At 40.1% G+C, this 253,756-nt stretch overlaps 6 protein-coding genes across 9 annotated transcripts; all 6 read left to right on the top strand.

Annotated features, from left to right (window-relative positions):
- The first annotated feature begins 9,832 nt into the window (after positions 1-9,832).
- LOC136717051 (DNA excision repair protein ERCC-6-like) lies at positions 9,833-16,249 on the top strand. Its single transcript, XM_066694522.1, has 3 exons — positions 9,833-9,901; positions 11,449-11,508; positions 11,857-16,249. Exon 3 carries the CDS (start codon positions 11,887-11,889, stop codon positions 15,817-15,819), a length of 3,933 nt encoding a protein of 1,310 aa, XP_066550619.1. The 5' UTR covers positions 9,833-9,901; positions 11,449-11,508; positions 11,857-11,886; the 3' UTR covers positions 15,820-16,249.
- Positions 16,250-34,592: 18,343 nt separating this feature from the next.
- LOC136717392 (DNA excision repair protein ERCC-6-like) lies at positions 34,593-36,634 on the top strand. Its single transcript, XM_066695009.1, has 2 exons — positions 34,593-36,497; positions 36,599-36,634. Exons 1-2 carry the CDS (start codon positions 34,626-34,628, stop codon positions 36,632-36,634), a joined length of 1,908 nt encoding a protein of 635 aa, XP_066551106.1. The 5' UTR covers positions 34,593-34,625.
- A 2,236-nt stretch (positions 36,635-38,870) lies between these two features.
- Positions 38,871-61,909, top strand: dcaf5 (ddb1 and cul4 associated factor 5). The gene is made up of 9 exons (XM_066694263.1): positions 38,871-39,292; positions 41,781-41,924; positions 42,202-42,238; positions 43,109-43,248; positions 48,685-48,814; positions 50,347-50,560; positions 54,479-54,545; positions 56,031-56,158; positions 59,612-61,909. The coding sequence occupies exons 1-9, from the start codon at positions 39,085-39,087 to the stop codon at positions 61,142-61,144; spliced, it is 2,601 nt and encodes an 866-aa protein (XP_066550360.1). The 5' UTR covers positions 38,871-39,084; the 3' UTR covers positions 61,145-61,909.
- A 7,924-nt stretch (positions 61,910-69,833) lies between these two features.
- actn1 (actinin, alpha 1) lies at positions 69,834-115,113 on the top strand. 4 transcript variants are annotated; one of them, XM_066694709.1, is made up of 21 exons: positions 69,834-70,169; positions 92,441-92,555; positions 93,897-94,016; positions 96,803-96,889; positions 97,615-97,702; positions 99,283-99,361; positions 100,263-100,344; positions 103,003-103,088; positions 106,399-106,491; positions 107,034-107,264; positions 107,350-107,497; positions 107,716-107,866; positions 108,056-108,164; positions 108,405-108,545; positions 109,067-109,249; positions 109,355-109,489; positions 109,759-109,938; positions 110,183-110,329; positions 112,601-112,666; positions 113,800-113,958; positions 114,628-115,113. In XM_066694709.1, exons 1-21 carry the CDS (start codon positions 70,065-70,067, stop codon positions 114,784-114,786), a joined length of 2,664 nt encoding a protein of 887 aa, XP_066550806.1. In that variant the 5' UTR covers positions 69,834-70,064; the 3' UTR covers positions 114,787-115,113. The 4 variants fall into 4 exon arrangements, with proteins under 4 accessions (XP_066550806.1, XP_066550804.1, XP_066550805.1 ...); XM_066694707.1 differs by lacking the exon at positions 112,601-112,666 and adding an exon at positions 112,088-112,168 and having other exon boundaries at positions 69,835-70,169; XM_066694708.1 differs by lacking the exon at positions 103,003-103,088 and adding an exon at positions 100,840-100,925 and having other exon boundaries at positions 69,836-70,169.
- Positions 115,114-119,945: 4,832 nt separating this feature from the next.
- cox16 (cytochrome c oxidase assembly factor COX16) lies at positions 119,946-132,782 on the top strand. Its single transcript, XM_066694548.1, has 4 exons — positions 119,946-120,115; positions 121,109-121,186; positions 130,545-130,613; positions 132,416-132,782. Exons 1-4 carry the CDS (start codon positions 120,053-120,055, stop codon positions 132,539-132,541), a joined length of 336 nt encoding a protein of 111 aa, XP_066550645.1. The 5' UTR covers positions 119,946-120,052; the 3' UTR covers positions 132,542-132,782.
- Positions 132,783-150,230: 17,448 nt separating this feature from the next.
- slc8a3 (solute carrier family 8 member 3) lies at positions 150,231-246,067 on the top strand. The gene is made up of 8 exons (XM_066694192.1): positions 150,231-151,055; positions 168,963-170,820; positions 217,574-217,680; positions 232,891-232,908; positions 238,492-238,616; positions 239,348-239,447; positions 241,007-241,279; positions 241,761-246,067. The coding sequence occupies exons 2-8, from the start codon at positions 169,052-169,054 to the stop codon at positions 242,135-242,137; spliced, it is 2,769 nt and encodes a 922-aa protein (XP_066550289.1). The 5' UTR covers positions 150,231-151,055; positions 168,963-169,051; the 3' UTR covers positions 242,138-246,067.
- Positions 246,068-253,756: the final 7,689 nt, after the last annotated feature.

The raw sequence follows: 253,756 nt of genomic DNA, 5'->3' as shown, positions 1-253,756 counted from the left end.
GTTTATTCCTGTTAAATATGACATTTACAAAAAACGAGTATGAATTTAAGAAATATTAAATGTTTATAATTTTTAGGATATAATTCCTGTTTCATAAAGGAAATTTAACTTTTTGCTTTAAGCTTAATTACTTATTTCTACAGAATTTCCACCTATTTTGCCATTTAGGTTACTAATGCAATCATTTATTTGGACTGAAATACATTTATTTACTTCATGCAAACTTAATGTAAGTGTTTCCTAAAGATTATATAGATACCCTCGCCCTTACTGTGCTGGATAACATTAACACTGAACTGAGCACTGAATAATGGGTACTGGAGAGGACAGGACCACTTCCTGTGAATATCTCTTCTGGGCACTGAGCTACAACTGTACTTTAATAAACAACAAATATTATTAACAGTCTGCCTCCAAACATTTTGAAATAATCATCCTATATGAATAGGCTGAAAAAGACATGCATTTACTGCATGAAAAAAATGCACCAAAATGTAATCACCCTGTTATCTGCCATACGGTTATGGAAGCTTGAAATCTGAACATTGAAGGATGATATTTAAACTTCTTTGACCCAGTTCACACTTATTAGTTTCTGTTTTAACTTTATCTTCATCCACATTGTAAACAGCGCTTTACTTTCTGCATCGTCCTAGTTTTTACCTCCAACGCTGGCATTTGTGATTGTACTGCTCAGCTCAGTATAACTGCATTTCGGATTGGATAGTAAACAGCTGGTCTCGTATTAAAATGCACCGATTTGAATGGAAACCTGCTTCGGTTAAATTTAAATCGTTTTAATGCAAAATTCTGATAATTAATAAAGTTATTGTCCCGTTCACAATTTCACAATGCAATTTCCACGTGTAAAATGCATACTGTTAAATTTCAGACTTCAATCATACTTAGTACAAGAACAAACAATAGCAAGTTTACCAGCTATACAGTTTTATTTTAAATCGACTCATTACTTAGCCTAGACTTTTATAATGTATATAAAGATGTGAGTTAGCGAAATGTAACAGTACATTTAAAGCTATAGATCGATATGAATGTGGCACATCCATGTTTTCTCTCCTATATACACACATACCCACAAACACACACACACACACACAAACATATATATATATATATATATATACATATATATATATATATATCACCATCAGCCTATATCGATGGATGTTTCTACTTGCTTCGATCTACAGCTTTTCTTTTCCATGTCATGCCTTCAAAGTGTATGATTTAATCTTCCCATCTTCTATGTAGTCATCTTCTAGGTCTTTTTTCTTCTCTTGGGACCCATTAAATAACTTCCTTTGTCCATCCTCGATCTGTTCTTCTTGCAATATATCCGGCCCATTGCCATTTTTACATTTTCACTTCAATGATTTCACACATTTTGGTTTGGTTTGACAGTGCTATCTGTGTGTACAGCCTGACTTTAGTGACTTATTAATGACACCTAGTGGTCCCTAATACAAACATATTCTTATATCAATATATATAAGATTTATGTAAGATAAGATTTATATATGTTATTATTATTTCCTTAGCAGACACCCTTATCCAAATCGACAATTGTTACAATATATCAAATTCTGGATGAGATATATTGTAACAATAGTAAGATGCCCTGAATAAGAAATACAAATATATATACAGTACTATGCAAAAGTCTTAGGCAACCTGAGAACATTACATTTAAAGCTATTGGGCAGTACATGTTTATTTGCTGTAAAAATGCAGCATTCTAACATTAGAATAAGTACAAATAAACATTAATACAATAAAAAGTAAGAAGAGTTTCTTGTGTTTTCCAAAAGGTAATTGATATCTTGTGAGATGGCAAGAAGAAAACACCTGATTCAGCTTAATGAGGTGGAATTTAACAAATACATAGAATGGCTAGAGTGCCTCGAGGAGAGCTTTGGAAACCAATCTTGTGTTCTTCTAGCCATCTCACAAGATATCAATTGATTTGGAAAAGGCTAAGCTAACACAGTTTGACAAACATAAAATCATTGTTTTGTATCAACAAGGCAACTCTCAACAAGAAATTGTCCGTCTAACCAAATGTTCAAGACCGAAAACAAGATGGATGAACAGAAATCCAGTAGGGTGCTTGTTCAGCATCTGACAGAGTCATCGGGAACCAAAGTACATGCTTTGACCATGAAAAGAAGTCCTACAAGAAATGGTCTTGTAGGGCGTGTTGCAGCTAAGAAACCATTCTTGCAGAAAGGCAACAAGCAGAAGAAATTGCAGAACACAGAAGACCATAAAGATGGAGTGAGAACCAGTGGCACAAAGTCTTATGGAGTAATGAGTCTAACTTTGATATTTTGGTTCACAAAAGATGCCAGTATGTCAGAAGAAGAGTTGGCAAGAAATACACTGATGGCTGTCTGCAGACTTCTATGAAGCACAGTGGTGCCCAGAGGTGGAAAGAGTACTGAAAAATCCTACTCAAGTAGAAGTACTGTTACTTTGATAACATTTTACTCTTGTAGAAGTAAAAGTACTGGTATAAAAAACTACTCAAGTAAAAGTAAAAAGTAGGTCATTTGAAAAGTACAAGTTGGAGTACAAGTTACATAGTTACTTTTAACAAAGCCTTGTCACATGATCTCCAAGCAAACCCTAACACTATATACAACGATCAGCCATAACATTATGACCACTGACAGGTGAAGTGAATAACACTGATGATCTCGTTATCTTGGCACCTGTCAGTGGGTGGGATATATTAGCAAGTGAACATTTTGTCCTCAAAGTTGATGTGTTAGAAGCAGGAAAAATGGGCAAGCGTAAGGATCTGAGCGACTTTGACAAGGACCAAATTGTGATGGCTAGACGACTGGGTCAGAGCATCTCCAAAACTGCAGCTCTTGTGGGGTGTTCCCGGTCTGCAGTGGTCAGTACCTATCAAAAGTGGTCCAAGGAAGGACAAGCGGTGAACCGGCGACAGGGTCATGGGTGGCCAAGGCTCACTGATGTGCATCGCAGTGCATCGCAGTTTGTTGCGTATGGGGCTGCGTAGCCGCAGACCAGTCAGGGTGCCCATGCTGACCCCTGTCCACTGCCGAAAGCGCCTACAATGGGCACGTGAGCATCAGAACTGGACCACCGAACAATGGAAGAAGGTGGCCTGGTCTGATGAATCACGTTTTCTTTTACATCACGTGGATGGCTGGGTGCGTGTGTGTCGCTTACCTGGAGAACACATGGCACCAGGATGTACTATGGGAAGAAGGCAAGCTGGCGGAGGCAGTGTGATGCCATTCATGTGGATGTTACTTTGATACGTGCCACCTACCTAAGCATTGTTGCAGACCATGAACACCCTTTCATGGAAACGGTATTCCCTGATGGCATTGGCCTCTTTCAGCAGGATAATGCACCCTGCCACAAAGCAAAAATGGTTCAGGAATGGTTTGAGGAACACAACAACGAGTTCAAATTTGGCCTTCAAATTCCCCAATCCAATTCTCAATCCAATCGAGCATCTGTGGGATGTGCTGGACAAACAAGTCCGATCCATGGAGGCTCCACCTCGCAATTTACAGGACTTAAAGGATCTGCTGCTAGCGTCTTGGTGCCAGATACCACAGCACACCTTCAGAGGTCTAGTGGAGTCCATGCCTCGACGGGTCAGGGCTGTTTTGGCGGCAAAAGGGGGACCTACACAATATTAGGCAGGCGGTCATAATGTTATGGCTGAATATATATATATACTGTCATCAGTGTTGGGAGGGTTACTTTAAAAAAATATTCCATTACAGAATACTGATTACCTTGTTTTGAAAATAATCTGTAACCTAATCCGAGTCAATAACGTAATCAGAATACTTTTAGATTACTTTTGGAATTATTTTCTTTATTAAAAAACAAGTTCAAGAAGTGAAACAAAATGAACCACACATCCTAATATGGATGACGGATTGAAATTGTTTATTTGTATTCACAGTTCAAACAATTAAAATGGTAATTAAGATTTGCGTCAGTTTAATTATCTTGCATATTTATACTTTGCATTTTGTAGTAGTGTATGATTTTTTAAGCCAGTGAAACTGTACAATTACAGACAATCTGCGGCAACGGACGTCAGTTTTGTAATGAGAAGGCACATTACCATAAGACATTTCTACATGGACAATTAATAACCGGATCAAAATATAATGTGTGGGGGCACAATATTCCCCCTTTTGCCATTCAAAAACTGTGAGAGCGAGGGACCGCATTTTACCCCCCCACCCTTCTATTTTTGCCTCTTTCGGGGGTCCAAGTCTTAATTAGGGGGGTCCAACCCGCCCAATCCCCCCGTAATCCTGAGTGAAAGTCGCCCTGGACACGGGCGTCTGCTAATAAATACATAAATAAATAATAATATAGTGACACCTATTTTCTTTCAAACTTAAATAGGTACCTTGTCTGTAAATTGTAAGTACGTTTAATGCTTATAAAGACTAGTTTATTTTGTTCTGTCTGTGAAGATACACGGATCAAGCAACTTGCTATAATAAAGGGGATTTAAACGCCATGTATTGTTACCCATGTTATTGTTATCGCCGGTTTCAATTCACCAGCACCGAAAATATCGATATCTTTAAACAATTGTAAATCACCCTTCCTAAAGTGTCGGCACAGAAATATGAATAATACAAAATATGAATACTCAATTAACAGCAATTTCAGGGTCTCAGCTGCTATTCCTTCAGCTCACCACCAGAGGTCTCTCTCTCCCGAGTATTGATCCCTGTGCTTCTTTCTCTCAGTTCCCGGATCAATCAGCCCCATTACATTCCTTCTATTCACTTGCACGTGTTCCGTCTTTCCCCTCTCTGCATGGGTCTTTCATCCTTTACCCAGTCATCCCTTTCTCCCTAAACACAGTACTCCTGAAACATTGCTGAGCATTCTTCCTTGTTTACCTGCCGTGTTGAGACTCCTGTTTTCCTGTCCCAGTTTAACCTGTTTGCCTGATCGAGCGACCCTGACCTGTTCCTGGTTTCCCTTCTGGATTTCCCCTCTTGGATTGTGTGCCTTTCTGCTTTGCTACTAAAGAGCCTGCACTTGGATCTATACACCTTGCCTTTGAGAAATGTTATAGAAATAAAGAAGGCATTATGATAATTAACTGGTTTACTCTTTTTATTTGCTTTGCATACTTCAGAAAATTATATTGCTAATCCACTTCTTCATAGTAATTGACATTCAATAAGTAATTTCTATTTTATTCCCTTTTAATATTAAAGCAATAGGTTGTATGAAATCGGATATGAAGTATTGTACATTGTGTGTGTGTGTGTGTGTGTGTGTGAGAGAGAGAGAAAACAATCCTATTATGTCTTTAGTGTGTTTTCAGTACTCCATGCCTGTCATTCCATGTAAATCAGCTGTCATTACATTTTTAATTGTTATATGAGGTTATTTTAAAGAAAGTGTATTCAGGATTTTAGGATTCCTGTGTGGGATTTGTAGATATACACCGTCCTGCGGTTTTCCCCACTGTAGTCTACGGGCATTCCCCGTTTTCAATGGGCATTCTCTTTCTTCTTTCGTTTCAGTCTGTCCCTTTATTTTACAGAAACATCTCTTTACAAACAGCAATTTGGTATTAATTACAGGTTTGTAACGTGTGATATCGTCTGATATTTCGTCAGCATTGCTGAATGATGTCTTCATTGTGATTGTGTGAACGTTCACGGTGTCAGAGATCAGTGCTAATCTGAAAATGGATATATTGTGTTTTGATATAAATCAGGAATGTCAAATGTCGCGTTTTGGGAGATTACAAGACATAACTTGTTTTAGATTAAATTGTGCATACTATGTGAAAAGGGTGCTCTCTATGAGTGCCCTCTAGAACCTGCATTGTGTGTGGAATTGGCTTCATTATCATGTTTTGCCACGAAGCTCTTCACATGTTTGCTCACTAAGGGCTGTAACGATTCCACACATTTTCCATTCGGTTCAGTTTTTGATTGTAGTTGTTATTTTTCTTCACACACTTGTATCCAAATTAATAACCCTTTTTTACAAAAATCGAACAATTATTTGAACACTGTGCCAGCCAGGAAATCAACAATAACAGTAAATGAACAGTAAGGGCTTATGAAACACACTTGAATGGACTGTAAGTAGTTGTAGATTTGCATGAACACTATTCTGGAGTTTCATGATTGAATAAGGATCGTCAGAAACTCTGAGCCGATCAGGACAGGCAGCTGCCATTATTCACATGTGTATCAAAACGTGCACATATGCATACAAAATACGTGCAAATATGAATAAAACAAACTTTACACAGTAAATTATATAAATCGGTATACACATATCTTAGAAGACATATACAAGTATGAAACAAAGAACTAGTTATACAATTAGCATGAAACTGAAATATTACTATGCAACGTGAAAGCGCTTTGAAATGGCTCCGTCTCTTACAGCTGTACATCTGTGCAGTAAACACGCTTTTCAACACTAAGTGCCCTATAATATAAAATAATTAGCATCAAACAGGTGACTGATCAAACAGTGATCCAGATACCTGGTTTTGCAACGAGATCAAAAGATAGAAATCACTGAGCCGCTATAGCAGGTGCAAATCTGCTAATACAATAAATAATGACAATAATATATGAATATATTTTACTTGCAGAAAATCAAGTTTCAGGAATCAACATGATTATAACTCTTTCTCAATTACATGTTTTATTACAAAGCCCAGATTGTCAGCTATATTGTATTCAGTATATCCTACTGCATGAAGTGCAGGTAGTGAAAGAGTTTCTTATTACATTTCAGGAGTTCACATAGAATATTTAGGGACATAGAAGAAAGGATAAGCGGGAGGAATTCACACGCCGAGATATTTACTGTATGCTGTCGATTTGTTTTCTTCTGATACTTGAATTAATATTGGTTTGGCGAAGCCAAATCAATCAATCAATTAATAATGACGACCCCATCTTTAAATTCGATGGTAGGAATGAAACGCTCGTTTCGATCGATCTTCGATTTCGATTAAAAAATGTTCACCCTACTGACTAATACTGGAGACTAGATAGCTAGTTAACTTCCCTCACTGCTGCTGGACTGGAGGACTGACTTAAACCTTTCATTGTCTGACCGGCCGTACCGTCACACACACACTGTGATTGGCTGCTGAGTGCTGTGGGCGGGACGCTGTGCATTAGAATGTATTGCTCTGCATTTATTGGTCTGTCATCCACATTCTTTTTCCCATGACAGCCTACAAAATGTGTACTCTGTAACGAATGCCTTTTTAAAAGTAGCGAAGTACAATACGTCACTCAAAACAAACTTAAGTAAAAGTAAAATTACCAAAAATACTCAAAAAGTACAAGTACACGATACAGCTTCTCAATTACAGGAACGAGAGCAGTTGTAATTCGTTACTTTCCACCCCTGGCGGTGGCTCTGTCATGGTCTGGGGGAGCATTTCGGCCAATGGTGTAGGGCAGTGATTCCCAACCTGTGGGCCGCGACCCACTAGTGGGCCGTAGAGGTATTGCAGGTAGGCCGCATAAATATTTTTAAATGCTTTTAAAATAGGAATACATTTTTTGTTTAAAAATTATAGTAATTACGCCTGTCTTGGAAGGTTTGAAGGTTCGTTCGTTCTCCAGACCTTCGGAGGTTTTGAAGGTTTGTCCCGTGACAATCACATCATTTTTTTTTTCTCTTGTTGATAGAAATTGGCTGTATTCGAAACCGCATACCACCCATACTACACGTACATTACTGAAATGTTGGTATGTAGTATGGGTAGTATGCGGTTTCAAATACAGCCATTGACTTCAGATGTCACTCGTAGTCTATCTACATTAAAACATTTGATTTGTATAATCCCCATTACTTAAATAAAAGTTGTGGAATATAACAAAGTTAAAAACCGTTGTGTCAGCAGGTATTGGACCAGATTAAATTTAAACAATGTATTTTGAAAATGTATGATTACACTGATAATTTAACTTTTTTTCTTCTGAAAGAGTACTATCCCCCATCTATCAGCATGCATGTGGACCACTCTGTTATTCTGCATTATTTCACGAATAGGAGTTGTTAGCTCCGTCGAGAGGCACCTCTTGACAATCTGGGTGGCCTTGGTTCGTTTGCAGGTGAAGGCAGTGGCAGATTTCGAGTCAGGAAACATTTTCCTGACTAAATCAGTGAAATGGTCAGCGGTGGTTGATGGCAAATTATGATCTGCCAAAAACTTGCAAAAAAGTACCTCGGCCTCTGTCACACATCAGTCGAAATTCGTCGTCTTGTTTTGCTGTCCAAATTGCTGATCGATGGGTATATGCTGCTTCGATTTTTGCACTGCACGCTTGTGTTTTTCCGTTTGAAAATGTCTCACAACGTCGAATCGGCCAGATGCTGAAACTTTCACAGACTTCCTACATGCTTTACAATTAGCGAATTTTCTTCCTTCTTCTGAACTAGTGATCATCTTCTGGAACTCCTTGTCAGTCTCCCATTCAGGTTGGTAATGACCAAAGTAGATTTTGGGCTTTTTTGCTGGAAGTTTCAATGCCATTTTCACTTCTAGTTTTCTCTACTGAATCTGTGAAATGAAAAGGTTGATCCACACTGAGGATATGCGCATGCGTGCAGCCCTCTACTTCCGCCCGATCAGTTACCGCGAGATTCATTTTCTGCCAGTTTGTTCTCAAACGAACCATTGCGATGTATTTATTTTTAATTTACTTTTTTTTTAACGTAAGACCTTTGGCATACGCCATGAGACTTGAAAATCGGCGAAATTCCGTAATAATTACGCATAAAACTTAAAACTTGACAGGTATGTGGAAGGTTAACATATTTCATGCAACTTAAATCAATAGCCTGCCTATATTTAAACCATGTGCTTGTAAAAATAAATTAAAACATGATTACTGTTCGATATAACACATTGTAAACTACAAGGGGATGTTTTATTTTGTTTATATGGATTAATTGTAAAAAAAAAAGGATTTCATTCAATTCTATACACTTACTAGCTAATGTGACATCATTGACAAATTATGCAAATGTGTTGAATGTATTTAAATTTATTTAAAAATGAGTTTTTGAATGGATTTTGTGGGTAGTGGGCCTCAAAGATTTATGATGTTGATCAAGTGGGCCTTGGAATGGAAAAGGTTGGGAAGCCCTGGTGTAGGGGATCTGATCAAAATCGATGTCATGCTGTACCCTCAGGAAAACGACTGATTGGTAAAAACGTCTTTCAGCCATAATGACCTCAAACACTCAGCATAAACGATTAAGACCAAACAAATAAAGCAACCCAAGAAAAAACAAAATTACATTTAATGCATTCATATGAAGCCATGTAATTACATTTCAAATAAGAAAGTTACCGTAAGACAGACAACCAACATGTTTAGGCCAAACAGACTGGGAAACTCCCTTGAGTCTTGTCTAACAGTTGCGGTTTATGAAGTTTATTGTTACATTCATTTTATATCCCTGGTTTCAATTCACACCTTAACAGGAAACAGTGCAGCAGAATTCATTACATTGTTTTTGAAAATGTCTACTGCTTTGAATCAGAAAACAAGCAGCATTTAGCTACAAAAACAAAACAAACAAGATATTTGCTATAATATAGACAAATTCAGTGTCTCAGATGTTTTAAGCTATACAGCATGTCCGGAGAAATCCCTAAATTGCCCACACCCAAGTATTCTGTTTACTTTCTCAATATTAAAAAAAAAGCTGCATTTTTCAAAGTGATGTTTCATCCAATCAGCTGCATAAGATGCTTCAAACACCACCTACTGATGCGCTGGCACTAATCATTTCCGGGGAAATGAGTTTGGCAGTTAACTTTTATCAGATGTGTGCTGTGTCTTTCTAAAAGCAAGTAAGTGAATGTTCTTTTTGCTACTGCTGTTTTCACTGTAAGTACCAATGATACATAGAGTAGTAAATTTAATTATTATATATTGTTTCTATATCTTCATACCTGCATCAGGTTTATCAAGTGATGCCAAGATCTAAATGACAAGATAATTTTCAAAATTGAAGATTTGAAGACGTTTCTTAAACTTTATTCTGCTGCATTGTTCACATGCAGAGATTCAGTTGATACATTAGTGAAATTATAATTTTTAAATATTTTTAAAAGCCAGCATGTCCTTAAAACAAGAAGCAAACCACAAGGGACATGCAGAAAACTGCAGTTCATGCAGGATACATGAATTTGCATTAAATCTTTGTAATATTTTAGATTGAATGACTGATAAATTGTTTTCTGTTACATTAATGAGACGCAGTTCTTTTGCTCATTTTGAGAATGCACTGGGAATATAAACCTTATTGATCCTTATAATTGATTGTTCTACTCTGATACTTTTTAAAAAAAATTGTTATATGAATGTGGATCTGATTTAACTGTTTCCAAGTTTAATTTTGATCTTAATGTTATTTATGAAGCTTGTTTGTTTGACTATATTTGTATGATTTCTAACTGTTAACTATATTAGGGTGAACTACACTAATGATGGGACTATTTATATGTAATTTTTTGGTTTTCAATGAAATGATTTAAGTGATATATGAATTAAGAAGTGTATATGATCTTAAAGGGGAACTCCACCGAAAATCCACAATTTCTCAGGCTATTCTATAAGTAGAAACATTCTGAGTTACATGTCCAGCTCATTCTATGTACCAGAAATCAGATATCAGAAAAATATGAAAAACATGGTGGGGCTAACTCTGGAGCTGCTTTGGTGGAAGTCAATGGGGGAAATAAAAAACAGAAAATTGTATGTATGTTCAATTGCCCCATCACCCTATATTCCCGAAAGATCAGTCTGTTTGTAGTCATAAAAAGTTTATTCCACCACCCAGAACTGTCGCTATTATTTTACATGATTATTTTATGATTAAAGTATTAAGAAATGTAACATTCTTTGTTGTGTAAATGTAAATCTTGAAAAACACCCTACTGTGTGTGTTCTGTTTTAATGCAGCTAAAATCTGCAATGCTGTATGTTAGGTTTATGTATCTAATGTCTTGGAAATCTACGGATGCTTGTATTCATAATGTTGACATATAATGAATACAGTAGTGTGCATGCATGCTGTTTTGGGGTTTGTCCATATTACATTTGATTGCTCACAATGTGTACAATACTGCTTTGCATGTCTAAATGGGGGTTTGTGTATTCAGTTTCAGTGAGTGAACAGAGCTTTGGTATGTGTTTCAGTTGAGACCTTTGATGACTGCCTGCAGGTTTGTGTGGAAAGATCTCTCCTCTGTTTCAGTTTGCAGAAAGTGTACTCTTTCCTCCCAGAACACAATTATGGTTACAAAATGCTTCTATCAAAATGGATAGTCATTCAACATGGTTTTTAAGATAGATGTTTCACATGGGCATTAACAAGATTTTATTTTACCCACAGCTCTACTGCCTTGAAGCCTGATCACCCCGGATTTTCAAAAATTAAGCAAAGCTGGCCCAGGTTAGAACTGGAGACATCACAGAATGCTAATTGGCTAACTGCTGTTCTTACTGATCTTTAAATATGATCCTTTTCTATATTGTGTGGTGGTATACCTCAGCCTGCTATATCAGTACAGTTAATGTTAGAAAAATGGCCTTTACTGGAACAATTTTCTACCTGGATATAAGATTCAAGCTTTAGGTCCAAAGATATATATGTACCCTTTCCCAGAGAAGGAGAAAATATTTTTCTGACCCTCATCTGAACACCTTTGAACGACAGGCCTAGATGTGTAAAGTGATTTTCATAGCCTTGCTTCATATGTTTAAGGGGGGGAAATAAATTGAGATCTCTTTTTTTAATTAGGTCCAAAACCTTGTCAGTGACATACTAAGCATGGAGAAGAGACAGAGGAAGAAGCAGCAGAAGGAGGAGGAAGGAGACGAGTTTGTGGATGTCCTCAACAGCGGCTTTTTACTTTACAAACCACTGTATGACCAGCTGTACAAGCACCAGAAAGAAGGCCTGGTCTTCCTGTACAAAGCATATGAAAGTAAGAGGAATGGTGTGATTTTAGCTGATGACATGGGTTTGGGAAAAACCATCCAGATTGTAACGTTTCTGTCTGGAATGCTGGATACATACAAAATCAGATCGGTTCTGCTCGTGATGCCCAATGGCCTGATGGATAACTGGGTCAAGGAGCTGAGGAAATGGACACCACACATGAATGTTGAGGTCTATCATTCAAGTGAAAAAAATCGAGAGGAGAAACTGCAGATGGTTCAGAAAAATGGAGATGTACTCATTACATCATACAGAATGCTCCTCCACAATGCAAGCAAGTTCTCCACTTCTAAAAAGAAGACGTTCACCTGGGATTGTGTGATCTTTGATGAAGTTCACTGTATCAAAAACAGGTCTTCCAAGTGCTTCAAAGCTGCATATTCAATCCCTGCTAAGACACGATTTCTCCTGACCGGTACACCTCTGCAGAACAACCTGGAAGAGATGTGGTCTTTGTACCACCTGGCCTGCCAGGGAAGGCTCCTTGGGACGTACCCGACTTTTAAAAAGCTGTATGAGGTACCAATAGTGAGAGGAAGAGAGAAAGATGCTAGTACCACGGAGAGAGCACTCGGCCAGAAAATATCAGAGAATTTAAATGAAATGTTAAAACCTTACTACCTCAGGAGGACAAAAGAAGATCTTCAGAGAAAAGCACAAGAACCAGATAAAGAGAATCAACATCCATTGGATACTGTTAAGATGCCCAAATTCACTAGGAAAAATGATTTTGTGGTCTGGATTCCAATTAGCCCCTTACAGGAATATATATATAAAAAATTACTTTCTACAAGAACTTCAAGAGACCATATTGACCATATTGATGTTATTGATGTCAACACTTTGAAGAAGATCTGTGATCACCCAAGATTGCTGTCTGCCACAGAATGCAGTGATCTGGAGTTGGAGGATGATAGGAAAAAGGATATTGCAAAGTTTATGCACAGTAGAAAGAGATGCATTTCCCAGCTGTCGAGTGAAAGTCTCATGGAAGAATCAGGAAAACTGGCATTCCTTGTACCTTTACTTGAAAGACTCAGGGAAGAGGGTAATCGCACACTGGTTTTCTCCCGGTCTCTGAAGATGCTGGACATCATTGATTACATTTTGGATGAAAGAGGATTTAAGACAATCCGTATAGATGGGTCAATAAATGCTGTTGACGCACGCCACAGACTGGTCACTTTATTTCAGACAAAGAAGGACTATTCTGTCTTCTTGCTTACCTCTCAGGTAGGAGGAGTCGGCTTGAATTTAACAGCTGCCAATCGAGTAGTCATTGTCAACCCATCCTGGAATCCTGCCAGTGATGATCAGGCTGTAGATAGGGTCGACAGGATTGGGCAAGAGAAAGATGTGGTGATCTACAGGCTGATCACTTGCGGGACAGTTGAAGAAAAAATATACCGCCGTCAGGTTTTCAAAAACTCACTGATCAAACAGATAATAGGTGATGATAAGAACCCAATTCGATATTTCAGTAACCAAGAACTAAAAGAGCTGTTTACATTGGAGAGCACACAATCATCTTCCACACAACTTCAGTTGCAGACCCTGCACTGTCATCAACGAGAAACATACAAAGCCCTAGACGACAATCTTGCATACCTGCACACCCTGAAAATCTTTGGGATTTCAGACCACAATCTCCTATTCTCAACAGCTTTGGAGGAAGACCTTGAGAAGGCATCAGCACGCAGCAGAATACATCTACAGGTCCAAAAAGCCCAGCAGAAAATAGAAGCAGAATCCCACTCCGACAAAATTACATCAGTTAGTTCTTATGGTTGGGAAGTAGGTAATAAGAAATCTAAAGAAAAAAAGAAACCTCACCAGCAAATATCAACACAGAAGTTGTTTGTTTCTGCTGATATTATTCAAAGAAGACAGAAAAATCACAGAAAAAGGCAATATTTGTATGACTCCAGACACAGTAGTTCATTTCTCACAAACGAAACGGCCTCTTGGATTGATGATAAGCCTCAGATGAATTCAGTAGTTTCAGTACTGGACACTAGTGGTGCAGAGTGGAGTGAGGAAGAAGGACACTCCCTGGACAAGACTGAATCTGAAGTCTGCAAACTGACCACCAAATTCTTTGCCACTGACAAAAATGATGATTCTAATTTGTTTCCTGAACGCACATTGACTAGAAATGGGTCAAGGGAAGCTGGAGTTAAAGAAAGAGACAGTGAATCAATTGAAGATAGTAAATCAGTTCATTTCAGAAAGCCAGGCTCTGATTTAACAGAGTTATATTCTCCCATTCCAAAATCCAGGTGGTCTGACTCTGAGCATAGTGTGGAAGACTCCTCTGAAATAAATATTCCAGAAAGCAGTTCTGCTGAGCCTGCAATCCACAGTGTAATCACAGTATCTGATGATTCTGTGTTATCTGATGGATCTATACATCAAGAACCACTCCGGCTGCCGGTGCTGTGCGATTATTCTCTGACTCCGGGTTGTATATCTATTTTGGAAAGTGAAAAAGAATCCTCTGTTGTTTGGACAAAGCCCACTTTCTCTTATCCCAACTACAGGATTAATGGAAGGAAAGAGAGAACCATTGATCTAATGACTGACTTGGACGTTGCAGGTGATACCATTAAGTCAATCCAGGGGTCTTTCACAAAACCGGGCTTTGGTTTCATCATGTCATCAACGCCGGTTCCACAATCAAAGTGGGAAGCCAGTGAGCACAGAGTAGGTAACTGTACTGGAGTTGAAAGAAACAGATTGGAAACTTTAGAGCAAAATAACAACAAAGCAGGACTTAATGACAATTCCAAGATGGCTGCCGGGTTAGGGTGCACGGTGCGGCCACCAGTACTTTGTGACTACTCTCTGACTCCTGGCTCTCTTTCCATGGCCCTCATGGAAAGGGACCAAAAACTGACTTCTGATGAGACAAAAGTTGCTTCCTCTCACACACTCTACAGGATCGATGCAAGAAACAGTGTCTCTGCAAACAATCTCACTACAGCGGACGGATCCAAGCTGACTGATTGTACAAAAACACAGGCACCGCTATGGTTACCCACTCTGTGTGATTACTCGCTGACCCCGAGTTCCACTCCAGTAATGGAAGCATCAAGATGTGGTAGCTTTGATGTATCGCTGGATAACCAAGGGGCAAATGCACAGCACAGTCTGATGGACATAGAATCAAATCCTCACTTCTACATTGCCAACCCAGAAATGGAGTTTAACAGCAATGTATCCAAAACATCAGACATCGTAGAAACCCAACTAAACAAGTCTTCCGATTACTCCAGTTTCTTGGGTGAGGATTTATCTTTTCAGCCAGTCAGTAAAGGGATACAAGAAGGGGATGTGAGTACATGGGAACAGGATGACAAGGATTGGAATGAGAGTTTGTGTAATCCCTGCCAAAACATTCAAAGTCCGCACGGAGCTGATGTATCAAAGCAAGGCCATGCAAGCCAGTCATTTGCAGTCTCTACAGGCAGCAGGCCTCTGGTATTCGAAAGTGCCACAGTTATCAGCAAGGAGTGGACACACGAAGACGAACAAAACGATGGCAAAGAGTCTCCTCCGAAAGCAGTAGAATCAACAGAAAGAACACATGATGCTAACATGACCGGCTGCAGGATCTCAGAGGATCTGAAACTTACACAGAAGGTTGAAGCTCTATTTAGGCAAGCAGAAGAACTGCAAAAGGCAGACATTCTGAATGACGTTCTCACCTTGCTCAAACAGGCTCTACATATCAAACCTGGAAGCGACCCTAGGCTGACATGAGGGAAAATACAAAAACAAACAGAATGCAAAGACAATATTGATCTGTGTATTTTATTTCGTGGCAAATGCTTTGTCTAATATCTTGCAGAATGATTCTATCTAAAGTAAAAACACTTTGATTAAATCACTGTCCTATTCAGATTTTTTTTATTTTTTAAAGCTTTAAGACTGAAAAACTAAGAGAGACATCGGTATTGACTAAATTAACCCAGACCATATCTTCTGACTTTCAATACCTTGCTCTTTGTCTGTTTGTTGCTTTATTTCTTTTTCTTTCTTTCTTTCTTCCACTTTAGATTTAGTCTCCTTTGTTTCTGGTTCATTATCATATCAAGAAGCAAACTCTTAATCTTTGTGTCCCTTGCTGGAATTAAAAAGTACACGGAATAAGGGCATTTATAGGCTTTAATAAAAAAATATATTTAATATATTTTCAGTTGGGTTGGTTCTTTCCTGCTGCCTTTTCATATTTTTTGAAAGTTTAGATCCCACCTGCCACAGGCTACATCATCCTACTCAGCTTTGGCAAAAAGTTTATTAAAAGTTTGGGGGAAATACAGTTATATATTGTGAGGAGTGAACATCCAAACTGCATGTAAATACAGATATATTATATACAAAAAGGCTGAAAAAGACACATTTAGTACATGAAAAAAGTAGAACAAAATGTAATCACCCTGTTATCTGCCATACAGTTATGGAAGCTGAAATTTGAATATTGAAGGATGATCTTTAAACTTTCTAGTCACAAGTTTGCATGCGGCACATCCATATTTTCTCTCCTATATACATACATACGTATACATACACGCACGCACATGCACACGCACATGCACACGCACACACACACACACACACACACACACACACATACACACATATACAGACGGGTGTCAAATTAAAGGAAAAACTGAGCGATGACCTTAATCCTATAGTGAAACATTTCTATCCTGATGGGAGTGGTCTCTTCCAGGATGACAATGCCCCATCCACAGGGCACAAGGGGTCACTGAATGGTTTGATGAGTATGAAAATGATGTGAATCATGTGCTATGGGCTTCGCAGTCACCAAGAGCACTGAAGCTGTTCTGGTGGCTCGTGGTGCCCAACACCTTACTCAGACACTTGATGTTGGTTTTTTCCTTTCATTTCCCATTCAATTTCCTTTGTTCATCTTTGATCTGTTCTTCTTGCAATGTGTCTGGCCCATTGCCGTTTTAACATTTTCAATGATTTGATTTTGATCTCAAATCCATTCATTTATTTTCCTATATCTTCTTGTTATTCCAAGCAGACATCCCATACTCCTTTGTGTCATCCACAGTTTCTGAAGACTTTTTGCATTAAGTGACCAGGTTTTACATCCATAAGTCAGCACTGGTAGTTTGCAGTGATCAAATACTTTTCTCTTGACAAATGTTCAAATGTCTTTCAATGCTATTTGTGCATACAGCCTAACTATAAATGATTTATGAATGACACCTAGTGGTCCCTAATACAAACATATTATTCCGTTTACTTTCACCAATATTAAAAAAAAAGCTGCATTTTTCAAAGTGATGTTTCATCCAATCAGCTGCATAAGATGCTTCAAACACCACCTACTGATGCGCTGGCACTAATCATTTCTGGGGAAATGAGTTTGGGTGTCAACTACTATAAGATGTGTGCTGGGACTTTCCAACAGCAAGGACGTGGATGTGCTTTCTGCTATTGCTGTTTTCACTGTAAGTACCATTGATGCCAAGATCTAAATGACAACATGATTTAAAAAAATGAAGATTACAAGACGTTTCTTTAACCTTATGCTGCTGCAATGTTTACATACAGAGATTCAGTTGATACATTAGTGAAATTATGATTGTTTAAATATTTTTAAAAGCCAGCATGTCCTTAAAAAAATAAGCAAACCACAGCTACAGGAACTGCACACATGCAGGGATTCCCCTTTGGAGAATTTTGACCCAATGATGCATGCATAAATGGAAAATTTATATGCAATTGGGATTGCATTTTACAATTGCATTAGCATTCAAATAAAGTCCACTATCTGCTTCCATATGGGAATGGTTCTATGGCTGCGATATGTTTGGTATTATTTTATTTTGGTTCTACATACTAACACTACCATTCAAATATTGGGTGAGAAAACAGAGGTTTAACAAAGTCTTAGCACCATGTATGACTGAACTGTGATTAAAGTATGTGCCAGAGGTGGAAAGAGTACTGAAAAGTACTTGGGAGTACAAGTTACATAGTTACTTTTAACAAAGCATTGTCACATGATCTCCAACCAAACACTAACACTATATATATGTATATATATTTGTTTTCCTCAATCAGAGTGCAGAGATGTGTAACAATAAAATAATGGTTCTATTGATTTAAAAGTTTGTGTTATTATTATTTCTTAATGGCTGTAGCTGATATAAATTCAAATAAAATCACCATACCAACTTACCTAGAACACAAAGAAATGTTGATATAACTTTATTGTTAGTTTATTGTGGGGAACATCACTGGTCAGGACAGGCGACCATATTTGATACAGACTAAAATGAATGACAAAACGGAATGCCCATTGACTACAATGGGGAAAACAGAAGTACGGTCTATATCTCCAAATCCCACACAGGAATCCTAAAATCCTATATATATATATTCTGTCATCTACATCTACATTTATGTACTGTGACGTCCTCTAGGACCAAAGGAAAGGATCCAAGTGCAGGCTTTTAGAGTTGAAGCAGATAATCCAATAAGGGCAAAACGAGAGAGCATAAACAGGGACAGTCCAGGTCAAACGATCAAGCGAACAGGCTAGTAGGGAGATCCGAAAGGGGTAAACGAGAGAAGGAAGCAAGAGGTCAAAAATACACAGGAAGGCAATCAAGAAACAAGGCTTAGAAATTATCCAGGAGAGAATGCAAGACTTCGCGATGAATCTAGGAAACAGAGGGGTTTAAGTACTGTGAAGGAGAGAGGGATTGAACAAGGTGAATGAAGGATTGACCGATGATAGGAGAGGAGGACAGAATAGGTGCACCTGGTAGGGAAGAATGTGGAAAGACTGGTTTGACTGGATAAAGGAAAGGAGAAGCACTAAACTAGTATTTGGGAGAGGGAGACCTCTGGTGGTGAACTAAGGTAGAAACAGGGGAGACCGTGACATGTACACTGCAAGTTCAACCTTATCTGAAAAAATAAACTGTGTAAATGGGCAACTATGTAAAATAATGTGATATCTTTAAACAATTGTAAATCACCCTTAATAAAGTGTCTGCATAGAAATATAATAATAATAATAATAATAATAATAATAATAAAAAATATTAATAAGCAATTAACAGCAATAAAGACATCAACATTATGATAATTAACCGGTTAACTCTTTTTATTTGCTTTGCATACTTTATTTAATTGTTAATCCACTTCTTCATAGTAATTGACATTCAATAAGTAATTTCTATTTTATTCCCTTTTAATATTAAAGCAATAGGTTTTATGAAATTGGATATGAAGTATTGTAAATTATTCTGCAGTAGATAAGGTTTGGTTCTGTGTTGTCAGTGCAGGAAGTGGTATAATCAGACACGGATTTACACACGGGCTTACTGGGCACCAGACCAGCAGGGGGCCCTCGACCCTGGCATATTTTTATATGTGTATTTTTTTTTCATATAAAAAATATAATTATTTTGTCAGTAACAGAGCATTGTTTAATACTGTGTCATAATTTTATTATCTTTGCAGTTGTGAAGTTGGATTAATTTCGAAAAAATTAAAAATAATTTAAAATAGCAATGTTGTGCTGTGAAGAGGGACATCTATAGGCGAGCAAAAATCATTGAGTAGGCTAATAGCTAGTAATTCATGACTCTTGCGAAGACAGTTGGGTTACTACAAACAAAAATGAGTTCAAAACCACAACCAAGTTGAGCAATGAAAAGAAAATTAAAAAAAGATAAAGAAGCAAGAAAAGCTGGATTGGTACAAAAGCTATCAACAATCTCCAGCTTTTTTTAAATCAGTGCAAACACTGATAACAATGTGCCCATTGTAGCACGTGATAGCAACTGTGATAGCAGCAATACTGAGCCAGACTGTGATTACCAAAGCCGGATGGCGACACCATGTCAGGTTACGCAATTAGATCACAGTCAGAAAGATGAATAAGACCACTTGTTTTGGGAAAAAAAACAGTGACCCAGCATTGTGGGGAGAAAGGGAATGTGATCAAACGATTCATAGCTTTCGAGCCCATTTCAAGTCACACAGGTGAGAGTTTGTGTGATCACATCATTAAAATGGTAAACGATCCTGGCTTGGACATATTAAACTGTAGAGGCCATTCGTATGATAATGTGAGCAATATGTCGGGCAGATACAATGGACTGCAGGATCACTTAAAACGCATAAATCCATTGATCCATTATGTACCGTGTGCTGCTCACTCATTGAATTTAGTAGGTGTAAACAGCATACACAGCAGTAGCCCAGAGGTCGGAAAGTACTTTAATCTGTTATAGTCACTGTGTTCATTTTGTTCTGCATCTACTCGCCGATGGGGAACAGTATTCAAAAATACAAACTTAACACTCAAGCATTTGTCCAATACTCGGTGGAGCTGTAGGGCTGAGTCAGCCAAAGCTCTTTGCAAAAATTACAGTAATATAAGAGAGGCCTTAAACAGTATAGCTGCAGATGAGTCCAAAAAATGAGAAGCATGCAACAATGCATCGGGACTGTGTGCAATGATGGACAAACTAGAAAGTGCATTTATGACGCAGTTCTGGAATACTATACTCGAAAGATTCCACTCAACCAGTTTATGTCTACAAAAAAGTGATATGGACCTTCTGACTGCTGTGCGGCTGCTTGAATCATTACGTGAGTTTGTATCAGCACAGCAAGAACTGTTTAACCACTATGAGAGGGGCGCCAGTTGTGTGCCAGGTGTATGTCAGTCCTATAAGGATGAAGTCCAATGAATCAAGAAAATAAAAACTTTTGTGGATGAGACCACAGATGGTGATGCAGGTGTTAGTGGAAGGCGTACATTTCAAGTGGACAGATTTAATGTTACTATTGATAATCTTGTCAACTGCCTTGATCACAGACTGGATGCCTATAAACACACGAATAGTCTTTTTGGTGTTCTATTCATGCCAGACTTGGAGTCAGACAGCAAGATTATTACAGGAGGCCATCAGCTTTCCTCTGCTTACCTTGATGATTTGAACAGCTGTCTCGCTGATGAGCTGATTCAGTTCAGATCTTTCATTTCAATGGAGCTGGATAGATCACCATCAAAGATGCCCAAAACAATGATGGATTATGGACTGCCATCGGTTTTCACCAACGTGTATCTTGCCCTTAGGCTTTTCCTTTGATTATGATATTGCTGCTTGTTTATCCACATGACACTGCTTAGATGTTGATAGATATTGGTGAGATATAAATGAGGCAATTTAGGGTGTGAAAAAGAATATTGTGTGCATTCTCCCCACTTATTATTGTCATTGTAAATCCTGTATGATGGGGCATACAAGTGCAACACTGCTGTGGACAAATGTGGTGCCAGGGGGCCTTTAGGACATCTGTGCCCAGGGCACATCAACATCTAAATCCGTCCCTGGGTATCATGGGCTTGCCTTTCAACAAACCATACAACGCCCAAAGTATTTCATTTGTGAGACCTGCTTGTAAATCAGTGTGTGTGTATGTGAGAGAGAGCGAGAGAGCGAGAGAGAGAGAGAAAGAGAGAGAGCGAGAGAGAAAACAATCCTATTATGTCTTTAGTGTGTTTTCAGTACTCCATGCCTGTCATTCCATGTAAATCAGCTGTCATTACACTTTTAATTGTTATATGAGGTTATTTTAAATGTCGCGTTTTGGGAGATTACAAGTCATAACTTGTTTTAGATTAAATTGTGCATACTATGTGAAAAGGGTGCTCTCTATGAGTGCCCTCTAGAACCTGCATTGTGTGTGGAATTGGCTTCATTATCATGTTTTGCCACGAAGCTCTTCACATGTTTGCTCACTAAGGGCTGTAACGATTCCACACATTTTCCATTCGGTTCAGTTTTTGATTGTAGTTGTTATTTTTCTTCACACACTTGTATCCAAATTAATAACCCTTTTTTACAAAAATCGAACAATTATTTGAACACTGTGCCAGCCAGGAAATCAACAATAACAGTAAATGAACAGTAAGGGCTTATGAAACACACTTGAATGGACTGTAAGTAGTTGTAGATTTGCATGAACACTATTCTGGAGTTTCATGATTGAATAAGGATCGTCAGAAACTCTGAGCCGATCAGGACAGGCAGCTGCCATTATTCACATGTGTATCAAAACGTGCACATATGCATACAAAATACGTGCAAATATGAATAAAACAAACTTTACACAGTAAATTATATAAATCGGTATACACATATCTTAGAAGACATATACAAGTATGAAACAAAGAACTAGTTATACAATTAGCATGAAACTGAAATATTACTATGCAACGTGAAAGCGCTTTGAAATGGCTCAGTCTCTTACAGCTGTACATCTGTGCAGTAAACACGCTTTTCAACACTAAGTGCCCTATAATATAAAATAATTAGCATCAAACAGGTGACTGATCAAACAGTGATCCAGATACCTGGTTTTGCAACGAGATCAAAAGATAGAAATCACTGAGCCGCTATAGCAGGTGCAAATCTGCTCATACAATAAATAATGACAATAATATATGAATATATTTTACTTGCAGAAAATCAAGTTTCAGGAATCAACATGATTATAACACTTTCTCAATTACATGTTTTTATTACAACCCCACAGATTGTCGGCTATATTGTATTCAGTATCCTACTGCATGAACTGCAGGCCCCGCGGCTGGAGAATAAAGTGACATAGAAGAAGGGGTAAGCAGGAGAAATGCACACACGCAGAGATATTGTCACAGCTACCATCTAGCACTTCCACTTTCCCCCACTAGATGTCGCCATCACCCTGCCTTATCAGTCACTTCTCCCAGCTCTTCAATCATTCAATCAACATTTCTGGAACCCTTGTGCACTCCTTGTTAGTGTCTTGTTCCCTGGATTCCTTGCCTGACCTACTGACTACGACTTTAGACTTTCCCCATTGCTCTTGTGAAAGAGGGTAAGGACCTCGTTAGCATGTAGGTGCAGGTAAACCAGTTTGTAAGGTAAAGTAAACAGGTGCCTGAGGACAGGAGTCATGTTCAGATGACTGGACGTGAGAAACAATATTCCACAACTGGATGTTTATTAATTCTCCTTGCAAATTCCTGTTAATTGCCTTTGTTAATTGCTCATTTTAATTGCCCGTGTTAACTGACCGTGGTCTGTACATAAACAGAAATATATATTTTTACAGTAAGATCTGCATCAGTAATATGTTTACATACACAGAGGAAACAGCATTAACTTAGTTAATAACTAACTGCAGAGCTACATTCACTATAAACATGAAAGATACAGTTAAATGTTGATCTTAGTATTATATAAATCATCCTGAATAAATCATAAACAGAATTGGAAACTTACATCTCCGCATTGACGCACGGATGGTGTAGAAAAATGGCAAGGAAAGGAGAGGAGGTTTGTTGTTTACAAGTGTGCAGGAGAAAAATGGCTACCTAAGGAAATTTCTAGAAATGGCATGAACTAAACGTGAACACTAGAGGGCGACACCACAAGCTAAACGGACTTTCTGATGGCTGTGTTTGCCTGATTGCCCGATCCTTGCCTGTGAACCCGATCACGTCTTTGCCTTGCCCTTGATTTGTCCTGTTCTGCTGGTACCCGACCCACGCCTGTCTGCCCTCCTCTACCAGCACCGCAATTGGGTCCCCTGTTCCCGTGCCCCGCGGTACGTTACAGATATTTACTGTCAAAAGTAAAATTACCAAATTTGAAAAACACTCAAAAAGTACAAGTATCTAATGGCTTGGAAATCTACTGATGCTTGAAATCATAATGTTGACTTATTAATACAGTAGTGTGCATGCATGCTGTTTTGGGTTTTGTCCATATTACATTTGATTGCTCACAATGTGTACAATACTGCTTTGCATGCTCCTTCTCATCCCTGGCCCCTAAATGGTGGAACGACCTGCCCACCGAAGTCAAAACAGCAGAGTCCTTGACCTCCTTCCGGCACTTACTCAAGACGCATCTTTTCCAACAGTACTTGTAATATTAGTCCTTTATCCCTGCTAGATAGCACTTCACAGTTTTATTATGCTTCTTGTGTTTTTGATTTGTCTTCCTCCTTGCTCCCTTTCCCGTAGCCCTTGTCTGTGACCCTACATCTTGACAGCACTTAGCTTTTACCGTCCAGGATGTAGGACCTCACTTACTGTACTTGCCTGTTTAAATTGTAAATTGGAATTTGTAAAATGTATTATTTTGAATTGCTATGTTTTTGTTTAATTGAATTTGTAATGATTGATGCCTTTTACCTAACTGTATTTTTGCACTTTGTTTTACACTTATGTTGTAAGTCACCCTGGATAAGGGCGTCTGCCAAGAAATTAAAATAATAATAATAATAAATGGGGGTTTGTGTATTCAGTTTCAGTGAGTGAACAGAGCTTTGGTATGTGTTTCAGTTGAGACCTTTGACTGCCTGCAGGTTTGTGTGGAAAGATCTCCTTTTTCAGTTTGCAGAAAGTGCATGCTTTCCTCCCATTGGTTTAACAGAACAAAATTATGGTTAAAAAATACTTCTATCAAAACGGATAGTCATTCAACGTGGTTTTTAAGACCGACTGCCTTGAAGCCTGATCACCCCAGATTTTCAAAAATTAAGCAAAGCTGGCCCAGGTTAGTACTGGAGACCTTACAGAATGCTAGTTGGCTAATTGCTGTTCTTACTGATTGTATCTTTAAATATGATCCTTTTCTATATTGTGTGGTTGTACACCTCAGCCTCCTATATCAGTACAGTTAATGTTAGAAAAATGGCCTTTACTGGAAAAATCTTCTACCTGGATATAAGATCAGACAAACAGGTTTTAGGTCCAAAGGTATATATGTACCCTTTCCCATAGGAGAAAATATTTTTCTGACCCTCATCTGAACACCTTTGAACGACAGGCCTAGATGTGTAAAGTGATTTTCATAGCCTTGCTTCATATGTTTATGGGGGGAATAAATAGAGATCTTTTTTTTTTAAATTAGGTCCAAAACCTTGTCAGTGACATACTAAGCATGAAAAGAGCCAGAGAAAGAAGCAGCAGAAGGAGGAGAAAGGAGACGAGTTTGTGGATGTGCTCAACAGCGCCTTTTTACTTCAAAAACCACTGTATGACCAGCTGTACGAGCACCAGAAAGAATGCCTGGTCTTCCTGTACAAGGCATATGAAAGTAAGAGGAATGGTGTGATTTTAGCTGATTTAGGAAAAACCATCCAGATTGTAACGTTTCTGTCTGGAATGCTGGATACATACAAAATCAGATGCATTCTGCTTGTGATGCCCAATGGCCTGATGGATAACTGGGTCTTTTTTATATTAATTAAATGATGAGAAGATCAAATACACAGATCTGAATGCAATGCACTTCATAATACATACAAATTTAAATAAAATATTAAACATTTTAGAAATGCAAATCAAAGATTTTTTTTCCCTTTAATGTCTAATTTACAATCAAACCATAACACTATGATTTGTTATTGGTTTTGTTTATTGATTACTCAGGGAAAAAACAATTAAATACTGTTGTGTAAAATAATGACATGTTTTGAAATATAATAACCTGACAGTTTAACTTCCAAAAACCCCTATTTTTCATAAACAAAGTTTTTTTCTAAATATAAAAATAAAAAACTTTCCCCAGCGAGAGTTGGGGAAAACCAGTTAAACATATATAAATAAGACAGATTACAGGTTTATCAAACATACTGAGCCAGGAACATACTCAGCAGCAGCGAAGTACGGATTAGAGGAAAACTACAGACTGGAGAAGAGTTGGGTACAATCACTGAAGATACTGTAAGTACAAATTGAATGATAGGATGTATATTTATTTGTGTTCTTAAAGTCTTCCTAAATGTGTATTATTCTGTGGAGAGACAAATCTGAATAGTTTTGTAAAATAAGACACTGCACAATTAATATCTATGTAAAACATAAAATAAGCAAATTTAGGGAGTAAATCAATTCTTGTAAGTTATTTTTGTGATTAATAGTTTTTTTATACATTTGTTTTTATTGACACAATTATGACACAACATACATAAATAATCCAGCATGCAAGATATCATAATTCTGATTTTTGTTTGAAGTATATTCCTTGCACTTCCAAAACTCAAGCAGGGAATATTCAATTAGGCTTATTATTATTAGTAGTAGTAGTATTATTTATTTCTTAGCAGACACCCTTGTACAGGGCGACTTACTCTATATAAGACCAATACAAAGTGCAATAATACAGTACATTCAAGGCATAATGCAAGTTACCAATTCCAATTTACACAGGTGTATATGAGATATACAGTAATCAATATATAAGTCTTACATCCTAGATTGTAAAAGCTGATAAGTGCAGACAAGATATTAAGTCAAAGTTAAGGGAAAGGGGCATTGGGGAACTCAAACTAAGCAATATGAGTACTAGTAATACAAAATGCTGTGTATGTGCAATTTTATAGGAGAATAAATGACTAAATTACTAAATTGAAAAGATGAATCTTGAGTGTTCGCCGAAAGGAGGTCAGGGACTGTTTTGACTTCAGCGGGAAGGTTGTTCCACCATTTAGAGGCGAGGGATGAGAAGGAGCGGCTCTAGAGGAAGGGGAGTGGAGAGGAGGCAGAGTTAGTCTTCTGGCACTGGAGGACCGAAGTGGTCTGGAGGGGATATATGGGGAGATGAGGGTCTGAAAGTAGCTTGGTGCAGTGTGGTCGAGACAATGGTAGGTGAGGGTCAGTGTCTTGAACTGAATGCGTGCCGGTATCGGGAGCCAGTGGAGGGAGCGGACCAGTGGAGTAGCGTGTGCGAATCGTGGCAGAGAGAATACCCAATTATTGTATCAGATTCTATAGTTTCAGCCATGAGGTTACTTCATTCATTATGTGGAATAAAAAATGGTGACCATACCTCAATATATTTTTCTTGTTTATTTTGTAATGTAGTTTCTCCATAGAGAGCAGATTTCCAGCATTTTGTTATGCATTTTCTAGCTTCCGCCAATCAGTACCCAATCAATGTATTCGTGCCTATGTCAAAGGTATTATGAGGGTAAAGCATGAGGATTCTTCATGGACTCCTCACTCTCCCCATCCAAACAATGTGGGGAAGCAATAAAAAAGGGAAACAAAATGATAGGGTATATTGTCAAAAGTGTAGAATTTAGGGCAGTGATGTTCAGACTGTACAATGCACTAGTTAGAGCTCATCTGGATACTGTGGACAATTCTGGGCTCCACACTTCAAGAAAGATATCGCTGCTCTAGAGGCAGTTCAGAGGAGAGCAACCAGACTTATTCCAGGTCTGAAGGGAATGTCCTACTGAGAGACTGAGGGAACTGAACCTTTTCACCCTGGAACGGAGGAGACTACGTGGGGACTTGATTCAAGTCTACAAAATCATGAAAGGCATCGACCACATCAAACCAGAGGAGCTTTTCCAGATCAGCAGGGACACACGCACACGAGGACACAAATGGAAATTGGTCTTCAAGACATTCTAGATGGAAAACAGGAGACACTTCTTCACACAGAGAGTTGTCACAATCTGGAACAAACCATTAAATAACTGTGGTCAGGTGGGCACACTGTGTCATATGTTGTGGTCATGTGATATCATACAATTGAATCTGAAAATTTGGGAACCTTTAAAAATAGACTAGATAGGATCCTTGGATCACTTATCTACTAATGCACACCAAACAGGGTCGAACGGCCTCCTGTTGTTTGTCAACTTTCATATGTTCTTTATTCCAAGAAGAAAATGTAGGGGATCTAGAGGAATAGTAATTTGTGTGACATTCTGTATTATTTGTTGGGTTTGAGTCAAGAATGTCTATCTTTTGGAAGTCCCACAGCATATGACACAGTGTGCCCACCTGACCACATTGTCCCCAACATATTTCTTTATTCATTTTATTAAGTTTGTAAGGAGTGAGAAAAAAACCAATGAATTAATTTAAACTGAAACTGTCTAGTTCTATTACATCATCAATAAGAGTCCTGAGATCTCTCATTTTTTGTATTAACTCATTCTTAGTCATAAATACCTAATCTATAAATATGCAAAACAATTGCTTTAACAATGTTAAATTCTGTCTGGATTTCCTTGAATGATTTTTGGGTTGGACCTCTAAATAACTGAGAAATTTTCCAGATCCCTTTATCTTCCCATTCTTTAAATTACTGATATATTAAGGCTGGGAGAAGGTCTGGAAATTAGGTGACTGTCTGGAGAGACCCCCACAGAATTTATGCTGATGCTCAACACCTTGCCCAATTCCACGTGTATGCATTATAATGGGGTTATCTTTAAAGCTGTCAAATAATTGTGGATGGTGTATAAATAGTAAGTCATTTAATGGTATTGATTTACAAAACTATTATTCAATTTATAGTCATAGGGAATCCACGGGTTGTCTAATCCAGGCAGCCATATAGTAGAGCTCTGTAAAGTTTTAAATTAGGGAATCCAAGTCCTCCACATTCCTATGCAAGTTTTTTTGTTTTGCAAGACAAATCTGGATATTTTTTGATCAAGCTGAGCTAGGATTTTAACTGGGATTTTAACTGGAAGCATGGTGTGGAAGGATGTTCATTTTCACTGCAGTCATACGACCAGCTAATGAGAGAGTCAATGGCATCCGTCATTCAAAGTCTTCATGAATTGTACTTATTATTGCTGGAAAGTTAGCTGTATACAACTGCTGTTTTTTGTTCCATTACTTAATTCAACACTTCATTTAAGTAATTTGATTACATTTGACTCTTTAAATCGTGTAACTGATAAAAAGTTGGCTCCCAAATCATTTCCTTATACAATGTTATACTTAACTTAAAACCCCTACAGTTAAAAATTAATTAAAAGGCTCTGATTTAGGAAATGATTAGATCAATTTAGGGTTCAACAATTAAGTAACTGAGAGCTTGGTTGGAACAAAAACCAGCAGGGTAGGGGGTCCTCCAGGACAGGTTTGAGAACCACTGGTCTAGTTTAATAAGTTTTGGTTAGGTTTTTTGAATCACAGTTGATTAAGGAAATTGGTCTATAAGATGATCAGTTCAGCACATTTTTGCCATTTTTTTTATTTTTATGAATGAATAGTGGACGATACTAAAGTCGCTCATTTAAATAACTAGAGTCAATGTCAGTGACTTTTACCTTACATTCATTAGGGAATGTTGTAAAGACTATTCAGGTGTTTGGGGAATAACCTGGCCTGTAATGTTTTGAAGGGCAGTGGAAATTGCTTTTGTAGTGACTCGCTTAACTTTACGTTTTTACGTTTTTGCTCCATTGCCGGCTCTTAACAATCAGCCAATCAGAGCGCCGAGCTGCCGCGCCTGGAGATCATACACGTCCTGAGTTTGACAATAAGTTCACCCTGGGGTTTATGTGTAGGTTGGTGCTGGAAAAGTTATAGTTTAGGTCTACAAAACCGAGAGTAATTGTTTATTATGTATATGATTGTGTGTGTGCAGCAAAATGTAAGTAGACACGTTTGTTCAAGTTTGGTGTAAGTTATTTGCGCTATATATTGAGAATAGCGATGCTAGTCTGTTAGCCAGCGGAGTCATTATCTACATGCGGTCGTAATGCGAACTGCGTTGATTTAAAATATATTATTTATTACAGTTATCTATTGTTTCCATGTTTATTGAATTGAAGACAGTGTATTATCGATATGTATAACGGTTATAAGTTTATAAGATTTAAGATTATGCAAGGTGTCTAATATAGTTTTTTTGTGCAATACTTATTTATAATTCGTTTTATGTTACTTGTTTCTTTAATACTGTTTTTCTTTTGTTTATTTTTTGTTTCTAAAATAAAGAAAGTCTCAAAGACATAAAGCTATGCAGTTTCTGTGTGAGTGTATGAACACAATGATCGGTGGTGGAATTGGCTGCGATGAAAGAGCACCAGCTAAATCTTGCCTAGGGCACCAAATTGGTCAGGGCCGGCCATGTTCCAAGTATCTGGGATACTGTTAGACTCCGTAGTGTAATCTATAGCTCCTTTCAATAATGGGATTATTTCTTGGCTAAAGGTTTTATAAAACTCACTAGGAAATCTGTCCGGACTTGGAAAACTACCGTTTTTCAAATTTGTGATGGTATTTTGTATTTCTTGTTCTGTTACTGTTGGGAGCTCGATTTGATCTAAAAACCAGTTTGGTGAAGTAGTTTTCTTGGGTTTCTCATACATCTTTTCATAAAATTCAGCAAAGTATCTATTTATCTCTTGTGGGTTTGAGGTGATTACACCCTTGGAATTTTTAAATTTAAAATCTGCATTGTTCTACTTCATAAGAACATAAGAAAGTGTAACAACGAGAGGAGGCCACTCGACCCATTGTGCTCATTTGGTGTCCATTAGTAACTAAGTGATCCAAGGATCCTATCCAGTCTGACTTTAAATGTTCCCAAATTTTCAGCTTCAACCACATTGCTAGGTAGTTTGTTCCAGATTGTGACAACTCTCTGTGTGAAGAAGTGTCTCCTGTTTTCCATCTTGAATGCCTTGAAGACCAATTTCCATTTGTGTCCTCGTGTGCGTGTGTCCCTGCTGATCTGGAAAAGCTCCTCTGGTTTGATGTGGTCGATGCCTTTCATTATTCTGAAGACTTGAATCAAGTCCCCACGTGGTCTCCTCTGTTCCAGGGTGAAAAGGTTCAGTTCCCCAGTCTCTCAGTAGGACATTCCCTTCAAACCTTTTTTTATTGCTTCCCCACATTGTTTGGATGGAGAAAGTGAGGAGTCCACATAGACTCCTAGATCTATCTCATGTGTTACTTCATCTAGTTCTATTCCTCCAATAGTGTAATTATAGTGGACATTTTTGTTACCTGCATGTAATACCTTGCACTTGTCCACACTGAATTTCATCTGCCAGGTGTCGTCCCACAGCTGAATATGACCTAATTCCCTTTGAATAGCCTGTGCTGCCGAGATTGTATCTGCTGAGCCACCTATTTTAGTATCATCTGCAAATTTGACAGGTTTGCTGACTATCCCAGAGTCCAGATCATTAGAAAAAGCACAGGCATTAGTACTGATCCCTGTGGACCTCCACTAACAACCTCACTCCAGTTAGAAGCAACTCCTCTAATCGACACCTTCTGTTTCCTATACATCAACCAGTTCATAATCCATCTACTTACATTATCCTGAATGCCTACAGATTCTAATTTGAGGATCAGTCTTTGGTGTGGTACCTTATCAAAAGCTTTTTGAAAATTTAAGTATATCATCTCATATGCTTTCACGTGATCTACAGCTGCAGTTGCATTTTCAAAAAACTCTAATAGATTAGTGAGACATGATCTACCTCGTCTAAACCCATGTTGACTATCTCCAAGAATATGGTTTTCATTAAGATGCTATTTTCTGTCTAATCATTTTTTCCAGCATTTTACAGGTGATGCAGGTGAGACTGATTGGTCTCAGCCTGTCTCCCTGGCCTGGCACGTGGTACTGGAGGTATTTCAGAGAAAACTACCGTGGAGGTTCTGCTCTTTAGTTTCTTTCCTAACTCTTTAAATTTGTCTTGCAGCACCTCTGCCCTTCCTTTTCCTATGTCATTGGTTCCAATGTGGACCATGACCTGTGGATTCCCCCCCGGCTTTGGCCAGTAGTCCGTCTACTAGTTTAGGGAGATCTGCAACCTGAGGACCAGGCAGGCAAGATACCAATCGGGTCTCCTTATCACTAGAACACACTGTGTGATCTATGCCTCTAAGAATTGAGTCTCCTACTATTACTACCTCCCTGTTCTGGGGGGAAGTGGGCACCGTGGTGCTCTGGTGCTCAACTGCCCTCCCATCACCCTTGGAGCTGTCATGGTCCAGCAGTTGGAACCCGTTGGGCAATTCTAGCTCTTGGTATGTCTCTAAGGGTTGTGTGCGCCCTTTTCTGCGGTTACGACCTACTGTAACCCAGCAGTACTAAGGTGTCAACTCTCCTAGGTTTTGGTGTGCACACCATCTCTCTCAAGAGCTGATTGACCAATTCTAACATATCACTAATACAGTTCAGTTCAGCAAGCTGAGCCTCAAGATCACAGACTTTGATCTGTAGGATTTCAACATGCCGACAACGTTCACAGATTAAATCTTCTTGGATGTGTTCATCCAGGAAGGCAATCATTCTGCAAACCTGACACTGTAGTGGCCACATGTTTCTAAATTTGTTTCTCTGCAGCAGCTTAAACACCTTTGTGATGAGCTTCTTGCCACCAATTGACACCTCTCTGATTCATTTCACCTCCAATTTCCTAAACTAGGTAACCTTTCCTTCAATCTTGTTACTCTAACCAACACAGCAACTGGACTGGATTCACTTCAATTAAGGCAAAACTAAAAACAAGATTAGAAATGCTAAGACTGTGTCGCAGTAGAAATCCAACAAAAAAGCTTTCTCTCTCTCACCTGTCCTGTGTCTGACTTTAGGGTTACTCCTAAATAGTTATATTCCCAAATCATTGTGAAGCTTGCCAAATACAACCTGATCATGGCTCATAAGCCGAGTGAAAAGCCTTTTAACGAGCTGACTCAGGCCCTATCAGAGCATTACAAGCCAAAACCGCTTATAATAGCGGAGCGTTTCAGATTTCAGAAGATACATCAAAAAGATGGATAAACTGTATCTGATTATGTGGTAGCCTTAAAACAACTATCAACACACTGTGAGTTTGGCACCTTTTTAGAGCAAGCGCTCCAAGACAGATTTGTCAGTGGCTTACCTGCTGTAGCGATGCATAGAAAATTAATGTCAGAAAAAAACATGACATTTAAAACTGCTTGCGAGACGGTGCTTGCTATGGAGATGGCTTCTATGAATACGCTTGATTTATCACGAAAGATCAAAATTGGGGTTTCAAGGGCAGCTTTTCCGAAGAGGGAGACAGAGGCAAAACGTGGGGGAGCTGCTTTCAAAGGGTCGGCACAGAAAGAGTATAGAGGCCAGAAGCAGCAAATCAGCAGTGCTACCGATGCGGGTATTGAGAGTTGTGTGTTCTTTTCAAGCATGTTATGTTCAGTTGATGAATGGCGACTATACAATAAAGCCTTGTATCCATTTGAGTAAGTTTGTTCAGCTGGATTATTAATATTCCTATTGAATATATTATAGTACCGTGTCTTTCCCGTCTGCATCTTCTGCTTTTCTATGGACCTGGTTGTCAAGATCCTTAATTCGATCATGAATAATTGTATTTTGTATTGTATTAGGTAACTGACGGATTTGTCGTGCATGATGAATTTTTCGTTGAAACCTGAAAAGTCTGTGTTCCATCTTATTTTTCATTTTTTGCCTGTGTGCTCTTATCTTGATTTCATTTATTGAGCTTTCAATTTTATCAAATGAGGCCGATTATTTCTTGCTGCATTGTTTTTAGTTCAGTAAAAGACCAGTGCATTCTCCTCTCTTGATTGTGACGAGCTGCTAAGGTGGAGGCTTCATGGTGAGGGCGACTGGCCCCTGCTCAAACTTTCACACCTGGAGGGCGAGTTTTGTGTCGAATGCATTTTCTCTTTCGTGGGTTTGTTCTTATTCATTTTGTTTTCGACAATTACATTGTGAGAGACTAACTGCAAAATAATTACTTGTGAAAAAGCAGGAATTTGTTAAATCTTAGCAGGAGCTCACTGAGTTTGTTCCCCTCTCCTAGTACTGCCCACCGGTAGTCTAATAGTTTTTTTTTTTACATGGATGTTCATGAAAAGTATAAGCTTTTGTGGGTGGAAAATTTCTCTTAAGCTTATCCAGGGTTATTGTCTTGGATAATTAAATTCTGATCAATGACCATAGACATTTTGATCAACTTCTCAGATTAAATAGTTTAATGAATGAAAATAGAACAAGCTGTATATTTTAGTTTTAGTTTAGGTTTATTCTTCATTTTTTTCAGGCAGGTTCATATCATTTACAACACTATAAGAGATAACCGATATTCATAAAGAGATTTACACAAATTAATTATTAACAATCCTTTTTTCAAAAGGGATACAATTTAATGGATGCTGTATCATCTTATGTTTCTTCATTCATTTTATACTTTACAGTACATAGAGAATATTCTTCAGAAGAAAACAATACTAATACAAAATTGTGGAAAATTATTTGTGAATACGGGCCAATACCATTTCCTTGCAAACCTGTAATAGAGTACAGGTAAAATGATAATCACTTTTAGGAACATTGAAATTGTCGTTCAGCCATAGACGGAGAGCAGACTTAAAGTATTCATACACAGTATATTAATTTGTTTTGCGAGTTTCACAAACACTTGTTTGACGTTTGATGGGAGAGTCAAGACTAGAAAACTGTCACCCAGGAAAGGGATTGTTCTAGTACAATCAGATAAACATGTTCCCAGAACATGGCTAAATAATGGTATTGTGGTACTCTTCAACATATCAGGAGATTCTAACCTGAACAACAGGGGAAGCAATTAAAATATATGTTCATAGCCTTGTTTCATGTATGTATTTTTTATTTATTTTAGGTCCAGAACCTTGTCAGGGACACATGGAGAACAGACAGAGGGAGGAGCAGTTTGGGAAGGAGGAAGGAGACAAGTTTATGGATGTCCTCAACAGTGGCTTTTTACCAACGTATGATCAACTGTATGAGCACCAGAAAGAGGGTATTGTCTTTCTCTATGAAGCATATCAAAGTGAGAAAAATGGTGTGATTCTAGGAGACGAGATGGGCTTGGGAAAAACCATCCAGATCATAGTGTTTTTAGGAGGAATGCTGGATATGGGCAAAATAAAGTCAGTTCTGCTTGTCTTGCCCAAAAGTCTCCTGCAGAACTGGATTGAGGAGCTGAAGAAATGGACACCTTTGATACAATTAAGTGAATTTGATGTAAAAAACAGAGATACGGTGAAAAACATTCAGCAGAAAGGAGGTGTGCTCCTCATCACATACAAAAACCTAATTAAAGGTCAGAAAATACTCTCCAGTTACAAAGAGAAGCATTTCACCTGGGATTGTGTGATCTTTGATGAAGCTCACTTTATCAGAAACCGCTCTTCCAAGTGCTTTAAAGCTGCATGTTTAATCCCTGCAAAGATCCGATTGCTCCTCTCTGGCATTCCCGTGCACAAAAACCTGCAAGAGATGTGGTCTTTGTTCCACCTGGCCTGTCAGGGAGGCCTCCTTGGGACATACGCCACATTTAAAAAGCAGTTTGAGCAGCCAATACTAAAGGGAATGGAGAAGACTTCCAGTGGCAAACACAAAGCACTAGGCCTGAAAAGGGCAGAAATGTTAATGAAAGTAATAGAGCCATACTACTTCAGGAGGACAAAAGAAGAGATTCAGAGAAAATGGCAAGTGTCTGACCAAGAGAGTTATCCCCTACTGGATGCTGTTAAGATGGCCCACTTTACAAGGAAAAATGATTATGTCGTATGGGTTTATCTCAGCCCTATCCAGGAAACATTGTATAAGACATTACTTTCTATGAGAACTTTGAGAGACAGCCTTGACTCAAACTATAACGATCTCATCACGTTGAAGAAGATCTGTGATCACCCAAGATTGCTATCTCACACAGAATGCAGGGATCTGGAATGGGAGGATGATGGGGAACTGGATCTTTCAGCATTACAAGTCACACTGGAAATTAGAGAGAGACTCTTTCCCCAGTTGTCGAGTGAAAGTCTCCTGGAAGAATCAGGAAAACTAGCGTTCCTTGTACCTTTACTTGAAAGACTCAGGGACGAGGGAAATCGCACACTTGTTTTCTCTCGGTCTCTGAAGATGCTGGACATCATTGAGTACATTTTGAAGGAAAGAGGATTCAATATTTTGCGCTTAGATGGGACGAATTGTAAAACCTACAAAATTCAGGAACGGGTCACTTTATTCCAGACAAAGAAGGACTGTTCTGTCTTCTTGCTTACCTGTCAGGTAGGAGGAGTCGGCTTGAATTTAACAGCTGCCAATAGGGTAGTCATTGTAGACCCATCCTGGAATCCTGCCACAGATGACCAGGCAGTAGCCAGGGTCGACAGGATTGGGCAAGAGAAAGACATGGTGATCTACAGGCTGATCACTTGTGGGACAGTTGAAGAAAAAATATACCGCTGGCAGGTTTTCAAAAACACTCTGATCAAACAGACAACAGGCGATGATACAAATCCCATTAGGTATTTTAGCAATCAAGAAATTTATGAGTTGTTTACATTGGAGAACACACAATCATCTTCCACACAACTCCAGCTGCAGAACTTCCACCATCATCGAAGAGTGATAGACAAAGCCCTAGATGACCATCTTGCATACTTGTACTCCCTGAAAATGTTTGGGATTTCAGAGCATGATCTCATCAACTCAACAGCTTTGGACAGAGACTTTGCAAAAGACACACCATGCAACAGAATTCACCTTCAGGTACAAAAAAACGAGCAGAGAATACAAGCAGAATCCCACATGGGATTCAAAGTAGGTCATAAAGAATCGAAAGAAAAAAGGAGACCTCACCAGAGAACACCAGGTCTGCCACAAAAATATAAAAGAGTTGTCTCTTCTGATGTTTGTCACAGAAGACAGAAAAAACGGAAGAGGAGGCAATTTTATGACTTCAGTGACAGCAGTTCAAATTCCACAGACAATGAGGTCTCCTGGCACACTCATAAGCCTCAAAAACATTTTGATGTTGGAGTACCAGACAGCAGTGGTTTAGAGAGTGAGGAAGAACTGCACTCACCTGACAAGCCCAATTTTAGTACTGGCCACAAATGGAACACCAAATTCTCTGCCAAAGACCAAAATGATACTTCTTTTCCTCTGTTTGCTGAATGTAACTTGTTTGGAAATGGGCCAAACATAGCCAAAAAGAGCAAGAGAAGGAGAAGTTTGGCAGATCCAATAAGTTATATTAAATCAATGCACATGTCTTACAGTAAGACAGCACCTACTTTCATTTTATTGTCAACTCCACATCTAAAGTGGGATAGCAGAGAGGATAACGAAAAAGACTTGGCTGGAACTGATAAAAACATACTAGAAAGCAATTCAGTTGCACCTCATATCCAGAATGAGATCACGGCAGAAATTAATGATGCTTCCATGCCATCTGCTGGTTCAGGACATCAGATACCATTACAGTTACCTGTACTGTGCGCATACTCCGATATTTCGTCAGATTCATCAGATTCCTCGTCACCTCTGACAGATGGTGACAAAATGTGGTCCTCTGTTGGACTGAAAGTCACATTTCCTCACCAGAACTCAAACGATGGAGTGCAAGCAGAAATGATTGCGTCTTCATGTGCTGATAAATCATTTTTGCCAGAAAACGTTATTGAAAACAATGAGGAGTCACTGGCAGTCTCTGGAAAATTTAATGTTTCTGGAAGACTGGATGTGAGGCTAAAGGAAGTGCAACAGTTTAATATTTCTGGCAATGTTACCATGAATGAAGATAAAGGACACACTACCTTCATCCCTCCAGCAGCTGAATTGTCAGACGATGTTTTCATTAAAATATTACAAGACCTTGTGCCAGACACAGATCATGGGTTTAGTTCTTTTGATGACTTGATTTGCAATCTAAGCACATTATTGCCTACCTCTGAAAATCAGCAAAACGACTCCTCAAATAACTTAAGTGGCAGTGCGTCTGTTCCCTCAGAGTCAATCGGGGAGGAGGCCCAGAAGAGCAGTGAGTGCCAGGCCGATGAAGATTGCAATGAGAGTAGTTCTCATTTGTCCCACACTTTCCAATGCCCAGGGCAAGGTGATGTATTACAGGGAACTGTTTATGCAGGCATTGGGTCTATGGCCTTTGAAAGTCCCACCGTCAGTAACAAAAGTTGGATAGCTGTAGAAGACAATGGACAAAAAACAGAGAACAGTGATGACAAAGAAGAACCTTTTATAATTTCACCTCGGCAAACTGCAGATGACACTGCAACGACAAAGGCTGCTAACAATCATAATAATAAAACCCCATTTACAAGAAGCCTGATAGGTCATGACTTCCCTGGCCAAAGGCAGAAGAAGAGGTCTTCTAATCAGATATCTGACAGGCGGAGTGTGGGTTCTCAAAACGAGGAGCAGAAAGCTCTACGGAGGCAAATAGAAAAACTGGAAAAGGAAGGGAAGTTGTATGAAGTTGTCAAGCTTTTAAAGAAGGCCATAAACATTTAGCGTGATACTGAGACTAACTTAACAATTAAAAAACATTAGCACTGACAATTATTTCATATAATGTATTCTCTTTAAGTTGGAAAAAAGCTATTTTAAAATGACTTCACATGCTGTTGGTTTTCTGTATTTTTGATTGTATGCACTTGTATTCTGATTGTAACACTTTTTGTATGATTTATATCATTGGGTTATATCATTTAATTAAACACTAGATATTTAAGTCTTTGTTTATCTCAAGTTGTCTGTTTGTTGCCACGCCGAATGAACTGGAAGAACCTTCATCTCAAGAAATAATCCAATTTTATCTTTGCAGTTGTACATTAAGACATAAAATATATGACTGGCCAATATTTGTAAAGAATCTGACTGGAAAAGGGGGTATTATCCATGCAAACACATATTTTGTGAGCAGCCCAGGGAACCCAAAAGGCCAGGATACCAAAGCTGGATACATAATACATACATGCAGACATTTCATATAAATACTGCTTGTGGTGTAACAATAAAATACACAAATATCATGCAGTGTGAGCAAACGAGTTAAACAGACAATACAGTAAAATGAAAAAAAAAAAATTGTACCTCATGTAAATGTCTATCATAAGGTGGGGTGCTGTCGGGAGAGGTAGAAAAGTTGAGCTTCACGGATGTCAATGACTGCACCCCGGTCAGCTGTGATGATGATGTCGGCGGAGGAGGGGGCTGGGGAGCAGGAAGCGCTTCGTGTGTGTGAACTGCAAACACCCAGCGCACAGGGAGACTCTCCGTACCATGATGTAGCCGCAAATAAACCCACAACGCAATCTGACATCTTTCATGTTTGGACAGACCGCCGTCAGACATTGCGGGTGCGTGTAGTTCCCGGAGACAAGGCAGAATGAAGGAGCTGAAGGGCTGCGGGATGCGCTCGTCGGTGGGCTTCTTGTCCCGGAGGAAGATCAGCGGGCACCCCCTGATGAAGGACGAATTTCAGCGGCGACGGCTGGCAGGCTGCACAAGCCTTTATAAGAAAGATCTGCTGGGACATTTTGGATGTGTCAATGCAATAGAGTTTTCTAACAATGGAGGGGAATGGCTAGTGTCCGGTATGTTGACATGTCTTCCGTTTCCCCCCTGTCTATGATTATCGTCGTTATTATTATTATTATTAGTAGTAGTAGTAGTATTACTATTATTATGATGGTGGTGCATTTAGCTTTGCAGAGTAGATACTAGACATCGTTATTTTTCAGGTTGCAACATTATAAATGCATGCAACAGTGTACATGTTTTGCACAGGATTGACGATACATTTGTGAGAATAATTTACCGTCTGCACTGTACATGATACAGGCCGTCTGTATGTTCACTGTTCTAACACCACCACCACCAAACACATCATACAAATGTCAGTGTGATCAGAGATTAGTCGTCACTATAGGATTTCCTTCAGTGGATTTAAATCCGAATTATGAAGTTTTCCTGCGGGGCTGTTAATTGAATAATGATGTAATGGCATAAACTGCGTCAAAATGTGATCAACTATAATTATATAATGCACACACACAGATAAGCGTACAGTTGCTGTGTGGTATAGGTTGTCAAAAGTAGCTCCTCCGCTTGAGAAAGTTTAATTCAAACTATGGCAATAGTGCTCAAAAATATGAGAGTGAAAAGTAGCTGCATACTAGGGAAATGCATTTTAAAAATGTTGCTGTGCCTGGTGTATTGAATACGTAAAACAACAACGACGAAGGTTAACATGATCTTGTCTACCCTTAAACGTATCGGAGCTCCACACATGAATGTATTTTAAAACACTGCGTAATATAAAATGCATGCTCCTGGGTATGTTGAACTCAAGGGTGCAAATGTTTGCTCTCTCGGGGAAAGATCCGGATTCATTAGTTTTCTTATTTGGTGTGCAAAAAAACACCCTACTTAGTTGGAGTTGTTGTTTGTGTATTGGATTAACTACTGTACGCATTTCCGTCCCACAACTTGGAGCCCGTTTCAGCGGACAAGTGCTGAAGTTGAACTGCAGGCTTCACAACATCGATAAAGGCCCCACTCCGGCAGGTCAGGGGGAATGATCGAGTGCCTATTTAATGATGACAGACGAAAGAAGTTGGATTAAAGCCATCGCCGATTGAAATCAATACTCGTTGTATTAGAAAACAAAAATATTCGTGTGTTTGTTTGTTTTTTATTGTGACTTGTGATTTATAAAATTAAATGTACACCATTCCTGATTCTTATTAATTCATATTATTCGTCTATTATTATTACTACTATTATTATTATTTTAACCGCTAACCTTTTGAGTCTTGCTTGAGCCCGTGGGCTATCCCGCCTCGAACTTCCTGCTTACGTCATCGGTACCTAGGATTTAGATTCGCTGCATTTGATTGATTTCTTTCAGTAATCGTGATGGGTTAGTGACTGACTTATCATGGATTTCTGAAGATGAGCTTATTAGAAAAGTACCACAGCTGGCCCTCGCGTTATTTAGTCACATTTAAAACTTGCTTTTGTATTTCTTTAAAGTTTGTGCTCAGAGTTAAAACGTGTGAGCAAAGTGAGCCCATTGTTTAATCCTAATGCATTTCCTTCATGCATTTGCTTTGCAGGGGTCTTCGCACGTCGCAGCAGTGTTGTTATGTTTCAGAAGCTGCACAACAAATATTTTAACGTTTTGGGATTAATCAACAGGTTTCAAGTAAATTAACATCTTAAAATAAATGTTTTATTGTGAAGTTATCGATCTTATAGTCTTAACAACCTTGCACCCCTGCTCATATATATAAAAATTAACATTTAAATAGCGCAAGCATGCACACAGATCCCTGAACTCGTGATTTCATTTACTATACACACACACACACACACATTATACCATCTGGCATAACCTCACACATGGTGTTTGGTTTAGAATTCGTTAATCTATCCTATTTACACGATAGGTTCCATTTAAAGAAGGTCCTGTTAAAATTTATGTTGAAGTGATCTTTAAACAGAAACCCCCCCTTTCACACTGTTTAATTAAGTTGCTTCTTGTTTAACCATTGGACCACCTACCTCATTCAGATAACAAGCATCTGGAATTTGCCCCTGATTTCCAAATGCAAATGTATTGTGGGACTTGGGAACTGCAATTAAAATTAATTACACATCCATGATACAAGACAAAACTGAAACAAACCAACACACACATCCTCTTTTACACTTTCCTGCTATTTTTTTCCATCTGTTCATTTTTTCAAAGCAGTGTCCCCCAGAATTATGTCTGTTCCTAAAGTCCGCTTTTAGATTGATCAGTTATTTGTCGTGCTTGGTTATCATCACCGAGATGAACAAGGATTAACTGGCTTTACTAAAAAGTTAATCCACCACAGATTGTCACTTTCTTCAGTGTGGTACAGGCCTTTGGTTTGGAATGTAATTGCAATTAGATGCTATTTGAGAGCTACTTGTTCAAATTATTCAATCTGGTGAAATGTTTTTAGAAACTTGCGGGTATTTATATCTGGGTATTTCTGCTCTTATAATACATGTCAGTGAGCCGGGGGCTGACCTTTGTCTGAACCCTTACAGGAGGGGACGATCGGAGGGTGCTGCTGTGGCACATGGAGAAGGCCATCCATGCACGCGCTAAGCCAGTCAAGCTGAAGGGGGAACACCTTTCCAACATCTTCTGTCTGGCTTTTGACAGCACCAACAAACGTGTCTTCTCTGGAGGTAACCAGAAACTCCATGTGATTGTTATTCAGTGGCCTATGGCAGGAATTTACTAAAAGGCCCTGACACAAATACACCATTCTGCTACCCAATAACCCCCCTGAACTAACTTTCATAGTAAAGGGCATTATTGCCCTTCTGGAAAGCCCATGGACATGGTTTTGTTGTTAAGGGGGCTTTCAGATAGATTCCTATTTGGATTATGTAACCATTTTTGCAGTTTGTGTAAGACCATTGTTGTTGGTACTTCTGATTTATAGATTTGTTTTTTCTTCAGGCAATGATGAGCAAGTTATCCTACATGATGTGGAGAGGTAAGTGCGTCTTTATTTGTTGAGTATATTTAGGAATACATCAGTCTTGGTGTCATTATATACTGTGCCTATAGGAAGAATTCACCCCCCTTGGACTTTACAACATGACATTTTGATGCATTTAGATGTTTCCCCCTTGTTGATTTACACAACTTACTCTAAACGGGGAGGTGAAAAAACAAACAAAACAAAAATCTGAAAAGTCTTAATTGGATACATATTCACCCCCTTTGCTATGACACTCCTAGTAAGATCACGTGCAACCAATTGCCTTCAGAATTCTAACAATAAGTGGAATGGAGTCCATCTATATGCAGTATGAAATCAATATAAAGTAAAATTTAATATGAAAATATTTCAAGTGTTCAGGATGTAAAGAATTTCAAATAATTATTGCTACTCGGAAAGTACAGTCTGTTTTCAGCACAAGGCTACATTAGGCTACATCTTTTCAAACAGTAACTTTGTTAAGCTTCACACCCTGTTTCATTTCATCCACAAATATCTCAAAAACACTACTTTTCCCCTGTATTGTGTTATATGTGACGCTCTCACTTTAACCTTTTGTTACCACAACCATTCTTTTCTGTAGTACACACCTACCCATCACTGTGACAGTTTTAAATAATGTGGCATGGTTTTTAAAGCATAATAAACTCTTTCAAATGTGTTGAAGCCAACCTGCATCAGATACCCAGCAGTGTCCCCCACCTGGGATTGAACCCACAACCCCCTGTTCAGGAGTCCAGAGCCCTAAAAACTTCTGCACACTGCTGTTAGGATTAAGTATCATGTAATGTCAGTGAGTCACGTCTGTACAAGATCAGCTTGCCCCCTCTCTCTTAATGTCGGCATTGTCTTCTTCCTAAGGGGGGAAACGCTGAACGTCTTCCTGCATGACGATGCGGTGTATGGTCTGTCTGTCAGCCCGGTCAACGACAACGTGTTTGCCAGCTCCTCGGATGACGGGCGTGTCCTCATCTGGGACATCCGTGAGCCGCCCCATGGAGGTACGCTACAACCATCTTCCGTGTACAACTCCTGTAGGCCGACTACTCCCAGCTTTGCAGAAGCTTAGTCAGGGCTCTTCAACATTTTTTTTTTTTAGTTAAGAGTAGGGGGGCCAGTAACATTTGATTTTTAGATTATTATTTTTTTGCAACATGATAGGTATTATGTGAAGTAATGTTAGTATATTTTAATAAGTTCACCATAAGAATAGTACTTGTTGTATCATCAAAAGACCACACAGACAAGTACAATTATCTTACTAGTGTTAAGCACTTATATTGCTCATATGGCATTTTGATTTTAAAGCTAGTATTTTTAAATTAATGCAAAATGTAAGAATAAAGCACAAACAAAAAAAACTAAGAAAATAGATACTGTCCATACAGTACAATTTTAATTTGAATACCTGATGTACTGCAGGTATACAATCAGAGCAAATTAATGAAAAGACATTCAGTACAATAACTATGATTGTGCATCTTTCTGATTCCAACTCGCTTTAATGGGAAAAAATTCTATTATTTCCCTGGGCCACATGATTCCATATGTATTGATCAGGCATGATGTGCTAGCAAGTCTTTTTCTATGAGATATCTACACAGTCACTGCGCCGTACCCGGTAGGACATAAGCTGCTACGGCCAGTGTCACTATGCTGTTTTTAGCCATCGTGTCAGTGTGCAACTGTTCAACAATATAAAATGAAACATGCCACATTTTCAAAGATTTTACTGAGGTAGTTCATTATAAGAAAATTGGTCAATTTAAATGCATTAATTAGGCTCTAATGTATGGATTTCAAGTGTTGAGGGAGTGTGCGATTGGCTGCCGACTGCAGGAATGTCCACCAGAAATAAGCTTTGTGTTTGTATGGAAAATTTCTAGGATATTTCATTTTAACACTTTACATGTTGCGTTTACATTTGTGTTCAGTATATATAATTATTATTAATACAACACTTTTTTTTTAATTAGCCACTACTTGCCTGAAATAACCCCCTGTCAAAACCTTTTTTTTTTTTTTTGGATGACTGTCAGCAGGCCACTTTGCTGTCCCTTGCAGCCTGAAGGTGCACAGGCTATAGTCTGTAGTATTTCAGCTACTGGATGTCTCTTGTTGATAGGTCTTGTTCATGATTGAAAATTGTTTGCAATGGCAAGTATTATAACAAGCATTTCTCCATCTGACTTCTTTATTAACGTGATACCTGGGAAACCAGGAAACTGAATTGCTTAGCATCAAACCAGCCCATATTAAGGTTAGATAATGCAGAGGTTAGATCAAGCAGACATTTAAATTACGTTCAGACCCTGCTTAGAGCTACCCCATATTCTGCTGATTCGCTATGGATAGATAGTTGGCTTGGATAGAGGGGGGGGGGGAGTTCTTGCCAATTAATGTTTGTGTGGCTACATCTGATTTAGTTCAATTTATTCAATGTTGATACATCATGTTAAGTTGCATTGTATGAATTCCAATGCTACGTGGGTGGCTGTAGCGGTCCACATTAAAACATATTACAGAGACGTGATGTGTACTGTTCAATATTGTAGGTGCAAAAAAACGCAGTTAATGTTCAAGAAAGAAATGTTTTTACTGACTGTACTGCAGGTTTATAAGTTATGTTTTTAATTATATTTTTAAATACTTCGCATTTACCGATACTATAGCCCTCATTCACATGAAAGAAATAATGCTGTCAGGAACGCATCTCCATTACAACGGTTTTAATGTCCCCTTTTAGCACTGATTCAGTTCGCACTCTTCCTCAGCGTCAACTGTAGTCTGAGTGTACTGTTGAGGAAAGGAAATGGAAAAAATGAAAAGTATTCAGATTGTGTGGTGTGATTAAGTTCTTATGAAATTGAGGTTGAGTATTTTGGATAAGATTTGCACCTCTGCGAGCTGCCATGTTTTTGCCGTTCATCCACAGACTTACATTTAAGAGAGAGAGAGAGATCTTTGATCACATGCCAACACATTCTACTTGCTGTCCTTGGCCAGTTTTATTTCTGTATTATATTGAAATGCGGAACTGCATAATCAAAAATAATAGTTTTAAACAACTGGCCATTGGGATTGTTAAGCAAGCATCCTGACAGGTTTACGGAACTAATAACTTTGTCAGGAGAGCTTTATAAACGAGAATAGGTTCATTTGTCTATTTATAATGCTGTTAATCTGACTACTTTCTCACCTGACCTTTTCGTCAATTTGCAAGGCCTGTTCCCTGTCACAATGCGTTCTACTTAAGGTTCTCCACTACAATGAAATTCGCTCGGGCTGTCCAGAAGATGGAAATGAATCAGCACTGTCAAAAGCTTAGTTAAGTCTCTAAAGCAGCTTCCTCAAGCTTAGTTTTCATGAAATGTTTTTTTTTTTTTTAAGCATAATATTTTTTGTATTACATAAAACACCATTAATAATTCTGTATAATAAATGGAGTCCAGATTGGATGCCAGAAGGAATGCATTTTTTCTAACCCATATAACCAATTGTTGTTGTTATAATGCCTGCTTATTAACATTGATGTCTAGTGAAGCATGGCCTGACAAGTTGTCATTTCTTTAGCACAGCTGTGTCTACTATTTTAATAGAGGTCTGGTTGGCCTGCTCCTGGAAAGGAACTAGACAATGCAGTCGTGCTTGTATCTACTTCGAAAGTCAGGATTAATACCTGGACCATAGACTGATTTATTCATCTTCGGCTTGTTACTTGTTTTACATATTGAATCATCGAGTAAATTAAGAAGACAGTTAATTTTGTAATGTGTAGTATGAGCTTCCACAGGCCAGATTGAGTCTCATCTGCTTACATCAGAGCACACAGATGGTTTTTTTAGTTGAGAGTGTAGGTCTGTACACATTGGGTTTTTATGCCTTGTATAGCACATATGTTACCAATAGTATTCTGAAATGTAAATCTGGTCCGGATTTAATCTAAACTAAATCGCCAATCCCAAATACAAGATGGCTGCTTTCCACTGGGCAGATGCAAGAACCCTCTGGCACTCAGAAATTCTGCATGAAGTGATTATTGGGGAATTTGTTATTGGCGAGGTGGGAGGAAGCTTGAGTTTAAATTGGGTCTTTGTCAGTATAATGCACAGTATATTGTTAGATTGTTTTAGTCTTATACAAATTAACAAAGTCTCCACATGGATATTTGATATCAGTCAGATTGTCATTTGATACATTTATAAGCTGTTGTTGTTGTGTGGACTTTGTGCAAGATTGTAAATGCAAGATTGGGCAGGATGTGGATTAAGGTTGGCAGTGCTCCGGTTTTGCTGGATACGGCTCTGGAGTGGCTCCAGAGGTTCAGCTCCAGCTCCAGGCCAGCTCCAGGCCAGCTCCAGAGCGGCTCTGGTGCAGCTCCACACTGCTGCTCCAGCTCTGTTTGCTTTTAACTAGCTCTTGCTGTGGAGCCACAAAAAACAGTGCAAACTATGATGCAATCATTATTCATTTCCTTTTTTACTTCTTTAATGTAAATAACTGTTTAACAAAACCAAAATATGAATAACATACATCTGTTTAACCATTCAAACATGTAGAAAATTGTAAAGATGTCTGTGGCAATTAGGGTTGCCAGCCGGCCAGTATTTTAGTGGACTGTCCGGTATTTGTACACTACATGGCCTACAGTATGTGGACACCCCTTCTAATTAGTGTAAAAGGCATGTGGGAGACTCTAAGACCAAGTAGAGGAAGATTCTATGGTCTGATGAGACCAAAATAGAGCTTTCTGGCCTCAACGCTACCGTACATCATCCTGAGAACACCATTCCTACTGTGAAGCATGGTGGTGGCAGCATTACGCAAACTGGATGCAGCAAAGTACAAAGAAATCCTGTAAGAAAACCTGCTGAAGTCTGCAAGAGACCTGGGTCTTGGGAGAAGATTAATCTTCCAGCAGGGCAATGACCCCAAACATACAGCCAAAGCCACACTGGAGTGGCTTAAAAATAAAAAGGTCAATGTCCTGGAGTGGCCCAGTCAAAGCCCGGACCTCAATCCAGTTGAGAATATGTGGAAAGAGTTGAACATTGCTGTTCACTAAAGGTCCCCATCCAAGTTGATGCAGCTTGAGCAATTTTGCAAAGATGAATGGGCAAACACTGCTGTGTCCAGATGTGCAAAGCTGGTAGAGACTTATACACATAGACTCATGGCTGTAATTGCTGCCAAAGTTGCCTCTAACAAATATTGTTGCAGGGGGCATGACTCCAGCATGTGACCTTAACTCCCTTGGACAAACTAGTCAGGACATTTCAGATAACGGACAACTGGTTAATTTAGACAGATGAAGAATTTGGTTGGAATAAAATAATTTGGAAATACTTAAAATGTATGAGTTAAAATTGACTTTACTTCTTTTGCAAGTGGTTTATGAGAGATGTGCCCTGAGATTATAGAATCACTTCTAGAAAGTGAGAGGTGTGAGAAAGTAAAGGTGTCATAAAATTACAATTTATACATTATTTTTGTATTATGTACTAATAGCTGGAGTGAGAACTGATCTTATTTTATAACCCCCATCAAAAAACAATACCTATGAAGTTACATATTTTGTTAATTCAAGAAAACTGGACTTAATATCTGGGTGAGTTTAATGAAGGGGGGAAGAGTGGAGCAGCTCCATGACCTCAGCTCCGGCTCCAGCAATGCCAGCTCCAGCTCCACTCTGGCTCCAGAACACAACTAACAAAAACTGTCCAGCTTCGCTCCAGCTCCGGGCTCCGGAGCCGATGCACGGCCAACCCTAATGTGGATCTTCAGTGACCAGTAGTAGCAGGTGTACCATATTTGTGGGACATGAGGCACAGTAGATTGGCAAGCCCTCCAAGTCTATACATCTCTGTGGATTTGCTGAATGCCTTTATGATTAGTGTTAGTTAGTGGGTTAGATGTAAGAGTCATAAGAACACATTTAAGGCTGCATGTGAGAGAGTTGGCAGTGAGTGTTGGCATCAATGACATGGCTGGATAACTTCTTCCACATTCCCACAATGCTTTGTGTAAAGAAGTGCCCACTGCTTTCAGTCTTAAAAGCATTTTCCCTATTCATGTATGTATGTAATGGTATGTATGTATGTATTTATTTGGAGACACCTTCACCAAACAGCTTTCTCAAAAAACATGGCAAAGTGCAGTAAAAACAATCAGTGCAAAATACAATTGCACAGATCATAGTACATATGAGCTAACAAGTACAAACATAAGAGTTCTCACCCTGGTATGTGCCAAGGGCAGGGGTAGGCATAAAAGTTCTAAACAACATAAGTAATCAGGAGCATGAGGTAGCATTGCTGTCCAGAGATTAGGCAGGCACAGGTACAGGCTGAACTAATGTGTCTACCAGACGTCAGAAGGTGGCCAGGGACAGTGCAGTCCTCTTTAAAGTCCATTTTCTTGCTTGCTTTGTGTTCCAGAGCCCTTCTGTCTGGCGAACTACCCGTCAGCCTTTCACAGTGTGATGTTCAATCCTGCCGAGCCCCGCCTGCTGGCCACTGCCAACTCCAAGGAGGGAGTGGGATTATGGGATATCCGCAAGCCACGCAGGTAACTAAAATCGCCACCCCTGGCTCACTGGAAAACTCCTAAAGAGCTCGTTTGAGGGAAACACATTACCACAAATTATGGTTGTATTCGTCTTTGTGTTGCTATAGTAAAGAAGCATAAGATTGATACCACTCTTCCCTATCAATTCTATCATATAAGCAACTTTTAAAACTTTTAAAACTTTTTAAAAGCTATAGCTGCAGGAAAAAAGTGTCCTTTCCAACAACAGAGGAAATTAATAAACCGTGAACATTGTTTGTGCAGCAATCTGTTTGGGAAAAAAATAAGAGCAAATTAGCAATCTGCTGCTATCACTTTGATCCCAGTGCCATTCAACATTTGCATCAGTATAATTCCACTCCCCCACACGGGTTTGTATGAATACTAGGCTAATGCACAGTAATGTATGCAAGTGTGCGATTTTCAGAAAAGTTAAATAGTAACTTATTTTGTGTGATGGGTTGTTTAAAAAGAAATGCTGTTCCAACACTCCAGCCTTGAATTGACTGCACCAACTACAAGAAAAACATATGATCATAATTATTGCTTGTTGATATTATTGCTTTATCATGTTTTGTCCAAACTGAAATGAAAACATACACTTTTGTAGGTACCCAAACAGAACAAAAGCATACAACAAACAATTACCTAGTTTAAAAAAAAAGTGATGTTATTGTTTATATGTTTAATTTCTGCATTTAAAGAACATCAACAAAAAGATATGGCGTGAACACGGTGTATGTAAAAACACCAACATAAAATATAAACCCGAAAACAAGCAAAACAGGAATGCAATACCCGTTTTATAGTTTACAGTAAAAATGTTAAAGGAGACCCCAATCAGCAAGGAACTCTCTAAAATGCTCTTGTGACACACAGATTGCTTTCAAAATCAGCTTTATTTTTAAGAATGCGTATACATATAATCGGATTTATTCTGAATTCGGTTTATTTTACAGTGCGCTACATTACACTTGCATTCATTGCAACAAGAAAAGTGCCCGACTCCATGCACCGACAGCTGATTTCACAGTAAAAAGAAACTGATTTCAGAAGTTTCCAAAATACAGTTGTTCAGGACTGTGTATATGTAAGGAAAACAGAACTACAAAACACTTCAGTGCAAAGTATGCAGAGCAGTTGGATTGTATCTGTGGCTGATTTGGCCCCTGTAGTCTGTGCTTTCTGTCTGTCTTCCACTAGAGGGAGCCAAATCATTGCATTAAGACATCAATCCAAACATGCAAGCAACTCCTTCACTTATGACATAATTGGTTCCTGGAGAGACGTCATAAGTTGAGCCATTGCAAGTCGAACCCTTATTTCTCAGTCATTTTCTAAATTACAGTTCTGTTCTGGGAAACTACGGAAATGGATGAAAACTAAATGAAACCGTAGTATATGCCTGTCCGATAAACTGTACTCGGTCAAGTAAGATGGATGCAGTCTGCCTGCGTCCCAGTGGCTTCCTGTTATGAGCACGGAGGCTGCATCTGTCGAAGCTGCCAGTGATGTCTTCTCTCTCTCTCCAGCTCCCTGCTACGCTATGGAGGGAACCTGCCTCTGCAGAGCGCCATGAGCGTCCGCTTCAACAGCACGGGCACCCAGCTGCTGGCCCTGCGCCGCCGCCTGCCCCCGGTCCTGTACGAGCTGCATTCGCGCCTGCCCAGCTTCCAGTTTGACAACCAGGGCTACTTCAACTCCTGCACCATGAAGAGCTGCTGCTTCGCTGGGGACAGGGACCAGGTGAGGAAGAAAGCCAGGGTAGAGTGGCAGAAATGTCCCAGAAACGAGAGAAATATCAAATCTGTCATGAGGTATAGCTTAGGCTTGGAAGAGAGTGGGAGATCTGGACAAGGCTTGGTAGCTGTACTCCTGAGAAAAATAAAATGGCAGCAACAAATCTTTACTAAGTTTGCTGGAGGTGCTGAAAGCTGGTAATAGTCGGTGCAGTCCTGACGTTTCTAGGTAGCAGCTGAACCCCTGGGGGGCGAGGGATAACACGGAGAGCGCACAGGAGGGAGGGAGGGGAATGCAGAGCTAATAAACGCCTGATCCAAAATCCAGGCTTAAAACACGCATGTTGGCTCGGCTCCCAGGTAGTTTGAGTGTTTGATCTGCCGTAATACGAAATGTGCTCTGAATTTGGTAACCTCGTCTTAGGCAATTTTAGAGGAAATCTATAAAACTTGTGAAACGCTACTGTTACCTGGCGAGGTAAAAAGTGTTGGATTCCAAACAATGTCGGTGATCTCAGAAGGGATTCAGATGGATTGCTAGAATAAGCACGAATGGGAAAATCAAAGCAGTAATGACAGTCTAGGGAAAGTATATCTTGTGTCTGCAAAAGCTGAATCAGCTTGGTTCTGCAGAGGGAGAATAATTGAATAATACAGAAATGCAGATGGGCATAAAAACTGGTCCACAAGGGGTCAGCATTCCATAAATGAAAACTTAATTTTTACTTTTCCATCTATTTGTGAAAGTCAGTAACCCTGGGATTTGATTTTTGAAATACATTTGATTCAATTCCTAGAAACAAATCTACATGAAATCCCATTAAATTCTCTCTTTGCACGTGCTTGTTTTCCAACAGTTGAATAGTGTTTCCATACATCTAAGTAATTCTCTTCAAATGCTGAAATGTTTTCCCTAACAAAGTCCAAATGGTTCTTAATGAATCGTTGTTACATACAAGGCTGTGCAGTTTCCACACACATAAGTATGCGCACTTATAGGTTATACACACGGGGTCGGGTCTCTCGCAATCTTGGCAGTCCGGTGGGTTAAACCCCCTCTCTCTCATAGAGCTCTTCAGACATTACATCACTCGGAAGCCATGCTTGTTGATATTAGGGCCCTGTTTCAGTGTCTCAGGAATGCGCTGCACTTTTCCCTCTCTCGTGTCTGAAAGCACACCGGCGCTTGGATTTTTCCAGCGAGTGTAAACCATTAAAGTCTTCCACTGGGGTGAGCCAGGGGAAGGAGGGCTAAAGGGTTGGGGGTGGGGGTGGGGGTGGGGGTGGGGGGGGTGGCTGCATTCCTCGCTGACAGTAGATTGCTTTCTTTGTCCATAACAAGCATGGGTTGCTTTAGCTTCTTCTGTATTCGCTGTGCTGGGGGAAATTAATGTGTGATTGGTGCAGACAGGAGCAGTGCCCAGAATGACTGTCTAGCTGAGAGAGAAATGAAGTTTGATGGGCATATACAGCCACAATGTCCTGTTTTGGTTAGCATGAATTGCTGTATTTGTTGTAACCCACATAAGAAGAAGAAAATGGGAAAATGTTTTACATGAATAACTCCTATTGTACAATCTATTGAGCGTTTGTCCTCAGGTATACGAACTATATATGCAGATAAACCATAGTCTTTAATACAATGTTTGTAACCTGTCATTTGAGAATTCCACTGATCTTCGTTAGAATAATACAATTAAAGCCTGGGGTGAGTTTTTATAAGCTTTTTACAATTTCTGTCTACCTTAAAGCATACTTTTCACTATTTTCCCCTCTCTCTGTATTACCAAAAGTACTGGGAACAACACTCAAAGTACGAAAAACAGCTGTTCACAATTAATTTAATAGGATGTATGCCCTTAATGACTATGCAAGGCTTCTGATAGGCGGCCGGCAACATTTTGTTTTGTGGCATCTTCCTGATTTACCATTTACAGCTCGTCCCAGTGTTGTGCGATTGGGACTAAGGTCATGACTGTGGGTAGACCATAAAAATAAATAAGTAAATTACCACCGAGTTACATTCCCAGCTCAATTATCAGTTATCGTCCTGGATGATGTTTGGGCCCAAACCATGAATTTCCATCGATGTTGTAGGATGGAAACTGCAACCCAGCATCAGTAACTCTTGTTGTGGTACAGACGGCTACCTGTGAGACTGAGCGGCCCATGTGGCTGACATCACAGCTGCACAATGAGCACTGATGGGGGATTTGCATCCCAAAGGAATCTTTCAACTTTCCATGGCTTTCGAAGCATCTGCACCATGCCTCCCGGCTTCTGTCAGTGGAGGGAAGCTTAACAATCAAGCTGCTTGTTTAAAGGTGGAATTAAAACCTTTGCATGGCCTATTAAAAGCAGCGCTCACCGCCTCGCACTTTAAATAGTCGGCTGTCAGCTATTCATTGTTAATGACTGGCTGCAGAAAAGCAAATAACTGTGTGTATTTTTAAGGTCCCATTTGAAACAAAACCCTCGACTGTTGAGGTCCCACAGGACTTCTGTAGGAGCCACTAACCACTAAATAAAAAAGGGGGTGGGGGGGTTATTGCTTCCAGCAGCTAGTAATGCCGTTATGGCAGTAAGACTGGCTAACAGCAAAGGCCTTGTAGTTGAGTTCTTTAAAAAAAAAAAAAAAAAAAAAAAAACACTCTCTTTCACTCTCATGTTTTCTGTGAGTGTAGTGATGTCGTTGTTATAGGCCCTGCCGAGCGAATCGCAGCAGAGGACTGCTTTTACCAGCAAATTTAAAGCCCTTCATTTACAATCTCGGTAATCCATTTGCAGCTAGCAATAGTCTCCATGAGGACCTGTCCTTTCCCTGGCTTCTACCTCATGAGATAAATTAAGAGTGAGATTGTAAAACCTCCAGTTTTCGTTGCAGAAAAGAAAAAATATATATATACTAGGAGAGGGCCTCGGCTTTAAGAGTGAGCAGGGTGAAAATATGGGGATGAATATTCCTTCAAAATCAGACTGAGGTGTTGGCATTGAACTCGCTCTGGACCTTGTATCTTGTCTGATTTAGGTGTAGTCTTACATTTTTAGGAAAGAAGTTGTAATTCCAAGCAAAATGTTAAATTCCTGTGGCGTATAGTAAGTTTCACTAGGAATGCCAAAAGTAGATTTTTAACTTTTTTTTAGTACTTTTAGTTTTTTTAACAGATTGCAAGATCTTAAGTTTTAATATGACCTTGTAAAACCACAGTAAACGTGTTGTAGGCCAGCATTAGAGCTATATTTTGTTCTATTAAGACCATATACTAGTTTTTGTCACTGTTTTTTCTAATTTGTGTATTTCCAGAAACCTATATTGTCAACCGTGGTCGACAGGGTTAATACGCACTGTATTAAGACTGTAGCCATAAATGATCAAATGTAGCATTTATGCGTAAACAAATGTCTTACCAACATCATTTTTGTTTATTTTTGTTGTTGTTTTTAATTGTCTTTTCTGTTGCCCTTCCAGCAAGTCCTCCCCGAAGTTTAATAAAGTAGCAAGTAGTCATAAAAGTTTTATAGCTTTAGTAAAATATTCATTTCATTTATATGTAGACTGTAGGGGGCAGGGCTTCCCTCGGCTCTATGTAATACTCTGCAGAAATGTTTTGCTTCTTTTATATCATATTATTATCTGCTTCTGTAATTTTGCCTGGAGAGGAGGCAACCATTAGGCCAAAGCCGTAGTTAAGAAGTGCCACAGAAGTTTTTCTCCTATTACAGTCTGTCATTCTAGAGGAGTTTTTGTTTGTCTCTGCTCTGTGTGAAATGGTTTACTATTTCTTGTATTATTATGTTGAGCTTTTGTGTTTGTTTTACCATGTGAAAGTGCTCTGTGTCAGCCTTTGTGGAGGGCACTATGCTAAACAAGTATGGATTGATTCTATGTTTCTCACAAAATGTGAACTTTATTATTATTTTACAGTACATCCTGTCAGGCTCAGATGACTTCAACCTGTATATGTGGAGGATCCCGAAGGACCCTGAAGCAGGTGGGTGAGATTGACAGTACAGTGGCTATAAAATCAAATCTAAAAATAGAATTTGAAGACTGTAAATTATGTGGATCATTTATTCTCCAATCATCTTGTAACAATGTATATAATATATAGAATTTATTTTATGAATAGTAAGAAGAGTAATACATTAAGCAAATTATCCCCCAGGAATACACACATGATTTTAAGTAGCCTTTTATTTGTAAGAAAAAAAATTCTCTGAGAAAGCCCATAAGGATCATTTGCACAATAAAAGTTTATGTAGGGTGTACACAGTGCTGGAATTGTTTTCTCATTTCTAGCCCTGTTAAAGTCTCGATTTGATGGAATGCACTTCTCCATTTTTATTTTTTATTTTTATCACAAGCTTACAATGACAGCTATGCTCTCATATTTTCATTGTTGGAAAAAGAGAAGCTGGCAAAATAAATCCCTTTGATGAGCAATCAAGGGCAGAACTTTGCTTGCCTGTGTTATTTTCGCTTATTTTGGTAGCCAAATGTTGAAGCACGACGTCACTGTGTAAAAATTCAAAGGTTCTCACCAGGCTATTGGTGCCAAGTGGATGGGGGGGGAACTTAACTCCAATTCTGTTGACTTAGAGCATTCTTCATCCATTCTTAGCTGTATTTTAGTATTAAAAATCCTAATTGTTAGAATTAGGTTTCTGATTGTGCTGCAAAACGCATGTTATGGCTTCTGGAAAGATGCCAGAAGCTTTCTTAAGACCAAATACAGCCAAACAATTGACCTATAACTGTCATAATCTGAACCAGTTTCCTGTTTCTGCAACTATATTATAATCCTCTTCAATGCTCTTCTGGATTTCCTACCTAGATCATGACATTATAGATCTTTACAAGTCATGATGTAGATGTCAATAACAAGGTAGACTTTTTAATGAATTCTGCCATTAGCATCTTGTGTTTTATAATGATTGTATGCAATCTCATTAGACTGAATAGGAAGACTCCTTACAGCTAAGGTTTGCTCATTTGCTTGCTAGACTCCTAGTCTATCATTTCCTGAATTATTCACAGCATGGCTGGGTAGTTTGTTCAGTATTCTCACAAACCCCAGTGTAATCTTTTCTTGCTTCTGAAATCAGCTTGCAGTTTACCATTTATTCCGCTTTTTCATATGTTCCTCATCCAAATGTTCTGTGCTTCTAAAGTCTGTTCATATTTTTTGTGAAAGTACTGCCAGTAATATTCAGGAGATTAGTATTGGTGCAAGTAGACCTTGGCTGTGTTTGTGTCTGGTGTGCAGATGGTAAATTGCCCGGTCATAAAATTGAGGCCTGTACACATCTTAAAGAGCAGCGTCACCATGTTGTAATCATATTTTATCTTGTAGGCTTTGATGGGTTGATGAGCCTATTTATCAATCAGGTTTTAATTGTTATGTACGCCTGACTGGAAATTACCTTATGTTGTGATCTGCAGCTGTGACCTCCTAACGTTGCGTTCGGTTCCACAGGAGGTCCAGGCCGAGTGGTCAATGGTGCTTTCATGGTGCTGAAGGGCCATCGCTCTATCGTCAATCAGGTCCGCTTCAATCCCTACACCTACATGATCTGCTCCTCGGGGGTGGAAAAGGTCATCAAGGTAAGCTGTCCCAGTCTCTGTTGCTGGACTGTAGTTCAAATCCTTCCTTGCTGGCTGTTACAGTTGTCGGGGTGTGGTCTGTAACTCAGTGGTTGTCAGGCTCCACTGCAGAGCTGTCTTCTGCACTAATATTCAGTCTAATTGGAAACTTTAGTGTGAATGCTTTTGGGGTCCTGATTGTAAATTGGGTTTTTGTTCTTGCGACAGCTTGCTGCCTTGCAGGGTTTCACAATGTCATTGTCCTCTGTGTTGTTTCCTTCTCTGAGGAAAACCATTAACCCCATGAACGTCACACACTTTGGTCTGTTGTGGTGCAAGAATGGTGTATGTTGATACTCATGTGTTTTTTTCCTGGCTTTTGCGGATTGATTTTATTTGGCATATGCATCAGTTAGTTTTAAAACAGTTTGTGCATAATCTCCTATAGTGTTTATTCCTGTTAAACAGCCACAGACAACCGCCATCTGTTACTGATTAATGTATGACCGCAGTATAATGAATGGAAAAGTGCTGCGTATTTTATTATATCATGAATGGTCAAACTCGGACAAACACTGCCACATTAAATATAATAATCCGGGTAGAAAATCTGGGTGGTAAAACAGTTTAACTTTCTCACGTATGCTAATATTAATCAATAACAGATTCAATTAGAAGAATATTATATGTTAGTGCTTAGCCACATTTTATTATGTTAAGTCATGCCATTGGACCCTTTAATCATCATTAGAGAATTGTGAACACCCTATTGTGAGTCCAGAACTGGATCTGAGTAAATGAAATGTACTTAATGTGCTGAATTTTTAGTGTTTAGAACAGGAGCCCCTTTTGGGTTTAATAAAACCAATTTCACAAGGTTTCTTAGTTCTTAAGGATGATTAGTTGAGACCTATAAAACCATCTGGATTGTGGTCCTACAGGACTGTGGTGCACCCATATATTACAATATAAGAACAATATTAGTTTTTGATGTAGGATAAGTTAGGTATAATGAAAGTCCCTCACATCTGTTGCAATGCAGCAGCTCTTGGACATATGTGGAGCCTTCATGCTTGTGAAATTTGACATTCTGCCCAGTGGGATTCGTCCCAGGTGGAATCACCTTTTTAGACTCAGTCAGAAATAGTGCTGTTTTGACACTTCTCCAAGATTTTTCAGTTCTGCTGTTTAGATCGAATAGGCACAGAAAATAATGGGAGGCAGGGCGAAGTAGGTCTAAGTATGTTTAAATCAAACCTGCACTTTCATGGATTCAACCTCATTTGCCCCACCCTTGTATGTACATCCTCCTCTAAGCCTTACTGCACAGCTGGTCAAAATAGGGTGTGGTTCATGCAGGTGTTACAAAGAGCGACGATGCCAGAACATTGTTGCATTCCAGTCATTAGCACTGCCCCAGGCTTATCTGTACTGTAAAGGTAAGTGTCTGCATTGCCTGTGCTTGTCTGTGTAGTAGGAATCCTTCTCTTCCATTGCTGTGCTCAGGAGGGATAGAGAACATTGGTAGATTGTAGCAAAAAAAAAAGCAAATTTCGATTTGTTGGAGATCTTATGGCTCTCCATTGTACACAGCTTACTGTGTTGATAACTCAGTAGTGAAGCACTCTCTTGTGCATCTTCACAATCAACCTGTGTTTATTGTTACCACTGTTACCATGACTGTCTGTGGAATCCTCCCCAACCCCCGTTCAACACAAAATGCATGGCCCCCCCACAGAAACATAACTTATGCCACTGAATGTCTCTATGGTAATACAATCACCGGTGTCTCTTGTCCACCCAGGAGCGAAGAGTTGGTTTAAATCCAAAACCAGGCCATTTACATGTTTACATAGGAAGGATTACAGACACCATTACTAAAGTGTTATTGTTGCTGTTGTTGTTTTACAGGTGGAGGTTAAAGAGCATTTTTAGGGCAAGAAATTAAGTAATCAAAAGCAGTTAGGCCTTATTAAATGTAATGGTTGATTGAATTCTGATTCCCAGAGAAAGAAAATATATATAAAAATAATGAGCATTGCATAAAAACATGAAGAAACAGCTGCACTATTTCTCCCCTATCATTTTTAAAGTAAAAATATAGTTTGTTGTTGTATAAATATATTTTTGTTAGAATTGATGTCAAACTGTTTTTATTAGTAAATTGATTTTACAACCCCTAGAATGCTAGAATAAAACAACATGAAGAACGTCTCTCATCTCAATCTTGTTTTTAAATGTATAAAGACAAACAAGGCCTGTTACCCAGAATAGCATTTTCTAGTGTGTGTGAACCATTTTTTAACTTTATTATATGTGGCATTCCTAGCGTTCTCCTGTCAGTCAACCAGTCAATTAAGCCATTTGCTACAGTCACAGGAACACCACAGACTCCTAACAGCTCTATCAAGTTCAGGTTCTCTGCTGGTGCCTGTCCTTCTGTAAGACATCCTGATATACAGTGGATATCCATGAAAAACAATTTTAAACCTCACTACCCTAAATTTTAAAGTTTTTTTTTTTTTTAAGTAGACAAGTTAACCACCAAAAGATTAATTTGAGAGCTATGGATGCACTGAAAGTTTTCACAGTCCCTTTGAAATTGTCAGTTCCTGTTATCGCACTTGCAAGTCTTATCGTGCATTTCATGGCTTCTTTTATCAGTGCAAGACTAGACTTGAGTTGTTCCAGTTCTCCCTTTTTGATTTCTTTTTTTTTTTTTGTCTGCTAGATGTGGGAGAAGTGAAATGGGTTAAAACAGGTGAGGGCCTGGGGGGCAGTATGATACAATGCTGAAAGCTGCATGTCTGGGACAGATTCTGTCATGGTGATTTACAGTGAAAGAGACTGGGAGGTAGACCTGCAAGAGCTGACGAATGAGTAGGTGAAGTGTTATATAAGGAGGTAGGGCCGAGGAACTCGATATGGAGGAGTGAAATTATGGAGACTAGGAGGTATTCGGTTGAGTATGCCAGGCTGTGTGGCAGGGAGATGGGAGAGGGATTGTTTTTTAATGGGCACAGTGGTCAGAGGTCTGATGAGAAGTTTTACTGTGAAGTATTGAAAACTCCTCACATTACCAGAACATGTTAAGCTGTTATAACGTGTATGTTGACTTGTGGGAATGCTCCACAAAGATTCGTTTAGACCACCGGGGTATCCAGGCCAAACCACAACTTTGTATTGGATTTAATTCTAACCAAAATGTTCAACATTTGGATTCATTGATTGACCCCTCTTCAAATTCAGCTCTCAAGGGACAGTTTTCCGGTCTAAATACTTTACACACTACACTTTACTACACTTTAATGAGCTAATTGATCAAATCATTCCTTGAACGGAACCACTGTAACCCCTATAGGTGATGATTGCAACGATCTATCGGAGCTGCTGGGTTGTGGCCCATCAGGGGCCCATCATGCTGCTGTAGAATGTGACTGTCTGATTGTGCCTCCTTCTTTCTCTGATCCCCAGGTGTGGAGCCCATACAAGCAGCCTAACAGCATCGGGGACCTGGAGGGGCGGGTGGAGGACAAATCCCGCAGCCTGTACACCCACGAGGAATACATCAGCCTGGTGCTCAACAGCGGCAGCGGCCTCTCACACGACTACGTCAGCCAGTCCATCCAGGAGGACCCGCGCATGATGGCCTTCTTTGACTCCCTGGTGCGGCGGGAGATCGAGGGCTGGAGCTCGGACTCGGACAGCGACCTAAGCGAGGGCACCATCCTGCAGCTGCACGCCCGAGGCCGGGGGGGGACCGGACGGGTGGTCAGGGAGACGACCGGTGCTCCCCCTGCCGCCGCTGCCGCCCGCCAGAGCGACTCCGAGCACTCCTCCTCCTCCTCCCTGGCCGCCCCCGACGGCGCGAGCTCCCCCTGTCCCTTGGAGGAGTTCGCCGTGTCCACGCAACAGCGATCGCACACCTACCAGGCCGTCCGCCTCCTGGACCTCGTCAACGACTCCTCCGACTCGAGTGGGCTCTGGTCGGACCCTATACCCCGGCCACGTTCCCCCAGCCCCAGGGAGAATTCCAGCATCTCCAGCCCCACCTCCTCGCCAGCAGCCACCAGCAGCACCAGCAGCACCAGCAGTACCAGCAGCAGTAGCAGTAGCAGCGAAGGTGAAGAGGAAGACCAAGAGGAGCAGAGGAGGTCCAGCACACGACTGAGGAACGCCTCCAGGAGACGCCGCATGAGGCTCCACCATCGAGTGGCTGAGCGGCCCAAGTCAGCCATCGCTCTTTATTCTGGTCTGGACTCCTGTAGTTACCCCAAGATCACTGTGGAGGACCCCTCCTCCTCCTCCAGCGAGGAAGCACAGAATTCGGGGAAAAGCAGGGCCCGTGGGAGCCCAGACCAAGACAGACTTGTGTTTCAGTCAGATACCCCGCCCAGAACGAGCCCCACTGTCTCTGTGGAAAGTCGTTCAGGCGAAAGGGAGTCAGAAGGCGAGAGTGGAAGGCCTTCGCGGGAGAATCTGTCCGGAATTCCGCAGGGAAATTCGGATCCTCCATTCTCTACTGGTAAAGGTCTCTCCGAGGGCCACTCGCCTAACGGGAACGAGTCGCAGAAGGGCAAAGGGAGAGACTTGCGAGGAGAGGGAGGTAGTGGGCCCAGAGAGGTGCAAAGTCCCAGGGTTTCCTGCGATGTTGTCCCACCTCCCATCCCTCCCTTGGAGCAGCGCTGCACGTCCCAGTCTTCAGAGAGCAGCTGTGGCTCCCCCATTCAGCATAGCCTGGGCATCAATGGACAACATGCAGCAGAAGGGAAAAGCAAGGATTGGTCCTGTGGCTCTCAGTCCTCAACAGCCGAATCCGAGATCCCCAGCCACCCTGAGCCCGATGCAGAATCTGTGGACTCCAAAAACCTGGCAGAGAGGTGCTCCAAGAGACCTCGGGCTCCTAGGATGGGACCCAGTATGACAGCCGGGCTCAAACGGACTCGAGCTGAGCCAGAGGAGGCCGACTCCCAGAGCTCCCCCTCAGAAAAGAAGTTCAAAACATGATAATACAGTTTCCTAGGCAGGAGGTGAAAAGACGTGCAGTTAGTGATTCCTAGGGCTTTTTGCAATTTGTTTTTTGTAAGGAAATAGACTGTCGGCACCCTCATCCAGTCCCTTAAAATTAGGAGAAGTCCTGACAAATACAACTATCCCAGCCTAACCTGCAACTCGTCTGCTCCTTTAACCAGCATGGGAGGTCTGCAGGTCATTGATTATAGCTTTGATATTTCTGTTGAATTTTAATGTCAGAGAAGAGGATGGGACCAGACATCATCATCATAATAATAATAATAATAATAAAAATAAGTAAATAAATAATAGTGCATTTGCTAATTGTTCACTTTTCAGTTCATACCAGGTGATTATTTTTATGTTAAACAAAGCAAACACTAAAACAACTGAGTAGAGCAAGGCCATCCCTTTCTGGATAAACTTTTTCAGTCCTTTTTTGATTCATGCTTTGATTCATGCGGTGATGGACAGATGGAGAGATATTAATGAAAGAAGGTATTCAGAGGACTGAGCGATGGTGTGGCAAGCCTATAATATTCTGAGCTCCAGCATCAAAATAAACCTCTCCTCTAGGCCTGCTGTTATGTTCCCGTTGTACAGAATTTGTTCCAAGATTGTGCATTAAAGTTATATTTCAGTGTTCATCTGTTTTCCTGGTATTTTGCTGTTTTCTCAACACAGACATTACAAGGGTCTGATCTGTTTGGAGATTGGTGGGACAATGACCTTGGTGTCAATAAAAGCCTGGAAATCTGACTCGTGCCGCTGAATTACTTATTACAATTTCCTTTTCCTATTAAGAATCTGTTCCATTTAATATAATCTAGCATGCATCTTTAAGTTATTGTCAGAAGCCACATTCTACTACAAATAAGTTAAAAGGTTTGCAATTTGTGATTCACAGATGAGTCAAAAGTTTTGATTCGGCCTAGGCTTGAATGCCGCTTCTGTCGGTTTGTGAATGGCATTCACCACATGCACCGAACTCTTCTTGATATATGCATGGCACTGGTTTGCAAAGATGAAAGAGAAGTGGTGAAAAGAGTACTATTGCAAAAATGCAAAAAGGAACTGAAGCTCCAGCGCCTTTGTAATACCTAGTTCTCATTTCTCTGAGAGAACTTACAGGAATTTCCACCCTTCAATGACTTGTCCCCTTCTTGTCCCAGAAACAAAACAACAGTCTCATGATGACTCACTCTGAAGTGCATCACACTCTTGGACTTATACAATAAGTGCTTTAGCCTCTCCAGTTTGGTACCAGTTTAGAATGTATTTGACCTTCCAAAGCAGTGACTGGTTCAGCCCGTTCACACTGGTTGAGGACAAACATTTGCACTCCCAGACCACACGATAACATTATGTATTGTATATGGCTAGTTTAAGTTCAAGTTCAAGTTCAAGATCAAACTGTGAATTTCGCTCCCAATCTGATCGGCAGAAATGTTTTGTACATTTGTTTGCAAAGGTCAGTCGCGCAGATCGAAAGTATCTTAAACATTTAGACCAGCCCAAATTGCTGGCTGAATATCCGCATGGTAAAAGTTGATCTGATGGTTATTGTCATAAACTGTGCTCTGAAGGAAAGGGAAGGGAAGGAAGGGTGTCCTGTGACATCTGTAAGCAGACAATTTTATGATCGGTTTGCATTCACTTTGCTAATGACTGAGCAAACATTGTTCTCCCTTTTATTCAGCAATATTTGACTTGAGAAATAGGTTTTCCACACTGCTTTTCCTAGCAATCGCAATCTGCATTTCCTTTGAGTAAATTAGAACCTCTCATTGCAGATTTTGTTTGGCAGATTCAAGTTTTAGTAATCATGATATTTCTAAACATTATTATTATTATTATTATTATTATTATTATTATTACAGTAAACAAATATTGAATAAAAGCATGTCCGTCCATCCCCCCAGAAACATAAATAGTGAACACAAGTAAGAAAGAGGAATAGGGAAACAACTGCTGTGTCAGTGTTGTGAAAAATAAGAGTTACAAAAGAGCATGGTTTGCGTTCATACAACACATTTTCTCAAGCTGTACACTCCTTCTTAATATTTGTAGCTAAAGCTGTTCTTTTTTTCTTATCTCCTGTCCCCACTTCTTGAAAAAGTGCTTATAACCTCAAGAGTAAAGTAACCACAACAGCCTTAAATGGATAGTAGTTGTTCCCCTAAAAAGACAAGTCTGCCCAAGAACCGACAGTATCTTAAACATTTAGATTCATATTTTTAAATCCTTGGGCCGGACTGTTCACCAACCGCTATGACCACCACGGGGGCTGGGTCGAGCAGAGAGTTTCTTTGCTAATTGTGCTTACGGTGGCTGATATGTCACCTTGGACAGCTAGAGCTTCTGTCTGGAGGAAATGATTACAGCACATTACCGGAGGGGCTGAATCTAAAGAGGTGACGTCAGAGGTCAGAGGACTTCCGCGCCAGTGCCAAGAACTCTCAGTGCAGGCATTCCCACAGCAAAAATCTTAAGTAACTTCCGCAATAATATTACTATAAATAATAAATGACATAGGATTTATGTTCCCATTGCTTGAGTTGGTTGGGTGCTGGAAAATGCAGGGCCTAAATTTAAATTCTCCCTTTTTCTTAAACACGCACACATTAAAAACGTACTGGCTAGTATATTAAGAGGAATCTTCTCATGTATGTATTGTATTATATAATATATATATATATATATATATATACACACACACACACACAAACATATACATCATATAGTCTACATTTTAGCTTGAATGAACCTTTGAGACACGGCAACAATTCCTCTTATTATTCAGCTTTTCACAACGCTGTTGCTGAAACTGACTAAATATCACCAGCCTCCCTGATTTTTATTGGTTTAATTCAGCTATTTATAAAGAGTACTTAAAGCTTTAGTTGTTATCACTAGTAACGCACATGACTGTGTTAGATAAGGATTGCAGGTGGCATTAAATACAGAATCACCAATAAGAAAAAACACACAAAAGGAAAACCCCTGACAGTAAGCTGGAATCTGTCATATGTAGTAAAATGACTACTACAATCCCCCCCTTAACTTTACTAAAGAGCATGGATCATTCTGTTGACTTCACTGGTATCTGTTTTCCATTGAGATATTCTCTTTGACAAAGTTCAGGAGGGAAAAAGATTACATCGGCATGGCGCACATAGATAAGTTTAGCCTTAGAAGGAATAAAACCTTGAAATGTAGCAAACTATGTTCTAGCAATAATATACGAGGAATGCCTTGTGTTGGAGCTCATAAATGTCTTCCTCTCAACCAGGATATTAGACGGTTGAGTTTCATTCTCACTTTCCAGAAAGGTTACGTCAGTGTGACTTAGAGCTTTGTTTGCATCTGATGAGAAGAGGTGATAGCCTTCTATTTAAATGCTTTTAAATATAACCTTATGGCATATCAGTAACAAAAATGATGACACTTAGGCACTTTTTTTTTTTTTTTTCCACCAATCTGAACTTTCAACTTATCAGCTCTGTTACCTGTAGCTAGAGTGAGAACAAGTAAACAATGGCTATATTGGTTAACCTGCCTTTAAACCACAGATGCAAATAGACTACAGACAAGATAGCATTCATGTTGTACTCTGTGAACCAAACCTGTGACTGTTGACTCACAGTCCGCTCACAGAGAGAGCGCTGCGTGTGATGCGATCGGTGTGAGAGAAGTGGTGATGAAGTCATGAAGGGCTGATGAGTGGGCAGGCTACGTTCTGTTCTTTTTGCTCCGACTTGTATGCGTCGGCAAAATTGGCGATAAAATATCTGGAGGGAGATCTGTGGTTTTCATGCAGCAGCTAAAACAGCCAGCTAGCCACATTCTGCCTCTTGTCTCCAAAACTCCTGACACAACACAGACCCAAGAGCTCAAAAAGAAGCTTGTTATATGGAACTTACAGCACATGAACATTGCAGGTTTTGTTGTGTTGTGTGGTAAGACTTGACAGAAAAAGTTCTAAAAGTGGAGGAAAAGTGTAGAAACCAGCAATGCACCCATCTTTTTTAATTTTGTTATGCTTTAAGACTTGTTCCAGTGCAATGAACTAATAACAATCAGAATAATAAGAAACGGAAACACTGTAACAATGTCACATTACAAACTAGTGCTTTCCAGAAACTTGCTCCATTAAAGCAAAGTAGGTGATTGGTATGGTGATTAATGTTGTGGCAGAAGATCAATATAGTTGGACGCAAAGGGTGAAAAACTTTTTCTGCTTTGGGGAACCAGTTGATGCAAATGCACACTGCTGATTCAAGTCAACTTCAGTATGGCTAATGATGAGCTCATGTTGGCAGACTTACCTGAAGTGGAGAGATCCAGATGTTCCAAGCATTATTCTTCTGAAACAGATCAAACCAGGAGGCAGTGCCCCATGACTACGTCACAAGAGGACAGTTCATTTTGTTCGGCTTTGCTTCAGCCAGTGATGGCTGTCTTTCTTACAATGGAGCCACAGTGTAAAAGGCGGCATTCCTATCCATCACAATCTCCCGGATTGCTTCATGGATGCATCATGAAAGCCTCAATGTTGGTCAGATTATTCTCACATCACATGATCCCTTTAGTTCCCTCTAAGCAGGCTATTGCATTCTGTCCTGATTGTCTAAGAATGCTGATGTGGCCCCAGACAAACTGAATAAACAGGAATATCCAGTCATAGGCAGCACTTCTAAACGGATATCTTCAGCTGAAGCTTAGGTGTCCATGATTAAAGGATTTATTACCTCACAGTGTATTACCCTGACCAGGTTCCTCTGCCTCATTGTGCTCCATCCTTTGGCTCAGGTGTAATACCAAAGGCATTCTACATTCTCCCTTAGGACATTAAATAGATGTTTATGTAAATAAATATAAAACTGTTTGCTGACTTTTATTTTCTTGCACTTTCTCTGTCTCCCCGTTAATCTCAAAAGCATTAGCATTTGTCTTTTCTTTTTGCATTTGCATTTTTGTATTTTCCTTAGTTTTTTTCTGTTCAGGCTTCATGTTTCATTATTTGCTCATAACGGTCTTGTGACCCATAGAATGCAATAGCTGACAAAAAAGAAGGAGATCAAATTATATCAAAAGAATATTTGATGAAACAATTCAAATCTTAAATATCTATCTATCTATCTATCTATATATATATATTAGAACTGAAATACTTGTTTTCAATCTGTGTTTTATTCATAAATTACAGCTTCCATTAATAATGATATACTAGATTAATTGAGCCCTCAACACTAACATATATACCAATATGCATTTATGAACTATTTTTGAATGGAAACGTTTTTGTTTTTTTAGGAAATTATATATAAGGAAGACCAGAAATATTTTCAAATGTTTAAAAGTAACATTCTATCTGGGGAATATCAGATAAATTAAGTGTTAAATTCCTCACCTGGCCTCCTGAATTAATGTCCAAAAGTGTGTAATAAGCCTCCAGGGGAAATCCTTTGTTTCATTTCTCTTAAAATCAAGGCCTGTCTCTTTAAGCAGACATTTCTCTGTGACTTGGCAGACTTTTCTCCCTAATCTGTGACATCACTTTCCCAAACATGAGCCCTTTGGAAGTTTCTCCATATAAGGAAGAGAGTGAATGTTTCACCTTTTTCCTCGGTTGGTGAGGCTGGGCTGACTCCCGGGCTCTCAATGAACGCGGCCTTACCTTACAAGGCAGGGAGACCTGGCCCACCGAACACATGTTTATATTCCAGATCTCATTCCAGCTGCCGTTTGCACACACCACATACTTTGGAAAGTAAATTGAGAGAGAGAAAAGGAGCATAGGAGGGGAGGGGAGAGGAGAATGCTACAGGGACTCTTAATATCAGTGTCAGGGGAATAAGTTCCACCTGAATCAAAATACAATAAAACATAAAAAAAAAAAAACCGCAACAAATAAGCAAAGTAGGAAAACACGTCTATTTCAGTTTCTTGCAGTGCAGCTAGATGGAGGTATTTATATTAACTTTTTATTTTAATTGCCCCTTATAAATAGAACACAAAAAGTACCATTTCATTTGAATGCTGGCCTATTTTCAGGTAGACTGTGCTACTTTCAATGAATGAAGCACAACAGCTGAGAAAAGCTGTGAAAGCTGTTCCATCCCAAACTATTATGAAAAGAATAGTCACTGAGTGTATTGTGTATTGCTGCTTCTTAATATTTACACCGTTTTCTGAAGTCCCCAACCAATTCTTGGAAATAACCGGAGGCCAGAATGAAATAATTTATATAGGAAATCACAGGAAGTGAAAATAATATTAAGCCAGTGGTATGCTAATATTTTAAGTAATTACTGAATTATTTTTTAAATACATGATTTATTTTTATAGTTCAATTTATTCACGTGTTCAATATATACTTCAGGTGGGATGACTTGCTGCTGTTTTGAATGCAAATCATACGGTGACCCATCATTATAATACAATACACAATTCTGCATTGTGAATTCTGGAAAATTACCAAGCAACAGACCTATATATATATATATATATATATATATATATATATACATACAATGTAGTTGCATACATACATATCATATATTCCAATTAATTCAGTACCATTATGATGGGAATTGTTTTCAAATATGATGAACATGCCATTTTAGCTGAGACAGACCCAGTTTTGAAAGTCTACTGATTTGGATTCTATGCATCAACATCCTTGGATATGAAACCTTGCAAATTGAACATGAATATGCCTGCATTTCAAGGATCAGTGTACCTGGTGATGTCAGGGCCAGAGGGCAATACTGGCAAGTGCATTAGGCTAATAATAATTATAATTTAGCAGACATTTAGCATGTTCCTGCATTTGAATGCTAAATGAAGACCAGCATACTTTAAATGCGCATTGCAATTTAATACATGGTTACAGTTTGATCATGTGTGACTGCAGCTCAATGCATGATCTTGCAGACGACCTAATCTCAATATTAAATACTTCATCGCCCTAACAATTTAAAATATGTGTCAAGTGGAAAACAAAACCTAAAACTCAAAGCAAAAACGTTAACATTTCGTCTGTAGTAAATATATAAATACACCATTACATACATTCAGAAAATAAGGCAACTGCAGTGAGTGTCTAAGCACAGCTTCTGCAGCGACTAATTTAAAATTGCTCGTAAAATTATTGTTTCAGGCACAGCTGTTGCTAGGATACCACTCGGGTAAAAGCATCCACCCCCCACCCAAAAAAGGAGGGAGGCATCGTGCACAATAAATCAGCAGAGATATAAACAGGCACACCGAATACATGCATCGTCTTTATGTAACAGTTCAAACAAAAAAGGGGAAAATGTCTTAGTGGATAGGTCATGAAATGCAAATTAACAATCAGTACAGAAATGTGTATTTTCATCACAACTTGCACGTCCAAGCTAAAGATAAAGATGCCTGCCCATAATGCCTAAGTGTACACATGCATATGAATCAGCGTATATAAACAATAAAAAGTTATCTTTGACTTCATGACCTCATTACCATAAATCCAAATGAACTGACGCTGATGTTAAGGCTTTACCACATTCCATTCGATGACGTCACAACCAAAGGCTATTCAAATGAAGCAATGCAGAGATGATACTAATACTAGGCTATTGCTGCAACTGCTAACAGCGATAACGCCTCATAGAACGCATAAATAAAACAATACGACTCTCGATCATGTGCTCAATACTATTCACTTCATACCCGGACTCAACTACAGTTGACACATTACCACAAACCCATGACCACGCTATTGCAAGACTCGACAGTACCATTGCTGATGATGCGCAATATATACCGGGCAGAACAATCCCTGCACTAGTGCGGTGTCCCTGACTGCAGCAGCCTGCCCTCACTAAAGTAAGTAAATGCTTCCCCCAGAACACGCATATAATAGAGTCTAAATGTCATATAAACATATACGTCTCTTAGCCTCTCCTGTCCGTCAGATCCTTCAACACTTTCCAAAGTTGGGTCCATTCCGTTTACTTTTAAAATAAAATGACATCATTCGACAAATAGGCTGCTTCTATTCAGCCTTAGTGACGCATGCAGAATAATATATATATATATATATATATATATATATATATATATATATATATATATATATATATATATATATATATATGCAATGCAAACACATTTACAAAGATGGGAGCAATTATTACTCCCCAGATCCGAATGGCACATTCGAAAGGATGCACTGAACACATGCGTCACACTGGCAGAGGACACCCCGGGAGGCACACGTAGCCCAAATGGATGTTTTTGGTTTTCCTATCCCTCTCTATGATTTGTATAGCAGTTTGATTTACATTGGTCAGCGATTGCCTCGACAAGACCGACACGTTGATAAATATCCGCTCGCATACAACCGTGCAAGGCCAGCGAAGCTACAATACCGAACCACCCCCCCACATGGCACTTCATGTGGGGGTGTATGTGTGCGCTAACGACCGAGAGAGGGGTAGTTGGTGGGCGGTGTCACATGGCCAGTGTCAGTCAACCTATATTTAAGCTCCGGCAAGAAAGACAGCTAATCTGGCCAATCACGCCAGAGTTGAGGTGATGGGCGGTCCTAAAACCCGGCTGTGGACCAATCGCAGAGCACGAACGGAAAGAGGGTTATTCATTTTTTTTTTTCTTTTAAGCAAAGTTTTGGTGTGTGTGTGTATGTGTGTGCTGCACAGGAGGGAACTGCCTATTTTCTCCACTCGAGTTCGCCCCACTGCTAAAAAGGCAAGGCAAGGCAAGGAGCCTGGGCGAGAGGCAGGGACTGGAGAGAGAGAGAGAGAAGCAAGAGGGACCCGATCACTTCATCCAGCCTGAGTTCGTCTAGGAAACATCCATCGAAGCAGCCTTTGCATCGTAGAGGTAACGGGAATAACGAGAGATCAACATGGATCATTATGATGGAGAAGAAGGTATCGATTACATGCAGCAGGAGGACGACTGGGACAGGGACATGCTTTTGGACCCTGCGTGGGAAAAACAGCAGAGAAAGGTAAAGCGATCCGCCCCGTCCTTTGATGCCTCGTTGTGACCGGGGAAGGTGCTGCCGAGGTGGGGGTGGATTATCTGCTGTGTAGCGCAGACGTCGCCTCCGCTCTTCTGGCAATCAATGCTACAGGAAATTGAGACTTTCTCTTTCCGTTGAGCACATTGTTGCAGAATAGACGTTTTGGGGATGATCGGTATACGTTTACATACGTTTGCTGGTATGTAACATTGAGTAGCTTTCCTTTAGAGCAACTCAGCAGTTACTAAAAGCCGACGCTGTAGTAGCAAGGATGCACGGTTCGAAAACAGAATAGAAGTGCAAAAACACCTCTGGGGGTTTGCAACGCAACAGATGTCATTTACAAAAGGATACCTCTGACAAACAGCAACCGCAGACGTCCTGTTATAATAATACCCCCCGCCCCCGAAACTTTACCGTCACGTCGCTATTCGTAACGGCAAGTCGAGTTATTTTCTTGAAATGAGACGCTATTCTTCCCTTCTTTGATGATCAAAGCTGTTGTATTATTGCTCCGGGAAAGAAGAGTTGAGCTGCGGTGACACTGTCTTCACAAGTGAAAGAGGGGTGTTGGCCCTTTAAGCTGCTTTTAGTCCAGGTACTAGTGTGTCTAAAAAAAAAGTGAAGTCTGGTGGTCGCGTTTAGTTGCGCAGATCTGCGCAATCCCGCCGATCCCATTGGTGGAGCCGCGCAGAACTGCGGAGATCTGCGCAACACGACCGAGACCAGGGTTCCAATGCAAGAACACACACAAAAGTGGAGTTCACACAAAAAGATTCAACTTGAAGTGCCCAGAGAGAAATTAATGTCATATATGTTGGCATTTTAACTTGATCAATGGAGCTGTCAGTTTTTTTTTATTTTAATTTCTTTTGTATTGGGTGCCTGAGGCTACACATTCTTATTTCCCCCCCCCCCCCCCACTAAACTTTTTCCTTATTTATTGACGTCTAGATTCACTGGTGAAGGAATGTAGCAGTTGGGTGACATGTTTGTCCTCTCGCTCTCTTTCTCCCACACTTTCCTCTAGTTTCAAAAAAGAGAAAAAGGGAGGGATTCTTTTCCTCCTGGAATCTGAATAAGCGGTGTGGTTTGGGTTGGGCATGCCTTAGAGTAGACAAGCTTGCCCAAAAATGGTAATAAAAGGCCCCTCACACTGATGTAGCAAAAACTTTTTTTTTTTTTCCCTTCCCCTGAAAGCTTTTTCTCTTAATTTTGAGAATGATGTCATTTGTTAGGGAGCTACCGGACAGAGTGAAGGATGTGGTGCCCAGGTAGTTGGGGTCAGAGTTCAAGAATGAGATGTGAATGCCCAAATCCTGGAGCGTGTGTTGGGCGTGTATATAACCCTACAGATGTAACAGTGTTTCTCATACTGTAGCCCATATAAAGATGTGACACTGTAAACCTTTAGTAAGACGCACAGACGTCAAGTTTAAAAGTACAGGATAGTACAGATTCCTGACGAAAAGGGAAAGTGATGCTGACTATTGCAGAGAACAGCAAATGTATATAGACCTACAGTATAAATGTGAGTTGGAAAACTTTACCATTCCAGTAACAACAGTTTTAGGTTTTGGTTTTCAAAAGATCCCTGCTCGGTAAGATACAGATGTATAGGTTTGAAGGGACACTAGAGAGACGCGTGGAGCTTCGCACTGAGGAGAGAGATCGGGGGACGGGAGCTGTCATAGTTTTTGCAAGTCAGTGTTGACAGTTTGATGAGGCCACAGGTTAGGAACGGAAGTCTATTAACAGAGGGAGCAGAGGAGGAGAATCTCCAGATACAGAAAGTTAGAACCTAGGAGTGGTGGTTGTCTGTAAAGAGAGAGGTATAGCACGGTTGAGTGCTGTGGGGGAGAGGTAGTCTGGCCCCACCATTCAGGATCTAGGTGTGGGGACTGTTTTGAATCCCGTCTCCCCAAACAAACAAACAAACCCTGAACAGCCTGCTTTGAAAACTCCTTTCTTAAAATGTCTTTCAGGGGTTAAAGTTGAAAAGCAATTTTAAAACCCCCTGCAGTGTAGGAGTGGTTTTCAGGGAGCTTCTGAAACGACTCTCCTGAAGCAGCGCGCTAGGCCCGTCTCCAAGTGTAAAGCAGTGTTTTCACATCCCCGCTTTGCTCACAAAGACCTTTTGTGCCTCAGTACCATTTAACCGCATACACTAATCAATTCTACTTGACTTATGGTCTCCCAAGTTTGTATAACAAATTGTGGGAGCAGCCCAGACTTTCTTGACGAGCTCTCGCCGCGTCCTTTTGAGCCTCCGACACAAATTAACCTCCTTGTTCAACCTTTGTTTTGAAATACATGTGCAGATTAGCCTACGGTTTGTGAAACAGGGAAAAGGCTGTGTGATTTGTGAGATACCAATCCGAGGAAGTGACAAAATAAAATGAGAAAAAGCAAGCCAAATAGGGAAAAGCAAGCTCATCAAAAACTTAATTCGCTTACTCTGATCCCTGCTTCCTCAAAAAGCAAGATTACAAATGTTTGGATGTAGTGTGTTAAAACTTTACAAACATGCATATAATTTAATATGGGGGAAGGTGAATATCTTGAAATGTATTTATTTATGGAGTTAAAGATGCAATGAAGGCTAGAATAGCTTGAACCAAATGCATTATCTCTCTTTTAACCATATTTGAACACTATGTCATGAGGTGATGGTTTGACACAAAGTATTTCAGTTCTGCAATAAACAATTACAGCTGTGTTTTACAGACCTGCTTTCCTCATACTTTTCGTGAAATATGCAATTTGTGCATGTCGTGTTGCTCATACAGACATTATGCGGTGCGGTTACAGGTTACAGACAATCTGGCCCGGTTCTAGACTCTCGTTTGAAGATGACTTCAGTTCAGATGCTTGAGGTCATTTGAAATCCTGACAAGTAAAGAGAGTGAGAGTGAGTCAAACCCCAAATTATTGCTTCAGAACTCTGCAGAGACACCAGGATCAGAGGAAATGAATGAATATGAATTTAAAAAAAAAAAGGAGCGGGACTGAGGATAGGAAGCACTTATTGAAAGGAAGAGTTTTGGGATTAAGGAAAACAATTACCCAACTATGCTGGATATGCTAGGATCCATGTCCTGATGAGATTTGAGGGCCAACTGGCAGTCAGGACCGCAAGATGGACAGAACAGCTTCTTATTTGATACTCTCCTTGGGCATGCAGGCATGCGTTCTCTATCCAGAATGCTCATGTGTTTTAAAAGAAAATACAGCTTTTTTTTAGTATCTTTAAAATTCCCCCAAATGTAATTGTTTTCTAGAAATGCCCACATCTGATGTACACTGCATCACTTTGCTCTGTTTGTCACGTCCTGTGTGTCATGTCATGTCATTGTGTGTGTGTGTGTGTGTGTTTGCGCTGTGTGGCTCGGCCTTGTGGGATACTTCGTCTAGTGTTTCACCTTCTCGGTCCATTCTGCTAAATAGATGGAAAAAATGGTAACAATCCTATATTACAAGCACTATTGAGTCCATACACTCAATATTCGTGCCTTGACTTGATCCCCCTAAAAAAGAGAAAAGAAATATGCAACTGATAGAATGCAGAAGAGCTTCCCCCCCATTTAAAAGGATCATCCTATCTCTGTTCTTTCCCATTTAACCTGTGCAGTCTCGCTTCTTTTCTTCTTTTGGATTTCCTGGCACAATAAACTCCCAGGCTTTCTGTCTGAAAATGCATCTTCTCCTGATAAACAACCTTAAAGTTCTCCAACGGAGGACAGTTCTACAAAGGAGCTGATCACATCTGCTTTTTGTTCATTTGCTTCATCTTGCATATCTTGCATTCTTATCAGGTGTGCTTGTCGGGAATGTGGAAGTTGACAGCAAGTCTAAACCTGCCCTTCAGAGCAGTGAATTGGCTAATTCCCTGCACAGCCTTATTAGGTATCCCAGTCCTGCTGCCCCCCACTTCCTTCCCAGAATTCCCTGCAAGCATACTACAGGCAGGAGAGTTGGCATTCATTGATTGATTCCATAAAGTCCAATTCTTGATGAGATGAGTATTCGCCTGTGTTTTCTCAAGATACCTGTCCTCCAAATTGAGAGCACAATCTAATTTTTTTTCTTCTCTAATTTGGTTCAGTCAATTCCAGATACGTAATAAATGTATAAACTGTTGTAAAGAAGCAGCATATTAACCCTAGGGTGTCCTGTACCAAAAAGAAAGTTACCTCATCTTAAAAACTTAATATACCTTCGAGTCTGGTTCCTTCGTTAGAATTAAAATCAAATAAAAATACTTGGAATAGGAGATCTGAGCACCTGTTTTAGTCCTTGGGCCTGTGTTAAGTGCTGGAGTGAGAGATTTTGTCAGTGGGACTGCCATAGAAAGCCTGGGATTTTTAAATGAATGTAACAAATGTAACAATGTAACAAACTATTGACCAGCAGATTGTGCTGGGATCCTGGGATGTGTGTGGTCAGTTAAAATGTCTGTGCTCCTGTTCACCACTGGTACGCCCCACTGATGTCATGTATTCTGTGGTTGAGTTGTAAAAAGAGAAGTTCCTATAAAAACAAACTTCCTGTATGATGTTATATTGCCTTATAAGTCATATTCGTGCTCCACCATTATTTTAAATTATTATTTTAAAATGTACAGCTTGTGCCATCTGGATATTTCAATGAACGCAAAAGTAAACCCAGTGAAAAATACTGAGTCGGCTTCTGTTTTAAAAGAAGAGGCTTTGAGCGGCTCTCCTGAAGATGGGGGTTGTCTTTTGGGGGGTTGTAAATCCTGAGGCGACCGGCTGGTGGATCCGCTGCACGCTTCACGGCCGGCTGCTCCTGCCTCCTTCCAGCTGATCGATGGGGTCAGACAGCACATTCCCTGGCAGCCCTCCGCACATTTCTCCAATATTAACGATACCGTAGCGCTGATTTATTTGGGCTGACCCCCGGGGGGTAACTAGAAGTGCTTTGTCTCTCCCTTTGACTACCTTAAACATTTTATGCGTCTGGTCTCTTGTATGATTACCCACACCCGGCAAACCAAGAGAATGCAAGAGTATGTCTGATCTAATGCTGACCTCTCGCTGTTTGCAACGAAACTATTACCCCCCTTTTTTCCTCTTCTCTCCACGCTCGGTGAAGTTGCATGCTATAATCAAACTCATGCTTAAATGGTATCGTCTGCCGCTTTTTTTTTTTTTTAAACTGTCTCGATTATTTCCTGGTTTACTTGTGAAAGTAGACAAAGCTTCAAAGTGTTCCTACTGAAGCCCTCCTCTGGTATTTGGTCTTCGGATTTAAGTCGTACTACAAACAACATGAACTTCTTGTTTAACTTGTTTCATTAGGGAACTTGGTTCTATCCCTGTGAGATGCCTTCTCTACTGAGGGGGAACCATACAGGGAAGATAATCTAGAAACCGCCTTTACAAAAGATTGTTGTATTTATCTCGTCTCTCACTTGTAGACCATTTTTCAGAGAGCTTAAACATGGGTGTTTCATAGTGGAGTAAAATACGATATTATATTATAGGACAATATTTTTAAGTGGCACTACTTAATTCATGGAATGAAAACCTGGAGGCACCGTAGCCCTCCAGGACCAGAGAGCTACACCCCTTGCTTTAGTGTCTCCTCAGACTTTTCCCACCTGGGTCTGTTCTTGTTGCTTGTCTCTGAACTTCCTGGACATGGTCTGCTGTGGTGCTGTCCTGTCTGCCTCTTCTGTTCTTTTCTTCCTGAACGCACAACCTGGTCTCGCGGCTCTTTGGGAGTTTTAAGTCTGACATTCTCGTCTCGAGTTGAGTTTCAGCGGTTTGTTTCGCCGCCCTGCCGTGCTCCTGACCCGCAGGAAGTTTCTCATCTACTTATCCATGGCGATTTCCCTGTTTTGGACGACCTCTTCTAAGCTGTTTGTCTGGTTAAGTGGTTAGAACGCCAAACATTTGCTTTATTTTGAGGAAGTGGATGTTGGTGGGTCATTAGGGGAATTAACATGAACACAAATGTGGCTCAAAAACTGGTCTAAAGGCTCCATTCAGAGACCACTTGGCTTGCTGCTTCGATAGGTAGCAAAATGAACAAATACCCAGATAACAAATCTTAATATCACTGTAAGCCTGCACTCTGCAGACCAAGAACTGCTAGCAGTCTTTGTGTTTGATGTGGAGAAGCTGCATATTTATTTCTGAAATACTTTTTTTTGATGCAGCTTGTTCTAGAATAGCAGCAGCAATTCCCTAGCAGTTAAAGGTGTGGATGTATAGCACCTCAGGGTTTTCATCTCACATGTTTTTGCCTTGTTTTAAGAGTGCAATTTCATTCTGAAGATGGTCCTACACATTCAAGAAAAAAATCAAAGATTCAAGAAGCTTGTTCCCCCAATAATAAAAAAAAGTCTTTCATGATATATATATATAATATTTTTTTTTTTTTTTTTTTTTTTTTTCACCAATATCCAGGACCCAGAAGATATTTGTTCTGATTTCAATATCAACAGGATTTTGCTTTCTCGCCAGATTCCTTAAAAATAAAAATAAATTCCTGGCTAAGCCAATTGAGTGTCAAATACAGCAGAAAGAAATGCCAAAAACTTTCAACAAGGTAGAATTTCTCCTTTTTTTGTTAACATGAACATAGCTCTTTTTTTATGTGCAAAAAACCCCGACATAGATTCCTAAAATAAAAACATGGCTTCAATAATGTATTTATTATGTCCAAAGAATATATTCCTTTGGCTTCTTTGCCATGTGCTTATCTTTTAACCTTTCTGTTGTATCTTTGATGCAAAGTTGCACAAATTGCTGTTGTGCATTTGAAACCGAGAATAACTGTCTGCAGAGGAACATAACGTGTGACGACCCAGTTTTGCAGGAAAGCCAGGTGTTTTCTGAGTCCTCGGAGTGCAATTTAAAGAAGCAGACCTTTTCAGCAGCTCTACTCGACTAATTCTGGGAAGGTTGGGAGATTGCATTTTAATTGAGGGAGGAGCTCATGTACTGAATCCCCTTATTCACTCCTCGTATATATGGGTTTACCATATGGTACAATCTAATTCCCTCGACAATACAAGACTTGGACATGTTTGTAACGTTTAATTGTGTTAAACCTTTGCTAAACCAATGTTGTTAATTACTGTCAGGCAGTATAACTAAGTAATCATCTGCTATTAAATAGTGCTGTGTCCTGTATTTTAATCATTATTTTAATATCTGCACAGACTCTCCAATCAGGTAAGGGATATTAATTTGCTGTAATCACAGTCTTATCAACATTTTTGGGTCCGGATAAAAGTCCTTGCCATTACTTTAATATAATTGTTTAATATGGGTGATGTAAAATATGGGGAACTGGGGAAAATAATAGTAAGATGCCCTTTAGTTACTTTCAAAATGATTGTTAGGCTATATCTTGCTGTTGTCTGATACAAATCTACATAGGATTGACATGTTAACTATGGTTTAACACTCCATTTATGAGGTAATTTCTCAATTATAGTAGAACCATCAAAAGCTGTTGCTGGTTGCATAAAACACTGTATTTCATTAGTTCACTTTCAAATTATTATTGAGAAATGTGTTTTGGTATAAAACATAAGATCACAGAGGTCCTCATTGTGAAAAGGCTCAGGTTGAGGTTGAGACGTGTCCTTTAAATGACATTTTGAAGGAAGTGAGCTTCCTACACCCACATCTCTGTGGTCACAGACAGGCTGCAGTCACTGCTGACTGAATATGACTTGTGTCTGTGGGAGGTGGCAGAGTATTACGCATTTTCCATTTTTCAAAAACTGTTCTCATTTTCAAGAAAGGATAGTGGTTTAAAATGCAGGCTAGATGTGGGACCTGGAGATCATGTTGAGGAGATCATGGTCCATCTACTGGGATCTGGGGAAGTGATGGGATAGGTTTGGTTGGAGTGTTTTGTAGAGTCTTTGTTCACTTGCTCATCCAGCAGTCAGTGGTTCAATCCCAAGTAGGGGACACTGCTGTTGTATCCTTGAACAGGTGCTTTACCTAGATTGCTGTTTTGTAAACAGGTAATTGTATGTAAAAATAATGTGATATAGGCTACTGTAACAATTGCAAGTCGTCATGGATAAGGGCGTCTGCTAAGAAATATAATAATAATTGTGCACTCTACAATACTCAAAGTCAATTATTATACTTGCTACTACTCTTGTACTTTTCTAGTCTGGAATCCAAATCAAACAAAAACACTCATTCCAATTATAACTTGTGCCCAGACATGTACGCTGTACAACACTTTGACTGCAAACAGTCGTAACCACTGCTTAAATGCCTAACATTTTAAGGAAGGGTGAATCTAATGAGTGATTTTTGGAGGTGTTAATTGTACATTGGCACAATCCTGTTACAGGAAAAGCAGGAAATTACATTAACAGGATGAGGTAGGTAGAAAAACATGGTTGCTCAAGCTTGTGGGTCTTGTGGACGCATTCAAAAGGAGGAAAGTTCCAATATCGTAAAATGAAATGGCATTTTTGTAGGTAGGCCTAGTCCAAGCCCCTGCATTGGTTCTGCAGAGTATTAGTAGTACAGGCAGCTTAATAGCTTTAAATAGACGTGACCTAAAAGACATGTTCATGAATAATAATTCTGCTTGAAATAAAAAATATATAATTAGATCCTGCGTCTCTCCAGGATTACTGAGTTTAATGGCACAATTTGTCTGTAAATCTATCTCCAATCCAACTCACTCAATTAGGCTTCAAACTCCATTGGTCTTAAATATGCTAAACGGCCTGTGTAGGCTGTGCTGTGGTGTGCTGTGCTGTGCTGTCGCTCTACCTTTCACGTTCACTGTGTGCTGGGAGGAACGAGCAATGAAATTCAGTCTAACAGCAGCTTGTGAGAAATGTGAACAGTGGAAAGCAAGCCGTTCTCTCTCCGCAAACTGGTGGGTGGGTGGTGAAGGATTTGACGAAGAGGCAGGTTTTGCAGATTAGAACAGAATTGTGATGCAAGAGCTGAAATATTTCAAGGATTCTTGTGAGAACTGCTCTGCCAAGAGATATTTTAATTGAATTCTCAGGGGATGATTTTGCACCATTCTGAAAAAAATCTAATATGTGTCAAATGAGCTCTGCAGAGGGTACTTTTGTGGTGGTGTTCATGGAAAAGGGACCAATTAACGAAGGCCTAGTTTTTAGGCCTTGGATTGTGTTAAAGAGGAAAATAAATAGTGTCAAAATTTTGTCTGACTCCAGCCAACATTATTGCATAAAGCCAACAATCCAAAACAATGGAATCCAAATTAGGAATTGGAAAGCTATATTATACTCTGTGACTCTTTTGAGAATTACTTTCAGATTTTTATTTGCCATATTCCAAAAACAGAATTCCAAAAACAAAGCTAGAAAGTGTTATGTTAGGTCTGAGAAATTCTGTGAGTGTGAAGGTGTCAGTGCAAGATCCTTCTTCTCCGCAATCAGAGCGGGTCCCGCAGGCTTTTTCAAGACTGCTTAGAGCAGGGGTTTCACACTGTTTTAGGAGGCCGTTGTTTTTTGGTTTTTATTCCAACTGGATTTCTCAATTAGATATTTGTATAACCACGGTTGAGTGGGTTACAGTTCTGTTGAAGTATGATTACTACTAGTACTACTTCTAAATGTCTAACATCAATTTCAGTCTCTTCTGAATTAGAAATATAACCCAATTAATCCACTAAACCAATACATTAACTGGGATTTTGATTCGAACAAAAATTAAGGACTTGCAGGACTTGCCGCTGGGTCAGTGTTTTGGTTTTAACAGGTCCCTGGTTCAGATTATCTTCCATAAAGTTGGGGAAAGGATTGAACAAATCATGGAAACCCCCCCACCAACCCCCAGATGTATATTAAAGTATCAACCTTAAATCCTTTCATTTGAAATAGCTGCTAAATCCTTGCTCTTATCTTTTTGTACGATCTTAGCAGGATTTAATATTCACCAGCACCAATGACATCCCATTCAGGGTTCCTCATCATGTCATTCTATTGTAACGTTTTCCTTCCTCATTGTGATCGGATCAGTAGCGGGAATTTGTCCATCAGTTTCACAGAATTGCATTGTTTTCTGTTAAGTGTCTTATCTGTCTCCAGTTTCTGGTGACCGTGGTTATTTGTAAACAACAGGGGTCATTTTGCAAACCTTTTTTTTTTTTTTTTTTTTTTTTTTTTGGCCCTACTGTCTTGTTTCAGGGCATACGGAGAGGGGTTGGGTTGGGGGTTGAGACATCAGGAAGGGGAGGGAGGGTTCGTTGGAAGGCCTGAAACGGTTTTGAAGAGGTGGGGCTGGAAGACTTTTTGATTTTGTCAGAAGTTCGACTTTTCTTTGGACACAGCATGGTGCAATTACTCTCTGGCACCCGGTCAGTAATAGGCCTGGCTCTTGAGTTGTTGTCAGTGGCATTTTTGCAGAGTGCAGCGGTCTGCTGGGGATCTGTATGTTTGCTGTTTTCTTGTTTTCCATTTCTTTTCTTTTTTTCTTGAATTGAAGAGTGCTTGGTTGAGCTGTAAAGTGTTGGCGTGCTTCCTGGAGGCAGAGAAGTGCCCTGGCACTGTGCTTCATGAGGGAATCCACCCTGGGAGGCTGCACAGCTTGGAAGCTAGAGCTGAGGGCCCAGCTTGGTACCTGGCTGTAGGGTCACTGACTGGAGGGGAGAGGATGGGTGCTGGGGTGGATTGATTAGATTACTCCCTCTTGTATGTATGATTTTCTAGTGGCAGATCAGGATCTTGCCCCTTGGTGAAATGATAGCCAACTTTGTTATTATTTTGTATCAATATAAAACTGCAGTGAGTCAGGACAAAGTAGGCTATATCCTGCATGTGGCGACAGCAGCAGACCGACAGACTGCTTAAAAGGATAATTTGATGACCCAGATTGGGGAGACAGAGTTGTGGGCCTATTCCAATTATACAATCAAGCACCTATTGTGATTTGCGGTGTGAAATTTCACGGTTGATTAGAACCAATAAATTGGGCGCGTACGAGCTAAAATGTCACACAACGCCTTTCTGTTCTGTGCCAGTTCCTCTGGCTTCTTTCCTCTGAATGCCAGCCTACAGCTTTGTATTTTTTATTTTTTTTATCAGTTTTAGCAATGTATCAGTTCTCGCGCCCAATAAAGGTGGTGCACATTTTTTGCATAATTCGAAATCCTGTTTTCTAAACACTGAAATGTAATCATACCTTACAGATCCCTTTTTTTTTTACAAGGAATAAAAGCTCAAACTTAATATAAATGCCTGAAAGGATGGTCCCCAAGGATTAAGAAACAATCCGGAAGTGCCTTTTTCGTTGGAAGTTACCTTCTTGTATCTAGCTGGACTGATGTCTGTAGCTACTTCTAAATAGCAATTTTGTTGCAACTGTGGCTTCTACCCTTGGGAGCAACTATATCTTAGTTTGGTGCTAATACTGCTCCCTCCAGCCTATTGTTATCAAAAGCAGACCCTAAGAGTGAAAATTCGCAAGCATTCAGTAGCCTTGCTTTGCTAAGCGCTGTAACACAATCGTCCCAAGTGGAGTACAGTGGTGTTTGGCAGTATTAATCACTGTTATTACAATACTGTATTGTATTCTGGTTACAATTATTCCACAGAGCTGGAAATCCATCGGAGGACTGTGTCAGGTGCCGCTGCAGTTACGTGGCGAGGGCTGTGTGACGAGATGCAGCAGCTCTGTGCCAAGAGTCGGGCAACCTTTACAGTACACACAACAGGATGCCACACAGAAGTGGAAGGTGTAGGAATCTGGCCTTGGAGGCCAAAAAACATGGTCTTTCTTGTTCTGGATAACTTTCAGTACCATCAGAAGTCTTAAAAATGATCCAAAATGAAAATTAATCGACAAAGTGGCCTGTGGGCATATTTCTAGGTCTTTATTTCCTATGATTGAATATTATAATTCTGTAAATAGGACCAGAACATTTCCACTCAATGTTTATTGACAGATTTTGCATTATTTTATTGTCTTTTGTTCAGCTCTGCTAAGTTCGACATGTCAACAAGCAGGCACATGACCTAGGAGTGGTTTGTTTTGCAACATCTCTGTGGCTTTTACTGGCCAGTGCCACCAAGACCGGCTTTGGGCCGTTCTACTCCAAAGCCATTTGCTGCTGTTTAGATAAAAGTTCACATTGTATGCCTGCCTCTTTGAGCTTCTCTGAGCTCATTCTTGTACAAACATTGAATTCTTCAGTTGCTGTGAAGGTCATGAGGACATGATGGCATGCGTTTTTGATATTTGACACCAGGCTGAGGTAATCCAGTTACTATTACCTCACAAGTCAAAAACTTGCACTCAGCTGGTCTCCCATATCCTGCACGGGGATGAGGACACTTTTTATTTTTGGTTAACAGTGAAATTCAACAGTAGAACATTATTTCCAACTCCCCTTTGTGCTGAGCGATGGATAAAGCAACAAAGAACATCAGAGACTTAATGTATGAGGGTGTGCTAGCCTTAATGGCATAATGTAGTCATCTGAAAAGTACCTTTACTGATCAGCCGTTCATCTTGTGAGCCACTTGCCCCTTATTCACATAAATAAATCTCCAGACCTGAAACCATTTCTAGTTTGTTTCCAGGTGTTACTTCTGTGTTTGGATCACAGTGTTTTTTCTTTTGAACTAGATTAGAGACCCATACATCCTGAGATGGTGTTAGTTGCATTTTACAGTTTCCCCCCCTTAATTTCTGTCATCTACTTAACTTGAAACATAAGTGTCCCAACTGTAGTCAACTCAGCACTTGGTTTACTCTGTTTTAGCCAGATCTCCCATCTATATTTAGATCCATCCAAGCCTCTTGTGTTCTTTCTCCCCCTCCCTTGTACTTTGCTGAATGAGGTGAGACTATAAAAGCACTCTAGGCTTTTTACCTGTGCCAGCTGTTGGTAAGTACCGCCCACTACGAACAGCCATTTACACTATCATGCATCTCATAGTTTGCATTCGCCCAAAAGATGGTGACATTTGGCTTGCTGCGCAGGTGACAAAATGTCTGCTGCACTTTCAAGGTATTGAGCTCAGATTGTTTAGGACATTTCTGGAAGAAGATGGTATTATCTAGAGGGGGCTGTTTTCTGAGGGCTGTGATTGGTTAATATCATATAAGGTGCAATTGACAGAATTCTGTACAGGAGATTGAAAAATAAATGCTTACTCCACAAACCTGTTAGAACAGCATTTCCCAACAAGAGACTGCTATTCTTTCCCCTGGGATAGAATTAAAGTTTCAGATAATCATTTGCAGACATCCAGTTAGTGGTTTCATGCTTGCTGTGGCTTTCTTATGTCTCTGTTGTTACACTGTTAGGACTTCAGACCTGGTGGATTTGGTATTGGTGGGTGAACATGAAAAGGACTTGACAGACCTACTGTTGAAACAAGAAAAGCATAAATACTACAACGAATGCTTCCTTTCTCAAGAAACATGCAAACACAAAAACCACCACAACAAAAAGACAGTGACCAACCAATTGAAAACGATGACAGGTCTGTGTTTATACAGAGAGTACATGTTTAATTTTGAAATGTATTTCATCAGTTATTAAGTCTTTGAGCTTCAGCACTTCGAGCTTTGGCCCCATGGGGGTTCTGTGTCCCTGTGCTGCTGTGTGTGTGCTGCGTTTGCAGCAGGCACGAAACGACGCACTGCAACACGGCTCCAGTTGGGAAGCTCAAGCTTTTGTAGTTGCTGTGGCAACTGCTTTGGAGCAATGCAGCATTTAGGCCTACACACTAGAGAGACGGAGAGAGAGAGAGAAAACACTTAGTAGGCCATTAAACAAGTACACAATGTAAGACGTGTCAATAAGATGCAGCAGCAGACTAACATTGATAAACAATGTCCCAGCTCTTTATGCATGTGTTTCTGTGTATATAGTATATCTAAAGCCCTGCTTACCTACATGTCTATTTTCATAAGATCACAGATGTGGTTTCATAGAGTACCTCAAGTGCACTGCAAATAAATGGTTCTATGGAGGGTGATCAATGCCAAAATGAAGATGAACATGAAGATGATTATGAGCACTGGATAGGACAATAAGCGCACTGGCTACCGCCCACTAGCTCTGATTGATAGAGTTCAATGTTTTGTCACATTGAACAAAAAATTCAAATACAAGAGACGCTACGAAATGTAGAAGCACACTGAGAAATGTGAATAGCAAACGGGAAATAAATATATACATGTTGAAACTAATGAATGTATAAATACATGTTGAAATAAACAAACACTAAATAAATAGATATATACCTAAAAAACATCATCCATACATCATAATTCGGACCCAAAAAATACCAGTGATGATGATGAGGATGAAGATGCCGACTGTCCGCTTTTACAATGTTGCCACAGAAAGTGGTCGGAAGTCAGATGCAGAGCGATGGCGGACAGACGTGTTTCAATGGAAGTTAAAACTTAATAGTTTCCATATTGTATTTTGTTAGATTTTATTCGGGAAAATGTACAGAGACGCATCTAATCACTCGCACGGTATCTATAGATAAAGGGAGGTGTTAAATTAAGTGCTACAATGTACTCTATTGCATTCATTTTAGGCTTTATACAATGTATTGTGGAACACATATACAGATAAGAAGGCTATATTCATAATGTAATGACTATGGTGGTCTGGCCGCAGCGGGGACTCGAACGAGGCGCCAGAGTGCTGCACTATGTAGTGGTTAAGGCGTCCAACTTTGAGACTGGTATTTTTTGGGTCCGAATTATAATGTATGGATGATGTTTTTTAGGTATATATATTTTAAAAAACTTGTATTTAATTTCATGGAGTTACACGGATTCAGAGTATGGAGGACTATCCAAACTGAAATTAAAAATAAATACACGATTAAACATGGACATTTAGTTCTATCTATTTATTCATCTATTTATTTGTTTGTTTATTTCACCATACATTTCGTAGCGTCTCTTGTATTTCTTTTTTTTTTTCAATGTGACAAAACATTGAACTCTGTCAATCAGAGCTAGTGGGCAGTAGTAGTGTGCTTATTGTCCTATCCAGTGCTCATAATCATCTTCATAATCATCTTCATGTTGATCTTCATCTTCATAGTCATCTTCATAGTCATCTTCATGTCTATAATCATGTTCATGTTCATCTTCATAATCACGTTCATCTTAATTTTGGCACTGATCACCCTCCATATGGTTCTGTTGGAGACCTTAGTTAAGATGGTAGTCTGGTAAACATTTTTTAACCGACTCGTGACTGATGAGAACGCCTGTGAGAAGGGACTCTGCACGGGTTTAGTGGGATCCAGGATTATTTTTTTTGTCCCTTGTGTAAATTGAATGGCACCACGGAAAAGTTCGATATGACCGCAGTACTGCCCGGTCTATATTAGTTCCCAGTTTGAGCTTAAAGTTAGGTGTAGCACCTCACCTTTCAGTGAAGTGTTAGTCAAACTGCCTCTTTATAATTTGGAAAAAATACTATCATGATTGAAATTGAAGTATAAAATCCTGTGGTAGCTTAAGAAAAAAAAAAAGGAAGGGTGTAATCAGGTTTCTACCTGTTAGAAGAAGGCATAACCAAAAAACTTTTAAACTACACCCCTGTCTCATTTAAGAATGTAGCAGCCAGAGGGCCTCTGATTTGGAGTGGAACAGCTGGCCACATGTGTACAGCAGCGCATAACTGTCACATGGCCTACTGCCTGTCTGGGAGGGGGGCAGTGAAACTCGATAGGCCTTTAGCTTTAAAGTGGCCGCATCTGAATCAAGATAACATAGATTCTGTGGGAATTGTTTCAGTGAAGTCCTGACTTTTTTTTTTTTTTTTTTTAACTCTTTTACTTAAGCCAACAAATGTGCGAAAGTCTGGAGAGACAGAAAGAAAATATCAGCTATATGTGTGGAGGGTGAGCATTCTTGACTATTACGCAATTACATCAGCAGTGTTATTTGGAAGGGGTTTTGTTTGCAAGCAAAGTGTTTGAATTAAAGGGAAACCTAGAGTCCCTTTTTGAGGCACTTTTTATTTTTAGTTATAGGGGTGAGGGGGGGGTGGATTTTGAGGATTTAAAAAATGGTGGATTAAATAGCTTTCAAAATAGTAATAGATTATGTTAATTTGTGATTTTTGGTTTCAGAATAATTAGTAAATTACATCATAAAATAATCACAATTTAATCGTTTATTCCTTTTTTTTTTTTTACTTTTTAAGGCCTGTGTCTTATTGTAAACCATATTCCATATTCCCACTTCTTTAGCTCGAACCACTTGGCCAGTTTGCCTCTCAGTCCATTACTGTTAGCCACCAGGCCACACTGCCTTCTATACGTCTTATATTTAACCCACTCTCCCAGCCTCAGAGTCTTTCAAATCTTGGCATAAGGCATCTTTATGATTCAGAACAAAATGTGAGGTTAGTGTGTCTTTATATCAGTCTGTTCCCTGCCAATTTCTGTCTACCCACATACTTTCCGTTGTGAAAAGGAATTTGGAATAAAGGGTTGAAAATCTCTGTCTGCCATATGAGGGAAGCTTGCTTACAGCAGCGCTCAGGCTTTGGTGTAGCAGCAAACTTAGGTGCATTCTTCTGTCTGTAGGCCACAACTGAGGCGGCCTACTAGAGCACAAAAATAATCCAGAGACACAAAACCAAAGCAGTAAAGAATAATAGGTTCTTGCACCCTTCTGTCTTTGCAATGCAGATTACCTTAATTATCATGGAAATTCTTAGAAAATGTGGATGTATGCTTGCTATATCCAGAACAAATCCTCTAAAATCCTGCAATTTCTCAGTTTGGCGAGGGACTACTTTGTCAGATAACTGAATTTGAACTGGTGAAGACATGTATGTGAGAGCAAGTACCTGTGAATTCCAAAAAAGCCTTTGTACAAATTTTTGCGAAAGCTTTATAGTCCTGAAAAATATATTGAAGCCGTGGAATGTTGTGTAACACCATAAGTGAAGTTAGAAGGGAGTGCAGCTTTGTCTTGGACTGCATGAGACTTGCTAATGTTCAGACAGATTTACTTGGCACAGAGAAGAGAGTTTTTCACTTCTTTGCAAAGACTCTTGATGGATGACACTGGACAACTGCACAGTCTTTATAGCTGTGATCTTTTTGGCTTGGAATTTATCATATGGATCAGGATGCTCTCTAAATTATGATGGGTAAAAAAAACCCCATCATGATTAGTGTATTAATGAATTAACTTCATTTGATGAATTCATTCATTTGGCTGTGACCTTTATCTAAATCAGTTTGCCAGGGCTAACGAAAAAGCCCAACCTGGATTATAAATGCAGAGAAAACCAGTAAAAAGTGTGACACATTGGACATCATGCAAACCATTCAATACATGAGCAAAATTCCGTTCAAATTGAAGTTTAGGTCATTGGTAATCATTGCACCAAATTTTTGGTGGGAGTGATAATCCACACAGTACAGTTTAGGAGAGCTTTGTTCATTCACACCCCAACCCTCTCCGAATGCCGACTCTGCTTCTAATCCCTCATGCGCACAATGAAGTGGGTTCCCACTACTTCCTTTCGTGATTATATGCATAGAACAGAAAAGGCCCTGTAGTGTCATTATGTGCTTCTTGACCCTTGTAAACCAATGGTGCAACATCTCGTCCCATTCAGTGCCAGTAAAGCCATCATCGGAATAGTGATGAAACACTATAAGGAGAGGGCTTCAGAGATTTTGTAATACAAGTTTGCTTAATTTCAAATTCAAAAGGATGTCTTGTTAAAAAAGAAGAAGAAGAAGAAGAAGAAGTAGAAAGGAAACCTATTTAAACTTCAGTTTAAATAAAATAACAGAAGCATTTAATGGTCTGGATTTACAATGTGTTTTTCTTTTCTTGCTGAAGCTCAATGGGTTTCTACAGTTCCTTCCAGTCTTAATGTTTTCCACTGCTCTTGACATTTATGTTTCCTTTGTGGCACTGAAGGAGACAGACAGTTGTTTAAGGTACAGGTTAAGTTTTTAAACAAGATTAGTTTAGTCATCTCAGTTGAGCTCCCTGTAGAAGGTATGCCCCATGGCAAAGTGAACTCCCAGTGGTGTGTTCATATGTGGCTAGGGTTCAAAGGCTATAGGTCATTCAGAATGGAGGGCAATCTACTGAGGCTTAAGAGTAATGCAACATGGAACTTGGCAGCCCAAGGACCACTAAACATGCACTAAATTATATGAACAAAGATATGAAAATCTGTAAAGGGTAACGTTTCCAGAAGACAGTTGGTTTCCTTAAAGCAGTGATGTTTTTTATGTATTTATTATAAGCTTTCAAGGATATTTCTTGACTGCTGGATTATTGTATAAGAAAGATGATCATTTATATGTATACATTTTAAATATTTCACTTAAAAAAAAACTAACAAAAAAAACTGCTGTCTGGCCTCAGCTTTCCAAAGCTGGAATTCAGCTCGAAAAATTGGCTTGAGTGCTGAAAGCTGTTTTCCTGTGTCAGATACTGTGCCAATAACTGGGAGCCCTCCTCCCTGTGTGTGTGAGGTGGGGGTTGTCCGTGTTCTTGGAAGCGGGACGATTTGAGTGAAAGGATTGTACAAATATGGGGCTGGCTGTGAAGCAGGAAATGTTTTGCGAGCCGGGCTGATAGCAGAAAGTGAACAGGCCGGACAGGCGGGGATCTGGGAGGGTCGATAGGAGGGGAGAGGGGGAAGGGGGGAGGTGGGGGGTTACTGGCAGGCTTCTGAAGGAAAGCAACCATTATTAGTTTCCGATAGATATTTCCAGAGGTTGGTAGCTTAATGACACAACTGTTCGTATATGCTGTAAAAGTCAGTTGCTCCTTTCATTTTCTTCTACCTCTGTGTTGGAAGTTAAAACTGGCAAAATGGAAGTATTCTGGATGGCTTCCAGCGCAGATTGTGTCTCCAAATTTATGGTGCACTTGACCGCAGTGTATACAGTTTAGGATGGAAGAGCCTGCAAAAAAAATTAATGGGGGGAGATATTTATGACCTAGAAATTATTTTTCTCTTTTGCAGTATGTCCTACAATCGTCACTGCTGGAGAAATGTACTGGAATTGAAACATTGCACTAATGTTGAAGTAATCTAAACATGCATCTTGCCTTCTGGTATTCTGTTTAGGTTCCCCTGCCGTTTAACTAAACTAAAACCTGAAGATTTAATGAGGGAGGAAGGTAAATGTCATACGTGTTCTTGGGACTGATAAACTGCGGTTCCTTTGCTGTATGTGGGCACATTAAAATAAGCCGGCCTATGAGCACGCTCTTTGTGGATGACTCACTTTGAGTTCGACCATTTCACCCAAATGAAGGACCCCAAAGCATTTCAGCAAGCTTGGGAGTAGACTAATGCGAGAGCAGCAATCTTGACAGTTAAACAATAGAACGGGAGGGGACACCGATTTTTAAAAGTGAGAGATATTTTAGGGTTGGCTGCATTATTTCCTTCCATTTACTGTATTTGGCATTTTTTTCTTTTTTATATAGAATATCATGAGACCATGAATGTCCGTAATTAAAGGACACCTAATTTGAACTTCTCCTCCCAAATTAAATAGTCCGTTTCGAGTCAACACAAATCGGGCAACTCCGCTGTCTCAGAGCTGAATGAAAATCCGAACATAAAGTAATGTTCTAAAGACCAACATTGTGTATTTTTACTTTTTGTGACACCCCAGCAGACAAATGTGCTTTTTCCCCGCCATATCTGAGGAACTAATCTGAGATGAGGCGTTTTCCAACCATACATCATGTGGCATTGGACCCCGGGGATGGTGTGAATACATGCTTGCTCGAGTTGAAACTGAACAAACTATTGAGTGCTATATACTGTGCGCCCTGTTACAGGACTGAGACGATGGCCTGATTTGTCGGGTGATGATGATAACACTGCAGCCGCTCCGGCTTACTCACACCAACTTCTAGAGTACTGGACTACTCCTATTCAGACTCCTACACAACACAAATCGTATAAATGAATCCAAATATGTATAAATATAGGCCCTGTGGTTATAGTGCCATGGGATAGGTTCTCATTAGATCTCTGACGAATATGCAAACATACAGTGCTACATCTGATTAGGAAATCCTTAAGTGCCTAGGGTGTTTTCAGTCCTTCCAACAAGCTTTGCATTGTAGCTTCAACATGCTTTTACTATGCCCTCTCTAGTTTGTGATGTTATGGATCGTACACTTTTGACTTGACATGACCATATAATGTTCTGCTGGAGCCCCACCCGTCACTTTATCCTCCACTGGAAGATAAATATAAGAAAGGAACACAATCCATTGTTTCATATTATGCTTAAAATGATTGTGGGATCATACAATCGTAATATCGTTGCCAGTATCATTTCCTTACATTCAGTCTCTGATGAACCTCTTTTTTTTTTTTTTTTCCGGGAACAGGCAGTTGCCATGGCAAAGTACAACCTAAGCAGAAACTGAAAACAGAATGTCTTGTACATCGCACAATAGGATGCGAAATGAGGCAATTATGTGCAAGGGAAACTCAGGTGATGGGTAAACTAATCCATCCTGGGTGGGTCTGAGGCTGCTATCGATCCCATTTTTGAGTGCTTGCTTTTGTCTTGTACAAATCATGTGACGACTTCAGCCTGTCATTGCACCCCCAGCCCCTTTCACTTGCCCCTCTGCATGTAAGAGCCGCTGTGAGATGAATTCACACGGCTGGTCTGTGCGTTTTCTCACCTGAAACAACAGTGGAGAGACCCAGTAAGAGGAAGTGCAGTTGGCTTTTCTTGGTTGGTGTGATTATGCAGCCTTTCAGTGACTGTGCTGCTGTCCTATCCGAGTTCTCTGTTTGTTTTGCCTTTTTTGGGCCTGGCCGTGTTAGGCCATTCGCTTCGCATGTGACTGGAACTACTCTGCCGTCATTCAAAACCACAGGCTGTATATCTCTCTGCTGCCCAGTGTTCGCAACAATTGTACGTAGCACATCTGACCTTCATATTTTAAAACACCTCCCTTTAAGGTGAAAAGCGCCTGACTCTTGTAGTATAATGCTGTCAATGAATTGGCAGATGCACCAAATGTGCAAGAATGAATTTACTATGGACTTGATAGTTTTACCACTACAACCCCCTCTAAAAACTGTTAAATTGGTTAACCATTTAAGTCTCCTCTTTTTATCCATTAGCTCATCAATTGATTTAAAATGTATTATTCAGGATTACAGAGTCCAGCAATCCGAATTGAATTCCTTCCCGGTCTAATTCAAACCATCGGACTACAGAGTACTTTAATGTGGTTCTGGGGCGCATGGAAACAAACTGGGCCCATTTTTAGATGGCCCACAACTTACACTTGGTGGTAAATGGAAAAGAGACGTCAGCTTCAGATTGTGGGCAACTGCTTCAAGATCTCTAAAATGGCTTTTTAGTGGTGCGTGATAAACCTATTTCATATGGCAGCTCCTGTTTAACTTCAGAAGACTGAGCACAGCTGTTTACCATCAGCAGCCATTAGCATGCCAATAATGCTTTGGAATCCCCTGCACGCAGTGGCCCATTGAAGCTTTGTGTGTGGACACCATTGATGATCGTACTCCAGAATGTTTTCTCTTTGGCGAGAACAACCTTCTGGCATGTTCCACCACCATCATGCCACACCAGCTGGATTCTCATTCCCATACTGGACTTCTCGGTGACGTAAAGCACTCCTAAAATGGCAGAAAATTCAACAAAACTTTGAGTCACATTGAGCGGTTCCTTTCACTGATCTGCTCTGTCCATTAAGTGCGGCATGTCGTTTTTGCTGCATGAAGTGCTCAGAGCTGTTCTTCTAATGTCTGCTCAGCCTTAAAACATTGCGTAACCCACCATTTCTTCAGACTAAGTCTGGCCGTGTTTTGTAAACATAAGGACTTCCTGTACCTAAGCTGATAAAGTTGGTTCTTACTTGCTCTGTTATTAAAAGCAACCTTGTGGAGAGCTAGTTTTAAAAATGGGAATCAAATGACTCACGTTTTGTGCAATCGTCATTATTTGTTCTCAGCGAAACATCGATATGATCAGAATCAATGTTATAAAAAAGAAAACTAAACAAATCCGAAGAAAGGACACAAGGTTTTACTCTGTACTTTCTGTACAGCAAGTGCCTCAGATTTGCTTTAAAAAAAAAAAAAAAACGACATCCTACAATGATGAAAAGCAATACATTTTTGAGATTCAGTGGCCAAACGCTTGCCTTTTGGCCACGGAATCTTCAAAATGTCATTTATTGCTTTTATATATGTGCTCTTCAATGTTCTCTCTCACTTTGTAGACGTTCACGGCTTGGTGCAACTCTCACCTGCGGAAGGCTGGGACACAGATTGAGAACATCGAGGAGGACTTTCGGGACGGACTCAAGCTGATGCTGTTGTTAGAGGTCATTTCAGGTAACCCCTTTCCCTCCACTTTACATTTTTCTACATTACTATCTTTTCAGGGGTGATGGCCATGCAAATTTATTTTCTGTTGTCCACCTTAATGAGCTACACGGTCTCCAAGGTTTAAAAAAAGTTACTGGAAATGAACTCCCTGAGTGTTCATGACACTGTGTCAAAATGAAAGATGTGCAGAAAGATGCTGTGCTTTCCCACGTTATGTATTAGTAAGGGAACAAGTCATAAGCACCTTGGCTGAAGTGTTGATGCATCTGAAATCCTTTTTTGAGAACCTCACAGTGCTGTTGCTGTCAGTCGTTTATTTCTCCTTTTTTTGTTGTTTTTTTAAAGACAAATTGAAAAAAACAAACACATGTGTGGTCTATATTTTCTATGATAATTCAAGCAATTCATAAATAAACTATCTTGCTATATTTGGCATCAGTGTTTCTGGGAAGCAGAACATGAATATGTAGTAAATGCAGCATTAGGACATGTACTTTATATGAGCTGTTGCCAAAGTATAAGTTTAAAAGGAGACTATTGAGCTGGTAGCCTGCTTCAAGGTAATGGTTAAGAGTGAATCAGCAGTTATATTTATATTTAAAAAATACATGCAATGGAGAATCCTTGGGATATATTTGAATGTCAATATTCATTACGATCACCTGCTTACCTCTCTGCACTGACTGCATGAATCTTTAATGACCAAATTGATCGCTTTCCCTCTGAAACCATCTAGGCATTGACTTCAGAGTGAGTCAGTGACCCTGCGGTGACTACGATAGAGAAATCATAGGCATATGAAGTCATTATTTTCCATGTGCAATTGGCCAATCCATCTATTTTAAATCTGTAATATAGTAGCAACGAGGCTGAATTTCCTGTAGGTGATTGCTGACCGGTTTTGGAGAGCAACAGCACTGCAGTTTTGCTTTGCTTGCCTTATAGGTATCTTTAAGCATTTAATGACTAATGACTTAGATGCAATCTACTTCGACCGTAAACCAAATAATTCATTCGGTTAAGTCATAAAGAGCTTAAGACTGGACAAGAAACACAAGACTGATACACTCCAGGTGCAGGGTTTAGCCATCACTACTAAGCCCCATACTGTCATGAGTTCCTGGTTATTTTCTAGCACTGTTCTGGAAATATGCTAGAGACTTTGCCGCTGTCCAAAAACCCTCCAAAGAGGACTTCATAGAAATGCTAGTGTCTGCTTCAGAATATCACTGCACCTCATGCGTCACCGCAGACACCGCAGGATGTGCTTAGTTGATCTGCTGTTTTCAAACTCGTTTTCAAACAAATACGTTTTTCTGAGCTTGTTCGTTTGTGTTTTCGGTGCAGGTGAGCGTCTGGCTAAACCTGAACGAGGCAAGATGCGAGTTCACAAGATTTCCAATGTTAATAAAGCTCTGGACTTCATCGCCAGTAAAGGGGTTAAACTGGTGTCCATTGGAGCTGAAGGTAGGTGTATTTACCTTTGACCTTTTTCTTGTTTTATGATAAAGGTTTAGTTTTATCCACTTTTTAGACCAGTTTTTAAATGTTTTCTCATTGCTGTTGAGTGCAGTTTTTTTTGACCACCCTTCTTCTGCTCTGGAAACAGATTTGCTCGAAATTGCTCTGTTTAAGTAACCATACGATGATTCTCGCCTTGACTAACGAAGCAATAATAAAACTCTGTTTCTGTTTCCTTTTAAGTTGACAATCAAATTGACAAGGTATAAAAACCCATTAAAGTCAGTTCCAACACCCCCACCCCCACCCCCCCGTCCACTCTTTTCATCCCACACCATTGTACGTTATTTCAATGTTGTTGGTTTTTGTTTCCCATGCCATTCTAACTGCTCATTTCATTCAGCTCAGTAGTATGACACAGTCTGCATTCCATTCACATTCCGTGTTGTGAACGTGTGCATTTTTGTCAGGAGTCTTTCGCTGAATGAGCAAACATGTAGGATTTATGTTTGGGAGTCAACTCATGTACTTAACAGTGAAATGTTTGGACTGCTTCATCTTGCTTAAGTTATGACTCTGTAGATCTCTTTTGAACTGTTCTGTGAGGATCCATCTATACACCTCAGCTTCTGAAAGAGTGTCAATTGCAATGCCTGAGTATTTACCCTCTGTATGTTTGACAATGGTTACTGCCATGCAACTCTTGCAGACTATGGGTATAATGAAACTCTTGAGCATAACATAGCATAGCATAGCATAGCATAGCATTAACTCTTGAAGAGTTAATCAGGATTGGGTCCATGTGCCCAGACTTGGTAATTAACTGTTTAGGGATCTGACTGAGGAGTGGAGTGGGGGCTGACGTGAAGGGGTTAATCTGTCTGTCAGGGACTCACTTAGCCAGGCCAGGCTTTGCGGGTTAATCCACACAGGGGCTGGAATAAAGAGGGACTAAGCCACGACTGCATTCCAGACAGATTAGCAGATCTGAACACCCCTGCCTGAATATGTAGCTCGGCTCCACACACACTGGTGTGCGAGAAAAAGAGAGAGAGAGAGAGAGAGAGAGAGAGAGAGAGAGAGAGAGAGAGAGAGAGAGGGAAGGGATAGAGAAGATGGTCCAAAGTGGGATTTACACGGATTTGCTTGCTCCAAAGTTGATTGATCCATTTCTTCCTAATCTTATTAGGGTTTTCATGTTGTTGTTGTTGTTGTTGTTGTTGTTGTTGTTGTTGTTTTTGCTGCTGTTGTAGTTGTTTTCTTTCAAGATTTATAGCAGTAGTTTGTCTTTGCATCATGATTAATGGTTGATAACCATTAATAACAAACTACCAATAATCTTCAGTCCTCTCCCCCGCTCCCTTCCTGACTCATTGCCTACTTGTGACTACTTGCACCTTCCCCCTACTCTGCCATCACCCTCTCATCTCCCAGCATGAATACAAACTCGCCTCTTCAGGATGCACATGTAGATCCTACAATCGGTTGTACCCCCCCCCGCCCAACTGCTGTTACACTCCCATGTATTGTATTTCAGCATTGTTTCCTGAACTGAATTGAAATCACTTTTACATTTTAGAAGCCTTGAAATTCTTATTTCTTATCCCTTCTATTTATCATGCTTTACGTTGCATCTCGTGTAAGTGCCCTTGGATAAGTCATCAGCCTGGTAAATAATAATAAATGGGGAAAAAAAGCCAGTATATCAGTGTTCTGAGGTTGATTTAAAAAAAAAAATACCTAAAAAATCACCCAGTTCTCTTCGGTGTCACAACAATTAAAACCTTATCGCAGCTGAAGGTTCATGAAACCAGACAATGTTGTGCCTGTAGATGTGGAAGGTAAGGGATTGTAACAAAAAATGAGAGCATTACCTGCATTGCGTTGGTTTCTTTTTCATTGTCTTTCAAAGAAACAGTCAAACAGGAAAGCACTCTGAATTAGCACCCCGTCTTTAAACAAAATGCGAGGTCAGTCATGGAGCCCTAATAAGATTAGGGCTAAGAAATGAATAATTAATTTAGGGGCAAATACTTTAATCCTGAATGTAAAGCACTTATAGAGATCTGAGTGGCGGCGGTGCAGGGTCTGCGTAAGTCCCTAGGAAAGGTCAGCGCAAGCCTTTTAGTGTCTCAAAGTTGTGGTTAGTGCTGGGCTGCAGGATGCAAAGCAGCTCAATACTAGAGAGCTGGCCTGCGGATGCGTTTCATAAGGTCCGTATCAGATTCCTGACCTGCAGTGTGTTCAGTAGTTCCTTTAGGACCTGCACAGTGATGGGACAGTTTTGTGTCCAGAGTTGTGTCCTTGACCTGTATTTTCTGATTACCTATACTCCACTTTATACTTTAGAGAAATTCCAGCTCGGTCAGAAATGTTTAAGAGCATACCATCACTTGGTAAACGATTGAATAGTTTGGAGAAATAGCACCCTCAGCCCCAAGCTTTGCCAAGCACTTCTCCAACTCAGTGAGTTCAAACTGAGCAAAACCCTTTACCGGAGAAAAAAACAACCCAATAATAAACTTTGGCAGAGTCTAGCTGGACAATCTAACTTCTTAATGTGGCACAGTTATTACACCATTTCTGAACTTCAACAGGGGGATGTTCCTTGTTATGGCTGGTTTGCAGGGCCTGTTAATCAATCATGTTTTGACTGGGAACATGTAGAGCAGAAAAAGCTTTGTAGGTCATCATATTCCTATATTCTAAATTCCACCCTGTGTTTGAAAAAGAAATGGCATGGCTCTAATACAGTGTTGTGGTGAAATTTAAACGTTTTTTCCTCCCCACAGAGATTGTGGACGGCAATGCTAAGATGACCCTGGGAATGATCTGGACTATCATCCTCCGCTTTGCCATTCAGGACATCTCTGTGGAAGGTAGACCCTCTCTCTGCACGCTGGACGCTTCACCTAAGGGGCCATGCAAGCCTCGTATAATGACATTGTGGAGCACTGGGGATGTAACCGGATCGATGCCATTGAACCATGAGTTCTATATGAATTCCCTGAACCATGCATCTGACTCGCACTGTAAAGAGCGCATCACATTAATTGGCGTTTTAAAACCCATAGCCTCACACTGGACCAATAAAGTAGACGTTGCTCAACTAGCTGGAATAATTACATTCAATTAAACATGAATACAAGTCAATGTAATAATTGTAGTAAAATCTGTGTGTAATACAATAATCTTGTTAGCCACCATGTGCAGTTAGCTTGTAATACAATTATTTGAATGTCCTGAAGCTTAGAACCCTTTCTGATTTGAGAGCCAACACAGACAAAGGTTATTATCGGTGTACTAGAGAAGTGTGAAGAATTTGCATTTGTATTTCCTATTAGTGTGATTTGTACTTTTAGTTTTTGGCATACTAGTTGACATTTTAAACCTATTTTGCAACTGTAACAACACTGTGTGGCCTAATATATATTTTTTGTTTTGTCAAGATAACACTCTCCAAACAACATGGTTTATTGATTTGCTAGGTTTAATGAAGTATAATAATGATACATTTTTGAGTGCAAGGGGGGGTATGTGTGCTAAGTCATTTTAGGAGTTTTTTTCCGTATCCGATTGTCTGTATGTTTTGCCTTCGGCACAGAAACCTCTGCCAAGGAGGGCCTGCTGTTGTGGTGCCAAAGAAAGACAGCTCCCTACAAGAATGTCAACATCCAGAACTTTCACATCAGGTAGGATCAGCTTAGTGTGATTTATTGTGTTGGGAATGGGGAGCCGGAGCAGGAGACCATATTGGAAATGAAAGGTCTGAGACAAACAGGTTTTTTCCCCACACCAGTATGCTTTAGTGGGGGAAAAAAAACACATTATGATGTCTTTTTGTAAGACTTCATGGCTTGAAGTTCTAACAGCCAGACAAATGTGAAGGGCTGCATATTCCTTTCTGTGTTTTCCTCATCTGTTGCAGGAATTGCAGCTTACTTATCCTCAGAGCCATTTAACAAAATGGCAGTTCAGGTGATCAATGCATCTTTCAAGTTCATATAGAGAGATGTTACGTTTTCAGTTTGATGGAAGCCATATCAGCTTTGCAAAAAAAAAAAAAAAGCATCTGTCACATTGTGTTTTTTTTATATTGCTTAAAGCTTAAATAAGGACAATCACACTAGGAATTTGTTTTAAATATGCCTTTCATAGAAAAGAGAGGTACATGTAGTACAAGATTCTTCCATCTTCTGCTGCCCATAAGAATGGGCCTCTCAACTGACTGGTGCACTTGGAAGGAAGACAATACTTTCCTTATCTGTGTCACAATCACTGCACATATTGTAGCAGTGGCTTATTTAACATTGCCACCATTGTTTTTCATTAACACAACTCCGCTCATCAGACTGAACGCTTTGATTCACTGAAGACGTCAATCTGGGGGGCATATGAACACAGGTGACCTTCAGCCCACATAAAGGAATGTGGGTCTCCTTTATATCTGGGGTACGTGCTTCTCTCTCGCAAGACAAAGTGGAGAGAGAAAAAAAAAATAGCATAAGGAAGTGGAATAGTGTGTGGGGGAGGGGCTGTTTTTTCAGTAAGTCCCAACATCACGGCTGAGAGAGGGTCTTTTGGTACAAGCCCAGAATAGGTTGTTTATAGTGCTTTGCTTTGGACACCCAAAAGATTAGCGTATTTCTGAAGCTTTGGGCAAATGCTTCAAATGCAGAATATGTTGTGTGTCATGGACAAACTAAGACACAGGTGAAATTTCATTTGAATCCTGTGCTGTTTAGGCCCGTCGTCGCGTGACCAAATATTTTGCTAATACCACTCAAACCTCTACCTCGCAGCCCAATTGGCAAACTTCAGATATCTGTGAATTGCATGGGGTTTCAGTGTGTACGCATAGGATTACACATTAGTTAGTGTAAAACAGTCCTCTTTTATAATCTCGAGTTTCTCATTGGTGCTTGTGTAGTTAAGCATAAATGTAGTCTGACCTTTACTTTCCACAAGTCTATGGCTTTTTCCTCAGCTGCTTCAAAGGTCATGCAGGTGTTGTAGTACAAAGGGGTAAATATTCCAAATGTGTGTGCTTTGTGTAAGAATGGAGGTTAAAATATGCTGGATGTCTTGAAATTTCCAAGATACAGAGCTGTAAAGACAGTGCCTGACAATGGAACATAAGGCCACTAAGACCAAGTTTTGCAGCAGTATATGCAAGTGATTGGGTGCCTGTTAAGGTAGGTCTCTGCTGTGCCCCCCCCTCCTTCCTGTCACCAAAGTTCATCACTCTCTTTATCTCTCTTTCCCCACACAGCTGGAAAGATGGTCTGGGCTTCTGTGCACTCATTCATAGGCATCGCCCTGAACTTATCGACTACGGGAAACTGCGCAAGGTGAGTGAAACAATCTGCGAATGAACAAGTTTAAACCGCTGTCCTGAAAATGGCCAAATTACACAATGGCATTTCCAGGAGAAGGCTGTGGACAAAATAATTGAAACATTCTAGTTCCCATATATGACAGATTGACCGGGCACTTTAGAACCACTTGGGACCCCTCGGATTCTTTTTGTTGCTCCCCCATCTCCCAGCAGTCTTCGGCTGCTCTTCTTGCTGAGCCGAGCTGGGAAAAGCTGAATCACAGCTGCGATGGGGTTTAGTTAATCAGACGGCACCACTAAGCTCCAGACCCTTCGTGGTATCGCCTAATGCACACCCACACCCACCCACACTGAGGAGTCTGTGCTCTCCGTCTGCAGCACAGGCCCACAGTGCGGTAGATCCATTTCCTGTCAGCTGGGGTGGGAGGCATTTCTGAGACTCTCTCGTTAGCACAGTTCTATCAAGACAGTCGTATCTCTGTGCCCTGAGGAGACTAGCGTTCCTGGTAGAACCCAGCACTTCATTACACAAGTGCTCCAGGGGAAAAGGGCTGAAAAAAAGAAATCTCTGTATACACGGGAAGGAAGCTTTGCACAAGATACCAGTCTTAGGCAAGAGCTGTGTCACCCGAGTGACAGAAGGTGCTAGATGGTCTTCCTAATTTCTGTGCATTTGGTAAATGAGTATTTGAAATGCAACAGCACTCCTGACCCTTTTACGGTGGGGAAAAATGTTTGGTGTAAAGAAACGCTGAAGCCCAGATTCTCCCAAGTGTCCAAGGGCATCTCAACAGGCTGTTCGTAATGAATGCTGTTGAACAGCAAGCTTACTGAGAACAACCCACCAAGTAAAAAAACACTGAATCTACTCTGCACGTTGTACATTGTACTGACTCTCATTGACTCTTACACAGGACGATCCAATGACCAACCTGAACACAGCCTTCGATGTGGCCGAGAAGTACCTTGACATTCCCAAGATGTTGGATGCTGAGGGTAAGAGCCAGGGAGTGGTGGGTGTTGAGTGGTGCATGTTTAAGTGAGGTGCATCAGCAACAAAGGAAGGAATGCTCCATTAAGTATTATTCTCCCTCTTGCCAATACAGTTCTACCATTCCCTGAGGGTGTCTAGCCAAATTCACTTTAAGACACTTAGTGCAGCCTGATATTATGATTGTGTTGTACCTAATGGCTCATCTTCCAGTATCTTTAAAATTTCAGGCAACGGTCAGAGATGTATATTAAGTCAAGTTCACTTCTTAAGACCAGATCAGCAAAACGTATGATACACCCAATTTCTCTGCACTAAGACGGATGGGACAACATGATCTTGTAGCAGAGTTTATTTTGAGGCATCGCTGAAGATTTCTTCCAGAAGTAGCCCTTCAAAGGCTGCTCTTGCCTGAAGGGTTTATGTCTTTGCAATTTAACATGCTCACCCCCCCTCCGACCACACCCCTTCCCTGCCCTTTCCCTCCTCTCTCTCTGCAGACATCGTTGGCACAGCCCGCCCAGATGAGAAGGCCATCATGACCTACGTCTCTAGCTTCTACCACGCCTTCTCGGGCGCCCAGAAGGTATCCCAGGATGCACCTCTCCAACCCCAACAGTCCCCTTTTTTTGCCTCTGTCTCTAAACTGTCTGGTTTTTCCCTCCAGTTCACAGCTCCTCCCCTTGGGAACACTCTCTGCTTCTGTCAGCATGGGCCTCTCCACCAACTTGCATGATGGGAATAATTTAATCTCACACCAAGTGGGATAAGCAGTCTCCATTTTGCCACCCACTCCCTGTTTTATGCATGGTGGGCTGAACGACCGCCCCTGTGATCTAATCTTAACCGTTTTAACAGGTTCCTTTGGAAAAAGGGCATACCTTTGACTGGAAGTGGTTCAAACCACCATATCAGCGTTTAAGCCAGCGTTGTTAGACTTGAATGTGGGCATCTGAGTGGGTGACTCAGGCCCTCAAAATTCACTTTCTGCACTTGGATTTTGCTGTTCTTTCTTTTAGAGTATAGTGAAAGGGAATATTAAATGGGAATCCTTTATCTCTGTTAAAGGCTGTTATATAGATGCATCTTAAGTGCATTCCAAAACACAGACATCCCATTATTTCACATGCTTCAGTCTGAATCACTTGTCGCAACAAACCCAGTAATTAATATAGAAGATTTATCGGGATATTGGCCTGATGAAAAAAAAATGTATCAAAATGTACGCTGGAGTTAGAGAGGATTATTCATGAGCAGCAGTTACATTTTTTTTATATGTAGCCATCTCTGTTATATCTCTTAATGTGTAATTGAGCCATTATACAGGGGGTTATGCCTGGAAATGATAGGCAGAGGTTTAAGGACAGTGCCAGTTTAAAAAAAGCTTACCTGCCAGTAGAAGTGATTTGTCATTTCAAAAGCCAAGGTTATCAGGCACCGTCAGGGAACGTGCTGAAAGAATTGCTGATTGGCAGTGCTTACATAAGGATGACATTTCATCAGCACAAAGAAAAAACGAAGTCTATGAGTTGAGAAAAGCATTGAAAAGGTACTGTTAATACTCCTTTTTTCAAATTAGAAAATTACTGATTTTGGAAATACTGCTGCTTTTGTCTTTTATTGTTACTGGCTCCATAACAACATATTTCAATAAAAGAGCTAGCAATACTGGTCTAGCCTCAGTGGGACATGGAAATTAGATTTTTAGATTTGCAAAACAAGTTGATACTCTCCAAGATCTGACATCACATTCAAATTTCCATGAGAGCCTACACAAGTCTGATGCTATGAAACATTAAAGACACTGCCAACCCACAGCGTGTCTTTCCTAAGATCTTGAGGCTGATAGCAGCCCTAGAATTACACTAAACATTTAGGAATGAGCAGCTGCCTGAATTGTGTCTGGTGTACAGATTAATTTATATCAGAACATCGACTTCAGATGCATACAACCCCGTCAATTTCAATATTTGGATCTGCGTTTGTGTTTCTATAGTAACATGCTTGTTTTGTTTTTTTAGCTTGTGGGCAAAAAGCATTAATAAGACTTCTGATTAAGTGGCTTTTCCAATCCTGCACTAAGTTTGGTGCAATGTTTCAAAAATAATTTTCAGAATAGACCTTGTTGAAAAGGATTCATGTAATTGAGAATGTTGAGCTCAATGGAAATGGTTTGAAATTAGCATTTCCTTTTCCCCTTTTCCTCTTCTGGTCGGTAAATTAATTGTTTCTGAATTTACCACTCTTTTTGTGTGTGGAACTTGAAACTGGCGACTCCCATGTGTATTTTGGTCTTTAGGGAAGAACCAGGAGGGACTCCTTTGCAGAAATGAACGCAGTTAAAAGTAATCCGCTACGATCCCCAGAATCCCTTGGCTAGAAAACTCTGACATGATGCAAAACCACTGATGCAAAATTAACCCTTCAAAGAGCACAACCAAAAAAGCCAAGCTCCAGTCCAACCCAGCCCAGCCCTTTCAAACTGGAGACTGCTTTGCCTTCTGCTCCTTCCCTGGTTTTGTGGTCATTTGCTGTCTTTCTCTTTGCACTCTTTTACTCTGCGCGTTTTTCTCTCTCTCTCTCTCTCTCTCTCTCTCTCTCTCTCTCTCTCTCTCTCTCTCTCTCTCTCTCTCGCTATCTCTCTCCCTCTCTTTCCTGCGCAGATATCATTAGCACGCTGAGGCCAGACGAGAAAGCCATCATGACCTATGTGTCGTGTTACTACCACGCATTCTCAGGCAAACAGAAGGTGAGCGCTTTGCACACCTCCTTGTGGCAGCCGCTCCCATTTCTCTGTAGCAGTGGGTGACTGAAAAGAGGCATTACAAACAGTTTTGGGGAGTAAAGGGGGTTTCCAGAGGTCCTCAATATAGTTGGACACAAACTTTCCCTGTGACATATAGTTGTGGGAAATGAATGAGGAATGTTTGTTTCTTTAAGAGCATATCTCGCCATGGTTGCACTCAACCAAACCCTTTCAAAGACACTCCAGAACATAATATTGGCGACCCCTTTGCTGAAATAACATCTGTTTGAAGGAGAATTTACTGGTAGTCCTTTAACACTGAGCTTAGATGTTTTATGAACAGGCTGCGTTAATTGGTAACAGTGCCGATTCCCTTCTTGCAACGGAAAAGGGTGGAAAACAACTGGGGAGTAATAATAGTCCATTCTGAAACTAAGCCATTTGTGTATACTAAACACATGTGAATTGAATTCAGTCCCAATAAATAAAATAAATTCACAGTAGTTACCAGTGTCATTCACATGGGTTTTAAATGCTTTTTAGATGTATATTGCAAAGCAAGAATTTCCTTCTTGCTGGCCTGCTCGAAGGATTGCAAAACGAGTCGATTCTTTCCAGATGTTCATAGCATGTAAAAAGCTAACGGGGGGGGAAAAACAGGATGAAGTCCGACTAAAACTCTGTGTTTCAAGATGAACGTCCAAACAAGGAGTAAACCCAAGTGACTTGTAGCTAAGCCTATAAACAGTTAAGTCTATCCTTTAAGCAGTATATATTCAGAGTATGCTGCAAAGTATTCTATAAAGACCTTATGTTAAAATAAATAATAATCTGTGATAATCATAAAACTATGGTTAAAATGCATTTTGTTTTAGCAGCAGGCTAGATGCTGTCATGGAACAAAAACCAGATTGAGAAATCGAGAATTGTGACTGTCAATGATCGTAGCATAAAGGCAGAAAATATTATATCCATGGTGTCATTATTTTGTGCCTACAGGCAGTGAATTTTGCATTACATCCGCCCCACTTCGTATAAGCGGGAACCTCTACCATGGCTGCGCAGCTCCCCAAATTTCACGCACTCTGCACTTCATACCACATCTGCATGTAGCGTGTTCTTGTCAGACTAGACTAAAGACTTCTGTGAAATTGCCCCTGAAAATGCAACAGCCCATCTGTCAGGGGGAGGGAACTTTCATTTCACACTGGCACACCGCATATGAGCTTTTTTGGTCATCTTGGCAATAGTGAACTGGCGAAATGTAAATTATGTAAATCAAATGGGGAGATGTTGCAAAGACTGCCAGGATGTAGACAGAGGTGAACACCCTGTGCTCTGTTTTTTTTCTTGGAAGATGGCAGGCTTTCTTTGGATTGTAGAAACTTAATAATTCACATCTCTCCCTTTCCCTGGGCATTGATCTGGAGCATGGACTCTGCAGAGGCCTAATGAAGCCAGAAATGCCACTTTGTGCATTACAGCGCTTGATGCTAGTCGATATATTAATAGTCCGAACCATCTTTGGAACTGAGATGCTCTACAGCTGGATTGATTGTGGGGGGAATCCATTCAGTAGCAGCGTTACGAGTAACGTTATTCAACACCGACTCCGAAGAAAGCATGACAAATCTATAAATTAAAGTGCTTTCCTCTTTCCACACGAAGCGAACTGGCTGAGTTTAATCCGAAAACATGTTAATATGTTATCATCCCAGACATCCAATCGTATTTAAGAGCTTTGCAATCTTCAGAGGGGTTTCCAAGGTGGTGGAGGGGGGCTTGTTCGTACTACTAATAAACAACCCAACATATTTTCATGAGCACACACAGAATATATTTCCTCTCTAGGCCTCGTCGCCTTTTATGGCAGCACAGTCTGTTCAGTCTGAAGTCTCGCTCTGGCTCTTTGGCTTTAAGATGTCATAAATCTCACCAAGTGTCACGCAATGCTTAACAAATGATTCGTTCTACATTTGGAAATATCCTTCTATCTGTTTAGTCATTTCACATCTGGGTTTTCACATCCCCTCCCATATTGAAGTGGTAATTTTTGCTTGTAAGATGCCAAAAAAGCAAAACCCATTGACTAGTAACATTCTGCGTGTTTTTTTTAATTAACGATATTTGTTCTGTGATAACGAAACATTTTGGCAGATTCAAAAATACACACAAATAAAACCCGGCTGCGGTACAGAAGTGGATAATAGTGGTCAATATTAAGTCAATTGTATCTGAAATGCATTTAGAGCTTGTATAAGTTCAATGGTGCAGTAGAAGCTAACCGACTATAAAAAGGCAAATACGTTGTTGCGCTCAATTGTTGAGAGCTTTATCTTGTGCACAAAACAGAGGGGAAACATTGACATAAAAACTGTAGCAATTGTCTACACACTATTAATTTACACCTTACTTTTGCCTAAGAAGTCTGGCCCAGATTTATTTTAGTTTTTCCTTCTTCCTATCAATATTCATCTTATCTCTCTGTTACTGCTATGTCTGTTATTGTTTATATGAATGTTTGTTTATGACCGGATATTAACATCTTGTATTTATTTATGTATGTATTTATTCCTGTGAGAGAAAATGTACATATGCTTTGAGCCTGACAAATCTTTGATCACACCAGAACAGTCCACTAATCAGCAGCTTACTATTGATTCTTACATGGATATAAAAAATATCAATACTTCAGAACAGTCCCAAAGGGAAAGCAGCACTGGTACGAAAATTGAATTGAATCCATTGTAGATTTTGAATAATAAGCAATAATATATATATATATATGTCCCTGAGTGATACTGTCCTTAGAGTCCTTTTGGAAATTTTTAATTCGCCCAAATCATACAGTTGAAAGAAGTGGAGTAAGTAAAAAAGTTCTAGACACATGGATGGTTGCATGTAACAAACAACTTTGGCATCAATAACCAAATAGTTTCCTAATGCTGAAGGTAATAGGAAAGTGCCCCATATCAAATATACCCCTAGGGACAGGTGAATAAGAACCTTGTCCTCAATAACATCTATAAAAACATGCAAACCATCTGCCTCTGATACCGGGACATTTCTTATTCATGAAAGGAGAACTGAATCGGGCAGTTTTTGGTGCATCAGCCAGCTGTTCCCGGCAGTTTGTGTCCGCTCAGCTCATTGCAGCTCTTGGCAGAAAAGACTCGAAGCAAGCAAACAAACAAAAAAGTGTCAGGCTATTGGGACTTGGTGTAACGAGCTACAATAAGTTGCATAATGCTTTGTCATGGTGATGTAGTGATGCTGTCACCAGTCTTCTTAACCTCTGCGTGTACCTCCTCAGGCCGAGACGGCAGCCAATCGAATCTGCAAGGTGCTGGCGGTCAACCAGGAGAATGAACAGCTGATGGAAGACTACGAGAAGCTGGCCAGTGATGTGAGTTGACAGCTTCTACCTGCCACCGCTCTGTGTTCCTTTTTGTGACTGTCCGTATCTCCCATGTCCCAGACTGGATCTCCGTAATCACTTGATTCCTCTTGCCACCAATGGTAAAATTTGCATCTGCAAGCACCCCATTTAATTCCCATGAGCCTTCAGAGCCACATACGTGTCTCAGACTGTAACTAATGGTGAGAGGGCAACTTGCATTCTTTGCTCCTCTTAATGGCAAAAATGCAAATTACTCTGAAAGTGAGTTATCCAAAGGAAAAAAAAGGAAAATCATATCAAAAAAGGCCTATATCTGTGAAGAACAACCGGCAGTTGTGTAGGCTGATGTTGGTAGCAGTCCCAGCATTCCCAGTGTTGCATACAAGTATGGGGGTGCTTGCTGTCCCCATTTCCTGTACTGTTCTCTAGTCCTTTGGTCCTGTATGTCTCCTTTTGAATGGTCTCCCACACACCTCTCTTTCTCTCCCTCTCTGCTCAAACTGTCCCGTTCATCTCCATCACGCTCGTTGTGTCTTGGCTCCTCTTAGCTGTTGGAATGGATCAGACGTACTATCCCCTGGCTGGAGAACAGAGCCCCAGAGAACACCATGCATGCCATGCAGCAGAAACTGGAGGACTTCCGGGATTATCGAAGGCTCCACAAGCCCCCCAAAGTGCAGGAGAAGTGCCAGCTGGAGATCAACTTCAACACCCTGCAGACCAAGCTGCGCCTAAGCAACCGCCCCGCCTTCATGCCTTCCGAGGGCCGGATGGTCTCTGTAAGTGTGGCCTCTTCCGTATTCTTAAAGGCAGCATTACTGTCGAACCTCTGTGCGCTAACGCCCCCTCGGTTACCCCTGACAGGACATAGCCAACGCCTGGGGAGGGCTGGAACAGGCTGAGAAGGGCTATGAGGAGTGGCTACTCAACGAAATCAGGCGACTGGAGAGGCTTGATCACTTGGCAGAAAAATTCAGGCAGAAAGCTGCCATCCACGAGGCCTGGACAGAAGGTCTGTTAGCATGTGCTTGTGGACATGTACTTAAGTTCTAAAGTGTGATGTAAATCTTCAATGTCAATCTTGTTGGTGACATTTACATCCCACTAAGAGTTATAGGAAGGTTTCCAGAACGTACTTGCTTGTGCAGACTACGTTGGTTTGCCTTGTGTTGTGTAGTTATGGATGTCCCCTGACCCCTAAATGACTGTGTTCCCTGGCTCCCCCTGCAGGTAAGGAGGAAATGCTGCAGCAGAAGGACTTTGAGACCGCCTCCCTGTCCGAGATCAAAGCTCTGCTGAAGAAACACGAGGCCTTCGAAAGTGACCTGGCTGCTCACCAAGACAGAGTGGAGCAAATAGCGGCCATTGCACAGGAGCTCAAGTAAGCAATTCCAGTTAATTTGGTTAATGTATAGTCAATACTACCCTGCTGGGTTTCCTATCCAGGCTCATAACAGTGTGGTATTGAGGGGTTATAGGTTTCACAGTATTTCTCTGTAAAGATGTAAATAAACCCTTTTTTATTATTATTATTAGTTAATGTCTTATACTTTTGTGTTCCTGTGTGCAGTGAGCTGGACTATTATGACTCTCCCAGTGTCAATGCCCGATGCCAGCGCATATGTGATCAGTGGGACTCCCTTGGCGCTCTGACTCAGAAGCGCAGTGAAGCTCTACAGGTGAGGCCTTTCACAGCAATTAATGATTTGGGATGGCCTCCTAAAAACATAGTTCCAGTACAAGAAGGGGCTCAACAGATTGTGCAGTTTATTGACTCCCATCACTGTTTGGAAGAGTTGACACTGGAGGGGAGTGTAGCACATCCTTCTCTGCTATTTGTGACACTTATTGAGCTATAGCTTGATCCTGAAGTGACTGAAAAGCCAGAACTGGCCTTCTGACCGGTTTCTCCTTGGCAGAGAACTGAGAAACTGCTAGAGACCATTGACCAGCTGTACCTGGAGTTTGCCAAAAGGGCGGCGCCTTTCAACAACTGGATGGAGGGGGCCATGGAAGACCTGCAGGACACATTTATTGTCCACACCATTGAGGAGATCCAGGTGAGGTGGACAGGGGGAAAGCACTTTGTAGAGGGACTGGGCAGAGAATTAGCCAGAAGAGGTTGTTGAGAGGATACAAAACAGTGCAGCAGGGAGATATTGGGTTGTCCTTGGCCTGGATTCTAAGCCAACAGAGTCATTCACAAATTGTTGGTGAAGGTGATGAATTTATGTTAACCTGTTGTTCTTTGGATATTCCTAGAAGGCATTTTGTTTGAAGCATTCAGGGGGGTGAATATGTATTTTATACCAATTCTGTTGTTTGGAAGCATCTCGCAAAACCTGAAGGAAAGGACAATCTACACACAGTTCACTGGCGACAGAATGAGGCCAGTCTAGGAACCAGATGGCTTATACACCTGAATAAATAGCAATTTGCACCTACTGTGTAGTCCTATGACCCTTTGCAGTCGGTAGCTGAAGTAGTTTTAAGGCCAGAGGTGGTAGATTAGTCCTGTTGTTCAGCGGTGGTGGCCGGATTGGTGTGCAGCATTCTCACCAGTGTTGCGAATGGTTTTCAGGGACTCAGCACGGCTCACGAGCAGTTCAAAGCTACGCTGCCTGAGGCGGACAAGGAACGTCAGGCCATCTTGGGCATCCACAACGAGGTCAGCAAGATTGTCCAGACCTACCACGTCAACATGGCTGGCACCAACCCCTACACCACCATCAACCCCCAGGAAATCAACGCCAAGTGGGACAAGGTACCACAGGGCCCATGATCTGCCCGAGGCCTACTTGTTTTGCTGGGTGTGTTTGCGCCACAGGCCAAAACTACAGGATCTCACTCCGTTTTGTGTCACTGACAGGTCAGACAGCTGGTTCCTCAGAGGGACCAGGCCCTTATTGAGGAACACGCCCGGCAGCAGAACAACGAGCGCTTGCGAAAACAGTTCGCTAACCAGGCCAATGTCATCGGGCCATGGATCCAGACCAAGATGGAGGTAAGTCTGTGTGGCGGCACTGATTTAGAAAGCAAGCTATAGGAGCCAGGCCAGTAGAGTGAACAGATTGAAAGATGGTACTCCCACTCCCTGAGCTCCTCAGGTTCAGCGACTCGAGTAAATGGTAACTTCATCCTGCCAAGTGAATCTGTTTATTATTTAAAATGCTTTTCATCTTGAGTATGGGAACTGATATATCTACTGATAAAATATATCATGGGATAATCTGCTCACAATCTTATCTGCCCGTGCTCTCGTTCTCTGTGCAGGAGATTGGGCGCATTTCCATTGAGATGCATGGCACACTGGAGGACCAGCTGAGCCACCTGCGCCAGTATGAGAAGAGCATCGTCAACTACAAGCCAAAGATAGACCAGCTGGAGGGAGACCACCAGCTCATTCAGGAAGCCCTCATTTTCGACAACAAGCACACCAATTACACCATGGAGGTAACTGACGCACCTTCAATGTCAATGCCAAGTCTATACTGAGCTCTGTAACTATGCATTCAACATGCAGTGGACATCAGTGTGCAGTCACACAGTCATACATGCATTGCAGTAAGACCTATTCACCATTTTGTCCTTTTTATGACTATATACCACTGATGGGGTAAGACAGTAGTGATTCATACTTAAAACTGGAGAATAAAAACACACCACCTTTTTTCTGTTTTTTTTTCCGTCTAAACAGCACATCCGTGTTGGCTGGGAGCAGCTCCTCACCACCATCGCTCGCACCATCAATGAGATTGAGAACCAGATCCTGACGCGCGACGCCAAAGGCATCAGCCAGGACCAGATGAACGAGTTCAGGGCCTCCTTCAACCATTTCGACAGGGTCAGTCGAGGGGGTGGGAAGGGAGAAGAAGGGTTGGGGGGGCCGAGGTCTCTCTACAGAGGAGCAAGTGTGTGTACGTGTGCACACATCCTACCTCTGCCTTCCTTTAAAGAGTTGAAAACCATCCACTTAGAAAATAGTTCAACTCCTTAATGCACATCTACCAACTCTGAATAGTTGATTCATTCAAGTACAGTGGTGGTACTTGTTAATCTTCTAACTATGCAGCCCAAGTATGGAAGACATTTGCTGTGGTCATCTTTATATAGTTTTCTTGTTTTGGTCTTTGATCAGCAACAAAAGTGTCCATTGTTTCTTCCATTATTCTAGCATAAGCCTAGTACAAAAGGCATGGAATTGAAACCTAGTTATCCATGTGGTATAAATACAGTATCTTTTTTTGGGGGGGTCACAATTACTTAACGACTGATTCTCAGCTGTCTTTTGTTACCGTCGGGGGTTTCTGCCTCTAGCTGTCAAAAAGCAGGAAACCAAATGAGAATCTCTGTCTTACAAATACGACGTGCAAATCGAGTCATTTTAAGTCACAGTTCCACCCGGAATAAAATGTGCATCCAAGGGAGCCAACCTACCAGCTAGTGGTGTTACAAAGAAGCCTTTTAGATTCACATTTTAATAAGGGTTTTACAGTTCTTAGATGTGATGGTACTTTCTGCATATTTAGACAACGTCAGTATGAAGAGAAGACTGACCAAATATTGGTGAGTGGATATGGACATCGCATAGGTTTTTGGTTGTGCAGTTGTTTAGAACTATAATGAGTGATCTGTAGACCTATCTTACTGGAGGCGTCTATTTGACTGTATGTTTTGAGTCCAGCATATGTTTCTAATTGAATGAGTCTTAAGTACCAGGTTTATCATAATGCATCTGTACACAAGGACAGTGGGATTTAATCATATTAAGCTTCAATAAAGAGTGTCGCTTCATTCAGTGGATTTTGCTGGGGCAGAATAAAAATTCCAGGAAAAGGTTCATTTTTATACATTAATTTGGTTAACGAATTACAATACTCATAGATGTTTGAAGCCCACTGCGAAGTGTACAGATGCCATGAGTTTGTACAGGTGCCATGAGTTTGTAGAGTGATACTAATACAACCATTCACTGTTCAAGGGAAACCTCAGGATTCTATCCAGTGCACTTGGTATTAAGTACAGTCAATTTAGTGTTAAGTACAGTCAGTATTGCTTGATTTTCCAACTAGAAGGCACCTTTCCCTGGCATGCTTTCTAAATATACTTTAAGCCATTAGTGAATTTAAATGTATCAGCCTAAATGCAAGTATAACAGGAGCATAATTAACTTCAGTTTCAGGGCCTGTTTGTTAAGTGTTCTTGTCTCAGAAAGCAAGCTAGCCCGACGGTGTCCGTTTCTACTACACTGGTCAGAGCCGGAGGTTTCCCTTTGCTGTGGACTCAGTGATGTTGGAGACGTTAACAACCTCACACACAACGGTCTCGTCTGCCCGCCACTGCATTAATGCATTTTCGTGTGATGGAGGCGAGCCCTCCTTTTTAAACCTGCTAGGAATGTCCACTGCAAGGTCTAACTGTTGTGCACTTTGTTTTGTTGTCTCTGTCTCTCGTGCATGCCCCCCCCCCATCGCCCTTCTTTCCTTCAATCTGCATGACGCACCCCCAACCCCCACCCCACCCCAAACCTCACCATCCCCCTGGTCTGCATGCCGTGTGACTCGACACCCCACCACCCGCTGCCGATGCTCCGGCCGCCCAGGACCACTCCGGGACGCTGGGCGCGGAGGAGTTCAAGGCCTGCCTGATCAGCCTGGGCTTTGATATCGCCAACGACGCACAGGTACTCCACTGCTCCCTCTTGTGGGCGCCCGGGTTAACTACATCTGTTTTGTTTTGCTTTTTTTTTTTCTCTCTCTCCATCTACCCCTTCGTGTTTACCCCCTCCATAATGTCTTCATCATCCACCAAATCTTCATTTTTCTTGCTGCTCTGCTTATTTCCTCAACCTCCCTCCTCTCTCTCTCTCTCTCTCTCTCTCAATAAATAAACTCTTCATTCTGTTCTATCACTTCATTGGCATCACCCTCTATCCTGCTTGATTCCCCCTCTACACCACTTTTGATCCCCTCATTCTATCAAATTCTTCCAACCCTTTTTTTCTTCACCTTCTGCTCTTTAATGGATTCATCCTCTATTCCACCTCGCACCCCTACCCTTTAAACCTCTTGTCTGTGGTTTGTCTTACCACCCCCCCCCCCCCCAACCTCTATAGAAGAGAACTGGGATTATGGATGCCGAAGATTTCCGAACCTGCCTCATCTCAATGGGTTACAACCTGGTAAAGTTGCCCCCTTCTACCAAACTCCTTTTTCTCCTTCTTCGCTAAAGCAAAGTGAAGAGGTGAGGTAAAAATAAATAAAAACGTTTGAACTCTTTGCTCACTGGTGTGGTTCAGTGACGTGCTGAATACTGAGAGAACTGAGCTATAGATCAGGAGGAGAATGCACCCTGCTCCAATTTCAGGCTGCTATACCAAGTGCTCTCCTCTCTACTCCTGTGAGGGGCAAACTGTCGAAGGAAGACGTGACAAAAAAGCAGATGTTATTCTAAAAAGCATTCTTCAGCAATTCAACTTCAAAAGCAACTGCCTACTCTAAAACTCGCTTTCGAATGAGGCATACATCCGGTCCATGCATTTTCTTTCTACTTAATGTGCATTTGCGAGGTTTACTTTTAGTAAATGCATACACGGAAAATGTAACGAAAGGTTTCAGTTTAATTCTAATGGTATTTAATGAAATCATAGAGTATTCAGTCCACATCAGTCGAGTTCTCAGACAGTCATTTAATGATGTCTTCGGGCAGTAATGTCTGATTTGTTATCTAAGCTGTCAGTATTGCCATGTCTCACAGTTTATAGCTGAGTGAATAAGACATTCAGAATATGTAAGCTCTTCAAAATAAATTGCAGAACACGGCGCAGATCTTTGAAACAAAACACTGAGCTACCTTTACCGCCTCTTTCATCTCAACTTAATTCACAGACTGCAATTTCTGTCTGATGGTTTCTGGTGTATTATTTGAAGACATTCATAACAGGCTCACAGTTTCACTATAGACAATTGCAATATTTACTGACAAAGTCAATACAGAACAGGACATTTCGTGGGCCTGCCAGCAGACTTGATTGCTATGAACATTTAACGTTGCAGGTCTGGTATGCAGCTATCAATACTTGGCAGAAAACTGCAGCTGAGAAGTAACAAAAGTCTGGACTTTGGTCTTCTCCAAAACTCAGAACAAGAGCTCTCAACCAACATGTTTATGCTGGTTCTCTATAGAATTTTGTGAATGTGATTTTACAGCCTGGAATGCATGGGGCAATGTATTGTGGGAGTTTACAGCTCCCAGCCGTGGTGAGATGATCCCCCAGAGGAGGGCCGGGCTAAGAGGACTGTTGTTCTTTTGCAGGGGGAGGCTGAGTTTTCCCGTATCATGAGCATCGTGGACCCCAACCGACTTGGGCTGGTCACCTTCCAGGCTTTCATAGACTTCATGTCCCGGGAGACGGCCGACACGGATACCGCGGACCAGGTCATGGCCTCCTTCAAGGTGCTGGCTGGAGACAAGGTATGTGAAGGAGCCTGCTGCCCCAGGAGGAAGTGTCTTCTGTCAGGCAGGAGGGGGAGGGAATTGGCAGGTGCAGTGCAGATCTGAAATTTGCCCCCATCTTGGCCTCTGCCCGGCAAGTAGGCCACATTCTGTGTTTAAATTGCAGCCCGTTTGAAAACACGGCCCAGGCTGGCGTAAACTAAGGGTCCCGATCTCGTTAAAGTTAGGCCAGTCATGTGATGCAGTAAAAACAGGGAGAGGCGTGAAGGGAGAGAATTGTCTGTAAGCTTCTCTGAAAGGTCTTTTCTTTGAAATCACTCAAGCCTTGCAGAAGGTGTAAATATTTCTGTTGAAAGTTGGAGTTTGCGTGAGTTGGCCTCAAGACTGCCCTCTCCAGCATTTCCAGCAATTGTTTTAAGTCCCCGATTCATGCTGTGTTTATCCTATGGATATATTAAAAAGTACAAAGATCAACTGTAGGTAATGTTTTAACTTGCGTGTTTTACTTTAACTAATGTAACTAATGAAAGTGTTCTCAAAGATCAAAGCCTAGCAGATTTGTATTACTCATTACATTTTATTATAATTTGTTCCTTTCACTCGTTAAGATCTCAGGAGGACTAACAACTGATCAGAACTGGTCCACTGGCTGCCAATGTGAACCTTGCTTTCAACCTTGTGTTGCAGAACTATATCCTGGCAGACGAGCTGCGACGGGAGCTGCCCCCCGACCAGGCAGAGTACTGCATCGCCCGCATGGCCCCCTATACAGGGCCTGACGCTGTCCCGGGTGCGCTCGATTACATGTCCTTTTCCACCGCGCTCTATGGCGAAAGTGACCTTTGAACCTTCCTCCAGAGCCAGGCGGCATTTTTTTTTTTTTTTTTTTTGTATGCAGCCAGCCTCTTTTTACCCCCAACCCTCCCTCTCCCTTTCACCTCTCCTGCTTTCCCTCCCTTCCCCTCTCCCCTGTCTGTCTACGTTGTACTGGCTTACCACACAGCAGTTCTCCATTTACAGGGGGAAAGAGGGTTGTATTTTTTTTTTTTTTTTGATGGTTTTTTCTTCATAAAAAAAAAAAGAAATAAAATTAACATATTTTATTATACAGAACAAAAAGGTATTTTTCTCCACCTGATTTAAACAAAAGAAAAAATAAAGAAAAAAATTGCACCCACTGGTGTGTTTTTTCCCCGCCCACTGTTCCTCCATTTCTACCAATCAAAACTGTGTACAGGAGGGGCTAAAATGCAAATCCAACAACTTAGCACTATTTTTCCGTTCAGTGGGAACTAACGGGTGCACATATTACCAATTTAAGAACATTAATCTATACATACATGTATACATATACTTTCAAAATGGTGTTTCATCATTCAATTCAATTCAATTCTGGTTGAACTGAAGAAAGATTGCCTTCTTTTCAAGGCAGTACCAGTGTCTGAAATTCCCAAGAGTTGTAGGTCTTTCTCAGCCTTACAGTTATAAGTCAAGCCTGTAATGGATACTGCAAAACCCCATGTAAAACGGTGAACGTATAAAGAAACCGAATACCCAGCATGGGAATGGAGTATTAAGTTATAATTTGTAAAATACATTGGACCTCAACACTATCACAGTTTTTGATACTAAACTTATAGTGCCTTGCAATGTAATCTGGTACACACCATGACACTCCAGTCTAAATGAATGTTACTCAAATAGAGCCACAATACAGTGCCAAACCAATTTTGTTTGCACGATTTAAAAGCTTGTATAGAGCTACTGCTAATTAGTGGCTTACAGCTTCATTAAAAATGAGCAGCATACTGGAACGTGTTATTGACTTATGTTAAAAAAACATATAATTCACAAGTGACACCACAACTGTTATTCTATATATTGGCTTGTCACCTCAGTGAAGAGGAAAGATATTTTAAAGGGGGACTAATGCTAAAATATGCACAAGGGGCAAATATATGGAAGAAGTTGAGAGAAATAAAACTAGCCTTGCAGAACAGATTCATCTTAAAGGGAAGCCAATTTGAATACAAATGAGCAGTGCCCACAGCAGTTTAACCAATCCATTATAAATGTTATCAGACTTGAGTGTGATTTATCTTTTGTACGAAAAGGACCAAGCGTAAAAAAAAAAAAAAGTGTAATTAGGGCTTTTTAATATTGGTGTTTATTTATTCCTGGTTTATTCCCTCATAGGCCTAATCAAATGTACCTAAACTGTCTGATTAAAAATGAAAACCTAATTTACAATGAAAGCTGCTCTTTGGCTTTTCAGTTGTTTGTCTTGAGTCTCTGTGCACACTGTGGATTCATGCAAAGTAAGGAAAACAGAACCAGGTTAATGTCTTAATTGAAATGCCTTGTATACTGCAAGTTTCTCTAATAACGGTGCTTATTGGTAAGGCTGTTGGATTGCTTTTGGAGTTGATCTCATCTTCAAGCAGTTCACACACTGAAAACTCGTAAGCCTCAAGTATAAACTGCACTTTTGAAAACTTTTGGAAATCTTCAAAGATGGAGGCACTTATGGTAGAGTTGATTGGTTAAGAAGACGTTCATATTGATTCAACTACATGGAAGAAGAAAATAAAAATAAAATGTACTGCACAACCATAATACAATTTTACCCTTTTGTTCAAGAAACTGCCAAACACAATATTGTTTTCCTGGGATGAATTCAAAGAAGATAGACCACAATAATGCCAGGACTGAAAGGTATACATAGAAAGAACAAACAGAAACACCATTTGCCACCCTGAATAAGATCTGTAATTACATAGATACAGAGATTCTATTGTGAATGTGAGTGTGTATATCTGCCCTGGGTGTAATCATTCAATGCTCCTATTGACTGTGCTGTACCTTTGGTAAACCAGTGCCATGAAAAACAAAGAGGGTATATGTTCCACTTACTTTTTAATAAAGGAGTCAATAGATAAACAGGGTTAACTGTTATAGGACCAAATATAAAAAAGAGAAAAATGAACAAGTTGTAACTTGATTGCTCACTGTAGTGAATATAGCCAAATTACTGAACTAGTAAGGAGGAGCTAACTTATACAGCCCAAAGTGTGTCAATTATTATTTGGCCTTTGTTGTGCAAATGTGACTTTACAGTGCAAAGCTTAACTAACATGGACATGAATGCTGATGGTTAATGACTTTGTTCATGGTCTCTGAACACCCTAACCTTTTTCTAGTTAATTTAAGCACGGACAGACATGGTTATATGTCCAAAGCAGAAATATATGCAAATGTATATATGCATGAGAATGTGCAGCGACAGTTTGTATTTGTATACAAACCTGATGAGAATTGTTGTTTTCATCTGTGTGTAAATTCATCTGAAGGTTTAAATCAATACTTCCCATCATTTATTTTTCATTTTCTCACACAGCCATCATGTTACTAGGAAACGGAATACCTTCTACTCTGTAATAATGTTTCCAGTTGAGCGGGCGGAATGTGTGGGTGGGTTGTGTGGGTGGGTTTTGTTTGACTTGCTTCTTACAAAGTCTTCAATAAGGAATCGAAATAAAACCAAATACAAAAAAAGAAGGCAAAACAGCTCGATATTAATATGACTGTTAAAACGAGACCTGCCCGTCATGGAATGAGTAGTGATGGAGCTGAAATAATTGGGCCTGCAGTTCGATTAAATGCCAATCTTTGAACCTCCGCTCTGCTTATCAAACACAATATTCCTTCTAACATGTAGATGTCATTTGGTGTGATCAAATCTGAGGTTAAAAGAAAAACGTTTCACCCCCTCAAGGCAGTATAACGTTTATATATGCCTTGGATCTAAACTTTCTGAAGAACATTTTCCATTCCATCCTTTTTACCTTAAAAATTTGAAATAAAACAGTAAAACATATGATAGAGGCATATGAAATACCCAGGAGAACATTATTATTATTATTTTATTATTATTATTTATTTCTTAGCAGACACCCTTGTCCAGGGTGACTTACAAAACACAAGAGCAATACTAATTGCAATAATACAGTGCAATTCAAGGCATAATACATTTTACCAATTCCAATTTACACAAGTGTATATGAGATATACAGTAAACAATATATAAGGTCTTACATCCTAGATTGTAAAAGCTGATAAGTGCAGACAACATTTTAAGTCAAAGTTAAGAGCTAAGGGAAAGGGAACATAGGGGTAATCAAAATAAGCAATACCAGTGCTAGTAAAGCATGGCAAGTAGTAAGACAAAACGTATAAGTGCTATCTTACAAGAGAGTAATGGTAAGCATGGTAAGCATAATAATGAAATTTCTTAATATAGTGGCTTTTACACCGCATTGACTTTTGTCAAAAAACTACTTCACGAAAATGAAACACATTCTCATGTATACACTGCCCTCTACTTTCAGGAAACCAACTTGTAAAACCATTAGTGGTCACAGACACAAATAAATACATAGTTGTGTTGATTTATCTTTGAAATATTTCCTTGGTTAACCACAAATTTATTTTTAAATGTATTAAAAGAAAGCAGTTTAATGCTCATAGAGTGAATATACTTTTAATACAGCCAATACTGATTGCTAATTAAGCCCCAGGGTCCCTGTACTGTTAACACATGCCCTAAGACTCCTGTATTTATTTACGTGTTAATAAAGGTCTTATATCCCATGTATTGCTTGAGAGCAGCATTATTTTTATTGGTTGCTGTCCAGATGATGAGATGTACAAGAGCACATACATTAATTGATCTAGTTCAACACAAAAGTGAGAGTTGACCTTCTACTGCACAAGAGAAAGGTGCTTGATTATAAGACTATATACAGTATAAACATGGGAAATGTTACAGAGGAAGCTTCATAACTCATCTGGCTTGTTTAGTTTCTAGTATCAGTCCCAAAATATCATACACTCAATTATTGAAGGATCATTTTGCTTCAGCTTGGTAAAGAAATTACCATTTTCAAAGCTATATGCAACAATTCTTAATTTGCACTTTTGGCCTCGGGTTCTGGTTTCATTGATTAAACTGAAGGAGTTATTTGGGTTGATCTTGTCTACCTTTCAAGATTTTGAGTATAGTACGTGGAATAAATCCCCTGATAATCTCCTCTGGCCGAGACTAAAGTTATGATAGGGTTGTTGTTCTTCATAATTAGACAGCCATTGGCACTAACACTGATGTATTCCTGAAGGGCTGGTGTTATTAAATACTTAACAATCATAAAATCAATCTCCCTGCAACCAGCTCCTGCAAACTCCTTAATTTAATTTTACCAGCTTGTAAGATTTGCTACTTTTGTGCAGGCTCCAGACCAGTACTTCATTGGTTCAATGATCATCCCTTCATCTCACTTTTTGACATTTTAGTCAGTTGTATTATTGCAGTGGTGTCACGTTTATCAGTGCCCAAATACAAATCCCATGTTTGATTCCTTGCACAAGTAAATAAACACAACAGTGCTCAAGTCATCTTGCTAATGTATGTAGGCTGCAAAAACCAACCAACCAACCAACCAAACAAACAAACAAACAAACAAACAAACAAAACAAGGGGCAGTCTTTCTTTAAAGCTTCCTTGGTTCCTCTTAAAATGTATCTAACCACTTTACTTGATCAAAATGTTTCAGTCAGGTTAACCAGTTTCTTTTGGTGTGTTATTTTATGCTTATTTGTTCTTTGCCACTCGGATATATCCTACACACAAGAAAAGGGACATGTTCAGTAAGATATGAATATGAGGAGGAGATGGGGATATACACAATTACATACATACTTACAAAATAAATGCAGCCAGGTTTTCAAGCTTATTCTTGCTGTTGTTGTGTTCTCAAGCCTCGCAAAACCATTTGGATACTTAGTAAAAGAAACAAATGCTGGGGGTATCATTTGAACAAACTGAGTGAAGGAGCAGGGAGCCTATCATTGTCTATTTTATTTGTGGTAAATTATATTGAACAGTTGGAAACCGGAACCCTTCTTTCTTATTATGTTGAATTCTACGGTAGCAAATGAAAGTGCACCACGTCATTTCCCGGAAGCAGGAAGTAGGTTTTGTATACACATTTAACTCAGTGATTTAGGAAGACGATCAGATGGGACTGTTTTGAAAATACCCCGCTATCGGACAATCATGTGGAGCAAATTTCGAGTCCTGCAAAAAAATAAAACGGCAAGATATGGGATCCCAATGTTGGTGAGTTATGAAAAGACACTGAGGACTTGATGCCCATGTGTTTTCAATCTTCTGACCTTCCACTCCGAGATCATAATGTATACTACAGTACATAACAATACAGCTCTCTGTGGACGTGTATTATCTGCGTATTATATGAAGGAAATGTTTAATTGCATTTATTTGATAGAAGATTATTTGTAAACGGTAAACCTGTGCAGTAACCTTCCCATGTAGATTCCCAGGCCAGGTTGAATCATAGCCTGAATGCATGCCCCTAGCTATATGTATTGACGGTAACTTGCCAGATACGTTCCCTTGCCAAGTAATGTCTCCTGGCAATAATAACCGCAGCACCAATATGTTGCATGCAAAAACTACCTATACATAAAGTGTATATCCATATATATATATATATATATATATATATACTATATATATATATATATATATATATACATTCATTCTACCAACCAAAACCACATTGCACTTTTAAAACACTATACCCCAGTAGAGTCTGTTTGGCTGTTACTTAGTATTACCAGCTATCTTCCTATTGCCTACATATTCACGATGTGCAAAATATGATTTCCACCATAAATATTTGCGTTCCTTATGATAATTTTGAACAATGTAATGCTTTATTGTTGCTCCTGTGTATTAAGAGCATTTTCCAAAGTTTTCTAAAGCTATCCTTTAGAAATTGATTATGTAATCCCTTATGAAAGTATACTACTGTACAGTTATTGGGGAGTTTTCCATTGTTTGTTTTTACCATGTTTTACTTAGCTGTCATATGTACTGTGTTTACCATGATATACAAGTCCGCTTTTTAAAAGATATTCAATAAACTTTACAAGTGTAAAATCTTAAAGTCTAGTAAATCCAGATCATATTTACCAATCAACCTATGCCTAGCTTTGAATGTAAATCGATTAATCTTGACATACTTTTCTACTCAAGTTTTCACCTTTTTGAAATGAGTCAAGCGACTGTTTATTTGCTTGTTTCCAGCTTTTGATTGTTGGAGGCTCTTTCGGGTTGCGGGAGTTCACACAGATCCGCTATGATGCCCAAAAAATCCAAAGAAAGGTAATTTTTTTGACAGCGTGGCAGAAATGCTGATGAAACCAAACGTCTAGGCTACTCTCAACACCAACCAGATGTTGCCTTGCTTTGATCCTAGTGCTTCTGTTGTACTGCCTTGGAGTCATAGGGGTGATTTCATTCAAGCTAGATGTAGTAGAAGACATTAGTTTTGTGATGTCTGTGCGCTGCAGCACTAATGCGGTACACCGCCAGGCTCATTTGATCGTCTGCTCCCAATTTATTGAATACCACAGAGGTGCTGTAAAACTGTAGTATCTAAACTTTGTGGAGAATTGGCAGGTGATGGAGGTAGAGATACAGTTAATTCACAGTCATTGTATGAGTAACAATTGAAATGTTTCATGATAAAATGTAACATAAATGAGTACTGATTTAAGAACTATTCATTACATATTGCTATTATTATGATTTATGATTATTAAATATACTAAATTGCAACATTTAAGTTTTCAAGCTGGCTACCACTGATGCAGACTTCCTCTTTAGTCAATACAGACATAATACAATTATATTATATTATATTATATTTATATACATTAGTTCCAATATAGACTAACCTTCCAGTAATACAGATTCAAAATCCTTGATCCTTGATTTACGAAACCATTCCTTCTCCATATGATATCAGGGTTTATTTTTATACTTTCAAGGTCTAAACAGTAGATTCATGATTGCCATACTATTATAGATTTTTATATAAACATTGGCCCCCTATCTTCAGATTAAGAAGATGTCTGGTCCCTCATCAGAAAAGCCCTCCCTTGAATGTTCCTAATTTGCATGCATTAATGCTGGTTTTCAGAATGATATGGCGGGGGGGACGATGGAATCCATAGAATGCTATCTTATTTTGTACTTGCAACATATTATCATTTGGTGCTATGTATAGCAACACGGCTGCATACACTGATTTACATAGCATGAATCAGAACAGAATGGAGAATTACACAGAATGGCTGTCACTTGAGGGCAGCAGCAAGCAGCATAAATGTTAGGAGACAGGAGCGTTTTTTGAGTTTAAATCGCTCTTAAGGACATGGTCTTGTTTGTGATTTCAAGGCTATTGAATTTTAAAGACCAAATTGGGCTGGATTTGTATTAAGCAGGGAGGTCAAGAGAAATAATTGATTCTAACGAAAGTATCTGCGGTGAAAAAGTGAACAGCAGTGGAGGGGGGTGGGGGGATTAATCTGGCCACAGATTTTACATTTGAGGATTTGAAGGCATAGATATCGTTTTGCACCAACAGCGTGTGTGTCAATGATGGGTGTGTTTTTGCCGCTATGGGCACAGACTGAGCCCCAGATAGCAAAACAAAACAAAAAACAAACCGCTGCAGAAATGGGTTCCACCGTTACTAATCCTTCACGTCATTAAAGGTGACGCACAATTCCTTTTTCTATTTTTGCCTGTTAAGTAAAAGTGTCGAGGAGCCCTGAGAACCTAAATGAGAGAGACAGCGTTGATTACAGTCACAGCTCTGGGGGGTGACAGATGATAAACAGATAAGCCCAAATCCTGTTGCAGTAGGGAAAGAATGTTGTAACTCGACACAATTAAAACAACTCATGAATCACTTCCCATTAGCCCAGCAAAGGCAAGACAGGGCCATAGCATTTAATTGTTGTTTTGTTTTTTATTAGATGTGCATGCATTTGGAAGGTTTGCACCGAACAAGAATGCTGGCAGAACTTTGCCTGGAGAGCAAGGATTTTATCATTTCAGTTTTGCTCATTACATTTTTGTAATGTACATGTGCAACAAAGACAACAAAACAACAACTATTTGAAGATCAGAAGCTGGAAGGCTAACATTAGCTAACATCTTCTCCATTCTTGGGAGCCATTGTTCCAAGTTATAATGATACGGGCCAGCATGTATTATCAAAGACTGGCACAGGACTGTAGCACATGGGTCAGCAAAAGACTCTGATTATACTTGGAAAAGAGGCCTAGTGGGAGTAGTCTGATGCAGAAACTATCTTTCAACAAATGCCAAATGCTGAACTGTTCATCAAGACACCCACATCCAGGCTAAACCACAGAAATGGGGGAATAAACTCCCATCAAGCAGGGTATTCATGGTAGCTGAAGAAATGCTTTTTGCTACAATGTTGCTCAAAGGTGATTCAGAGGGCCAGGGGCTGGTTTCTGTTGGAAAAGCATCAGAACAGACGATTGCTAAGTGGTTGTGTACCTCAGTTGGAAAAAATGTAGAAGTTGTAGTTTGACATGACCAACTTAAAATTAATTTAAGTAAAGTAATTTTCTTCTTAATTTTTTATGGGAAGATCGGAGATACATCGTATAAAATATATAAAACAAAAGACATGACAACGAAGTGTAAACTCTCCCATCCCCCTCCACACCCTGGAATGAAATCTATTTCACTAGTCTTGCATCAGCTTGTTCGCTTGCAGTAGAGTCTGTGTTGCCCGCAAAATAATTGGGATTAATTTTAATTTTAAATACTGTTTTCATCCTGTAAGCAAATCCCAAAGCTGCATATGTCTCTTTATTGTCTTGGTGACAAAACATAAATGGCTGTAATCCAACACTTACATTTAGGCCAAACATTTTGTTGTGTTTTTTTCTAATTTAAGATTTTATAGACATGCTGAATGCAGCGTTTAAGGATGCTTTAAAGACCTGAGAATTTGTCAGAACAGCATGAGAGTTGGCATTTACAGAGTGTATACATAAATATATGTATTCTTATAACTGCGATGCCAGAAGGATACATTCGTACTCTGTTCTCTACCCCCACATTTAAATCAATGTTTGAATGGCTATTTTGGTTTGGACACGCTGGCTAAATTCATAAAATGCAGAATGCACTTTAAAGAACCAAATAATACCCTTGTAAAAATCAGAACTCGATATACGGTATATACAGTACTGTGCAAAAGTGTGAAAAAATGCTGTAAAGTAAGAATGCTTTCAAAAATAGACCAATTAACTAAATGCAAAGTGAATGAACAGAAGAAAAATCTACATCAAATCAATATTTGGTGTGACCACCCTTTGCCTTCAAAACAGCATCAATTCCTCTAGGTCAGGGATGGTGAACCTTTTTTGAATGGAGTGCCCAAATTATGGTTTGTATACTTTGCTAAGTGCCAAAGATAAATTAGGGATATTAAAGTTCATACAGGGGCCAAATGTAATTTTTTTTAACCAATATTTATATTTATTTAGTTGTAATTAAGTTATTAAGCAAACATGCCAACAAAACAAAACACAATACATAAACATCTAAAAACTATGGACAGATAGAACCATCCCTCCCACCCACCACCTGCATCCACTGTCAACCTACCCCCACCTTGAACGTCCCCCCATATCCCTCTGTAGTTTGGAGAGCAAGTGCAGCTCCAGTCTGCTAATGGGAGTGTGCTGCAGAATATGAAGCTAAATGAAGCGAGGTGCATATTCTTCCCCCAAAAATATATAAATATGCAGGTTCCATTTTTGCTCACAGATTGTCAATTTACAAATATAAAAAGCAATAGTAATAGCACTTCAGTAGCGCGATCATTTTTATAATATGTCCCTTTATATTTTTGATAATGAGAATCTTTAATCCTCATTCAAATTAAATCAATCAATCAATCTTAATTGTATATAGTGGAACACCATGCCAAAGCATTTCACAACATTAAAGAACAGAATAGGTGCATCATACAATTAATACATAATTTAAATGTTGCAGTATTGCTACAGTGCAGCAAAATGCATGAATCACATTTCAGCACGCATTAAGTTTGAGGATTATAATGCTAAAGTACATTTAAAAACCCCATTAAAATCAAAATCTACCCCCAAAACAAAGTCCCACAGATTCTCCCATTGCCCTGCCGTTACACACAAGAAGTAGAAGTTTGTTAATTTGGCTGCATAGTAACCCTTCCATAGGGTTTTATTTTTTATTTGCACTTGCACTCAATCATTACAAATGCACCTTTATTTTGTTCAGCATATATTTACTTAAGATCTACTGCTTTTACATTTCGTTAAATAACTAAAACTGGTAGATTAATATACATTGTGTGGCACTTTTTTTTAATGAAAAAAATAATGCAGTGGTATCAATCTACTGCGATTGTGCACAAATGTACTATACAAAACAAAGGCATAATTTATTTATGAGAATTTACAGCTTTCTTTTCCAACTTTATTAAGTTTTTTTAATTGTTGTAGTGTTAAATATGAATGCTTGTGGCCATTTGCATTTGATACAGGAGATAACGGTAAACAAAATGCTTTCTCCCCGCTTGTTCAACAAACCCGTCCATTGTTGACCACAATTAATCTCAACAGCACAGACTTACAGTTTCTGTCATCTTCCTCCCAGTCCCACTAACATCTCGTCTGTGAAGTGCGGATCTGCACAGCTCCACCAATGGTAGCGAAGAATTCTGCAGTTCTGCGCATAACAGTGATAATCTGCACACAAGAACCTGACCTAAAACATGAATATTCAGAAGATAACGTGAGCGCTGATCAATTACTTTGGGGTGGTGCCGTCACTGCCAAATCTACTGACTGGTTTTCTAAAGTGCCAATCAGTTTAGACAATTGAGGTGCAGGCTGGCAATGGAAAAAAAAAAAAACGCAAATAGTCGTTCACTTATACGGCTCTGCGTGCCTCAGGTTCGCCATCCCTGCTCTAGGTACACTTGCACACAGTTCTTGAAGGAACTCGGCAGGTAGGTTGGCCCAAACATCTTGGAGAACTAACCACAGTTCTTCTGTGGATTTAGGCAGCCTCAGTTGCTTCTCTCTCTTCATGTAATCCCAGACAGACTCGATGATGTTGAGATCAGGGCTCTGTGGGGGCCATACCATCACTTCCAGTACTCCTTGTTCTTCTTTATGCTGAAGATAGTTCTTAATGACTGTCGCTGTATGTTTGGGGTCATTGTCATGCTGCAGAATACATTTGGGCCCAATCAGATGCCTCCCTGATGGTATTGCATGATGGATAAGTATCTGCCTGTACTTCTCAGCATTGAGAAGACCATTAATTCTGACCAAATCCCCAACTCCGTTTGCAGAAATGCAGCCCCAAACTTGCAAGGAACCTCCACCGTGCTTCACTGTTGCCTGCTGACACTCATTCGTGTACCGCTCTCCAGCCCTTCGGCGAACAAACTGCCTTGTGCGACAGCCAAATATTTAACATTTTGACTCATCAGTCCAGAGCACCTGCTGCCATTTTTCTGCATCCCAGTTCCTGTGTTTTCGTGCATAGTTGAGTTGCTTGGCCTTGCGCCCAAGACGTGGCAACAAGTCTTCCCTGAAGGCCAGAAGGGTGTACCAGGGTCCCACTGTTTTCTGCCAATTCTGAGCTGATGGCACTGCTGGACATCTTACGATTGCGAAGGGAAGTAAGCATGATGTGTCTTTCATCTGCTGCAGTAGGTTTCCTTGGCCGACCACTGCATCTGCGGTCCTCAAAGTTGCCCGTTTTTGTGCTTCTCCAAAAGAGCTTGGACAGCACATCTGGAAACCCCTGTCTGCCTTGAAACATCTGCCTGGGAGAGACCTTGCTGATGCAGTAGAACTACCTTGTGTCTTGTTGCTGTGCTCAGTCTTGCCATGGTGCGACTTTTGACAGTCAACTGTCTTCAGCAACCTCACCTTGTTAGCTGAGTTTGGCTGTTCCTCACCCAGTTGTATTCCTCCTACACAGCTGTTTCTGTTTCAGTTAATGATTGTGTTTCAACCTACATATTGAATTGATGATCATTAGCACCTGTTTGGTATAATTGTTTAATCATATACCTGACTAAATGCCTACAAAATCCCTGACTTTGTGCAAGTGTACCTAGAAGAATTGATGCTGTTTTGAAGGCAAAGGGTGGTCACACCAAATATGGATTTAGATTTTTCTTCTGTTCACTCACTTTGCATTTAGTTAATTGATAAATCTATTAACATGTCTATTTTTAAAAGCATTCTTATTTTACAGCATTTTTTCGCACCTGCCTAAAACTTTTGCACAGTACTGTATATATATATATATATTTTTTTTTTTTTGCACAGCAGTGATTATATTTAATATACAATATATCACACATTAGTTAGTTACCTAATTCAACAAAGAAGTGTTGATATCAGATACTATTATGGGCCTGTTGTTTGATTCCAAAAGTAATAAACACAGAGCACCAGGGCATACTGTGAAATAATTTATTCCATATCCATATATACCTTTGGATTTTCAGTAGAATCTGCATGTCAGGATTCCTATCACAACATTTTACACAACATATATATAATATTCCCTCATATATAATATACATACACACATACAGGTGACAAATTAAAGGAAAAACCAACATAAAGTGTCTTAGTAAGGTGTTGGGCTAACACGAGCTGCCAGAACAGCTTCAATGCTCTTGGCACAGATTCTACGAGTCTCTGGACTCTACTGGAGGGATGAACACCATTCTTCCAAAAGATAGTCCCTTATTTGGGGTGTTGATGATGGTAGAGAGCGCTGTCTAACACGTCAGTCCAGAATCTCCCATAGGTGTTCAATTGGGTTGAGATCTGTTGACCCCTTGTGCCCTGTGGATGGGACATTGTCATCCTGGAAGAGACCACTCCCATCAGGATAGAAATGTTTCACCATAGGATAAAGGTGATCACTCAGAATAAGTTTGTAATGATTTGCAGTGACCCTTCCCTCTAAGGGGACAAGTGGACCCAAACCATGCCAGGAAAATGCCCCCCACAGCATAACAGAGGCTCTGGACCCCATCACTGTAGGGGTCAAGCAGTCAGGCCTGTCCCATTCTCTTGGTGTCGCCACACATGCACTTGCCCACTTGTGGAGAACACTAGCCAGTTGAGCGTCTTTGTGACTGACGCTCCTGCCATTCATGCCCCAATAATGACCCCTCTTTCAAAGTCACTTAGATCCTTTCCTCTTGCCATCTTGATCAAAATCGAGGCCAACTGGGGCTGCTCAACATTTTTATTCATGATTATGTTAGTTTGTCCAAATACTTTTGAGCCCCTAAAATTGGGGGGACCACATATAAAAATGGGTATAATTCCTACACCGTTCACCAAATTTGGATGTAACTACCCTCAAATTAAAGATGAAAGTCTACACTTAAAGCTTGTTTCCTTACAAATCCATTGTGGTGGCATATAGAGCCAAAATTGTGTCACTGTCCAAATATTTATGGACCTAACTGTGTGTGTGTGTGTGTGTGTGTGTGTATATATATATATATATATATAATTTTTTTTTTATAATTTTTTTTTTTAAGATATCTAATAAAATGTATCGGAAGGACTGATTAAGTTGTAAATTTAAATGTAGCTGAACTCCTGCAAGCATATTTCAATATCTGTTCCTGATTCACGGAATGGCAATGTGATTGTACTGCCTGGCAGAAGAATGTCATTTATCTTATTTCATTAATGTTAAAGAAATGGATGGAGGACTCTCAAGGAGAGACCAAATAAGGTGCATGATCTTTTCGACCTCGGTGCAGAACAGTGGCTAAATATTGTACAATTTGTCTTGAACTTGTATTAGGAAGGGAATAGCTCTGTACTTCTAGATCACGGTTCGACCCTGTCTGGTTTCATACTCTTTTTCTGTCTTGGTTGGTTGTGGGCCACTTATCTGACTTGTAAAGGGTTATTATACATAAAACCATTGTTTTCTGTTTCTCACTTTGTAGTCATGGTTATTTGCCACACAATCCTATAAAGGGAAAGAGCTTTATGAGAGTAAATGATTGAAATGTGCTTTTATATTTTCGTTTGAGATGGATAATACAGTTTTGCAGTAGCGGTGAAGTATTTTCCCTTTATTAGCATGATTGGGGTGAGATTTCCAGAGGGCCCTGTAATTCTTTGTCTGTTAAATTATGCAGAGGACGATTTTCATTATTATCCCAGATTAAATTCCTCCTTGTGGTGCCAGCGATGGAGCAGTGCAGATAGCAGCCCTAGTGTTGTGTGGAGGAGAGCTGGCCACAGCCCACGTGATGGATCGGATCTGGGCAAATGCCAGATGGCATGACTTCTCTCAAGATCAGCAAGCAGGGCATGCACAGTTCAGTGTCTGTCTTTCCCCTGGCGAGCACTTTCCTGTCTGCATGCCTCCCTCCTCCCCTCGTGCAATATTGGGAATGTTTGGTTGTATGTACATTACACATGTACACAAAACGCTTAAATAAATCAAAACAAAAGAAAACAACCTGCCCCCCCCCCGCCCAAGAACTGTGCTTGAAATTCCAGGAAAACCGTTTATACACAGGTCACTCAACTGTTACTTGAATGACCTTCCTTCCTCATCTTAAATGTATGAGCATTAAAGTGATTGTAAGAATAATGATTTTGGAATATTTTTAAATTGTAATAATTTTTATTTTATTTTGCATGCTGTATTTCCTAATCTGTCTTCTGCAGTTATTGTTTAATGACCAATTAATCAAACTGGGCAAGGTGTGGAAATTGGATCAGTTGCTTCTAATTCTGTCAATTCATGCTCCAAAAATAAAGAAAGAAGGGAAGAATGCTAAAAGCTTGTAATGGCATTTTGAATATCTTTTGGCATGCCACAGTTCGTAATTCCAACAGCAAGAATCTGCAAATGGCTTAGACCAAATGTCCTAATTTGTACATAAAACAAGTAATGCATGAGAAATGGAAATGGAGTTGTGAAGTCACAAACAGGGATCTGTAGCAAGTGTTAAGCAATTATATTCGCTTAGCTGCTTTCTGTGGCATGCAATGTGTCATGATTCAGTGGAAGCTGAATAATATTACAGGATGCTGTCGTTCAGATGTTTTAAATTTAGCCTGATTAGTACACAGAAAGATTTGAGTGTCTGTCTTTCTTATAGGGGCTTCACACACAAACTGCTTTGATTACATAACATCAACCTTCTTAACTATACTTTACGGGAAAACCAGCCTTCCAAAATAAATTCGGCAATCTGATTTATTATCCGATAAATCAGTTACAGCACATACAGTCATGCAGCTTGCTGTAGTACTTTGCTGAACATTTTTTTTTTCCCACTGGCCTAAAAAGGATTAGAAAAATATGAGCAACTGTTGTAAACAAGAAAACAAATAGTTCTTCAAATAAAAAGATTTGCAGTAAGCTTTCATCCCAAGCCAAGTACTAGTGCTTACGTTACAGGAAAACTAATGAAATGGCAGTGCATAAGTCTCACTACCTGAAAAAATAATTGTGACCAACAAATTCCATGCAAAGATTTCTTCATTGATTTGAAATGTGAGCTTTTAAGTGTTTTACATCATGTACTCAAAGCCATATCTTGTCATATTGCCCCAAATTTCAGCTTGATCCATCACTGGAGGCCAGAATCAAAGCACAGAACAATCCAGTCACCTTGGAAGAAGAATATGAGGTATATTCCTTTTTGTATGTGTCTACCTTTCCTTCCAAATGTGTCGCATTCACATCTTTGCCACACGCAGTTATAAAGAGGTACAGAACTCATATAGGTTCCCTGTTTGCTTTCAAATTTCTATTGCCTACACTACGTTTCCCACACATGCTTCGGATTCCAATCAGGTCCTGGTTAGAAGTGTTGGAGAGCTACAGATGGAGCTAGATTCACCTCCTGCACTTGTGTCTTTATAAATGGCAGTTTTTATGTGGGAGGGTATTACATTTCTCCTTTTATCTCACATGTTGATAAACTTAAACTGAGTGTTTTAAAAAAAACAACAATAAAAACTTTTCTGCCTCTGAGCTCACGGATGTCAGTGATGCTCCCCTTATACACAGACCTGTGAAACTAATAAAAAGAAAAAAAACTCATGTTTCCAAGGTAAGGTCATTGAAATGTGAAGATCAGTCTGTCTGCTCCATTCTCCTCCTTGCCTTTTTTCTATTTTTTTTTTTCTCTCGTCCTCCTTCCCTGTTCAAGAAAAGAACTTGGAAGCAACGCCATGCCAACACACATTTAACGCAGGGTCACTTTGCATCATGTGTCAGACTCATTTTATTACGCTCTGTTGTGCTTAACAGCTTGTTTTGTCTCTCTTTTTAATGCAATTAATAAAATGACAGCTCTAATATATTTTCAGACCAGGAAGCATGCTTGAATGCTGGCAATATCCAAATCTTTTGGGCAATAATGCAGTGCTACCTTATTTTTGCAAGTTCCAGATCACGAAACAGTTTGAACTTAAAGCAGAATTCTAAAGGATACTTGTCTTGAATTATAGATCATATGTATAAAGAAATTTTTTGGTCAGATGGGGACATTTCAGCTGGTTACGTCAGTGTTGCACATATTTAATACACGGTACCTTACAAATGAGCTTTTGGGAATAGTGTAGGTTTGATTTACTTTCCATATACACCCATTTACAATCTAGTTTCCAACCAACCTGAACATTTCTGTTGTAAATACAATATCTAAGACTAATACAGCCTAATATGAACGGACATCTTTCACAGTTTTTTGCCCCGATGCAACACTGGCTCCAAATCAATTCTAACGCTATGTTAGGTTCACAAATATGTATGACAGAGAGTGTGTGAGTGTATGAATATATATTTTATTAGTCTTTTTTGCCCCTGTGTTGGCTTTCCACCTGTAACAGCACTTTCACAGACGTTTAGCGCTGCTTTCAGAATTCTACCGGCGGTTTTGCTTTTGCATTGTTTGAAAATGCCCCTGCAGTGTGGCTCCAGGCTGCCCGACCACTGCCTGGGTCTGCACTGCCATCTGGATCTCAGCCTTGCTTATGGAGTTATGGCCTTTTTCAAGAAATAGGCCTGTATCTGGAAAATTAAATGTCATTGGCTGAGCAGGTTGTATAAATGTCATCAAATGTCAGCTCCTGGCTACAGTGCAAAGAGTGGCAAAGTTCAGCAGCACCACTGGGCTGAAGCTGCAACTGCACGTGAACAGGCCAAGCTCAATGTTGGGGTAGCATCGATGTCGCTGGGCATGTAAGGGTTTGAAATTGGAGGTAAAGCAAGTGCACAGAGTAAAGAAGCATGTATCATATATGTCTGAAAACACAGCACGCCACTGCAGTTTTCTTTCCATCTCTTTGAAAGCGTGCTGATCATGTGTTGATTTTTAATAAGTCCTTCATTTCTAAGTGTTTAAGCTGCAGGGTTTTGGCTCTGCAGGTCCACGAGTGAGTATCACTGTGGTGAAATGAAGCATTTGGGTTTTGTGTCAAACAGAAACTGAAGGAGGTGAATCTGGACAACTGGAAGAACATCAGGGGACCCCGGCCTTGGGAAGACTCCCGGGAGTTCCAGGAGCAACAACACAAACTGCAGGCGGCCCGGCAAGCCAAGGAGTTGTAGAGGAAGGAGATACTTGTTTGCTTTGAAGTGCCGAAGAGCTCTAGAGCACAGGACAGTGAGGTAGAGATCAGCTGCTTGTGTGAAGAGGGCCTGGTTACAAACGGGAATGTGTGAGTTCTGTACCCAGTCAGTCCCAAGAAGATCCTTCTGCAGCCAAGAGACGCTTTGAAGCACGAATGACTTGCTGCTTGTGTGATACAGACAAAAACAGATTGTTTATTAAAAGCTTGTTTATTTATCATTCCAGGTCTGAAAATTGGTTTATGTGGTTGTTTTTGCTCCCTTTTCTATCAAAACACACATCACAACAAACAATCAAATAAGAAGTACACTCTTTCAGACACCAGTACATCTCCCTCTAGTCTGAGTAATGGTTGTGTGGTAAAATAAGATCTGAGACATGAATGGTGCTGACGGCATTATAACTTTTGGTTGAAGATAAGTGTGTCATTACAAAATTATTTTTTTCATGGGATCAGAAACAACTTGGAGACATGAGATTTCTACTGTTAAATGTTTACTTAGTTTAGCAGTATGTTACGATATCACCAAAGATGTTTTGAGATATTTGGCAAATCCCGTGGAGCACTTGATAGGATCTTTATCAGACTGAAGGCCACGTTTGTGCTTTATCACTTGGTCCTGCTTGACCTCTCAAATGGTATCTCCGTTCTCACTGCTGCTTCCCAGCTCTCATTTACCAATTGTCACTGAAGGCAACACAAACAGTTGTACTTTTCTTATAGTGGTTTATCCTAACATACATTTTATATACTGGTTTATGGCCCAAGATTCAGTATCTATGTTTGTCCAGACTAAAGCACATAGCATTGTGATTATATGGATTCTGGATGATCTTCTTCTTAGAATAAACAGTGTTGGACGGACGAAGGCCTTTGTTTCTGCCCACTGTTCAGATCCCACTCGAAGCATGACTGTATCCCGCTGATGTTCATCTCCTGTGAGCCTTTGTTAACCTGCATTGTGCTCAAAGAAGCAGCGAGATGCCAGAGGATAGCTGCTCTTGTGTCTGTGCACCTACAGGATCCTGGCAGCCAGTGCGTAGTGTCCTGCTGTTGTGTGGCACTTGAGGTGCTTTTACACCCAGTAAATCGAGAATCACTCTCCTCTTGAATAGACCTGGTCGTGTGTGTATTATACAACACAATTCCAGTGTCCCTTCTCCTGCCAGTTCAACAAATATATCATCTTGATGTAGTCTCTGTGCTGAGTAGGAAGTAGTGAGTGTATCTCTGCTGTTTGAAGGCTAAAAGATTTAACCTCTGATAATGAACTAAAGGCCAAAGGTCAGTGAAACTCAATCTGATGTAATGGATGAGTTGTTCATTTACCAATATAGATTTTAGGTTTTTTAAGTGTCATTGTGAGAGTCAGTCATTCGCTTGCAAGAGCAGAGGTCAGGAACTGCTTTTAGCTTCGAAAACGTACTTGTCATTATAACATTAGGCAGCTTGAAAAGGAGAAGCGGCTTTCTACCCATTCTCCTTTAAGATACCTTCTCGATATTTTTCCTGGAGGATGGTGAATGATATCCGAACACTGCAAATTTGTGTAAAGAAGCCTTTTCCTGGTCTCAGCCCTGAGTCTATTTGCTCTCCTGTGTTCCTCTGATCCATGCATGTGTGCGTTGAATTTGAAGCTGTGGTTTGGGTTGACCTTGGTCTCTGAGGCTTTACAATTCCTGCTGTGTATTGTCCTTCAAGGGTTCGGTCTAATTAGATTTGGATTTTTTTTTTTTTTTTTTTTTTTTTTTTTTTTTTTTCAAGTGTTTGTATATATATGGCTTACCATTCAGTCCCAGAAACTCTTATTTGGATTTCTTCCAGAGCAGCCATGTTCTGTATTGTAGAAATCAGTTAGATTCAGTATTAATATAAAATGTAGTGTATAGGTTTTTTTATTTATGTAAATATTATTCCTCCGATTCCCTTTTACACTTCCTGTCTGCTATTACTATGAGTTATTTTCAGAAGCTATTAACCGTCCTTGGAAATAGTTCTCCAATGACAAATGACAACACAGTCACGCATACAACAGGATACTGGAGAGGAAAGGAAAGGATTAACACCGAAGTACAGTTCATCTGCTTTAAAGAAGTGAGTAATGGTTATTGGCTGGATTGTGCTTGTCCTGTGTACCCAATAAGGAAAACCACCACAAGAGGGCGCTTTTGATAAGTATAGCACACTCACCTTCTTTACTGCCTTCTGTGCTGTAAAAAACAGCATAAATAATGTTAACTGGCTTTTGTTATCCCAGTAGGAAATCATTTTTATTGCAGTTAGGAAGAAGTAGTTCACGAAGGAATTTAATCAAATTGTGAACTGCTTTTTAATTTACTTTGGAAGGTGAAAAATACATTAAAGGGACTATTAGATTACATTTGAACTGAGTCAAGACAAGCTGTGTACACTTTTGACATCCACTCACTTGCTTTTTATCTTACGTCATTATTGTTAATTGGAATCTTGACAGTTGTTCAGGCTGAATCACTGTTCAACAATATGTGAAATATCATTGATAAATAAGTATAGTTTCATTAACAGTATTTATTATTTATTAAACTCAATGAATCGCCAAATCACATTGTTTTAAATGAAGGGTGTAAATACTTTCAGTTACAAAATGTATAAATGCTCACATTCTTTCTTTAAAGTAGGATCTAAAGTATTTTAAAGTGTATGGGTATTAAAATAATCCCTGTGTGGATATAGGATTTATATAATTAAAAAAAAAACATTTTTTTCTTTATATATATATATATAACATTTAAGTGTTGACCTTGTGTAACCCTTTTTTGAGAGAATAGCAGGACGTGTATTCTGTAAAGATCTTTGGGGAATTATTTACTTGTATGTTTATATAAAAATATATAAAAAAAAAAAAAGACAGCCTACTCATATCAGGTTTTAGGAGACTTCCAAAACAGCGTTGTTTACTCGGGGGTCTAGAAGGAGAGAGTCGGCAGTAATATATATATATATATATATATATATATATATATATATATATATGTATACTGATTTATTTTCTGCACGGAGTGCGCTTCACAGCCAAGAACATTTGGGATCCCGTGGAGAGGAAACCCATTGCTCCCTTTTCCAAAGGATCTTTTATTTCCATCACTCAAACCTGACAGATTCAACTGCTACAGCCAAACACCAGCTTAAAATCCCCCAAAGCTCCTTGGCCAGGCTCCTGCACTCCCGGACTCGTGTAATTATTGCCCTCTGCTGATTATATTTATCGGGAACAGAAATGAAGATGTTAAAAATTCATGTTAAATTCTGCTCGTTTCCTATGCATTATTGAAATGTGTGTTCATGCTGCAGTGGGAGAGTTCTGGCGGTGCTTGGAGGTCTTAGTGATGGCACGAGGCAGCTTTAGCAAAGTCACCAGAGGCAGAGACTCTATGCCTCAGTAATGCCAGTGGGACTTCCGCTGCAGTTGTTGTGAGGATCTTCTTGACAGACCTATGGGTCACACATAAAGAGATCTGAGCGTGTTGTTTTTTTTGTTTTTGTTTTTGAATATTCTTTTGTAAGTGTTTCAAGTTTCCTTCTGATTTGGCAGCAACATCCAGTTACAAGACTGACCTTTCAATGCTCAGCTTGGGGTGGATTCTAACAGAATGTTGCTCATCTAATTGCCGAAGTATGTAGGACAGGCCCCAGAAGCGTAGTGTGTTGAATGGCTGTGAAGGTGATTTAAGGCAACCTCTGGTCAATTTTTAGATTACAATTCAGATGCACACTGGTTTGATTTGATTCGGGATTGCAGCTGACAGGATCTCTGTTATTCTTTTCTCCGGTTGAGCTCTTTTGTGTAGAAGTAGCATTGCCTGTACATTTTCAGGCTTGAGGATGGAATGATACACCCACAAAGGTTAAAAAATGGCTCTTCAAGCATAATGCTTCAAAGACAATGTTAAATCCAGTTAAGAATGGGGGGAATTAATTGGCTGGGGAGTACTGGTAAATGGAAAGGGAAAATCAGGTGTATCCCTGAGTAGCCTTCCCTATGCAAAATCTTAGGGAATCACACAGCAACAAGTGGGAGTGTGTCACTGTGGCAGACGAAGAGGATTCGAAACCGTTTTGTTCAGAGCACCCTCTTCCATTCTCTTGGCAGACTCTCACAGCCAATCCAGTGGAGGAATTGACTTTGGGAACGAAACCATGGTTACAGTGTGTGCACAGAGAGAGCTACGAGGGGCACGGCGTCCAGAGGAGCTTTAATTGGCACATGCCTGAGCACCCTGGCTCCTCCAGGAGTGATGAAGATCACTGAAGTCAAAACAGCAGAGTCCCTGACCACCTTCCGGCGACACATCTTTTCAGACTGTAGTTGTAATTTAGTCATTTATTCTCCTGTGGATTGCACTTATACAACGTTTTGTCATACTCTTGCCCTTGCTTTACTCGTATTGTTTTATTTTGATTTCCCCTAGACTCCCTCTCCCTTAGCTCTTAACTTTGACTTGTCTGCACTTATCAGCTTTTACAATTTAGGATGTAAGACCTTATAATTATATATTGTCTACTGTATATCTCGTATACACTTGTGTAAATTCTGAATTTGTAAAATGTAAAATGCTTTGAACTGCACTGTATTATTGCGCTTTGTATTGCTCTTATGTTTTGTAAGTTGCCCTGGACAAGGGTGTCTGCTAATAAATAAATAATAATAATAATAATAATAATAATAATAATAATAATAATAATAATAATAACTAAGGGTTCCTTCAAGTAGAACATCAATAACAGGATCTTAGTCTTTATTGAATAATCCAGATTGATTCTGCTGACAGGTGCTCCAGGGTCTACAGAAAAACATTTTGAGCTGCTCTGTGGACTGTGGAACACAATAGGTCTGGATGGGGATCTGCCTCAACCTGGCCTGCAAGTCATGCCCTTCCACTTCATTGCAGCCCCCGTGGAACAGGAAGAACAAGAGCATTGATCTCTTGATGTGACCCAGCATGCTTTGGGCAGGGCAAAAACAGGTCAGTGCGCTTATCCAGCATCAACCATTGATATGGAGGTCAAAGTAGTTCAATGAAGAGGCCTGCTAATGCTAAAACCAATACTTTTTTTTTTTTTTAAAGAAGTCATTTGAATTAATTTATCATATTAAAAATGTCTTGGCCAACTTTTCACACTAACAGTTCTCCCTTAGGGCCAAACGTGCTGCTTCATACCACCGCTTCATACCAACCGGGAATGTGCCAGAGCCCTTTCCAATGGATGAATGAAGAATGAAGAAAAAAAGGTTAAGAAAATCTCTGGAGTTCTATCTCAGCCTCCCAAATTACACAACAGGCTTTATTTAGAAAACTAGACATGGTGGAAACTTCATGATTGTGGCAGGTACATTTTCTAAAAGCAGGCTTGTCAGTGGCACTGTGATGCATGCCAAACCATGAGCAAACATAACATTGTGAGAATGCTGCTTTTTTCGGGAGCATTGGAAAAATAATGCTAGTTTCCAACCCATGTATCTCACACATAATTATATATTATTTCCAAAGTGTAACAGTGCTAATATCGAATTTCAGTGGTTCTGATGATTCATTCATTCATTTGCATACAACTGGATACAGATAGGAGAGACTTCCCTGTAGCTCCAATTTGTCAGCAGGGAGGATTGACAATTCTCACATTTCTGGCTGCCACTCTTCTCGGTTGTTGCTCACTAATTATTTTGTTGTTTCTTGGCAACCACCTCCTCTTTGTTGTGCTATTGTTTACGTGCTCTGAAGATGGTTCTTCCTGGAGCTGGTTCCTCACATGCCTGTCCTTGCCATTGTGCGCTGTATTGCATCCTTGTTTGCCCCGTTTCCCTGGTTTCTTTCAGATTGTCAGCAACTGTGCAGCTGCATGGTTCACAGTATTGTAGGGATATCTCAGGGACCTACATTCAGGGTGATGGTAAATCCAGTTTGGTGGACAGCTTTTAGTAAATCCACCTGACAGTATATGTCATTCTAAGGAGAAGGATGATGTAAGCATTAATTTCCAGTGTAGCATGCATTATTAGTAATAGATCGTGACAATAGTTCAATACTGGGAAATGAAGGAACAGCAAAATCACAAATGTCCGTGTAAATTGGTTTAAAAGGAGCATTTAGGAAGTATTTTGTATGATGGAATGCACTGAAGCTTGCAACTTCAAATAATATTTCCTTGCAAAGAAAACAGTCTGTTGTGTGGCAGGAGATCTCAAATGAGAAAAATACATGTTTTTAATCAATGTACTGGAGGAATTCGTCTAGTTTTTTTTTCCAGTTTGGTTGTTGTTAATGACTTATGACATTCTTAGGCTTACCTATTTGATTTCTTCCTGTATTCTTTTGAAATTTGGTTGGTGGACTGGCAGTAAACAGTAACACAGTAACTGGGTTTGTTTATAGTTCAGGATATACCATCTTATTCCAAGAAAGCTTTTACATGTTACAGCTGCAGGTGTAAGTTAAAACATCCCCGCATACTGACTCTGAAAACTACAACAAAGACTGCAGGCTATTTTCTTCCAAAGGAGATTTCTCCCTGCAAAAACCAAGTTACTAATAAGGGAGCTACTAACCTTTCCAAAAGCATAAATGCAAAATTGTGCACTTAGCATGAACAATCAATTAAATTATTATTAGTAGTGTTATCTACAAAACATAAACCTCTCATTTGTTCCAATACGTTTCTGACTCAAAGGGATGTTTTGATTTGTAATCATATTTGTTTGTATATTTGTTCATGGTATGGGGATAATAAACCTTTAAATTAATGTTGCAGAGTTGAAAGCTCTGAGGGCAATTACAGTACTGATGAGTAATGCCAGCTTCACTTGAAACCTGACTGGCAGAGGCAATCGCCGGGCTTCATATCCGAGTTTAAAAGCCTGACTTGAAATGTATTTGTGTCGCATTGATTAACATCTTCTGTGGCTCAGTGTTCAGTTGCAGTGACATACAGGTCAAAGTATAACTTTATTTCATTAATCTGTGCTTCCTGTGACTGAATATTGAATGCTTGTTCATGAGTTTTGTACAGTTAACTTGGAAGTGTGGTAGTGTGAGTTACCAAAAACAAGAAAAACAAAAAACAGGCTACTTCACAATGAGACACACACATTTGTTCTCAACCATTTCTCTGTGTGGATATTTCAGTGCTTCAGCATAAAAAGTCAGTGTGGGGCTGTGGCGTAGGCATCTGGGATTCCGTCTTGGTCCCGATTGGGGTGGAGGAAAGCCACCTTGCAGTTTAAGGCAGAGGAAGCAAGCTGTGCAGTTGAGAGGCGGAGCTGGGGCCAAGAAACCGCCGAGGTCATGAAACAAAACATGTGCTGCTCAATTTTTTATCAAAATAGCGAGAGATGGCCATCAAAAATTCATGGCCTGGCTAAGAAAAGAAAATTGAATTCAATATTTACTGCACACCCCCACTCCGAGAACTAATTGTCTTAATTCAGTAGCAGTGGCTGGATCTCAGGCTGAGCAAAGGAGAACCAACACTTCTTCAGTCAAAAGATCAACAGTAGGACCCCCTCTTTCTCCTGTACCAGTGCGTGTCATGTGTCCTGAGCTCTTGGTGAGTTTGCTATAAGAGTAGTGCTGTCACTTTTTTGTAGAGACCTTGTCAGGAAGGAACAGTGCTGACATTTTTTTAAATTTCCCCCTACAGTAAAATCTCAGGTGTCCCTGACCAAAAATCACTGCTTTGGTTTAGCATGCTTGCTTTATAAAACATGATTAGATGCTTGTTGGTATATGTATAAAATTGTGGCGATAAAAAATCTGAAGAGGTGAAGTGGCACACATTAAATCTACAATACAATATAGCATTCAACTGTGGGCAGCATGTCATTAAAAAGAACATTGATGCCTGAGAAGCATCTTAGGACAGAAACTCTACTTATTAGTGGGCTCAGAGGCAGGAGTGATGATGATAGACAGGCTGAGCTGAATCTTTTTAGCATAAGTAAAGGACAGCTGATGCAGGAGCCTTTGACTATTGTCCTCACAAACATCCAAGGAATAAACAAGATTTCATATATATATATATATATATATATTATCTAATTGGGTTCACTGGGCAGAAGGAAACATAGTAAATGCAGATTAAGAACAGATCCAAGGAACACCCAAGAGTCTTTAATCCTGGGAACAGTTTTCCAAGCCATTGCATCAAATCCAATACACAGGGAACCTACAGGAATGAGTTACGGGTCTCATTAGAATCATTTTGATTACGTGGCACGAACGAGAGCTCTGATGAGCTTAAAGGTTTAGTTCCTGGATTGTCTCATGGTTTTTATATATACACCTGTCCCTCTTTATAATGCCTCTCTCCCATATCGTCAGTCGAGGGCACACACACAGCCCACTTCATTTGTAGGGAATTTTGTGTATACCGACGAAGATTTAGCGTATATCCTCCTAGGGCTTCTATAACAAATTCTGTCTTCCATCTGCCATTCCCGGTCAACAAACTGCCACAACCCTCACTCACCCCTGGAAGATGAATCGCCAGCACCCCCCCAAGTCGACGGTTTGCCAGCATACACCCTACCCCTCGCCGATGAATTGCCAGCAAATCCACCCTCCAAAACGTAAAAAGCATCTGCTACTGATGGAGAAAATGGGGAGGAAATGGAAATGGCTTTTGCGTTTGCTGGCGTAAATCTGGTGCTCAGCAATTCACAGGTTTGGGGCTCCAAGGTGTGCAGGCTAATGAGTGGCGGAAAAAACAACAACTGCAGCATTTCAGGGAATTGAGCAGGTGCTCAGCGCCCTGCTGATCAAAGCAACTAATACGACAAAAGATCAAAACGAGACATGCTTCCACAATGAAGTTCAAGATGGCCATTTCTCCAAGAGGGAAATGAGTTGGAGACTGAAAGACACATCTGGACCCACGTGAGGACGTACCTCGTCAAGAGCAGCTTCTGTAGTTTCCCTTTGCCTTTGTATTCTCGCAAGTGTCAATTTCAGTGGTGTCCTGTGTGATGATAGACACCTAGACATTAAAGGAGTGGAAAACCTCAGAAACCACGCTCCTCTGTAGTTCAATTCTCTGCCTAACCAGTGATTTCTCACATGAATTGCCCCTGAATTCTGTGGAAATAAATCCAAAGCTGTGGGTCACAGGCCTAGAATCACCAACTGCCACACCATGGCTTTCTTTTTGCGTGTCATTAGATTCTTTGTTTTTAAAGTCTGTCAGAGAGAAAGGCTGATAATGTGAGCAGTTAGCTGTGTAAGTGTATTTAAATCTGGTTTGTAGGCTAAAGATGCTTTTTTTTACCAGTGGAGAATGGGATGATGTGGTACAGTCTTCTCCTATAGAAAATAAAGTTGATAAATCAGTAGAAAACAAAATTATAAAAGCAGGGTTAGGACAGTATTGCTATCCATATTGTCAGCATTGCCGCTGCAAAGATTTCACACACAGGAAATACATTTTTGATCACATGACTCAGATATAACCAGATATTGATACCTCCTCCATATTTAAGAAATGTATTGTGAAACCACAAAACGTAACTGTAAACATAAATAAAGCAATAAATATATATATAGCCTCTGTCTTGTCGTGGATGTTTCAAACAAGAATCTTGTCATTTTCCTTCGGATTTTTGAAATGAGGAAAAAGTCAGGTTACACCCTGCCATGAGCGATTGCTTAATTATTCGGTTCTCTAGCACTTGGTTTTGCTGACCTTTCACTTGGATGTAATGAGGAGGCCGTACCTCAGTCCCCGAAGGACAGATACGAGGCCGCAGAGTGGAGGCTGCTCAATCAGCCTAATATTGTGGATATAGGGTGGAGGCTGCCTTCTAATCCCTGAAATCCACTGCCACTGTGAGGTCAGGGATAATTCATTTTTATCTCCACCAAGACAGTGAAATCACAAGCTTTTCTCTTTTAATCACAACTGCAAACACAGGAGTACAACTACAAAGACTGAAACACTGTGTAAACGTGGCACTTTTCATGTAGCTCTCATAGAAGGGGAAGATTTAAATAAATAAATAAATCCCAATGGAATACAAATATGAGATTTCCCCACTTCTAAAGCAGATTAATACTCCATGTTCACTTTCAAATTTAGGTGTTGTAATCAAAAAGCAATATGTCTCCTTATGTACAAAATCCACTCTGGTCCTGCATTTTCGGGGGTGGATCAAAATCTCTACCTTCCCAAATCCCTTCAGGACAGAACCTCCTATGAAATACCAAAGTACCTAAATAAGAGGCCCAATCTTGAAGCATTTGGACAGTTAAAATAAAAGTAAAGCAAAGCAAACTTACCATGCTCCAAAACCAAACCAAAGGGCTTACATTCCCATTAGCACTCTGAAAGAGAAGAGAGAGGTATAGAGACACAACATGAAATCTGGATTAAATCAATTCTCTAGCCATAAAAAAGCATCACAAATGAGGAGTGCTTTTTCTGCTTGTGTTTTCTCTTTGTCTCCACAGCTGTGCACAGGGAGTGTGCACACATTGTTAAAGATGTATGTAGATGCATTGGGTATTATGTTAAATATTTAGATTATTGTTCTCTAAAAATAACACCAGGAAAGCACACAGCCTCAACAATAATTCAATCCTACTACAACACCATTTTCTTAATTGAACGTCTGCCGTAATTAGTTATCACTTCGGCGATAAATGCACCCGTAAAGTTTTACCTTCTTCAGATTTAATGGTATCGCAGATGTCGCATCTCTGAAATAAATGTCAACAAGTTGTATGCTTCAGCCTTCTCTTCCTATTTTATTGAGTGATTTCAGCCTTTATTTCCTAGTCCCCTCCTTGTGCGTCTGTCTATTTGGCACGTCGGCTCCTATTCGAATAATTTCAGTATTTGTGCCACAGCTGTCTTTCTTTGCCTCCTTGATAATCTGCTATTCAGCTCTTAAGTGTGCCATCATTTTACAACAAATCTGTTTGCCCCCTCACATTCTATTGGTTTGAATTTATGTTAAGTAGTGGCATAGCCGAGCTTAACTCTTAATCAACCTGATTAAAACTGCACTTTCGGCTTTAAATAATAAGCACAGAGTTGCTTGGATCACTAATTAATTCCTTAATAGCACCATTGTACCAGTAGCTTTTGGATCGTGCTTGAGGCAGCTGGGCTTGATTAGTATTCAAATAAGTAAAAATTGCTTTCAGACCCAGTCAAGTGCTAATTGCTTTCTACAGGTTTACGCCTTAATTCTCTTAATGGTTTCTTTACATTTCTTAATGTCTACAGGTGGTGTAGCTGTAGGGTGACCAAGTGTGAATTTTATCCTCTTTTTTACTTTCAAGAATGTGGGTCGTCAAGGAGGCACACTTTTTGTTCACGTCAATCTTCTATAATCTGGAACGAACTGAACGTGAAGCGAACAAATGTCCCACACTTTTGATAAATGTTATATTGTTGATGCTGCAATGGGAAAAAAAAAATGTTGAATAAGTGCCCAAATATTCTTGGTGATCATTCAGTTTATGCCTTGCATGGGAAGCAATTGGCTTGTGCAGTTCAATGGTTTCCCTGCTGAACCACAGTGTTAAAAAGCTAGTGGGTCTGAGTGCATCCCTGCTTTGCGTGCTCTCTGTGCTGTGTACTCCTGTAGGCCTAGAATAGCTCGCTGTTTAAACTGCTGGTCTGCAGTGGAGAAGGCAGGCAGCTTCTGATGCTCAGTGAGCTTTAAGCTCCGGTGCAGAAAACACAGTTGATAGCAACAGCAGTAAACTCACGGTTCACCTGTCCAGGAGCTCTCCGCATCCTCTCAGTCCGGCTCGCAGGGTCTCATGGAAACATACGTGCACACAGACACGGTTGTAGCTGTTGGCTGAGGAGAGGATGACGTGACGGAAGGGGGGGAGGGGTGCATCATAACTTGCTCTTGTTTTCTCTGTCTGTATTTTTTTTTTTTTCTCCCCAGTTTTGTTTTTTCTATTTACCGTGTCTAAAAATAGCTGACTGCTAGCAGCTGAGTAGGGGAGTCCATGCAGAACAAATCTCCCCCCCAGCTGTTGATTTTCCAACATAATGAGCGAGCCGTACAGAGAGCTTATCAGATCCACTCCCTGGGACTGAGCTGGCATTGCACTGTAACAGAGTTTGCTGGGGAGAGGGTGATGGGGGGTCCATGTATATGTATTGGACGCAAGGGTGACAGAATATAAGGTTCTCTAGAGCTCTTCATACCCGTTTTCTTTGTTTCAGATGATCTTGTTTTGTTGAGAGGTTACACATCACTCTTAACCCACGATTCTCCCCAGCTGTGTGAAGCTATTATGTGCCAATAATTTTTTTGTAACCTTTTTTTTTTTGTTCTTCTTCATTTTGTCATCAATCTTAGCCCGTAATGCTGAGGGCTTTTTCCAACAAGCTCTCTTCCAGGGCTGTGGAGCAGTTAAGTGGGTGGGATTTCAGCATAGCGCTTCAGTTAGCGGCGTAAAGGCCAAGCCTGTCACCAACTATCACATCTAAATGGGCTGTTTAATATGTGCAGCACTGGAATGTGGTTTTCTGTGCAATAGTATTGGAGTGATAAGGGAGCTCTCCGGACTTTTGGCAGTCACAGCAAAGTATCAGAACCAAACCAAAACTGACACGGATTAAACAGGTGGGCATCCACCCCTCCAACGCTTGATAGTGTAACTCTGTTTAATTGATTTACCAATATTTTACAAACAACCCAGCAAACACACACTCATACACGTACATGTCCCCGAAGTGTGCTTTTTGATTATTAATTTTGCAGTTAAAAAACTGTGACTAATATATTTGCATGTTGAAAAGGGTATGCCACCAATATAATTACATTGTGTTTGTGTCTGCTCCGTTTTGTGCTTGGTGTTAGGTCCCATATACAAGTGTATTACCTGTATGCAAGTATGCAGATACCTTACTTTATTGAAATCAAAATATGGCTAAAGCAGTGTGGTTGTTTTGCGGCCCTGCCTCCCATGCCAATTGTGTTTCAGTCCTACACAGTGCTCCAGGCTTTGTCTGTGTAATGCACCTCTGTCTACTGTGTGCTGCCTAATTAGTGCCGGCTGGAATATTAGCTTTCTCGTGTTCACACCTGTGCACCAGGACTCCATCGAAATTGCCCTCCAAACACTCATTTGATAGAAAGCAGCTTCCCCTGAGAGAAACACTAGACAGAACTCAAATTGTCAATCCAAAGTGGAAGAAGTCCGTATCTAAAAAGACAGTGATTGTAATAATGGTATGAGCTGACCAGCAATCAGACAGGGGGCGTTATGATCAGATTCCAGGACACTATCTGGCTATTTACAGATGGCAACAACACTTGCCACTTGATTTTTAGTGGCATTCATTGCTTTTCACTTTCTCCTTTCAAGTAAGGTTGGGTATTTTTTTTGGTTGTTTTTTAAATGATTTTCTCCTCTCGGTTGTCCCCTCAAGCAACACTGTTGATTTCTTGAGGTGGGGAAAATAGCTTTATATAAGACAATGCCTGGCCAAAACAGATTTTCAGCATGTCTCCCCTATGCACAGTGTGTCTTTGGTGGTGTAGTGTAAAAATAACATTAGAAGTATGAACAAATGCGTTATCCTAAAAACGTTTTGCACTCAATTGTGGTCGAAAAGGACATATGAAGCAATAATCCTACATAGGAAGCAATATGTTTTGTCATTTCATGGATATTCTTATTAATATAAAACAATCATACATTTCTGAAGATCAATTGAACAAAAGTGTCTGGAATTAAGAAATTGTTTAAAATCTTTTTGAGTGTTGTTAACTTTGAAATTATATCGGCTACTTCCAGTTTGCATATAATTGGGACAAGTTTGCTTAAGAGTCATAGTAATCTGTACAATTGATTAGTCCCCATTAATTAAAATCAGGTCTAATTGATTTGCCTATTCAATTAAATTAAATGGACTCACACTTTTCTTCTTCCCAAAGTGTATTTTCAAAGTATGGATCAAAGCTGGTATATCAAAGCCAATTTATAGTGACACCTACACTAGGGAGCCACTTCTAGGCATGATATGGATTTCAAATATATAAATGCACAAAAGCCTATTCTTATTTAGGTTTCACTCTATAAAGAAAATATGTTTTGTTAAAATAGTTCTGTAAAGTTTTTTTTCCTTGCATATCTGATTTTAACCAGACTGTGCTAGCGTGCAGAGATACAGAAAATCAAAATACAGTCGCTATGAATCTGAAGAGGCACTAAACTGTTTTCCTTTACATTTCCTTCAGCATGCTATCAAATATTCCAGAGTGTCAGATGGTTTCCTGTTGATGCGATGCATATCTAATTTAACTGTTTGTAAGATCTTGCTGCCTATTGGATACAAACATAAGTCAGATTCGTAGAGGCAAAAATACAGCCTGCACTCTGCTAGACGAGGCTTTAATTTAATTGACATGTACACCAACGCAATTAGCAACACGGGGAAGTTCATTAAAGCACACCTTAAGGAGATTACACTGGGGCCTACAGAAATTATCTTCCTGTTGAGTGGACAAGAGAGGGAGCTATTTTAATGGAAAAAAACAACCTTGTCAGCCAACCCCCCCTCCGGAAAGGCAAACAGGAATTGGTCTTGATGAGAATGAGGGAGGCGCTGCTTTCTTTTCAAATAAAAGAGGAAATCAGAAATAAATTCTCATGTAAGATGTAAATGCCTTCCTTTATCCACCAGCGCAATTTTGGGGAACTGGTGGGGGGTGCAGTGCATTTGAAATTATCACCTGATCTTCACAGGAGATCTTTAATCGTTGTCCAGATATGGACAGATACTGCTAACAAAAAAAGACGAGCAAAATACTGGCATTTCTAAAAGGGGAGAAAATAGTTCACGGTTCTGGGCTTCTCATGTGTGTGTTTGTGTGTGTGAGCTTGTTGTCGCTCCCCTGGGTACTCAAGAGTGCAGAAACCCCCTTGCACCCAGAGGCTTTGCTTTTGGCATCGCTGCTTTGTTGCTCATTGGGCTGTGTGGCTCAGGAACTCTGCAGCATGCCTGAGATGGCGGTTCAAGCCCGGGGTCCTGAGTCCATATGCTCCACACACTGTTACCAAAATGTAATGGGACAAAGTCTACCTCCACTGGTAATGAAGTTCCGGAGATGGTTTCTCCATTGAATTCAAGACTGCATTGTGATGTCAGGGCTAATAGTGTTAACCTGATTGATCTACGTAGTGCACACTGCTTGGTGTGTAATATAGTGGCTCAAGGAGAACAGCACCAATGACATCTCATGATTCATGGCCCATATATATATATATATATATATATATATATATATATATATATATATATATTAGTCTCATAGAACACCTCTGGGATGAACTGGACTGGGAAGAGGAAGAGGCAGCAGAGACCATCTTCACTGAATGTGTGCATGGCAAATATGTTTAATGACCAGGAAATCGTAATGGTAGTTAAATTTGTGAGCTTCCTAAACTTCTAGGAGAGTAAAGTAAGGAAAGAAAATGGTCTGAGTGTGTGGGAAACCTTATACTTATACTTCATGGCTCTTAATGACAGGAAACTAAAGTCTCTGCACTTGGTAAAGCCGGGGAAATGAATAGATCACTGGCCCACTCAGCACCTGTAATCATCCACAACCTGATAGTTATGAAGTTGATTGCGTTTCACATGTTAAGTCGGGGCCAGATTTTAATTACATGAGTTAAGGAACTCTAGGCTAAGGCATCAACATACAAGCTTCAATTATGTACTTCTCCAGACAGGGAAAAGGCAGATAACACACAGCATCTTCCCAGAATCCTCAAGCCATCTTCAGGGGGCACGCCTTCCTAACCTCTAGAATAATCAACACCATTTGCAATCACCCATAGTTAATTAACTGGGCTTACCCTTACAACTTGGGAAAGATTAAGAAAATGCAACCGAAAGATAGGGAACCTTGGCTGAGTTTGAACGGATGCAACCCCCTAGCAGCACCTGAACAATCGTGCACTGCCCCATCGGAAATCACTGTCACAGGTGAAACATAGCCCAGATTTGTATGGACTGTAGAAACTGACTACTTATGAGTCCCCTTCGGTTCTATTTTCACATCACCGACAAGTCCCCAGCCACTGGACATTTGCCACAGCTGGGACCCAATAGGGAGATCTGGACACAGCACATCTGACAAGACATTAATGGGAGGTCCTCTCAAACACAGTGACATTTAAGATCCACTAGTGCCTTTTGCAAGAGTGGGGCTGGTGTCTCCCACTCTCAAGGTCAAATCCACGAGCCTGTCATGAAATCCGCCATCCCTTCATGACCCCACACTTCAATTGTGCTTCTAGACTGCTTCCAGATCCCCTCCCACTACATTGGTCTCCTTTAATAAAATGTAATCGGTTCATGGAAAAGAGCCATTTGTTTTTGCAAGATCGTGACTTTACTGTGGCCATAATCTTATTAAAATGATAGCACCCCCCCCCACACACACACACACACAAACACACACACAGCCCTTTCTCTTTAATTACTTTCTGGCTTTGTTTGGGGGTATGCCATTACCAAGGTAACAGGTTAAATAAAAGAACAGCACTAATTGACACACTGGCTTTAAGACTTGCTGCAAGCCTGTCAATAACCTTAGTTTCAGAACTGTGTTTCTTTTCATTAATATTTTACAGCTAAAGTGGCGTGTGCCTGGAGCAACTTCGAAATGCTGCATATTAATACACAGTTGTTATTATTATCATCATCATCATCATCATCATCACAGAGATTATATCCTGTATTCCTTATATTCACCAGTCAGCAAATATTTGAACTGCTACTGAAGTAAGAAGGCTGTCAGTGACTTCAAGGTCAGTTTTAAAACTCAATTTTGTACGAGCTTATCACAGCTATCAATAACACACGCAATAAAAATCATTAGAAATAGTGTAAGAAAAATGTACGAAATGTAATGATTATAAAAACTCACGAATATGTGGAATGATTACAAACAAATCTATTTTCCAAGGATGCACCTCAAGATGCCCACTTGGCGGTTTAATAAAAGGAACAGGCACCATTTCTGACTGCATCCCCCCAGCAGCACCTTTCCCATCCCACAGGTCCCCATGCTTAACAGAGCCCACTTCACCCATAGGTGTCCCATAATGAAGCTCCACTGCTTTCCAGATTGTGGGGCTTCCCTGTCGTTTCACAGCATTTCCAGGCAGTTTCAGTTGTGTGCCTGGCTCACACACCTCCCCACTTGTTTTCTTAACACTCAGAGTTAGCACTAGCTATTCTGGCATATTCCTGAAATATATCAACAACGCGGGTGGTGCGGGGGGGGCACTATAATCCGTGCATAAAGCAGCCCTTGAGATAATAAAAGAATAACAACACCCTAGTAACACACAACGTTTCTGCACCGTCAATTGTTACCTGGGTATTTACATTTCCCTTTCTTTAGTAACATATTTACCACCCCCCCCCCCTTTTCCTATCTCCAGCTTTCCACCACTTAATCCTTTTCACAGTTGCAATAATACATATTCATGGTTTGTGTTGCAGATTTCTTTCCCAGCTGATCGGATGACGTATGCATGCATGTGTGTGTGTGTGTGTGTGTGTGTGTGTGTGTGAGAGAGAGAGAGAGAGAGAGAGAGAGAGAGAGAGAGAGAGAGAGATTTTGGTTCTGGGGGGGCATCGAGGCTGTGAGACTTGCCATTTGAATTCACTCCTGCGATGCTTCGGAGAATGGGCATCCCTTCAGAAGGAGCGGATAGGAATAAACACTGTAAATAAACCGGCCAACTAGAATTGAAGGGGGGGGAGAGAAAGAGAGGGAAGAAAAGAAGAAGAAGAAAAAAAGAACCTTGACTCTTTGCAGCGCGCCGTTATCAGCCCATTGGGTTCTTGCAAAATAATTATAATAATGAAATACCATATCAGAATCATAAGGAAGGGACTGTAATTCAGAAGAATGCATTTAGATTAGATTTATATTTCTACGTCTATTTTTGTATGCTGAAATCGATTTGTTTATTTTTACGGAAGCGGTTTAATCGCCAGACAACCAAATATTTTTTACGCTAACGTAGAAGGGCACAGGGGGGGGGGGATAAAAGAAAAAAAAAAAGCACTGCTGGTCTTGGGAGCCCTATGCATGGATTTGAAGCCTCAAGCATTAACTGAAGCAACATCAGATCGCCTTCCTTGCCCCTGACAGCTGCGAAAGCAAAGCATTTCCAACCAAAAAGGGCCAGGATCGGGGGTGGGGGGGGTGGGGGGGGGAGAGAGGAGAGGATCCATCGCTTCTTCTTCAGCACCTCGATGAGCCGCCGAGGACCAGCGGCTGGGATCGGCTGTGTGTGAAGCGATCGCCCCCGGGGCTGCTCTTCAACAGAGGGGAAACACGCTGGAAAAGGGGGGGGACCGGCTTGACAGGTGAAGGAAAAGAGCGGGGGAAAAACACACGAAAAGGGAATATACTGCCTCCCCGCGATCCCCTCCTTCCCCCCTTCCCACAAAACCAAAACCAGGTAAGCGACATCGTAACTGTTTCCAATGGATTCATCTTGCACGTTGGTTACCTAGTATCAGAAAATGCACGTTGCGATGCAGCTAGAAATGTGTGTGTGTGTGTGTGTGTGTGTGTGTGTGGTTGGGGGGGCTAAGTCAGTAGGGGGTTTCTTGTAAGATTATGGCTTGTGCTACTGTATGCAACAATGTCATATTTGTTTATCTGCTGCTTCAAAACAGTTTGCTGCTGGTCTTATGTATTATGACGTGGATCTTCACTATAATCAGCAGCCTGATCTGTGGCATAATAATACAGCTCAGGTTGCAATACAAACAGGCTGATTCTGGGGACTTTCAAGTTGTACGTGTCTGTCATTTTCATCTAATCAAGCCCAGAGACGGCTCCATTACGGGTCCGGTGAAACTCCAAAACTAGGAAGTTAATCAGGTCTTCTTTCCACCCCCCCACCCATGCAACCTGCAGTTTAAACAGGGCCATGGTCTCTTGACCAGCCGAGGTCTGTTTAGCAGGCCGGACCCATCAAGTGTTCACTAGATAATTACTATTTAAATACACGTCTGTCCTGTGATTATCTGGGCACAAGTGCGATCCTGTGTCTATTGCACATGGAGTGGAATCCAGTCATCTAAGGGGGTGGGGTGGGGGGGGATCCAATAAAAAAACAAAATAATTGGTTACTTAATGAATTTCAACGAGCTGCACAGAAATCGGACACTTAACTGTCAACTGGAATTAAAGCCAGCCATGATCCGAAAATCTGGATCAAACCTGCATGGGGGAAAAAAATACAATAAAAATCCAAATCTCAGTTCCAGGCACTCCTGTCATTATGCTTTCGTTTGCATAGGTAGACGTTGAGCTGGGATAGTGAAATCATTGCACATATTTATCCTCAGCGGGGCATATATCGGATGCACCAGATAGCTGAAGACCAGTTAGATTTTGTATAAGGACAAATAAGCAACAGCTGCTTTCGGGTTTCCCTGGCCAGGGAAGGGGGCTCGTATTCCGGGGCCGGTGGGTTGGAGAGGGAAAACTCCGGGTGGGTTGTGATTAATCTGGAGCAGCTGTTGTGCTCTGTCTCTATGTGCTGAGGTCTTGTTTATTGGGATTCAAATATAGCCACTGCTCAGGCAGGCTCTTCCCAAAATAGGGAAAAGCACACGTCGCTCATGTCAGTTTCACTCCGCCGGTACCACGGCATCTTGCATGGAAATCGGCCTATACTGCAAACTCCATACAGAATAAAGGGACTGGGATGATTTTGTGCGTAATCCAAATAATCCACCTGCGATTGACTACTGTTTAATTTTGCATTCCTCTCCCCGTCGGTCAGATTAGATGGCAGAGGTGTGGGATAAATGACTGCAAGCACATTGCTGTTTGCTCTCCCGACAGTGGTGTATAATGGCTTTATGCCCTGCTTGGTTAATTTCAATGTTTCAACATCATTATCCTATCTGTTATCACTGTCAAAGTGATAGGGGTGCTGAGGGCGGTAAGTTATTTGCTACTGTAGCCAAAAATATAGTCCATTTAGAATTCATGAAGCACCCGCATACGACCGAAAATCTGAATAAGTTATTAGGACATGAAAAATTCAGCTCTTGCTGCGTAAGTCTTTTAACTGCACAAATGAATGCATTCCTATTCTTATTAGACATGCCTAGTTGTAATCATACATAATTGCAAAGCTGTTGGTGGCCAAGACTACTCGAATACATGTTCACAATTTGGAGCCACAATTAAAATGCATTCAGTTGTTTGACTTTTTTGGGCTTCATTGCATGACCAAAAATGGTGCCATTCATTGACATTTTGGAGAATGAGTGGAGGACCCCCTGGTAGGCAGGATACTCACTGTTGTAAGCTTCCTGACACTTACATGCGCTACATGATCAAGTCTCCGTGAGGGACAGGGTCTTAATCAGGTATGGTTAACGTGCATGTATTATCCCAGCTACAGCTGGTCCAAATCACAGCCTCCACAGTATGTAGCAAAGGCTCTACATAGATGTGGATAGAATGTTATTCACTCAAATATGAATAAGTCATAATACTTGTAAAGCAAAAAGGAAGTGGAAAGTGGTGATATGAAACGTGCAGTATGCTTTTTGCTAATTACTGTTGCTTCTTCTTTCTGATTTTGAAAGTTTTAAAGTCGGAAGGTGGTGATGGAACACAAAGTGCAAGAGACAGCTTGAGTTACGTGTTTCCTGATTCTTAAACACCATTTATTTCACTGATCCCTGTGAGCTGATAAGACATGTTCAAACCATTTGCATGTAGACATTTTAGGATAAACAAATGAACAAACAAAGCAAAACAAATCAAACCAAATTTAGAGCTGCAATCCATTAAAGCCAGTACTATACTGGAAATGTGAAGTGCGTTTTCTAGTACAAGCCTTCCTACCCAGAGTACAGGTTCCTGGTATAAGTGCCATTGCAGGTTTATATCCAGACTGTACCACACAGGCTGTTGCCAAGAGCACCCAGGTAATGATCACAGAAGTAGCAGACCAATACAAAGTTTCATTGTGGACTGTAACACTGGCGTCCCTGTGTCAGGCCAAAAAAGTGTCCTTGCCAAATAGTGTCTACTGGCAATATTGTGCCCTGAAGGTGCCAAATATAGTGTCTGCAGCACAACTGCATGAAATATATTGGGTAAACATACTGATTTGATATATTAGATTTTGAAGACCAAAGAGCATTGTATGTGAACTGCAAATTAGTCTATTCAGCACTGCAGATGAGTCGAGTGCCTAATGAAGTCTGCGGCGCCATGTGCAATATTCTGGGCAACAGTGTGCTTTTGACATCGCTGGCTTTTTTCTGGGTTTTGTTTCTTGTGGAATCCCAGAGAACATCATATGGAGAATTTGTGTAGTTACTGCTTTCTTTAATTAAACGTATTAATAATGCAGAAGCGGTGGAAATGAGACCTTGTTTAATTTTACATGTGCCTGTTTTTTGGAGGCAGGGTTCAAAGACGGTATAAAATACGGTGTGCACATTTGACTTCACAAGCGTGGTCAGTAAATGTAGTAAAAAGTGCTCCCACACACACACAGTTGGAGACTATTGGCAGCATCAGTGCTATAGTCAACTCTAAACTGCTGTTTCATTAGGGGATTTGCAACAGGAAGAAACAGCGACAGGCCTGATAGGACGTTTCTTGGAGGACGGGGTTCAGTACGTGTCAGCATTTTTGCTAGGCCAGAAAGAGAAGTAGGGAGTTGAAATGTGCTTCTCAGACCTGGGTTGTACTAAGGGAAAGACAGTGATTTCCCCCCCACCGCCCTAAAAAATGAAAGGCAAACGAAAATCCAGTATGTTGTAAGGATTTTTGCAGTGTAGTTTTCGATACAAATCTTTATTTGTTACTTCGAGCACTTGGCTTCAGACACGAAAAGGCTTTTTTGTGTTCTGTTTAAAATGCTTGTTACACACCTATCCATTTCAGACATTGAGTGCCTTTGCTTTGTCACAGTGTTGAACTGAACTGAACTGACGGCTGAAGCTAAGTGCAGTTTTAATAGTGAATTACAGGGGTTCTGGTGAAGCCTCCATGTACATTGCACATGGCTGTTCAAGCATGAAATTCAAATTACAAGCACAAAAACGGACTGCAAACTGAAAAAGGGACATTCCAATCTCGAGAGGAGCATGAGGGGTGTGTGTGTGGGGGAAGCATGACTACTAATTTACAAGGATTTACAGGAATTGTTTTCCTTAAATTGTATTATTCCAGGATTTTGAGGATTACTTATGGAGGACTTATTATGTAGGTTATTTATATGGCAGTCATCTGTTTTAAAAATAATATATAAATGATCTTCCATTCTATGTTGTTTTTGATGTAAAGGACCAAAGTGAGGAAATTGAATGTCCCCTAATATTTAAAATTTTCATCTCAACATTTGATGTCACTTTTTGTGTTGGTGGTAGTGGGGGGGTTAAGAAAGAGTTCTGTTCAAGAGGTCTGAGTCTATCAGTAGTAACTTGATATGGATTCTCCTTTTTTCACTTTGGTTTACAGTTGGAACTAATCCAGTGTTCATTTGAGCTGAAATTAGTGCAACTCCTCATACTTCAGTTTCAAAGTGTGAGTCTCACTTTGAAATCTCTGTCATAAACGCGGTGAAGCCGTTACATTCGGGAGATCAACAACAATGCCTTGGAAGACTGATGCGATTTACTTGGCTTTCATTCCCCAAAAATTATGCTAGCAATCAAGCCACTCAAATAAAACAAGTTAAGAGAATTAAGTAATTGACAGAACATCTAATGGCTGCTTAAAACATATCCCCTAATAAGGAGGGCAATTAGAGGCATTTCCCAACAGCTGTGTTTAAAAAAAGAACATATGAAAGGAAACAAATATTAAACTGTCTGAAATCAGGCGAAAACATACCTAAACAAACACATGGTAGGAAAGGCCGAAAAGCCTGATTTGTACAAGTAATTTTGCCTTTCTCCCCAAGTTAAACCACGGCAAGGGGATTTCCTCAGAATAGCTGTCTGTATCAGATCCAGTAGTAGATCTTTTCAATGGTGCATCTTTCATCGCATTGCAAAGCCGAGGCATTAGAAATCCAATGCACTGCACATGACATCAAACCCTGAAGTCACATTTATGTAACCGGTGCTGTCAGCTACCAAACCAATGACGTGATTAAAATGCACCTCAAATGTGTTGGGCCCTGCTCACGTGATTTGCTGAATGAACTGCCCTGATATAAAATGTGTTCAAAGGAAAATGCTTAGCGTCATTTAATCTGCCTTTAAAAGGTTATTTGCACAGATGAATAACTAACCTACTAAATCATATAAGAAATAACTAAATATGTTAAAGTGAAAATCACACTGCTGTATTACAAACTCATTTGTTTTACATTGCGGTGACACTGCATTGTGCATTTATTTGAGTGTATATATCACGCAATTTAAATCATGAATTCTTAAGCATTTGCAGAATGGCCACACTTTGTCCTTTGCTTTTAGTGGGGCTTTCAAATGAAGCCAACCGCCGACGGGTAGATTATTTAATTGTGCTTTAGATCAGTTGCATTGTGTCGGCTTGGTTCACAGCACAAGGTTTCAGAGTGAAAACAAGATAGCCAGGTCGTTTGAATGCATCTGTGGATTTTTCAGAGTCTTATGTATTAGCAACACAAATGGTCTCTGGTGTTCCCGTCTATATTAGGCTCCGAACTTTTCAATCCGCCTTCGTATTTACATCTGGTGTGTAGAGCAGGTCCAAAAATAACCAGCCCATTCACAAGAATCTAACAATCATCATCATCTCTCTCTCTCTCCCCCCTCCCTCTCAGATGCATGCATCAAGTTGCGTAAACATCGCTATAACCACACCGTAGATAATCAAGGAGTTTGTGTGCTAAAGGATGGCTTCTAGCCCCCTGATTTGATCTTTCATGGACTGTGAATTAAAGTGTTGGAGTTTAGAATCAATCAGAAATATAGACTACCTTCTTTGCCATTTTCTGTTTAAGTGTTGGCTTCTAACACACATTTATAAATATAATATATATATATAACAACTTAATATTTGCTGAAGGTTATCACTTTCAGTTCTGTATTTGATTTGACTCTTCACACGGAGATTGAATCAGGAAGTTTGAATTTGACTTGTTTCTGTGTTTTACTGCTGTGACTCATATATTTAGAATATATATATAATATATACATTTATACTGAATTTCCTATTTTAACACAATGCCAAAAATAGTTCCCAGGGAAGAATACTGCAGTTCCCTGATGATCGTTTTTATGCAATTTCACTTACTTTGTGTTGTGCCCTCTTTGCAGCTTTAAAGATTAAGGTTTCTTTTGGTAAAAGCTTTGATAGTGGATGCATTACAGCTACTTAAGACTGGCTTTCACCCATATTATACATTTTCCAATTACAAGTTAAATCGCTTACAGTATTGTGGTCAGTTTTATTGTATCACTCATTAAATGTGTTGCGTTTGATTAGTATGACTTAGTACTTGACTGTGTGCTGTAGTCTATTTTTTAATTGTGATCATGCCAGCTGTATGATCTATTTGTGTGCTATTTATTATAAAAAAAGAGTTAACTTCAAGCTCATGATACAGCTCCTGTAAATTTTAAATATAATCTGTTTGAAAAAAAAATATATATATATATCATTCATTTTGAAAGAAAGTATAACAGTGGATATCTTTTCCTGGCATTTCACCTCAGTTACTCCCATGAAATGATTATCCCTTATAGGATTTTATGGTGATTTCCTTTAACTTCGAGGCGGGAGATAAAATGTAATGATCATGTATCCACTGGATTAGACTTAGACCTTTCAAATGCTCAATCTATCTGCTCTTATAGATGTTTTCTTATTTCTGCCTCAGCCACTTCTGTCTGTATAGCTTCCGTTTTTTTCTCTTTTTTCATTTGATTGTGGTCTGAACTCTCTGATGCGAAACATTGACTTTCCTTGCCATTTCCTCCCACGATAGTCTCCCTTGTGAAGAACAATTATGGGTACATGCTCACCATATTTTGTCTCTTTTCTTCGAGTCAAGGTAACTCGATTAGCTTAAGCTCTTGTGTTGTGGCTACAGTATAACATGGAGGAGGTAAGAAAGAGGTTTAAGGGTTGTTTTGCCAGAGCTCAATCTGAAGACAAAAAAATAAAAAAATATATAGTTTTACAGACAATATAATTTCACTCTTCAATGTCATGTAAAACCCTCAGGAAACTTAAATGCTTTGTTTTTCACAGCTAAAATGGTCTTGCCTCTTGCCTAACTCTATTAAAACTTAGGAACTATACATTACTGCATGTTTGTGGCAGTTTGTGCATGTATGATTGCTACCGGAGGGGCAGCAGGGGATATTTTCATGAGGATCGTTGCCCAGAAAATGAGAACGAAAAGGTTTCTCCTTTGCATTTTCATTTGAGAAGGTTACAACATTTTATAATTGTATCCCGGTCCTGTTAAGTTTTATTTAAATGCTCTTCCTGTAGTGATCCAATCATTTTACGAATGAGTGTGCCCCTTGCATTTGTAACACACCCGTAAATCAGCTTTTTAATAGACTTCGCCCTGGAATAAATGTGATTAAAGTATATTGTTCTATATGTATATACAGAGAGGGAAAAAAGTATTTGATCCCCTGCTGATTTTGTATGTTTGCCCACTGACAAAGAAATGATCAGTGGTGGCCAACTACAAGAAACGTCTGAACTCTGTGATAGCCAACAAGGGTTTTGCCACCAAGTACTAAGTCGAAGGGGTCAAATACTTATTTCCCTCATTAACATGCAAATCAATTTATAACTTTTTTGAAATGCGTTTTTCTGGATTTTGTTGTTAGTATTCTGTCTCTCACTGTTAAAATACACCTACCATTAAAATGATAGACTGATCATTTCTTTGTCAGTGGGCAAACGTACAAAATCAGCAGGGGATCAAATACTTTTTTCCCTCACTGTAACAAAAATACAGGTACATTTAATTACACATTAACACATTCAGTAATTCACTGTAGAGTTCAAAGTCACCCCAGAATAAAAAAGTAGAACTTAATCACCATGGTCAAGCTACAGTACAACATAGAAAAAATATAATATAGCAACTGACATGCTTTTAAAATGCTGTAATTAATCATGTAATAAATTATTATACCATTCAAAACTTTGATAAAACCACTCTCCAATAAACACTTTGATTTGAATAAACAATTTGTTTTTTCATTTGATTGCAAAGTATATCCAAAAGAGACCTGGGCAGCTTCTTATCATAGACCTCAGATATATTGCTTGATGACATCGATTTCCTGCCCGTGAAATGTCTGCCTTCTTGGCTGTAAAGCCATGGGGATGTCATATTTACAATAATCTGAACATTATCAAATGAAAGGAGCAGCATCTCTAATGGATGTCACTGGTATTTTCTTTCTCTCTCTATTCTGTGTTATCTGTGTGATTCTCTGTGGTTGTTTATTTCATAAAGAGAAAAGAGCTTTTGAAGCGTCTCGCCATAGCTGATCGCCAGAAATGAACTTTTTACGAATCTGGAAACCAAAACAAAAATGCCTTAAAAAAACCCCTCTCCAAACACCAAAGAGGACATGAAGTGGGGCACTATAGAGGCTACATGTGGTGGTTCTTGGTAATGGATTTGTCTCAGCACAGAGGGATATCCACTCTTATTATACATATGGCTAAACATCCCACGCAAAAGCGCAACATGCTAAACCCACTAGGAACTCTAAAGAGCAACATGTCTGGAAGTGGTTGAACAAACAAATGTAAAACACGGCTTCATTGAATAACCTTTATAGTGACTGTCCTGCTCTTCTCTTGTGGGCAATTTGTAAAGAAGCTCAAGGCTGGTGACATCAGTTCAACAGTTTGCAAAGCAGTTGTATCTGGGCCCATTGTGGACATGTGCCCGTTGAGGTGGCATCACTGCCCAAAGCTGGGAAGAGCATTCAAATTCAAACCCACCTAGGTAAGGGGACTGGTCTTTTGGTGTAGCTGGTTTGTTAGCAGGTCAGCATAGGTTGATATCGGAAGAGGGCAATTTAATAGGATAAAGTGTTTTTCTTTTTTCTGAAGTATTCTTTCCATTTTTGGACATAACTTTCGCTTCATGGAAAGCTGCTTGATGAAGCCTCTTCCGAAAGAACTCTTTACTGGAATTGATGGATAGCATTGTAGATAAATAGCTGAGCATAATTTACAACATGTAGAAAGGGATAACTTAGAAATAATGGATTAGCTCTGATGAGCAATTTTCCAGCTGTGTTATTCCCAAACCATGCAATAAAAGTTTTATATATGGGAATAGGGAGCTAATTCAAATAGTTCCAACCATAATAGGGATGGAAGAACGATGCTTGCTGTCACATCTACTTATAGTCCTTATTCAAGTTTCTAAATTGCCATGATAATGCATTCCACATTTAGTTATGCTTTGATTTGTAGGTAGGCTGTAGTAAATGCTGAATATAAAGTACGAGAAACAAGCATTGCTGGTTCTCGAGAACACTTTCAATCATGTTTGTAAATTTGTTTGTGGGGTAGTGTTTACTGGCTCCAAACATCTGATGGTAGCATGATGCTGGATTTAAAATACTGTATTAAAAAAGGTCTGGCAATGGGTATAATCAGCACAAAAACAAAACAGCTTAACTGAAAGATATTTATTTTTGCAACTCCATTTAAATTTATCTGCAGTTTCAACGCAGCTGATAACATCAGAGATACAATTCCAGAGTGCAGAGGCGAGGTGGCTGGGAGTCCTGGCACCAGATTTTTTTTAATGTAGTGCTTTGTAAGAACTAGAAAACCTGCTGTCACCACAGTTCCATATCAGATATCACCAAATCAAAGTGAATGATGCCACATTTTTCCAGCGTATTCATCACAAATCTCAAGCAATTGTCCTCTCACAGTATTATTATTATTATTATTATTATTATTATTATTATTATTATTATTATTATTATTATTATCATCATCATTTTGGTTAATACGATTTATAGGATTGGACATTGATTCTTATTTTACACTCACCTAAAGGATTATTAGGAACACCTGTTCAATTTCTCATTAATGCAATTATCTAACCAACCAATCACATGGCAGTTGCTTCAATGCATTTAGGGATGTGGTCCTGGTCAAGACAATCTCCTGAACTCCAAACTGAATGTCTGAATGGGAAAGAAAGGTGATTTAAGCAATTTTGAGCGTGGCATGGTTGTTGGTGCCAGACGGGCCGGTCTGAGTATTTCACAATCTGCTCAGTTACTGGGATTTTCACGCACACAACCATTTCTAGGGTTTACAAAGAATGGTGTGAAAAGGGAAAAACATCCAGTATGCGGCAGTCCTGTGGGCGAAAATGCCTTGTTGATGCTAGAGGTCAGAGGAGAATGGGCCGACTGATTCAAGCTGATAGAAGAGCAACTTTGGCTGAAATAACCACTCGTTACAACCGAGGTATGCAGCAAAGCATTTGTGAAGCCACAACACGTACAACCTTGAGGCGGATGGGCTACAACAGCAGAAGACCCCACCGGGTACCACTCATCTCCACTACAAATAGGAAAAAGAGGCTACAATTTGCACAAGCTCACCAAAATTGGACAGTTGAAGACTGGAAAAATGTTGCCTGGTCTGATGAGTCTCGATTTCTGTTGAGACATTCAGATGGTAGAGTCAGAATTTGGCGTAAACAGAATGAGAACATGGATCCATCATGCCTTGTTACCACTGTGCAGGCTGGTGGTGGTGGTGTAATGGTGTGGGGGATGTTTTCTTGGCACACTTTAGGCCCCTTAGTGCCAATTGGGCATCGTTTAAATGCCACGGCCTACCTGAGCATTGTTTCTGACCATGTCCATCCCTTTATGACCACCATGTACCCATCCTCTGATGGCTACTTCCAGCAGGATAATGCACCATGTCACAAAGGTTGAATCATTTCAAATTGGTTTCTTGAACATGACAATGAGTTCACTGTACTAAACTGGCCCCCACAGTCACCAGATCTCAACCCAATAGAGCATCTTTGGGATGTGGTGGAACGGGAGCTTCGTGCCCTGGATGTGCATCCCACAAATCTCCATCAACTGCAAGATGCTATCCTATCAATATGGGCCAACATTTCTAAAGAATGCTTTCAGCACCTTGTTGAATCAATGCCACGTAGAATTAAGGCAGTTCTGAAGGCGAAAGGGGGTCAAACACAGTATTAGTATGGTGTTCCTAATAATCCTTTAGGTGAGTGTATATCATAATAATAATAATAATAATAATAATAATAATAATAATAATAATAATAATTATAATAATAATAATAATAATAATAATAATAATAATAATTAAAATAAAAAACATATCAGCTAAGAACTGTGTATACTTACCAGAACCATACGATCAGTTGATGTTAAATCAGAAAAACAGGAACGAGAAATGAAATCAATTTTAAAAATAGGTGTCAAGGAAATGTTTTTTCTGTGTCAGTCAAAAGCATATTTGGATGGGCACACTTTTTTCCAATTTCTCCATCAGTCGGTCTCTGTTTTGCGTCCCTCTCTGACACTTTCAAATAAATGGAAGTGGGCTTTTTCTCACGTAGAGACTAAGCTGCATAGTTTATTTCCCAGCATGTAGCTGTATCATATGCAAGTAGTGTCTGTATGTTAGCACATAAAATACTATTGAATATGCTTTTCAAAGCACACCGATTGCTGTCTGTCTGGACATGCATTTACAATACGGATTCCTCTTGGACAGTTTATTCTAATGGCAGCTGAGAGAGAAATAATACTATTTTAGATGTTCAAGGCATCGATCTTGTCTTTCAGAATACAGGTAGTACATTCGATTCCACATCTGTTCCCAGGATTCTACATTCAATAGTGGCACCCTGTACTGTCAGTCTCACCATTTTCAAAGGGAAATGATTAAACATTTAAAGTCGATCCATGCGCGATTTTAATGAGCTATTGGCAGTCTGAGGGTGTAAAAAAACAGCATCAACGGTGTTTCTCTGACCTCCTTTTTTTGGTGGTGTATTCACACATAGCAACGTGGATGCTGAAAAAAGATGAATATCACAACAGGAGCTGAAGACATGTCGTTTTTTTCATGCAATTGTTATTTCTGTTTGTTCCTTTGGATTTATATTGGTCTGTTTAGAGAAGGTTGTTGCTGGCGAAGTGTCAAAGCATGTTGATCCAGCATCCACTACTACTACTATTATTATTAGTTGTATTTATTTATTTATTTGCAGATACACTTCTGTTTTTCACAAGAGACACTTTCAAAGCATTACAAAGTGCAGTAAATAAAAAGTACAGTAAGCATACATCCTAGTGCAAATGAGACGTAATACAGTTATGTCCCAGGTATGTGCTAAGGGCTGGGTAGGCATAGGAGAAGTTACAGTGAAATTAATGTAGTGCTCACAATGCATAAGTAATCATTACCAATTTGGCCTTTAACGCGGCTTACAATCCAGTGAAATTTGCCTGTGAATTACTGCAGGTAAGGGCTGCCCCTTTTCTCTCCAGGTTGTTGGAGCCGATCTCAGGATATCTTTGACCGGTCTGTAAACTTCCTAGCAACCAACCGGCCCAAAAATACCTCATACAGTTTCTGTGCCTGGAATGGGCTTCAGCCTAATACACAAGAACTGCTGCTCTGGTCCACGTATAAGCTGTCAAGTAAAGGGTGACTCCATGTATTAGTGCCCACTTCTATTTTTACAGGGCTAGAGAGTTCTAGAACGAACAGATACTCTCTTACAAGACTCACCCAGGTTTATGTCTGGTCTGTGTATATGTTGAGGTGTCTGTGTATATACAGGGAGGGAGTTTGCAATGCAGCAGTCCCTTCAGTACCTGCAAAAAGGAAGCATTTGGTTTCCAATAAATAAAACGTTAAGTGAATCCCTTCATATAAATTAGGAAAATAAAGCTTTGTTTGTACACTTTGACTCATCTAATTCACGTGGCTTTTTTTGTTTCTAGTATAGGTGTTTGCCAACTAGTTATAAGAAAACCATTAAAAATGCATTGCAAGTTTATTCGACTGTTTATTGGAAAAACTCAAATCAAGAACCCGCTGTTGCAACTTCAACAGTAAATGTTTAATGTTTTAACTGTTCACAGGGCCTCTTAAATGAGCATCCCAAAACATTTCTGGGACACTTTACAACTTTATTACATTTTTTTGTTTCTTATGAGGAGAGAACAGGCGTAAAATTAGTCTGGTGGGGAATGTTTCATGAATGTGTCCCATGGAGAATTATGACAGTTCAAATCGATGTAAAGCTTTCAAATTGTCGGCCATCTTTCTTAATTGTGTAACGTTCATTGCCCGACTTGCCCGGTAAAATTTCGGAGGAGGAAAAAAAACACCTGCTTCTTTCCAACAATGCTTAGCAGAATTGAAATTGAAACTGCTGGTGCATGTCATGTCTTTTCATGTCATTTGAATCCATCTTGTCATAGAGTAACAAGTTCTAAACATACGGCAGCTAGCTGCGGTACAGTAATATTTGCTGAAATTTTTCACTTTGTGTAAACAGAGTGAATTTTGCCGTTCTGTGTGATTAAGTAGGAATTCCAGAATTCGACAGCTTGGGCTGGGAGTCTTTTTTTTCCTACCATAGGCAACAAGCCACAATTCATGAACTTTTAAGGCATCGTTGTATATCTGCAAACATTCCTTTCCAAGTTTGTCAAACTCCAGGCCGCAGCAGCCACTGTCGTGCAGATTTTGTGAGCATGTTGAAATCAGCAGCTGCATTATACCTAGAGAAATGTTTAATTTGTGCAGCTAAGCAAATAATTAATTGCACTTAGGTGACTGGAAGCTCAGGTAGAATGAAAACTAGAAGACCTTTAAGAATTGTACTTGAACAGCAATGGTCTAATCAGGGGTTTTCAGCTTTCAGAGTTTTCAGTACTGCTTCTGCTACATTTTTCCAGCTTAGGTCATAATTACTTAGACTTATTGAACCCTTAATTGAACAGTTTTATTAATTAGAGTTCCCTTCTTCCCACACACACTGTTTTTTTCACTCATTCTTAGATTTTAGAAATGCCCTGATTTAGGTGTTTTGTTGCCAAGAAGCAAACTATTAAGCAAATGGATCTGTCTGTCCTCTGCTTGATTAATAAATGGTTGCATTCTGTTGCAGCTGTCCAAACATCTCATAATTATTCACCAACTGATGATGGGAAGGCATAGGTGGGTTTGGCACAGTTTTCATTTTGCCAGGGCCCAGTTGGTCAAAGTCCAGACAGCTGGTCAGTGGAACAGTATAGCTATACTGGGGGGCTTGTGAGATGTTTTCCAGGAGAAAAGCAGGTTGGGAAAACACACTTTTAAGAGTGTGGAAAGTTTGCAAGCAAAATGCGACAAAAACGAAAACTGAGTAAACAGGGATAAGTAATGATAATTTTATTCTGCGTTCATAAGATATTCAGGCTCTGTTGTTTTTATGAAACCTGGAGTAAATATTGCCCACTCCAGACTGAGCTGGGAAAGACTGAGAAAGGATTGTTATACACCACCGGTCAACAATTATAGAACACCCCCATGTTTCCAGTTTTTCTTGAAATTTAAGCGGTTCAAGTCCAGTGAATAACCTGAAATGGTACAAAGTTAAGTGACAAACTGACAGAGGTTAAACATAAATAAAAACTGGTGTTATAAAACTTTTGACCGGTAGTGTATTTTGCCAGAAGTACTGAAATCTGCTCTTGTCAGATTTGTGTGCCGATGAAATGCATCTTACTATCGGATGTGGTTATATTTTATTATCATTATTATTATTATTATTAGTAGTAGTAATATTAGTAGTATTGTGTTTAAGTGTCTTAGTGCTTAAGTGTGTCTGTGCCATTAAAAGCTTTCTTTTGAAATGCATGTTGACTTCTGTCCTCGCTTGAGCATGCTCAGAGGATCTGGCCTCGTAAAATAAATGAATAGGTCTTTTGGAAGACATACCCTTTTACTTGAACTGGGAAACAGTGTAAAGACCCCATGACTGAACAGTGTCTGTCCTTATAAGAGAGTGGTCCTTCTTGTTCTGACTTCTCCCTGAATTTGGCGTTTGAAATGTGCTTTAGTCAGGGCTGATTTGTGTTGTCAGATCTCAGATTCAGATCGCCATCACAGACACACGTCCAAGTGATTGTTAAAAAGCAATGTGTGTGTGTGTGTGTGTGTGTGTGTGTGTGTGTGTGTGTTGGGGGTTATGCACTCATGAAAGTATACAGTAGCAATTTCACTGTAACATACACTTATACACAATCAGCAGTGCTTGGATAACAGTGAAAGTAATATTGTATGTGTTCAGTATTTGTGCTGTGTGTCCACGTTACAGAAGTAGGACTGATAATACTTCTACAGTAAGCTTTAAACTGATTTACAACCAGGCAACCTTGACTCTAAAGAAATTGAGTCAATGGTAGCTTATCACTTAAACTGGATTAATTAAGGTCTAAGAGAATAAGACTTGAAATGCCCTGCCCCATATGCTCAGCTTTAAACGTTAAATCAAGATCATAATATGTCAGAAGGTATTATTGCTTCAGACTACCCGCAGTGGCTTCACATAACCCACTTCTTCAGTGTAAATTTGCCCTAACTACTTCCTATGTCAGGCATTGGTATATTTAGCGTCTTTCCAAAAGCACAGACACTCACAGGTATGGGAATAAACATCAAACACAAGATTACAGAATGTTTGAATCGGCGGTCATTAAAGGAGGGGCATAGAGCCTGGAGTATTTTCATTTACAGTTGTGTGTTTGACTCCAAGTGTGAGTTACTTGAAAAAATGAGTGACGGTTGTCCATCTGTGTGCCAGGCAATACTACAGGGGAGGAAATGTCTGTTGTCATGGCTCTGGCCTCGTCCAGATTCTTGGCAGGCCCAACTTGCTGCAGATCCCCTCAGCATTTTTACAAGGGGCTCCAATCAGGCTGTTACAGTGGTCAGGCCGACTCTGTAATTCTTGTCTAATTCTGAAATGCTGTTATTCGTTCCGATGTTGATTTTCCAGTCATCATGTTGCTCCTGTTTGGAAGCCAACGACAACTGTAATTTATGTCAACCAATAAGCTTTGGTGTGTTGAAATTTCCATCTGTTAAAATGAAGGCTACCATTTGCTGAAAGTGGTGACAGCTCCACATTGTAAACCCTGAAGTTGTAATAGCTATTAAACTTATTTTAAATGGTTTATTATTATTATTATTATTATTATAATTATAATTATTTCTTAGCAGACACCCATATCCAGGGTGCAGTTTACACAAGAAACATTTTAAAGCATTACAGAAGTGCAGTAATACAACCAATACAAAATTCAATTTAAAGCATTACAAAACTGTTTTTGTAAAACTTTAACCTAAGTATAGATGACTTGCTTTGAAATAGATTTAGTAATTGCATAATGAAATGGAAATTGCAAGGGACCATGGGACTGTGCAATTGTCCTTGTACAGGTTGATTTGAGTACATTTACTACAGCATTTTTTTACCATTAATATAGCTTTACTGTGGTTTTACCATAGTTTTTTTAAAGTTATTTCCTATGGGTTCACCTTGCTATTCCTGTTCATTACTGCACTGTGCCCCGAGTTAACCGTGGTGTAGGCTACTATAGTAATCATAACTAAGAGACATTTATTATGGTACACCATAGTATTCCCATGGTACAGCGTAGCAAAGCACAGTGAATACATCTTGAACCCATAGGGAACCACAGTACACTTACGGTAAATAAGGGTAGTTACGCAATATCTATGATATGTTGATTTATTATAAATAGGTATAAGCTATGCGAGGTTGTTTCTGTTCTGCTCTTGCATTCCTAGTTCAGTCTGTGGGTATTTGGTGCTAATTTGTGTTACTGTGAAAGTGACAATGTGTGGGTGTGGGGTGCTAATTTCTACTAGTGTAGCAGTCAACCTGAGCTCAATATGATCTCATTTGTTTCACTCGTGGGATGCCTTGCCACAGATTCCACAGTTTCAGCCTATTCTCTTTTTCTGTATCCCTTATGTAGTGGTTATGCTAAGGGACTGAGCAGTCGGAGCATAAGCAGTTAAAATATTATATTCTTCTTATTTCTTTCTTGGCAGATGCCCTTATCCAGTGCGTTTTCAAATTCAAATTCTAGTTGGCAGTTTTATGAAAGAAACTACAATTGTCAAATTGGTTAAGTAAAAGTAGGTTTAGTTACGTTACATAAATATTAATGTTTTAAGTCTTCACTTTGGTGCAGGGAATCAATGTTACAAATACATCCGCATAACTTAATTGTACTGAGGCAATGACCAAAGAGTTCTCGTTAAAGTAATTTAACGAGGTGGGCTTGTCTTTGTGGTTTAGGGCATTGCATCTATATCGCTTCCATTCTTTGTCAGTCTTATGAGGTTTACATCTTGCGCATAATTTATCCTGATAGATTTGATTTGTTTAAATCTGAAATCCTTGATCATAAAATGTGGGACTAGAGGGATGAACGATGTCTTTTAAAAGCACTTAATGGTTCAGAACAAGATTGACATGGAATTGCAGCTGTAATGTTACCATGCCTCATTCCTTCTGCTACTAAAGCTAAATAAACCACCTCCTACTTCTCTGAAAGTTGTATGTCTCAGATGGGTTATTTTATAAGTATTGTAACTAATGGATTGTTACAGAGATTACATTAATTGAGCATTAACTGTTGTGGGGCTTTCCATGGCTCTGTCACAGCCCTGACTTGGCTCAGAGACCTCTAAATGAACACCAGGACTTTGGGGAATCGTGAATGCCAGCGCTTCTGTTCCTTAATAGGGATCTCATCTCATGTTGGCCTTACAGTATCTCCTAATTACGACATCATGTGCTCTACTATGTGGCTCTGAGTGTCATGTGTTCAAATCTCCACATTTTTGTTAAATGCACAAAGCTAGTCAAAGGGCTAGCGTCCTTTCCAGGATTTTAATACCAGTAAAAACATGAGCAAGACAACGGCTGTACCTGCTTTACAACAAACTGCATTCAGGCTCTCCTTTCAAATAAGTGAATCATCATGGACTTCTGCTTGTTGTCAGTGCTACAAGCAGACAGTATACTGTAAATAACTCTAAACATAAATTTATATCTAGAGAAATGTGTGAATGTAGGCCAGGGTCAGGAGCAGTGCATTCTGTAAAGCCAGTTTGAAGTTATTGCGCTTTTGAAAGATTTGGAATGTGCTAAACAAAAAATGAAATAAACTTGTAACAGGATTCTATATTCCCTACTGAGGTGTAATTTTCAAAAACATGAAAACAGATTGAGGTAATGATGTGCAATGTTGCTAAAAAGATGTTTGTGCTTTTGCCTTTTCAGGAGGAGTGGGTTCGAGGAGAAAACTGTTCAGTTCTGGAGTCCCGAGAGGCCTACAAAGAGATAAGGACTCTGTTGACGAAGGGGTGTGCATGGCGCGTGTAAGGCTGGTGAAGCCGGGGACATCCACCTTCCTCTGGTTGGGCCTCCTTGTTACAGCATTCCTATGTGCAGAGGCCAAGACCACCGAAAGCCCAACCCCCGCCCCCCAAAATGCGTCATGCGGAGGCACGTTCGAGTGCAAAGAGGGTATCATCTTGCCGATCTGGTACCCCGAGGACCCATCCTTGGGGGACAAGATAGCACGGGTCATAGTTTACTTTGTGGCGATGATCTACATGTTCCTGGGCGTCTCCATCATCGCTGATCGTTTCATGGCTGCCATAGAGGTCATCACCTCCCAGGAGAAAGAGATCCTCATCAAGAGGCCCAACGGAGAGACCACCACCACTACAATCCGTGTCTGGAACGAGACCGTCTCCAATCTCACCCTAATGGCTCTGGGTTCTTCAGCCCCGGAGATTTTGCTGTCGGTGATTGAGGTGTGTGGACATGGGTTCCATGCTGGAGAGCTGGGGCCCTCCACCATTGTGGGGAGTGCAGCCTTCAACATGTTCATCATCATCGCTATCTGCGTCTCTGTCATTCCCGAAGGTGAGACTCGCAAGATCAAACACTTGCGCGTCTTCTTTGTGACAGCTGCCTGGAGCATCTTTGCCTACATCTGGCTGTACATGATCTTGGCTGTCTTCTCGCCCAATGTGGTGCAGATCTGGGAAGGCCTGCTCACCCTGGCATTCTTTCCTATCTGTGTGATCCTGGCCTGGGTGGCTGACCGGCGACTGCTCTTCTACAAGCTAATGCGCAAGAAGTACCGTGCAGACAAGCACCGTGGCGTCATCATTGAGACGGAAGGTGAACGGCCAAAGGGCATTGAGATGGATGGAAAAATGGTCAACTCCCACTTTGTGGATGGCGGGGCTAGCAACCTCATCGGTCTGATGGACGGGAAGGAGGTGGATGAGTCACGGCGAGACATGATCCGCATCCTCAAAGACCTGAAGCAGAAGCACCCAGAAAAGGAGCTGGATCAGCTGGTGGAAATGGCCAACTACTATGCTCTCTCTCACCAGCAGAAGAGCCGAGCTTTTTACCGCATCCAGGCCACCCGTATGATGACGGGCGCCGGCAATATCCTGAAGAAACATGCAGCCGAGCAGGCCAAGAAGAGCACCAGCGTCCAAGAGGTGCGCATTGATGAGCCCGAGGAGTTTGTCTCCAAGCTCTACTTTGACCCATGTGCCTACCAGTGCCTGGAGAACTGTGGGGCAGCCATACTGACCATCGTGCGCAAGGGGGGCGACATCACCAAGACCGTCTACGTGGATTACAAGACAGAGGATGGCTCGGCAAATGCAGGGGCCGACTACGAGTTCACTGAAGGGACAACGGTCTTCAAGTCAGGTGAGACGCAGAAGGAGATCAGCATCGGCATCATCGATGACGACATCTTCGAGGAGGATGAGCACTTCTTTGTGCGGCTCAGCAACGTCCGTGTCCTGGAGACTGAGGAGCTGCTCTCCGCCAACAGCTTGCCCTACCCCAAGGCCATCCTGGGCCTTCCCGCGGTCGCAACTGTCACTATCCTGGACGACGACCACGCTGGCATCTTCACCTTCGAGACCGAGGCTATACACGTGAGCGAGAGTGTGGGTGTGATGGAGGTGAAGGTGCTGAGGACCTCGGGAGCACGCGGCACAGTCATAGTGCCGTACCGCACGGTGGAGGGGCTGGCCAGAGGGGGAGGCGAGGATTTTGAAGACACGTATGGGGAACTGGAATTCAGAAACGACGAGACCTGGTAGGTGGCATTCTGAATGAGGGCTTGGGAATGGGAACCTTATGGGATAGGGTGTGAGATTCCTAAAATTGTTCTTGTTAATTTGTTTTTTTTCTGGATTAATGAGGTGGGACCTTCGTGTTGTCTCTTTCCCCGGCAGTGTTTGAATGTGTGCAACATTGCGTGTTTTTTTTCCAGGAGGGCCTGGCCGAGAAACTTTTTCCCTCTAACCTTCTTTTCTAGTACCTAAATTCACATTAAGTCATTTCATTTAAGTGTGTTGTTTGACTTTACTCAATTGTCTGGTCAAATTCAGAAGAAACAATTGTTGATATACAACACTTGAGTATTGAACCGCATGTTTAACTGTGTGTTTGTTTCTTAAAACCATGTAAATCCTACACTCTGTCCACATTTTTTTTTTTTTTTTTAAACCTAATCTGAGTATTTTAGGGTAAGTAATGTGTGATGGTAATATTAACTATGTCACTTTACGCAGTCAGCTGTCCAGTCCAGGTTTAGAGTTTTTTATTTCACCTGTCCCAGATGCAGTTAGCACACTAGAGTGCCTTGCCAAATGGAGCAAATGATGCTTATGTGATTCTCATTCACTCACTCCTTTCAAGTGAGCAATCTAATATGTCCTCGGATTTGCCTCCTAACCCCGGGAGAATTCTTCATATTCATCATATGTCATGCATTCGTTTTTCATTTCTATTTTCTAGAGAAACAGAGCTGGCTTCATTCCGGCTTGGGTATTCTCACCCACTCTGTGACTTAATGAGTTGACACACTATTAGGGCAAGACAGTGACATGCTGACATTTTGCTGCAACAGTTTTCATTTTGCAGAGGTAAATCAGGTATGCTATAAGTAGGTTAATCAATAGAATCAGGCATCACAACCACTATTCCTATCAGTCTTGTGAAATACAGAGAAATGCAGCAGCCTTTAAAAACAATGAACACATAATAGTATACTTAAAACTTAATACTCCATGCTAACCCCTCACTTTTTCTACCACTATAGTTTTGAAATCCCCCAACTACTTTCTCCTGATGGGTTTTGTAGCATCTGGAATATTAATGATTGTCCCCAATGCAAATATCAGTGCATATTTTTGAGGGCTGTGCCTAGAAACTACACAAAGAGGTAGAAAGAAAACATGTCTTACTCTGGGATCTATGCCAAGGATGAGATAACGTTGCTGAAGCTTTTGTGTACATCATCAGCAGATAAGGTGACTGGGCTGTCTGGGTGTTGATTTGGAGTATGCTGTGGCGGCTCCAGGTGCACTTGGCACTTGATTTGATTTGTGGGAAGCAGTGTGCGGTGTCTGCTGGAGGGGGAATATGATTGTAAGGAACGGTGACATTGGCTGCATTATAAGGAACACTAATCGATCAACGCGGTATTGTAAAGGGCTTTGTTCAGAGGATCCTTTCTTCAGTAGTGCTCAATGAGACAAAACTGCGGGCCATTGCATTGTAGAGGGACTGCTTTGTGTTGGAATACCATGCTACCATGTGGCCGACAAAAATGTTTCCCTTTCTCCCCCCAAAAGTAATAACATTTATTGTCAATGCCTCCCTATGGACATCTGGATGTCGGATACTGAAGGAATGCACAAAGGGAAATGAATCAGTTGTTTGTTCCCTGCTTACCTTCCCTTATGTGTTATTGTTCACTTTTAAAGAGACAAAAAGAGGATTATACTATCAGAGGCATCCTTCTATACATTGAATCCTGTCTAATCCTAATCTCTCATGCTCACACTTTTTTACTTTTCCAGTATCCATTACTTTACACAAACTTTCTGTCCTTACCCAGGGTACCATTTTGATAGAAACACACAGAGATCATTATAAAATGCAATCATCATTATAAGAGCTGATTTGGTTTCCCAGAAGTGCTATTATTTTAGACTCCTCAAAAAATCTGACTTCAAATTGCATTATGGCTCTCCTGTAATATCCCTTGGTAGGAGGCCGATATATCACAACCGATATATCTCAGGTAGGACACTGAAGATCTCAGAAATCATAACAAACAAGGACTCTACTGGGTTTTATGTAGGTCTGTACTCTGTCTCAACATTGGGAGCTGGTTATGCAAAACACAGTTATAACATATTATTATATTGTTAATCAGACAGTTATAACATGTTATTATATTTCTTAGCAGACACCCTTATCCAGGGTGACTTCCAATTGTTCCAATACAATACATCACATTTTTACATACAATTACCCATTTATACAGATTTTACTGGAGCAATCTGTTTAAAGTACCTTGCTCAAGGATATAACAGGAGTGTGCCCCACCCAGGGATGAACCCATGACTCTCAGCTCCAGCATCCAGCGTCCAGGGCCCTGACCACTACTTCACACTGCTGCCCAAAAAACATGAATCAAAGGCAACCGTTTTAGCATGCTTCTCATCTTTTTAGAAATCAGGTACTTTGATATAGAACAGCCATAGTTGGTGTTATGTTTTTAACATTAGCTTCAGTGTCTTGGCTCAACATTTGGATTGTGTTCCATCCCAGCTCTGCTAGGACACTCTAGCTGGAGGTGGTGGGCTTGGTGCCAAAGAAGTTAAGTACCAATATTAATCCTGTTAGCAGTCTATCCGTCTTCTCTGGAAGGTGGCTTGCTGTGATAAACAAGGTGTTGTAAGACATTTGGGTGTGTTACATTAACTCGGTGTGTGATTGAATTGGGAGGAGGAAGATGAGAGGTTATTATTTGAACCAATAAAAAACATTGCCTCTTCTAGATCATCCTGCCCCAGAACCTGACTCCATTGTAAGATGCTTTTGAATATCACATTTTCCCAGGAAACTTCTATTCAAACATCTTCTGTGATGTGACAGGGATGTGTGCATCTTTGGTACTTGGTAGCGTCTTTAAGTGAGAACTAAATATGGAAATAGCCAGAATCTGACATGAGCGCTTATTCTGGCACAGGCAGTGCATGTTTCTCAGAATCTGTGTTATTTATGAGCACCAGAGAGTCAAATGCTGAACTTAGCATTTCACTTGGTCTGTTAACTGTGCTTTCAGTGGATTTTAATGTCTAATACAGAATTGAACCTATTTTGAGCTGTACGTGAAAAACAATCCAGGCCCATATGGGGTACAAAACTGAAACTTCTCTAAATAAATTATACTGCTTAGTGAAATCAGACATGGCATCTGAGATGGAATGGTCTAGGGTCCATTTTAAGTGTAGGGCAGGATTTGTGCTAATAAGACATTTCTGTGTCCCAAAATGAGGACAGCTGGAGCCACTAAGAGAGAGGTTCTGAACATCCAGGCCTTCTAATCTGTTCCAATGTAGATTTTGTTCAACCATCTCTTTAATTCCTTTCTTTGTTGTAATTCAGTTGACTCAGACAAAGGAACATATTTATAACAAAGGATGCTAGTTCTGAGAACCTCTTTTTTTAATTCTCTCTCTCCATTATACAGGATGGACTTTCTTCCCCTTTGGCACACTTTGACTTAATTATTATCACTCAAAACAGAATGTATTATTAATAGCGTATTAATAGTGTCTGCACTGTTAGAATACAGCTTAGAGTTCTTGTCAAGACGAATGCACTTAACACAAAATAAAGTTCAACAACTTTGAAGGAGGTTCTTTTTTTAATGACTTATACTAGGGGAAAAAATTGGTAAGTGTGGAGGGAATGTATTTTTAAACAGCTACTTATTTCAAGTGTTATACTAAGATATGAGAAAGAATGGCTCCCAGCAGTATTTGGACAGCAGGTATGTATGCACTGATTGCAACCACGGTAAGGAAGAGATGTAAAGAATGGAAAGAGTAGCCCTGAGGCAAAATTTAACATGAGAAACCGAGGAAGGCATATTCCATATTAAGACAATGGCTCCAATAGGCTGTCCAATGTTTGCTTTAATATTGAGCTTTAAACTTGAAAATGCTGCCTTCCCTGCTAGTCCCTTGGTCTTGAGATCTTGTTGTCAGCCTTAAGCATTGCTGCTGATGGAACATATGTCCAAGCTGATCCCATTACTGCTGACTGCTCAGTAATCGGCAGCCAAGGCTATCAGCACCAGACTGGAATAGACTCACTGACTTTCCTTGCTTCTGCCTGTCTATAGTGACCGGGGCCGGGAACCAATAGTGGAGTGCCAAGTCATGATTTCAAGCTTCCTAAATTCCTTTTGACGCCAGAGCCACTCCAAGATTCAAATCAGTTTTTTTTTATTAGCCAGTGATTAAATAAACAAATTAAGTCTGCACTGACTGAAGCATCTCTCAGCCGCAAGTAGTGTAGCGGACAAGCGACTTCGAGTGGAGGGTTCTGGATTGGGCTCCGAGGACAGGTTTTTGAGCCTGCTGTAGGTTTTCGCAATGGCTATTTATAGGTACGTGGTAGGACCCCTTCATGCTCTCCCAATCATAATTATGCCTCACACATACACCATTTTAGTGTCTGTAAGTGAATGCCAGCATGCGCTCAGTACAATCAGTTGGAAAGCAATTAAGGGAAAGCTTATTTATAATACAATCTTGTTGGCGGCACACAGCCAGATGCTGAAGTGGTTTTGACAGCAGTATGTAAATCTGCAGAGAAAAGGGGGCCCATCAGTGTATGTTGTGGCTCTGTGTAACAGTGAGACTTGGTCCGGATGCATTGTTTAGCAGGAAGAGGTGGGTACTCTGATATGTCAGTTGATACCCATTAAAGAGTCCTTGAAGGACTTTTACATGTCATTTATTCTTTCTTAACTCTCTTCCTGGCATTTTGGTGCGTTCAAGATGACAATCAAAGTATTTACAATACAGTGTTCCCATACCTGCCCCCCCAACCTCACGAACCGCAAAACGACCCAAAAAGAACAAAAACAAACTTAAAAACAGAAGCGCAGATGCTCCGCCCCACGCTTTTGTTCGCCACGCAACCCCCTCCCGCCCGTCTGACGATGTGCTAGCACAACGGTTAAGTATTTTGTATCACCTTGTCTTTTTTAAGTTGTCATACCTTGTGAAAAACTGCAGGGATTGTACAGGGAAGGGAGGGAGCAGGGGGTGAACTCATTTTGTCCAGGCCTAAGGCTGTTGTGCTGTCAACTGGACTAATGGATACCAAGGCTCATATAATAAAATGGCAAGCGGCAACTGACTTTACTGAACTAGTGGGTACTTCATTACACCCCCCCCTCCGTGATGTGCAGATATTAAAGTCTGACTAATTGAGGCTCAGGCCGCTTCAGGGTGAAGTGGCACGTCAACAGCCTGAGCGTTGTATTGACGGTGGGAAGCAGGGATGGAACAGGAGTCTGTGGCAGGCGTCCTCTCACCATACAACCAACACTGTCTGATGCAAGAGACACGCGCAGCTGTGTTATTGAATTGCTTGGAAGTTCTCGGAGGCAAATATTACAGCAAAGCTTTGGGATTAATGAGCCACAGACCAAGGTCACTGTCAAAACAGAATAGCATTTTTGTGATTTTTAATGATACCAGTGAGGGTACCTTAACTATAATAGAACTACTTATATATTGTTTTAAGTCTGAATGGAATGAATCCTGTTCGATACTTAGAAGCTTATTTAGAGCACTCTTTCCTTTAAGGATTCCTGTGGATTTGCATTTATGGCAGTGCTTTGGCAGTTTACCCCTGTTTGTACTGAAGTTCCTCCAGTTTTCAGTCCTTAACATCCATGCCTGCAGTCTGCCCCTGGCCTGTGTTTCGAGAATAGCTTTTGGGATGACTTTATCAGTCCCATTTGTGATATTAAATACCTCAGTCATAACTTCTCCAAAGCCTCCAGATTAAAGCTATTCAATTTTTTCCATACCTTTCTGTGCATGATGTCTTGTATCCTTCCAGCTGCAGAAATAATTATTGTGGTTGCTGTTCTCCTGACACAGAATCGATTTGTATTTTCTTGCCCCTTTGGAGTGAAAGGATGAGAATTGGCCCAAGCATTTTAGATAGAGTCGAAGGATACTTTAGTTCCAGTGATGGGAGGGAGTGCTACACGTTGATGTTGATGCACACCCCTCCCTTGGCATTAATAATTGCTTCTCTGAAATGTTCACTAAAAAAGTGAATAAATCATGTCTGTCCAGATCTCTGCGGCTTTTTTGATCCTTATATCTCTTTGTTGATACATACCTTGCACACACTTATTGTATATCAGTCTCACTTTGCCTCTGTCGAGTTTACATTTCCCCACAGCCACAGAGTTGGCTGCTCTGACCATTTTAGTTTCCTTTTCTGTCACATGGAAAATTGGCCAATTTACTATATAAACCAGTGTGTAGATTGTTTATATAGTCTGTGCTTCCCCACCAAGTCCTTGGCCACATGACAAGTTACTCATCTTCATTAGTTTCCCACATGAATATCCCACATTGGATCCCCACAGATTTCAGTAAGTGATCCCTTCTTTGCTTACCTTTTCAAAAGCACTATGGAAATCTACATGAATCTTAGGATGAGATGTTTTTTTTTGTGTTTCTCTTTTTTGGCCCTCAGTCCACTTAGCTGATCCAAATATTACTGCGGTCAACCAGTCCCCCACCCCTGGTGACCAGTAATACAAAATTATTCATATTACTGGAACATAAAAACATTTCATTTTTAGGGGGAAGCATTTCAATCTTATCCCACCATTATATAACCTTAAAACTGCCATTGCACTTACCTCATCCTCTCCCAGCTGCCATCCTAATGGGTCGAATGGCACGGAATAACTTAATTATTTGTTAATGAGAAATAATTAAATGGACAGTGTTGCTTTTATTTTATCAGGGTAGTTTACCTCATATTTAAGTCAAATATGAATTTGTGTCTGAAACAGAAATAAAAATTATTATTTCTGCATCAACCTGCATTTGAATGTAAAACTCTTACAATCAATCCTTTATAGTACAATTAATAGTTTCAGCATCTCTGACCATTTTGTAATCTATAACTGTGATGCATTTAATTTTTTATTTTATATTACTATGCATTAGTTTAGGTTATACAATGTTATATGTTCCATAAAAGATTACTAATTATACAACTCATTTCCTGATTCAATAAAAAAAAATCCAGACACAATGAATGCTCCCATCAAACATTCGTGATTGGCCTGTTGGCCAAAATATGGTTTAATCTGGCCCTTACTGTAAATAGATCCCTGACTGTAGAAGTACCAGTTGTGGACAATATAATCCCAACACACAAGATTGCTAGAGAATGGTTTGCATGTTACTATAATTGATGTATCAGCATACATTGGAATCAATAAAGCAATTAATTCCTGAGCAGCTGGCGTGTGCTGGGAGAAGCTGATGATCTGAAACATTGCCAGTGATCAAGGAGCAAGATGTGTTGTCTGATCTTTCTGGTCTTTAGCTGGTAGAAACAGATCCTGAAAGAAGCCTGTGTTCTTGACAGATGTTGTGTTTTTAAAAAGCTGGTTGAGATACCAGTGTTCCCCAGTGACAAACCAGATAAATAATCATATTCATTCTATTGCACTGGTACTGAACTAAAGCCTTGCAAAATGTCCTACGTGCAAGAGACGTGACCCCCTTCCTCCTTAGAAGAAGTCAGTATTCAGGACAGGGTTTTTTAGGGGTAACCTGAACTGGCCAGTTTGTGATGGTTGTTTAACCTCAGTGCTCTGTCCCTTGGGCTGCATGCCAGCCTGCCCACAACACTGCTCATAGGCCTGCCATGAGAATTAGAGAGCCGGGCGTTGGTGATGCCAGAGGCCTTACAATTAACAATAGTTTACTTTGTCAGTAAAGCAATTGGACACTTTTTATTTGCAAGAATCTTGGTCACGCTGGAAATATCTGAAAAGTATACATTCTTTGTTTATTTTTTATTATTTTAATAATTCCTCCTTATACCAGAGTACTTTCTTTTTTGTGTCCCAATGCTGGTGTATTAGTGGTCTGGCCATGCTTCATATAATTCATTTAAGTTTGATAAAATTATTGTATATGGAATGAGCTAGACTGGCCAAGTAAAGTACACTTCACTTTTTTGTAGCAGTTGTTCTGCTCTTACTGTGTTAAACGTATATATATCGTATTTGTGAACATCTGCACCAAAATCAAGTTCAACACATGGGTAGGGAAGGAATGGCAAGAAAAGCTGAATATGGGAACTTGCATTTTTCAACATCATAAAAACAACAAAAAACTAAGATATTATAATAATGAATAACAACAATTGATTATGTTTCTGAATCCAGCTTAATTCACAAATGCAATGTATCTGGTAGCCTCTACACACCAGCCAATGGATAGATGCCCAAATACAAAATCTTCTCTCCTCAATTGTTTAGATTAAACTTGCAAAAAACACTTCAAAAACTTACCAAGTGCCAGAAATGTAAGCAACCAGAGACCCATTCAGTTAGCTGCGAAGTGCTTAAACACCTCCTTCCTTCTCCACTGCTAACTGGATAGCACCCAAAATATGCTCCATAATTGACCCCCACAACTCTGGAGCGAGATAAAGGGCTGCATTTACAACCCTGTGAACATTTCTAAGCTGCATTCAGAGTGACATGAAATCCCAGCTATCTTGGCATGATGAAGAGTACCAGTAGGCAGTCATTGTGTAAGCATATGAGAGTGGTCTGGTTATACAACCACACAGAGAAATCTGCTTCAGTCCTCTTCTGTGTATAAACACGCTAAACCATACCTAGGGTGGGTAATTATGCCTGTACCTGTGGCATCCATTAAACCAGAAATTGGTTCATATAATTTTTTTATTTAAAAAAAAAACTTCCCTTTATATATGGATGTACTAACATTTGAAATCTTAGCATTTAGAATGAGGAACACCTGCCCCTGAGTGCTTTTACATTCCCTTTTGTCTCAATGTGTTTTCACCTGTACCCTCCAAGCAAGCATGAGAGTGACCACACAACACAGACTGTTGCAGCGATCGTTTTTTTGCTAGTTATGATCCTTGTGGGAATGCCACAGCGCAGATACAAGCAATGAAAATGTTACCGGAGACCATGGAATGAGGATTCGGTCTCCTGGCAGTGACCTTTCTCAACTCCGGTGGCTTCAGAGACTGGTTATTATTTTTAAGTTGCATGTTTTCCCTTGTGTCTGCCACTGTAGTCCAGGCCTCAGCTGCCAACAAAGTCTGTCATTTTGTCCAGGAGAGGTGTGATTAGGATTGCCACCTGAAGAGCTACAAATTAAGGAATATGTCCTGGGTTTGATGCTGAGAGTCAATTCCTGAGGGGAAAGTGGTCTCTGTGGCACACAGTCAAAGTGTCCATTATTCATATTCTGCTTCTGGGAACGACAGAAAATCGGAGTGTGCAGAAAACCGTGTGCTACAGTTTACTATCAATTACGGAATGGTCCCGTAAAATACGCACCTTGGGGCAACTCTAACACTGCGTTCACACTGTAAGATCTGACCTAAAGTGACTTAGGTCCGACTGCCACAGTGGATGGACCTGAGCTGATCTAGCTCCGAGTCCGACCTGCGTGCATACTTTCTAACTACAATACGTGCTGGGTGACTTCATAATCACCCCCCATATACAACAACTTTTCTCCTCCCCTGAAGGCGGACGTATACCAAAACAATAACAACAACCTTGCTAGTTCGCAGTTGCTTTGTAGAGGTTAATTTGACTACATTCATTACAAATCCTAGTTGTCAAAGGAGACACAAAGCAAGATGTTGAAAGTCATACTTTGGATATTGTAGAGCCGTTATTAATGTTTTATATAAACTGTATTATGTTTTATATTGAAAATAATATGCAGACTGAGCAAAGTAGATTGATCAAGCTAGTAACACGCAGTTGTTTAGAGCATATCCTCTGGACATTCTCCTTTCCACTTTGACTTCTCTTTTTGTATGATAAGAGAAATGGCCCACGAATGTATTGCCCATGGGTTTGTCCGAATGTATCGCCCATGGGTTTGTCCATTTGTGCATTTCCTGTTTCTCCTCTCAAAGCTAAAGATGTTACCTCATTGTTAAGAAAACCACAAGATCGTACAGTTTGTATGCTGTAACAGGACCAGACATCTGCCTCCATGATGGCCTCCTCCCTTGGGAAGAGCAGCCTACAAACTTTTGAAGAGCTTGCACCTTTTGAAGCTTTTGATTGGATGAACGGCCACAACATTCTACGTCATCTTCCTATAAAGCTGCACTAAACATTAAGAGTCTCTGTTGGAGAGCCTCCATATTGGGCATTCCAGGCCTGGCATGTAAAATAAATACATCAAGACTGGGTTCTTCAATTATTGTAAACACCACTAACCATCAATAAAAAGAGCACAATAAAAAGAACAACAGTGAGTCAAAATCCAACGCAGGTCTGTATTGTGGTGTAAACTTTGCTTTCCAACGTCATGTTTAAAGCAACAGTAAATGTATTGTAAACATTGACAGCTGTAGGGAGTTAAATCAATACGTATTGAGAACGAAACATGTGGACCAAAATTAAGACCCCCACCAACCCTGATTTACAGGTTATTCAAATACACTGAAAGTGTTTGAAATTAAATCGTGCTATTTATTAAGATAATTTGCCCCCTGGTAGAGGATTGTAATCCCTTAGAACAAAGATATAACATAAATGTATAATGTAATAATCTGACATTGTCACATACCTGTCTAATACCTATTGTTAAATACAGTCCTTATTAATGATCAAATTAACTTGAACGTTTTGTTACCAAGGTTTTCTTTTTTTTATTATTTTGAAGCTATTTAGGCAGCACTTTTTGGTCGGTCTGACTTGGCGTTTTATTCAGTATAGGTGTGATATCACCAGGCCTACTCGGGAAGTCCACCCTGGTTCAATGAGTCCAGTTTGCTGCCTGAAGGTTTTTCAGCAGACCATGATTGATTTCTTCAGGCTCATGGTGATGCTTAGATTTAGCACAGCCCTGGAGTCCCAAGGAAGATAACAGCTCAGCTCTTGCTCTTTTGTCCTTTTTTTGCATTTATTTTTTAAATTTTTACCTCTTGGGAGTTTGAGCCACAGTCATTAAATATTAAACGCATAAGGATAGACACAGCTATGTGGTGTCAATCGTGACTTCAATCCATGTGAATTTCCATAGCTATTCGCTATTTTATGCTTTTTCATTTATAGGCAGTTTCTCACAGATGCATTTCCAATCTGGATTGGATTTAGTCCAAGTTTATTTATGTAATTAAATGTATGATTTACTGAGGATGTGACAATGAGCTGTTTTTTTATTTTTAATGTAATAGATTTTTTGTCAAAACCCTGCATTACAGAAATCAGTAAAGCTTGGAAATTGTCTCTCAGATTTCATGATTGTTTGGCGAATCAGTGCTTGACACTGTACCTGCAAAACTGTCCTTGGATAAGGCATGCTTTGTGTTGTGAATTCGAGGAATGTGAGGCAGGTTTGGTCGTGCTGGAACATTCGGCCAGCCAAACAAAATTCTTCCTCTGGATAGGGGTCTTTGCTGCTCAGTCAGGTATCCAGTTTCCGAACGGGCAACCCAAGCCAGGCTATTTTGGAGGATGAGAAATCACAGCTCAGGTTGCAAGCACATGTTTCCTCATTCCTTTCTGCTCTAAAACACAAACCCAAGCCCTTCTCGTTGCTCACACAACAAGATCCAAGGTGGCGAGGCTGACCTTACAACTCATAGAAATGTACTGCCTAAAGTGTAGGGCTTTGCATTGCATTTCACTGCTCACCTATGGGTCTGAAACCTGGTCAATACAGGTAAACATTATACAGCAACTGCAAACAATACAAAAAAGCATAGAAAGATGTATGCTTGGAATGTCATGAATTGACAGAAAAACGAGTAGATCCAAGAACAAACAAAAGTATATGAAATAATTGAAACAGTGATGATGTTAAAATGGCAATGGGCTGAACACATTGCGAGAACAGACAAACAAAGGAAGTCATTGAGTGGATCCCTAGAGATGAAAAAAGACCTGGAAGATGACCACATAGAAGATGCAAAGATGAAATCATGCACTTTGCACGTGTGAGGGAAGCTGTAGATCGAAGTGAGTGGAAACACCCTGGGGAGGCCTTCATCCAGCAGTGAATCTATATAGATTGATGATGATCTATTTATAAATTATATATATATATATATATATATATATATATATATATATATATATATATTAGATTAATTGTTTGAGTTTAAAACTATCCATCTATCTTTTATCAATATAATATAGTATAAATGTGCCTATATCATGTTGTTTCCTACCAGACAGTGTATTTTGTACAAAACATCTACCTAATGTTAAAAATTCTGCAGTAATTGTGCCCGTCATCACACCCCTGGTTGAGTCATCGCCATTCTGCTCCATGTACCTTAACACCAACTGTACACTCCCTGAACTGAATAATTAAGACCCCTTCTTCTCTTTTTGTATACCAGTGACAGTTATATATGAGTTGCACGTGTTCAGAAACATTGCTGAAAATTGCATCACAGAGTGGCACTGCCAAACACATTTTCTCTTTGCAGTCATCCCAATTATGCTTAATGTACCCTCTAGCTTATGAAATTATAAGACAATGCTGTGTAGTCAGTTTATGATAACCTGTATCTGTATTCATATATTTATATATGAATCTCCAGGGCAGTCTTGAACCAGCCATTCAAAAACGATTTTCATAGATAACTCAAGAGCACGGTTAATTTACAAGTGAAGATAAATACTGAATTAGTATTGTTGAGAACATGTTCCAAAGAGAATTAAAGGTTAATTCCTTACAGAGCACAGTGGCCTTCTTTTAATCCTGTTTCTAAAGGCTTAAGAAGTAGACCTACAAGATCTACACTCTGGATGACTTTCAAAGCTTTTTGTGCTCCGCAGTACAATTGTGCTCCATTTTTGCCTCCCAATAAATGACTTCCAGTGAAATGAAACAACAAGGACAGTTAATGCATTTGTCCTTTAAATAACCTAGGAGGGGGGCTTTTTTTTTTTTTTCTAAATTTGCGGCTTGCAATAGTCAATGGATAAAAACGTTTAAAAAGTTTAATTCAAGGAAACTGTACAGACGCCCATTGCTTTGCATTCTGGGGGATTTCAGGTTTTGCGGGCTTTAGGCAACTGTTTTTATTATTACTATTCACTGTATGCCTGTGCACATTTAGTAAAAAATAAGGGAAACATGCTTTAAGTATCCAACACCTGGGGTGGGCTTATATAAGAACCTGGAGCTTGTCAAACCTGAAATGAATCAAAGTGCTCTGAAATGGGAGTCTTATCTGTAATAGTCGGCGTAAATCAGCATGCAAGGTTCTCAAGGTAGGTATTAATAGAGGAACATGAGTGTGCATTGCTTGGGGCTCTTCCATTGTGGTGTTAATGTGAGCTGTCAGGCGAAGCACATCCCTCACTGTGGCTCAAGGCGGTGAGACAGGTTGAAGGAGACAGGCTTTCCCCAAGGGTGGAAATCTCCACAGGGAGGCCAACTGGAAACATTGCCCTACGCCCTGAACAGGGGGGTTGAGACAGTCACGATAATCCTGGGTGACAGGATACAGGGTGTGTCTCTGTATTTTTCATTGGGTTTTTGGGGTATATTCTTGTGCAGCAGCTGGATTGAAGAGACAGAATGACTCCTAACCTGTGCAAAACATAATATTAAATGAAATTAAATAACAGATTTGTTTTCTTATTCAAATCCATGCAGACAGGTGGCCTTCTTGAGACAGGGTGTGATTCGCTTAAGTCTAGAGTGCTTTTTTATACTCGTTAGAAGAACCCATGTCATGTAGTTCCCTTTGCAAGTCGAAAATGTGCAGCTTCAGTGTACAAGATCATTAATACGCACACCTGATGGCAGCCTCCAATTCTGCTGTTGGCTGCAACTCGACATGTTCTGTCCTTGCTTGAGGTCTAAAAGGTGCCACCCTGTCACCCTGTCATGTTACTCAGAATGGTAATGGAGTGACATCCATCACACACTTCAAGAGAAAAATGGCTTCTACCGCATTTACCATTTAGCTTATACTACACTCTTGCTGCCCCAACAAAAAGGAATAAGTTTTGTTGTATTTAAGGAAGAAAATGTGATTTTCAAAATATATATTTTTTCTTTACACTGTAAAGCTGTGTTCAGGTGATTCATTTCAAAGAGACTTCCTTTGGTGGTAAATAGTGATAACACAGAATGGCTTATAGTAATAGGTTTGGCACAAACTTTCTAAACTCTTATGCTGTGTTCCATTGATACCAATCTGAGTTATTTCAGGGATAACCACTGGGTGATGGGACTGAAGGGCACTTTCAAACCGTCAGTCAGTGCTGAGCACCAGCATCACAGGAGAAAGTAATACAGACTAGAAAAATGAAAGGAAAAGCTAAGTTGTTGACAAGAGTGTGGGGAGCTTTTCTCAAGGTTCTCATTTGTATATTAATTTTCAAATTAGAAAGGCGGACACTGTGCCTAGAGTAGTCGTGTGTATAGCAGCGTTTCATAGACATCAAGGCGAACCTGCCTGAGGTCATATTTAAAGAGTCCATGTGCGTAAATGCCAAACCGTTTCAATCTCTTGACAGCTACCAGGGAGGAATTACCGTTGTTTTCTCTGCTGGCCCACTGGCATGTGTAAAAGTGTCAAAAGTGTAAAAGAGAAAGAGTCATCTCACCACCATTCCTACTCCACTACTAGAGTTTTGTTAGGGATGATGATTTTCACACCTATGCACTGACTGTACAAAGTATCCAGTCAAAGCTGTGGAAAAATACACATAACAAGAAACAGAAACAGTCATGAGCATGTAGGAGCAGAGCATTAGCATATTTGGCAGCACAGGGTTCAGGTTAGCATATGCAGTCTGTGTCTTTTCCTGTTTTAGGAATTCTGGTGTTGACTCGGCTGTTTGTTTTGAAGCGGTGAAATAATTTCCGCCAGTAATGAACTTTGACACTCATTTGAAGTTGTTATATTGGTGCTATTTTTCTGGCAATTAAGCAGCTGTTGGCTTGTCAATGAAAGAAAGAAAAGCACAGTAACAGGCTCGTGGCAGCTTGCTTCAGTTTTCGTCTTTGAATCAACCCTGGTAAATGTCTAGAAAAAAGCACTCTGTGGTGAACTTATCTGGGCACATTAAGTTGTATATTAGGCTTGTACACTTTCACATCACTGTATAGACTTTTTGTGCATGGTCTTACCCTTGGCTTACATCTTGTAATACCTTGCTTGGTCAGGTGTTGTTATACTGTTTCACTGTGAAATGATGGGCTGAATTCGGTCTGATTTTGAAGATATTTTCTGTTGGTTTGCCAGATATAAGTTCTACTGGTTGTACCTATTCTCCCCTTGTGCCTCCCAATAATTTATTATACTGTTCTGCTAGGAATACCAAACTGTTCTGCTCTTGCCTAACATATTAGACCTACAGTAATATGTTTCTTTTAAAGTTTTTTTAATTGCAAGAACTATTACCGACTTTCTCTGGCTTGACAATAATTCTCTGTGATCTTTTGTCACTATTTAGTTCAAAATCTATTGAATAATTAGTGGCTTTATGTCAATACTCATAGTAGGGTTTGCAGTGCTCTGGGTGCTTTTAACCAGCTCCAGCTCTGGAGCCACAAAAAACAGTGCAAACTAAATGGGATCATTATTTATAAGGTTTTTTGTGTTGCTTTGCTATACATTGTCTAAGATGATAAAAGAGATAAGAGTATAGAATTCTGGTATTAAAGCTTCACTGTTTTATTTACTCTTTTTTACTTATTTTGTGAAAAATAACTGTTTAACAAAACCACAATATTAATAACATAAACATCTGTTTAACAATTAAAACATGAAAAAGTAGAACATTTTACAATAAAGATTTCTGTGACAATTAGGGTTGCCATCCGGCCAATATTTTACCAGACTGTCCAGTATTTTTACACTACATGGCCAAAAGTATGTGGACATCCATTCTAATTAGTGGTTTTGACTATTTCAGCCACACCCATTGCTAACAGGTGTATAAAATCAAGGACACAGCCATGCAATCTCCTTAGACAAACATTGGCAATAGAATGGGCGGTGGAGTAATTGTCTGGGGCTGTTTTTCATGGTTCGGGCCCCTTAGTTCCACTCATGGGAAATCTTAACGCTACAGCATACAATGATATTCTAGATGATTTTGCACTTCCAACTTTGTGGCAACAGTTTGGGGAAGCCCTTTCCTGTTTCTGCTTGACAGTGCCCACGTGCACAAAGCGAGGTCCATACAGAAATGGTTTGTGGAGATCGGTGTGGAAGAACTTGACTGGCCTGCACAGAGCCCTGACCTCAAACCCATTGAACAACTTTGGGTTGAATTGGAATGCCGAGCTAGACCTGATCACCCAACATCAGTGCCCGACCTCATTGATGCTCTTGTGGCTAAAGGGAAGCAGCAATGTTCCAACATCTAGTGGAAAGCCTTCCCAGAACAATGGATGCTGTTATAGCAGCAAAGGGGGGACCAACTCCATATTAATGCCCATGATTTTGGAATGGGATGTTCAACCAGCAGGTGTCCACATACTTTTGGCCATGTAGTGCATGTAGGGGGCATGACTCCAGCATGTGACTTTAACTCCCTGGCATCACATTTTTGGACAAATTAAAGATAACAGATAACAGATGTACCATTTGGTGAATTTAGACCAGATACGGCTCTAACAAAAACTGTCCAGCTCCGCTCCGGCCCCGTGCATGGCCAACCCTAACTCAGAGGACTATGGTGGTGATGTGATTTGTTTACCTTTATTACAGTTCTAATTCCATTTTTGTAAAGTTAACGCAGCCAGGAGAAAACAATCCTTGACGGTGTGTCCAAATAAAAACGCCAAGAAACCCACATGAAAACGAACCTAAATTAGTGTCAGAAATCAAAGGCAGTAGACACATTAAAATAAGCTCTTAAATCCTGTATATATAGAAGTGGCCTACTTTTACAATGTACTGTAGAGCATACAAAATAATTGGGGGGGGGGGATAATAACATTATAACCTACTTTGGATAAATTCACAGACAGCTTTAGGGTGTATTGCTTTGTAGAAATGGAAGGTGTGCTAAAAAAAAACACAAGTTGATGTATATTTTAAAATAAATGTACAATAAAGAGACTCTGGAAAACGTTATTAATACAGGAAAAGGAAAAAGAGTAGAATGTAATAGTAAAGTCTCAGTCTTTGTAGACAGTGCCTAATTAATTTAGTGTTCTGAAGTTTTTTTTAAGAACATTGTGTGCAGGAACCCTAGTATGGTCAGAGTTGTCTGAAGCAAGTTATTAAAAAATATTCATGACCTGTAGTGCAGATTTATTTTTTCTTTTGTCTTGGTTCCTTTCTGCATTCTTAGTTTTTGGGAAAAGAAAATACGGAGCTTGCATTTCACATTTGTCATTTCAGACAGACATTCTCCTCCGAAGTGATGACTCCTTGTCAGACATTTCTCAGTGAACAAGCGGCAGAATATTCTTTGGAAGTCCAGAGATAACAAAAAGGAAACTTCAGAAGATTGTAGAAGAAAATAACTTGGCTGTTATATGCAATTAAAGTATTGGTTGCAAAGTTCAAAGATAAATGTGTACATTAAACAATTAAAAGATTAATAATATTCCTGCAATTACACAATGACACATTGTGATTTTTTTCTAATGCAGTGACGTTCAGTGTATAACTCAGACCAAACTGAATTCTGAAACAGTTCAGGTGGAGGGGAAAAGAAAGATTAAGTGTACTTCTCTATCTAAATTGACAAAGAGGAAGGAATGTTTTTTGCACTTATTTTAGTGATAGGGTTGTTTAAACCATCCCCATGTCACGAAATGACAGTTGGCATTGCTTCCCTTTTCCGGCAAATGCAGGTGTTGTTTGGTCAAGAGTACTCTGTCAGGGAAGTAGGCCGGCCAATCTAAGTGTGTTAGTTGACATTTATACACTGTTTCTGTTTCGTTTTGAGATCTAATATGAATAATTGACTGCTTATGTAATGTATTAGATAATAATTACGTCTTATAAACTCATACCCTCTGTAGGATTGTCATTGATTCAGCTCCAGCATGTTTAATATGCTCCTAACTGGGTTTTCAGCAGAGTTAATCATGAGCTTTTTAATTCGAAGACAAGAGATACTGTATATGTTGGGAGGGAAGTACACATGTAGCCTGATTAGTGGTTGTTTATATGAGGTCAGAGTTGAAGTGGGAAAATAGGAAGTAAAGGAAGAATTTGGAAGAATCAACGCATATGTATTAAATACTGATTCATATGCAAGGCTAACAGATAATATTGGCTACTGAATAATTAACAATATCCTCACCACTTCTGTACCCTTGTGGACAGCCACAACAGGAAGGTTTGTTATCAATATAGCCATGTTTACCTCATCCCCTGAAAGTGTCAATGCAGGGAAATCAGATGTTTTGAGAACTGAGTGTCTCTGTCTGCTAGACTTCTCAAGACATAGCCAGAAAGGCAGATAATTAAATTAATTTAGATAAGTTCAATATAGTCAATATAGTCTTGTGTCCTATACACATGAGTATTGGTTAGCATGGTGTTAATAATGCATTGCCCCTTTGATATGTATCAATATAGTGAGCATTTGCTTAGAAAAAACAGCAACCAAAAAACTGCTGGAAAGTAGAGAGCAGCTAACAATAGAATATATTTTCTTAACATTTGGCCACCTGCTTCCCTGGCTTGTGCTTTGTAGAGTGTGCTTTGTGAAGCTCCCGCATTTCCAGTTTCAGTCTGCTGCCTTAATCCTATTTTTTTTGTAAGGGATAATTGTAGCATAGGGATCTGAATGTTTCACACCTTGTCATGATGGTGCATGTTGATGGCAGCAGTGCTGAGATTAAGTTCCATGTGCATATTTTACTGATATCCCCCATCCTATCAAATATTCAAACTTTGCGTTTATTCTGATTTTAATTCCAGAATTTATTTGTCTTTGTCAGTAGACCGTTTTGCAAACGTTGACCCTTCTGCCTAGTGTAGTTGTTACAACTATTTAGAAGAAACAATACTAACCACAAAGACAAACTCCGTCCATAGTGCCATGGTTCCCTGCAAGCCAGTTTATGGCAGTTCATAAGATCATTCAAGTCACAGTGATTTAATTAAATTAAGATTATACAGTTTTGCTTTATGTTTGAGATCATCAGCTAAATAATTTTAAAAAAGGTAATTCAATTAGTTAGTGAACTGTTGTTCGTGGTAGGTTTAAAATATTGACTGATTACAGGCCTTTTCCTACAGACTGTGTTGCCTTTAAATACGATTCCAGTAGAATGGCATGACTGCATGAATGTTGCAAAGATTGCCATATGTTTTGTAATACAGAAAACCTGATAGCTATTTAAAGTAGGTATACTTACCTAATAGCCAGCCATTTTCATATTTATTTTCTTTCAGCTAGTTTAATATTTGACTGAGCTTAAAAATAAAGCAGTTGTGGACTGACCTGGTATACTTGATATGACATTTGTGATTATTAAATCTGAATCACAAATCACGTAGAAAATCATAGAATCATATTTCCCCCAAATAACTAAAAGGCACATGTGTATAATCTATTCCTCCCAACACGTTGGGGAAAACTGAAATTCGAAAGGTATTTATTTTTAAGGTGTATAAGTCAAGCATGCTTTTAGGGAAAAAGAGGAATTTATGCATTAAGCACAACTGGTAATGCGAAGGAGAATGCCAGACTCTGAGATGCCAGCAACTGCTGCCATATGGTCCCCTGAAAAGACCCAGAGGCAAGAAAATATGAGGTGGATAATAGTTTCACCACTGCAGGGATAGTTGCTTCTCTGAATGGCAGGCTCCAGGTCACATTTTAGATCATCCAGTAGCTCAATAATTGTGAGGATGGAGAGTCTGAGCCCAGTTTGTTATTTTGATTGGTAAAGTTTCGGTGTTCTGCCCACACCGAAGTGCTGATTGCCACCGATAAAAACATGCTTTCCACAGTTATTATCTAACTGAGGCAATTGAAAGTGTCAGTAAGGCTGGCAGAATTGGTACATGTCATTTTAATAAATCTCCACCCAATTTGTACGTCTCTTTGTAGAAATGCTCAGTTAAATATGCGTTTAAACGCGTTTAGCTTTAAAGACAAATACTGGCCACAAAACAGTTCTTTAAACCATGCTAAAATGTAATTGTACTTGTTTAAAACATGTCACCCAAAATTCCCATCTCAGCTGGCACATAAGAACATAAGAAAGTTTGCAAACAAGAGGAGGCCATTCGACCCATCGTGCTCGTTTTGCGTCCATTAATAACTAAGTGATCCAAGGTCCTATCCAGTCTGATTTTAAATGTTCCCACATCGCTGGGGAGTTTGTTCCAGATTGACAACTCTCGGTGAGAAGAAGTGTCTCCTGTTTTCCATCTTGAATGCCTTGAAGCCCAATTTCCATTTGTGTCCCCGGGTGCGTGTGTCCCTGCTGATCTGGAAAAGCTCCTCTGGTTTGATGTGGTCGATGCCTTTTATGATTTTGAAGACTTGAATCAAGTCCCCACGTAGTCTCCTCTGTTCCAGGGTGAAAAGGTTCAGGTCCCTCAGTCTCTCAGTAGGACATTCCCTTCAGACCTGGAATAAGTCTGGTTGCTCTCCTCTGAACTGCCTCTAGAGCAGCGATATCTTTGTTGAAGTGTGGAGCCCAGAACTGTACACAGTATCCAGATGAGCTCTAACTAGTGCATTGTACAGTCTGAACATGCATTACTTCATCTAGTTCTATTCCTCCCATAGTGTAATTATAGTGGACATTTTTGTTACCTGCATGTAACACCTTGCACTTGTCCACATTGAATTTCATCTGTCAGGTGTCGGCCCACAAGTGAATATTATCTAAGTACCTTTGAATAGCCTGTGCTGCTGAGATTGTATCTGCTGAGACACCTATTTTAGTATCATCTGCAAATTTGACAAGTTTGCTAACTATCCCAGAATCCAAATTAACTATCCCAAATCCATTAATATAGATTAGAAAAAGCAAAGGCCCTAATACTGATCCCTGTGGACCTCCACTAACAACCTCACTCCAGTTAGAAGCAACTCCTCTAATCGACACCCTCTGTTTCCTTTACATCAACCAGTTCATAATCCATCTACTTACATTACCCTGAATGCCTACAGCTTTGTATTTGAGGGTCTTTGGTGTGAAACCTTATCAAAAGCTTTTTGAAAATCTAAGTGTATCATATCATAAGCTTTCACATGATCTACAGCTGCAGTTGCATGTTCAAAAAACTTCAATACATTAGTAAGACATTATCTGCCTTGTCTAAACCCATGTTGAGTATCAACAAAAATATGGTTTTCATTAAGATGCTCCTCTATTTTCTGTCTAATCACTCCTAAAACATGCATAGTATATTTAAAAAAAATAATAATAAAGCATAACTACCAAGACAAAGAATTAAGAGAAAGAGTCCCTTTTCAAGGCATGTCAATCTATTTCGTGGTTTTATGTAAAAGGTTTTATCATGTGCGGAACATTTTAAAAAGGAAAAAAAATAATCTTTAGAATAAATGTACACAGACAGAAATGTGAAGATTAAAAGGAAATGAATCCTGGTGCTTCATCAGTACAATTAGTACAAGGAGCCTGCACCTTGTCAGATCCCCAATGGATCAAAGTGGCTCCCGGTGAGAGAAGGGATTAGGAGTGCAGAGAGAAAGAGCGAGGCAGAGGGAAGGAGCTGAGATGGGCGTTTTCCAGAATGCTACACCTTGTTCGTGCTGAATTTCAGAATAAGCAGGAGTCTGCTATTCCTGGGCTTCACTCATCTCCTTTTAATTCTACCGGGGAGGCAAAATTCAGCAATCTCCTCCGCTTCCATCCAAGCATGTGTCGTCTTACTTCTCCCTGGCCTAGTTGCACTGCCATTCCTGCACCAAAGGAGTGCTGTCACCTTCTCTGTCACTGCTGATCTGAGTAATGGCTCTGGTTCCTTTACAATGGGGTTATTTCTGGAGTAGTGATGTAGGGGGATGGGCCTGGGGCCCTCAGCCTGGAACTCGGAATGGCCCTCGCATGGCCCTTTTAGGGGAATGACGCAACACACTTCACAGAGATTAAACATGACTCTTAAATCCCAGCTCGGAAGCTTTTTCGAATCGGCTGGGCCTTTAATTCCCAGGCCCTCTTGTTTGACGGTGACATTTTCTTTGCTCATACACTCTGAATGCCAGGCTTCTTTGAGCTGAAACGCATCCACTCTTGCAATGCCGAGTGTGACGGAGATGAGACACTTCATCTCCATCCTAGGCCTCAAAAAGACAACACTTTTTTTGTGTTTTTTCGTTGCTTTTTGCTTCTGCTACCAGTATCAGGCCTCTTTGAATGATATTATAATTGAGTGCTTGAAAAGGCGGTTCTCCAGTAACTCCAGGGATCTGCAGCCTCTCATGTGCATTAGCACAGGATTCACAGAATAGAGTCGATTTCTGATGAGGGGTTGGGGGAGAGGCACAGCTTCGTGGGCTGTGTACAAAGTGGTGGGGGGATTGCGTGACTGGGGAGCGAATGAGGTGGAAGGGTGTTGGCGGGTGGTGGTAAGCAGGTTATAAATACCCCCAGCACATCCAGCACATTCCCTGGTGTGACAAGTGTCTGAGAAAGGCATGGCGACCGGGGCGAAACCATGACCGTTGAGAGAGTCTAAAGTTACAAAGCCCTGCTAGTGGTGTCTTCAAATTCCTAAAATGTGACTCCAAACCCCTGCCCTCCCCTGCCCTCAGCTCTCTCTGCTTTAATCCTGACAGAATATAGGGGTTCATTTAAATCAACCACCCTCCGCTTTTTGACGGATACCCACCTTCTTTTTCTTTTTTTTGGTTTGTGATAAGGACTTGCAGAGCAGGACATGAAATGAGAAGAAATCATTGTATGATATTGGCTGAAACTGAACAAGTAGAAAATAAACCTCAATTAATTAACATAAAAATGGATTGTGTATAAGTATTGACTACATTAAAGCCCGCAGAGGTATTTTCACACCTCCAAATGTATTTATTCCCTTCAGAAGACTTTTATCAGTTTGGCTACCATCTGTTGGTTGCAATTGAGTCCTGACTTCTAGATTTTTTCGTTTTCTTTTTACTTGGAAATGTCAGGAGCTCCTGTGAACAATATAATACATTTTTGTAGACACCCCAAAAGGACACAAGAAAAATGGCTTAGTTGATATCCTTATTGTTCTGTATATGTAAGCTGCTAGTTTGTTTAGTGGTGAATACAGCAAACTCAAATCTCCTGTAGGAGCCTGTTTTCTGACGTTGCCAGCATGTGAGTTTAACTGAGCAGGGAATAAAATCCCCAGGCTGAGCTTTTCTTTTTATGTTTTATTTTTTTGAGAAGCTCTTGAGTGTCAGTTGAAGTTATATTCACACAGGCCCTATCCACAAAGCACAGAAGAGCGTTTTTATTTCAAGTTTCCCTTCCCACAAGTCACAAGTCGGCGGCGGTGGTGGTTGGATTCCGTTTCAGTCACTGATGCCAAGAAGTCATTTCTTGCTTCACGCCGGTTGGGTTTTGACGTTGCTGGTGCCCCTGTAATGACAGAGAATGAGATCATGGGCTTCAGCAGGAGATGTTCGGAGTTGAACAAGTCTGCCTTTTATCAGCTACGTAGCTTAAGCGATCCTTGAGTATTTTCACGACGTCCGTGGAGCCGAGAGGCAATTTAGCGTTACGTGTGCTTGTGCTTCCTCCCTTTTCTGCCTGGCCTTGTGTATTTGTGTATCTGACAGACACCTATTTTAATGTGCCAGAATTTGAATGCCAAAAATAACTAAATAAAAGTGTTTGTAATGTTGTACTACATTGCTGGGCTATATTGTCAACGTGGCGCTTCCGTCGTTCACACTACTGTAAACACTGCTTTACTGTACGAACTACTGTGGGGGCAGGCTGTCACACAGACACAAACCATGTCAGTGCCATTTCCCTGGCCCCCTGGTGTATCGGCACTGGAGAGATGGAGAGAGAGAGAGCGAGAGAGAGAGAGAGAGAGAGGGCGCTGAGGGATGGGGGCTTGTCCGCGAGGAACAGAGAGAGCCGCTCAGCTCCTACTGGAGCAGCAGTTGCCATGGTAACCCCATTAAATGCACGTCTTATGATTCACTAACTGTGTGTGTGTGTGTGTGTACGCGTCTCTGTTTATGCGCATGTGTGTACATGTTGTCTGCCCCCCCCGCCATCCCCTCTCACCCACCTACCCCCAAATCTATTGCAGGCTTTATTTTTAGCACGTGGCAGTTATATAATATGGGTGACACAGGGAAAGAAAGAGGAGAGTGTTTTGAATTCAATAAGGACAAAAATCCTGCTTTTCTCTCATCTTCATTTCACTGCTGGAGAGAGATGGGGCAGAAATTGTGCACAGAGAGAGAGAGAGAGAGAGAGAGAGAGAGAGAGAGAGAAAGGACATCCATACTTTTTTTGACTTGGGATCCCCCTTTAAACTACAAGTTACATGTTCATCTCAAATTGTACAGTATTTTAAATTAAATTAAGTGTCAATAAATGTTGCAGTCATGTTTTTGAATAACTAATTTCAAGGATTACAGAGCAAAGATGGTAGACAAAACATCCACATTATGATGTGTGTCTGTTGTATCAAAAGGTCATCATTTTTTCATCAGGAGGCAGTAAGTATAAGATCAGGACTGGATTAAAACCCTTTGAAATCAGTGACATTTCAAATGAAGTCCATTTGTCAAGCCTGTCATTGCCCACCTTTTCTGAAAGGGTGAGGACAAAAAATAAATGTTTTGCATGCTTAAACTGAGATGTTATTCATAAGACTTGGACGATTAAACAAAACAAAACGCTTATGAATTGATATTTCATAATATTATGGACAGGTTCCTTATGTTCTGTGAGACTATGTGGGGATATTCCTCTGGATTGTTGGTGTATGATGAGTTTTTTTAATAGGTTAGCTTTTTTTATGTGTAACACACTAAATTCCAACTGGATTTGAATCAAGATTTTACCAAATAATAAAGAACACGATGTCTGTGATCTGTCCGTTCTCCTGAATTTTCATACCCAGAACTAAATCAACATTTTGCTGAGGATTCCATGGCAAAATAGATGTTAATATTTGATTTACTCTATTTGCCATCGCCTTGCTATCAGTCATCCTCTGCCCACACCATTAGAGTCGCAGCATTTTTGTTTCTCCTGATCACGTCTTCACACCAAAGTATGCCCGTTCGCAATTACTATTGCCCACTAGTAAAAGCAATAGTGTGCATCATCTTCATTTTATTTTCCTTTCTGCCTTTTTATATATGACGCCTCATTTCCCAAATTGTAGCCACAAGGAGTGTTTCATGGGCCCAATGTTGTCTCCTTTAAAAAAAAAAGGAGACTGGAAAGCTGCTAGTAAATTATCCAGCTCTCACAGCTCTATAGTGCTGTTATGTTACACTATCCCCCCACAACACACACAGGCACCCCTATTTTGCACCCCAGTTCAGTCCAATTCACAGCGCTGGCAAAAGCAGACTCAGAGCTACTGCAGAGGCCAAAGATCTTGTGCAGGAGCACGGGGCAGCTCCTCCCCTGCCCCCGCGCGAGGTGGGGATCGGGGTCGAGATTTCCGAGAGACAAGCAGCCACACGCTGACATTAAGTTGAAGCAGCATTGCAGACTAGCCCATGGTTGACAGCTCTGTGACACATCGTTAGATATTGCTGAAGGCGGCGGGAGCAGATGACCTTTAATGTCACTTTTGAGAAGTTGTGTTGATTTTATTTCGCCCCGTGACATTGGGTGCCTTTTATGGTTTTGTCTTGGAAACGGGTTCTGATGGACTTTAAACCCCTTCACTTGGCATGTGAAGAATTGTCAGGACTGGGGTCATCAAGTGCCAGTCTGGGGAAGGTAACACTAAGATGAAGAAGAGATACATATCAGAGCTGTTTTCAGTCTGGCCAGTTCATTTGAGGCCAAGTTTGAGCTTCTTGACAGATGATGCCAGGTTTATGGACTCAAATATCCTGGTATATTTTGCAATCCATCCATTCTAACAAGGGCACCAAGACTCCAAAACCCATCCACCCCCATGCTTCACAATTCTGTGATGCTCTTCTCTAGCAAAGTTTCACTTTTGCTATGCCCGTGTTTGCAGTATAAACCAGTGTGATCTATCTACAATCTACCAAACAGCAAGAGAGTAGTACAGGGCATAGTAGCTTATTTGTAGGCTGCACCATGTCATACATCAGCCACGGCAGACTAAAGAGAAAGTGATTGCCAAGAGATACCGTGAGTCACACAGTGATTGCCAGTTAGATAGACTTATCAAGTCTGGCGGTAGATCCAGTGATAGAAATGTTCAATTCTTGGCTGCCCATTCCCAATGCTACGCTGCACAGGATATGAGGAATGAAGAAAGTCCTTGAGGATTTGTAATTCAGCAAAAGTGGCCATGTATGCAGTCTCTGGCTGTTAGAGAAGTGATACTGTACAAGTCTAAGAATTTTAATTAAAAACAGTTCTGTGATGGTAATGCATTTGTCTGACATGTAGAGAAATTTCGATCAGCTTTGGAAGCATCTTTGGTTTAGATACGCCACGGAGCAGGTTAAATGCACGTTTCTGCAGGGGAATGTTACACAAGCATTCTATGTAGCTTAAATTGCATCCTTTTTTACAGGATTTATTCTGCAGACAGTGCTCCATTAAACCTCCCAGCAGTCTTGTTTGATTCAGTGATGTTCAATGCCAGTCGAGTGATTAAACAATTCAGCTCTGGACACTGTCAGAGGCATTCAGATTTTGGAAAGAGAGATTATGTTCAAACAATACAGAATGCACATACATGTTATTTGTGATTTGTTTTGGGAACGTCTCCCTATAAGAAAAAAACTATTGATAGATTCACGACCTTATTAAAAACAACTAAAAGGCATGATTGAAGAACAAGGCTATATCCTGCTGTCACATTTTCCTCTTTCCCCATCATGCAACCCTTGAACAGATAAGTTGTGCATTCTGTGATTAGGACATCTGTACAATTAAAACCATATGGCAGTTCTTTGTTCTCTGTTTTGGGCTGCTAAGGTCCAGCAGTGTGCAAAAGCAGTTGACATGTAGGATAATGTAGGGGCGGTCACATGATTGCAAAAAAAAACAGGTAGCATAATTCAAGTGCCTGCCTGCAGTAAAGCTACTGCTGAACCACAACAATTTACGACACCTCTGAGCTAAGGTTTTCAAGACATTGATTAGAGAGATGATCTAATGCAGGCTGAACGTTCCATATACTGTACCTTAAGCATTTGCATTTGCACTACTGATTGCCTGCCTTTGCTTTAAATGTTTTGGAAGAGTCTTCAAGCGGGCCTGCTTTATTTCCAGACATTGCAGGCACAGTTTTCAAATGATTGTCAGATTAATCGGGCCATCTGGAGGAAGAACTGTGTTTGTTTGACTGCACAGCGCACGCTGGGCACCCAAATAGGTATCTGCCTCCGCACTTAATTTGACTTCCCTCACCGATCGCGAGTTTAAAGACGCGCGAAAACGGAATGGTGCGATTCAAGGAGAAGGCTTTGAGAACCCCCTGTTAGTCTCCATGCTTCTGTCACAGGTTTGGCTGCAGTCGACTTAATGCCAAGGAGGGCAAGCTCTGGTGAGGTGGTCATAAGATAGCTGGGCAAAATTGAGTTTTGGGAGTGGGACTGCAAGCGGGAGGCTAGTGGTGCTTTCCTAAAGGGGCAATAAGCACAGGTGGCTTGGCCTGCTGGCAGTGGAAATGTTGGAAGTGAGCAGTGAAGGCACTCACAGGAAATAGCAGGAGAAAGCAATGAGAGAGAAGGGGGTGGGGGAAGAGAAATGAAAAAAGTGTGACACATTTGACAAGCTCCTAAAGAAGAAAAAGAAGAACATGGCAACTCAGCGCATTATGCTAATCATTCCTTTCAGCTGGTGTCAAGTCGCATTACTGCTCCTCGGGATAAAGGGGCTGTTCACACGAGCTGATCCTTCCTCCTCACAACCTCACACTGCTGCTTCCATCCATCGTGTACTGGTCGTTTTTCTTTTTTTCTGTTTGGCTTCAGCTGTACCAGATTGTTTTTCTTTTCCTCGCCATTGGTTTAGCCCTGCATAGATACACATGGACATATACATATATAAATACATCTGATCCAGTCCGATGAATGCCTGCTTACCACCACCTTTTGCCAGCTTTAGTTCACATGGTCTACCGCCCATGGCTTCTGAGTTGCTCCTGAGATGAGCTTCGCATGATCCCAGAGTCTGACTCCTGCCCCGGTCTGTTCAAACGTCAGGAGTGTCTCCCCTGTGGAGATTTTCTGATTCACTGAAGCTCTTCACTTTTCTCCAGCCCTTCCTAGGGCATCTTTCTGGAGTAATCTTGTCTCCATGTGCCACCTCCCCACCACACACACGCACACACACACACATAGACACATGTATGCACTCACTTTATTGTCATAATCTGGCGTCGTGCAGCTAATATGTTTGGGGGGGCACAATCAGAAAAACAATTCATACAGATATTGGGTTTTACATGCCTTCCCCTATATCTAAGTGACTGTATTTATCACCTGTCTTTGTTGTGTACAACAGATTCTTACTGCCTTCAGCCCTGCATTGCCACACACACTGGTAGCCCAGTAAATCAGAAATTCTGGGATTAGGAAGACACCCTGTGTGGTGTACATTGCGCTGAACTTGAAAGCATTCAGAAGAGGTCCCTGGGAGCTTTTGGTGTCATCAGAGGATTTGCAAATTAGCACCATGTAATTGTTCCCAGGCTTAGCAATTGCCTTTCGGTGAGGAAAGGATAAAGGATCTGATGTGGAAAAACAATATATCAGTTTTATTTAGAAGTAGCTCCGACAGGTTCAGCTATTTGTGCAGCTGTTAAGTGTGTTGGCAAGCTGCTTGTCAACTCTCTGGAATCCTCTGATTTCTATGATGGCATGCATGGTACCCAGTGTGTAGAGTAATGCAGGCATCTCCATTGCGAATATTGCCTTTCCAAAGCTGGGAGATCTCAGATGGAGATATCTGCACACAAGCAAGGACTTTAGAGTGACCCTGTAAGAAAGTGGCACATAGAGTTTGAGTGAACAAGACGGAGGAACTACCATAGTTTTTGTTTTATTCCTCTCAATCCCAGTGACACTTTGTGTGCACATTGTATTTCCATCCTGTCTTGAAATATTCATAAATATTGACAAAGGGATTGAGAGTGGAAAGTAAGAGAAATCAAAATAATCAAGAAGAAGGTAACCAAGGCGAGGTTTGCTCTATCAACTCTAGTGCACTCTGAACTGGTGTGGCAGAATGTATTGCAATGAATCTTGGGAAAATTGAAGAGAGCAATGAAATGAGAATGAGACACAGTGCCATTGCACTCAACTAAGAATACAACACCATTGAACATGTGGCAAAGTGGCATTCAAATTAGGTCGCAATTGCAAAATAATCCAATTGCATACAAATGAAGATATTTGAGAGGAAGTATCAGCAACCCCCCTGGGTTTGAGTACACAATGCCAGGTGGATTTGTTAACAAAGCTGCAGGGGAAGAAACATCTATTTTATATGTCTGCACCCTACTTGATGCATCCAGTGCTTTCTTTTGTATTTGACCATATTGTTTATTTGTTTAATGGATTTATTTGGCAGTATTGCCCTGAACACAGGTTTATTTGATTTATTGCACGTTTATTTGAGTTTATGTGTTTTGTTAATCACTTAATTTTTAAGTGGTTTTAGAATATTGATTTTAACAAATTTTAAATCATAAGTATTAAAATTTGTTTGAATGTTTTTATCTGTATTGTAAAATACTTTCCCAATAAAACAGTATTTCTTTTGTCTGCCATCAAGACATCCTAACATACTGAATTCATTCATTAGGAAAGTAGAATGATTTGACAGGGAATATGTCGCAGTTGATCTCAGTTTTGCAGCAATTAACCCCAGGAGTGTCTGAAACCTAGTTTGACTTGCACAACCGTGGAGTTCCGGTCCCATTTTCTGGCATATCATTGCGGACGAGACCGACTGCAGGCCAGCTTCAATCGCTTCAATCGCAGTGACCCGTGAAATAACGCAGCGACATCAGAAAGCACCTTTTCGTTATACTTAACAACACGCTGACATGCATTTCTATTTCAAAATCAGTTTCTTGAAAATGAGGATACTCTTCATTGGCTTCCAGAGCATTGATAATTAACACACTTCAGAATACACGGCACTGTTGAGACAATAAGGACACTCCTCAGTTTTTCTTTGCTGGCTGCTGCAATATTATATAGACCACAATCCCGATGTAGAGACTGTGACAACACCACAAAAAAAGAGCAGATCAAAGTAAACCACTGTCCATTCCCAGTGAGGATTGGCCGAGACACATTTACTTTTAATGCATTAGAGTAGCACTTCAAAACCCCCAAATCATAGCTCACAATAGACTGTGATATTGTATATTAGAGCACTTATAGAACTGTTAAAGGGCCAACAAATGTGCGATAATTATCAATGGCACAGATTCTCTGGCAAATGTAGAAGCTATTATTTTTGGGACAAAGTTATAATTTTCACAGTTCTGACTTCATCTGTTCAAAATTCTTTCTTTCTTAAAGAAACGGCAACTATCAATTAAATTCACCATCAGCGGTTCATTCTACAAATTCACAAAAAACTAAAAATACTATACTCGACAGTCATTAATTTAAAGACAGCAGACACTGTCTCTTAGGCAAAATATTGGCGGCACCCCCTTGTTTCACTTCAAGTATAACACAAAGAGCCATGTTTTACATTGTGGTGCTGTGTTTTATTTTTGCACTAAAATAGAATCTTTTTTTTTTTTTTCACAGTAGTAGTCACCGACTGCTTTTTAAAAGCTAGAGGGAATGCAAGTAAAAGTCCCTGCCAAGAAAAATTCATGTTACATGGCTATTTTTAGCAAGGATGCCACATACTGCTCAATCAGTTATACACTTTTGTATGTCCTCAAGGAGCTGCTAAATATATATTTATTTTTTCCTAAGCTGGCAACATTTGCTTAATTAGTGATGCGTTGAACCATTTAGACATTTTTGTTCTCGATATAACATGGAAAAAAAAAGGTGACTTTTCCCTTTGACTAGCATCACATAACATCATGCGAGGGAGGAAAAAGGGACAAGAAAGCCATTTCTGAATTCTTCACTGCTAATTGTATTTCTAGTTCTGCTACTCCGCTCACGTGCGCACACAGCACACTCTTTGGAAAATAATGAGACATTTAATCATTGTGGCAAACATTCGGATTCTCTGCGGAGAGAAGCAGAAATATAGAGGCATAAAACGGAGACATACTCGTTCTGCTCCTTTTGTTTAATCGCACAGATCAATATGAATATATGGCCGTTGACCGTGGCCACATTTTGTGATGCATCTTGTTTTATTCAACAAATAGATCAGGATACATAGCTGTGGCAGTAATACAAACACCAAAATGTCTAAACAAATGCCATGAGAGTATCAGACATACAGACTGGTTATGTACAAAAGCAGTGGCATAAACCAGCCCGGAAACCAGGCCTGAAAGACCTGGCCTCCCGGTCATGTAATTAGTCGCCATGCAATCAAATGCGATCAAAGTCTGTTCAGAGATGATCTATAACAGACACTCTTGAGAGTGCTTATGCAACGCTAGAGACCAGTATCACAATAGAAATGGAAGGCAGGTGTAGTATTGAGCTTTGTTCAAATCTGAGTCTGCTGAGTCTGCCCTACAGAGTATAGATCACAGCGACAGTCTGCAACCCAGCAACCGAGGCTAGACATAGCAGACGTCTGACATTTTCTTTTCATTTTCAACACAAATCTCAGACAGCAGCCTGCCTGACTCTGTACAGTGCACAGGGATGTGTGCAAGTAACATATAGATGCACATATAGACCACACAGGCCGGAAATAGCTGTAATGTTAATTTAACAGGAAGCACTGGCATCTTCTTTTCAAGATGTGCAAACCAAGAAATAAGAGATCTAGAGAATTTCAGAAGGCAAGCGGGATGCTTGCACAGGACTTGAGATATGAGCTGTATCTTCATGTGTTAGCTCTGTGTGGTTTGTGTTACCCAACACTATGATTACCTGTCCTCTTGGTCTCTGTTGATTACTAATGTTTCTAATGAGCACAATTGATGACAATGTCTATATTTAGTATTTTTATTGTCCCAGGGAGCTTTACTGTTATCATTTGAAGGAAGAAGCATGTGAGTGACTGTGATATAGAGGGTGAATGACAGAAATCATTACCCTTATCCCCTCCCTCATTTTCAGTCGCATCCTTGTGCAGGAGAGCATCCTGCTGTCCCCTCCAAGTGTCTGCCGGTGGCACGATTGGCAGACAGAAGTCTTTAGTGGCTTGCGAGCAACCAGTTTCTGCAAATTATAATAATTGGTACAAATCATAGTATATACTAACTCTTTGAATTTTGTACATTTATATAAAAGCAGGACACTTCACAGCCACAACACAACATTTTAATTGTCTTTCAAAGTATACCTCAAGATAGGATTTCTCCGTCTAATTGAGCAAAGCAAAATCTCAAAATGAAGGAATGTCTTTCTTGGCCTGAAAGACTAGACAGCAAATGCAGTAAAACTGTACAGAGGATGTAGGTACTACTGCTTAGTTGTTACAATTAGGTCGGCTGCCCCTGATCTAGAATACCTTAATTCACGTTGTAGCACAGATGTTCCATAGACATAATACAGATAGCCTTCTTTAGTCAGATTTATGGTATATTATAACTATCCTGTTGTGTTAAACCCCAGTTTTACCTTCTATTCTTTGAACACTGTACATGGAAAGGAAAACAGGGACGTTGAAACTTCTTAAACACGTTTTTGTTTTTTGAAATGGAAAGAGCCAGGCCATGCTGTAAATTTAGAGTCTTATTTTCTCCAGAGAAATACCCAACAGTACAGTTTAGTGCAATGACAGGACTCAAGTGAAGAGTAAACCATTTGTACTCTAGCAGGAAACCGATTATTGTACCGGTTCTCCTAAATATCAAGCCACTCAAGTATCTGATACAGTATACTATGAACGGGGAGGCTGAGCCCATCACAGGCACTACAGGAACACTGTGGGTCAGGCGGTCTGTGCAGCAATGTTTGTCAACTTGCTGTGGCCAGGGGCAGCCGGTGTTCAAGGTGTAAAACAATTCTGACGCTTCTCTCCAGCCACTTTCCCACATGTCACCACCTTTTACTGAAGCGCAACAACAGCAACCACAAGAAGAAAAGAAAAAAAGGATAAAAATCAATCCTCACCACAAGGTGCTATCTCATTTCATATCCTTTACCAGGGCCTCCTCTCCTCAGGAGATGAACGAGATGAACGTAACACATTTCACGGTGTGACCGAGATGGGAGTGATCAGTTCTGCCTGAGTGGCTATGTCCAGAACTTCATCCAGGTGTTGAAGGATCTGTGGAGAGTAGAAGTAAAGGTCAGGTGTGCTAAAGACAGTAAAAGTGTTTTAATATGTATTTATATAAGAAGGTTGGTCATGTGATATTGTATGACGTGTGTACGGTATTCTTTAATTGCCTTGGCAACTGCAACATTTCCTTTGCTAATTTTTGATTCTGTATATTTCCTGGCTAAAGATGTGCTGGAAGGACTGATTGCTGATGTCTCGATCCCACAATCCAAACAACAGCCCCCGGGGACAGCCTTCTGGCCTTTCTTGTTTGTATTTAACATTACTGTACCCTCATGCGTGGTCCATTGTGTGGCCAACTTCAGTTTAATTTGTTATTGTGCGCTGAGTAACATGTCTCCTTATTGAAATGTCATTAGATCAGATTCCAAATGTTTAAAAATTTCCTAAGTCTTTTCCTGTTGATTGCTTCTTTATCTTCTTGTCCTTGTTTGCCAGTTGATCTCTACAGAGGCCTGCATGTTTGAATGACCAGTCAGATCCTCCTTTCACTGGAAGATTGCTATACTAGTATAACAGGTATGGTCTTTGGTTCATGAACTCTTCGCTCTTTAGCAGAAAGCACATTATACTTGGTGGAAATGGTTTTGTGGTTCATTACAAGTTCAGAAATATAAAAAAAGACATTGACATACCACTGCTCAGTGGTGAATTAGCATTTAGCATTTAGGAAGGAAATAAATAATACAAATGTTTTCTATCCTTACTGGTAATTTAACTTAGGGTACATTTTCTTAAAATATGATCTGCTTTTCGAACACAACATGTTTTATTTTTCATATTATATAAAGGCTACCAGCTGTGGAGGTAAAAATCCCAAATATGATACAGAACAAAATTACATTACAATATTTTTCTATCGTTATTTTTCAACAAGGAAATTGAATTGCAGAGTAGATACTGCCATGGACAATAATGCAGCCCGTTTGTGGTTATGTTAGAGTTCCAATTGTTGTATCACAACGGCAGTAAGGGTTCATATTTTAGGCCTTGCTGAAATGTAATTTAGCTAATCTTTTCAGATTAACTGACATTTAGTATCTAAATGTATCTAAATCTAAATTAATTTAACAAGAAAGAGACACAAATCCTGCAAACCTTAAGAGCTTTTTTTTATATATATATATATATATACACTCACCTAAAGGATTATTAGGAATACCTGTTCAATTTCTCATTAATGCAATTATCTAACCAACCAATCACATGGCAGTTGCTTCTATGCATTTAGGGGTGTGGTCCTGGTCAAGACAATCTCCTGAACTCCAAACTGAATGTCTGAATGGGAAAGAAAGGTGATTTAAACAATTTTGAGCGTGGCATGGTTGTTGGTGCCAGACGGGCCGGTCTGAGTATTTCACAATCTGCTCAGTTACTGGGATTTTCACGCACAACCATTTCTAGGGTTTACAAAGAATGGTGTGAAAAGGGAAAAACATCCAGTATGCGGCAGTCCTGTGGGCGAAAATGCCTTGTTGATGCTAGAGGTCAGAGGAGAATGGGCCGACTGATTCAAGCTGATAGAAGAGCAACTTTGACTGAAATAACCACTCGTTACAACCGAGGTATGCAGCAAAGCATTTGTGAAGCCACAACACGTACAACCTTGAGGCGGATGGACTACAACAGCAGAAGACCCCACCGGGTACCACTCATCTCCACTACAAATAGGAAAAAGAGGCTACAATTTGCACAAGCTCACCAAAATTGGACAGTTGAAGACTGGAAAAATGTTGCCTGGTCTGATGAGTCTCGATTTCTGTTGAGATATTCAGATGGTAGAGTCAGAATTTGGCGTAAACAGAATGAGAACATGGATCCATCATGCCTTGTTACCACTGTGCAGGCTGGTAATTGGTGGTGTAATGGTGTGGGGGATGTTTTCTTGGCACACTTTAGGCCCCTTAGTGTCAATTGGGCATCGTTTAAATGCCACGGCCTACCTGAGCATTGTTTCTGACCATGTCCATCCCTTTATGACCACCATGTACCCATCCTCTGATGGCTGCTTCCAGCAGGATAATGCACCATGTCACAAAGGTCGAATCATTTCAAATTGGTTTCTTGAACATGACAATGAGTTCACTGTACTAAACTGGCCCCCACAGTCACCAGATCTCAACCCAATAGAGCATCTTTGGGATGTGGTGGAACGGGAGCTTCGTGCCCTGGATGTGCATCCCACAAATCTCCATCAACTGCAAGATGCTATCCTATCAATATGGGCCAACATTTCTAAAGAATGCTTTCAGCACCTTGTTGAATCAATGCCACGTAGAATTAAGGCAGTTCTGAAGGCGAAAGGGGGTCAAACACAGTATTAGTATGGTGTTCCTAATAATCCTTTAGGTGAGTGTATATATATATATATATATATATATATATATATATATACTTGTAAACTGGCTTTCTTGTCAACTTCATTAGTACATTTTTGAAGAAGATATGGTTAGCTTTTCTTCTGGGAAGCAATAATATAGAGTAAGAAAAGGCTGTGTGTGTCTTTGGGGGAGGGGCAGTGTAGTCTTCACCCACAGTCCTTCTGTACATCAGTTTCTGCTTCCAAATTCTGGACTGTTATTGGACGTAGGTGACTGTTGGGGTGCCAGAAAGCATGTATGAAACAATGGAACAATGCTTTTGAAAAACAAAGTTTTTGAATAATATCCACATAAATATGTACAGAAATGCAGTCATTCTGCAAAGGCCCAGTGCTAAGCAGGTTGGTAATAGCCGAAATGAATTAATAAGCTTAAGTGTCCATGATAACTTTCTCTATCCAGGATGTTTCACTGGCGGTGAATCTCACATGGAGATTATTATTCCAATTCGTTTCATTCCTCAACAATCTGTGCCCTTATTTAGGAGAACTTTGCTGCTTTCCACGTCCTTAATTATTTTCTTAATGATAATAACTACTAACTTCCTGTCAGTGCAATGGACTGGATTGTAAAATCCGCTGACTTCAATCCCTGTCTTATCCCAAAATAAATAAATCAATAAAATGCCTGAGTCTACCTCACCACTGCAGCTCTGAAGTACATTGTTATATAATTTCATAAAAAATCATAATTAACTCTATAGATAGATAACTGTTATCCTCGTCCATGGAGGCATGTCTGCAGCACAGCTGAAACATGAGTTTTTCAATCTGGATGAAAGTAGTCTTTTTATAGGAAGCAAGACATATTCCTGGAATTGGGATGCTGTGTGAAACCAAAGAGACTGGAACTAACAAACACACAAATACTCCGCCTCACACCCATACTGTACCTCAACAAAGTAAACAACTCCATCCAAGTACCAGAAAATAAATGCGAACTACAATCCCTACACTCGCACTGCAAGCCATACATCACTCGTGTTCTTGCCATATTTAATATCCATGGATAAATCTAGCAAGTTTATCCGTGTTGTATTCCTCAAATATGTCTTCATCCGTTTCATGGCAGAAGATGTCCGCTCGACAGATGGACACCATTTCCCTGTTGTAAGTTAGTAAGCCAGCTAGTTAGCCCTCCTGAATTCAAGGAATCTGAAAGGTTCTTTTCAAATATGTCGCCAACCCCTGGTGCATAGGTCTATGACAGGAACTAACTGAAGGCCCTGAATTACATAAAACGGAAAATAAAAGCCCACCAACAACAATATGATTGGCACATGCAGTCACTCCAAGGTTACAGGGCTATACACACCATATTTTTAACCTAGTTACTTCATTTGAGCATTTTTGATGGGATAATTATTATTGTTCCCATTCAAAAATGCACAAGGAAGACGATGGGAGGATTAATTTACAATTCGTTTTCACTAATGATCGTCAAAATGTTATATTATTTACATTAATTTATTATACAACATATTTTTCTTTCGTTTGATTTATTCTATTTCACTGAAGGCACTGAAAGCCCTGATGGTATGCCACTGTAGAAAAACACAGTTAATCAAAGTTTTGTTTTTGCTTTCCTGTAAAATTATGAAAATGTCACTCACACGCCTCTGGTTCTCAACCCTCGCCAAGTTCAGAATCCAAATCTTAAAATGCAAGATAATGACACAAAGTTCAGAACGCAATCCAATGTTACCATTGTGTACCTGAGCAGCACCCAGCGATTTTGACATGACAGGGTGACATGTTTTGTACATGGTAAATTAGACAGCCTGCAGGCTGAAAAATGCGTTATTTTTACTCCTTTTGTTGTGAACAATGCGTCATCCATCTTCTCTCCAAACTGTAAGAGACAACTTTTGTTTTTAGAGGAACTAACGGTTGTAGGACAGGGGCTCATGGCAAGAAAATAAATTGGTGACATCCTTTGAGATTTGGGAGAGGAAAGCAGTATAATATCATAGATATGTACGATGCTACCACTGCACAGTTTATGCTGTCGAAAGCCAGGATGGATAGTTTGTTTAGTGTTTTCTTTAGTAAGGTATCACTTATGCAATATTCTAGGTACTATTATCACATAGAGTAAACACTCATGGTTGTAAATAGGATTTTAAGAAAGTTAAGAAACAGACCAGAATTCGATAAGAAGGGAGCTGAGGGTCAAATAAAGACATTGAGAATGAATCCATATACAAACAATCACTTATGCATATGTTATGCACATGATTTATAGGGCAGACAGCAATGACTGTATTAGACATAACTGACTGAAATAGAGACACAAAATACTATGAATTATAACACCTGAAAGTTTTCCTATCCCCGTCTGTATTTGTAATGTGTTCACTAGAAAAAAGCTTGCCAAATATCTTGATTTTCCACCATCTCAGTTTAGATGTTGGAAAGACATTGCCGAGTGGAGTGGAGAAGGGAGATATGGTGAGATGCATTTTCCTCTGGGAATCCATCTTGACAGAGATAAGCCCCATTCAGAACTTTTTTTTTTAATTGGTTAACAACAGTCAAAAATACTCAGACATCAGGTACAGTGTGTTATATAACCAGTACTGTACACCAGATATGTTTATCTCAATTTGTAATTAACAAGAATGTCCCTTTTGAGTGCCCTGTACCTAAGGGAATAACTATGGTTGTAAAAAAAAAAAACTGACCTGTCCTACTTCTCATTTTTTTGCCTAGCTCAAAAATTGCGTGACTCACATTTTCCCTTCCGTTTGTCAGGACACATCACTGGGGCTCAGGGACACAGTCTAGGATATGGGCCAGCTGGCTATACTGTACAGGAGAAAGCGACGAATATAATCATGTGTAGCATTTGCCGATTGCAATAAACCACCCTTCACTTCCCAGCTGGACCAGAGCTGTGTGGAGAAACTTCAGCTATTTCAGCTCCATCTGGTCCATCACAATTGATACAAGAGAAGAATAGCCAGTATTTTGAAGGGACTTAGCTCAAGTGAAGGTCGGGAACAGCTTCAAAGCAGAGTACTTAAGTGGGATACCTTAAGCCATCTTTTTAAGAGAAGGAAATTGTTGTTTTATACTTATAATAACAATTCATATAATGGGAAGGATAAATTCTGTGCTGAAATATTGAACACAGGGAGACAGTTATGAGAGCATACAAGGCACTTTTCAGTAAATCTGCACGTAACTGATGCATCATAGTTTTTCAGAATTTCCGTAAATTCCGAATTTCTACATTTTTCTACATTTGATTACATCGCCATGGTACGAAAATGCAGATAACGAATAACCCTTTGTTTGCTCAGGTTTCGTGGTGCATCGTCATTTTCCAAAGAAAATGATATGTCTCAAGAAAACACATTTGCTCTTTGAATTGTTTGTGGGTTGTTTATGTCTTAGTTAGAAAAAATAAATATCACAAACTGAACTATTTTCCAAGGGTGGGGAAGAAAAAGCAATAAAAGCGATATATGCTGTCGTGTTGTTAACCCTTTGAGCAGTTGAATTGAAGGTTAAAGACACTAGACAAACTTGTTTACAATTGAGGGAGTGAAAAACAGCACAACACAAGGTCGAGGTCACAAGGTCACAGAGCCGGCATTACAGTCTGAGCCATCGCTGTAACAGTTAGGGATTCACACTAATTCAAATGGGGAATAGGAGTGTGGGCAGGAGAGGCGGCCCTGCAAGCTTGTGTCCTAAGTTATGTAGTCCATGCAGTAGCAGTATTCCAGTCAGCTGTTATATAACACACAGACAATTACTTCATCTGTATTGTGAAAGCAGTGCCAATGACAAAGGCCCCTGATTGCATTGTGTTACCGAAGCCTGTCTCCTCAATGACATCCTCTCTGTGTAGGATGTTTGTCCCAGTAGAGATCTGTGTGAAGGCAGCCTCATGCACATTTGTGTATGTGTGTGTGTGTGTGTGTGTGTGTGTGTGTGTGTAGGGGGACAGAGGTTCTGAAGGTGACACATGTCTAGGATGGCCATCAAAGCCAAATGAGATGCCAACTAGGCACGGGGGGGACAAGGGCGCTTTAAAAATCTCTTTCGACATGCACAGGCACTGCGGGGAGGGGCCTGAGAGCCAGTCCTGCACAAAGTCAAAAGACACGCATTCCTCGAGCACTCTTTAATCCAGCTGGTTGGTGCCATTACTTTTGTTAGTTTGTACTGAAATGAAAAACTCCCCTGTTCTGGCATGTTCTTCAGCTAAGGAATCGGCCTGAAACACTTTATCATTGTTAAACCGCAGTGGGCTTAGACTTTGCAGTTGACCCTTCGTACAATCAATTTTGCTCTGACAGTTTGTACACCTGGACCCCTGTAAAGATTTCCCCTTTTCAGAAATAAAATCACTCTCAATTACGTACTTCAAATTGCAGTAAACTGAACTAGAGAAGTAAGGATGTCATGATACCAGGAATCCAAAGATATAAAATTTGTCTTTATTCTGTCTCAAAATCACTTCGGCACTCTCCATGTGTTCAGGAATGAGGTGAAAATAATATGAATTCAACAATTATGGTGTATATCACAATGCATTTACACTAATACGCACTTGCTGACTTGGTGAATTCCTATGAGTTATCCATGTGCTATCCATGACTTCAAATTGAAGTCATTCCCAGTCACTGACCTCTTTGTAAAAAAGGAAAAACAAATGTAATAACTAGTCAGGATAGATGAGGTAGAGATTTGGGAATGGAGATGTCTCCATGGAGCCATTTGGCTTGTGGATTTCAAGTAGCTTATGAGCTCATTGTAAAATCTCTCTTCCCCTCTCTCTCTCTCACACACACACTCAGTAACAACCATCTCAGTGCCTCAGGTTATGACCTTTTGCCCTGTTTCTGACGTTTAGCCAAATTTCATAGTTATAGCTAATGTATCCTCTTTGAATTTTAAGGACAATTAAAAGGTGTACATTAAATTAAAAAGGTTAGTCAAGGGATATAGTACCTAAACCATTGAAAAATGCGTGCTCAGCCTGTGCAGAAGATTCAATGAAAACACAATATCAAAAGTATTATGGAAAATGATTGCATTCAAAAACAAACTGTCAATAAACACACTAATTAAATCAAAATGATTTCAAATAAAAGCATACTCTCTGTGCTAGGTAGGTGTGCTGGCAGTGGCTGTCAGATCTGTGTTGTAGGTGTAGCTCTTGAAAAGTTGCCTGGCCACCTTTTGGAGAAACTTTAAATAGGATCTCAAATGCATCATCTCTCTTATAAGGTTCTTGTATATTTGTTTGCTCAGTATGGATGACTTATACACAGTAGGAGCCAGATTACTTCACTGACATCCAGTGCTCAGTACTTCAAATGTAATAGTAATAATATTAATATAAATAATATGGGTAATCTGTGGACGAAGTGAATAAATGACACAGAGACAGACCCTAGGCTTCTGCAAAAGCAAACATTTGAGTAAGAAATGATTTCCAGTAAGGAAAAAGGCACTGCACATCTAACTGTGTGTGGCCGAAAGACTTTATGAATACGGGCTTTGGTGTTGTGGGCTCCCTTGGTGTTTAAGAGACGAGGTCTGCTGAATCCTGCCACTGATTTCCCATAAGGCTACTGTGTTGTGTGTTTCTTTTTTAATGGGTTTCCATTTATTGAATCGGACTAGCGAACTTCACTGCAAAGCATAAAAATGGGAGGATGGATTTTTGAAAGGGGAGATAAAAGTAAGAAAGGAGAAAAGATTTGAAGTTTAAACCCTGACAGTCAAGTCACACCTTGTTAAAATTTCAGCTGGTGCTTCTATTGCCTCCAAAGTCAGTGTGTCCCTTTATACTTTCCAAAACTCTATAACCTTATCCACATGCCTTTACATACCAATTTACAGGGTCTGGGAGAATTGTTAGGCTTTTAAGAAGTGCACTCCCTGCAGTAGATGTCAATATTGCTTGAGTCGAAGCCTTCTCAAAACATGCTTGCTGTTTTAGTGTCCCAGTGCGTAATGCAGTGGAAGGAGTTTTCCTTGTTTCTGTGCTTTCTTACATTGTTTTGCCCCCTCCCCCTCACATTATTTTAGTACTTGAGAAAGGTGCTTTGTGGGAAGCACAGGAAACTGAGTTCTGTTACTTAACAAAGGCACCAAACAAGAAGCCCACTTCTTTGGAATATGTACCATGGTTTTCTACCCTGCATTTCCCCCTCATTTACTTTGGGTGACTAACACCCTATGGTTTAATTAAACTGTCACTGTCCTTTAAAATAAAAGACTAGGAGAATAAAAAGATATGTCTTGGTAAACGCTTCTAGGATAAATTATCAAGCCAAGTTGCCAGGTTATTCAGACTTTAATTTACCCCCGGCCCCAAGCGGCAATTCCATTATATCTAAACCAGACATCTCAAGGAAGACCATCCTCACAATGCTGATCCAAGACCCTGCGTTTGCACTCACAGAAGCATCCTAATTAAATCTGGAGTGAGGCTGAGGGAGCTGGGGAGAGCTGAAGTACAAGGGAGGGGTGAGTGATAGAATTCAGTATCAGTGTTGTCTGGTTGACAACAGCATGACAATTCTTTGAAATGATTATCTTTTTACACGGAAACCCAGTTTGAAATTCTCCAGTGTCCGCGAGGTGTGAAAGCTCTAAAGTGAATCCTATTATCACCTGGCTTTGCCCACGCAGCCCAGTTCAGTCCTTTTCTTGTTGCAATGTATCTGTGCAATCTTGGTGAAGTGGCTTCTGTGCAGGTTTTGGCTCCTGGTCTACCTCTTTGCAGGTCCTTAATTCCTGCCTCCTTTAAGACCACCACGCCCTGCCCTTTAAGTATTTTTTTTTGCTCTCAGATTTTGCAATTTCCAATCAAACCCTAAGCACTGAGTTTCAGCTCAGACTCAAAGCCCTCAAAGGAACTGACACCCAATGCATAGTGGTTTGATCTATTTTGGGTTTCAGGAGTTCAGACAAACCCCAATAGATGTATGGAGTAGACTGTCAATAGAGTTTATTTTGGCTTAGACTCGCTTGACTAAGGGAACGATGACCTGGCTATAAGGACAAGGCCATTGAAACACCCCCCCAGGGTTCCCTCCAGGAATGAGTCAAGGAGCTGCTGCAAAGGCAGTGTTTGGAGTGGAGGAGGTAAAGCAAAGTAATGAATGCTGGGAAAATGCGTGTGTTTCCAGATACTTATGCTTGGGCAGGCGGAAGTCAGGCACGAGATTGGGGTTGTCCTCTTCCTGAACCTCAGTTTAAAACTCAATTTTAGGAGCTGCAGGCCCTTGTATGGCATCTACTGTTGCAGCACAAAAAGCAAATTATTTGATCTATGTAGAAAAACAAGTTTTTAGAAACAGCCAACATCTGACACAATTTCCATCTCATCAAATGTTGTTGTTGCGGTTCCTGTGTTTCTCTTGGCTCTTCTCAAGTAATTGTTGATTTAGTGAGCTCAGTTCACTTTTAGTCATGGTCCCTTTCCATGCATCCTTAAAATGTGTTTCCTTCTTCTGATATCCCTGGTATATTAAACCATTTAAGCCACTTTGTCCTAGACTTTGATTTGCTTACCTTTGGGATGCATTTACACTGTGCCTCCTAGCAATACATTTCTTGAATGGAACCATCTGTTCTTTGCTGGTTTCATACATATTTGACCCCAGTCCACTTCTCTTGAGCATTGCTTGCATTGCTTTGTAGTCTGCTTTACTGAAATGGTAAACCATATCTTTAGACTGTGCCTGTAGATTTGTGTTTATCAAGTTCCGTTGTCTGGCAACTATTTCCCAGCAAGTCTCTGACCTCTGTTCGCTTTTCTTTGCCTTGGTACACTGATAATATCAATGGAAACACCTCCTCATGATGCACTGACAAATTAACGCTTACACAAAATCAAAAGTTTGATCTACCTGCAAATTGCAAAGTGCTAACCTGTGCCTTCTCGCTTGCACATAGAATGACTAAGTTGTGTTTCAGTTTTTTTTGTAAACATAATATACAGATGAAGGTCAACGTTAGGTTTCATACCCATGTGAAAGTTTCACTTCATTCTGATTTGAATAATGTTACAAGTCCGAATACCAGAGAAACAGAAGGAGAATCTTGCATACAATCGAAACACTGCTACTGTTGAATTTTGAGCTCTGACACTAATTTGTTTCTTCTCAGCGCTTCCTTGTAATCAGGGATGAGAAATCTTTTCAACCCCTAGTTTGTGGGAAACACTTAGTTAGCATGAAAAATAACAATCTAAGCAGAAATGACAACAAAGAGTTCCCAGAATATAGATAATAGGGAATGCAGCATGTAGGAACTGAACTGAACATGAATATGCAGATGATACAAGGTGGTCCTCTAATCCATTAAGAGATTGCTTTTTAGAATCAGTGTTCAGACATCTTGCAGCTTAATCTCAAACAAATGCCTGTAGTAGATGCTGTAAAGAAAAAAATAAAATAAAATAAGTAATTGTTTTGGTTTATATCTTTTCGCAACGGCTTTTAAAACAATCTCCCCCAGAGCTTAGAGGTTCCAAGGCACCCATACAGAAAGAATCGGATGATATGTAGGATATATAAAAAAGGGAATTAATGTTTGCATAGGAAGGCTGTGTGTCTTGCTGCTTTACAAAGGGATGATTTGTTTTAGTGAGGAGGAAAATCCATCTGCGTTGTTAATGCTGAGCAGTGTGTGTCTGATTGATGCGCACGCTCTCATCACATTGATTGTCTGACCCCTCACAGACTCCCCAAATTACTGCCTTGATTACAGAATAACTTGGCGTCTCTGAACAGGGAATAGTCTACTCTTTATAAATGGTTTAATCAGAAAGCTGTAATGTCATCTGAAGATCTCCTCCTTCTCCGATGACAGGAGAAACACAGGCAAGGTGGAGGTGGCGGGGGTGGCTGTGGGGGAGGTGTTGCTGTCTGATAAATAAAATAAAAGGTTTCTGTGAGCACTCCAGCCAATTCATGCAATAGCAAACCAAATGCTGCACTGTGCGCTGACTGGGGTGGGGGGGCGTCTTCCTTCATTTTGCTTTGTGTTATTATCTTACACTTTGGCTGTCCCACAAAACACAACAGATTAAATACTTTTTCTCTCCTGGATGTATAATTTTCTCTCGATCTTCCCTGCCAAAAACATACAGATAGCAGCATGTCGGCCTTGGCAGACTCTAGCCGCCAAACTCTTTATTCATTCTTCTAAAATTTTTCAATTAAGAAAAAGTATTGCACCATATCTTGCTGTATTGTGTGTGTGGGTGTGCATGTGTATGTGTTTGTATGCATTGTGCAGTTACATAACTACACTGTCCTGTCAGGTGAGGTTGGTTAGTATACACTACCAGTCAAACGTTTTAGAACACCTCAATTTTTCCAGTTTTTATTGAAAAGTACGCAGTTTAATGTCTCAATGTACTCTGAAATTAAAGCAAAGAACAAATAAACAATTGGAGATAAAAAAAAAGAAATCATGGAATCGTTTTGCTTAAAAAAATGTAACCCTTTAAGCCCCCGCATACTTGGTCTGAGTAGGAATACAAAATCTCAGAAAATATTGACAATTATGACATATTCTGGAACCAGACAGTCTACTGATCAAAACACCATCCAGGCTTCGGTAGAAGCAACACACACCCGTAGAGAGCTCAAAATGACGGAAAATGTAAATCGGATGTGTTTGAGAATGAAACGCGCTGCTAGCCAAGGGAATAAGCTTTCAAAAGATGTGCGCATTGTAGGAATACAGTGTAACTTCTGTGCAGAGGAGATGCATGTAACACTGCCGAATAATGCTTAAGAGGGTGTAGTAACAGTATATAACTCTGAAATTATATAGTTACATTATTTTTCTGTTTTTGGTAACCTAAGCCTTTTTTTTAACCTCTGGCAGTTTCTCGCTTACCTTTGTACCATTTCAGGTTATTCACTGGACTTGAACTGCTTAAATTTCAATAAAACCTGGAAAAATGGGGGTGTTCTAAAACTTTTGAATGGTAGTGTAGTTCGGTGAATCATTTATGAAGATTTGCTACCTACATTTCTCACAGGATACATTCTAGCCTGGATAACACCTTTGTAAATATCTTTATTCAAAGTTTAGCCAAATCTAAATTTCTTTTAATAGCTTTGAGTGCTATGTCTTTTTGTGGATCTGAACCTGTACAACATGCATTATGTGGTGGAACCATGCCGAAATATACACTTTCAGCTGAACTATTTATTTTGTCCATCAGCGACTCCTTCAACTAGTCAATTGAATAAGTGCCTTTATCCCCAAGGGACACATTGTGTCCGATATTGAATGTCTATGCGTTAATATATTGGGAATACTGTTGAACACCACTACCTCATTTCAATCAGATACAATTCTGTGCTGCTGTAAAATAATCAAGGTCTAGCAATTCATCTTCATTACAAGTTTTATTTTCCAGGATATGTAAATGAAGTTGAGCGTACTTGCATACACATACTTGCCTGGATTGCAGTCAACCTCTCTTTTTCATCCAACCATCAAATGTTCTGCTGTTTTGGGTGACCGTGGTGTAAAGGGTTAACGCCAAAACAAAGCAGATATCATGACAGTACATGTGATTAATGTGATTGTGTCAGGCTTTTGTCATTGCAGCCCAAAGAGGAATAGGCTCAGCTAGTGTGCTGGAGAAGAACATGTCTCAGGGATTTGTGATTGGAACGTGACCTCAGGAGACCTTTCACCTTTAACCATTTCATCTCCCAACTCTCTCCTTCTCTCTCTTGACACACACACACACACACACTGATTTCTCTTTGTGACCTTCTTGTTTTTTTTTCTTTTTTTTCTTTCTTTCTTTTTCTGTTTCTTTCATTCTTCCTTATTTCCCCCCTTTCCCTTTTGTTTCTCTCCTCTCGCAGCAAAACAATTCAGGTGAAAGTTATTGACGACGAGGAGTACGAGAAAAACAAGAACTTCTTTCTGGAGCTGGCCGATCCTCGAATGGTGGACATGAGTTTGCAAAAAGGTGCAGTAACGGGCCGCGCTCCCCCTTCCTTGGGCCAGACGGCTAACACTCTTCTCCTCCTTCTCTCGCTGTCTCCTTCTTCCTTTCCCCCTCCCGTCTCTCTCGCTGCTCCACAACCAACACCGCTCCTGCCATTCTCTGTCACATGGTGGGTTCCTCCCCTCGATTTTGAAAATGATCCGTCCCAAAATAGGACATCCAGTCTGCTAAAAGTTACAAATACAGGGAGAAACAGGGTTGAAGGAAATTGGGATTGGGGGAAGGGATTCTGTATTATTATTATTATTATTATTATTATTATTATTATTATTATTATTATTATTATTACCTTGTCAGAGTTCATTCACATCATGTAAGCTGCAGGCACATTAGGATACCTTTTCGTCTCTCTGTGGAAAAGCAAAGTGTTTTCCATAATTGTTTTTCTTTAGTCTGTGGTAAATAATGTACTTTGAAGGAAAATATTATTGCCAGAGAGGGGAAGTTCCTTAAGAAAGTGCAAGAGATCATTACATGTTATTATTTCACAGTCCTTAAGGCAATGGCTGAATCAAGGGATGTATTTGTAAAAGCATGTGACATGAGTGAGGAGTTTAACTCAGTTCATTGCTTTCTGTTGGCATAAATACTACTAGCCAACTATTCAGATTGTCCGGTTATAAATTACATCTCATATTGTTGTGCTACCTAGTTAATTGTTAGTGTAATTGAATCGTACAGCAACCAGATCACTTCTTTATTTACTTTTTTCATTTTTTTGAAACAATTTCTATTGTATGACAATGAATTTGGTTTTACTTTGATGGAATTGATTTGAGTTCATGTCCTATGCACACAGCCCCAGAACTCCAGTTGAATCATGCATGTGTTACATGAAAGGGTACTTCTAGTGCAGTTGAGCTCCTGGCAGATTAGTCCCTGTAGATTTAGCTGGCCAAAATGGCTGCATGTTCAAGAATCAGTATCCAGGGAGAAAAAAAACGAAGACATGGAAAGCTGGAAAAGAAAGCAACGTTTCTTTAAGATGGCAGCGTAGACTGTTCTCTGTAGTTTCTCATCATTGTGACTTCTGAGGAGGGCATCTGAATCCCATTAGGACACGTCCGTGAGTGTCTGACTGAGTGTTGCAGTTTCAGACGTGAATGCTGACAGAGCCAGTTACACCAGGAGCAGGAGACGCTGTGACATTCTTCTTGTCTGAATGACTGTGCTGGATATGATGCACTGAGGTGCACAACTTTACCCTCTCGTGCTGTTGAATACATCTTACGAGATTACCAACCAGTTTCTATATAAGAAAAGTTTTGAAAACCATACATTCTTTATCTACAGTATATCAAACTGAGCCTTTCATGTCTTTATGTCTCTGTGAAGTATTACATTTAGATATATTTAGATATATTCAGATATATTTCTGTTTAGAAGATACCCTGTTCAGCATTATATTTTATTAATCATGTCAGGCACAAGAAAATCATATAGATTGAATATCCCTTTGCATGTTTGTGAGAACTGACCACTATACAGCTGTTTAGTGTTCATGACTACACCAGGCGGTATTCATGAACATATCGAGGACGGTGAGAGCTACCAAGTGAGGGAACAGTCCTAGTGGTTTATCTGGGAAACAGCTTCCAGAGAAAAGGACCCTCTGTCTGACCAATCACTGAAGGCAGTAGGTGGTGGAATACCTTATAGTGCGACTAGATCTCTGATGGTACCACAGGGAACCAATGGAGTGGCTAAGCAAGTGAGCCAATCTAAAGTCGACGGTTGTTGGGTTTTCCCGAGTGTTGGTGTCTTCTCAAATCATGAGTACATATGTCTTAACATTTGGTACAATCTCACCTCACCACTTCAGTAACCTTGTGGACAACTCTTAGACACTACGGGAAGGTTTGTTATCAATGTAGCCTTGTTTAGCTCATCCCCTGAAAGTGTCAGGGCAGGGAAATCAGATGTTTTGAGAACTGAGAGTCTCTGTCTGCTACAGACTTCTCAAGACACAGCAAAAAAGGCAGAGACACACAGGCCCCGTATGAGCCAAAATGAATTAATTTGGATAAGTTCAATATAGTTGCTGATCAATACTAGAAATTCTTACAACTGAAACTGAAATAAGTTTGCTCATGCTGTCCTGTCTATGTGTGGTAGAGTTCAATTACATACTGAAACACTGGGCATTCTTTGAGGTAACAGAATGCTATAAAGAGCTCTAAAGATCTTTTCTGTTTAAGTAATTATATTTACTCATTTATTAAGCAATGTTTTGCTTTTTCAGAATCATTGTTATATTGTGCTTATATATATGTTTTTCAGCAGCAGCTCATTAAACTACAGATAAGGTATATAAGTGACGAATTGCTTAGCTATTTGAATTACAGAGGGAATTATCCGAGTAAGTCGGACTGGGAATTATATCCAGGATTGCAAGGTTAGCATCCTTACCTCTTCACGTAGAGCCATGGCATCGGCAATAACCTCACACACAGCACTCAGCTCTGTTCCCCCTGGCCGGGCTGCAGCGTATGTGATTCACTTCAGTTGCTAATTTGTATCCTTGGAGTCTTATCTCTGACCAGTTAGTGACAAACCTGTCAATGCGCAGTACATTTTGTGTAGTCAGACTGTGTTTTTTCGACCGGACTGTAAAAGACCTTTTGGGAAGCTTAGGAAGACATGCTTGACATATGTAGACAAAGATGTTGGTTAAAAGCTGAAAATCTAAATAAAACACCAATTTGGGCCATTATAATACCTTCCCTAACCCTATTGCCCTGAACCTTTCTTGCCTGACTCCTACTAATGGACAGCAATTAAGATCCTGTGGCCCTTGCGATTCCCATAAGAGACAAACCATGTGACAGAGTGTGGGGAGTGGGGGGTGTTGCTGTGACTGCCTCTCACTAACAGCTTGAAGGTTGGAGTTGACACCTGCCTGCTGCAGGGGGATATGACTGGCTGAGTGTGCACAGGATTTCAAAAAAGTGACTTCCTGTCTCTGGAAAGTCAGTGACACAGATCGCCTGCACTTTTTTTCCGCTTTCCCTTTTTTTCTGAATTGTTTTTTTTTTTTGTGTTTTTTGTCTCTCTGTCTGTCCTGTTTGTTTTGTTTGTTTGTTTGTTTTATTCTCTCGTGTCGCTGCAGGAAGACCATAATGGTTAAAATAGTAGACGCAGAAGAGTATGAAAAGCGAGAAAGTTTCTTCATTGTGCTCGGTGAACCGAAATGGCTGAAACGAGGAATATCAGGTCTGAGGGGGGTGGGGGGGCGGGGTATTTTGGGGAGACAAAGTCAAATCGATCATTTGGGTGGGTTTATTCTTTTATATTTTGTTTTATTTTATTTTTCAAATCCAAAACTCCAAAATTATGTTCTACCTCCCAAACTCTGACAATTGTGTACTCTGTACCTTTTTGATTTTGAAGTACTGCTGGCTGGCAGGTCCTCTCCATGACGAATTTGCACTCCACAACATTATTGGTGACTGACAGTTTTCCTCTAAACATTAATTCTGTAACATTGTTTTTGGAATGGTAGAGCTCTAGAGAAAACCACATCAACAGAGTCATTGCTTACTGTGGGAATGGGACACACTGGATTTGTTGCAAATTACTTTTTAAATAAATTAGCAATTTTTGACTTCTTAGCATATTCTTGTAGTGGTTCAGACTCTGCTCGTGTTTGTAAATTACAGGGGCTTTGTTACCTTCACTTTTGACCTTGTTTACTTAAGTCTAAACACTGACTAATGGGTGGTAGAGTGTAGATAATCTCTTTTATTAGACACATTGAACACAAACAATATGGATTGTATTTTATTAGGCATTTATTATTTTATTGACAGGCAGTGATTAGTCAGATTGACGTAGGCTCAGATGGAATTGACAGTTATGATTTAAACAGGGCCCTAGCAACTACTAGCCCTATTCTCCCAGCTGATTTTACTGGGAGTAGGAGGAGTTGGGAGAGTGGTGCAAAATATATCTGCCTTTAAACTTTGGAGGATTACACAATTATGGTAGATAATTGTGGCCTCCCATTTTAAGTATCTGTGTTGGCTATAGATTTTTGTAATTGTGAAAATCAAACAACAGGGCAAATTTTACTTTAAAAGTTATTGTGAGAAAGAGACTGACTAATGTAAACATGGATATCAAGTATAGATTACTATAATACTATCAAATACGTGATTATAGATTGTTTAAACTCAAGCTCTATCTGAGAAACATTTTGATGTGTAACATTGTGTGTAAGATCAGCATTTAAAAGGAAATTTGCAACAGCATGCAGGGATCATTTCTGATGCAGGGAGTAATGATTTTGTGGCTAAGCTGACATTTTACTGTCAACAATGTGGCTCCACTGTGTACACTGCCAACCCACCTTCCTGACGGCACCGAGGTCTAGGGTATATTCGATGGCTAGGGTCGATAATGTCTAAATATCACCACCAGAAAAATGAAAAACAAACAGAAAGAAAAAAACAGCTGAAGTACATACTGGGAGGGAGTAATTTTGCGATCCTAGGTTCAGCACTAGACACCAGAACAAGAGGGCTTCCTTACAAAATCATACAGATGCACTGTATTCTTAGATCTCTGCAGTTCCCCTGATGCACTGTTATGTATTTTTACTGATATAACACATTGCATTTCCACTGCAGCTGGGTTTTTATTAATTTCACTGCAGTTACATTGCCACTTTCTATCTATTTCATGCTTATCGCCATCCACTAAGGTGACATCTGCTGTATGACAGCTTGTTCTGTGTGTGCATTCATTGCATTTTTAGGTTCTAGGTTGGTCACATGTCCCTTTTGCTGTTTTCAGTATGAAACAAATTTCTCTTCCCATCCCAATTGAATCTGCTTTACGTATTTTCCTTATTTAGCATGAGGCAGTCTCATGTTGCCCTTTTAAACTTGCTTCTTCATATTAATGCAGTCCTGTTCTTTTGTAAACAACAAATTGATTGCTATGTAGCTTTTTCCACCAACACAGCCTAAAGGCACTTAAACATATTCAGGAGGCAAGCAACAGGGGAAAAATGCTTTATATTACTCACATGCTGTGATTCCTGAAGCCCTTCAATCTCCTCAGTGGATCTGTAGAGAATACTAGTATTAGTCTATTTTGAAAGCAACTACTTCTGTCAAACATTTGATAAAACTGCCCGATTTACAGTGACCGGTATAGGCAATGGCCTACGCTGACTGTATTTTCCAAGCAGGCCACCGTGAGTAAAATATTACATTACTATATACATTACCCAGGCTTACTACTAGATACATCCTTAAAAGTAAAACATAAAAGTACAGAAATATTAGCTCTATAGCCATCATTTCAGTCTAGTGGGTTTTCTTTCTTTGCCTCATTTTAGCATGCATATATTTGTTTCACTCACAGTTTGCAATCTGTTAATCATTCCCTGTGGACTTAGTAAATACAATCATAAATCAATGTGTTATAAAAACACATGTATGCCAAGACAACTTTAGTAAGCCTGATCTGGAAAACAAATTAATAAAAGATGCACATTTTCACTGATAGTAGGCTGTAACACAAACCTGAGAAATTCACCTGAATTGCACACAGGATACTTAAAGACTCCAATCCAGCACACCTGTAAACACGTGCATCAGCATTAGAACAAAACTGTGAAGTTAAGAAAGGTCCTGAATTAATTTGTATAGTTTAAAATATGGTAACAAATCAGAACATTTGTTTTTTTCCCCGTCAGTTTTTGCTAATTAAACAGGGTGGCAATGTACAGCCTAAAGCAAATCCCATTCCATTACCAAAAGTTACCAGAAATCTAAAAATGTTCACCCAGTCATCCCTACTGCAGTACCCCTGCACCTCTCCCCCACTTCACAGCAGTGAGGGAAAAACTCCTGCCAGGCCCGGGGAGGGTCTACGAAAACCAAAGAACATGATATCTTCACCCGAGGGTGGGGTAGGATTTCTTTTTTGAACTTCTGTTTAGTAACATTTTCATTTTGGGAGGGATTCTTTTTATTTTATTTTTATTTTTTCCCTTCAGTTCTGCAATACTCCTCCTGTATTCCTTCTCTCACCCTGTTTCGGTAATCGGTTCTTGCGTGGTTCTGTTTTGTGTCTGTGTCCCATGCCTGTGCCCCTGGCTTCCCTCCGTCTTCATTGACGCTCCCCTCTGCCTTTGCTCTCTGCGGCTGGCCTACCCCTTGCATGGCTTTTCTGGGTGTAAGTGGCTCGCTTTCACCAGCTGTGCTGCAGGTGTCTAGTTCGTGAAGTTGTATCCACTTGGCCAAGTCCTTGTGTTTGAGAGTTGCTGATAGGTCTTGAACCTCAATCACTCCGGGTTATTTTTATATTCAATGGAGCTGGAAAGTTTTCATTGTTGGCAGCAGCTGAATTTGGAACTTGGAGCAGACAGTAGGGGTTTGGGATCTCTGTCCCCTTTGAAGAACACCAGAACGTTCGAATACGTCTTCCATAACCTCTCCTCAACATTGAAAATATATGGCAGGGCCCCAAAGCCTCAACCAAAAGCCTAGTTTTCTCAGTTTTGAAAGTCTTTGTCTAAGGAAGTCATTGAGCAGTCCAGACTATAAATAGATCGTTGATATTTGCATGGTAAACACAAACAAGTGTGAACACAATTGGACAAATTCAGCTGTGTTTTCTGAAGGACCAGGTGGACTTGTATGGGAAGTGAGAATGCCAGGCAGGAATGCTGGTGTCAACAGTACTCTTATTTACAATATCAAATGTAAACAGGAAAACAGGACCAACTCTTCTCAAAAATCTGCTGCCTGTGAGTAGTTTTTTCTTCTTCAAATTAATGACATAATTTCAGAAACATACATGTAAGTTCACCTCAACTGAACTGTTTTTTTGAGATTTTTTTGTTTTAGATTTGTTCCCCCTCTAAATAATTAGTTTCAAGCTATTTTGTATTCTGACCAGACAGTGCTTTTAAGAAGTGAAATTAGTAAATTCATATATGTATATATGTGTGTGTGTGTGTGTGTGTGTGTGTGTGTGTGTGTGTGTGAGAGAGAGAAAGAGAGAGTTTTTCAATGTTGTGACTGAATTTTGAAAACAGTCTTTGGAGACTAGTCCTCATGTTGTCCCTCAGAATCTCGTCAAAGCAATTTTTGTGGACTTTATTTGAAAGTTATCCTGCTGTTACTGCTAAACTACAGCCAGTAGTTTCTTTTCCCACTTCTGAGCAAATTAAGTCAACTTGTTTATACATTTTCCTATCAGCTTATGCCGAAGTCATCTGGAGTGTTATTGCAACTCAAACACTTCTTCGCTTCTCTAAAACCAAACACTCAAATGTACCTGAATTGTTTCAAGATCTTTATTGAAGAAAAAAAACGACAACACAGGCATATGATAGTATGAAGTCTTACACAGATCCAAATACTACTGCCTTACTGTTAAAGCTGAGTTAACCTAATATTTTCTTGTATAGAGAATTATGACTTATCACTGTTTCCAGGTCTCCAGACTAGAGGTCAACCGATAGTGGATTTTCAAAACCGATACTTATAACAAGAATTAGGGTTGGGGGAAAAGCCGATATCCGATTAATCGGACGATTTTTATAATTTGTTTCCCTTTTTAATCAATATATTGCATAAAATATATAACACTTAATGTAAAATTGCAACAGTTTGAACTTCATTATAAAAATAATAACAGTATGAACTAAAATATAGCATAAAGTAAATATAATAAATAACAAATAAGGGGTGCTGCTGACTATGACTGAGCCTGGTGCAAAAATTTGTAAACCAGTAAACGTGTCATTGTAAAAAATGGGATCAGGAAAAAAAGTGAAGGGGGCCCCCCAAATCATATCCTGCTTTGGGCCCCCAAAAGGGTAGAAACGGCCCTGGCACTGCGCATTGTATTACATTTATTTAAAGTAATAAAGGCAGCTGCTGTTGTTTTTACAACAGGTTTAGCAAAGGAAACGTTCAAAATTAATTCTGCAATCATATTAGTTGCCTCACCATGTACCCAAACATCCAATGTGTGTAATCCACGCACTTGATTTACACAAATAAATACGATTCAAAATAAATAATAGAAAAGAACAGGTTCATAAACAGAAATACGAATCTACAAATGAAAGCCCTGATTTAAATGCCCATGCTGCTCCGAGTGTACAATAACTTCATAAAAAATATGTTTTAACGCAGAAATTGTTATTCTTAAAACTAAACTAAACTACTTAGGGGACATAAATAATATGTATTGTACTTCCCAATCAAATAAATGGTATAATCCCCTTGGAAACAGAGTATTTCTTATATCCGGTGGGTGTATTTTGCAGTATGAAATCTCTGAAATGTCCGCGGATGCGGGTTTTCGGGACATAAGTGCTATTATAATAGTGCCGGAGTCGTGAACAAAGTACCTTCCATTTTATTTTGTTTGTTTTCAATGTTTGATTGACTGTCACGACAACTTTTATTGACAACTTGTATGCATACCTTGCGAGCATCAGTTTGAAGTTCCAGACAAGCAGCGTCTGTGCGCTGAGCCAAGTCACACGGGACAATAAACTCCATGAGGAGTCAGTGATGGTTTTCACCAATAAAGGCCGTGTTAATCCCCTATAACAAGGATATGAATGCGTACAACCTCCAAAAACTATTGGCCATTATCAGCGTTTATTTTTGCCAATAGTTTCAAATAGCTGTTAATTAATCGGTCGACCTGTACTCCAGACCTGTAAATCAACTATAAAATCTTAACATTTACCTCGAAATTAGATTTACTGGCACTAAAAGGAAAGCATCGAGAGGCTTAAGTTAGTGTCGCCTTGTGACTTTATTTGGTTCACCAAGAGGGCAGCTCTTTGAATTTTTTTTATTGTTTTTTGAGAGTAGGTCAAATGTATACAGATTCATTAATACAGCTGATTTCTTCAAGGTTTTCTTTTGATTACTCAAAAGCAAGGTATTATGTAGTTGCTTTGGATGACCTACGAGAAATGTTTTAAGTGAAAAGCAGAAACATAACAAAAAGTCTAACGATGAACTACATGTGAATTTATCATGTCAGGTGGAAACAGAGTATCTGACTGTGGGTGATCAGAAAGACAGCAAGGAACTTATTTTGAAATTCAGAGGATTTTAATGGATGTTCTTGTTTTTTAAAGAGTATCAGTCAGTTTAAAGCTCTTTAATTCAGAATTCTTCACAGCATCTGTGCCTCATCACATTTGTGTGCACACAAGCATTAAAACACACACTTTAAAACCTTTAAAACTCTCTCTTCCTTTCCTGAAGGCGAACGGAGTTTGTATGCTGCACCATTTTAGAGCAAGAGTTTTCTTCCTTCCACATGCAAACGACACCAGTAATACTAAAATCCAGGAAGGATTATTCAAAGATGTCTTGAGACGTGTGGAATTACACTATCATCCGTTTATCTCTAAATGGGATTAAATAAAGATTGAGTACATATATACTGCATATGAAAAGGACAGTTCTAAAGTTTTCCAGTGGCCTGCCTTTTGTTGCGTCCCCAGAAAATAGACAGAGATATACACTCACCTAAAGGATTATTAGGAACACCATACTAATAATGTGTTTGACCCCCTTTCGCCTTCAGAACTGCCTTAATTCTACGTGGCATTGATTCAACAAGGTGCTGAAAGCATTCTTTAGAAATGTTGGCCCATATTGATAGGATAGCATCTTGCAGTTGATGGAGATTTGTGGGATGCACATCCAGGGCATGAAGCTCCCGTTCCACCACATCCCAAAGATGCTCTATTGGGTTGAGATCTGGTGACTGTGGGGGCCAGTTTAGTACAGTGAACTCATTGTCATGTTCAAGAAACCAATTTGAAATGATTCGACCTTTGTGACATGGTGCATTATCCTGCTGGAAGTAGCCATCAGAGAATGGGTACATGGTGGTCATAAAGGGATGGACATGGTTAGAAACAATGCTCAGGTAGGCCGTGGCATTTAAACGATGCCCAATTGGCACTAAGGGGCCTAAAGTGTGCCAAGAAAACATCCCCCACACCATTACACCACCACCACCAGCCTGCACAGTGGTAACAAGGCATGATGGATCCATGTTCTCATTCTGTTTACGCCAAATTCTGACTCTACCATCTGAATGTCTCAACAGAAATCGAGACTCATCAGACCAGGCAACATTTTTCCAGTCTTCAACTGTCCAATTTTGGTGAGCTTGTGCAAATTGTAGCCTCTTTTTCCTATTTGTAGTGGAGATGAGTGGTACCCGGTGGGGTCTTCTGCTGTTGTAGCCCATCCGCCTCAAGGTTGTACATGTTGTGGCTTCACAAATGCTTTGCTGCATACCTCGGTTGTAACGAGTGGTTATTTCAGTCAAAGTTGCTCTTCTATCAGCTTGAATCAGTCGGCCCATTCTCCTCTGACCTCTAGCATCAACAAGGCATTTTCGCCCACAGGACTGCCGCATACTGGATGTTTTTCCTTTTTCACACCATTCTTTGTAAACCGTAGAAATGGTTGTGCGTGAAAATCCCAGTAACTGAGCAGATTTGTGAAATACTCAGACCGGCCCGTCTGGCACCAACAACCATGCCACGCTCAAAATTGCTTAAATCACCTTTCTTTCCCATTCAGACATTCAGTTTGGAGTTCAGGAGATTGTCTTGACCAGGACCACACCCCTAAATGCATTGAAGCAACTGCCATGTGATTGGTTGGTTAGATAATTGCATTAATGAGAAATTGAACAGGTGTTCCTAATAATCCTTTAGGTGAGTGTACTTGTGAGTACTGGCAATCTGTTATGATGTGATCAGAAATGTAAAAAAATATACAGTAATTAAAATCATTTTAGTTTTAGATTTTAAAGCAATCAGTTCACATTTTAATTTGAGGAAAATAAATCAACTCTACATTTCCCTATTTCCTTTTTTGGCCAAGAACTCCCTGTGAGCCTAATTCTGTTGGGCATCTGCGTCCTACGCTATATCCTCATGACAAGAAGGAAAGAATTTATATTATTTTAGTCCTCATGTACACATAGCCACTGTTTGCTGTGAGAAGATTAAGGGAGACTGTAGTGTCAGGCCTGGTTCACACAGATGAGCATGGGACACAATGGGCAGCTTACACGGCTTTTCAGCAGTGATAGAAAAACACGACCACATTGTATGTATGTGCCTGCACAAAAGACTCGACCGTCTCTGTCTTGCATGTGGATAAAAAGTGCACATCAGACAACTGAGATAGATGTGTGTTGTTATTTTATTTCTGGCACACTCAACCATTTTCAAATTAACAATCGGAAAGGCACTTTGACACGGAGATCACTTCAAAACGAAACCTAGATTTTGAGTCTTGGTGGGAGGAGGTTAAAAATAAAATCTCTCTGCGTCACCAGTATGAAACAGATAAGTGCCCTTCAGCTGTTACTTGCTACAGTTACAGTATTTAACAGGAGCGAAGCGCACAAGTGGAGTACTTTGATACGCCTGCTACATTGGCTTCCTTTAGTTACTGCAAAGCCAATGCTAATGGTGCCTAAAGGTCTCGAATATCATATTTCTGTGCTCTAAGGAAGACGGTTGATCGGCTACTTATAGGAGTAATTCTAGTGACGAATGCTAAAGCATGTGGAGAGAATGGATTCGTTATGAAGAGGCATGTCAAAATGTTAATAGCATTCTCTCTCTATCAATATTTGTGCAGAGAACACAGGGTTATTAAGTTTCAATAAAAAAACTATGAAATTAATTTGAATGATATTCAGGTTAGAGTGACTTAAAAAGGGGTAAACAAATAAGCAGGGAGAATATTAAAAGTAGTGCCATTGAGTAATGCGGTCTCTATTCCTGCAGAGCTTCAAATTTCTTCATTCGAGTACAAGTGTGGCTTACTTGGAGAAGTGGGATGTGTCATACTTCTCATATACTAACTTGCAGGGGCTCAGCAGAACCAGATCGATATCATTTGCCCTCTTAGAAATGGGTTGAATCCTGATATAGAACAGTAGTCACTCTTACACAATAGCAGCAGGGGTTCAGAGAGAAAAAATGAGAATGGAATTAGCATGAATGGCAAACCTGTAAATCTACATGCGGTTGTGAGTAGTTAATAAACATGTAAATGGCACGCCATGCAGGGCTGTCTCTTCGTGTCACTTGTGCACTGGCTCTCTGGCGATGTTGCACAGAGCCTTGGTTATCAGCAGTAGAACATAATGTCTTTTCTAGGGCTTACAGTTTTGTTGATGAATTAAAGATACGCAAAATAAGATTGCATAACAGCACAGACAGTGATGGGGAGAATTGAATGTTGTCTGGTTATCGTTTCTATGGATTCGTGTGTCTGGCTAGCCTAAGTCTAATCAACCCGTTTGAACCCTGTCGAATGTAGAGCTTAGAAGCCTGGGAGGGAGAATGACAGAGTCAGAGGAAGGCAAAAGCTTCTCAGCTCAGGAGACCTCATGCTGGTAGGATGATGAACATCGAATGCTACGATTGCGGCCGACAGCTCAGCGTGAGGTTTCACTAAACACTCCTAACTCCTCGCCAGTGGAGAACCGGAGATCACACATAATATAAGCCTGACCTAGTGTTTGCGCAGACAAATTATTGATCGGGTTTTCAAAAGCCCCTGCTCATTCAGAATTGATAAAGCGGTCTGCTACCTGATCGAATCCAACAATACACCCCCACCTTTCACCACCACCTCCTCCCAGGAAAAAGACTGTGGATCAATATCATATATCCTACAAGCTGGGCTCCAAATATCTTTAAAATATTTTTATATATGTACAGCTGTGTCATTTATTTCATTAACCGAATGGTGCACCTTGCAGTTCACCGATTGTCATTTCGTCTCTGTCATCTCCATTTCTGAACTGACAGAAAGGACGAGATTTCAGCACATTGATTGCCTCAGCATGTTAAAGTCAGGGGAAATTATTGTGGCCCCACTGCACATCCACCAAGGTATATCTCACAGTCGCCACATTCTTTCCTAGATAGTAATGGGTAATGGCCCCAAAACGAGTCGTTGAGGAGATTGGTTGAAATGCTCCATTTTAGAAGTGCAGTTATAGTATGTAAATGAATTAATGTATATCATGTGTATATTATATAGTTTCCATATATTTACTACAGTAGTGTTTGTTGAACCAAATTATGGCTTTTGTTGTGCGATAAGAAGGGGTTCAGATGATTAGGAAGCCTCACATATCTATCATATCCAATTAGATCCTTGTTAAAGTGGGAAATGTAGACAGTAGATAGAGGAATAATTGCTGTTATTAACTGGACCATATGGAGCCCCATTATAGGAATTATAGCATTATGGTAACCATAAGGGAAGCTGGTAATATTGATTTTCTAGGCTTCACTATGTTAACCCCCTGGCAAACACCTTTGTGGTGCACAGAAGGTCAGGAGCACAATACAATGCCTTGTGTCCACTTCGTCTACCACAAAGTTTGGAACAGCTTCATCGGATTTGGCAGTGTCACTTTGAGATGTCCACAAACTCCTTTTTGGAAGGTCTTATTGGCGTCTTCCAGGACCTCGACTGAAGCATTTCCTCACTTTCACTCGTTCTCTGTCAGAACTATTCTTCGCTAGTGAACCTCTGGCTAATAATTTGAGAAGAAGGTGTGAAAGGGTCACACGGTCAACATGGAAAAGAAATGAGAAAAGGGTAATGAGCTAGTCATTTAAACGAAAGCAATCTTATAGGGCCCTGGTCTGTGTCAATTTAGAAATGTCAAGTTTTTCTTAGAAGTTGGGTCATCATGTTTCCAACATGTACCCGCATTGTCTGAGGAACTTCCCATTAATGCGAAATAATTTAATTTTAAAATGGTAACACTCTGTGCTTTGTGCCAGGACAGATGTTAATTTGTTCTACTAAAATGTGTAAATTCCTCATCAGTTGCTCCGATTGGATATCATTTTGGAGTCACATGGACAGAAAGGTTTTATTAAAAAAAAAAAGTTTGCATAAATACAGGTAAAACATATGAACATCATGGTTGTATTTTTCAGTATTCAATATATCGTTGTAATCTTTGGTGGCTATAGTCTTCCCAGCATGCAGCTGGTAATTAAAATCAATAAATATGCGTGTTACTTCCAGATATTCACATGCATTATGATGATGGACAACCTTAATTACATTCCCCGTACATTGGCCCTGATTTAGAGCCAGTTTGAAAAACATTTACAATACAACATATCTTATAGACTGGAACCAATATTTTAATTAAGTCACCACTGCGTAGTACTACTACTACTACTACTACTACTACTACTACTACTACTAATAATAATAATAATAATAATAATAATAATAATAAAAACAACGTGAAGAGAATTTTAAGTTTGCTGAGCTACTCAATCCAAGGAACGTTGAATATACTTTGATTTACCTCATCAGTTAGATACATCAGATTCCACATTAATTTTGCTAGTTTTATTTTCTATAGAGACATTTTTCATTATTTTTATCAAATGGTCACTTTAAACACAAGTGGTTTTATGCTGTTCTGCCGGGATGAAATGTATCCAACAAACAAACGAACACAAAACACACACCACCAATCTGGGAAATGACACATAGCCTCCACTGTCATCACTCTCCTGTCCTTGAAATGAGGAGTAATATCTGTCCTGCTGAGAGAAGCACATCCAATTTCATACCTTAATCTCATGATGGCTGGGGCATATCTTTACAGACGGACAGATTCCCTTCCTGTACAGCTTTTATTTGGACAAGTTACAAAAAACAAACAAACAGAAAAAGTATGTTATTGTTCAATCGATGCAGAACTCACCCGTATCCTATATTGGCCTTTGTTGCTGCAGTGTGCCCTTCCTCTCTGTGCCAGCCTGCCCCCTCCTCCACTCTGCATTCGGTTGCCTCATTAGTGCCCATTCGCCGCTGAATCCAGGATTCCTCGGCTCTTCAAACATGACCTATGCCCACTAGCGTTTCCCATCAAGGATCAGTCATATCCCAGATATACAGCTGGAACTGTAATGGCCGTAGGATCCAAATTAGCCTGGTTGCCAACAGCGGAAACCTACATTCTCAGTACTTACGTCTGCTAGGCATTTACTGTATGTCATCTTACTGTTACTTGTGCACCTGTGACTGATTACCAACCTCCCTCTTTTTCTTTCTTTTTCCATTTGTTGGCATGTTCCTCCATCTTCTGCAGCTCTTCTATTAGCACAAGGTAAGCAGTTTTTGTTTTTCTTGGTCTATTGTTGCTTTCATAGTTGGGTCTTCAATAAAAAAAAAACAACAACAAAAAACAGCCAGGAATAATTAATCATAATTAATCAAAACTTTACAGGAAAAAGAGGGAAGGGGTGTTTTATTTATGTTTTAATAATTATGAACTAGTCTATTACTTTCACAAACCAAAAGGGTCTATTTGTGCATTGGGTGGAAGCAAAAAATGATTCAGGCCTTTTCGTGCCTCAATCTACCTGAATCATTCAGGCTGATTTGATGCACAGGCCTTCTAAAGGTTATAGGTCTCCATATTCATTGAATTCCTCCTCTATACTCACACAGTCTGTTTATTGCTGTCGGAAGGCCGAAATGGAAAATCTATATGTTCATGACAAAACAGCCATCATCCACGAAATTTCTTTGGCTGGAGATATGTAAGCAATTTATATTGTCGGTTCCGCACGACAACAAAAAGACAGACATCTGAATTGCTGCGGCCATAGGTTTCATGCGCTTCTCAGAATGTACAATTATTCGTGTTCAGGTAGCACCTCTTGGCGGAAGATGTGTCAGCAACTTGGACGGCAGCTGAAATCTTTTTGAAAAGATTTGCGAGAACTAGGGTGTGGCAGTGCCGCAGAAACAGACGCGGAAGATTTCGCTGCGTTTTTCCGCGCCTGCTTGGATTTTCAGAATTAGTTTAACCACTTTTTCCTCTTTCTTGTATTGCTGTCATTATAGTCCACACTTCCAACATCATCCCTTGTTGAAATTGTAATGTTTTATATGGGTTAACGTGAGTGTCGCGTTGTCACCGTGAAATTTGAAAGAATTACAAAAAAGAAAAAAAAAAGGCGAAATCAACGCAGTCAAACAAAAAGATCAGCTAAATTACCCGAAAAAGACCACATTATATCCTGCAGCGGAGAAACCCCTCGAAAATTCAAATGAAGGAAGTCAACAGAAGAAAACGACGGTGGAATATACCTATTTGTATGGGTAAAAACATACAAAAAAAAAAGTAGTTTCTGGTCACCTCTCATTTAAACCCACCTGGAATATGACTGAGGTTTAGTTAAGGTGAATGAAATGTACTCTCAGTCCTTTTTGTGGGATTTTTTTTGGGTCAGTTTCAGGTCAAAGAATTGTTATCCGCCAATCCACCAGAAGAAAAGAAAACAGGCTTCGTTGGGTGATTGTGAAGGTGACGATGACGATGGCAGTGCTCAGATTTACACCTCTGTGCCCACAGTGTTAACAGGATACATGCTGCATTACTAGTATTCCCAGGCAGCACAACATATATCAGATACTTGCATCCAAAAGGCAGAGTGGAGAGTTTGTGTGCTTTGCTCTCATTAGATAACAAACAGATTGGCTAGGCATGCAGAAAATAAAAACTCCCAATGGAGCTTATTCTTTTTTTTGTATTTGCGCGTCTGAGGAATATTTAATTAATAGTCCACTACTAGCTAGGCATTCCACCTCCTGTCATGTGGCAAGACACGACCTTGTGATACTGAGACGCACACACTTTACCTCCCACTTCCTGGCACAAAGCTCCAAGGAGACGTTGCTCTTCAAATTGTAAGGAATTCCTGCAGTGTGATGGCTGGCCAATGCTTCCACTGGAAAGAGTGAATCTACAGTGGTGCAATCACGGTCACATTTTCCAGAAGAAAAAAAATGTGTAAGATGTTTTACCCATCTGAGTCTACTTAGGCCTACCGTTGAACCAAAAGGGATTCCCTGCAGGACTTAATTAATTAACTTAGCTTTAATTCAGCCGCCGAGACACAGAGGAACAATGCAGCTCGCTAGATTATAATTTTTTCTGCTTTTTGGCTTCCCCTGAGCACTCCACTGCAAATAGTTTTTAAAAAGGTGGTCTGGCCTATTCTACCACAGCAGAATGCTCCCAGCTTATTTGTGTTCAGAGACAGTTTTTAATAGTTTAATATTCATCCACACAGACACATTTAGCTAAATAATTAATAAATATATAATGCATTGTTTGTATTTATGCGTTTCTCTATACACAGACAATAAATATTATTCTTCAAAGCAGCAACAAAACTCACATATATATACTACCAGTCAAAAGTTTAAGAACACCACAATTGTTCCAGTTTTCATTGAAATTGATGTAGTTTTATGTCTCAGTGTATTCTGTATTCTGAAATTAAGGCATAGAACAAATAAACAATTGGAGATTCATTCATTCAAATCATGGAATCATTTTGTTTAACAAAATTTAACCCCTTAAGCTGACAAACCCCTCTGGTACCCTTAAAAGGGCACCAAATCCATGTGCTTCTCTTTAATCCCATGTGTACTCTTCACTGTTGTGTTGTTTACCAAGTGTTTGCTATCCCATGAAAGCTGAGACTCTCGGCTTTCTCTGATGTGAAAAATGTGTTTTTTATCCCCCCCTCTGCATTCTGATATGGGGGGGTGGGGGGATACATGGTCTGAGTAAGGATAAAAATATTGACAATTATGACATATTCTGGTACCAGACCGTCTACTGATCAAAACAAGACCATCCAGGTTTTGGTAGAAGCATCACAAACCCGTAGAGAGCTCAAAATGTCAAGATGGAAAACTCTGATTACAGTGTACTAATACACAACAATTTTACATAATTGAATCTGAACTTCTCTGTGTTTATAGATAGAACATCAAATAATATATACTGGATTAATCATTAGGTTGTTCTGTACAAAACAAGCCTATTTGCAAAGCAATCCGATCGAAACTGAGTGATCTGTGACTGTCTGAATGAGACCCCCCCCCTCGGAGCAGACTCGGATGTTTTTGGTAGCCAAGAGAATAAGCTTTCAAACAATGTGCGCATTTTAGGAATACAGTGTAACTTCTATGCACAGGAGCTGCGAATAATGCTTAAGAGGGTGTAGTAGCAGTATATTACTCTGAAATATACATTATTTTTCAGTTTTTGGTAACCAAAACTTTTTTTTTACCTCTAGCAGTTTACCGCTTACCTTTGTACCCTTTCAGGTTATTCACTGCTTAAATTTCAATAAAAACTGGAAAAATGGGGGTGTTCTAAAACTTTTGACCGCTAGTGTATATATATGTGTAAATTAAAATGACAAAATACAACATAACTAATATTGAATTGATTTACTTTTTCATTTCCTATAACAAGGGTTCTTTTCGGAAGACACATAGATCATAAATCATCTTATCTTGAAATTTGGACTCTGAGAGAAGATAAATATATCATATTAGCATACCAAAGCTACTAAAACTTCAGCACATGCTCTCCCATCTGTTGTAGCACATAAATGCCTAAATATTTCCCACAAACAATAAGAGTGAGTCAACAGGGGTGGGGGGGGGAGTCTGTTCCAAGCTAAATGGGGAACCATTGAACACATCCACCTGATACAGTAATTAAAGGTTGCCAAAAGACCTGTTCTTCATGAAAAAATATCTTAAAATTTTGTTCTGGGAGAGTTTGCTGAACCACAGAGCGCATTCTGAAGTTTAATGGCTCTCTAAATATTTTCTACATCATATATTCATAGCCTGGTGATCAGTAACAAATAGTTCATGAATCAGATGACAGCTCTTCAGTGATGGGGAAGGGTCTCCAGGGAGCCAGCAAAAAGGCAATTAATGAATAAATTATGTATTGTCAGGGAGACTGGGCAAAATAATCACTTGCCAATGTTAAGTGGGTGCCTATGACTGACTCCCATCTGTATTTTTGTTTTTCTATGAATGTTTTTTTGTTGTTGTTTTTGTGGTTGTTTCCTAATTTAATTGACAAGAAGGTGTAGCCCTGCAGCAATGGGAATAAATACCTATTTGAAGTGTATACAATCTGTGCATAAAGGAAACATACACCGATCAGCCATAACATTATGACCAGTGACAGGTGAAGTGAATAACACTGATAATCTCGTTATCATGACACCTGTCAGTGGGTGGGATATATTAGGCAGCAAGTGAACATTTTGTCCTCAAAGTTGATGTGTTAGAAGCAGGAAAAATGGGCAAGCGTAAGGATCTGACGACTTTGACAAGGACCAAATTGTGATGGCTAGACGACTGGTTCAGAGCATCTCTAAAACTGCAGCTCTTGTGGGGTGTTCCCGGTCTGCAGTGGTCAGTACCTATCAAAAGTGGTCCAAGGAAGGAAAAGCGGTGAACCAGCGACAGGGTCATGGGCGGCCAAGACTCACTGATGCATGTGGGGAGCGAAGGCTGGCCCGTGTGGTCCGATCTAAAGATGAGCTACTGTAGCTCAAATTGCTGAAAAAGTTAATGCTGATTCTGATAGAAAGGTGTCAGAACACACAGTGCATCGCAGTTTGTTGCGTATGGGGCTGCGTAGCCGCAGACCAGTCAGGGTGCCCATGCTGACCCCTGTCCACTGCCAAAAGCACCTACAATGGGCACATGAGCATCAGAACTGGACCACGGAGCAATGGAAGAAGGTGGCCTGGTCTGATGAATCATGAGTGAAGGTGTTGACTTGGCCTCCAAATTCCCCAGATCTCAATCCAATCGAGCATCTGTGGGATGTGCTGGACAAACGAGTCTGATCCATGGAGGCCCCACCTCGCAACTTACAGGACTTAAAGGATCTGCTGCTAACATCTTGGTGCCAGATACCACAGCACGCCTTCAGAGGTCTAGTGGAGTCCATGCCTCGACGGGTCAGGGCTGTTTAGGCGGCAAAAGGGGGACCTACACAATATTAGGCAGGCGGTCAAAATGTTATGGCTGATCGGTGTATGTCTACCTATGCACCTTTAAAATATAAACCAGGGAGACAAAAGCATTCACTCTGGTTTCAGCAGGAAAATTCAATATGTAATTATACAGAGCATTACAGTGCTGTAATATAAACAACACTGCAAAGATAAAGGTATGTCCACAGTATTGTTCTATACCTATTAGCATTCAAAGGAGTTGTGTGATTCTGGGTAGATCGTGATCATCTGTCCTTATAAATCTCCACCAATCTTCCATGAATAAACATAGTTTGTTAGTTTGATCAGCAGCAGGAGCCTCCCACAGAAGAGGACTACAGCAGCATGTCAGTTTAAAAATATTATTTAAGTTACAAATCAACTTTTGCTCTGCTGCCTCTACAGAGAGCCTCATAGCTCATTAGACACTGCCACCTTGTGGATATATGGAGAATAAATTGGTAGAAAGTTTAATTGTCTGCCAATTCCAAATTTGAATTGAACATCAGCTGAACCGCCATGTCTTTGAGAAAGCTATCCCAAACAACCACAGCTTACATCATTTATTTGAATTAAGGGTAATGTAAAAGTACGAAAATGTACAATAAAAAATAATACTATGAACTATTAACTATACTATTATATATGAGACATGTTGTTCTGAATATTAGGGATATCATACTACTTATCATAAAGTGCTTTTACCAGTGATGTCAATGACATGAAAAATTTAAACACTGCACAGATGATTATTTATTATTGGTTATAAGTTGCTCTAAAGCATGAGAGGCAACTAGGATGGAAAGCAGACCTTCAATCTTTCTCTTTCTTTCTCTCTCTGTCCCGTCTCATAGAGGCCGCAGATAGGAAGTTGTCGGTGGAGGAGGAAGAAGCCAAGAGGATCGCCGAGATGGGAAAACCAATTCTAGGGGAGCACCCTAAGCTGGAGGTCATCATTGAGGAGTCCTATGAGTTCAAGGTGCGTGGGAGCAGGCATTCTTTGGTCCGTTTTTGGGTTCTGTAAATTCAGTGTCTACTCAGGAGCGGTGCTTTGCTGTAGGGGTTGCAGTGATACACCTGGCAGCAGCGTGGCAAAGTCTGAAGACAGGAGTGTTAGTGAGGCGTTACCTTCAAGGGCTCAGGGAGGCCTAGCTGGGGATGAAGAGATCTATGTGTCGATTTGCAGGCTCTTCATTGTATTTAACATCTTATGGGAGCTCCCCCATTCCAAAGGAGTCTCTGTTTTTTATAAAACAAAAAACAAAAAAGCAGCTTACAGTACAATTCAGTGTCACAGGTTCAGTATACAACTCCATTTATTATCCTGCCCCTCTTATCTGATTTGTTTTCCTGTCACAAACAAATAAAACAAAATCAGGAAAGCAGATAAAGAAAGACACTTGGACAGAATGCAATGCAAATTGCAAATGCAATTTAATAGAGTAAAGAATGACAGGATTGTGATGCCCCGAGACTTTTAGACCTAGAAGATAAAATGGCCCACAGCTGACCACCACAGAATATTAACCCCACTCTTATGTTATTAGCACTGAGTACTGTTCTAGGCTTGGGTGTCTGTCTCCTTAGCATCTCAATATATTCACACTTATCTTTGATGTCAATTTGCACATGCATTTGCCACAAAACTATAATGCACTCCCATCATGAAGCCAGGCATTGACTTACCCGCTGACGATACTGTGTTTTCAGAGCACGGTGGACAAGCTGATTAAGAAGACGAACCTGGCACTGGTAGTGGGAACGCACTCCTGGAGGGACCAGTTCATGGAGGCCATCACAGTCAGTGCAGGTAACCTGACCACGACAGTGTTCTGATCCTCCAGGAACACCTTACTTTAGGGATCTATTATACATGCTTCTAAGCAATTCATAAGCACGATTCTGAGGTGAAACAACAAACAGTGGACTGGAGTTGATGAGGAGACAGGGAAATATCTCCCCAAAGCAAAGAGAATCCAAATAGATTGAGGATGTCAATCAAAAAAGCACAGTGGTCTACAATGAAATGCAAGCTGTTATAACAATAGTAGTTATAATGCACTGAAGGAGGTATCATTTTGACAGAAGAGACATATTTACTTCTTTTAATTAAATGTAAGTATGATCTTTGATTTTAGAGATATTGCAAACTCTTCTATCATACATACAAGGACTGGACAAGGGAAGAAGATAATTATTGTATTATTGAATGGCCCTATCTCTTATCCAACTTTTCGAGGGCCCGCATTTAATCTTAAAATGTGAGACAGAGCTTTTTAATTCACTCTGCTGATTTCTCCAATGGTCAAACTCGCATTCCCGCTCATTTAATCTCATTCATTTAGCTTTGTACGGTACAATGGGGAATCAGATAGGGCCTTTTTATGGGTGACATTAAAATATTTAGGTACATCACTCACCCTGACACTTCCAATTATTGTTGAAATGAGACAGGACGGATCTGCACGTAAAAGAAAACACATCGGGGTTGCATCACTCAGTGATTGGCTTTTTATGAAAGCTGTTTTCATTTTAAGGTTTTTCAAAAATCCTAAATTTATATTTTAAACAATCCTCTTTATATGAAATATTTTTCTTTTCACGACTGGCCTGTAACATTTACCTTAACGAACATGGAACGTTTTTCTTTCATTTCGCTTTTTAGCTTCCTTAAAAAGCCAACAGTTTTTTCGTTGTTTTGCTTTTGAATATGGAAATAACTCGTTTGTTTTACATGGTGGAGGACACAACTATGATAGCCACAGATACGGAAGAGAAGGCCCAGAAAGACAGACAGGAAGATGGAAAGACTTCAGTAGACTTAGAGCTCAGGCCTGCATTAGTGGCTCCATTGTGTAGTACGATTACCGCTCTCAGACTGATACAGTCCTCCTGATGCTTTCTGAAGACGCTCCAAGCACTCGGAGGAAGCGGGTGTTTCCATGGCAACCCCCTAAGCTGGCTCCCTCTCGGTTCTCTTTACGTCTGGCAGTCAGAAACGCAGAGGACTCTGTGACATTACTATTATTAATCATTATTGTTATGAGGTGACTCATACTCCAAAACACAATTGTAGGCTTTGACAGGGTATGCAATGGCCCACATATTACTCACTGTCACACTCAAGAACATTTCTAGCACTATTTAATTATTTGTAAATCTCACTTTTTGTTGTCTCTCTCTCTGGAATCCTGAGACAAAAGTGTGCATCCACGAGACTGCACGTGGACAACTGCACAACACCAGGCAGATGTCATTTATATCAGTTGGTTGCATATTAAAAGCAAAGGGCATTTGCTGACATGCTCTGGCTTCACTTCATTTGTACACCTGATGTGAGTATGGAAAACGTCTTCACTTGACTTCTAGGCGACGAGGACGAGGAGGATTCGGGAGAGGAACGGCTGCCGTCCTGCTTCGACTATGTCATGCACTTCCTGACGGTGTTCTGGAAGGTTCTGTTTGCCTGCGTGCCGCCCACCGAGTACTGGCACGGCTGGGCCTGCTTTGTCGTGTCCATCATCATCATCGGCCTGCTCACCGCCATCATCGGAGACCTGGCCTCGCACTTCGGCTGCACCATCGGCCTCAAGGACTCCGTAACGGCCGTGGTCTTTGTGGCCCTGGGCACTTCGGTTCCAGGTAATGCTGAGAGCTTGGTGTTCCACCCAAGAATGCATTCACTGTTCTGTACTCATCTGCGCTCATTACTCGTCTGATTATAAATCTCCCCTCCTCTCAAGATTTCTGGTAAACACATCCAGGGAGTAACGTATTCTGCTAAGCATCTGCTACTCTCACTTTTTCATGTCTTGGCGAATGTACAGTTTTCTAGTCCCAATGCCACTCAACAAGCTTCTCAACACGTAGGCTTTGGTTCACTTCTAAACAAACAAACACTTTACAATTGTTGTAGCCATTAGTTAGTTCCTGGAGAACCACAATCCTGTATGTTTTTTAGGTCTCAATTCAATACCTTGAATGCATGGGTCATTTTGAGTTCCAGCACCAGAAGCCACTTTCTGGGACCAAAGTTGGCCAGCCCTTGCTTTAGATACCAGTACGACAACATTGAAGGCATCAAGTGTGACCCACCCGTCTCTCCTGTGGTTCTCTCTTGCAGACACCTTCGCCAGCAAGGTGGCCGCTGTGCAGGACACGTACGCCGACGCCTCCATCGGCAACGTGACGGGCAGTAACGCAGTCAATGTGTTCCTGGGCATCGGGCTGGCCTGGTCCGTGGCAGCCATCTACTGGTACATGCAGGGGAAGGATTTCGTGGTGCAGGCAGGCTCGCTGGCCTTCTCCGTCACCCTCTTCACCATCTTCGCCTTCCTGTGCATCACAGTGCTCCTTTATCGCCGCCGGGCACACATAGGAGGCGAGCTGGGCGGGCCTAGGAACCACAGACTCGCCACCTCCGGATTCTTTGTCAGCCTCTGGCTCCTTTACATCCTTTTCTCAGGGCTGGAGGCCTACTGTCATATACAGGGCTTTTAAGAAGGGGAAACTTGGTGGGGGAGAAGAGGGAGAGAGAGGAGAATGAGGATGCTGGGCCTCTCCTTTGGACCCCCTCACTGAGACACCCTGAATACTACCAGAGCCCACTCTTTGAAAAGTACGGTGAAGTACAAAGCAGAGTGAAGGTGATCACCATTCAGAGAAGATATGAGGAAAAACATCAAAGGCTTTTACCTCCCTTGCAAGTTGTGTCAGGGTGGATGGGGTTGGGGGAGGGGAAAGGGGAGAGAGCACTTGCATTATTTGTGTAAACGCTAAAGAATTAAACAAAACACACACAAAAAAATAATTAAATCCAATGAAAAAAGAAATAAAAGATAAAAACGGGTTTCAAATGAAGAATAGAGATCAGTGGTCATAACACAGGAGTCTGCGAAACCAGAAGTCTATTTTTTCGTCAACGACTGACAAGAGGTTTTTTTTAATGAAGTATTTTAAAAAAAAGACCAAAAACTAAAAAAACACACAAAAAAAAGAGGAAAAAAAAAACTATTTTCTGAGCTGGAAAAGAGTATTAAGAAAAGGTTTAGAATAGTATTTCAGAAGATAAAAAGAAGAAAAAAAAGCAACTAAGCATCGGATGACGGCTGAACAGATCTGGTTCATAGTCTCTCTTTTTAATTTTGTTTTGTTTCAAAGAACATTGCAGGGTTCGTGGATTTGGAAGACAGTGGAGGCCTGCGGCACGACACGACTTGTCAATCAAACAGCTGAACAAAAGGAAAAAAAACAAAAAAAAACAAAGGAAAAACAAACTACCTAGGACAAGACTTCCTATATATATATATATTTCCATATTTTCTGTATATTTTGAATATTCGTTTCAATGTGTTTACATACACCTCAAACGGTTGAGGGTCGCTATGGGTTTACCATCTTCCCACTGAGCTCTCGTGCCTGGCTGGAATTGATCCTTGGGAGAGGATTTACGAACTGCACTGCAGTTTGTAATACATGGTGTGGCTGAGAACCTCTGTCTGGAATAATGAGTATTTTATCTCTGGAGTATGGTCAGGGCTTTCTTTCTTTCAAAGTTTATTAAGTGATCTCAGACTGGCAATTTACTGGAGGATTGCTTACTGTCTTAATTACGATGTTTTGCCTAAGAGTTCTGAGTTATTTTGATATGCTTCAAAATAAGCTATATTCCATGTGTCGGCTCTTCACCCAAAGGGTTTAAAGGCAGGTAATAAGACAATGTATATAAAAATACAAATATACATAATAGATGAGACTAAATAAATCCAAAATTGAATTGTTTTTGTAGCTTAATATACCAAGGCACTTTCGTGTGTGATATTTCAATTGGGAAATTAGCTGAGGTGGAATGTGTGTTCGAACTTCCAGAACATATCCAATGAGAGAGACTTCCTCCTGGGTCTAACAGCAAACACTACCATACAAACCTGCCAGCCAGGCCCTTTCAAATGTGCACAGTATTGGAGATCAAGTTGTTATTGGCAGCTTATATTACAGATGTCAACAGCATAGAGTTGATTTTAAACTTTGACTTGTTTGGCTAGTTTTAAACACTTTCAGTTGTCCTAATTTTCTAAGAGATGAGAATGTGTGTGAGAGAGAGGGGGAATTGCCCAGCAAAATCATTGCATGAGCTGCTTATGTCTTCATCCTATTAATGTGAAACTGAGCATATCTTAACACAAACAACTTACGTGGAACCAAGAGGTGATCGTTTTGGGTCAAAGGTTTATAGCTGTGAAGAGCTTGCCACTGGGGCGGCCATGGTTGAGCTCAATGGGCGATTGAAAACCTGTAGCAACTCTCTGGTTCATAAACCAGCTCATTGTTCCTCCTAGTCCTTCCGTTTTGTCCCTGATCCCAGCTATGTTTTTTTTTTCCTTCTCCTGATATATGGTACTGTAAATAGGTTTCTTTCCAGTGCAGAAAGGCTAAACTCAGAGAGGGTGTTTAGGGTTAGGGGCTTGGGGGAGATCACTGTTTCTATTATTTTCTTAATAAGCTATGAAAAGTTCTGGATGCAGGATGGGGAAGAGGGGAAGGTCAATGGGTTGTTTGGTTTTTGGATTGGTTATATTCCAAACACAACTTTAGTATTTTTAACATAACCATAGACAAGAAAGGATAGTTTTTAAGAAACAAGGAACCTCTCCCCACCTCCTGCCGGAAATCTATATAAAGAAAAACAATCATATATATCTAAGTAAATACAAAGGGCACATTTAATGCATTATTTTCTTAAGACTGTGGAGAGAAAAAAAAAATGTGTTTGGTATAGTTCAATATATGAGTCTTTATTTTTCCTCTTTACTGTTCACTTTGATAAGCAGAAGCATGGATCTGAAAAAGGGTTCCCCCAGTCGAGAACAAAACAAAGCTGTTCACACACGACACAGCCCAGAAGTGGTCCACACCTGGATCAGCCAACATAATGCTGTATTTCACTCGGTGTGCTCACTCCACAAACTCGGTGTCCTTAGACGTTTCCCACCTCTTTCTGTACTTTGCAGCTTACACTTTAAATGGTACTATTTACTTGTAGAGTGCTGGTAATGTTTTTAATTTGTTTATCGTCTTGAAACAAAAACAAAAAGAAAAGAAAAAATATAATGCTAAACTAATGTTCTATTTTGTTAGTAAAAGTGTGTGTTTGGGGCGGGGGGGTATTAAAATCTTCTAAAAAAGGGTAGGTGACACTTGTGTAAGTAAAGAAATGTTTCACTTCTGCAAGTTGTTAATACAACACTTACCGTTGTGCTGCTGGCCCTTGGCTAATGGAGCCCACTTAGTATCTTTAGTTTGTGCTTGTGTTCAGTTTATTACAATATTTTCTTTCCTGTATTCCTCTCTACCCAGCCTCATGTATTCTCTCTAAATGTTTACCTTGTCCATTTCCTGGCCTTGGCTTAATGATCACTCCTTATCTGCCCCCGAATGCCCTTGCATGAAACAATTCCAAAATGGGTCGTTTTGCCATCAACTGTGGGATATGGAGGAAGAGAATCTTGTTCGAAATACGATGAAATACCACATAAACGTTTGAAGCAGTACAATCGAAACCTTTCTTTACTCACGCAATGTGAAGCAGGGGTATCTGGAAGAGAATGAATAAAAATCATCTGTTTTTGCTTTCACTCAAAGAAATGATCAGACATCAGATCTCCTTGGATGTACAAAAAAAACACCACCGACAACAACAAAACGTTTATTGGAGTAAAAGGTATCTTGTAACACTGAAAAAGAAGGATAGTGTTTGTCTTTTTTGGCTCTCTCCTGTAGGTTCCCATATATACAAAGAAAGCTTGATGTATTTCATTGGAATGACTTAGTGACCCGCTCATATGGAAAGCAGAGAGAGCACTGTTCTATGTTAATCCAAGTAAGTTCACATCAGCAGGACAACTACACTGAGTTCACTTCCATTTTTAACCTAATTTGAATTCTACAAGTCAGGTATATGGAACTCTAAACACAGTGGGCCCAAGTGCCCAGAGATCGATTGAGATTGGTTCTGTTTTTCTTAATGTATACATTGTTGCTGAGCAAAAGGAGAATCTACGACTCATTCTGGGTAAACTCCTGCTTCCCAACAACCATCCCCAAAGTTTAACTTTTATTTATGTAGAACTGAGTTGATGTTTCACTCACGGGGCCTATGACCAGGCTTGCTTCTTTTCCACATCTTTTTGTTTAAGGACATGCAAGTTACCAATGATATATATAAAAGAAAAAAAAAACACTTTCGTAGCGGAAAATGTTTGAAACGTCTCTAATATTCATCACAGCTGATTATCAAACTGAGTCTCTTTAATTATTTGTTGATTATTTTTTGTGGCCTGAATTAAAATGGGCAGCTTGTAATTTGTGGATAAATATCAGTGAAAGGACTAATAAAAAGGAAAATCGATTAAAAAAAGCTGTATCTTCCCATCACCTTGTAATTCTGTATTTTATTTGTATACATACATGTGTTTGCTCAACTTGTGCATACACACTTTACCGGAGAGGTTATTTAATAGCAAAAGTCGGGTTTGTGGAATATACAGGAACTAAAGCAGGAACTAAAGACAGCTGCAGTGCAGGCCTGGCAGGGCATCACCAGGGAAGAAACCCAGCATCTGGTGGTTCCAGACCTCAGGCAGTCATTGACTGCAAAGGATTTGCAACCAAGTATTGAAACTCACAATTAAATTAATGATTATGTTAGTTTGTCCAATTACTTTTGAGACCCTACAATTGGGGGAAAAACATATACAAATGGGTGTAATTCCTACACTGTTTACCCAATTTGGATGTAACTACCCTCAAATTACAGATGGAAGTCTACACTTAAAGCTCATATTGATTGTTTCCTTTCAAATTCATTGTGGTGGCATACAGAGCCAAAATTATGACAGCTGTGTCACTGTCCAAATATTTATGGACCTAACTGTATTCACTTCCACTGAGGGTATGTTTGCTTGCATCCTGAAAATGGGTATTACAGACCAAGCACATTCTTCTTCATTACAGATATGCAATACCAGGTTTCTAAAAGGTAAAACATGCTGCTCGGATTAGCTGAACATTGAACGACAGAAAAAAAGAAAAAGTAAAAAAAAAAAAATCTTGAGTGTCAGCTTTTGTGTTTCATCAATAGAGAACTGGAGCCCAGTCAAAGAAAACTATTTGTATTGAATAAATAAATAAATAAATTAATTAATTAATGTTGCATGTGCTGATAAAGAAACAAAAAGGGGCAAGCCTTGTTGTTGAGGCAGATCGTTAAACCTGTCCAATTCAGATTTGACCAGGTCATCATGGGCTTCCCTGTGACATTTTTTAAAAGCAATTGAAATTCTGTCTTGCTGTTTCTAAATGCAGTCAACACCTCATGCGTCCATCTCTATGCACACATCCTACAATCTGGGGATCTCGTCTTTGAAGCCAAGCAGGGCTGGCAAGGGCATCGCGGATGTGCCTAATGCTGTGACTTGGGTAGGAGCAGGTTGGCGCCAGTGCCACATGCGGGCCTCATGGGGTGTCAGTGAGAGCTGAGTCTTTCCCTGCCTTTGAGTCCAGCCATTTCTGTTCCAGATGTTCTACAAAGTGTGGTTGATATGAGGACATGAGTGTGTATGTGCCTTAAGTCAGTAAGGATCTGAGGTTTCAAAGTGAGTGGCCGGTTGTAAAAACAGATGTAGAGAAAGGTAATTGGAAGCCCACAGAGGAAAGCAACGACGCACTAGTAAGTACCAGTTTGCCAAGGCGTATGGCCTGAATATCCTGTTTCGAAAGGTTAAAACATCATCCAATCAGTCCAAAATATTTGTGACCTCCTCATCAAAGAAAATTCCTATAACAAATGAAATGGCAAATAAGCCGAATACAAAAAACTGAAAAACACACAAAACAATAACAACTACTAAATATCAATACTCTGTTAGTGGCTTCCAGAGGTGACTTTTTATTACAAACAACAGTTTTTATCATTATCATTAATTATGGGCTGCAACCCAATAACACCATTATGCTTTTACAGCCACTGGGTTTACTGACCGAAAATCACATATCAATACAAAAGTGAAAAAGGTACACACAACATGGTGCATACAGTCTTGAAAGAAGATACATCATCCAAGTAAATATTATCATAGTGATCAGGAGGAATTCAACACTCAGTTCCACAGTACAAACAGTCCAGCCGGGATTGGCTTTACAAAGGTTTATTTACTACAGGAGCATTGATACATGTTTTGCTTTATGATCAAAATCAATTGAAGTGTTTTTAGTTTTTTATGGGTTTTTATCAATGGGCTTTATGCTGACTGGCTGTGGTTTATAAGAAATATACTGAAATGCAAAAAAGAAAACCCAAGAAAATGTTAATCTGAGAGCTTTGAAATCCTTGGCGAGTTCAAACTGAATGTAAAACTTCATGATCTGCCCTCGTATAAGTTTATACCCCAGATCACAACAGAGAGGGTTAAAATAAATGTTGCCAGCCAAAGCAAATACTGGGGATTAAGATCTTTAAAGCACAGCTCAGTAGATGTATCAGTATTTCAGTTATTGCTTCAGTGGGTTCACCAAAATTATGGATTTCAATGAAAAACACGTCCATTATTCCACAAAAGACTCACGGTAAGGTCTGGACTGAAATGTGTGCACTCTAACGCCAAAGTAATGGAAAAATGGGCTACCTCTGTCCTTTTATTATATCGATGTACAGTTTCTCCTAGTCTATACTTCATTATTGTACTGCTTTTTGCAAGTAATGCGTTTTTCTCCTCTTTGGGTTCAGAAGAAAGAATTTTAATTGAACACACTTGTATATTTAATAGGTCATGTCATGGGAGAAAATAAATTGCTAATGGATGAAAGAATATTAACCCAGCCTGCTACAGTGGCTCAATTCAGTACGAGAATTAGTGTCTCAGATAGACAACAACAACAGGGGTAGAGGGTCAAAATCCTAAATGGAATAGAGAGGCGTTGGACAGTAATGTGTGTCACTCTGTCCTCGCAACCTTGTTGAACATTAATTCAGTGTTCATTTATCAAGATCGAGTTATGAGGGGGGTGTCCCCTGTAATTTTGAAGGTCATAGTTGACGCGTGTCACTGTCTTCCTACAGAATCATCTTTTCATCAGAACACACTGGACAACAATGGCATGACCATAGCACAGACTCATGAGTTAGGGGAACGTGTATCCAGGTAATTTACATTTTTAATGGGAGGTAAAACGCTGGAGTCATTGCTTTTGTGGTGCTTTGAAACAGGTAAACAGGTCATCTTTACCACAGCCCTGTCTCGAAGTGCAAACATGTGACTGGTGCACAGAAGTCACTCACGGCATTGTTCCCTCCATGTGATTGACAGAAATAAAATAGTTGGATTGTTCATTTATTTCATTCATCCATCTGTTTGTTTGTTTGTTTGTTTGTTTTTGTTTTTTACTCTTCAAATGGAAGGCATTCTTTTATTTTTCAGGGACTTTTTTGCATGAATTAAAACAACCTATTTAATTTATATCATTTTCTTTGTTTATTTATTTATTTATGATTTTTTTTTTGAAATACAAATAAAGATATAAATGACTTGAAAATGCAACTACACTTTGGTGAATATTTGACTTGCAAAGACAGGCTATACAAGTCGTCCTTGTAAATGGTATTTAGTGCACTTAAAAACCTAAAATAAAATTGGTTACTCTGGTAAAGATTCTGTGTGTGTATCTTAAAAGGCTAGATTAAGCCAGGTTGCATGTTAAGCACATTGATTATGCTTGAGCCAATATTTTAAGACAAAAAGACAAAGCTGACATGTCTGAAAAATATGCTGAGCTATCTTAACACTAATTGAAATACAATTCAAATAGAGTTGCATTGCAACATATCAAATTTTCATGGTTTTAGCTGCCAACTAATATCATGGGTTTATATGCATTGGATTCTATGATGTGTTTACTGCCAATGCATCTGTGTGTGAGTGTAAAACAGTTGAGAACTCAAGTAACTCTCAAACATGTTTAGTCCTCTTCAATGTGCATGCTGTCCTGAGAACTAAGACAGAGCACTGTTACCAACAATTTATCTGATGAAGGACTATAACAATAGGGACCTTTCCCCTTAGAGGACCTAATATATATATATATATATATATATATATATATATATATATATATGACTCCCATCCGCCAATCGCCACTCCCCGACGAAGCCACATGACCCTTCCACCCGGCGAACATCCCTCCCTAACCCACAAACACGCTGGACTTACACATACACACATACACATACACATTACACATACACACACATACACACACACACACACACACAGACAGGGGCCCCAAACTGACCCGCCCACCCTCCATACACACTTTTATGACCCCCACCATCCTTTAGCTTGCCTACTGGCACACACACACACACACACTTGCTCTGTACCCGCCAGGCTCGCTACTATATATATATATATATATATATATATATATATATATAGACAGGTGACAAATTAAAGGAACCAGAATAAATTAGTGGAGGAACATGCAGATACCTCTAAACAGCAGTACCTGCATGATACAATTAAGCAATTAACATCCTATCATGCTTGGTGGCGACACCAAGAGAACGGTACAGGCCTGACTGCTTGACCCCTACAGTGAGGGGGTCCGGAGGCTCTGTTATGCTGTGGGGGGCATTTTCCTGGCATGGTTTGGGTCCACTTGTCCCCTTAGAGGGAAGTTACAAATCATTACAATGTTATTCTGATTATTCACATTAATCCTATGGTGAAACATTTCTATCCTGATGGGAGTTGTCTATTCCAGGATGACAATGCCCCCATCCACAGGGCACGAGGGGTCACTGAATGGTTTGATGAGTATGAAAATGATGTGAATCATATGTTATGGTCTTCACAGTCACCAGATCTCAACACTTTTGGGAGATTTTGGACCGACGTGTTAGACAGTGCTCTCCACCACCATCATCAAAACCCCAAATGAGGGAATATCTTTTGGAAGAATGGTGTTCCATCCCTCCAGTAGAGTCCAGAGACTCATAGAATCTGTGCCAAGAGCATTGAAGCTGTTCTGGCCCAACACCTTACTTAGACACTTTATGTTGGTTTTTCCTTTAATTAGTCACCCATCTGTGTATATATATATATATACACCGATCAGCCATAACATTATGACCACTGACAGGTGAAGTGAATAACACTGATAATCTCGTGATCATGGCACCTGTCAGTGGGTGGGATATATTAAGCAGCAGGTGAACATTTTGTCCTCAAAGTTGATGTGTTAGAAGTAGGAAAAATGAGCAAGCGTAAGCATCTGAGTGACTTTGACAAGGGCCAAATTGTGATGGCTAGACGACTGGGTCAGAGAATCTCCAATACTGCAGCTCTTGTGGGGTGTTCCCAGTCTGCAGTGGGTCAGTACCTATCAAAAGTGGTCCAAGGAAGGAAAAGCGGTGAACTGGTAACAGGGTCATGGGCGGCCAAGGCTCATTGATGCACGTGGGGAGCGAAGGCTGGCCCGTGTGGTCCGATCCAACACACGAGCTACTGTAGCTCAAATTCCTGAAAAAGTTAATGCTGGTTCTGATAGAAAGGTGTCAGAACACACAGTGCATCACAGTTTGTTGCGTATGGGGCTGCGTAACCGCAGACCAGTCAGGGTGCCCATGCTGACCCCTGTCCACTGCCGAAAGCGTCTACAATGGGCACGTGAGCATCAGAACTGGACCACGGAGCAATGGAAGAAGGTGGCCTGGTCTGATGAATCACGAGTTCAAGGTGTTGACTTGGCCTCCAAATTCCTCAGATCTCAATCCATTCGAGCATCTGTGGGATGTGCTGGACAAACAAGTCCGATCCATTGAGGCCCCACCTCGCAACTTACAGGACTTAAAGGATCTAACGTCTTGGTGCCAGATACCACAGCACACCTTCAGAGGTCTAGTGGAGTCCATGCCTCAATGGGTCAGGGCTGTTTTGGCGGAATAAGGGGGACCTACGCAATATTAGGCAGGTGGTCATAATGTTATGGCTGATCAGTGTGTATATATATATATATATATATATATATATATATATATATATATATATATATATATATATATAATTAAATGGATAAACAATTTTGCTAAGTTATATACTGTTGCTGTCATCTTCCGTTGGTAAAGTTTGTATTGTCACAAGACCAGCTTCTTTAAACTTGCTGCCTTGAATTAGGTTAATACATTAACATGCTCTATTCCTCGATGTGTTAATATCATACTTTAAATTGTTATCCAAGACAGCATTCCCCTTTTGATGAACTATCAAAAAAAAATAAAGGTTCAGGAAACTCAGTGAGATCCAACTGTGATGTAATTATGAGCTTATTGGAAATATCTATAGATCATTTTTAAGTATTCCATTATTGGACATATATCTGGGACAGATGCATTATTTGCTGGAGTGTTCAGCTACAATCTGGTTTGTTGATTTAGTTTAAAATTTTGTACTATATATGCTGTCAAATGTTTGCAGAAGCTACTTGGGATACTGAGTGTCCTATCCTTACCTTTAGACCAATGGTTCCCGACCCTGGTCCTACAGAAACACTGCTGTAGACTCGTCTCTTCTTTCTCCTCTCTTCTCTTGTTTTGCCAGCATTTAATTTCAGTAGGCCTTCTGCAAGTAAAGGAGAACTCATCAGTGGATTCCTGAGCAACAAGGACAAAATTATATACCTGCTTTTAGAAACAATCCCCAGCTATGATTATATCTGCCAATCCTGCCAAAGAAAAGATGCATTATCACACATCAACTCAGAAGTCACAAAACACCCCTAGATTACTGAAGGCCCTATATATTTTTAATGCACGATACCATTGCTTTAATGTATTACTTATGTTTTGTTTTACATAATTTCAGTGACTCATATATATCCACCTATCTCGGATACAAATATAAATTGTACAAACAAATAGGCCTAGATTTATTTTTCTTCTTAATATTAAAAACTTGTTTTCCTTACAAACTGGACTTGTAGGTATTCTGACACACTTCTTGCACCAATTAATTTATGACTGCCCAATTAATTTCAGAACAATAAACATGAATACAAGCATGGCATTTATATTTGTTTTTGTTATGTATGTGTATGAGGGGCAAACATGTCTGAGTCAACTACATACTAAAATACGTGCATATGTTAATATACTTTTTTCTGTATATATAAGAAGTCGTGCAGCTGTAAAACTGGTTAGGTAAGTAAGGTATAAATACAAAAGCGTCCTGATAGGGTTTGAGATTTGCAACATTTACAAACGAGATATCACAGCACCTTGGACACTTTTAAACACTTGGCAGCCACTATGGAAAGGTAGGTTTGTGTTGCATTCACTCCTCGAAGGTTTCATAAGGATAAGTCAGTCCCAGTGTGTCTGTAAATGATGTCTAAAATAGAGTTCAAGTTGGCATTAGGAAGTATATCACTACAGGTAACAAAAACACATTGGTTACACAGCCCACTGTTGGCACTAAATGAAAATGGCAATTCCAGGTTCCAGGCGTCCTTTTTCATAAGTGATTCCGAAGGTGATGTCATTGTGAATCAGTGTTTTTTCACGCACAGCAAACCAATAAATGTATATACTGGACAAAGATACAAATTCAACGGAATTGGATTGTCACAAATTGTTGAAGTTTGCATTAGTTCCCTTAATTAAGCTGACATTTCTAATACAAAGTAAATACATATATAATGCTACACAGCCTACATCTGTTTAGACCTCACTCTTGCATTGGCTTTGTGAACAATTAAGCAAATGACAATATTATTAATCATAAAGGTATTTAGATAGGTATTAGAGCGATGTTTGTATAAAAGGTGTTGTAGGCTTTAACATATGGAGAAAATTAAAACATAAAAAAATGTTTAATCATAGAGTGTGTAATAAATGAAAGCCAAGCTCAAGGGGTCAAAGACTGATGGGCAAGACATCAGGCCAAAGAAGAAACTGCAGAAAATGTCTTTACATTTAAGTCTATAAGATTGAAATTGTGTTCAACTGTTAAAAACAATCGACAAGACACATGAAGACCAAATTAGGATGAGAATGGAAATGCTCCAATG

Source organism: Amia ocellicauda, chromosome 21, assembly GCF_036373705.1.
Source record: "Amia ocellicauda isolate fAmiCal2 chromosome 21, fAmiCal2.hap1, whole genome shotgun sequence".
Classification (NCBI taxonomy): domain Eukaryota; kingdom Metazoa; phylum Chordata; class Actinopteri; order Amiiformes; family Amiidae; genus Amia; species Amia ocellicauda.
Note: the sequence above shows the minus strand (reverse complement) of the source record. Positions and strands in the feature narration are given on the sequence as shown.

Coding starts and splice junctions, on each gene's coding strand:
- LOC136717051 (XM_066694522.1), top strand. CDS start 11,887: ATGGAGAAGAGACAGAGGAAGAAGCAGCAGAAGGAGGAGGAAGGAGAC.
- LOC136717392 (XM_066695009.1), top strand. CDS start 34,626: ATGGATGTCCTCAACAGTGGCTTTTTACCAACGTATGATCAACTGTAT. Junction 36,498..36,598: donor AATCCCACATGGGATTCAAA/GTAGGTCATAAA, acceptor TGTTTGTCACAG/AAGACAGAAAAAACGGAAGA.
- dcaf5 (XM_066694263.1), top strand. CDS start 39,085: ATGAAGGAGCTGAAGGGCTGCGGGATGCGCTCGTCGGTGGGCTTCTTG. Junction 48,815..50,346: donor GATATCCGCAAGCCACGCAG/GTAACTAAAATC, acceptor CTCTCTCTCCAG/CTCCCTGCTACGCTATGGAG. Junction 50,561..54,478: donor TCGCTGGGGACAGGGACCAG/GTGAGGAAGAAA, acceptor ATTATTTTACAG/TACATCCTGTCAGGCTCAGA.
- actn1 (XM_066694707.1), top strand. CDS start 70,065: ATGGATCATTATGATGGAGAAGAAGGTATCGATTACATGCAGCAGGAG. Junction 70,170..92,440: donor GGGAAAAACAGCAGAGAAAG/GTAAAGCGATCC, acceptor CTCACTTTGTAG/ACGTTCACGGCTTGGTGCAA. Junction 109,250..109,354: donor TCAACGCCAAGTGGGACAAG/GTACCACAGGGC, acceptor TGTCACTGACAG/GTCAGACAGCTGGTTCCTCA.
- cox16 (XM_066694548.1), top strand. CDS start 120,053: ATGTGGAGCAAATTTCGAGTCCTGCAAAAAAATAAAACGGCAAGATAT. Junction 120,116..121,108: donor GATATGGGATCCCAATGTTG/GTGAGTTATGAA, acceptor GCTTGTTTCCAG/CTTTTGATTGTTGGAGGCTC. Junction 121,187..130,544: donor CCCAAAAAATCCAAAGAAAG/GTAATTTTTTTG, acceptor CCCAAATTTCAG/CTTGATCCATCACTGGAGGC.
- slc8a3 (XM_066694192.1), top strand. CDS start 169,052: ATGGCGCGTGTAAGGCTGGTGAAGCCGGGGACATCCACCTTCCTCTGG. Junction 170,821..217,573: donor TTCAGAAACGACGAGACCTG/GTAGGTGGCATT, acceptor CTCCTCTCGCAG/CAAAACAATTCAGGTGAAAG. Junction 241,280..241,760: donor CCTGGGCACTTCGGTTCCAG/GTAATGCTGAGA, acceptor TCTCTCTTGCAG/ACACCTTCGCCAGCAAGGTG.